The 288,358-nt window shown below is 40.7% G+C and overlaps 9 protein-coding genes across 12 annotated transcripts; 5 read left to right on the top strand and 4 right to left on the bottom strand.

The window, feature by feature from the left end:
* Positions 1-20,658: 20,658 nt before the first annotated feature.
* On the bottom strand, positions 20,659-22,395 carry CCIN (calicin). The gene has a single exon (XM_037798388.1). It carries the CDS (start codon positions 22,393-22,395, stop codon positions 20,659-20,661), a length of 1,737 nt encoding a protein of 578 aa, XP_037654316.1.
* A 4,569-nt stretch (positions 22,396-26,964) lies between these two features.
* On the bottom strand, positions 26,965-46,853 carry GLIPR2 (GLI pathogenesis related 2). Of its 2 annotated transcripts, XR_005210660.1 has the most exons (6): positions 46,711-46,853; positions 37,119-37,227; positions 36,655-36,758; positions 34,701-34,778; positions 30,599-30,698; positions 28,402-28,525 (listed from the first exon to the last, which is right to left on the bottom strand). XR_005210660.1 is itself a non-coding variant. In XM_037797622.1 (5 exons), exons 1-5 carry the CDS (start codon positions 46,721-46,723, stop codon positions 28,365-28,367), a joined length of 465 nt encoding a protein of 154 aa, XP_037653550.1. In that variant the 5' UTR covers positions 46,724-46,851; the 3' UTR covers positions 26,965-28,364. The 2 variants fall into 2 exon arrangements, 1 of the variants encoding a protein (XP_037653550.1); XM_037797622.1 differs by lacking the exon at positions 30,599-30,698 and having other exon boundaries at positions 26,965-28,525; positions 46,711-46,851.
* Positions 46,854-60,936: 14,083 nt separating this feature from the next.
* Positions 60,937-176,660, bottom strand: RECK (reversion inducing cysteine rich protein with kazal motifs). Of its 3 annotated transcripts, XM_037797618.1 has the most exons (21): positions 176,507-176,660; positions 164,942-165,000; positions 156,030-156,104; positions 155,419-155,455; positions 152,832-152,917; positions 151,024-151,071; positions 136,674-136,707; positions 134,341-134,538; positions 132,216-132,483; positions 129,587-129,766; positions 103,032-103,244; positions 101,526-101,662; positions 99,261-99,401; positions 97,860-98,048; positions 96,218-96,340; positions 94,296-94,467; positions 67,646-67,838; positions 66,273-66,483; positions 64,822-64,895; positions 63,448-63,603; positions 60,937-62,514 (listed from the first exon to the last, which is right to left on the bottom strand). In XM_037797618.1, exons 1-21 carry the CDS (start codon positions 176,604-176,606, stop codon positions 62,293-62,295), a joined length of 2,916 nt encoding a protein of 971 aa, XP_037653546.1. In that variant the 5' UTR covers positions 176,607-176,660; the 3' UTR covers positions 60,937-62,292. The 3 variants fall into 3 exon arrangements, with proteins under 3 accessions (XP_037653546.1, XP_037653547.1, XP_037653549.1); XM_037797619.1 differs by lacking the exon at positions 164,942-165,000 and having other exon boundaries at positions 176,507-176,522; XM_037797621.1 differs by lacking the exons at positions 151,024-151,071; positions 152,832-152,917; positions 155,419-155,455; ... (1 more) ...; positions 164,942-165,000; positions 176,507-176,660 and adding an exon at positions 149,753-149,806.
* Positions 176,661-203,920: 27,260 nt separating this feature from the next.
* On the bottom strand, positions 203,921-204,877 carry LOC119504949 (olfactory receptor 13C7-like). The gene has a single exon (XM_037797585.1). It carries the CDS (start codon positions 204,875-204,877, stop codon positions 203,921-203,923), a length of 957 nt encoding a protein of 318 aa, XP_037653513.1.
* Positions 204,878-224,085: 19,208 nt separating this feature from the next.
* LOC119504959 (olfactory receptor 13C7-like) lies at positions 224,086-225,039 on the top strand. Its single transcript, XM_037797598.1, has one exon. It carries the CDS (start codon positions 224,086-224,088, stop codon positions 225,037-225,039), a length of 954 nt encoding a protein of 317 aa, XP_037653526.1.
* A 14,023-nt stretch (positions 225,040-239,062) lies between these two features.
* On the top strand, positions 239,063-240,019 carry LOC119504965 (olfactory receptor 13C7-like). The gene has a single exon (XM_037797612.1). It carries the CDS (start codon positions 239,063-239,065, stop codon positions 240,017-240,019), a length of 957 nt encoding a protein of 318 aa, XP_037653540.1.
* Positions 240,020-248,958: 8,939 nt separating this feature from the next.
* LOC119504978 (olfactory receptor 13C7-like) lies at positions 248,959-249,918 on the top strand. Its single transcript, XM_037797625.1, has one exon. The coding sequence runs from the start codon at positions 248,959-248,961 to the stop codon at positions 249,916-249,918; it is 960 nt and encodes a 319-aa protein (XP_037653553.1).
* A 12,480-nt stretch (positions 249,919-262,398) lies between these two features.
* Positions 262,399-263,358, top strand: LOC119504947 (olfactory receptor 13C7). Its single transcript, XM_037797582.1, has one exon. It carries the CDS (start codon positions 262,399-262,401, stop codon positions 263,356-263,358), a length of 960 nt encoding a protein of 319 aa, XP_037653510.1.
* An 8,325-nt stretch (positions 263,359-271,683) lies between these two features.
* On the top strand, positions 271,684-272,643 carry LOC119504987 (olfactory receptor 2S2). The gene has a single exon (XM_037797631.1). It carries the CDS (start codon positions 271,684-271,686, stop codon positions 272,641-272,643), a length of 960 nt encoding a protein of 319 aa, XP_037653559.1.
* The last annotated feature ends 15,715 nt before the right edge of the window (positions 272,644-288,358 follow it).

The raw sequence follows: 288,358 nt of genomic DNA, 5'->3' as shown, positions 1-288,358 counted from the left end.
TTATGGTAGAGGGCTCAACCCATCAAACCACCAGTCCCCTATGTCTGTGGTCATGTTAGCAACCATGGAGGTGGGGTAGGCGAATACCCCTGCATTCTCCACAGGCTCCTCAAGGGGGCACTACATCTTTTTTTTTTTTTCCTTGTTTGTCTTTTTTCTTTTTTTTTTTTTTTAACTTTCCCTTCTTTTTTAAATCAACTGTATGAAGAAAAAAGTTAAAAAGAAAACAAACATACAATAAAAGAACATTTCAAAGAGACCATAACAAGGGAGTAAGAAAAAGACAACTAACCTAAGATAACTGCTTAACTTCCAACATGTTCCTACTTTACCCCAAGAAAGTTACATAATATAGCAACATTTCAGTGAACTTGTTCCTACTACATCCATCAGAAATTAACAGACCATAGTCATTTCTGGGCATCCCCAGAACGTTAAATAGCTTATCTGTTCTTCTTGGATTATTGTTCCCCCTTCCTTAATTGCTCTCTATTGCTAGTTCCCCTACATTCTACATTATAAACCATTTGTTTTACATTTTTCAAAGTTCACATTAGTGGTAGCATATAATATTTCTCTTTTTGTGCCTGGCTTATTTCGCTCAGCATTATGTCTTCAAGGTTCATCCATGTTGTCATATGTTTCACGACATCGTTCCTTCTTACTGCCGCGTAGTATTCCATCGTGTGTATATACCACATTTTATTTATCCACTCATCTGTTGAAGGACATTTTGGGTTGTTTCCATCTCTTGGCAATTGTGAATAATGCTGCTATGAACATTGGCGTGCAGAGATCTGTTCGTGTCACTGCTTTCCGATCTTCCGGGTATATACCGAGAAGTGCAATCGCTGGATCGAATGGTAGCTCTATATCTAGATTTCTAAGGAACCGCCAGACTGACTTCCAGAGTGGCTGAACCATTATACAGTCCCACCAACAATGAATAAGAGTTCCAATTTCTCCACATCCCCTCCAGCATTTGTAGTTTCCTGTTTGTTTAATGGCAGCCATTCTAACCGGTGTTAGATGGTATCTCATTGTGGTCTTAATTTGCATCTCTCTAATAGCTAGTGAAGCTGAACATTTTTTCATGTGTTTCTTGGCCATTTGTATTTCCTCTTCAGAGAACTGTCTTTTCATATCTTTTGCCCATTTTATAATTGGGCTGTCTGTACTATTGTCATTGAGTTGTAGGATTTCTTTGTATATGCAAGATATCAGTCTTTTGTCAGATACATGGTTTCCAAAAATTTTTTCCCATTGAGTTGGCTGCCTCTTTACCTTTTTGAGAAATTCCTTTGAGGTGCAGAAACTTCTAAGCTTGAGGAGTTCCCATTTATCTATTTTCTCTTTTGTTGCTTGTGCTTTGGGTGTAAAGTCTAGGAAGTGGCCTCCTAATACAAGGTCTTGAAGATGTTTTCCTACATTATCTTCTAGGAGTTTTATGGTACTTTCTTTTATATTGAGATCTTTGGTCCATTTTGAGTTAATTTTTGTGTAGGGGGTGAGGTAGGGGTCCTCTTTCATTCTTTTGGATATGGATATCCAACTCTCCCAGCCCCATTTGTTGAAAAGACCATTATGGCTCAGTTCGGTGACTTTGGGGGCCTTATCAAAGATCAGTCGGCCATAGATCTGAGGGTCTATCTCTGAATTCTCAATTCGATTCCATTGATCTATATGTGTATCTTTGTGCCAGTACCATGCTGTTTTGGCAACTGTGGCTTTATAATAAGCTTCAAAGTCAGGGAGTGTAAGTCCTCCCACTTCGTTTTTCTTTTTTAGAGTGTCTTTAGCAATTCGAGGCATCTTCCCTTTCCAAATAAATTTGATAACTAGCTTTTCCAAGTCTGCAAAGTAGGTTGTTGGAATTTTGATTGGGATTGCATTGAATCTGTAGATGAGTTTGGGTAGAATTGACATCTTAATGACATTTAGCCTTCCTATCCATGAACATGGAATATTTTTCCATCTTTTAAGGTCCCCTTCTATTTCTTTTAGTAGAGTTATGTAGTTTTCTTTGTATAGGTCTTTGACATCTTTGGTTAAGTTTATTCCTAGGTACTTGATTTTTTTAGTTGCTATTGAAAATGGTATCTTTTTCTTGAGTGTCTCTTCAGTTTGTTCATTTCTAGCATATAGAAACATTACTGACTTATGTGCATTAATCTTGTATCCCGCTACTTTGCTAAATTTGTTTATTAGCTCTAGTAGCTGTATCGTCGATTTCTCAGGGTTTTCTAGATATAAGATCATATCATCTGCAAACAATGACAGTTTTACTTCTTCTTTTCCAATTTGGATGCCTTTTATTTCTTTGTCTTGCCGGATTGCCCTGGCTAGCACTTCCAGCACAATGTTGAATAACAGTGGTGACAGCGGGCATCCTTGTCTTGTTCCTGATCTTAGAGGGAAGGCTTTCAGTCTCTCACCATTGAGTACTATGCTGGCTGTGGGTTTTTCATATATGCTCTTTATCATGTTGAGGAAGTTTCCTTCAATTCCTACCTTTTGAAGTGTTTTTATCAAAAAGGGATGTTGGATTTTGTCAAATGCTTTTTCAGCATCTATTGAGATGATCAATTGATTTTTCCCTTTCGAGTTTTTAATGTGTTGTAATACATTGATTGTTTTTCTTATGTTGAACCATCCTTGCATGCCTGGGATGAACCCCACTTGGTCATGGTGTATGATTTTTTTAATGTGTCTTTGGATTCGATTTGCAAGTATTTTGTTGAGGATTTTTGCATCTATATTCATTAGGGAGATTGGCCGGTAGTTTTCCTTTTTTGTAGCATCTTTGCCTGGTTTTGGTATTAGATTGATGTTAGCTTCATAAAATGAGTTAGGTAGTGTTCCATTTTTTTCAATGTTTTGAAAGAGTTTGAGTAAGATTGGTGTCAGTTCTTTCTGGAAAGTTTGGTAGAATTCCCCTGTGAAGCCATCTGGCCCTGGGCATTTATTTGTGGGAAGATTTTTGATGACTGATTGGATCTCTTTGCTTGTGATGGGTTGGTTGAGGTCTTCTATTTCTTCTCTGGTCAGTCTAGGTTGTTCATATGTTTCCAGGAAATTGTCCATTTCTTCTACATTATCCAGTTTGTTGCCATACAGTTGTTCATAATATCCTCTTATAATTTTTTTAATTTCTTCAGGATCTGCAGTTATGTCACCTTTTTCATTCATGATTTTGTTTATATGGGTCTTCTCTCTTTTTGATTTTGTCAGTCTAGCTAGGGGCTTGTCAATCTTGTTGATCTTCTCAAAGAACCAACTTTTGGTGATATTTATCCTCTCTATTGTTTTTTTGTTCTCGATGTCATTTATTTCTGCTTTAATCCTTGTTATTTCTTTTCTTGTACTTGGTTTAGGATTGGTTTGCTGTTCATTTTCTAGCTTCTTCAGTTGATCCATTAGTTCTTTGATTTTGGCTCTTTCTTCCTTTTTAATATATGCATTTAGTGCTATAAATTTCCCCCTTAGCACTGCTTTTGCTGCATCCCATAGGTTTTGGTATGTTGTGTTCTCATTTTCATTCGTCTCTATATATTTAGCAATTTCTCTTGCTATTTCTTCTTTAACCCACTGATTGTTTAGGAGTGTGTTGTTTAACCTCCAGGTATTTGTGAATTTTCTAAGTCTCTGATGGTTATTGACTTATAATTGTATTCCATTGTGGTCAGAGAATGTGCTTTGAATAATTTCAATCTTTTTAAATTTATTGAGGCTTGTTTTATGTCCCAGCATATGATCTATTCTGGAGAAAGTTCCGTGAGCACTAGAAAAGTATGTGTATCCTGGTGATTTGGGATGTAATGTCCTGTAGATGTCTGTTAAATCTAATTCATTGATCAGATTGTTTAGGTTTTCAATTTCCTTATTGGTCTTCTGTCTGGTTGATCTATCTATAGGAGAGAGTGATGTGTTGAAGTCTCCTACAATTATTGTGGAAACATCAATTGCTTCCTTTAGTTTTGCCAGTGTTTCTCTCATGTATTTTGTGGCACCTTGATTGGGTGCATAGACATTTACGATTGTTATTTCTTCTTGCTGAATTGCCCCTTTTATTAGTATGTAGTGGCCTTCTTTGTCTCTCAAAACATCCCTGCATTTGAAGTCTATTTTATCTGAGATTAATATTGCTACACCTGCTTTCTTTTGGCTGTAGCTTGCATGAAATATTTTTTTCCATCCTTTCACTTTCAGTTTCTTTGTGTCCCTGTGTCTAAGATGAGTCTCTTGTATGCAACATATTGATGGTTCATTTTTTTTGATCCATTCTGCGAATCTATATCTTTTAATTGGGGAGTTTAATCCATTTACATTCAACGTTAAAACCGTGAAGGCATTTCTTGAATCGGCCATCTTATCCTTTGGTTTATGTTTGCCATATTTTTCCCTCTCTCTATTAATATCCTTTATTGTACCCATACCGAATCTCTTTAGTACTGAACCTTTCTCCAAGTCTCTCTGTCCTGTCTTTGTTTCTCTGTCTGTAGGGCTCCCTTTAGTATCTCCAGTAGGGCAGGTCTCTTGTTAGCAAATTCTCTCAGCATTTGTTTGTCTATGAAAAATTTAAGCTCTCCCTCAAATTTGAAGGAGAGCTTTGCTGGATAAAGTATTCTTGGCTGGAAATTCCTCTCACTCAGAATTTTAAATATATCGTGCCACTGCCTTCTCGCCTCCATGGTGGCTGCTGAGTAGTCACTACTTAGTCTTATGCTGTTTCCTTTGTATGTGGTGAATTGCTTTTCTCTTGCTGCTTTCAGAACTTGCTCCTTCTCTTCTATGTTTGACAGTGTGATCAGTATATGTCTCGGAGTGGGTTTTTTTGGATTTATTCTATTTGGGGTTCGCTGAGCATTTATGATTTGTGTATTTATGTTGTTTAGAAGATTTGGGAAGTTTTCCCCAACAATTTCTTTGAATACTCTTCCTAGACCTTTACCCTTTTCTTCCCCTTCTGGGACACCAATGAGTCTTATATTCGGACGTTTCATATTATCTATCATATCCCTGAGGTCCATTTCGAGTTTTTCAATTTTTTTCCCCATTCTTTCTTTTATGCTTTCATTTTCCATTCTGTCATCTTCCAGGTCACTGATTCGTTGTTCATCTTCCTCTAGTCTTGTACTATGAGTGTCCAGAATCTTTTTAATTTGGTCAACAGTTTCTTTAATTTCCATAAGATCATCCATTTTTTTATTTAGTCTTGCAATGTCTTCTTTATGCTCTTCTAGAGTCTTCTTGATTTCCTTCATATCCCGTACTATGGTCTCATTGTTCATCTTTAGTTCTTTGAGTAGCTGCTCTAGGTGCTGTGTCTCTTCTGGTCTTTTGATTTGGGTGCTTGGGCTTGGGGTATCCATATCGTCTGGTTTTTTCATATGCTTTATAATTTTCTGTTGTTTTTGGCCTTGTGGCATTTGCTGAACTTGACAGGGTTCTTTTAGGATTTGTAGACCAACTGAAGTCCTTATCTCTAATTTATCAGATCTACAGCTTCGTGGAGTACACTTTCTCTAACTAACCAGCAGGTGGCGTCCACGAGCCACCTGTTCTCCACAAGCCAGTTCTCCCCTGCTTAGCCTTTTTGGTGAGTGGGGGAGTGAGTCTTGTGGTGCCCAATTGGTGTACCAAGCTTGCGTGTGTAGTTGGTGTTGCCTGCCCTGTATGTGGGGCGTGTTTCTGGGCAGTCGGGGAGGGGGGGTGGCCCTAACAATCAAATCTCCCTGATGATCCTAGAGTTTTAACGCTGCTGCAATAGTCTAATCCTTCAGTTCAGTCCTGCCACAGTTTGTCTCTGCCAGTGACCCACAAGTCTTTGGTATTGGCGTATGGCTCCTGAGACTTGCAAGTGGGCCCCTCTTCCAGGCTGTGCACCCCGGGTCCTCTGTTGAGGGATGACTGTGCTATGTCACAGGTGAGTGCCGTCCCCCCAGGGCAGTTCTGGGCTGCTGGGCTGTGTAGGGAGGCTCCCAATCTGCTCAAATGATGGCTGAATGGGGCTTTGTTAATTCACACTGCTCCACCTTCCCAGCTCTGGGACATTCAGCTGAGGTTGCAGGGAAGGCTAATGTCCACGCCCAGTTTTGTGGTGTGTGCCTGTTATTTGAAGCACTTCCGTCACACTGGGTTGTCTGCGGCAGCTCTGGGCTATGGGGCTGGCGATGGGCAGGAGTGTTTCCTGTCCACCAGGATGGTGGCTGTGAGCGGACACCCCCCTTTTCTTGGGAAGTTGTGTTGTTTAGTGAATTTTCTCAGCCACTGGATTATTGCCTTTTGTCTCAGAGCTCTCTTAGTTCTGCTCTTGACTTGATGTGCCCAAATTGCAATTCTTTGAAGCTTTCTGTATTGGACTTCTTAGAGTAATTGTTTTAGAAAAAGAAAAAAGGATTTAAAAAAAAAAAAAAACAAAAAACAGCCCTCCTCAGAGATCTAATGGGTTATTGAAATGCTAATAGACAAAGCAACCAGGGCCATTAAGGAAAGGTCCACAGGGCAGAGAGATCAGCTTTGCTTCGGGATTTGCATATGCGCCTCAAGGCCTGAGCTCCGCCCTTCCCCTTTCTGTGTTCACCAGAACTCCAAAAATCCTCTGCTTTTATTTTGGAGTTTTTCGTGTTGTTTTTTTTCTATGCCTGTCTCCTCTCTGCTGGGCTGGCTGCTCTCAGAGTCTCTGGTGTCTGGTCTCAGTCTATCTATGGTTGGAGTTTGAATCAGTAGAATGAGTTTCCGATAAGAGCAGCCACTGCAGTTCTCCCTTCTCCTTCCCGGAGCTGACAGCCCCTCCTCCCCCGGGACTGAGCCTGGCAGGGAGGGGCGCGGGTCCCCTGGCCGCAAAAACTTACAGATTTCGCTGATCTCAGCAGTTCCACGTTTTCATGAGTGTTGTATGAAGTATGCCCAAAGACAGATTGCTCTGTGGTGTCCAGTCCACGCAGTTCCTGGCTTTTTGCCTACTTTCCTGGAGGAGTAACTAAAACTTACAGCTCACCAGTCTGCCATCTTGCCCCGCCTCCTGGGTGGGACCTTTTGATTAGGTTATTTCAGTTGAGGCATGCCCCAGGATGGGTCTTAATCCTCTTACTGGAATCCTTTATAAAAGGATAAAAGATAGAGAAAAGACACAGAAAAAAGCCCCAGAGAAGCTCAGAGAAGAAAGCCAGAGAGAAGCTGAGAGTTGAGGACACACACAGAAGCTCAGAGAGGAAGCCACTGAAGCCAGAAGCTGGAAGCAACAAAATCCAGGAGAGAAGGGAGAGACCAGCAGGTGTCGTCATGTGGCTAGCCATGTGACAAAGGAGTTGAAGGTTGCAGGTAGCCAGTCTTCGGGAAGAAGGTATCGTCCTATTGATGCCTTAATTGGGACATTTTTCATTGCCTCAGAAATGTAAACTTGAAAGTTAATAAATCCCCATTGTAAAAGCCAACCCATTTCTGGTATGTTGCATTTTGTCAGCTTTAGCAATCTAAAACAAGCGCTTACCAAGAAGGAAGGGCCCTAATAAACACACCAGGCTTTTTGTTGGAACCCTGAAGGGCTATATTCTAGGAGTAAAGGTGAAAATAGACTAAAGTCTGGTTTCAAATAATATAAATTCTTGATTGTATTAAGGCAATCCAGGCTTTCTGTTGTCCTTAGTCTTACTGCCTGCCAAAAGCAAAAGTAAATCCTCTGATAGGAATATTTCATTCAAAATTAACTAAAAAATAAAGTAAAATAATAAACAAATAAATGTGGTGGTTTGAAGCTATATGTACCCTTGAAAAATATGTTCTTAAATTTAATCCATTCCTGTTGGTGTGGACCCATTGTAAGTAGGAACTTTTGATGAGGCTACTTCAGTTAAGGTGTGATGCACTCCATTCAGGATAGGTGTTAATCTTTTTAAGGATTAATATATTCCTTTGTAAATGGAGTGAATACAGGGAGGAAAAAAATAAGCCCCAGAAGCAAGAAGTTGAAAGCAATGAAACCCAGAAGAGAAGAGAGACCACCAGATGCCTCCATATGCCTTGCCATATGGCAGAGGAGCCAAGGCTCAGCAGCAGCTGGTTTTTTGGGAAGAAAGCATTGCCTTGATGATGCCTTAATTTGGACAATTTCTTGGCCTCAAACTGTAAGCTAATAAATTCCCACTGTTTAAGCCAACCTATTTCACGGTATCTGCTTTCAGCAGCTCAGGAAACTAAAACAATTAATTAATTAATTAAAAAGAACAAAACATGACTGAAAACCAAGAGACAATATACAATAATAACAGACCCCAGGGACTTCAGATAATGGAAGCATCAAATATGGACTTTAAAATAACTATGATTAATGAGTTCAAGGGATTAAAATAGAGAATTTTAGCAGTTTGAAATTTTGAGAACTAAAATTTACAGTGTCTGATATTAAAAATTCAATGGATAAGTTTAACACTGGATTAGACACAGCTGGATAGATAATTAATGAGCCAGAAGAAGAACATAAAAATATCCAGACTAAAACACAGAATTAAAAGGAAGGAAAACATGGAAAAGAACAGAAAACATAAAGTATATGAGGAATAGTTTCACAAACATGTAATTTTAGCCAGGAGAGAAGAGAAAGAAGGGAGCAGAGCAATATTTGAAAAGAAAATGGCTGAGAATATCCTAAAATTGAAGAAAGAAGTAGAGGTACAGATCCAAGAATTACAATGAATTCCAACCTGGATAAAGTTAAAGAACTTCATACCTAGAAACAGTAAAACTGTTTAAAACCAAATAAAATGAGAAAATCCTACAAGTAGAGCAAAAAGTCATAACCTTCAAAGGTGCAATTATGACTGACAGCTGGCTTCTTGATAGAATATCAAGTGAGAGATATAGGCTGGGCACAGATATATGGTAGTTAACTCTCTATACATAGGGGGAAATAAAACCATGGAAGAAGATAAGACTGCCTAGTGAGCTGAAGATAAGCCTTGGGTAACACCAAAATGCAAGGGCAAGGCAGAGGAAGAAGAGCCCATGGAAGAGGCAGATAATGGTCAGCAGGAATATAAAAACTAGGAAAGGATGATGTCACATGAAGTAAAGGGGGAAGATTCTAAAACAGTGATACTCAAACTTTACAGTATCAGTCATCTGGGGAATTTATTTAAAATTTCTGTGCTCCACTTCCATAGGTTCTGATGCTGTAGGTTTGGGTGGGATCTGGCCTAATGTAGCAGGTACAGATTTTCAAGTTACAAAATTGAGTGTGCAAAGAAGGTGCCTACTTTTTTCATATAGCCAAACAATTTATAGCTTGAGCCTCCATCCCATTTGATAGATTAAGTAAAGCTGGGTCAATTCAGGGTTTTATCCTTTCCTGTTCCTCTTCCAAAATGGTTTCTATGATCCAGAAACTTATGTAGCTTCATGGCATTAGAAGCTGGGAAGAGGGGTACATGTTTGGCCTGTGATCCTTAGCAAACCTCTGTTGCATCTACCAAGATGTAATTCAGTTCATCTGATCTTTGGTTAAGATCACCCTTCCGTGCTAGCAGCTACTGAATTATGTGAGCCCCTGAAAGTCCTTCGTCATCAGTCCTCATCCAGTGTCTCACTCTGGGGTCTCTTGTGTTCCGTTAGCTGATTTCTGGGCCCTCCTTGGGGACACATAAAAATTTACCTGCTCTTCAGTGCAACTCCAAGACCATGGGAGCTGGAGTGATGCTGTTCAGGGCTTCTATACCTTCAGCATCTCTGAGCAGCCATCACATCTTCCACTTCCTCTAAGGGCCTGCTTTCCAGGGTTCCAGATGGGAAACTGACACAAATTTCCATTGTTGTGGATTGCCCAGAACTCTACTGGGGGTTGTCCCATCACCCAATCTTGGGAACAGGGCAAGGTGCAAAGACCTTTACTAAACACTAACTCTCTAGCTCTTTTCTCCAGCTCCCCTCCTTCTGTAGTCCTGGACAGCCCTTATATGGGGGAGAAGAGAATTTATCTAGTCTTCTGCCACTCTGTTATTTTAGCATGAACTTTATGCATTGAGTCTTTCAGGACTTTGTTTTTGATACTCAGAAAATGTTTTGGGGACTTGAAAAGATATTTTCTTTCAGAAGCCCTTTGAAATCAGTCTTCTTTATATTATTTTGCTTCCCTAAAATAATTTTTAAAATCTACATGCCCCTTGTGCATTTTTAAGTTGAAACCTAAATTTTCATAACTTAATTAGTTGCAAGGGATATAATTTCTAGCATATTGTAAATATTGATCTTGTAAAATAAAACTGTTGATTGTTTTTAAATGTATCCAATAAAATCTAAATTTCATAGAGATTTGATACCCACCATCATCCATTTAAAAAATACATGAAAAAGCTTTTCATCAACATTGAGAAAACTTAGACTATTCCTTAGCCCCATGAGCCCATACTGCAATTCCACTTCCCTCATGGAATTTTATCCTACTAGAATTTTTTATGCTTGAAAGGCTTTATTGATCACCTTATATTTCTCTGTAACAAAACTGTGTAATCTTTTAAAAGATAACCCATGACTTATGCTCTGAATGTTAACATTTTCTTCCAGATTGATTTATCATTAAATTATTAGTGGTATGCTTTTAATCAAATCAACAAAATATTCCAGAAATTTTCATAAATAATTCAAGCTGAATTCAGAGGATCCAGCAGAGAACTTCAAATCTGTGGTGGAACCACTAGATAAAAGGAGTCTAGGTCCCCAGATGATTGCATGGAAAAGAGCTGTACCGTCCCCTGAATCCACACTGGATGTTTATTGCGTTAAGCTACTGTGATTTGGAGTGTTTTTGATGCAGCAGTTAGTTAGTACAGACTAATACAATGGATAAAGTCAAAAGGTTTAATTCACAAGAAAGATGTTCCAATTTTAGATTTATATGCACCTAGTAAGATTGCCTCAAAATATGTAAAGCAAAATTTGACAGAACTACAGGTAAAAACAGACAAATTAACAACCATAGTGGGGAATGCAACATACCTTTCAGAAATTGACAGAACGTGCAGGGGGAAAAAATGAGTAAGGATATAGATTTGAAAGCCATGATTTTAAGTGGAAATATTTTTAAAACTTTGTGTGCAACAAGTTTAGAATACCCACTTGGAAACACCCATGGAATGTTTACAAAAGTTACCTTTACTTTGGGTCCAAGAAAGTCTCAATTTCAAAAGATTCAATTATACAGAATGACAGTATAATAGTCTAATCACATTGTAGCTATGCTAGAAATCAGAAACAAGGAAATAATTAGGAAATTTCCAAATGTTTTGAAATAAAAAAAATAACACTCTAAATGACCTATGGGTTAAAGAAAAAAATCAACAATGGAAAATTTAAATATTCCTAATTGGATGGTGAGAATTTCATATATAAAAAAATTAGGATCCAGTTAAAACAGCAATGGGAGGGAAATGTATGGCCTTAAATACATAGATTAGAATAAAAGAAAGGCTGAAAAATTTGTGAGCTAAGCAATCACTTCAAGAAGTTATAAAAATAACAGAAAGAGAAAACGAAAGTAGATAATAGGAAGGAAGTAAAGATGAGAACAGAGGTTAATAAAATAGAAACAAATGTATGCAATAAATAAAATGAACAAAGTTAAAAGTGGGTTCTAAGAAAAATCTAATAAAACTGATAAACTTCTGATGAGACTAATAAAAGGTTTTAAAATTCAAAATCAGGAATGAAAATGGGAACTTCACTGAAGAAGTTTAATGTGTAAAGACATTAAAAATCCTAAGAGGATATACAAATAATTGTATACTAATAACTTTGAAAATTTAGATGAAATGGAGTAATTCCTAGAAAAACATAACTTGAAAATAGCACTAAAAGAAATAGCTTTAAATAGTCCTATAACTAGTAAAGACAATTTAATTAATTAAAAACTTTTCCACAAAGAAAACTCACTTCCTTAGTGAAAATTCCAGTTTTCAAAAATTCTTCCAGAGAATAATCAAGAGGATATACTCCTAAACTCATTTTATGGGGTTAGCATAATCTTGATTAAAAAACAACGACAACAAAGACAGCAAGAGAAAGGAAAATTATAGGCAACGTCACTCATGAACATAGTTGCAAAAATCCTGAGTGGGGATAAGATGGATTAAGCATGCTCTTCCTGGTTTCTCCCATTGAAGACAGCTATGAAATCCACAAAGAATGCTTTAAGCAGCTATTTGAGGAAATAGTTGCAGGAAAATTGTTGAAGAACAAAATATGAAGCATGAATTGGAAATGAATTTACCATTTTTTCTCCTCTGGTCCTTCTACCTGGCATCAGACATGGATCGAGCTGTGGAAGTACATAGCAGAGTGGATTAAGCTGTCTGGAGAACCAAAAAGGGGAGTCACAGTGAATTGAATAGTGCAAGGGTGACCATGAAGAGAGAGGGGCTCGGGAAAGTGATCCCATAAAATTGTTTATAGAGTTCTGGGCTCAGTCCTGAGCTGTGCAGAAGTTGACCTGTTCTGAATCAGCATACAAAAGACATAACTGACTTTACCATCATCCAGGTCCCAGGCTGGCTACAAGGGACACGAGGGACAGATTCAAAAATCATTGCAAGTTTTTGAAAACTAAAGTGAAATTGTAACCACAGCCCACCAAAGGTAGATTGGAACTTATGGCCTGAAGCTAATTAGATCAATTGCATACTGAAACAAAAATAACATTCTTCATAGGATTTAAACAATAACTCCACCACCACCACCCCCAAGAGAAACACTTAGGTAAATCTAACAAAACATGTACAGAATCTCTTTCTGAAAACTGTGAAATGCTGATGAAAAAAAACCCAAAGACCTAAATAAATGGAGAAACATACCATGTTCATGGATTGGAAGACTTAATAGAGTTAAAATGTCATTTTTCCTCCAAATCTATCTGTAGATTTAATGTAATCCAATTAAAAGAAAAAAGCTGTTTTTAAAATGTTTATGGAAAGGCAAAGGAAGTAGAATAACTAGCCAATTTTGAAAAATACAAAATCTACCTGATTTTAGAACTCACTATAAATCTATCATAATCAAGACACTGTCATATTGGCAAAGGGATAGACACATAGATCAGTGGAACATAGTAGACACAGAAATAGACCTACATAAACATGGCCAATAGATTTTTGACCAAGATGCAAAGGCAATTCAATGGAGAAAGGATATCTTTTCAAGAAATGTTGGAATAATAGGACATTTGAATGCAAAAAAAAAAGAGATTAATTTACAGTGGATCATAGATATAAATATAACACTGTAGGAAAACATAGGAGAAAATCTTTGAGACCTGGGATTAGGCAAAGAGTCTTTAGACATGACACCAAAAGTATATGATCCATTTTAAAAAATGATAAATTGAACTTCACCAAAATTAAAGCTTTTACTCTGAGAAAGATACTGTTAAGAAAATGATAAAAACAAGCTACATACTGGGAGAAAATATTTCTAAATCACATATCTAATAAAGCAGTTGTATCCAGAATATATGTGGAACTTTTAAAACTTCACTATCCCAAATTTAAAATGGGCAAAAGACTTGAATGGAAACTTCACCAAAGAGGATATATGGATGGCAGAAAATCACATGGAAAGAAGTTCAACATCATTAGCCATTTAGGGAAATTCAAATTAAAACCACAATGAGGCACCACTACACCCTGTTTAGAATGGCTAAAATAAAAAATACTGACAGTACTTAAGTGCTGACAAGGATGTGGAGGAACTGGAACTCTCATTCATTGCTGGTGGAAATGCAAAACAGTATGGCCACTCTGAAAAATTGGCTGGCATTTGCTTATAAAGTTAAGCATACATTTACTATGTAACCAACTCCTGGGTATTTACTCTAAACAAATGAAAACTTCTGTTTACACAAACCTGTGCAAAAATGTTTATAAGTGCCTGAAACTGGAAACATCTCAAATGCCCCTCAACAGGTGAATGAACAATAATTCATGGTACATCAATACAATGGATTAATACTCAGCAATACACAGAATGAACTATTAGTAAAAACAACTACTTGGATGAATTTCAAAGGCATATTGTGTGAAAGAAGCTGTTCTCAAAAGATTACATGTTCTGTATTCCACTTATATGACATTCTCAAAAAGTCAAAACTATAATGATGGAGAACATATCAGTGGTTTCCAGGAGTTGGGGTGGGGGAAGTGTGTGACTATAAAGGGATAGCACAAATGTGTTTTGGAGAGTGATGGATCCGTTCTGTATCCCCACTGAGATGGTGGGTACATAAATGTATACATATGTTAAAAATCATAAAACTATACACCAGAAAGTCAATTTTGCCATAGAATAGTGTTAAAAATAAAATAAAAACTTGAGTGAATGTATAGCAAACTAGCTCTAGAAATAATAAGAACAATTATATAATTACTGAGTTCAGTAGTTATATAAAAATATATGTCATGACTAGTTTATCTCAGGAATGGAAGAATAGCTTTACATTGGCAAATTAATCAAGGTAACTTGTAGTATTAATAGATTGAAGGAGAACACTCGTGATCATTTCAATAGATGCAACAAAATTGATAACATTCGATATTTATCAGGGTAAAATTCTTAGCAAACTTGGGATAGAGAGAATGTCCTTAAGGAAATAAGTCATTTTCATACATGGTTTAATTATTATGTGGAAAATACAGAAATATCTATAAATAAATTATTAGAGTTCTTTATGTATTCTGGATACGAGTCCTTTGTTGGGTAGATGATTTGCAAATATTTTCCCCAATATGTGGCTGGCCTGTTCATCCACTTGATAGTGTCTTTCCAAGAACAAAAGTTTTTAATTTTGATGAAGTTCAATTTATCAGTTTTTAGTAGATCATGCTTTTGGTGTCTTGTCTATGAAATCTTTGCTTTACCCCAGGTTACAATGATTTTTCTCCTATGTTTTCTTCTAAAAGCTTTGTAGTTTTACATTTTACATTTATCTCTATGATTTATATTGAGTGGAGGAAGATATTTACCACAAGTGTAACTGATAAAGGACTCATATCCAGAATCTATAAATATCTCCTACAGTTTGCTAAATACAAAATCAATATCCACAAATCAAATTGTATTTCCATAGACCAGTGGGGGAGCACACACACAACAGAAAATGGATTTTAAAGAGCTTCTGTGTAATATATACATAGCATTTAAAAAATGTTAAGTGCCCAGAAATAAATCTAATAAAAGTTGTGCAAGACCTCTACAGAGTAAACCATAAAACTTTGAGAGAAATTATAAAGACGCCCTCCCAAAATGGAGAAATAATACCCTATCCATGAATTGGTAAGAATTGATATTGTAAACAGGTCAGTTTTTCCCTAAATTGATCTGTAAATTCAGTGCAATCACAACCAAAATCCCAACAAGATTTTTGGGATTCTAAACTGTATAGGAAATAATAAAGCTAAAGTAATGAAAATGGTGGTATTAGCATAAGGTCAGAAGAATGGACCAATGGAATAAGAGAACTCAGAAAGATCCACCCATGTATGGACACATGATTGACAATCAAGGTGGCACTCAGAGAAGGGGGGAAATGGACACTAGCACAATTGAATATGGGAAACATTGAAATTTGATTCTTCTTCATAGTATATACAAAATCCAATTCCATGCAAATTATAGAACTAAATATGAAAGGCAAAACAGTAATGATTTTAGAAGATAATATAAAAGAATACCTTCATTACCTCAGGATGATTTCTTCAAGTATCAAAGCACAAAAACCAAAAAGGAAAAGTTAAATCAAACTAATGAAAATTAAAATACACCATAAAGAGTGAAGAGGCAAACCACAAAGTGGGAGAAGATGTTTACCATATGTGTAACTGATAAAGTGTTCATATCCAGAATATATTAAGAATTCCTGCAAATCAATAAGAAAAAGATAATCAGCCAAATAGAAATAAGAAACAGTCTTCACAAAAGAGAAAAATTCAAATGGTCAATAAACATGAAAAGGTGCACAATCTAATTACCTATCAGAGAATGCAAATTAAAACCATATTAAGATACTACTTCATATCAGTTTGGCTATAATTTAAAAGTCTGACAATACCAAGTATTGGCAAACATGTAGAGGAGCAGGAATTCTCGTACTGCTGATAGCAGTATAAATTGTCACACTTTGCAAAATAGTTTGGCATTGTCTAGCATTGAAGACAGTGGTTCCATTCCTAGGTGTATACCCTGAATAATCTTAAGTTCAGGTGCATCAGGATACATTTACAAGAATATTCATACAGCATTTTTTGGTAATTGCCCAAACTGGAAACAACCCAGATGTCCATTAACAGGAGACTGGATAAATAAAATGATGTATTCACATAATAGAATATTATACAGAAGTGAAGAGGAAACAACTATGGCTATATGCAACAACATGGATAAACTGTAAAATCATAATTTTGAGTAAAAGGAGCCTGATGTGAAAGAATCCAAACTGTATGATTCTCTTACAAGAAGTTTGAAAACAGGCCAAACTAACTATATTAGCGATGCCTACTTAAACAGTAAAACTATGTAGAAAAGCAAGGGACACATTGTTAGAAAATCAGAGGGGAGAGAAGAGATTACAAGTAGGGCAAGGGCCACGTAGGAGACTTCTGAGGCGATGGCAGTGTTCTATTTCTCGCACTGAATGGTAGTTAACATGGGTATTTATAATAATTCTTTAGGCTGTACAGTTATGTATGATGCACTTTTCTATGTGTATATTCACAATAAAAAAGGCTTGAGATCTTTCTCATGACTAAATAAGCATTCTGACTTACATCTAATATGTTTTCTTTTCATCATATATGTAACACTGGTCTTTTGGAAGTAAATGCAGAATTTTTCATCTCATCCTTTAAATGATGCAAAATATGGAGACAAAGATTGTAAACATGGGAGAATGGGAGTGCTTTCTCATTACTGAAAAAGGGGAAATAAAATGCAGACAGGATATGTTGGTTTCAGATATTTTCCAGCATACTTAAAAATATCTTGAATGTTCTAATTATAAGATAGATAGAAATGGGAGGCATGGAAACTTGCCTTGTAGGCCCGGAATGAAATAATGCATTCTGAACTTCAGTGTTTCTGAGCCATGCTTGCTTTGTCCTCCCAGAACTTTTCCTCAAGAGTAATGCTTTCTCTGATAACAGTTGAGCATGGAGGAGGCAAATTGTCATCAAATAAGTCTATGAAAAGATGCTCAACACCCTTAGCCACCAGGGAAAAGTAAATCAAGACCACAATGAGATGTCACTTCACATCCACTAAGATGAAAGAGGGAGGGAGGGAGGGAGAGAGGAAGGAAGGAAGGAAGGAAGGAAGGAAGGAAGGAAGGAAGGTAGGAAGGAAGGAAGGGAAGATAGAGAAAGAAAGAATGAACAAGTGTTGGTGAGGATATTGGAGAATTTGGGACCCTCGAACATTGCTGATGGCATTGTAGAATGATGCAGCTGCTTTGGAAAACAGTTCGGGAGTTCCTCAAATGGTAAAACATAGACTTACCATATGATCCAACATTGCCATTCCTAGGTATATACCCAAAACTTCTACATAAATGTCCATACAAAAACATACACAAAAGTTCATAGAGCATTATTCACAATATTCAAAAAGTGGAATTAACCCAAGTGTTCAGCAACTGATAAATAGAATATGGCATATTTATATAACGGAATGTTATTCAGTCATAAAAAGGAATGACATATGATATGTACTACAACATGGATGAACCTTGAAAACATTGTGCTAAGTTAAAGAAGCCAGACATAAAAGGCCACATATTGTATGATTCCATTTCTATGAAAATGTCAGAACTGACAAATCCATAGAGAGAGAAAGTACATTAGTGGATGCCAGGGCTGGACAGGTATGGGGGTTTGGGCAAGGCTGGGGTTTGGACGGTGATGGCTAAGAGGTGTAGGGTTTCTTTTGGTGTTAATTAAAATGTAAAATTGATTGTGATGATAATTGTACAACTCTGTGAATATACTAAAAACCATAAATGGTATACTTAAAATGTATGAATTGTATGGTATGTGAATTATTTCTCAAAGCTGTGGAAAACATGTCATTCCATTGTGCTACTTTACAATATTTCTGAAACAACCCAACTTGGACCAGAATACCACAGTTTTTAACACTATACTTCACACCTTAGGCACCACTGTATATGTTAGGACAGAAAAGGACAGGGGACTCTTCTTTGGATATTGATATCTTCATTAAAGGAGACTTCACTAATACAAGTTTATACCCTGTGTATATCTTGGGGCAGTGCATCCTAGGAAGATTTGGAATGGGTAAAATTTGCTCTCTCTCTCACTCTCTCTCTCTCAGGATGGGACAGAAAGAGGAAATTGAAGAGCCCAAGAAGTTGTGAGGTGTTAAGAATCCAGAGACAGGTGGAGGGATTGGCTTTGGACCAGGGAAAGTCACCTTTTCCTCTGATGTAAAGAAAAGAAGTAGAAGGGAAAATAAGCTCTGGAGAGATTTTTAGTGGACAAGAGGTTGTTTGTGGAGCTCCAGTCATTTGACTTCTATTTCTCTGGGGACCTTGAGGCAGAATGGGAGGTGATTGGCTAAGAGGGGAAGGGAAGAGTGGGGGCAATAGAGGGATTTGGAGAATCAGCTATGGGGAACGACATAGGAAATCAGCAAAGGTGACTCACTGGTTATCTGCCTGGTGGGGTGGGAGTGGGGGCAGATGAGTTTGGTTGCATGGATATGTAAGGCCCTGTGCCTCCAGCTGGAGCCTGGCAGTGAGGCAAGCAGAGATGGGGGCTGCCCAGGGCTGTAAATGGTGTCAGAAGTAAGAAAGGTTGGAGAGGTTCCAGAATAGAGAGAGTCAGCTGTGAAGTCAAAGGACCTGGCAGGAGAAAAGACTTGGGTAGGAGGGTGGGCTTTGAAGAGAGAGGACACCCCAACAGAGAAGTCAGGAGGAGGATGCTGAATGGGTTAAGCAGGATTGAGTGGGAAAGGGCTAAAGTATCCTGAGTTGTCCAGTCCAGTAGCCAGTAGCCTTTTATGGCTAGTCCAAACTGCACTGTGCTAAGTGTAAGACACACCAGATTCCAAAGACTTAGTATGAAAAAAGGTTAAATATCTCATTAATAATATTTTATATTGATTGCATGTTGAAATGATAAAATTGGAGATATATTTGGTTAAAGAAGATATGTTAACATTAATTTCACCTGTTTCTTTTTTGATGTGTTTACTAGAAAAATTTACATATGTGGCTCGCAGAGTATTTCTATTGGATGGCACTGGTATAGATTCTCCCTCCCTGTGACGTGGATTGTTTGTTTCATGACTGTGATCCTACCATCTGGCACAGAGAGGCCTCAGGAAATGGTGTGTGTGTGTGAATTAATGAATGAGCAGATGAGTAAGTAAAGTCCTGGATGAATGAGGATTCTATATGGTTTTCAAGGGTCTGGTTAATTTCTTTTGAGTTGGTGAGGATTATATATAAATATACAAAAAAATGAAAGGGAAACAAAGGTAGTTAGAATTTAGAAAAGTTCACCAAGGTTTTTAGGTAGGGAGTTTCAAAAACATTTTATGGGGACTTACTCTTAAGGGTCAAGAACCAGGACCCTTGCCTCACCCCTCTTTTTTCCCCATTTAAAAAGTACTTCTATAGCACTTTAATATATATGCCAGGGACTGTCCTAGGTATTTTGCATGTGTTAACTCATTTCAACTTCACAACTACTCTATGAGATAGGCACTCTTCCAGATAAGGAAACTAAGGCACAGAGATGTTAAATAACTTGCTAAGATCATCCAGTAAGTGATGGAACTGGGATCCAAACCAGGGCATCTGGCCCCAGAGCATGCCCCTATGATTACACCATCCTGTCTCTGTCTTCCTGTCATCCCACCTCATTCCTGAGCTTCTCTCCAATAGAAGCTTTTTTTTTTTTTTTCCTCCTGTTTCTGAATTCCCTTCCATTCAGAGTTTCTCAGACCTCATATTTCTGGAGATGGTTCTCAATGAACCTGCATATTGGAAATTTTAAGTAAACCCCCAATTCCCTGACAAATGAGATACAAATATACCATAGCTGCATGGTGAAATACAGCAGCAAAGTATTCTTGCATCGCCATTCCCTCTTCCCCCTTCCCTGAGCCTTTCCCTCCTTCTCCCTCCCCAGCCCACAAGGCTTCTCTCCTAGACCTGGAATCTGCCCTCCCCTACCTTCCTGGGAAGAGAGGGAAGTTGGTTTTGGAGGAACCCATGGCTTCACAGCTCTTAAATAAACATTTTACCAGCTAGTTTAGCAGATGCCTAGGGAGACCTGAGAGGGGTACAGAATAGGGACTTTCCACACATCACTTTGGCCAGTGCTCGAGAGATGTCTCAATCCTGCCCACAAAGAACTCCATTCCAGCCTCTGTTTGGGTACCTCTAGCGACAGAGTAGCCCTGGATTTTCACACTCTGGGAAAACAACTCTAGCCTAGGAACTCCAATGTGCCCTTCAGGGCCAAGTATAGACTGAAACACTAAAAAGGAATGAACAGGCCATCTTCCTCTCTTCCTCATTAAATTGTGAATAATAATGCATTTACTTATTCTCCCACTTAAAAAGCTGTTTAAATCCTTTGAAGAATCTTGCAAGGTAGCTTAGCTAGACAGCAGGCAGGGCAATCCAGTGCCTCTGGTGGGGGGGGCCACGGTCTTCCACTCTCCTGTCTTTTGGTCCAGCAAGTAGGCATTTGGGTTGATGGTGTAGTCCTTTGACTGGACATCACTGGCTGCAGTGACACCCCCACATACAAACACTTTGCTGTCCCCAATGGAGCATATAGCATGGGACACATCCAAGGGGCAGTTGTTGGGTAAGAGAGGTACTGTGGTGGTTGTCTTGTTGGCCTTTATCTTCTGCAGGTTAATTTCCACACTCTGCCGGTGGCTGTGCACACAGAGGATGTTGTCTTGATGGAAAGAAAGCAGGGGCCGGTGGTTGAATTCGATGGGGAAAGTGATGCACTGGACCACATCCCCAGTGATGGTGTCAAAGCAGTCCACTACCCCAACCCGAGAGATATAGCCCTTTACCAAACACCGCCCAGTGACAATGTACAGGTTCCGGTCACCCTTGGTGATCACGGCTGTGCCATCCATAGGGATGCTCATCTTCCCTGCCAGGCACCAGGCCTCCTTGCGCTCATCATAGCGGTAGATGTTGGAGACATACCGCCTTGGGGCAATGCTCCCACCTACTGAGTACACTGTCCCCCCACAGGTCACCATGGTGTGGAAGACAAGCCCAATGGGCAGGTCAGGCAGCTTGGTCCAGGAGTTTTCATCCATGTCATACCGCCAGGCTGTCTTTAGTCCTGAAATCTGCTCCGTGGTACCACCAGAAATGTAGATGTAGCGACCAGCAGAGGTGGCACTAAGTGCTGCTGCCCGATAGGGTATCTCCGAAAGCTTCAACCACAGGTTCTCCTGGATGATATAGGCAAACACTCCATCATTGAACTTGCCATGGGCCTTCTGGCCACCCAGGATGACCACTGAATCAAGCAGGGCTCCTTTCCGCTGGTAACTCAGGAGGCTGCATGGCCGCTCCTGCTTGCGGTCCATTAGGACACTCTCAATCAGGGTTGCATGGGCTGAGCTGTTCTCCATGCCCATCAACTTATTGCTGGCAAACATGAGTGTCTTGTTGGAGACAGCATTGAGATTGATGTAATTAAAGAACTTCTTGAAATACTTCTCCCGCTCATCCTTCCTGAAATTCACCCAATCGATGAGTGCACTGAGAGCCTGGTCCTCATTGAGCACGTGCAGGTTTTCATCACGGAGCAGGCGGCCAAAGATGACAGGTGGGCAGCGCATGAAGTGCATGGAGCCCTCAGGACTGGCCCAGTAGTGAAAGTTGTCACGGATGCCAGAATAGGCCAAGTCTGATACCTCTTTGAGCTCAAACAGCTCAGCCAAGAAGAGATAGCGCAAGCAGTTGGCACGACGAATGGACTTAATCAGGAAGTCATTGCAATGGATGCGAAGGCGTGGTGTGTTGAAATACTGGGCCCCACGAAGCAGCTCTTCCACATTCTGCTCCGAGATCACCACCTTGCCACTGTAGAAGTAATCCAGGAGCTGGTCCACTGTGGCAGGACTCAGGTAGTTAGGGTCAATGGTGATAAAGAGTTCATCAGTGGTCTTCATGTCATTGCTGGAGATGAGGCTCTTCACCAGTGGAGAGACAGCCGCCAGCACATTGCGATGTGCAAAGAAGACATGGTGGTCCACGGTCAGGGCCATGTCCCAGTACTCCTTGCGTTTCCTCTGTTTGTTCAGGTTCTGCAGCACAAAGCTGTTGTAGTTTTTCTCGGTGAATTCCAATTTCATGGTGCTTCTTGCTGGCTGAGGCAGAAGCTCAGCAGCAGGTACTGGAGAACAGACTTTCTCAGGCCTTTGGAATTCAGATTGATGGTGATTTGCAGAGCAGTTGACCAGGGAGGAGTTGGGGTGGGAGAGAGGATGATGTCATAGAGTGGATAAGGTCATCACAATGCAGGCCCATGGAGGCCTTTCTCAGAGGCAGAGGGCCTTTCTCCCCTCTCAAGGCATGGCTAGATTTCTGTCCAGGACCTAAAGCTCAAGGCCCAGAGACCAGGAGAAAACTCAGGGATGATCTGCAACTATACCTCAGATTTTCAAACCTGAGTTCAAGAGTTCTTCTGGAAAGTCAGAGTCAGTTTGAGTGGTGTGTGTGTGATTGTGTGTGGGGATGGGTTATGGGTAGGTTTAAGGGGAGGGATGAGGTTTCCAGATCATCCAGAAGAATCCTATTTTACAAGAGGTTAACTAGGCCCAGAGAAGAGAAGGGACTTAGCCAAGATCACACAGCCAGTTGGAAGCAGAGCAGGGGCTTGAACCCAAGTCTTCTGTAACTTAGTACCCTTTCCACCCTTTAGGAAGCTCTTAACTACTCAGTTTTTCCCAGCCTCTGATTCTCAGACCTTGAGGTACCTTTCTCTGCCAAGCTTTCTGGACATCAGAGAAGAAAAGCTCTGTATTTTGGCTTCTGACTTCGTGACCATGGGCACAATTTCTCCTTCTTTAAAATAGAAGGAAAGATGGAGGCCACTCACCAGAGCAGACAGGCCGAGTTAGCTACATGCAGCAGGATAGGGGTGTGGGGGGGCCTCTAAAGCCCTGATTATTGCCATCCTGCACACCGCAAACCAGGACATTTTCTCTGCATTTCCATGTCTCTAGTTGTAAAACGTAGGGGGCTGGGGTGGGTATGCTTTGAACAAGTGTGGAATTGGACAAATCGCTCCGACAATTCCTCATCTGTGAGATGGGAATAATAGTACCTGCTTCAAAGGTTAATGAGAGTTTAAATGAGAAAATGACTACAGAGTAGTAAGCATCGTGTTTCACATGCAGGAAACGTTTAATAAATGCTAGCTGCCTTTATTTTAATACGACATGTGTTCTCCCAGTGCTGGCATTCTTGGTTTCTCCGTTTATGAATACTTGTCATTCTCGTTTTGCTGTTGGCAAGCTGGTGAGAACCGCTCGACCGTTCTGGGAGGGCTCCCTGAGTCTTCTCCGGCCACAGGGTGGGGCTGATGGGCCACCTCCTGCCTTGGAGGGAGCCGGAGGACCGGACGGGCTCTCGGCCCAAAGAGCGCCCCCACCCGTCCCTTGGTACGGCCCCAACCTCTTTTCTAGATGAAAAAGAGCTGCGATGTTTGCTCTTTCCGGGTTTGCTTCCACGCCGCCGCGGGCTCCGCCGTGCAGCTGCGGCAGTTCCGTCCGCTGAGATCCTGCAGTTCATCTGTCAGCATCGGGATCTCACAGTCTGACAGACGTGCAAAAGTAGGAGGTCTCCAAGTATCACCACAAATCCCATCTCCCCACTTTACAGAGCCTCAGAGGAGGCCGCGCGCCCGCCTAGGTTCACACGGCGAGAAGGCTATTGAGCAGCGATTTTCTCCTCGCTGTCTAGAGAGGAGCCGTCTCGGACCCGGGGCATCAGCTCAGGAGGGTTTTGACCCCACTCCCTCTCCCCACCCCGGCCCGGGTGAGTGGCGTGTTCACATACTCGGCCACCTCTGACTCACGCCGACTCATGCGTGCTCTCCCCAGCCTCCTGGCCGGCGTGGGGCCCCCGGAGTTCCCCGGGGCGCGTCTGTGGGGTCGCGGACGGTGCCAAGGGAGGGATAACGACTGACCGGGGCCCTCCACAGAGTGGCAATGTCCTGAGGAGGAGAAGAGCCCAGTGGCCTCACCTGGGCAAGACCTTGGGGGCTCCCAGGAAGGGGCTCAGAACATCCAGGCCGTGGTGGCATTGGCCAGATGGTGTGGATCACACATTGGAAGAAGGCTGAGATTTCAGCCCCTGTTCCACCACGGACTAGCTGTGTGGCTTAAGTAATTCACACCCTGTCCATTCTCTCCCTATGAGAGTAGCTGAGCTCTAGATGCTCCTCCAGCCTGATCCTGTGGGAAGTAGCAATGACTTGACAAAGAAGTAGTCCTCTTGGTACTGATGCCACAGACACCTTCTCACTGCCATTGTCGTCCAGGCCCTTAGGAGAGGCAAGCTGACCTCATCTCCTGGGGCATTTCTGCCAGGAGTAGGGGCTGGGCAGCAGTCCCTGCTGCTTCACAAGCTCCTCTGCCTCCACAACCTTCAGTCTTGGGGTTAGTTGGGTGGAGGGGACCATGCCTCTTTGACTTTTTTCAGGTCTGAGAGCATCAGGTAGGAAGGAGCTCTCATCAGACACATTTACCAGTAAGAAAGTTGGGCCAAGGTGGTGTCAGGAAGACCAGAGAGGATCCGATGGACCTTGTACAGCTGGACAAGCTGAGGCCCAGAGCAGGGAAGGAGCTTACTCAGAATTGCTGAGCTACAAAAGAGACCTGGCAACCTCGTTTTTCTTCTGCTCCTATTGGACTTGTGGGCATTGCTGTCTTCAAGAAATACATTAAAAAAATGAGATTAGTTGCCTACCTACTTGGCCAACTTCACCATCTGGCTCTTCTCCAGCCCTAGAAAGCTCCCCTGTCCCAGCTGTTTTCTTACTCTAGTCAACTGAGGAAAGAGACGCCAGCCTCAAGCAGCTGGCAGCATGCCGGCTTCCGCCACCTGGTTCTGTATGTGTGTGTAGGGGGGTGGCAGATGTCTCTAGGAACCACCAAGCAGCTCATTGATTGATCATGGAGTCCCTGCTGCTTGTAGCCAGTTGCCCATGTATGGCTGGGAAAGGACCTGAACCCAAGGCCCTCAAGCCAAGTCTCTTCACCCCACCCATCCTCAGCTTCCTGCTGGCCCAACTCAGCATCCCCAGCAGAGCTGACCATCTCTAGGGGAGCTGCGAGTTGGCCATGAGAGAAAATCAGAGAACAATTCTCTGTTCCGACAGATGCCTACGAGAGGGGGACCCTAATATTCTGACCTTCAGAGACCATCAGTTGATATATCAATTTGTTGGGAAGCCCTGAAGAAAACGAGGAGCTTATTTTAAAGGTACACAGATTTGGCCTGAAACTGGGAAGCTCAGGAACCATCTCCCTTTTAGTACCTTCACCTCTTTTGTACCTCTAATGACTGGGTTTCCCACTTCTATATATTATCCACTTACGTTTGATTTGCATATAGCTTTGGTTTGCCATGCCCTAATTTGAATTCATGGCATCCTGATTTTTTCAAATCTACTGCAAACTGGTAAATTCTCTCCCAATTTCCTCGCTCCAATTTCTGATATCCATGGCCAGCCTAGGGATTGGGTCAAGGACCCACTCTGTCCGTAGAGCCCTTTGGGGGTGGGTCATATGATTCAAAACATGGCTGCACAGTCCAAGGAGAGGGGCTGGAGATATTTGAGGGCTTGAGTTACTCCAGACAAGAATTCAGAGTCATGTATTGTATCAGTCACCAGTTAAGAATCATGCATGACATCAGACTAAAGGGTAAAGGAAGATATTGACCATGTTTTAAAACTTCTATGTCTATGTGAGACCAAAGGAAGAGATGTTTATTTGGTGCAAAAATCTATATTTTTTGTAGCACACTATAGAATTTAACTTATATGGTCAGTTTAGGCAAACACCATAATTACATGTTACCTTGAATAGTGGGGTGAGATCTGGTTGGTTTGTACAGGGTAGTGTGAAGCCCTGATAGATCCCAGAGTAATTTGGGCAGAGAATTAAACAATATTTGCAAAGCCCCCTTGAGCGACTGAGGAAGAATGTGGAAATATTAAACTTTCCCACCTGGGGAATTCCTGATATTCTCACAATCATTGGGGACTACCAGCTTAGTAGGCCAAGACCTTGATCTTGGGGCTTGCCCCTGTGAAGCTTGTTACTGCAAAGGAGAGGCTAAGCCTACTTATAATTGTGCCTAAGAGTCATCCCCAGAGAACCTTTTTTGTTGCTCAGATGTGGCCTCTCTCTCCAAGCCAACTCTGCAGGTAAACTCACTGCCCTCCCCCCTACATAGGACATGACTCTCAGGGGTGTAAGTCTCCCTGGCAATGTGGGGCATGACTCCCAGGGATGAGCCTGGCCCTGGCATCATGGGATTGAGAAAGCCTTCTTGGACCAAAAGGGGGTAGAGAAATGAAGCAAAATAAAGTATCAGTGGCTGAGAGATCTCAAATGGAGTCGAGAGCTTATTCTTATGCATTATATAGATATCCCTCTTTAGTTTTTAGTGTATTAGAATAGGTAGAAGGAAATACCTGAAACTGTTGAACTGTAATCCAGTAGCATTGATTCTTGAAGATGATTGTATAACGAGCTTTTACGGTGTGACTGTATAGTTGTCAAAACCTTGTGACTAACACTCCCTTTATCCAGTGTATGGACAAATAAGTAAGAAACTAAAGATAAAAAATAAATAATAGGGGTAGATAAGGGGTTAAAACAAAGAATCAGGCATGAATCACACTGGAGGAAGATATACACAAAAGAAAAAGATTTTATTGTTTTGTTAGTCAGTATCCCTGGAAGAAATGAAGAGCACAGCATGAGACTGTGTTCACAGTGCAACATAGACCATCAGAAACGACGTTTCAGGGACTGGCCCTGCTCAGACGCCTGTCTGTAAGCTGGCAACTCCTAACTGCCACCGCCCCCTGTGATCTTAGCAGATGGAGATGCCATGGTTTCAGGAACATTCATCTTGGCATCTGGGTTGGTCCCTCCCTTATGGACTGTGTGAAAATGTATTCAGAACTTTGTATAGTTTGAGGCAAAACACAGAACCAAATTAGCGTCTCTAAGCCCCAGCTTGGGCCATCGCTCTGGAACACTTGGGCCTGTCACACTTTCCAGGAGGCAGCATCACACAGCTGCAGCCACAGCTGTCAGGAACAGGCCTGGGCTTCCACCCTGGGTGTGGGGGAAGGCGGAGGCTGGAGGGCTTCCTCTAGAGGCCCTGCCTGAGCTCACCCTCACCCCCACACTCACTGACATCATGCAGCCAAGGCCGCTTGGCCAAGAGCCCAGGCAGTGTGAGGGGCTCTCTCTCACAGAGCAGGCCCTGGGCCTCCTGACTGTGGGGAGGGGGAAGTTTCAGGCCTAGCCCAGCTCCCCAGAAACAAGAGGTAGCATCTTGAGCTCTGAAATGTCAGAGGATTTTAAGAAAAAAGATTGGGGGTGGGGGAAGGGGTGATGGTGATAGTGGTATTTTGCTACTTAAAGGTAGAAAACTGCAAGGAAGTAGAGCTTTTTTCTCCTCCCACCCCCCCGCCCCGTTTGTTCTTTGGCAATCCCATAAGAGAATTCCAGGAGGCATGCAGGATGACATCATGTCTTACAACTGAGAAATTTCAGCAATTCTGTGAAACCCCTGCCTGTCCCATGTTTCCGATGGAAGCTGCTTTATATTTTCATGCTTAAAGCTGTCTTATATACCACATTTAAATGAGGGTTTGAGACTCTCCTTTATCTAACCAAAAGTAGATTACAATGCATGAAGATCACATAAAATCAACTTCACTTCTCAGCGTCACTAATATTTGTAATACAAAAAGTCCAGGGATGGAGATTAGAAGTATGAAAAGTATAAAAGAAGTTTGCTTAAAAAAATTAAAAAGTGATTTTTCTCCCCAAAGTCCAAATAATTGTGGCCTAGGTAACCATCGGGGTAAATGCTTCATATGCTCGTTCCTTTGATAAGAATGAGTTCATGCAGAATTGTATATCCAAGTGTGTGTACAAGAGACCTTCGCTCACATCACACACACAAGCACATACACCCATAGGGACAAACACACAGCTGAATTTTTGTTTTTCTAGGCACTTGATATCCATGTTCTTAAGTCTGTCACCTTCCCATTACATGTAATAAATTACTTCTTCGGAGGCAGGACATTTTCTTCGAAGAAGCCCTGATTGACAACATTCCCTGCTGGGAAGTATCTGGCCACCACAAATGAGGACCCGTCACTGGCAGATGCCTTTCCCACACCCATCTTCTTCGTATTCTTCCACACCATGGCTGTGAAGTGTCCTGTAGGGAAACAGGCAGGGGAGAGGGAAGCAGGGGAGTCAGCAGAGCCTTCAGAAGGATGTCTCAAGTGATTCTTGAACCCCCACACCACCTTACCAGGCTTGGGGAGACTCGATCTTCACTGACACGGATTAGAGGAAGGAGAGACAAAACACACCGACTGCCAGATTTCCAAACGCATCAGGTCCTCTCAATCAGCCACACAGAACTTACTCGCTTCGCCACTTCCTGATGCCCAAAGGTTTTGTGGTTTCCCAGGGATCTTGACAAAGCCCAGTGACCCCAACAATAAGGATGTCACCCTCCCCAACACCTGCCTCTAACCCTTCTCCCAGACTGCCTTCTTCAAGGTCACCCACCATCTCCATGTTGCTCTCCACTGGTCTCTTTTCATACTCATCTTACTTGACATCTCAGGAACATTTAACACAGTTGACTCCTCCCTTTCCAAAGCACCCTCCTCTCTCAGCTTCCATGATGCCACACTCTCTTGGTATTCCTCCCTTTTCCCTGCCTCCTCCTCCTCCTCTTCTACCTCCTATGTAAATGTTGGAGGACCCCCATTTCCCAGGGCTCAATCCTGGACTCGTTTCTTTTCTCTCTATAACCTCCTTAGGCAATTTCATCTTTTCCTGGCTCCAAAATCTATTTCTCCAGCTCAAACCTCTCTTCTGTGTGCCAGACACAACTTCTTAATTGAAATTTCCACTTGGATGACTCACAGGCATCTCAAATTTAACGTATCCAAACCTCACACTTGATTTTGGTCCTTGCATCTTCCCTTCCCCCCAGTTTTATTGCTCTCCTGACCTTCCGCTTTCCATCAGTGGTTCCTCTATCCACACAATGCCAGGGAGGGGTCTGCATTCTTCTACCTCCCTCACCTTCCCCACTTCAATCCATCATTAAATCCTGAAGAATCTAACTCCAAAATACATCTCAAGTCCATTCACTTGTCTCTAATACACAAACATTTTCTCACTTGGACAATTGCAAAGTCCTCCTGACTGGTTTCCCTGCATCACTTTGGTCCCTCCAATTCATTTTCCACTATGTATCTTGAGTGATCTTTTTTAGCATAAACTAAATTCTTTTTGAAAATAACCAATTTTTAAATGACTTCCCCGTTAAAAAATTTTCCAGTAGCTTCCATGCATCTAGAATGAAAGTGAATGCTTCGGCCTGGTTCCTCCTTTCCATTCCTTGAACACACCAGGTTACCTACCACTCCAGGGCCTGGCACACACTGGCCACTGCGTGAAACACTCTTCTTGTCTCTTAGGTCTCAGATCAAATGTCACTTGTTCCGAGAAGCCTTTCGTAATCACCCTTTTATTTCCTCAACATCCCTCTCCAAAGATATTCATACCACACCCTGTTTTTCTCTTCATAGCATTCTTAGAGTTTGCAACAATATTTGTTTGATTACCCAACTGTTACTTCACTCCACTAGCTGTGAGCACCAAGTGTGCAGTGACCAAGTTGTTTTATTCACCAAACTATACCCAGTACCTTGGCACAGTCTGACACATGAAAGGTGTAAAATAAACTTTTGTCAAATGAATGAATGAGAGTATAAGGAGGAACCATTTTGGACTCAAGATCTACCCTCACCAGCAATGCAGGTCTTCTATGTTTTGACCAGTTTGAACCTTGGCAGGTTATAACTTCCTTCAATTCCCTCTGCTCTGAGCCAAACAACTAGCTTCTTAAGCTACTGCCTCTCCATCTAGGTACTTCTGAGACTTGCTAAAGCTTCTCAGCATCAGCTCCTCACTATTCAAGCTGCTGATCCCCACTCACTGGTCCTTTCAAGCTGCTAAGAGAGCTTAGAGTCTAACTCTCCTCCCCCTCTGGGGTCAAAGGACATGCTGTAATATATTGTCTGCTCAATGGTCATAAGTTTTTCTCATCTCTCAGAAGTAGAGGTTGGGTATTCATCACTCCCCCTTTACTGTTTAGCACCCTAAAGATCCTTTGACTGCCAACCTAGTCAATGGGATATTTACTTCCATGTCACAGGGGTGGCATTCATTTGCTAACCTTCAACAGATGATGTTTCCTCCTACATACCTTGTTAGCAATTGGGCACAAGCCGCATGTCTATCTTGTTGACCACCATATCCCTAGTGTTTAGCACTGGTTTTGGCACATAGTAGATGCTCCATAAATACTGGATGAAGAAAGGAAGAGACAGAGGGAGGGAGGAAAGGGGAAAATTGTAACCAGAGTAGCTCAACTTTCCCAAGGGTGGTTACGAAAGAAAGAGGGTGTGTTGGGGATTAAATTGTGTACCCCAGTGTTAATAAAATCTCTTCAAGATGTTATTTCAGTTAAGGTATGGCCCACCTGAACCAGGTTGGGCTTTCATCTGGATAACTGGAGTCCTTTAGAGGCAGAGTGAATGTCAGATGCAGGGAGAAGCCACGGGGAGCAGCCGGAAGCTGGAAGTCAATGGAACCCGGAAGAGAAAGAAGACACTGCCGTGAGCCTCGCCATGTGACAGAAAAGCCAGGGACCAAGGATCACCCAGCCCCAGAGCGCCATAGTCTTCTGGGAGAAAGCATTGCCTTGCTGACTTCTAGTCTCAGAATCATGAGCCAATAAATTCCTGTTGTTTAAGCCAACGCATTGTATGGAATTTGTTTTAGCAGTCAGGAAACTAAAACAGAGTGATACCCACACTCTTCTAATCCTTCAGGGAAGAGACAAAGTTAGTATCTCCCATTGTGTCTTATATATGGTAGGGACTGAATAAAGTTTCAGTAATAATAAAAAAATAATATAAAATTATATTTTCCTCCTGAAGTTCAACTCCATTTTTATAATTTAAATATTTTGGGTATAATTTATTTCTTTGTCTACACCCACAAAGGATTTGAGGTAACTAAATTCTTTTTGAAAATAACCAAAGATAAACACTAATCAATATAGTTAATCACAGTTGATGTGAAATAACTGAAGCATGAATTAAAGGAAAACAAACCCTATGTACTACTATGCATCTTTACCACTTATCCATTAACTTGTACTACTGACTGCTCAGTAAACTCTGGCTTCCACCTCAGAAGACAGGAAAAACACTTTTTAACCAACTCACCCATCATCTTTCTACTTTTCAGCCACAGCTCTAGGTTTTCAGCAGTGTGCACAAGGTGTCACTGCTTCTACAGGCCATCTTTTCACTGGGACTCACAGCCTCCCCTACACAGGTCTCCTCCAGATACCACACGCTTTATACACCAACCCACCCACTGTCGCTGTCTCCCAGGCAAGGGAGAAGCTGCCGTTTACCCACTGATTGCCAAGAAAATGATGAGAGACACAAAGTGCACATCAGCTGTATGAATGCCTGTGGCAGCCTTTACAAACAGAAAGAACTGCGTAATCTCTCCTCTCACTCGGGAGTTTTCTGTCTCCACAGAGAAAATTAAGTGATGGGTATTGAGAGTTTTATTACAGGACACAACTTCCTTAGCAACCATCAGATACACACTGGTTTCTAATACTCATTGACTAACAAAGCTTCCTCCCTCCCCACCCCCTTCTTTTGCTAAAAGGATTACATCCTCTTCCCTGCCATGGACCCTAGAATATACCTTTGAAAATGACATTAAATATGTTACAGTATATCGTTGAAAGGGAATAATGTACAACAGTAAGAAAGAATGAGAAAGCTTTTTTCGGGATTGATATGGAACAAGTCTGACAATCTGTTGTGTGAAGAAAGCAAGCGCAAAACAGATCATATACTGACACCAGAGTGTAAAAAAGGGAAAAAGAGGAAACATCCATAAATGCCAGTATAAACTCAAATACTTCTGGAATGATACACAAGAAACTGCTAACACTGGTTGCCTCTGGGGAGGGAGAGAGCTGGGGGACAGGGATGGAAAGGAGACTTTTCAACTTATATAGCCATTTGCAGCTTTTGAATTTCGTATCATATAAAAGCAGTCATTACTCAGAATAAACAAACAAACCTACTCATTTAAATAGAATATAACAAAGTAATTATAAGAGAGTTTCTACCACTCGGCACATAGCACAGAACTCTGCCAACTGTGCCCTTCATCACAGGATGCTGACCTGGACGTAGATATTTCAAGCAGTTCCAGAAGCCCTTTCGCCTACATCATAGACCCGGGTTGGAGAACCCTGAACATCGGTGCAGCAAGCGGAAGCCAGGGGTGGAGGCGCCGGGGGAGGGCAAGGCTGGAGGACGGGTCTGAGGATCTTTAAAGGTCGGGCAAGCCCCGATGACACCACAACCCAAAGCCACACTGACATCTTAGGATCAGGCTCTGTCAGTCCCTGGGGCTTGTCCGTGGGCACCTGGGGCAGCACAAGCCCTAGCTGCTTTTCACAGAGCTTTCCTGCTTCTAGGGGTGTGAGATGAAGCAATGGGTGGGATGGGCGGAGAGCGGTCGTGGAAAGCTGAGTTCCATCCCCCGCTCTTGAAGTAGGAGCCCTGGAAAAAGCATCAAGGGGAGGGGAGGGGGCAGAAGCAAGACACAAGAGACGTCCCCTTCTCTCTCTGGGTCTCAGTTTCCTCCTCTGCAAAATGGGAAGCATAAAGCCCTACCTTCAAATGGTGCCACAAGGCTTAAAAGATAGAGGCTTCAAATGGCACTTTACAACTGTCAGTTGGTGTGCACACACGAGAAAGGCTAACAACTTGCTCTGAAACATGATGATTGTTGGTGAATCTTGCTCATAGGAAAAGCGAAGCTAGAAAGTATGAAACAAAATGTTTTCTAGACTCATCTTTATTAAAAGAAGACAAGGTTCTGCCTACACATCCTTAATCACTGGTAGGAGGTTGTTACTGCCCTCCTTTTACTCCCCAATTAGAAATGCCACAGAAACATCAGTTCTCCCTTAAGGCCCTGGCAGCAGCCTGAGTAAACTGAGAGGAGAAATGCCTCGGCAGATGCTTCTACCTCTGTCCCATAGTCCTACCCTCACAGGGTTGCAAGAACTTCTGCCCAAAAGGGTGAGCAGCAAACCACAGGAAACGATGACTGGCTCTGAGAAGGTGTCACTTCCTGCTTCTGAAGAAACCCTCTGGGAGGAAAGGGGGGGCCACAAACGGTTCCACCCATGGGTGGGACAGGGGTGAGCAGAGAATCCCCTTTCCAGTCTCCTGATGCCTGTGGTCAGAGAAGCTCACACCCGCTTCCCACCCCATCCTGTGCTTCAGACAGAGTCTGAATTGGTTTCGTGGAAGGACAAGGACAGCTGGCAAGGCCAGCAAGGGGGCCAGAGGAACCACACAGCATAAAGTGGCTGGTTGGGGCTTTAACAAGCTGAAAGTTTGGCCCTGCCACAGAGGAGGCCCTAGAGAAAGCCGGGGGTTCCCCGGAAGGTTCTTCCCTGCATCTGGATCACCGGCTCTCAGAATGCCCCTTGGAGGACACCCCCTTGTCCCTCTCCCTCGGGGGCAGGAAAGGACAGGAATTGACCCAAGTTCACACAACCACCAGTGCCAGAGCTGAGGTTAGATCCAGGTTTCCTGCTTCCCAAGCTCACCTGAGTCACCAAGTAGAGGGAAGAGGTGAAGAAAGAGTGCCAGGGAGACCCGGGAGTGGGGAACACAGCAGGAGGGAGTGGGGGTGTGAAGGGAGGAGGGAGTTAAAACCAGAAGAGCGAGCAACTGGCCCTTTTCCTGAAGGCCCTAGGGAGCCACTGGCAGATTAATCAGGAGAGCAACACGGACAGACAGGATTTTAGAAGTATTGTTCTGGCTGCTGGAGAGCAGGATGGGTTGGAGGGAAGCCAGGGCTAGAGGTAGGAAGATCAGTTAAAGTGCTAAGGCACCAAGTCAGGAGAGAAGCATTCATTATGCAGCTTTACAAACCCACAGCCTCCTTATGACACACTCTAGTAATCTGATGACCTTTGAACTGAGGGGGCAGGACCCAGCAGCTCAGGTGCTCTTGTCCTGGGGTGACTCTGTGTGTGTGTGGGTGGGTCTGTGCATGTGTGTGTGTTTGAGGAGGTGTTGGGGGAACAGAGACCTTTGCCTTTGGGCAAGGTCAAAAAGAGAAATATGGAAGAGGTAAAAGGGGAGGGAAATGATTGATTATCAGAAGGTTAGTTCTTCTCCAAAGCCAGACACCCAACCTGCAACCCTGCCCAGGGCCAGGCCACTGGGTGAGATCCTGCCACTCACCAGTCCCCGAGGTGAAGCCAGGCTGCTGGAAGTTGTAGTTCTTGATTTCACTGTACCATCTATCAGCCACCTCTTTTCCTGAATGGAGAAGAAACTGCTCTCAAACTCAGTGGCAAAATCAACTCAGCTCTCTACTCCCTCCGTCTTCACTCACCGCAGACCACCCCTCCCACAGTTCAGCACCAATGAGCTGAAACATCGTAGATGTTCCTGGCAGACTCCCAGGGACAACTGCCCATGAGCTTGACCGCGCTGAAGTGAGGGCCTTGGGCACTGTGAAGAGCCCTGGCCTGGGGTCGCGAGGACTCACTGTGCAGTTATGGGCCTTTGTACAAGAGGATTGAATGTATTATAGTCCCAGGGCCTTCTAAAGATGCTCCGAGTTTCTGGGAGATTCTGCCCTCCATCCCACCCTGTGCCTGGCTCCTGAAATAATCACAAGAGAGACTAATTGGGCTGGTGGGCGAGGGTCTCCATACAGGCAGGAGGGATCCCACTTGGAGCATCCAGTGGCTCAGCAGGTGGTGACATGAAAAAACCATCAGCCTTTCCCGGGGAGCTGCTGATCACAGGTCCAGAGCCGGGTGCCTCGGACCTCAGAGCAGTCACTCTCAAACTTTAATGTGTGCATGAATCACCCGGGGGTCTTGTTAAAATACAGATTCTGATTTCAGTCGGTGCAGGGTGGGGCCCATGAGCCTGCATGTCCACTAGGCTCCCGGGTGCTGCTGCTGGTCCATGCACTGCAGTTTGAGTACCAAGGCCTCAGAGAGCCGTTGGCTGCACGTCAGCCTCACCCGGGGAGTCTCTGAAAAACACTGAGACCTGGGCTTCTCCACAGTCCCACTGTATCAGGATCCCTGGAGGAGAGACCCAGCCATAGGCGTTTTAAAGCTCTGTAGAAGATTCCAGTTTGCAGCCGGGGACTAGCTATCTGCTCCCCTCTCTGTACAGATGGGGAGACCGGGACGTGAGGGGGCAGCGAGTTGCTCCGGTCTGCACAGGGAGCCAGCACAAGGCCAGGACGGAACCCTGACTTGCTGCTCAAGGCTCTTTCTGGGCCCGCTCCGGGCGCCCCTGGGTCTGCTGAGGCACAAAGCCTGGGGAGAGGGGAGGATCCCGCAGCCTCCCTCGGGAGCGCGCACACCAGCTCTCCTGGGGGGCACCAAGGACCCGGCTGCACAAGGGGCCCCTGTCAGGCCCTGCCGGGGAGGCCAAGAGGACCATGACGGGGCCTCTCCATTGGGAATGCCCAGGAATGTGAGGCAGGGGAAGGAATGAGTCATTCTCACTGGGCTTTGGAGAAGGCTTCAGAGAATGAGACACTTTCTCCGTTATTTTTCCTAAAAAGCCCCTTCAGGGCCGCCCAAGCCAGGCAGCTGAAGATTGTTTGGTCAGTGTGGTGGGCTCATCATTTCAGGTTGAGAACTTGGATGGAGAAAGTGTCTTTTTCATTATTTTTATCCCCAAGATGTAAAAAGCTCTACTGCTTCTTTTCTGATTATAAAAGTAATACACCCCCCCAGCAGACATTTTAGAAAAATGTATAGAAAGTAAAATGCCTTTGTAGCTGGGGACAGTGCTCTGTACCCACAAAATCAGGCTGAGGCTTTGTACAGAGACGGCCTGTCCCCCCAACCCCCAAGCTCAGCTGGGCAGCTCTTCCAGAAGGGGGGCCGGTCAGTCTGACTCATCTCTGTGTCGCCTGCACCCGGCACAGGCCTGGCCCCGAGCCAGCCATCAGAGACCTTGCAGTGAACTGAAGTTGGACTCTGAGAGACACAGAGGAGAACTTTGGGTTTCCTTTCCCTCGGAGGGCCTGTGCCTCGCCCATAGCAATGAGAAGGGCAGACCTCTGAGATCTCGGAGGGCTCAGGGGCCAGGAGGGGTCTGAGGAGGCCCTGTCCCAGGCCCAGCTCAGGCAGTGGAGACGAGAGCCAAGAACATCACCCACCTGTCTGATCGTAGGATGCCCAGGCCAGGTTCTCCCCGCACTGGCCGCGACTGGACTCCGGGCTGTGCTTGAGGATCCTCGTGCTGGCCAGAGCCTCAGAATACCTGCCAGAGTCCACGGTGCTTCCTCAGAGCAGGCACAGCCCAGGGAAACCCCCTCCCCACCAAGGTACGAACCCCAAAATAGGAAGGCTGAGCTGCCTTTCTGCCCAGGGCTCTCGGAGGAAACACGCGTGAGCATCACACCTACATCGCTTCCGAGCCTCGCCATACTCCCATTTCACAGAGGAGCAAACCAAGGCTCGGAGGAACAAAGGGATTTGCCTAGGTAAGTGGCAGAGTAGCTCTCCAAGCCTGGTTGTATCAGATTCCAAAACCCACGTCCCTCCCACCACCCAGAGCCCCTCAGGTACTGCTGCAGCAGCACCCTGAAGGCCCCGAGGCACCCCAGGGCTCTGGACTCACTGCTGGGCCTCCTGGTTGAGCTTCTTGCAGAGCTTCAGTGGGGGGACGCCGTGCTGCCGCCGGTACTCATTGTGGGCCTTCAGGACCTCATTATTAAACTGCTTAGAGGCTGGAATGATTTCAAAGTGGAGAATGTCTCGGTACAGAGAAAAGACTCATCAGAAGTATAACGGTATGTTTCAGAGCAATGGTCAGTTCAAACCTCAGGCCATGAGATGGGCTGCTGCTCGCCTTCCTACACCCAGCTCCCCAGCCAAATGGGCAACCACGGTGCCCTGCCCCACACCCTTGCTCAGACTGTCTCCACCCCTGACATCAACCTCCACATCTCAGCACATGTGAACCTCGTGGGTCATGCAGGGTCTTACGGGCCATGCTAGGGATTTGGGTCTTTATCCAAGGCAACGGGAAGCCACTGAAGGGTAGGGAGCAGGGGAGTGAACTGATTAGGTTTGTGTTTTGGAAGAGCCTGTTGGCTGCTGAGTGGAGGATGGGCTGGAAGAGGTGCAGAGCAGATGTTGGGGGCCGGACAGTCGGCAACAGGACTTCTGAAAGAAAATGTTCGAAGGAGAATGGAAATCTCAGGAAGGACCTATGGTGGGCACTGGGAAGGGCTGGAGTTGGGAGCACAGAGAGAAGAGGCCTGGCTGGGGTGGAGGGTGCCCACACTGGGCCAGTGGGACCAAGAGGACAGAGGGACAGACAAAGAGGGAGAAGAGGATCCTGGCAGGGCAGCTTTGGGGAAATGGAGTGAGGGGAGAGAGTATAAGAGAAAGTGGTGGCAATGGTGGGGGTGATGGTCAGCTGGGCCCAGGGCTGCAGTGGGGGAAGAGATGGGGCTTGCACACAGTGGGGTCATGACCTCAGAAAGGGCAAGGTCAAGGGGACTGGGGTTAGGGAGAGAATAAGTGGGTGAAGCCAAGGGCTGACAAGTCCAAAAGCAGACAGATCCAATTTGGATCTGAAATGGGACCCCATCCATCCAACATCCTCCCGCCACACCTCCACCATTCATCCACTGTTCTTCCACCCATCCATTGATTCATCATCCGTCCAGCATCCTCCACCATCCAATCCCCATGCATTCACCCATTCACTCATCCATCTGTTCTTCTGCTCCCTGAAGGCCTCCTCTGTGCCAGGTCCCGCATCCTGCCCTCACAGAGCTCACACACTAGAAGGAAGACTGCACCAGCAAACAGGGTGTTAAGTCCCAAGGAGCACGTGAGCACAGGTGCAAGGAGAACTCAGAGAAGAGTGACCTGAAACAGCTGGGGGATCAGGGAGGTGGTGACACCGGATTTGAGACCACAAAGAGGGCTAGAGAGGAGTTACCAGGCTAAGATTGTGAAGGCGCTGAGTGCCAGTCTTAGGAATTTGAGGAATACCGTGTGGAAATGGGGGTCAGTTGGGTGAGCTGTGAGTGACAGCCAGGGGACCCTTAGACTGAGCTGCCCCGCCCCCTAAGGCCTGGCAGTGGCTAGTGGACAGGAAGGGTGAACACCAGAGCATGAAGGAAGCACTGCTCCAGGTCATGTTTATTAGTCACCTTTCTTCTCGGCTGCCTTGTCATCCCAGAGGCTGAGGGGATGAACCCACAGGGCGTCCGCTTCCCCTCCCCCTCAGCCAGATCTCCCTGTCTCCTGGGCCTTCAAATCAAACCCACTGGGCCTCTAAGGAGAAGACGCAGGGCTCATCCTCAGGGTGCTTCAGGCGAGATGCAGGCCCAGGAGAGTGAAGACAACTGCATGTCATTAGCTTGGGCAAACTGGCCAAGGGGTTTCTAAAACACTGAGAAAGGGTGGTACTGATCTTGAGTACTCGAGGACTCGGGGGCTCCAGGGAACCATCTGGTGAGGTCTGATTACAGTAATGAGGGGCGTGGACAGGGACCATAGGCAGGTCCCCAAATGCCAAGACTTGGGAGGTTTTGGTTAACAGGCAGAGATGGGGAGACGTTGTGGACAAATGTGGGGAAAATGATGAAACCATGGGGTAAATGGGCACAAGGCAGAGGGCAAAGCCACAAACCATCAGGTCCTTGTGGCCAAGAGGAAGGCACGGCCCTTGTTGGTATGAAAGACAAAGATTTCAGGTTGAGCATGTAGCAGTATTTGGGACAGTGGATTCAAAGAGGCCTTTAAAGACTATCTTATGTAGAAATGGTGGGAGCCACAGCAACTTGTGGGAACTGGCTGGGGGTCTTGGATATGATAGGCTAAGAAGGAGTCAGCAGGGTGGCGTGGCAGCCAGAAACCCACGGGCTCCTGGGTGAGGGGCGTCTTGCACTGCATGAGCTGTCTGTAGCTGATGATTTACTAGCCTGGCCCCTGCTTAGTTTGGGAGGCAGCTCAATTTGGATTTGTGTCCAGAGGTAGTGATGAGGTGGGGAAGTGACTGGAAACAGGATCTCTTAAGGAATGGTTGCAAGTACTGCGTGTTCTCATCTGGAAAAGAAGAGACTTAGGAGAAGACACAGCAGTTGGCCGTGATGAATTCCAAGGCCCCAGAGGGCAAAGCTGGGGCCAGTGGATGGAAGGGGCAGGGAACCAGATTACAGTTCAGCCTAAGAACAGCCTTTCTCTCAATCATAGCTTTCTGAACACTGACAGGGCAACCTCACAAGGTAGTGAGTTCTCCATCATCAAGCAGATGAGCCTTTCTCAGAGGGATTCAGGCACTGGGTAGAGGGGCCAGTCAGGTGACCTTCAAGACCTTCTAATCTGTAGACAAGATGACCGACTGATCCCAGACTTCCAGGATTTACAGTTTCTCTAAGGAGACTGAGTGGTCCAATACAGTGTGGGTGCAGGGGCATGGATGGGCCCACCCCCAAGTCCCTTCCAGCACCCATGTCCCAGACAGGCCATGGCGGGTCTAGTAGGACTGAGTGGACGGGCACTGGTGACCACAGATGTATCAAGGAGGGCTTCCTGGAGGACGTATTCCTAGATCAGGAGGAATGAGACAAGGCAAAGGGCCCAGAAAAGGCAAGGATGGGAGGACCCAGACCCCTGGGGCTGTGAGGAGCAGGTGGAGATAAGGAAGTGAGAGGAAAGCTAAGGGGAAGCCAGTTTGAGGGTAGCCCTGATGGCCAGACAGTTTACATTGCACCCCGCAGTGCTGTGGGCCCTGCGGTCTCCTTGGCAAAGAGGGACATATAAGGCTGCTAAAAACTAGGTCACTGCACTCCCAGAATATGGAAGTAAAAGGGAAACAAAAGTGAAAGTTCCTGTGCCCATCCCAAGCTTGGTGCCCAGAAGCCAAAGCTGGATTTTGTTCCCAGCAGGGCTAGGTTCCCTGGGCCAAGGTTCTCAGGAAGAGGTCAAGAGATCTCTCTCGTGATTAGGAGGGGAGGGGGCACGGGGGCCCAGGCCTTTTGCTAGCCCCTGGAGTCCCCTCCCACCATGGCAGCCAGCCCCGGCTCAGGTGCCTCCTCTGAGCAGGGCTTCAGCCCTGGGGGAGGCAAGATATGGCCAGTGACCACACCCTGGCTTCTGTAGAAAAATTTGAGAACACAGATAAGCATAAGGAAAAAAAGGTCACAGAAATACCACCTGTCCCTGTGTTAGGCAGAGAGAGTCCTCACAGTAACCTCATGATGGGGGAAAGCCATCCTCATTTTGTGGGAGGGTAAACTGAGGCTCAGAGCGGTCACATGGCCTCTGAAGGATAGCCTGGAATGTGTGAGGGTCAGGCCTATCTGTCCTCTGCTGGCCCTTTCTTCTGCTTGCTGACCAACCATTTCATTCATTCACTTCTCATGCTCTGTGGGAGCTCCCACAGCTGTACCCTTTTATTTGGATGGGGAAACTGAGGAGCGAGGAGTGAAGTAAGCTGCCCAGCTTGTCCAGGGGTGGGTCTGTCGGGAGGGGGACCAGGTCTGAGGCAAAGCCCCTGCCCTTGGTCCCCACACCATCCCCCAAGGGGCATGAGACAAAGGGCAGTAGGCTGGGAAGGGCAGCCAGACCCCGGCTTAGTGGGACAGCTGAGGGGTAGAGGAAAGCAGGCCCAGGGTTGGCAGCTGCCTTCAAATCTCTGAAGGAAGGAAGAGGAGGAAGGAAGACGAGAAAAGAACTGCGATTTCTCAAGAGCCTTCTCTGTGCCAAGCCCTTTCTAGTCTGACCTGCCCAAGGGGCCTCAAAGAGCTAGTCAGGGACTGAGGAGTAGAAGCTACAGGGGGCAGATCTGGGGCTGAAACTAAAGGTCAGCTCTGCTAAAAGGGGGAAGTTGCTGCCTGGACGTGGTGAGCTTCCTGTTCCTGAGGAAAGGGGGCAAGGCTGGGCTGTGTCTGTGGGGATTGAGCGGTTCAGGCATCCTAAGTGGGGCTGAACTGGGGGTCTTTAGGGCCTCTTTGGGGCTTGAGCCTCTGCTGTGTGATAAGGATTCTGAGCAGGTCTGTGGCCCTCCTCCCAGCCTTGGCTTTGGCTGGGGACAGGCTCATCTGCATGGGTCCTTCTCCCCTGCAGCCTCGCTGAGTGCAGCCCGCCTTGTCTCTCTGCCCTCTCCAGACTCCCCATCAAAGAGGCCCGTGGCAGTCAGGCCTGCTGAAGGCAGAGGCTGGGGCAGGAAGTGTGAAAAGGCCTCTTCTGTCCCCTTGGCGAGAGGCAGCCTGGACCTGCCTTTGAGGCAAATCTGGTTTTGCTTGTTTATCAGGAGAAAAGAATAAAAGAGTTGCGGCGTGGGGGTGGGGATGGGGGGTATGAGTTCCACACGGTAGTTCCTGCTCCTTAAGCCTGGGTTCCAGGAAGTTCAAGAGGCAAATCCCAGCTCTGCTTTTCACCAGTTATGTGACCTTGGACAAGTTATTTAACTGCTCTTTGCCTCATTTCCCTCTTATATAAAACAGTGATAACAGAAACTACCTCATAGGGTTGTTGTGAAGCGTAAGTGAATTAATCAATTTAAATGCTTTACAACAGTTCTGGGATACAGTCAACACTTGTTAAACGTCATCTGTAATTACTGTAATTACTGCTAGCCTGAGGCCTAAAGACCTCCGGGAAAAACCTGCTCCAGTCGGATCCTCTGGGGTGAATGTGAGCAGAGCTGCAGGTATGTAAATGGATCTTTGAGGACATTTTTGGTACTTTGGAGCTGGGTTGTTTGCTGAGTGAGTGAGTGAGCAAGTGAACAAATGAATGAGATCTCACACCAGCACAGGGAAGACACAGGGACAGGCTTCCTCTCCTCATTTACAGATGAAGTAGCTGAGGTCCTTGGGGTGAGGAGTGGGAATGATTCCACATCAGAGCCAGGTCTAAGAATGGCCCCTCTCGCCAGCCCCTCCCCTGCCCCAAATCTCCCACTCTTTCCAATATACATATATCTCCTGCGTTCTAACGGCAAAAATGATCTCCCAGGAAAGGTTGATCCCCACGTTCTGGAGGATTTGCCCCAGGCTTCCCCCCTCTCCCCACCCAGGCAGGGGGGAGAGGTTGCTCTGATCAGCAGAGGGCCCCCACCCCCATTCTCCAGCCCATCAGCCACTCACCCCCCTCGAGGTACTGGGCAAGCCCCTGCCCCTCTGGGCCCCAGGTTCCCCTGAATGATGTCTTTTTCAGAATGTCTTCAAAGCAGGGATTCCCTTCCTTTGAATGAATTCTTCAACAAAATCAAAAGAGGAAATGGAGCTGCTGGGGTTGGCTCTGTCCACATGGCCCCCCTGCATGAGGGCCTCGCTCAGTAGAAAATTCCTGGTCTAGTTGTTCCCTAAAGGCCTTTCTACTCTGACATTTTCTGGAGCTGGGAAATGTGAGGTGAGGAATAACAGGATTCTTAAGACAACGTGTGGAGGCACCTGGTAGGTGGAGGGAGGAGGTCAAGTGGTCATTGCGGCAGAGGGGAGAACATACAAGCCTGGAAGTCAGAGAGCTGGGTTCAGATCCCAGTTTATCCACTTACTGGACAAGATGGGAGCTTGGGCAAGGTACCAAATCTCTGTAAATCTAGAAAATGGGTTGATAATAACTGCCTTGCAGGACTATTACAAAGCTTGGCAACATACACATAAAATACCTAGTTCCATGCCTGGCATGCAGTAGGAGCTTAATAATTGGTAAACATTATTATTAGGGGCAAGAGGCTTGTACTGTTTCCATAGATTTTTGTTAAATCTTCTCTTGTTTGTTGCTATCCCTCCCTCTCACTTAATGAATACTGAAACTTTATATAATTATGAACAGTGAATTATGATTATGAATACTGGAACTTTATATAATCATATGTGTATATGTTGGATGCTGGGGTATTGGAATGGCTGGAGAGGGGTAGATGACATGGTGGAACTGTGGCCTATGGCATCCTTTGGGATTTGCTCTGTGGCTGCTCGTTGAATTGTGCCTCTGGGGTTTTCACTTTTCTGTATATACCTTGCATTGTGTAATGGGGAAGGGACTGAGACTGTGGGACTGTAATCCATGGCAATTTTTGAAATTACCTAAATAAGTGCTTGTTGAGCAATACATTGAAAGATAACAACTTTCTGTCGTATTTTGCAGTAACGGGAATGGCTGAAGTTGTGGAGCTATGACCCATGGCATTCTTTGGGGTTTGCTCTCTAACTGCTTGTGGAATCATACTTTGAGAGTTATCACTGTTAGGTATATATGTTGAAGTTCACAATAAAAAGAAAAAAAAAGAAAAGAAAAGAAATGTTTGCCCTGAGTCCCAGGCCATTGTCTTTCTCTTGACTCTATTCCACTTGCTGTAATCTGAAGCCCAGTGGGGAGATCAGGGTTAGGAGCAGGACCTGGAATTCTGGGCCAAGTATCTTCTGGAATTTAGGCTTAGTTGTGTGATGATTTTTCTGCAATGTCTGATACCCTAGCAGCTCTTGGGTGTATCTATGGTAAAAGATTAAAGAGACTGGCTTCTATGTGGTAATGAGGAAACTGAGGCCCAGAGGAGGCAGGGACAGACTCCTTATGACTGCCTATATGGCATTACACAAAGTCCCTGTGCGGATACTCATCTGCTAGTGATGCCTGACCTGAGGTCTGGTGGCCTGGAACTTCAAGGTTGAGCCTGTGCTGAGGGCCTACTGGGCCTGGATCAACCAGAAAAGCCATTTTCTCTTGGGGACTCTTAGGGGAGCCAGACACTGTCCAGGGGGCTCACAGTCCCATGGGAGAAGTCAAATAAAATGCATGTGGCAATGAGAGAGATAGGCCTGGGTATGGATGTGTATGGTAGTGGTGGCGGGGAGGGGAACACCTGCCTGAACCAGACCTAACCTGCTTTCTGCTACTGTCCCCCTCCTGTCTTCCGAGTGAGAAGTTGTTCTCCTCTGAACCTGTCCAACTCTGCATCTCCAGTCTTAAAGGCATCTCTGCTGTCCTATACCCAGAGTCACGCTTCTGATCCTTTCCTCTCATTCACCAAGTCTTCTCGAGGTCACCCTCTTGCAGATCCATCCTCTTCTCCAGCCCCCACCCCTGCCCAAGATGCCTCTATCATTGCCTGCTTGGGTGATTGTAGCAGGTTCCCCCACTGGTCGGTCCCCCATCTCCACTCCCTGCTCATCCCATCCACCCTCCCTGCTGGCACAGCTCTAGTCCTCCCACTCCCAGATCGGTGCCCTTCAGTGGCTCCCTAGAACACGTAGGATAGAGTTCAAATTCCTAAGACCTTCCGAGATTTGGCCACCCCTTCCAGGAAGCCTTCCATGGGTTCCCTTGCAGAGGAGAGCTCCTCTATTGAGCTCACCCTTCTTCACCTGCACCTATCTTGTGGTTTGGTTTACATTCCTTCTCCTACTGTAGCCATGTGGTGCCTCTATATCTCCCTAATCAGCTTCATTTATACATTTCACAATCCAAATGAACACTCCTGAGAAGAGTGGCCACGCCCTCCACTGCACTGGGTCCACAGCTTGGTACAGAGCTGATACATGGCCAAATGGAAGGAAGAGAGGAAAGTATGGGTAGACGGATGGATAGATGGATGAACAGATCAAAGGAGGGACAGAGCTGAATATTAGCAGTTCTGACAAACTGATTCTTGGGGAAGAAGCCAGAAATAATAGATTGAAATGTAGCTTTACAGAATATGGGTTTTCTCCCAAATCTGAAGAGAAGGGAGTTGATTTCCCAAGTAGAGATCTCAAAATGCTCTCTCTTTTGCCATGCTCTTGCCTCATCACCACCCATCACTCTCTTCTTTAATTACAAGACAAACCCCTATATCAGGATTCCAGAACTGCAAGGGACCCTGGAGATCATCTGGGCAACCCTTATTATACAGATGGGGAAAATGAGTTGCAGGGGGAAAGAGTCTTACTCAAGAGCACACAGCAAGTGATTAGCAGAGTTGGGGCCAAAAGCCAGATCTGTCGCTACAGCCCAACAAAAGGCAGGATAGGACCAATGCCATAGAAAGCCACTTACTCCCACCGTTGGCATCACACTAGCCCTAGAAATGGGACAGTGTTAAATGACTCCAGATCTTGGAGGACAAATTCAAGAATCCCTTTTGAGACTGACAAGCCCAGTTTTCCCTGAAGCAGGGCTTCTGAGCTCTGTTCATTTCAACAGCTGTTTATGAAGAGCTTCCTGTGAGTTGGGAACTATACTAAGATAAACCTGTTCCCTAACTGCCAGCAGTGAGCAGTCTGTGGGAAACAGACCTCTGGCTGGATACCTGTCCAAGCAGACTGTGGGAGGGCTGCAGCGCAGGTACACAGGGTAAGGCCCTTGCCCTGCCTGGGGGCTTCCAGGATGAGCTCCCAGGCCAGGAGTTGAGCCTAGAAGGATGGGGAGGATTTCCAGCCCCAGAGAAGGGGGAAGGGCCAGTGGTGGTGGAGGTGAGTGCTAGGAAAAGGAACTGAGGGGAAGGGAACAGCAGGACAGAGTACACTCAGGATGGCTGTGCTAGAGGTAAGAGGTGATAACCAACTCCCAGAGCCGGGGAAGGCGCATTTGGAAAATGTGCACTTTTCCAACCTGCTGACAATGGGATGGAAGGTGTTGGGCAGGGAGTGACAGGATGAGCTCTGTGAGCATTTTAGAAAGCTCACCCCAGCGGCCACAGTGGAGAGGATGGGCTGCCACAGGCCAGCGGTATAGCAGTACAGCTGTACCAGGGTGGAGCCAGAGCCTGGCACAGGGCGTGGCACACAGGGGACCCTCAGGGGAGGGCCAATAAACAAAAGAATGCAAAGGATGCTCAGAGTTGTTCTTAGGAGGGTTGGATGGGGCAAGCTGGTGTCACAGTTTGGTGGCTTTTTCCAACTCTTAAACTCTGTGCTCATCCGGAAACAAAGCAAAAGCCACGCCTTGGACCCGCGCTGAGCGCTAATCCCATCAGCGCCTGGACGCCCTCCCTGACGCAATCTCTGGCTTGCAGACAGGGGGACCCTCCCTCGGTCTCGCCTTCCTTCCCCCTCTCCTAGCAGCCTGATGGCCACCCCGGCCTCCCGGCTTCCCGGATGCCTCGGAAACTGCCCGCGCTCGCCTTGGGGCGCTTCGCCCCGTGCGCCCCTCCACCCGCACCCTGGCCCAGCCTGCCGCGGAGAAGGGGGACGGCGAGTGTCTGGAAGCCCGGGGTCTAGAGCCAGCCCCCACCCCAGACCCGGCCGGCCCGGCGGTCTCACCTGACTTGCCCATGGCCGGCTCGGTGCGCTCCTCGGCTCCCTCTGCGGCTGCGGCTGCGGCTGCGGCTTCGGCTGCGCTCCGTCTTCGCCCCGCGGCGCTCCCAGTGTGGAGGAGGCCGGGCGGCCGCAGCCCCTCCCCCGGCGCGGCCCGGCCCCCGCCTTATATGGCAGTGACAGCTGCAGGCAGAGGCTCCTGGGGCCACCCCGCGGGCCGCCCGGAGGAGGCGCAGCGCGCCCCGCGAGCCTCTCGGCCTGCGTCTGAGAACTTTCCTCGTTGCGCCCCAAAGGGACCTCGGCGACTGCCTGGCCTCCCGGATCTCAGCCCCGAGATGTCCCCTCTCCGGACGGCAGAGCGTTGGGTGGGGGTCGGGGGTGGGGTCTTTAGGGAAGCCAGCTCCTCCCCCGGGATGCCCGGTAGCTCCTCAGCGGCTGGCGCGCTCCGAGGACCTCGGTGCCCTGTCACTGCGTTGGGGACGGTTCCGGCTGGTACCGCCAGGGGTTGATGTTCCCCCTGCCTCAATTCGACCCCCAACATACCTTAAGGCCAGAGTCGGTCCCTTTCCCTCCCCAGCGACATCAGGCTGGGAAGGGCGTCTGGGGGGTCGGGGTCGGGGGTGGGGAAGCAGGTGCTTCTCTCCCCAGACATACCCTCGGAGGCGAGGTCTGGTCCGAGTTTGGATTCTTCCTCACCCTTCTGAGTGGGCCGCCCGGAGAGGCTCCCATAGCCTGGCTCTGACCTGCCCACTTGTCCCTCATTGTGTATGACAGCAAGCCAAGTTCCCCACTCCTGAAGTCTGGCCCTAGACCTGTCTCCTCATCTCCCTAGCTTTATCCCAGCTCCAGTCAAACTAGACTTCTTGATATCCCCAAAATATGTTTTGGGGTTTCCCACTTCCATGCCTTTGCCCGGGCTGCTCACTGGGTCTTTGGAGTGCTCACCCGTCTCTGCCCATCCAAGTCCTACCTTCCCTCAGGTCTAAGGATCCTTTCAACTTTCAAAGTCCCTGACCTCCAGGGCCCATGGAGGCAGTGGTCCGTGCACACCTGGTGTTAGGGAGACTTGGTCCCAGTCATGGCTGCATCCCTGTGTAAGGCAGCTTCCAGGAGGTCTGAGACTCCTTGCAATTCCATGCTGGGGCAGAAGCTCAGCAAACCCTAGTGGAAGGAAGCTAGCTAACTTTTCCTACCTTAAGACCTTTCAATAAATGAGCACTGAAGTGAGTTGACCTGCTGGTTAGAGGGTAGAATTTGCAAGGGCTTACAACCGTCCAGTGGGGCAATAGTAGGGTGGGGCCCTGCCCTCTCTACTCCCTCTCCCATGACAGGCCAAAGGAGGGTGGCAATCAATGCTTATTGTATTTTAGTACTTTCCAACAATGTTAGAGTGGGCCAAGATGGTGCCCCCTCCCTATTTACAGGTCAAAGGGGACTTCTGGTACAAGTTGGGATCTAAACCCTCTGTCCAATTCCCTGTTCCATTTTTGCCAACAAATCCCCATTGGAATGACCAAATGAGCCCGGTAGGAAGAATTCCATGTCACCCCTAGAATCTCTAGAAGGCATCCCTGTAACCAAATCTTCAAGGCCATGGGCAGAGACAGCTGACCCCAGTGGAGCCGCTGCTGAATGCAGAAGAAAACCCATCTGGGGATCACCAAGGTGCATTCACATCTCCTGGTTCAGCAGTGAGGGCTGGAGGTGAGAGAGGGCCTGAGAGTGGGTGGGGGGCAAATTCTCACCTTACTGGCGTCTTTGGAGTCTGTGTAGGATGGGATGCACTGGGCTCTTAGAGCTGGCCTTAGTGGCAGAAAGGGACAATGTGCTGAATGACATTAGGGCAGTGCCAAAGTTGTCTCCTGCAAAGGGCTGTGGGCTGGTTGGAGATGGAGTTCATGGTCCAGCTGGTGCCCAGGCAGCAGACACAGATAAGGGACATATGGCAACAAAGGTCGGACACAAAGGGGAGTGACTCACAAAAACTTCCTGCAGTTTATCTTTCCTTTTTTTGGTTTGTGTTTCCTTTGTAAGAACTCCTTGCCTACTCCAGGATGGTGAAGATTTTCTGCTGTGGTGAACATTTTCTTTCTTTTAGAAGGTTTACAACTTAATGCTTACATTCATTTTGAGTTAGTTATGGGATATGGTATGAAGTAAGGGTTGTGGCATTTTTCCTCCTTCCCTCCCTTCCTGCTTCCCTCCTTTCTTTTTCTTTCTCCTTTCTTTCCATCCTCCCCTCCCTCTCTTCCCTCCCTCCCTCCCTCCCTCCTTCCTTCCTTCCCTCTTTCTACATATGAGAATTCAATTGTTCCAGTATCATTTTTGAAAAGATTATCCTTTCCCAATTGGCCATATATATATGGGTCTATTTCTGGACTCTCTAGTCTGTTCCATTGATATATAAACACCACACTGTCTAGATTACTGTAGCTTTATAATAAGTGTTAAAACCAGGTAGTGTAAATCCTAGTCTTTTTTCTTTTTAAAGTTGTTTATTCAGTTTAGGTATTTTGCACTTCCATATAAATTTTAGAATCAGCTTGTCAATTACTGAAGAAAAAGAATCCTTCTGGGATTTTGATTCAGGTTGCGTTTTTATTGATAAACTTGGCAAGAACAGACCTCTTAACACTATCGAGTTTGCTGATCCGTCAGCATGATATATTTTTTCATTATTTATGTCTTCTTTAATTTCTCTCAACTTTCATGGGATATTAGTCTGTAGTCTTCTATTCTTGTGATGTCATTTTCTGATTTGAGGATCAGGATAAAACTGACCCTGTAGAATAATTTGGAAAGTCCTCTCTCTTCTTCTGTTTCTGGAAGAGTTTGTATAGAATTAGTATTATTTCTTTCTTAAATATTTACTACAAATCATCAATGAAGCCATTAAGGCATGGAGGTAGGTTTTTTTGGGGGGTGGGGATGGTGCTTAGTATTTACAAATTCAGCTTCGTTAATAAATACAGAAGCATTCAGATGATCTGTTTCTCCTTAAATGAGCTTTGGTCGCTTGTATCTTTTAAGGCATTTGTCCATGTTCATCAGATTTACAGGCATGAAGTTGTTAAAATTTTCTTGTCATCCTTTCACTGTGTGTATAATTTGTAGTGATGTCCCCTTTATTATTCCTGATTTTGGTAATTTCTGTCTTTTTGAGGTCTATCAATACTATTTATCTTCATAAGAAGGAGTTTTTGGTTTGTTTTCTCTACTGTTTTCCCATTTACTATTTTATTGATTTCTATTTTTATCTTTATTTTCTCTTCTGCTTACTTTGGGTTTTTTTTTTTTTTTTTTCCAGTTTATTAAGGTAGAAGCCAGGATCACTGATGTTAAACCATTCTTCTTTTCTTATATTAGTGTTCAGTGTTACAAATTTTTCTTTAAGCTATCTTTACCTGCATAATATCCAAATTTGGTATGTTGTATTTTCATTGTCATTCTGTTCAAAATAACTTATTTCCCTCATGATTTATTCTTTGACTTATGTGTTGTTTTTAAAAGTTATTTAGTTACCAAAGATTTGGGAATTTTCCAGATATCTTCTTATTGATTCCACTTTAATTACATTGTGGTCAGAGAATATACTTTAGATTATTTCAATCCTTTTACATTTACTGGGAATTGTTTTATGTCCCAGAATGGGCCTATTTTAGTAAATATTCTTATACACTTTATTTATTTTTTTTTTTTGGCATATTTTTTAAAATTCATTTTATTGAAATATATTCACATACCATGCAGTCATAAAAAACAGAGCATACATTTGATTGTGGGATGGAATATTAAAGGGCATAAAGAAATTTGGAGGTAATGGATATGTTCATTATCCTGATTTTAGTGATAATTTCATGGATATATAGATATATCAAAACTCTTCACATTTTACACTTTCAATATTGGCAGCTTATTGCCTGTTAGTTACACCTCAATAAAGTTACAACAGTTCTGGTGGGGGGCCCTGAGTCTTTGTAGAGTGTCTCTCCACCCCTCTGGAATGCACATCTTACCAAGGCTCTTATATTTAGGTCTATGATCTATTTTGAGTTAGTTTCTGATACACAATTGATTTGTCTACATTGACCTTGTATCCTCCAACCTGCTAAACTTATTGGTGAAGATTTTTGGGGTCCAGCAGTCCGCAGCTTGCTCAGACAGTCATTCCAAAATAAAGGTCAAGTTATTGCACTTCATGTTTCCCACCAACAAGAAGGAAGCACAGTGGTGGCTTTGGGTTCTGCAGGCAGCTTGCTTTGAGATTGGGAACACTGCTCTGGCCCGCTCACCCAGTTAACGTGCAAGGCTGTTGGCTTTGAGTAGGACCTAGAGCAGGAAAAGCTCTGTGGCATGTTCAGACTGTGGTGCAAGCAGCTCTGCCAAATGCATCAGACCATCCAGCAGACTTTGCTCTACCTGAGGGATCTGTGGTAGGAAAAGATGCTGTGATGGTTGGGTTCATGTGACAACTTGGCTAGGTGGTCTAGCTGTCTGGTCAAGCGGGCACTGGCCTGACGATTCCTGTGAGGCTATTTGAGGCTGGTTGGTTTGTCGGATCATCAGTCAATTGACTGCAGCTGACTGATGACTCATCAAGGGGCGTGCTTCCACAGTGAGAGAATGCAATTGGCTGGATTTGGTCCGGGTGATCAGTTGGAGGCTTATAAGCCGGACGGTTAGAGAACCTTCACTTCTTCTTCAGCTGCTCAGTGAAGCTTTTCCTGGGGAGCTCGTCGAAGTTGCCAGTTCGTTTCCTGAGGAGTTCATCAAAGTTGTTGGTTCGTTTCCTGAGGAGTTCGTCAAAGTTGTCGGTTCGTTTCCCGAGGAGTTCGTCGGACGTCTTCCTTGGAGTTGACAGCTTGTTGACGGCTCTGCAGAATTTGGACTCGTGCGCTCCCGCAGTTGCGTGAGTCACTTTTACAATTTGATAATAAGAGACATCTCTCATTGATTCTGTTTCCAAGGAGAACCCTAACTAATACAGATGCCATATGGAGTTTAGGAGAATCACATAGGGTTCTGGATCAAGGCCACACCATCTGTAACTGAGAATTATATGCACCCCATTCAAAAAGTAAAACAAAGCAGTTCCCAGCATGCTCCTGGACCTTGGTGGAGATGGAGCATCTACCAAAAGACTCTGTAGTCAAACTATCCATCCTGAGCTGGGCTCTTCCAGACTCCAAAAGCTGTGAGGTTGGTGGACTCAGCAGCAGCCGCTCGGAAGGAGGTGCAGGTAGGATCATGGGCAGAGCCAGACGGCATGAGTAAACTGCACAAGCTTGTGGCCCAGGCCCCATGTCATCCACTAATGCTGCCTTTCAGGTCATAACTGGGCAGCATGAGGGGTCCTTTACTGTAGACAGCTTGCAGAGGAGGAAAAGGACCCAGCTTGGGTCATGGATGAGTTCGCTTGGTAGGTGAGTGTCAGTCAAAAATGCTGCTGTACTACAGCCCCACATGGGGTGGCGGTGATGGAAAGTCTTCCTTCCTCTTCCAAGTTTCTCTAGGAAAAGAGAACAACCAGGATCCTGGATGAGTTGTCACCAGATGTAACATAGGAAGCAGGTGTATCTGAACCTTGAGAGGGGATGGTCTGTAGTGGATGCTGTCATGTGCTGCAAATATCCCTCCAGGACAGCTGCTCTTATTCTCCAGGTGCCAGAGGTATCAGTGGCAGACAGCTCTGCTACACATCTCCCTCCAGGACTGTTTTCAGATGGATCTGCCTCCCTGGGGCCAGCCCTCTTCCAGTAACTGATCAATGTGGGAGTGTAAAGGCTGGAGTCTCATCTGTTGGGGATCAAACCAGGTTTCCCACAAAAAACATGTTCAAATCTTAATCCACCTTCCTGGGAGGGGGGGTGGTGAACCCACATGTAAATAGGACCTTATGAAGATGTTATTGTTAGTTATGCTGTGGCAAATTGAATCACGGTGGGTCTTAATCTGTATGACCAGAGGCCTTATAAAGAGTGGAAATTCAGACACAGTCAGTGAGAGAAGCCAGAAATGAGAAACCAGATGTAGAAGCTGGAAAGGAGAGAGAGAGAGAGTGCCATGTGATGCAGGACAGCTGGGCCCAATATGCCACCAAATCCGGGTGTCTATGTCTTGCTTCAGAACCATGAGGCAATAAATACTTGTTGCTTAAGCCCCAACTCCCCGCCCTGTGTGGTGTTGGTCATAGCAGCTCTGGCAGACTGAGACGCCCTCCCAGCTCCAAGGCTCCCTGTGGGATCAGCGGAAGCCTTTGTTGTGCCCGTATCACAGCTCATCCTCTCCCTCTGCCCAGCTGGGCTGCTCTCCCTCACAGCTGTTTATGGCTCACCCTCCAATTAACTTCCTGCAGACAACCTCCTCCTGAGACTGGATTACATTTTCATGTCATCAGCTTCACTGTCTGCAAAGTGCCTAACTACAAGGCTTCATCAGGGATCCAGCAGGTCTCTCAGGGTTTATCAGAGGGCAGGCGAGCTCGCCTACTCAGCTCCTTCGTTTCACATTCCTGGAGATCTAAGCCCTGTCTTCCAGGCATGCTGGGCCACTCTTCCCACCAATCAAGGTTCATTTCTGGCTCGAGGAGGAACTACTCTTTACCTGTCTATTTCTTCCTATCTTGTACACTTTAAAAGATTGTGTGTTCTGTTTTTATTGTGTGGAATGAATGTTCTATAAATCCAATTAGGTAATGTTGGTTGCTAGTGTTATTCAAGTCTTTATATCCTTACTGACTTCCTGTCTACTTGTTCTATCAAACAGTAATAGAGGGATGTTGAAATCTTCAGCTACAATTGTAGCTTTATCTATTTCTCCTTTAAGTTCTATCAGTTTTGTTTCATGTACCTTGAAACTTTTTATTCAGGGCATAAAACATTTATAATTCTTGTATCATTTTGAAAAATGAACTATTTTATCATTATGGAAAGTTTCTATCTTTGGCAATATTCTTTCCTGTGAGATTATTTTGTTTGATATTAATATAGCCATTCTAGCTTTCTTTAAATTAATGTTAGTAGCTTCACCTTAATTTTCATTCTTTTACTTTTTTTTTTTTTTCATTTTTATTGAGATTGTTCAGATACCATACAATTATCCAAAGATCCAAAGTGTACAATCACTTGCCCCTGGGTACCCTCATACAGCTGTGCATCCATCACACTTAATTTTTGTTCAATTTTTAGAAACTTTTCATTACTCCAGACAAGAAATAAAGTGAAAGATGAAAAAAGAAAAAAAGAAAAGGAAACTCTAATCCTCCCCTATCCCTAACTAACCCCTCTCAATTGTTGACTCGTAGTACTGATATAGTACATTTGTTACTGTTTATGAAAAAATGTTGAAATACTACTAACTGTAGTATATAGTTTGTAATAGGTATATAGTTCTTCCTTATATGCCCCTCTAATATTAACTTCTAATTGTATTGTCATACATTTGTTCTGGTTCATGGAAGCGATTTCTAGTATTTGTACAGTTGATCATGGACATTGCCCACCATAGGATTCAGTTTTATACATTCCCATCTTTTGACCTCCAGCTTTCCTTCTGGTGACATGTATGACTCTGAGCTTCCCCTTTGCACCTCATTCACACACCATTCGGCACTGTTAGTTATTCTCACATCTTGCTACTGACACCCCTGTTCATTTCCAAACATTTAAGTTCATCCTAATTGAACATTCTGCTCATACTAAGCAACCACTCCCCATTCTTAAGCCTCGTCCTATATCTTGGTACCTTATATTTCATGTCTATGAGTTTACATATTATAATTAATTCCTATCAGTGAGACCCTGCAATAATTGTCCTTATGTGTCTGGCTTATTTCACTCAGTATATTGCCCTCGAGGTTTTGTCATCAACCCATTTTTTTTTTAATATGGTTTTGTTCACTCACCATACATTCCATCCCAAGTAAATAATCAGTGGTTCTCTTCATGGTCATACATTTATGTGTTCACCACCTTCACCACTATCTATATAAGGGCATCTACATTTCTTCCACAAGGCAGGAGGGAGAGTCAAAGAAGGTAGAGAGACAAAAGAAAGAGGGAAAAAAAAATGACAGCTAGGAAGCAGCAAAAGGAAAAATAACCTTAAATCAAAGTAGAATAAAGAATCAGACAATACCACCAATGTCAAGTGTCTAACATGCCTCCCCTATCCCCCCCTCTTATCTGCATTTACCTTGGTATATCACCTTTGTTACATTAAAGGAAGCATAATACAATGATTCTATTAGTTACAGTCTCTAGTTTATGCTGATTGCATCCCTCCCCCAATGCCTCCCCATTTTTAACACCTTGCAAGGTTGACATTTGCTTGTTCTCCCTCGTAAAAGAACATATTTGTACATTTTATCACAATTGTTGAATACTCTAGATTTCACCAAGTTACACAGTCTCAGTCTTTATCTTTCCTCCTTTCTTGTGGTGTCTCACATGCTCCCCACCTTCCTCTCTCAACCGTACTCATAGTTACCTTTGTTCAGTGTACTTACATTGTTGTGCTACCATCTCCCAAAATTGTGTTCCAAACCACGCACTCCTGTCTTCTATCACTCTGTAGTACTCCCTTTAGTATTTCCTGTAGGGCAGGTGTCTTGTTCACAAAGTCTCTCATTGTCTGTTTGTCAGAAAATATTTTGAGCTCTCCCTCATATTTGAAGGACAGCTTTGCTGGATATAGGATTCTTGGTTGGTGGTTTTTCTCTTTCAGTATCTTAAATATATCACATCACTTCCTTCTTGCCTCCATGGTTTCTGCTGAGAGATCCGCACATAGCCTTATTAAGCTTCCTTTGTATGTAATGGATCGCTTTTCTCTTGCTGCTTTCAGGATTCTCTCTTTGTCTTTGACATTTGATAATCTGATTATTAAGTGTCTTGGAGTAGGCCTATTCATATCTCTTCTGTTTGGAGTACGCTGCGCTTCTTGGATCTGTAATTTTATGTCTTTCATAAGAGATGGGAAATTTTCATTAATTATTTCCTCTATTATTGCTTCTGCCCCCTTTCCCTTCTCTTCTCCTTCTGGGACACCAATGATAAGTACATTATTGTACTTTCTTTCATCCTTGAGTTCCCGGAGACGTTGCTCATATTTTTTCATTCTTTTCTCCATCTGCTCCTTTGCGTGTAGGCTTTCAGGTGTTTTGTTCTCCAGTTCCTGAGTGTTTTCTTCTGCCTCTTGAGATCTGCTGTTGTATGTTTCCATTGTGTCTTTCATCTCTTGTGTTGTGCCTTTCATTTCCATAGATTCTACTAGTAGTTTTTTTGAACTTTTGATTTCTGCCATATATATGCCCAGTGTTTCCTTTACAGCCTCTATCTCTTTTGCAATATCTTCCCTAAACTTTTTGATTTGATTTAGCATTAGTTGTTTAAATTCCTGTATCTCAGTTGAAGTGTACATTTGTTCCTTTGACTGGGCCATAACTTTGTTTTTCTTAGTGTAGGTTGTAATTTTCTGTTGTCTAGGCATGGTTTCCTTGGTTATCCAAATCAGGTTTTCCCAGACCAAGACAGGCTCAGGTCCCAGAGGGAAGAAATATTCAGTATCTGGTTTCCCTGTGGGTGTGTCTTAGAAAATTGCTCCACCCTTTGATGCCTCAGGTCACTGTGCTTTTCTGCCCAGCAGGTGATGCCTGTTAGCCTATAATTCTTGACTGGTGTGAGGAGGTATGGCCATGTTCCCCCAGGCTCTGGGGTCTGGTTCTGATTGGAAAGGGCCCCACCCCTTTCTTCCTAGAGAAGACAGACCCCGCAGGTGGAGGTCATTAGCATTTCAATGGTCTCGCTCTCTGCTTGTGCTGTCTCCACCCTTCTCTGAGTCACAGCCCTGGAAACTGAATATGACTGGGGCTTTCTCCACTGAGCCGAAAAAGAAACAGATAGTCCCCTTCAGACCCAGTCCAAGGCGACCCTCCGGCTCTCCAAGGTCAGTCATCACCCAAAGCCTCTGTCTGTTTTTTGGGGCTGCGTACCTGTAGTGAGCAGTTCACACTTGCTGCTTAAAACCCCAGTTGGAGCTCAGCTGAGCTATATTTGCTTGCTGGGAGAGAGCTTCTCTCTGGCACCATGAGGCTTTGCAGCTCAGGCTATGGGGGAGGGGGTCTCACGACTTGGATCCGCAGGTTTTACTTACAGATTTTATGCTGTGTTCTCGGGCATTCCTCCCAATTCAGGTTGGTGTATGATGAGTGGATGGTCTCGTTTGTCCCCCCGCAGTTATTCTGGATTATTTACTAGTCGTTTCTGGTTTTTTTGTAGTTGTTCCAGGGGGACTACTTAGCTTCCACTCCTCTATGCCACCAACTTGCCCTGCCTCCTTCCATTCTTTTACTTTTAACTTATCTTTTTTTTATATTAAAAATGGGCAGCTTGTAGTTGATAGCATGTAGTTGGGTCTTTCTTTTTATCCAGCTTGACAATATCTGCTTTTAAATTTATGTGTTGAAACCATTTATATTTAATAACATTATATTCAAATTTCTATGGAACAAATAAAAAACTGATCAAATATTAGGCCTTAAAGTAAACCATGATAAACTCCTCAAGGTAGAAACAGTTTAGTCAAATCTTCAAAACACCAGGTAATAAAATTAAAACTTAATAACAAAAGGTTAACTGAAAAATCTTTGAACCATTTAGAAATCTTTAAAGAATTCCTCCCAGAGAACTGGAAGACAAAACCAAAAGAGGAATTGCAGATCTTTAGAGATGAACAACAATTAGAATACTCAGTAATGGTTAAGAGCTTGGGGCATGGGCTTGAAGTCTGTGGCCCAAGTCCAAGTTCTAGCTCTGCTGCCACTAACTGTGAATCTGGTTAAGGTGCCTGAGCCTTTCCATGTCTCAGATTCCTCCTCTGTAAAATGAGGATAGTAATACCTATCCTACAGAATTTATTTTAGATTAAATGAAAAGACAAGTAAAAAGTGCTCTTTAGACATCACTTATTTTAGTGTATATATGTCACTGTCAGAAACTTTGTTTCTCTATATGGGACACCCCCTTTCCAACATGACAGTTCACTGTTCTATCACTGGAACAAAACCAGGTTCTCCTGCTTTCTGTACCTTTGCTTGAGCCATATCCTCTGCTTAGAAAGCCTGTCCTCAAAGCCACCTGGCAGACCCTTCCTATTTCTTCCAACTCAAATCAAACTCTAAGAAGCCTTCTGTCTACTCCCTTGTTAGACTTTGTCTCCCTATCTCTCATGGCATGTTGTTTGTACAATTAGATCACCAACACCAATCTGTTTTGTATAGGCAACTATTACTAAGGGTAATGGCATTGAGGGGCTCAGTTGACAAACTTTCTTACTGGAAACAAGTTCCTCACAACTTGTATTGAGAATGTCATAATGACTGTCTGACTCATGCAAATAGTGATACCCTGCCCAGCTCACGGACTCACTGAGAAGTGAGCCTTGTCTATGGTGGGGACATACAGAACATACTCCCAATACTCTCCACTCTAGGCAATTAGGGTCACCCATCTAGCCTAGGTTAGGGGAAGAGAGACCTTTGCATTGGAGATGGGGTTGAAATGTAAAAATAACCAGGAGAGAGGCCTGAGGAATGCAGTGAGATTGTTTGAATAACTGGAGGTAACTAATAAAGTTATGGAATCAGACAGAGATGTTATGGGGTTTCCACTACCTAGCTGGAAAAAAAGGAGTCCACGTAACACAATCAGGGGTCAGTTATTGGAAAACATAGAACTGTTTTCATATTTATACTCTAACAAGTTGAGACTCTCCTAAAAATACTGGTTTTATTGAGGCAAATGCTGTTGGTGGCCAATACAACAGCCCTTTGTCTTCCTATTGCTCTACTGAACCTTGACTTGTTTGGGCAGCAAAGTACACTGTCCCAGATTAAGCCAACTATGGCTATCCTGTTCCACTTGGCCAATGGTGGGCATATGTCCCAGTCCTGGCCAAGGAGATAGAAGGAGGAGCGTGGAGAGATTTCTGAGAAATACTTTTCTTACTCATAAGAGGTACAAGCAGCCAAAAGAAGGCCCTGTGGCTCTTGCCCTCTTTCTTCTTGCTTAGAACACTTGTGTGAGGATGTGATGTTTGGAGCTTGGCTTGGAGCTGAGACAGTCACCATGAAACCCTGAGGATAGAGCTGTGGTCTCTTTACCATAGACATAAAATGAGGACCTGGTGGCACAAATGAGTGATCCCTGGCCTACAGAAAAATGATGACTTCTGAGAGAGCAACTATTTAGTATTATCCCATGACAATCAAGTCTTAAGTCAGGGTCCTCTGTCACGGAGCCCTTAGGAAGTTCCCTGGTAGAGCTGGCTCTGGAGCCAGGCATACAGGAGGCAATCTTTCCCAAGCTGGGGAATCTTGGTCAAGTTGACTTGCTTCTTTTTGCATTAACTGGTTTAAATTTTCTGCACTTATCATAGTCTCTCTTCTTTATTGCCATTTTTTTTCTCTAGGTAAAACATAATTATTTTATTATTAATTACTCTGGAAATTTGCTTTCTCAGTAGGTCAATTTTATGAAGCACCCCATTGGTTGAGTTACTGGACTCTGATGGCTGAGGTACACAAATACCTCTAGGTGTGTTTCTGGCCTCCAGGTGCTTCCCGATTGGCTTGGTTTGGGGTCTAATGGCCTGTCAGTGATGCACACTCCCCAGTGGACACCTCTAGCAGAGGGCTTCTTCTAGGAACATAATTCTTTCCTGTGGGAAATCCATTCTCTCTGGTTCAGGTGGGGCTGAAACTCCCTCAGCTTCCCTCCTCTGCCACAGAGGTGGGCATGTGGCTCAGGACAGGTCCATGATTCTCCTGGAGTCCATTCCTGCCCAATCACTTTCTACGGACTGGACAGAGAGTTTATTTCATCTGTCTTTCTAGTAAACTGGATTCATTACTGATGGCTGCAGAAGCCTCTGAATCTTAGTATGGAATCTACTTTTCATGAAGTTTTCTCACCTTCTAAATTAACCTCCTACTGCTTAACTGCTTTCTCCTGGACTTCCAGGCCATTCTGCTACTATCCCCTGGAAAATTAAAGGGGAACAGGTTCCATATCTCCCTTCTCACCCATAGCCCCAGCTTTCTTCCATAGGATCTTGATTCAAAGCCTCTCCCAACCTGACAGGCTCGGCATTCTTTCGCTGTCCTGGGCAGAATGCCGAGGAGCTATCCAGCAGGGGTTCCACCTGCTCTGATGCTGGGAAACCACTGACAAGGTGTCCTCCAGGCAGCCTGGGTGTGCTCACCACAACAGCTGACAGTCAACGAGCACTATCTCTCTGAACTGACTTGTTGGACTTGTTTTTCCCATAACCATCTTCAGAGCTCTCATGATTGTTTCCTCAGAGCAGGAGATATTCCCCTTCCTTGGATATACCCCCTCTTCCAAACCCAAGGTCCTTTTTCATTTTTCTTGTTTCTTTTCCAGATCATGAAATCTCTACTGCTTTTTCTAACAAAAATAAAATAAAATAAAATCAGTCTCAGCTATTGTTCTATCCTATGATGAGAGAGGATTTCTGTAATAGATTGTGTTATTGTTCAATACACTTAATGTCCTTTCCTCTGCCCTACCACCTCTCCCTTCCCCCAAACACCATGTATGATACATCCCCACCTTATTGAACTCAGGAGTAGCCATGTGACTTGCTTTGGCCAGTAAATATTGGTAGAAATGACAGGGTCACTTCTTAGCAGAGACCTAAGAGCCAGCTTGTGGTTCTCACTGTCTCTTTTCTTCCCCTTGCCAGGATACTGGAATGGGTCCTGGGGTGAAGAGCAACAGCTGACCCACAATGGACATGTGGTGTGAGCAAGATATAAGCCTTTGTGGTAAGCCACCGAGATTTTGGGAAATTAACCTAACTGATTTATACAACCTGTCAGGACCTGATCAATAAGCCTTGTGTCTCCATATTCCAAAATTCTCTCTGTCCAAGGCAGTGGGAAGTAGAAGAGGGTCTGAAACACTCTCTGTCCTGAAGGCCTAAGGATGGAGTCTTCGTATTTGACTTTCTGCCACTGCCAGCCCTCTTGGCACGTTCGTTTGGGTCTGGTCTGACCAGCTCTAGTCTAGCTGCCCTGCTCTCCCAGTCCCTGGGCCTAGGGTAATAACACTTCATGACTTCTTACCCCAGAGCAAAGAACACAGATCTCCCAAGCATGATCACTGGTTTCATTTTAAATATCCAGATTGCTTGGAAGTGCACAAGACCATATAAAAGTTATTTTTTATTAAAATAGAAAAGTTTCCAGTATTATTGCATTGAAGACTTTTACACAGAAAAAAGCAATTGCAAAAAACATGCTACATCAGCACTGAGATATTCTGAAAGCTTTAAGTGCCCACATTTAAACATTTTGGTATAATAAGCATATTCCTATATATTTCAGAGGGTACATATTATAATACTGAAAAAAATACTTCATGTAAAACCTAAGTTCAGGTGCATACAAACAAGAAGTATTCCATTGAATAGCTTATTTCAAACTGTGAAACACATTCAAAGTATTCAATTTTTTAGACAACATGCAAACATTTTAAAACTTAGATTGACATTTTTAAATATATAAACCACAATTCTTTATAATTCTATATAAAAAGAGAAAGACAGAACACTTATCTACATTGTGCATATCACAAAAAGCAAATATGTCTTCATGAACGGAAAGTACTGAGTTAACACATATGATTGTCATTTTACAAATATGGCTATTCACCTTCATAATAAAATAGAAAAATCATGTATTATTTACATGAACTACTAATTATTTCACTTTTTGGCAATTATATAAGTAGCAGCAATTGGTTTAAAGATCGATGTTTAAAAACTCTAAATTTAACTCATGAAAAACAATATATATCTGGTTAATATAAAAACTGCATAAGGCAAGACACACTGATGCCACATAACTTCTCCCTTTCACAAAAGTCACAGATATGTAATCGTGAGAGTCTCATTTAGTCAGCTTTCTTCTGCTTAACCCTCTAGGTAAGTTCCTGAATTAAATTTCAGTAAATTTATTTTAATTTGCCTGATGATTTCCACTATCATTTCCAAGATTCTTTATTTCATGCCCTCATAGCAATGGCTCTTTGCTGTGACCCCCGGCTTCTAGATGGAGTAGGTCATTATCTGTAAACAAACACAAACACACTAGGGGAATCTAATACTTAAAGGAACTCTGAAATGAAGTTTCTGCGATAAGAAACCTCTAATAAAGCAGTGAGTTATCTTCCTAAAAAGAGGCCATTTCATTTATCAGCAATATTAAGTTTGTTTTAGAGTGGGGGTCCCATCTAATTAATGAAATGTAAATCATAAGGCAGTGATCCACCAGAAAGAGACATCCTCTTTTCATTAGTATTTGGAAGAACATATTTTAACATTTGTAAACATAACACAAAACCCTACTGATATTGGTAGATTAAAAAAAAAAATACTGTTTGGTGAATAGAGGTGACATGCGCTTTTTTTTACTTGGCCACTATTCAACTACAAACCAGCAGTCCTGAATGTCTTTCGCAAGGTAGAAAAACAGATCGAGGAACTTCATGCACCTTTCACGGGCAGTCAGTTATGTGTCCAGAGAAAGTGCAAGGCAGGGCCCAGGCTTAAGAGGAAGAGGCAGGAGTGACACGGAGATCTGGCCCTGACGCCGGCTGATGGCACGCTGCTGGAGACCTGTACCTGGGATATGATGAGGGCAGAGAGAGGGACGTGGGATGCCAGAGTAGGGCTGTCAGAGTTGATAAGGGATTCAATCTTCTCTGCTTCTTTGTTGCAGGCCTCAACCTGGGAGGGATAAATTAGATTCTCTTAATATAAAACTGCAGAACCTGTGTAACTGTCATGTCAGACAAATTCCACATATATGCCTAGCCACAGTACAGCCTCAAAGGGAATGTGCTTTCTCTTTGTCCTTTTTTACTTAGCCAAAGTAACATTTTATTATAGCCATCATTTATTACATAAAAAAATAACTGCACTAAATGGAAATCAAACCAGAAAAGTAATGATCCACAATGCCACTGTCCTAATCAATCAACTGTTTTCATTTTTCCACAATCGTGTTCACTTCTTATCCACATTTAGATGTTATCTTTACATGGTTAAACATAGTCATAGGGAATATGCTGTTAACTCCTGTTTAAACATGAGGACAAAAAAAATTAGATGTAATGAGGTTTCTAATGATGGCAGTGAATAAACCACTTGCATTTATCCCCTTCACTTCAGTCTCACTACTTGGATGCTGAAACCTGGGCCTACATGAGTGAGGTGCTACCTGCCTCCACAGTATGAGAAAGGAAAATAGACTGGAGTCCGTCCTGGCTCTCATTGTGCCAGTCCCTTCCCTCTTTTGGGCCATGGCTGCCTCACCCACACAACAAGCAGATTGGGTTTGATGACTTCTCAGGTCCCTCCCATCTCTGCACACTCTAAGTCACAGTGCCTTAACCTCTGCCCTCTCCCAGCTCCTTCACATTCTGTTGTCAGACAGGTACACACATGTGTAGGCAGCTTGCCTGGAAAAGGGCTCACCTGGGGCAGCTGTGTTCTACAGAGACTGCCTTGCTTTTCTCCCTCCTGCCCTATCAAACTTCCCAAATGCTGCTGTTTCCTCACCCCTTTGTCCTTCCTGAGGTCCTGGTTTGTGCCCACCTCCTTCTAAATCCACTGAACTTGAAGGTGAAAACATTGCTTCACAATGTGTATGGCCCCTACCTGCAAAGCTTTTGGAGAATGATCAACAGGAATGATCAGGATCACAATTTCCGACTCGATGCTGAGGTACCCAAACACATCACACTGGGGGACAGACACATGCATGCGGATTTTCTGAAGTATTTCCAGAACTGCTATTGGCTTTTTGTTTGTTACCTAGAAAGAGAGGAAAAAAAATAATTATATTACCTGAAAAAAAAAAAAGGATTCCTTATTAACTACCTAAGCTACCTTGCTCTGGGATGCCAGCAGAGGAGGCACTTTTTTTTTTTTAATGTTTTTTTTAAAAAATTCATTTTTATTGAGATATGTGCACATACCATACACTCATCCAAAGCGTACAATCAGTTGGTCACAGTACCATTATATAGTTGTGCTTTCATCACTACAATCAATTTTTGAATATTTTCATTACTCCAAAAAAAAAAAAAAGTAAAAAAGAACACCCAAAACATCCCATCCTTCCATCCTCCCTATTATTCATTTAATTTTTGTCCCCATTTTTCTACTCATCTGTCCATACACTGGATAAAGGGAGTGTGAGCCACAAGGTTTTCACAATCACAGTCACACCGGGTAAGCTACATAGTTACACACTCATTTTCAAGAATCAAGGCTACTGGGCTGCAGCCCAACAGCTTCAGGTATTTAGAGGAGGCTCTTTTAACCAAAGCTCCACCAGGGCCCACCAGGGCTGAACTCTTTATCTCCACACAGTGCATTACAATGGGGTTTTGCCTGACTATGGAGCTTTGTAGCCAAGATAAGTAATCTCACCAGGAACACTTTTTTTTTTTGAAAGTGAATGTTCTGAGCTAGACGCCACAGGGAGATAAGGTCTTTCTGTAAAAATAGGTAGTTGCAGGTATTGGCTGTTACATTCCTAGAGCTCTGTCTCCCCAAGAGTGAGCAGCAAATGTGATGGAAGGAAACAGGGGAAGGGGCAAAACTATCCTGGAAGATGGCAGGCTCTGCAAGTACCCAAAGGAGGAATGGGGGCCAGTGTAAGGAAAGGCCACCTTGAAGCCATCCTGGGCATCTCCTAGCCACTGGCCCTGGATCTACCTCCAGCCCCTAACTATGCTGCCTGTGCCAGCAGGGGACCTTTTAAAAGAAAGGCTTCAGGCTGACTGTGATGCGCAGAGGCAAGGTCACCAGCCAGTCAGTGTGTGAGGAGAGGAGCACAGGACAGGGAGTCAGGCCTGGGTTCAGACCCTGCTTCCACTGATTATGAGCTGTATGGCCGTGGGCAAGTTGCTTCTCGGAAAATTAGTTTCTTCACCTATAAACGGGGACAACACGTTCTACCCTGTAGGATTACTGAGAGATTTAGCAATAAGGTGTGAACAGTACCTAGCATACAAGGCAATTTACCTTAGCAATAGTATCCAGTTTTTCTTTGTCGAATAAAACTCTTAACATCCCAGCACATAATGGGCAACAAGCACCTGTATAACAGAAACTATTTTACATGTGTTCAGAATTAGAAACAAGGAAGATTCAAAATAGTTGGTGAAACCATCAATCCTTCATTTTTGTGCTAGGAGAGTCGCAGCTGCCCTTGATGACTACTCTTTTATAAATATTCCCTGACCAACCTGGGGTCGTACATTTACCAGTATCTTTCTTTCCTGCGTCCTTGCTTTCACCCCTGACTGCTTCTCCAGGTGAGGCAGCTGGGTGTAAGATAGTACCCAGAATAGGCTTCCAAGAGACTTGGGGCCTTAACCCTCCTCTGCCTCAACATTCACTATGTGATCCTGGGCAGTGCTTCCCCTGAGCCTTTGTTTTCCTGTCTGTAAAATGAGGAAGCTGGTGTTTCTGGGTTCCCAAGTATTTGCTTCAAATTTAATTTTAAAAATTATTTTAAACTGTGAAAAAAGACTATAAAAAATACAGCATAATTAAATGAAATACTGTGCTACATTTTAACACAAGACAGACCATTAACCAATAACCTCCCCATGTTGGGCCCTCCCTATCACCCTTCCTTTTCATTTCTTTGCACTTGTGGTCAACTGCCTTGGTATGGATTGGCCTGATAACCCTATTTGGTTTGTCCCCTCCCTCAGAATGTGGTCTCTAGGAGAGAAGCTTTGTTTTGCTCACTGCCATTCCCTGTGTCAGAAGAGTGTCTGGAATGTAGTTAGAACTCAATAAACATTTGATGAATTAATGGATGAAGGAATGAACTTGTTAGACTCCAGGTTAACCTGATCTGTGCAGATTTGGAATAAAGCCTCTTCCATCACTTCTGTTTAACTGAAGAGTGTGAGGCTACAAATAGGTAAGCAGTTTAAAAAACTGTTATCACTTACAAGTATCTGTATGAAACAAGACTTTCATGATTATATGCAACTAAAACAATTAAATTAGATGCTAAGGCTAATCTAAGGCAACAATTGTGTTGTTTCTCTCAATTTCAAATGTTTGTGTTCTCAAAATAATTCAATTATTCATTCATTAACTACTAATTCATTAACTTTATAATAATTAAACACAAATTTGAACTCATAACAATTCTAGTAATGAAAAACAGTTTTACCTGTTTATATATTGGTGTTTGGTATACGATTTTGATTGAAAAAAGTTTGCCATATTGTTTTAAAACAACTGGACCAGAGTATGTCTAAGGTAATCTGTAGCTTTTAAGATCAACCCAGAGTAATGCAGTTCTCTACATTTGACAGCATCTTTTGAAGGTTTTTTGAAAAATTTAAATAAACTAGTCAACTCTCTCCTTGTCAGTGATTCATTTTTCTGGAGGCAGACAAGTAAGTCTTCCCAATCTCACCCCGGCCCCATCCCAAATATTGCCAGCCTACCAGGAGGGATGATGGGTTTGCACCCAGCGACTGAAAGTGGAGGACACCTCACAGCGGCACACTCTGCGACAGAACTGTACTCTGACAGGACCCCGACGGCCTGGCAGGGGCCATGGTAATCGACCGCCACACGGTCCGAGTAGGCAGCACACATACTGCTGTAGGTCTCACCATTGTGCCCACAGACGGGCTTTGAGGCGCTGCAGAAGGGCTGAAGGCAAACAAATCACATTTAGCCTGGACCTTTGTAGTGTACTTTTCCTAACCAAGAGGACAGCGCAGATCTCCCTATTTCTAGGACAAAGAAAGAAACAGTATAAATTCCAGGGACTCTCTTAAGTGGACTGAATGGGGGACAACGGTGCCGTCCCAAGGTGGGTTGAACAGATTACTTTCCTCAGCCTCTCTGGGACTTGGGTGCTCATTCCATGTGAGCTGATATGAGATAACTGCTCCCCCTATTCAGATTTTTATTAATATCCCAGAAGTGCCTGTTTGAAGAAAAGAAGATGAATTTAATGCAGATGCTGAGGCCTTATCATTTCATACTGGGTATGGGATGAAGAGAAGAGTGTGGGGAGATCAGTATTGTAGCAGATAGACCCTGGATCCCTCGGGAAGGCTGGGAAGATGTCAGAGAAAAATCATAAGCACAAGAGGGAAGAAGAAGGAAAAGAAGGCTGAGAATTCAGAGTAGAAGATATAAATGCAATTGGAACAGAAGACGTGAGAGAAACAAGCCTAGGAAAGACAAGCTGAAGGGATTTCCACAGGTGGGAATCTCCCAGGGAGGGTGGCCAGCACACATCAGCGGTGCATGGGAGAAGTCCCAATGGGACTTTCCTTGGGGGCTTATGTTTAACATGAATGCAGATTCCCAAACCCCAAAAGACTGTGAGATAAACTGATGTAAAAAGGTACTAAATCTTGGAGAAATTTCTAATCATTTTTCAGTACTGTGGGAGGTGGGATTGCAATGGGAGGTGGGATTGCAATGGGAAGAGGAGAAAAAGAACTCTTTTTGGTTATTTTAACTCACATTGTTCCTGATTTGTTTTATAGTGAATGCCCACAGAACCATGGGGAGAGAAACTGGTGCTGACTATGCCAGAGTATGAAGCATCAAAGTCTTTTCCTTGGCATAGGCTGTAAGACACCATGCTAAGCTTGCTGGCACACTGTATGAGCTAAGGTCTGAGCAATAGCAAGGCAGCTCTCCAGAGTCAGGAGAAAAAGTCTTGGGATGATCCATTTTTAAAATGGAGGACTGAGTTCTCTGCATTTGGCAGGTCTTACTGCTGATTCATCTGTCAAAGATTATAAGCTGATTTTTACGCTTTGTGTACTTTGGTTTGTTAGCCAAACAACTGTACCTGGCATGGACCGTTGTAAGAGAGGCTCTTCCCTCTTTGGTATAAAGTGCAGAGATTGTTGTGCTCCATGTGGTCTGTGTCACAAACAGGATCGCGGACCTGGTCACAGGTGAGCTGTCTTGGCACACACTCATACTGGCTACATCCAAATTTATCAAAAGTGGTCAGGCAGACTTGCGGTTTGGCTATGCACCTGAAAAACATGAATGCCGCACCATGAGCCTAGCTAGGAGGGGCTGGCAAAGCAATGGGCTAGGCACGGGAGGCTGAGGAGAAAGGAAGAGATAAGTCAAAAACAGTCCCTGTTCCCGAGCAGCTTATGTAGAATGGGAGGGTCAAGCAGGCATACAGAAGAGGCTACAAGGTAAATAATTATAAACAGAATCCTTGTGGGAATGAGTGGTTCTGACTGGGGAGCCTGGGAAAAGCACCCTGGAGAAGGCAGTGTTCCAGCTGGAACCTGGAGTACAAGGAGGGTCGCACAGGCAGGCCAGACCGGGGATGGAGGCTAAAGAAAGCATGATGCTCTTCAGAGTGTGGGGCAGGGAGAAACGGCAGGTGACCCTGAGGACAAGGGCAAAGGACGCATGGGGTAGAAGTAGCATGAGATGAGGCTACACAGGTGGGTTGGGGCCCGGCATTGGAGGCCTTGTATTAAATTACAAAAGAAACATTTTCAGGCTCTTACTCTTTAGCGTGGTTATTATGAGTCTATCTCAAGAGAAGGCTTCATTCTGTGTTCTGAAAAATTCAAGTTTCTTGCCTGCAAGACTGAGGACCTGACACCGGCCAGTTGCAAATCCAGTGAGAGAATGCTACCCCATGAAGCTGGTCTTTCCTAGTAATATCTGGACCTTGTTTCATTCTTAACTCCTGAATTTCTCCAGAGGGGCTATGATTACAGCTTTTTCTTTCTTTAGTCTTTTCCATTTTTCTCATTTCTATAAAGGCTACATATAACTTTCTATAAGAAGATAAGACCTATTAAAATGTTTAGCTTTCATTGGTATTTGAGGTACTAGAATGTACAGTTTGCAATATAAAAGGGGAAGAATATAGTAGTGTTATTTTCATTTCAAAAGAAATTACTTACACTCTTTTTTAGGGATAAGCCTCCTGCACTTAAATGACTACTACCAGTACCATCACCACCTACTGCTATGCACAGTTGCCTTTTCAGCTGTGATTTGAAATTAGAATGCATTTAGTTATGGTTTAATGAAAATATAAGACATTTGAAGAATAATAATGGAAAGGAGTATTTAGAAATTCATTATGCATTAATATGATTGAATTGTCTTGGCATCTGTTTCGTTTTGCTAAAGCTGCTGGAGTGCAATATATCAGAAATGGATTGGCTTTTACAATGGAGATTTATCAACTTACAATTTACAGTTCTTAGGTCGTGAAAATGTCCAAATTAAGGCATCAACAGGATGATACCTGGGCTCTGAAGACAGGCTGTTGGATCCAGGTCACCTGTGTCACATGGGAAGGCACATGGCTGGTGTCTGCTGGTCCTTCAACTCTCAGGTTTCATTGCTTTCAGCTTCTGGTTCCAGTGGTTTCCTCTGTGGGTCCTTTCTTAGCTTCTCCAGCTTTTTTTTCTCTAAGATCTCTTGGCTTTTTTTGGTCCTTTATCCTCTCATAAAGGACTCTAGTAAAAGGATTAAGACCTACCTTGAATTTCAAATTGAAATAACCTACCATAAGTTCCCACCCACAAAAGGTCTGCACCCAAAGGAATGGATTAAAAGAACATGGCCTTTTCTGGGGTACATAACAGCTTCAAACCAGCACAGCACCCTAGTCAAAAATCAATTGACCATAAATGTGGGGGTTTATTTCTGGACTCAAGATTCTTTTCCATTGATCTATATGTCTATCCTTATGCTAGTACCACATAGTTTTGGCTACTGTAGCTTTGTAATAAGTTTTGAAATTGGCAAGTGTGAGTCCTCTAACTGTTCTTTTTCATGATCATTTTGGCTATTTCAGATCCCCAGCAATTCCATCTGAATTTGAGGTTCATCTTTGTCAATTTCTGCAAAAAAGACAGCTGGGATTTTGAGAGGGACTGTATTGAATCTGCAGATTAACTGGGGAGTATTGCTATCTTGACAACACTGAATCTTCCAATCCATTAATGCAGATGTCTTACCATTTTTTTGGGGTCATCTTTAATTGTTTCAGTGATACCTGAAGTTTTCAGTGTACAGGTCCTGCACTTCTTTTGTTAAATGTCTTCCTAAATATTTAGGATGCTATTTTAAATGGAATTGTTTTCTTATTTTCACTTTCAGATTGTTCATTACGAATGCATAGAAATATAACTGATTTTTGTTTATTGATTATGTATCCTGCAACCTTGCTGAACTAGTTTATTAGCTCTAATTGTGTGTGTGTGTGTGTGCATTCCTCAGGATTTTCATTATTCAAGATGATGATGTCTGCAAATAGAGATAGTTTTACTTCTTCCTTTCCAATCTGGATGCTCTGAATTCCTTTTTCTTGCCTAATTCTCCTGGGTAGAACCTGCAGTACAATGCTGAATACAAACAGCAAGAGCAGACATTCTTGTCTTGTTCCTGATCTTAGAGGTAAAGCTAGCTGTCTTTCACCATTAAGTATGATGTTAACCATTAAGTATGATGCCTTTTATCACATCGAGAAAATGCTTTTGTATTTCTAGTTTGTTGAGTTTTTTAAATCATGAAAGTATGTGGGTTTTGACAAATGCTTTTTCTGTGTCTATTAAGATGATCACATTGTTTTTGTCCTTCATTCTATGAATATGTTATATTACATGGATTGATTTTTGGATGCTGAGCCAAATCTTGCATTCCTGTGATTAATCTCACTTGGTCACGACATGTAATCCTTTTTATATGCTGCTGGATTCAGTATGGTAGTATTTGAGTATTCATGTCTACATTCAAAAGAGATATTGGTCTGTAGTTTTCTTGTGACATCTTGGGTTTCGGACTCGGGATAATATTGTCCTTATAGAATGAGTTGAGAAGTGTTCCCTCCTCTGCTATAGTTTTAAAAAGTTTGCAAAATATTGGTATTAATTCTTCTTTAAATCTTTGGTAGAATTCACCTGTGCAGTCAAATGGGCCTGGCTTTCCTTTGTGGAAAGGTTTTGATTACTAATTCCATTGTGTAACTTTTTTTTTTTTTAAGGATCTCACAACTTTATTGAGCAATTCACAAATCAGGCAGCACCCCATTCAGAAAGTAGAAGGGAGCTCCTCCCAGGGAGTGGAAAGGGGAAGCTTATATAAGGCAAACATGAAAGGAAGTGAAGAAATGTTCTGATTGGCTGATGTTACCTTTCCATATTACATATCGTGTTACTTTTTAATAGGCCTTTTCAGATTCTCTATTTCTTCTAGAGTCAGTTCTGGTAGTTTGTGTCTTCCCAGAAACATGACCATTTCATCTAGGTTATTTAATTTTTAACATACAATTGTTCACAGCATTCCCTCATAATCCTTTCTATTTCTATAAGGCCAGTAGTTATTTCCCTCCTCTTTCATTCCTGATTTTAGTAATTTCAATCTTCTTCACTCTTGTTTTTTAGTCAATCTAGCTAAAGGTTTGTCAATTTTGCTGATATTTCCAAAGAACCACTCTTTGATGTCATTGTTTTTCTCTATTGTTCTTCTAGTCTCTATTTCATTAATTTTCACTCTCATCTTAATTAGCTCCTTTTTGCTTGCTTTGGGTTTAGTTTGCTTTTATTTTTTTCTGGTTTTCTTAAGGTAGAAGGTTAGGTTATTGATTGGAGTTATTTTTTTCTTTTTCATATAGGCATTTATAGGAATACATTTCTCTCTAAGCTGCTTTCTCTACATCCAATAAGTTTTGGTATTTTTGTTTTCATTTTCATTTATATCAAATTATTTTCTAATTTCTCCTGCAAATTCTTCATTGATCCATTGGTTATTTGGGAGTATGTTGTTTAATTTCCACATACTTGTGGGTTTCCCAAATTTCTTTCTGTCACTGATTCTAATTTCATCCCACTGTAGTTGGAGAATATAGTTTGTATGATTTCAATCCTTTTAAATTTATTGAGACATTTTATGATCTAACATGATCTATCTTGGAGAATGTTCCATGTGCACTTGAGGAAAATATGTACTCTGCTGTTTTTGTGTGGAGTATTCTATAGATATCTGTCAGTTCAAGTTACTTTTTCTTTTGTACAAAACACTCGTTTTTGAATAACAGCCATCAAGATTCAAAAACAGCACCTTAAGTTCATTAATAGATGATATATTTTTTTCCTGGACTTCTTTTTTATTGTTTTAAAAAAACATAATTTTCTTGCGATATATTTACACATCATATAATCCATCCAAAGTATACAATCAATGGTTCACAGTATCATCACATATTTGTGTATTTGTCACCATGATCATATTAGAACATCAGCATTACTCCAGAAAAAGAAATAAAAAGAAAAAAGAAGACCCCAAACATTCTATAACCCTTACCTCTTCTTCTTATTGACCACTAGTATTGCACTCTACCCAATTTTTTTTTCCATAATTTTTTTTTAATTAGAGAAGTTATAGGTTTATTAAAAAAGAATGAAGAAAGTACAGCGTTCCTGTATAGCCCCTTTACACAGTTTTTTCTTATTATTAACATTTTGTATTAGTGTGGTACTTTCGTTACAATCAACGGAACAATATTATTATACTTATACTATTAATTGTAGTCTGTAGTTTACATTAAGTTTTACTGTGTTGTGTAGTATTTTTTTTTCCTTTCAATTTTATTCTGGCAATATATAACCACTTTCAAATATAAGTTTCAGTGGTGTAAGTTACACTCACAATGTTGTGCTACCATCACCACCATTCATTACCAAAACTTTCCTTTCATTCCAGACAGAGACTCTATACCCATTAAACATTAACTCCCCATTCCCGACTCCCACTCTGGGCTCTGCTAATCTATATTCTCATATAATATTTGTTGTTTTGTGCCTGGCTTATTTCACTCAACATGATGTGTTCAAGATTCGTCTGTGTTGTAGCATGCATCAAAACTCCATGCCTTTTTTATGTCTGAGTAATATTCCATTTCAAGTATATACCACGTTTTGTTTATCCATTCATCAGTTGCTGGACTCTTGAGGTGCTTCCACATTTTGTCAATTGTGAATAATGCTATTATGAACAATGGTGTGCAAACATCTGTTTGTGTCCCTGATTTCAACTCTTTTGTGTCTCTACCTAGAAGTGTGATTGCAGGGTCAGACTGTAATTCTATACTAAGTTTCTGAAGAGCTACCAGAATGTTTTCCACAGTGTCTGAACCAGTTTACATTTCCACTCTACCCAATTTTAAGACTTATAATAGAGGTAGGTTAACTAAGATAGTGTAGTATTGTCAGAGATAGACATACAGATCAGTGCAACAGAACAAAACACCTAAAAGTAGATCCATACAAATGTGGGCAACTGACTTTTTTCCTATATATTTATAGATCATTTGATCATTATCAGAGATCAAGGCTACTGATTACAGTTCAGCAACTTCAGGTATTTCCTTTTGGCTATACTGAAACACTAGACATAAAAAGAAATATCTATATAATGAGTCAGTACTGGCAGTCATTTGTTAAATCCAAATTTCTCAGTTACATCTCCTCCCTGTCATTTGATCTTTCTTCCAATCTTCAGGGATATCCAGGCAATGACCACTTTAACTTCTTTGGGCTGGAAAGGGGTATTGCTCTTATGCAGTAGAGGCATGAAACTGGTGACGTTCTTGGAGAATAGTTCCTCTGGGTTTCAGGGCTTATCTGGCATAGGATCAATCTGGAGGCCTTAAGTTTTCGAAAAAATAAACTTACTAAGAAAAACTTTTATAGATACTTAGATGGAGCCCAGTGCACTCCCTAGGGTTTTTAGGAATACTGTTGGTTGGAGCTTGGCATACCGTGGTAGTTTGCAATATCTGGCTAAAGTTTGCATGCGAGTAACCTCAGGATGACCTCGACTCTATTTGAAATCTCTTAGCCACAGAAACTTTATTTTGTTCCATTTCTTTTCTCCCTTTTGGCTCAGAAGGCATTTTTCAATCCCATGATGCCAGTGCCAAGGCTCAACCTGGGATTCATGTCCCACTTGCCAGGGAGACTTACTCCCCTGACAGTCATGTCCCACTTAGTGGGGAGGGTAGTGAGTTTATTTACAGAGTTGGCTAAGAGAGAAGCCACATATGAGCAACAAAAGAGGTTCTCTGGGGATGACTCTTAGGTATAATTACATGTAGACCTAGCTTCACCACTGCAGAAATAAGTTTTATAAAGGCAAGCTCAAGATCAAGGGCTTGGTTTAATCAGTTGTGAGTCCCTAGAGCCTAAGAGAGTATCAGAAATTCCCCAGGTGAGGAAGTTTAATAGTTCCACATTTTCCCCCAGTCCTTCATGTAGACTTTGCAAATATTTTTTTATTTTCTGCCCAAAATATTTTGGAATGTAGCCAGGTATTACATTAACCAGTAAAGAATAATAGGATCTCATTCCCTATTCTAGGTTCCATGTATTGGGTTGTTTAAATAAACTGACCAGACAGGTTAAATTAGATAGTATGCTACAGAAAATTTAAATTTTGGACCAAATAAACATCTCTTCCTTTGGTCTCACACAAAAGATGAAGTTGTAAAACACAGACAATATCATCCTTTACCATGTATTCTGATTTACCTTAGTCCTAACCAGATCTGTTTCATTCGTATCTCTATTTGGAGCCCGATCTCTTATTCAGTTTCCTTAACAGTTACTGTATGGAATAATGCTGACTTACAGAGCTGCAGAACTCTAACTCTGAGTCTCAGGTGTCACATAGATACCCAGTGTTCCAGGGAACTACCCAATGTTCCAGGTTATACACAAAGAGCACAGCATCTCAGAATTTAGAAATAACAGTTAAAACTCAGGATGTGACTGCTGTAAATGCTTACAATCTAGGAACCTTTACAGTGAGCCTTATTTGAAAATTCTGCACTCCTTAATCATTGACTGCCCATTCTCCGCCCACTTTCTATCCCTTAATAACCTGTGCACTTGAATTCAATTCTCAGAGTTTGCTCATTATAGTTAGTTTATATTAGTGAGACCATACACTATTTGTCTTTTTCTTTCTGGCTTATTTCATTCAACATAATGTCTTCAAGGTTCATTCACCTAGTTGCATGCCACACGACTTCAATCCTTCCTGCTGCTGCTGTATGTATAAACCACAATTTGCCTTTCCACTTATCAGTCAATGTACCTTTAGGCCACCTCCATCCATTGGCAATCATGAATAATGCTGCCATAAGTACCAGTGTGCAAATATCTATTCGTGTCTCTGCTTTCAGTTCTTCCAAGTCTTTGTCTAATAATGGGGTTGCAGGATCATGTGGCAACCCTATACTTAGCCTCCTGTGGACCACCACCCTACCCTCAAGAAGGACTGTACCATTTAACTTCCCCACCAACAGTGAATAGGTATATCTCTCTCTTCACGTCTTCTCCAGCACTTGTATCCCTCTGTTTATTTTTCAGTTATTCAAACAGCATACAATCCATCCTAAGTGTAGAATCAATGGTATAATTACACAGTTATGAATTCACCACCACAATCTATATGAGAACACTTCCATACAGAAGGAGAGGAGAAAAGGGGGAAAAAAGAAACAACAACAACAATCTCATACCCCTCCCTTAAATACCCCTTATTGACATTTAGCTTTGATAAATTGCCTTTGTTACAATTAATGAAAGAACACTACACTGTTACCGTTAACTGTAGACCCTAGTTTGCATTAAATATATTTTTTTCATATACCATCCCATTTTTAACACCTCGCAATGGTGACATTCAATTGTTCTCACTCAAGTAAAAACTTTCTTATATTTGTACATTTAATCACCATTCTTGCCAACTCTAGGTTTCACTACGTTATACAGTACCAGTTTTTATCCTCTATCTTACCTTCTGGTATCACACATGCCCCTAGCTTTCCTCTTTCAACTATACTCATATTCATCTTTGTTTATTATACTTACAGTACTGTGCAACCATCACACAGTATTGTGCTATCCATTTCTGGATCTTTAAAATCAATCCTGTTGAACATTCTGTACTCCTTCAGTATCAAGTGCCTAAACTCTACCCTCTTTCTATTTTCTGATAACCTGTGTTCTCAACTTTAACTCTCAGAATTTGCTTATTATAGTTAGGTCATATTAGTGAGATCATACAGTATTTGTCCTTTTGTTTCTGGCTTATTTCACTCAATGTAATATCCTCAAGGTTCATCTATGTTATTACCTGCTTTATGACTTTATACTGTCTTACAGCTGCGTAATATTTCATCATATGTATACTCCACAGTTTGTTTATCCACTCGTCGGGTGATGGACATTTGAGATGTTTCCATCTTTTGGCAATCATGAATAATGCTGCTATAAACATCAGTGTGCAAATGTCTGTTCATGTACCTACTTTCAGTTCCTCTGGATATATACCTAGTAATGGGATTGCTGGATCATACGGCAATTCTATACTTAGCTTCCTGAGGAACCACCAAACAGCCTTCCAGGGCAGTTGCATCATTTTACATTCCCACCAACAGTGAATGAGTTTACTTATTCCTCCATATCCTCTCCAGCACTTGTAGTTTTTTTGTTTTTTTTTTTTTTAAATAATGGCCATTCTAGTAGGTGTGAGATGATGTCTCATTGTGGTTTTGATTTGTATTTTTCTTGTAATTTCTTCCTTGACCCACTGGTCGTTTAAGAGTGTGTTGTTTAAATAAAGTTTCAGTGGCTGAGAGCTTTCAAACGGAGTTGGGAGGTCATTATGGAGGTTATTCTTATGTATCATATAGACATTCCTTTTTAACTTTTAGTGTATTGGAATAGCTAGAAGGAAATATCTGAAAGTGTTGAATTGTAACCCAGTAGCTTTGATTCTTGAAGATGACTGTATAACTATATAGCTTACATGGTCTGACTGTGTGTTTGTGAAAACCTTGTGGCTCATACTCCCTTTATCCTGTGTATGGACAAATGAGTAGAAAAATGGGGACAAAAATTAAACGAATAATAGGCAAGCAGAAGGGGGGAATGGGATATTTTTGGAGTAATGAAAATGTTGAAAAATTGATTATGGTGATGAATGCACAACTATATGATGGTACTGTGAACAACTGATTGTATACTTTAGATGACTGTATGGTATGTGAATATAACTCAATAAAATTGAATTTAAAAAAGTTTATTGTTTAACCTCCAAATATTTGTGAATTTTCCAGCCTTCCACCTATTACTGATTTCCAACTAAATTCCATTATGATCCAAGAAAGTGTTTTGTATAATTCTGATTTTTTAAAATTTATTGAGAACTGCTTTGTGATCCAACATTGGTCAATCCTGGAGAATGATACATGGGTGCTCGAGAAAAATGTGTATATGCTGTTGTGGGGTGCAATGTTCTGTGAATGTCTGTTAAATCTAGTTTATTTATTAAATTATTCAAACTCCCTGTTACTTTCCTGATTCTCTGTCTAGATATTCTGTCCATTGATAAGAGTGGTGTATTGAAGTCTCCAACTATTATTGTAGAGGTGTCTACCTCTCCCTTCAGTGTTGTTGGGATCACTGAAGTGTTTGCCTCATGTATTTTGGGGCACTCTGGCTTGATGCATAGATATTTATGATTGTTAAATCTTCTTGATGAATTGTCTCTTTTATTAATACATAGTGTCCTTCTTTGTCTCTTTTAATTGTTTTACATTTGAAGTCTAGTTTTTCTGATATTAGTATAGCTACCCCTGCTCTTTTCTGCTTGTTGTTTCATGAAATATCTTTTTCAAACCTTTCAGTTTCAACCTATTTTTGTCCTTGGGTCTAAAGTGAGTCTCTTGTAGACAGCATACAGATGGCTCTTGTTTTTTTAATCCATTCTGTCAATCTATGTCTTTTGATTGAGGAGTTTAATCCATTAACATTTAATGTCATATTGTAAATGCAGTACTTTCTTCAACCATTTTGTCTTTTGGATTTATATGTCATATCTTATTTTTTCTCTCTCTTTTTACACTATTAGTTACCCTTACTGATATTTTTCATTTCTACACTCTTCTCCAAACCTCTCTCACCTGTCTTTTCCTATCTGCCTGTAGTGCTCCCTTTAGTATTTTGTGTAGAGCGCGTCTCTTGTTTGTCTGTAAACATTTTAAACTCTCCCTCATTTTTGAAGGACAGTTTTGCCTGATACATAATTCTTAGTTGGCAGTTTTTCTCTTTCAGTATCTTAAATATATTATACCACTGCCTTTTCGCTTCCATGGTTTCTGGTGACAGATCCACACTTAGTCTTATTGAGCTTCCCTTGTATGTGATGGATCACTTTTCTCTTGCTGCTTTCAGAATTCTTTGTCTTTGACATTTGGCAATCTAATTAGTAAATGTCTTGGAGTAGGTCTATTTGGATCTATTCTGTTTGGGGTACACTGAGCTTCCTGGACTTGTACTTTTATATCTTTCTTAAGAGTTGGGAAATTTTCAGTGATTATTTCCTCTATTATTCTTTCTGCCCCTTTACCCTTCCCTTCTCCTTCTGGGACAACCATAACATGTATATTCATGCACTTCATGATGTCATTCAGTTCCCTGCTCGTATTCTTCCATTCTTTTCCTTATCTATTCTTTTGTGTGTAGGATTTCAGATGTCCTTCTTCTAGTTCACTGATCATTTCTTCTGCCTCTTCAAATCTGCTGTCTCCATTGTGCTTTTCATCTCTTCTATTGTGCCTTTTATTCTCATAAGTTCTGCCATTTTTTTTCAAGCTTATGAGTTCTTCTTTATTGTCACCCAGTGTCCTCTTTATTTTTTTTTTTAATCATCATTTTATTGAGATATATTCACATACCACGCAGTCATACAAAACAAATTGTACTTTCGATTGTTTACAGTACCATTACATAGTTGTACATTCATCACCTAAATCAATCCCTGACACCTTCATTAGCACACACACAAAAATAACAAGAATAATAATTAGAGTGAAAAAGAGCAATTGAAGTAAAAAAGAACACTAGGTACCTTTGTCTGTTTGTTTGCTTCCCCTACTTTTCTACACATCCATCCATAAACTAGACAAAGTGGAGTTTGGTCCTTATGGCATTCCCAATCCCACTGTCACCCCTCATAAGCTACATTTTTATACAACTGTCTTCGAGATTCATGGGTTCTGGGTTGTAGTTTAATAGTTTCAGGTATCCACCACCAGCTACCCCAATTCTTTAGAACCTAAAAAAGGTTGTCTAAAGTGTGCGTAAGAGTGCCCACCAGAGTGATCTCTCGGCTCGTTTTGGAATCTCTCTGCCACTGAAGCATATTTCATTTCCTTTCACATCCCCCTTTTGGTCAAGAAGATGTTCTCCATCCCACGATGCCGGGTCTACATTCCTCCCCGGGAGTCATATTCCACGTTGCCAGGGAGATTCACTTCCCTGGGTGTCTGATCCCACGTAGGGGGGAGGGCAGTGATTTCACCTTTCAAGTTGGCTTAGCCAGAGAGAGAGGGCCACATCTGAGCAACAAAGAGGCATTCAGGAGGAGACTCTTAGGCACAAATACAGGGAGGCCTAGCCTCTCCTTTGCAGCAACCGTCTTCCCAAGGGTAAAACTTATGGTAGAGGGCTCAACCCATCAAACCACCAGTCCCCTATGTCTGTGATCATGTTAGCAACCATGGAGGTGGGGTAGGCGAATACCCCTGCATTCTCCACAGGCTCCTCAAGGGGGCACTACATCTTTTTTTTTTTTTTTTTTTTTAACTTTCCCTTCTTTTTTCAAATCAACTGTATGAAAAAAAAAGTTAAAAAGAAAACAAACATACAATAAAAGAACATTTCAAAGAGACCATAGCAAGGGAGTAAGAAAAAGACAACTAACCTAAGATAACTGCTTAACTTCCAACATGTTCCTACTTTACCCCAAGAAAGTTACATAATATAGCAACATTTCAGTGAACTTGTTCCTACTACATCCATCAGAAATTAACAGACCATAGTCATTTCTGGGCATCCCCAGAACGTTAAATAGCTTATCTATTCTTCTTGGATTATTGTTCCCCCTTCCTTAATTGCTCTCTACTGCTAGTTCCCCTACATTCTACATTATAAACCATTTGTTTTACATTTTTCAAAGTTCACATTAGTGGTAGCATATAATATTTCTCTTTTTGTGCCTGGCTTATTTCGCTCAGCATTATGTCTTCAAGGTTCATCCATGTTGTCATATGTTTCACCAGATCGTTCCTTCTTACTGCTGCGTAGTATTCCATCGTGTGTATATACCACATTTTATTTATCCACTCATCTGTTGAAGGACATTTGGGTTGTTTCCATCTCTTGGCAATTGTGAATAATGCTGCTATGAACACTGGCGTGCAGATATCTGTTCGTGTCACTGCTTTAAGATCTTCCGGGTATATACCGAGAAGTGCAATCGCTGGATCGAATGGTAGGTCTATATCTAGTTTTCTAAGGAACTGCCAGACTGACTTCCAGAGTGGCTGAACCATTATACAGTCCCACCAACAATGAATAAGAGTTCCAATTTCTCCACATCCCCTCCAGCATTTGTAGTTTCCTGTTTGTTTAATGGCAGCCATTCTAACCGGTGTTAGATGGTATCTCATTGTGGTCTTAATTTGCATCTCTCTAATAGCTAGTGAAGCTGAACATTTTTTCATGTGTTTCTTGGCCATTTGTATTTCCTCTTCAGAGAACTGTCTTTTCATATCTTTTGCCCATTTTATAATTGGGCTGTCTGTACTATTGTCATTGAGTTGTAGGATTTCTTTGTATATGCAAGATATCAGTCTTTTGTCAGATACATGGTTTCCAAAAATTTTTTCCCATTGAGTTGGCTGCCTCTTTACCTTTTTGAGAAATTCCTTTGAGGTGCAGAAACTTCTAAGCTTGAGGAGTTCCCATTTATCTATTTTCTCTTTTGTTGCTTGTGCTTTGGGTGTAAAGTCTAGGAAGTGGCCTCCTAATACAAGGTCTTGAAGATGTTTTCCTACATTATCTTCTAGGAGTTTTATGGTACTTTCTTTTATATTGAGATCTTTGGTCCATTTTGAGTTAATTTTTGTGTAGGGGGTGAGGTAGGGGTCCTCTTTCATTCTTTTGGATATGGATATCCAACTCTCCCAGCCCCATTTGTTGAAAAGACCATTATGGCTCAGTTCGGTGACTTTGGGGGCCTTATCAAAGATCAGTCGGCCATAGATCTGAGGGTCTATCTCTGAATTCTCAATTCGATTCCATTGATCTATATGTCTATCTTTGTGCCAGTACCATGCTGTTTTGGCAACTGTGGCTTTATAATAAGCTTCAAAGTCAGGGAGTGTAAGTCCTCCCACTTCGTTTTTCTTTTTTAGAGTGTCTTTAGCAATTCGAGGCATCTTCCCTTTCCAAATAAATTTGATAACTAGCTTTTCCAAGTCTGCAAAGTAGGTTGTTGGAATTTTGATTGGGATTGCATTGAACCTGTAGATGAGTTTGGGTAGAATTGACATCTTAATGACATTTAGCCTTCCTATCCATGAACATGAATATTTTTCCATCTTTTAAGGTCCTCTTCTATTTCTTTTAGTAGAGTTATGTAGTTTTCTTTGTATAGGTCTTTTACATCTTTGGTTAAGTTTATTCCTAGGTACTTGATTTTTTTAGTTGCTATTGAAAATGGTATCTTTTTCTTGAGTGTCTCTTCAGTTTGTTCATTTCTAGCATATAGAAACATTACTGACTTATGTGCATTAATCTTGTATCCCGCTACTTTGCTAAATTTGTTTATTAGCTCTAGTAGGTGTATCGTTGATTTCTCAGGGTTTTCTAGATATAAGATCATATCATCTGCAAACAATGACAGTTTTACTTCTTCTTTTCCAATTTGGATGCCTTTTATTTCTTTGTCTTGCCGGATTGCCCTGGCTAGCACTTCCAGCACAATGTTGAATAACAGTGGTGACAGCGGGCATCCTTGTCTTGTTCCTGATCTTAGAGGGAAGGCTTTCAGTCTCTCACCATTGAGTACTATGCTGGCTGTGGGTTTTTCATATATGCTCTTTATCATGTTGAGGAAGTTTCCTTCAATTCCTACCTTTTGAAGTGTTTTTATCAAAAAGGGATGTTGGATTTTGTCAAATGCTTTTTCAGCATCTATTGAGATGATCAATTGATTTTTCCCTTTCGAGTTTTTAATGTGTTGTAATACATTGATTGTTTTTCTTATGCTGAACCATCCTTGCATGCCTGGAATGAACCCCACTTGGTCATGGTGTATGATTTTTTTAATGTGTCTTTGGATTCGATTTGCAAGTATTTTGTTGAGGATTTTTGCATCTATATTCATTAGGGAGATTGGCCAGTAGTTTTCCTTTTTTGTAGCATCTTTGCCTGGTTTTGGTATTAGATTGATGTTAGCTTCATAAAATGAGTTAGGTAGTGTTCCATTTTTTTCAATGTTTTGAAAGAGTTTGAGTAAGATTGGTGTCAGTTCTTTCTGGAAAGTTTGGTAGAATTCCCCTGTGAAGCCATCTGGCCCTGGGCATTTATTTGTGGGAAGATTTTTGATGACTGATTGGATCTCTTTGCTTGTGATGGGTTGGTTGAGGTCTTCTATTTCTTCTCTGGTCAGTCTAGGTTGTTCATATGTTTCCAGGAAATTGTCCATTTCTTCTACATTATCCAGTTTGTTGCCATACAGTTGTTCATAATATCCTCTTATAATTTTTTTAATTTCTTCAGGATCTGCAGTTATGTCACCTTTTTCATTCATTATTTTGTTTATATGGGTCTTCTCTCTTTTTGATTTTGTCAGTCTAGCTAGGGGCTTGTCAATCTTGTTGATCTTCTCAAAGAACCAACTTTTGGTGATATTTATCCTTTCTATTGTTTTTTTGTTCTCTATGTCATTTATTTCTGCTTTAATCCTTGTTATTTCTTTTCTTGTACTTGGTTTAGGATTGGTTTGCTGTTCATTTTCTAGCTTCTTCAGTTGATCCATTAGTTCTTTGATTTTGGCTCTTTCTTCCTTTTTAATATATGCGTTTAGTGCTATAAATTTCCCCCTTAGCACTGCTTTTGCTGCATCCCATAGGTTTTGGTATGTTGTGTTCTCATTTTCATTCGTCTCTATATATTTAGCAATTTCTCTTGCTATTTCTTCTTTAACCCACTGATTGTTTAGGAGTGTGTTGTTTAACCTCCAGGTATTTGTGAATTTTCTAAGTCTCTGATGGTTATTGACTTCTAATTGTATTCCATTGTGGTCAGAGAATGTGCTTTGAATAATTTCAATCTTTTTAAATTTATTGAGGCTTGTTTTATGTCCCAGCATATGATCTATTCTGGAGAAAGTTCCATGAGCACTAGAAAAGTATGTGTATCCTGGTGATTTGGGATGTAATGTCCTGTAGATGTCTGTTAAATCTAATTCATTTATCAGATTGTTTAGGTTTTCAATTTCCTTATTGGTCTTCTGTCTGGTTGATCTATCTATAGGAGAGAGTGATGTGTTGAAGTCTCCCACAATTATTGTGGAAACATCAATTGCTTCCTTTAGTTTTGCCAATGTTTCTCTCATGTATTTTGTGGCACCTTGATTGGGTGCATAGACATTTACGATTGTTATTTCTTCTTGCTGAATTGCCCCTTTTATTAGTATGTAGTGGCCTTCTTTATCTCTCAAAACATCCCTGCATTTGAAGTCTATTCTATCTGAGATTAATATTGCTACACCTGCTTTCTTTTGGCTGTAGCTTGCATGAAATATTTTTTTCCATCCTTTCACTTTCAGTTTCTTTGTGTCCCTGTGTCTAAGATGAGTCTCTTGTATGCAACATATTGATGGTTCATTTTTTTTGATCCATTCTGCGAATCTATATCTTTTAATTGGGGAGTTTAATCCATTTACATTCAACGTTAAAACCGTGAAGGCATTTCTTGAATCGGCCATCTTATCCTTTGGATTATGTTTGCCATATTTTTCCCTCTCTCTATTAATATCCTTTATTGTACCCATACCGAATCTCTTTAGTACTGAACCTTTCTCCAAGTCTCTCTGTCCTGTCTTTGTTTCTCTGTCTGTAAGGCTCCCTTTAGTATCTCCAGTAGGGCAGGTCTCTTGTTAGCAGATTCTCTCAGCATTTCTTTGTCTGTGAAAAATTTAAGCTCTCCCTCAAATTTGAAGGAGAGCTTTGCTGGATAAAGTATTCTTGGCTGGAAATTCCTCTCACTCAGAATTTTAAATATATCGTGCCACTGCCTTCTAGCCTCCATGGTGGCTGCTGAGTAGTCACTACTTAGTCTTATGCTGTTTCCTTTGTATGTGGTGAATTGCTTTTCTCTTGCTGCTTTCAGAACTTGCTCCTTCTCTTCTATGTTTGACAGTGTGATCAGTATATGTCTCGGAGTGGGTTTTTTTGGATTTATTCTATTTGGAGTTCGCTGAGCATTTATGATTTGTGTATTTATGTTGTTTAGCAGATTTGGGAAGTTTTCCCCAACAATTTCTTTGAATACTCTTCCTAGACCTTTACCCTTTTCTTCCCCTTCTGGGACACCAATGAGTCTTATATTCGGACGTTTCATATTATCTATCATATCCCTGAGGTCCATTTCGAGTTTTTCAATTTTTTTCCCCATTCTTTCTTTTATGCTTTCATTTTCCATTCTGTCATCTTCCAGGTCACTGATTCGTTGTTCAACTTCCTCTAGTCTTGTACTATGAGTGTCCAGAATCTTTTTAATTTGGTCAACAGTTTCTTTAATTTCCATAAGATCATCCATTTTTTTATTTAGTCTTGCAATGTCTTCTTTATGCTCTTCTAGGGTCTTCTTGATTTCCTTCATATCCCGTACTATGGTCTCATTGTTCATCTTTAGTTCTTTGAGTAGCTGCTCTAGGTGTGTTTCTTCTGGTCTTTTGATTTGGGTGCTTGGGCTTGGGTTATCCATATCGTCTGGTTTTTTCATATGCTTTATAATTTTCTGTTGTTTTTGGCCTCGTGGCATTTGCTGAACTTGATAGGGTTCTTTTAGGGTTTGTAGACCAGTTGAAGTCCTTATCTCTAATTTATCAGATCTACAGCTTCGTGGAGTACACTTTCTCTAACTAACCAGCAGGTGGCGTCCACGAGCCACCTGTTCTCCACAAGCCAGATCTCCCCTGCTTAGCCTTTTTGGTGAGTGGGGGAGTGAGTCTTGTGGGGCCCAATTGGTGTACGAAGCTTGCGTGTGTAGTTGGTGTTGCCTGCCCTGTATGTGGGGCGTGTTTCTGGGCAGTTGGGGAGGGGGGGGTGGCCCTAAGAATCAAATCTCCCTGATGATCCTAGAGTTTTAAAGCTACTGCAATAGTCTAATCCTTCAGTTCAGTCCTGCCACAGTTTGTCTCTGCCACTGACCCACAAGTCTTTGGTATTGGCGTATGGCTCCTGAGACTTGCAAGTGGGCCCCTCTTCCAGGCTGTGCACCCCGGGTCCTCTGTTGAGGGATGACTGTGCTATGTCACAGGTGAGTGCCATCCCCTCAGGGCAGTTCTGGGCTGCTGGGCTGTGTTGGGAGGCTCCCAGTCTGCTCAAATGATGGCTGAATGGGGCTCTGTTAATTCACACTGCTCCCCCTTCCCAGCTCTGGGACATTCAGCTGAGGTTGCAGGGAAGGCTAATGTCCACGCCCAGTTTTGTGGTGTGTGCCTGTTATTTGAAGCACTTCCGTCACACTGGGTTGTCTGGGGCAGCTCTGGGCTATGGGGCTGGCGATGGGCAGGAGTGTTTCCTGTCCACCAGGATGGTGGCTGTGAGCGGACACCCCCCTTTTCTTGGGAAGTTGTGTTGTTTAGTGAATTTTCTCAGCCACTGGATTATTGCCTTTTGTCTCAGAGCTCTCTTAGTTCTGCTCTTGACTTGATGTGCCCAAATTTCAATTCTTTGAAGCTTTCTGTATTGAGCTTCTTAGAGTAATTGTTTTAGAAAAAGCAAAAAGGATTTAAAAAAAAAAAAAAAAAAAAAAAAACGGCCCTCCTCAGAGATCTAATGGGTTATTGAAATGCTAATAGACAAAGCAACCAGGGCCATTAAGGAAAGGTGCACAGGGCAGAGAGATCAGCCTTGCTTCGGGATTTGCATATGCGCCTCAAGGCCTGATCTCCGCCCTTCCCCTTTCTGTGTTCACCAGAACTCCAAAAATCCTCTGCTTTTATTTTGGAGTTTTTCGTGTTGTTTTTTTTCTATGCCTGTCTCCTCTTTGCTGGGCTGGCTGCTCTCAGAGTCTCTGGTGTCTGGTCTCAGTCTATCTATGGTTGGAGTTTGAATCAGTAGAATGAGTTTCCGATAAGAGCAGCCACTGCAATTCTCCCTTCTCCTTCCTGGAGCTGACAGCCCCTCCTCCCCCGGGACTGAGCCTGGCAGGGAGGGGCGCGGGTCCCCTGGCCGCAAAAACTTACAGATTTCGCTGATCTCAGCAGTTCCACGTTTTCATGAGTGTTGTATGAAGTATGCCCAAAGACAGATTGCTCTGTGGTGTCCAGTCCACGCAGTTCCTGGCTTTTTACCTACTTTCCTGTAGGAGTAACTAAAACATACAGCTCACCAGTCTGCCATCTTGCCCAGTGTCCTCTTTATATCCTTCAACTCTTTTGCCACATTTTCCTTCAACTCATTGATTTGATTTAGAAGATTAGTTTGAACATCCTTAATTAGTTGTTTTAACTCCTGTATCTCAGTTGAAGTGTTAGTTTCTTCTTTTGGCTGGTCCATATCTTTGTGCTTCCTAGTATGACTTGTGATTTTTTGCTGTCTAGGCATCTGATTTTCTTGATTAGTTAATTCTGGAGGTTTTTTTCTCTCTTTTGCCTAGGGTTTTCTTGTTGGTTGGCCTTAACGTCTTTCTGTTCTTTGTCTTTCTTGCCGGCCTGTTGTTAAATTAGCTCTGCCCACCAGTCTCACCCAAAAACCAGGAGCCCACAGCAGCCTGTCTCTGGAGGATAGCCACTGGGTACCATAGGAAGGTGTCTGTGTGTGGGTAGAACAAGAGTGCTGGCTTCCAGTGGTGTGCTCCATTTTTCACCGACCAGCAAGCCCTGGGTTTGTTTTAGAGCACTGCTTTAACCATTGGGTCCTCTGTATTTCTCAACTTAAACAGGGCTGTATTCCTGTGTTGGGGGTGTAGACCAGCTCCAGTGGGCCTGGGATAGGTCTGCAGAGGTTCTGAAAAGTCCTGCTACTCCCTTGCATTTTCTGGTCTCCCCAGCAGATGGCGCTGTTCAATGACTTGCTCATCCTCAGAAGGTGTTCACCTTCTGTATCCAAGGCTGAGTCTGACCATGTGGGGCTGAATAACCTCTTGGGGCCCTGGCTGCATCTATGTGGGCTGAATTACCTCTTGGACCCCTGGCTGCATCTCACTAAGCAGGGGTGAATTATCTCTTGGAGCCCCAGCTGCATCAGACCAGGCAAGCCTAAATTACATCTCCGGGCCTGGGCTGGTTCTGACCAGGTGGGGCTGAATTACCTCCTGGAGCCAAGAGGCTGTGTCTGACTGGTGGGGCTGAATTTTCTTCTGTAGCCCTGGCTGTATGTGACCAGGCAGGGCTGAATTACCTCTTGGAACCTGGGCTGAGTCTGGCTGGGCAGAGCTGAATTACCTCCTGGTATCCCTGCTGAGTCTGACTGCGTGGGGCCGAAGCTGAGGGGTCTTGTGCCCTCACTTTGCTGGGCAAAATCTGACTCAATTGTGGGGCTGTGTCTCCCACTTTACTTGTGGCAGAGGATTTTCCCAGCTGCCACAGTTTTTAGCCATCCTCCAGGCAATGAACAGACTGCTGGCCACTGCTTCCTTCAAGGTAGGGGAAGGGCTTTCAGACCCAGGGCTGGAAACAGTCTCTGCCCATGTTTTCTTAGACTCTTTGTTCCTCATGATCTGGGCCTTCAAATTTCTTCCCTTATCCCCTGGGTCTCCAAATGGTGGGGATCTATCTCATCACTGTGAGAGACTTTATAGTCTGTGACCCCCAGTGGGAGGTGAGAGGAATCCCAACTGCTATTGCCATGTCCCTTCTGTGCTGCCCAAGACCGAGTGAGGGGGACAAGAGAGGACCAGCCTGTCCGGAATGGAGTCTTCCTACCCAATACTTTTCTTTTTCTTCAATTTGGCATTTGTAGGGTCCATCTCCAGTCTATACACTCCTCCAGAGTTCTGAACAAGTCAGGGTTATTCCCCTTTCTTCCTGAATATCTGGGTAGAAGTTTTCAGTAGTTGTTTATGTTGCCATGTTGATACATCACTCCTCAAGTTATTTTTTTAGTGTTGTTGAAGTTTTCCATATACTTATTGATCTTTTGTCTAGTTGTTTATCCATTATTGAGAGTGGAATAATGAAGTATCCAACTATTATTGTTGAATTGTCTATATTTCCCTTCAGTTTTGGCAGTTTTTGCTTTATATATTTTGGGGCTCTTGTTAGGTGCCTATGTTTATAATTGTATATTCTTGATGTTTTAACCCTTTTATTGATAAATAATGCTTTCTTTGTCCCTTACACAATTTTGGATTGAAAGACTAATTTTCTGATATTAGTATAGCCACCCCAGTTTTCCTTTGATTATTTTTTGCATGGAGTATCTTTTTCCATTATTGGATCATGTTTTTTATACATTTTGTCAATCTCTGCCTTTTAAGTGAAGCGTTTAATCCATTTACATTTAATGTGACTACTGATAAGGTAGGATTTATGTCTGCCATTTTGCTATTTGTTTTGTATATGTCTTATGTCTCTTTTGTTCCTCTATTCTTCTTTATAGGTAAAAATAAAGGGCAATATAAATGTATGTCTTATTTGTAATACTTTTACTTTTACCTAATTTAAAAGACAGTTACACTAAATAGCAATTGTAAAATGTGCTGATGGGCACAGAGTGTGTAAAGATGCAATTTGTAAAGACAATAATAGCACAAAGGGGAGAGAAAAGGGAACAGAGATATATAGGCGCAAATACATATTTGCTTTTTAATAATTCATATTTCTTCATATGAATTACCACCTTTCATTGTATTAAATAGATATTTTCTAGTATGCCATTTTAATTCCTTTGTTCTTTCTTCTCTTTTTTTCTTTCACTATTATAATCATTAGGTTCATGTGTCAGCTTGGCCAGGTGATGGTGCCGAAGTGTCTGGTCAAGCAAGCACTGGCTAAACCATTACTGCAAGGACATTTGTGGCTGGTTAATAAACCAGAAGGGTAGTTTATTAAATCATCAGTCAACTGACTGCATCTGTGGCTGATTACATCAATGAAGGTCATGCTTTCTGCAATGAGAGAATTCAATCAGCTGGATTTAATCCAATCAGTTGAAGACTTTTAAGGGAAAAGAGAGAGAACTTTCATTTCTTCTTCAGCCAGCCAGCCTCTCCTGGGGAGTTTATCAAAGACCTTCATTGGAGCTGCCAGCTCGCTGCCTGCCCTACAGAATTTGGACTCATGCATCCCCACAGTTGTGTGAGACACTTTTATAAAATCTCATATTTACATATATTTCCTGTTGGTTCTGTTTCTCTAGAGGACCCTAACTAATACAACTATATATTTCTGGGTTATTTTCTTAGCTATTGCTTTCAGGATTACAATTAACAACTTACAACAATCTCATTTGACTTAACACCAACTTAATTTCAATAGTATACAAAAAATTTGCTCCTATATATCTCTGTTCCCTTTTTTCTCCCCTTGGTGCTATTATTGTCTTTACAAATTGCATCTTTACAAACTGTGTGCCCATCAGCACATTTTACAATTTCTATTTAGTATAACTGTCTTTTAAATTAGGTAAGAGTAAAAAAATTACAAATGAGACATACATTTATATTGTCTTTCATTTTTACCTATAAAGTTACTTTTATCAGTGTTCATTATTTCTTCATATGAATTCGAGTTACTGTTGCATGTCCTTTCATTTTAGCCCAAAGGACTATCTTTGTTTAGCAAGTCCAATGTCTATGTTTCCTCAGGGTAGCTTCTATTGATTGCTTTCTCCCCCACCGTGTATGAACCTTACTTCTTTGTTTCTTTGCATACATCACATTTTTGTTGTTGAAAACTGGACATTTAATAAAATATGGGCACTATGGAAATCAGATCATCCCCCCTCCCCAGAGTTTGTTCTTGCTGTTGTTTGTTGTTTCATTTCTTTGGATTTTTTTATTAATGAATTCTGTAAAGTCCATATTCTTTGTTGTATGTGGCCACTGAAGTCTCTTCTCAGTTAGCTGAGTAGTCAGCTAATGATTGGACACAGATTTCCTTAAATGCCTGTGTGCAGAACAGAGTTAACAAGCAGGCCCAAGACTATTATCCTTAGAAAGACTTGCTTACAAGGTTGACCCTTTACTGGCATCTCGGAAATTAGATTTCAGGAGGATTCCCACCATTCCCTGATAAAAATGGCTCACTGTGCCTAAACTGTGGTTTATGCTGAACACATGCTTTCCCTCTAGGAGTCTGGAATTTTGGTATGTGCTAAGCAGAAGATGCTTATGTGATCAGTCCCAGTAAAAACCCTGGGCACTGAGTTGCTAATGAACTTCCCTGGTACACAACATGTCACATGTGTTGTCACAACTCATTCCTCTGTGACTTGGCCAGGTGAGAACTGGCCCTTTGCTGATCTGTATGCTTTTGCTATAATAAATTGTATAAATCATACCTTAAATTCAAGTATATGCTGAGTCCTGTGAGTCCTCTTAGCAAATCATTGAAACTGGGGGTAGTCTTGGGAACCCCAACACAGTCTGGAACCTGTAAATATTCCAGTCTTTGCTGAGGGGCTCTGTGTTTGTGTTGGGACATGCCTTCAACACCGAGCTTAATTTTCTGTTTGTGCAGAGTCTCAAGGTCAACCAGAGATGTGACATTAAGTCCTTCTCAGGTCTTCCTGCACATGCACATGGACTTGGGCATACAAAGAGCTACATATTTTTATGGCTTTACAGATTCCCAGAATTATGTCTGAGCTTTCCAAGGTCCCTATGGACATCTCATCCTCATCTTTTCCTTTTAAGATCTTTAGTTGGCATATTGTTTGTCCCAATGCTGTCTTCTGTCCTAGGCAGCCATGGCGTTAAATAATTATTTCTAAATGCTTTTGACAAATGTCCCTGGGGAAAAGGTTTTTCACATTGAGCAAGCTCCTACTCAGGTCAAATTAAGTCAGACTTGCAAGTAGGATCATCTGGGAAGCCCACCATACAGGTCAAATAATTACAATTATCTGGAAATGAAGCTTTGAAAGAGCTTCAATCCTATTCTGCCCCCTCCAGTGGCTGCCAGGTTGCTGTTTTTTACTGATTGTGGCCTGTTGGTTTTCAAGGCTAATGGAGAATTGGAGGAGGAGGGATGGGAACAGGGCAAAGCTCACTGTTCTTACTGAGAGTCAGTCATTTTTCTTGAATAATTGCTCCCCAGATTGCTGTAAGCCTTTGGTTCATTTCCAGACTTTTGAAAAAGTTGACTCTGAGATTTTTTTCCCCCAGTTTTCCTGTTGCTTTAATGGAGAACATTTTCAGAGGCCCCTACTCTGCTGTTTTCATTGATGTCACTCCTGCCCCATTATGTTTTATGACTGCATATTATTCCATTGTACAGAACCTTCATTTACTTAGCCAGTGCCCTATTAATAGACTCTAGTTGGTTCCAATATTCACTTATTACAAGGAATACTCGATCAAATACCATATAAACATCTTACACATGTGAATACCACTGTCGACAAATTTCCTAAAAGTAGAAATGCTGATTCAAATGGTATGTACATGTAAAATTTCAGTAGACTTGGCCAAATTGTCCTCCATGGAACATGTACCAATCCTTCCCCCAATACCCTCCTTTATGAGAGTACCTATTTCCCTATATTACATTATCAACCTTTTTATCTTTGCTCATCTAGTAGATGAAAAACGGCACATGACTGTAGTTTTAATTTAAATTTCTCTTAATATGAGGAACATTAAGGATGATGGCAGAGACTGGTAGACACTCAACAAACTCCTTAATTTTCTTCCTGGGCAGACATCTAGGTTACATTTCCTAGCCTTCCTGTCAATTAGTTGTGGCCAAGAGACAGTTCTAGCCAGTGGAATATGGCTGGAACTAGTGATATGTGTCACTTCCAGACCTGGTCCATAAAAGCCTCTCAAGAGTGATCTTCAGTATCTCCCTTCTCTCATTTGCTGGTCAGATGTTGAAGATACAGAAGACTCTGAGGTCATAAGGGATGATGGAGCCTCTATAGAGAAGGATCTTGAATCTTTAAATCACTATGTGAAAAGCCATTTGCTGAATACCCAGAAGGGCTGTATTTGAACTTCTGTTGTGTCAAAGTACTGATATTTTGGGGTATAAATACAGTAGCTAGAGTCACTTACCCTAACTAATAAAAGTATCTTTTAAAATATTAAAGAACCATTTGTATTTCTTTTTCTGTATTTATTTCCTTAGCCCATTTTTCTATTCAGTTACTGGACCTTGCTTATTTTTATATTAGGTTCTTGATCTTTTTCTTATTGATCTGTAGGGACTCTTTCTAACATAAGGACATCAACTCCTTCTCTGTGATGTGTGATACAAACATTCTTCCCAGTTTGTCATTTGTCTGTTACCAAAAATTGAAAAAAATTTTTCAATCTTTTCTTTTGTATTTGTTTTACATTGTATCCAGAAAGGCCTTTCCCACTTAGAGATTTCTTTTTTATTTTTAATTGGGTTGAAATTTACATAACATAAAATCAACCATTTGAAAGTGTATAATTCAGTGATATTTTGTATTCCCACCAGCAATGTACAAGAATTCCAATATCTCTATATCCTCACCAATACTTATTTTCCAATTTTTTTTTTTTTTTGATAGCCAACCTAGTGAGTGTGAAGTAGTATATCATGATTTTGATTTGCCTTTCCCTAATGGCTAACAATGCTGACCATCTTTTCATGTGCTTGTTGGCCATCTGTATATCTTCTTTGGAGAAATGTCTATTCAAGCCCTTTGTCCATTTTTTAACTGGATAATTTGTCTTTTTGTTGCTGAGCTGTTCTTTATATATTCTGGACACTAGGCCCTTATTAGACATATGATTTGCAACTATTTTCTCCCTTTCTTTGAGTAGTTTTTTTTCACTTTCTTGATAATGTCCTTTGATTCACAATGTCCTTTTTATTTTGATGAAGTCCGATTCATCTGTTTTTTCTTTTGTTGCTGGTTGATGTCATATCCAAGAATCCACTGCCAAATTCAAGTTCATGAAGATTTATCCCTATGTTTACTTCTAAGAGTTTTATAGTTTTAGCTCCTATATTTAGTTGTTGTTCATTTTAAGTTAATTTTTGTGTATGATGTAAGGTAAGGGTCCAAGATATTTTATTGTTTTTTAAATAAAAGCAACATGACCTTAATCGACAATATTAAAAATTAGATGAAAACAATGAACAAACAAACCAAAAAGAACCCTAATTTCTATCTCCCAGTATGACATATATTATTCTTCTGACATATTTTTTTTTTTTTTAGTCCTGTTTACGCATAGTACCATGTCTTCTTTCCATGGAAATTTTCTTGGCTTAGTTTTCATGATACAAACTTTATCAAATGGGCAACAAATTCTCTTTGCCATTTTCTTTTAACAAACAAGAAAACCTGCATCCCTCCCCCCACTCACCACTTCCCACTGCATCACGGTTTTCAGGATGGAGCAGTAATTGCTTTTGCTCCACAAAATCCTTCATAAAGAAAGGACTGTGGCGATGGGATGTGTCCCACTCAGGGCTCTGAGACAGCCAGTTATAACTCCATTTCTAAAAGGCTGAAACCTACGAGTCAGCAGGATACTTGCTCTGGTAGCTACCATGTAGAGAAAGCCATTACTATCCAGATCAACTGACTCTGAGCTCAGCCAGAAAACTGCAGAGAAAGAAGACCAGGAAGAAATAATTTCAAATAATAATGAAGTTGTATTTCCAGCTTTCTCATGTTTAATTCCTAAAATGGATGTATGTAAGTAGAAGAAAATTTCCATTACAATCAGTTGTAAATAGCTACTATAAGAATACACCTATTTCTCTTGTTTTTCTGCTACCTCTCCTTGCCTCACACTTTATGTCCCAGCATTACAGAACTGCTATAGCTCCTTGTATACATCATGCTTTCTCCTCATTTCACAGCCAAGATTTTTGCTCCTTTTACTCTTTCTGTTTTCGTCAACGCCACATTTCCTCCACTGTAAACACTTGCCTGTAATTTCGTACTCATCTTTCCAGATTCAAACGAGTATCACATCTTCTGGAGGCTTTTCTAGTCCTTTCCCCAGGCTGCATTAACTGCTCCATTTCTGGGCTCCCAATCACGGAATGTCACCAAGCAGCTTTACATGGCTCTTTCCCTCTAGGCTCTAAGATCCTCAGGGCAGTGAACACTTCTTAGTCATCTTTTCATTCCCACCATCTGGTACACAGTAGAAGCTTTGTAAGTGCTGGTCTTTTGATTGAAAAAGATAACGAGCCACTTGACTTACCTTTGGTTTTTCTGGCAAGGGTTAGGATTACATGGATCCTTTGAGATGCACGATCCAAACTCAAACTGATGGTCTTGGAGACCCACACAACGAGCAATGCAGGCACTGGGATACGTGCGCCCATTCTGCCCACACACGGGGACAAACTGATCTGCACAGTTACAGGGCAGACCTGAAGAGAGGAAACAGTCTCAACAATAGGCAGGTGTATATTCCCCTCCCCCTCTACTTCCTTATTAAGGTGTACCATTAGCAATGGAGTTTTAATGTTAAAACAGAATTATAAATTAAGTCAGAAAAAACTTCCCTCTAATCTCTGACAGGGTTTTTAAGGCAGCAAGGCTCTAAAAAGCCATTTGCCTGCATAGGGGCTTTCCTTTGTTCTAGTCATAGCCAGCTAATTGAGGGCCTTCAGACCCTGATCCCTGGTAGAGACCCCAGTAAACAAGGCTATAGAGGTAGGAAAAGTAAAGAATTTTATATACCCAATCTGGTATATAAAATCTAGAATTTGATTTTTGAAGTCTGGTTTAGGGGATTTCCAGAATGTCAGAGGGTAATAACAAAACCAAGATAAAGAGCCAAGGCTATTAGGGCCTCCTGCCACTCACATCTCCCAAGGGAAGGGGGAAAAGGAGAAGGTGACTTGTGAAATTACTGTATGGGTTTTTAAGAATGTCTTCTCTGATCATGTTTGGACTACAACATCGAGTTCCAATTATGTGGTATTCTTTAGCCATAGGATTCCTTAATATTAATTTGATTTATTCCAGGACTCTAGGGGCTACACAGCTACAGGGAAAAAGAGTCCTGTTAGATGTAAAGTTCACCTTTCAAAAACATTTATATATAAATGTATATTAAAAAAAATGTTTCCCCTGTAAATCCTTAGTGTTAATCTTTGGAGTTTCATACCCACACTCCTCTGTGGCTTCCTAAGTAAAATGAATTGCCTTTGTCAGAGGAGAGCAGTCAAAGGACAATAATAAAGGAGCAGTGATGGCTGCTACTCATTAGAGGTGGATAGAGGATGGGGTGGAATTAGTCCTGCATCCACCTCCCCAACAGTCCAGCTTTCATTTTATTTCTGATCTCCTTTTGATTTCCAATGGACTGCAGAGGCAGGGCGGTCAGTCTCTGTTCTGTTTCCCCCATCCCTGCCCCCACCCCACTCCTTGTGTAATACTAACTCCAGGGAAGGAAGAATCAAGTTGCCACTGCAGCAGCACGAAATGGAGCAACAGCAGCTACCGGCTCCTCTTAACCCAGAACCAAAGGTATTTCAGCTCTGGGCGAAAGCAGATACCAGTGGATACCAGCAGACTATGCTGCTGCTGTTAGCAACTGCAGCTTCCTCTCCAGAGAAGAGCATCCCAGCTCGTGGGCCTCTCCACTTACTGGTATATGTAGCTGGTATAGAGCTGCATAACACCAGTAGCATAAAGCACAGTAAAGTTAAGAAAGTAGTATACTGGGATATTACTCTTTGTGGGAGCCTAAATGAACTGGTAAGCTAAGGTAGGTAAAGAAAGAAGGTGGTGAGAAAAACATTAGAACAGAAACAAACTTAGAAAATACATGGATATTTTAAACCACAATGGTGGGGTAAATAGGTTATTTTACCTGGTAAAAAACATCCATTTAACTAAAACCATCCCAATCACTGGCCCTGCTCTTTTTGACTCACGGAATTATAGAATATACACTAAGAAATGACTTAGTTCAATGCCTTCAATTCATATAGGAAGAAACTGAGATCCAGTGAGGGAAAGTATCTTGCTCTCAGATTCCGTATTTATTTTATTGTGTATATTTGCAGTTAAACCCACTTTGAGAAGTAGTGTCAGTCTCATCTGTTGGGGAAAAATGAGTCTGAACGAATGACAGCCTGCTGAGGACAGCCCCTGGGTGACCACAGTTACCTGTGAAGGTGCGACGGTCATCTTCGGAGGTGTGCTCACTGAAGCAGAGGCGGGTAAAACACACCAAATTGCCAGCAAAACAAGAACAGACATTGCAGTCGATATTAAAGGTTGTTCCATGACCTGAGAGAAAGAGAAATAAAATGTTGACCTGTATCACACATTTAGAAATAGAGCATAAATAAAAAACAATAGTTTAAAAAGCTTAAAAATGGAAATTCTTGGAAGCCTACTTCTGAGTATTCAAACCAAGGAATTAAATTGGAGATATTGGTATTTTTGTATTTATCTCCACCATACACCTCCAAACCCCTATTCTCACCAGAAGTCTCACCAGATTTTTCCCTATTTTCAGAGAATGTTTTGGGCTGCCTCTTCTGCCTACTCTGCTACTCCTTTTGGAACTTTGCTCATCTCTCTAGGACCAGACCTGATGCTAGCTTTGGGCCGAAGTCTCCCCTGGTACACTTACAGGAATGAACACTTGGTCTGCTCCTTTTTGTGATTCAAATTCTCTCTCATCTTATATAAAACCTATCCCAAGTACTCCATCACAGTTTCAGCTCTGCAAGGGAGTAACATGTTCTTTCGTACAGAACAGGCATTTTGTCAGTGACAGTCTATGGAAGGAATGAATTTGTTTTTCCTCAGATATTTTCTGTGATACAAGGTACCCATCTCCACATTTTAGCGAAGCAGAATATGGACTACGAAACAAATACCTGATTTGCTCTAAGGCAGAAGTTGGAAAGCTCTTTTTAGCCAAGAGCACTCTTTCAAATAAGATCACACACAGAGGGTAAACAAAGAAGCATATAAAAGCTGAACTATTTTGGTTAATGAGGTAGGGAGAAGAGGATAACGGTGGGGTAGCAGAGTAAGCTGGTGGGTCAGGGAGCACATTCTAAAACGTGGCATTCTTTCACAAATTTTAAGGTCATACAGGGACATGACAATTGTAAACTATGGCAAAAATGGTTAAAGAAGCAGCGAGAAAGCAAGACCCCAAGACTTTAAGAGAACACGATCAAAGGGTGGTACTTTTTAATGTGCTCTTTCCCAACCCCTAATCACAGAGTAGTTCCCATCCCCCTGTTTGCTCTCTGTGATATCAAAACTTGAGTATCACTTCTGATGATGGGGGTAGGGGGAGCATAGTTGGGGAAGGGATGGTGAGAGCTGAGAGCAGAACCTGTGCCTTGCCTGTGAAGGACATGGGCTTTTGAGGCAAATAGGCCTAGGGCTGAATCCCATGTTGGTCGCTTACTAGCTGGGTGACCTCTCTGAGCATCAGTTTCCTCATTTGTGAGGTGGGGAAGACATGGTACCTCTTCAGAAGGTAACTGGGAGGATGAAATGTGATAATACAGGCCAAGATTTAACATAATGCTTGGCACACGGTTAATATTCAGCAAGTATTCATTAATTATTATTAGCTATTAGCCCCTTCTTGAGGAGGCTTCTAAGAGGGTTCCTTAGGTTAGCACCCTGTAGGGTATAGTTTGAAAAATACTGTCCTGGAGTATCTGATTTGTAGAGCTTACTCTGATGAGAATCCATCCAATGTTTTTCCTACAAAGTTAAGATAACTAATTTCATATTAAAAACAAAAAATAAATAAGAAATATGTTTCAAGACTTACTTTTTCTTTTTCCTCCAACAATACAAGATTTCTGGAGGTCTATACAGTGCATCTCCATACAATTTTCTAAGAGTCCACTCTGTCCACATGAACAAATTTTATAACAACCAACTTCCCCTGCAGAAGATGGCACCTGAATTAGTGTCCCTTGACGGACGATGAAATCAGAAGCCTCTCCCAATTTGCAACCTGTACAAACAAAAATTGTCTGAGAGAGACAGTATTGTTCTGTGACCCTGTTTTATGACCTGATGTATTTCACAAAGTCTTCTAGGTAATGTGTGGCTATAAAAGACTATGTAATAGAATTTCCCACCAAATTAGGGAATTTGTTTTGGCACACTGGCCAAAAACATTTCCTCTCAAATAAAAATCTGATGTTCTGTGGAATGGTGATGATTAAGACATATACCCCAAAGATAGAGAGAAAAAAGCTACAGGAAGAAGCCAAAGTCAATGGCACCCAGAGGAGAAAGGAGAAGACACTGTCAAGTACACTGTCACGTGACAGAAAAGCCAAGGACCAAGGATCACCAGCAGCCAGCCTCAGAATTCCAGTCTTCAAGGAAAAAGTAACACCTAGATGATGCCTTGATTTTGTACTTCCCCTAGCCTCAAAATCATGAGCCAATAAATTCCCATTGTGTAAGCCAATCCATTGTATGGTATTTGTTTTAGCAGCCAGGAAACTAAGACAATTGCAGAAAACTATAATGTAGAAAATAAAGTCCTTTGTAACCTCACTCTAAAGATAATCTCTACAATGAAACACCAGGAAGTAGGCTCTGCCGCTTGGGGTCTGAAACATGACCTTGTCAATGTTGCAGAGGCATCTCACCCTAGGCAAACAAGCTTAGGGGCTTTGGTAGCCAGAGTAACAACCCCTCAAAATGTCCCTGTCCTAATCCCCAGGACCTGTGAATATGTTACCTTACACAGCAAAAGAGAATTTGCAGATGTGATTAAATTAAAGATCTTGAAATAGGGAGATTATCCTGTATTATATGGATGGGCCAGTATAATCACAACAGTGTTTATAAGGGAAAGAGAAAGGCAGGAGAGTCAGAGAAGGAGCTATGACAACAGAAACCAAGGTTGGAGTGATGTGATACTGGCACAGAAAATGGCCACCAGCAAGAATGTGGAAGCCTCTAGAAACTGGAAAACACAAGGAATGGATTCTCCGCTAGATCCTCTGGAAGGTATTAGCTCTGTTAATACCTACATTTTAGCCCAGTGAAACTTCTGACCTCCAGAGTAAGTCTATTTGTATTAAGCACTAAAAAACAAAAAACAAAAAACAACAACAAAAAGCAAAAAGAGAGAGAGAGGAAAGAAAGAAGAAAAAAGAAACATCAGCAGTAAATATCCATATTCATTCCACACCAACCCATCTCTTACCTTGCACACAAGAGTATGGAAGGCAGGGATCTCCAGATAGACATCCTTTTCGGTTTACCTCACAGAGCTCATTAGCGGGGCAAGGATTTGGGTTACAGGGATGAGTCACCTCCTCTACAATGTTACCTAAAGCACTTGGCCCTGAAAAGCCAATAACAGATCAATTTAACCAAACCAGAAGAGTAAAAGAGGTATTAAATTATCTGAATTAATCACAGCTGGAAAAAAATGGAGACCTCATGAGCATAAAGTAAGGCCTGATTCTAGTAAACTATTAAACCACTCAGATTGTCTGATCACTTGTGAATTTAGCATAAACATACATGCATATATTTATTTATTTAATACCTACAATACTCCAGGCAAGATTTAAGCATAGAAAATATAATGGTGAACAAAAGAGATAAGTCTCTAACGTGGAGTTTACATGTTTATGTTCTGGTAGAGAAAGGGGAAACAGACAATAAATAGACTCTCTCTCTCTCTCTCTATATATATATATAAAAGTCATATAGTAATAAGTAGTGGAAGTGGATGAAAAGCGACAGGTGTACTTTGAATAGGGTGGCCCAACAGTTGCTTGTATCTCAGAGGAATAATGTGGCACATTTTACCATAAATGATAATAATTTATTATGGTAAGATGGACCCTATACTGTGATTATATTTAACTTGTTAAATAATGACCAAGAGTCTCCCATAATATAAAGTATTGTGATATTTGAAGAGTACTGAAATAAAAAGAAAATTTCTTCAATTTTCTACGTATCTATTTGATTGCTCTAATATAGTCTATGGTTGTGAATACATTAGTTTTGTTTATTTGGTTTATTAGGCCAGACTCAGAATCTAAGACTAATAGAAGTGTAAGGGGTCTTGGAGATTGTCTCATCCAGTCCAATCGTTTTACAAGTAGAGAAGATGAGGCTCAAAAAGATGAAGAGAACAGTTCAAAGTCACAGAGGTCTATATTCTCAGCTAATGCTCTTTTTTGCTATAATGATCACAAAGGCTAAGGGACAGAATTTGTTGGTCCTGAGAAAATGTGGCAGATATTACCAGCTGCAAATCTAGTATCCACTCTTCTCTTCCATCTTACTAATAGGACCCCAATTTTACTTAGGGTGGCAATGGACCCAGCTAAATAGATAATATTTCCCAGGCTCCCTTACAACTAGGGATGGCCAATGAGATTAAGGAATTGTTTGCACTGTCCCTTCCTTTTTACTGTCAGGAACTGGGATATGCTTGCTAGAACTCTAGCTGCCACATTATGATGATAAAGTAAACTTGATGAGGAAGCTAAGAGCTAAGGATGGTGGAGAAAGACAGCAGGGGCCTGGATTCCTGATAATAATGGAGCTACCATAACAGCCCTGGACTGTTTACTCCTTAGCTTTCTTTTACTTATATTGGTGGTTCTATTACATGTAGCTGAACTTTCTATCTGACACAGGAAGACAAAAAAGCAGGAGCTGAATTCACTGTCTGCCTTTCCAACCAGCTCATGGCACTAATGCCCTCTGGTGGCAGCCTAAACACTTCCCTTATTCTAATGACTTGTCCTCTGGGTGCCATCATAACTAGTCACCTTGCTGCCAAGGAGCTTGGATCCAGGATCCCTTAATGAGACACCAACTTATTCTTCTAGCTTTTGGCAAAAGTATTTGGCAGAGAGAAGGTGAAGCAGTGAGATAAGTTCCATTTCCATGAACTAACCCAGATCATTATTGCTTCCTCCTGTTTGGGTAAGTCTGAGTCAATGCCTGGTTCAGGTCCACTGAAACTCTGATGATGAAAAGCTGGAGATTCCCTGGGGAATCTTGCTCAAATCATGGCAAGGACACAAATGATATGGAGATGGTTATCTGAGAATGCAGGCCCCTGACTCATCTCTTAAGATACCTGATTAACAACACTTCACTAGCTACTCAGACTGATATAATGAAAAACTAGTTTAGTACTAATTCTGTGCCATTTTCTAAGATTATTTTTTCAAGAGTCAAGACAAGAAACTTGAACTAAGGGAAAATCAAGAGTTACAATTACTTCTATTTATATATTTTATGATGAGAATTCTTGGGCCAGAGAAGTCAAACTAAATAAGATAAGGGTCTGTGATTGAGATAGTATCATTAAACTATACGCTCTCAACAGACAGATGCTTAGCTCCCAGATCAGATGGAACAGCAGAGATGGAAGAGAAAAGTGTTTGAAATCTAAAAAAACAAAAACAAAACAAAACAAAACAAAAAAAGGACTTACTGAGGTATGTATCCAAAGGTATACAATTCTCCAGGTCATCTGTAGGTGATAAAAGCTCACAAATACTTTCAGCTGTGTGGTCTTCAGGAAATTTATTTTGGTCTCCACATTTTTTGAGAATCTCTACACAATCTGATCTTGAAAAGAAAAATATACACAAATTTAGGTTTCAAGGGACCTTCTCATCTTGTCTAGTTAATATCCATTTTGAGTTCTCATAACTTAACAACGTTTCACCGTTGGTTCTTGTTAAGTATGGCAGCAGAGAACAGGAATCATAGGGGACCCCAGGTTGAATAGTAAATAATGTATTTCACTATTAAAATATCCCTAACTTTCTCTTATCTGAGATCAAAGGCCTTGATCAAATTTTATACTTAGACTTACTGTTAATACCAACAATGTGGCTTTTCACTCCTTTTGAAAGGAAATTAAATTAGGAAATTAAACCATACATCTTACTTTCAGGACCTTATACCTGCTTTTTCTTTTTTCTTTTTAAGAAATATCTTATTAGTTATCAACATTAAAGTATTTGGGCTATAACAAATGGATTCTCTACCACTTTAAAATTTTCTCTGTCTTCAAGAGTCATTTGACTCTCCTGTAAGTTTTTTGTGCTGAGTCTACAAATTTTCCACCCGCCTCTTCCCTGTCACCCATTATCTCCCCCACTTAAGTTATCCCCAAGTCACGTCAGACAATAGCTCTGGGCCCTGTTTAAGGTTGAAGTAATCTGCAATCAGTCACCAAGTATCCAGCAGTCCTGAGCCACATGACAACTTAGGGGCTGGTTATTAACTTGGTTCTACAAAAACTTTCTGGAAAACATACCTGAAGAGATGCTGACATAGATTACTATGAAGTGAAAGCACCATAGCAGTTCCATCTTTACTTTGTCCTAGATCTCCTAAGCAAATCGTTCACAAAATGTTTACTAGGAACAGGCCCTAATGGCTATATTCACTCATCAAACATCTATGGTTTATCTATTGTGTGTCAGGGTTATGCTAATTCCTGAAGGAGAGGAAAAGAGGAAAGAGGATACAAGGGGGGAAGAAGGCACAAAGAAGAAGAAGGAGCTCCTCAAGGAAAGTGAAGTCTAACAATATACGGCAAGTAAACAAAGTAAAATATAAAAATAAAATTGAGTTGCACATTGAAGGTACTCAAATGTTTCTTAAATTGAGTAAATACTATAAGAAAAGTACAACTATAGTTCTATAAAAATTTGTAGTAAGGATAGATTACTATTAACTGGAGAAATCTGGGAATATTGCACAGGAATATTGGTATTTGAGAAGGGCCAAGAACAGGCAGGCTATGAGCAAGCAGAGATGGGGAAGGGAATTTCAAGCAAAGGGGGAAAAAGTGGAAAAGCATTTGGCATGTGGGGGAAATGGGCCAAGGGAAGTTGTGGGAGAGAAAACTCTAGAGGTAGACAGTGGATAAATTAAGAAGGGTCTGAACCAAAACTAGAGAATCATTATGATGAAAGAAACTTACTTGCAAATAATACTTCCCTGGGATTTAGTATGACAAGGTTTAATCTGCAGTGAACAAGCTACTGCTTTCCACATTTCTGGCTGACACTTTTTAATGTCAAGAACAGGTATGTTTATAAATGGCATTTTAATGCTTCCTTTTTCCCACAGCTTCATGTCATTCATGGCTCCTTGATCTGACTGAGCATTACAACTCCTGAAAAGTTCTGTTGGCCTAAAGAGAAAAAAGTCCAGAAGGAATCAAGAAGTGATTTATTTTCAGAGAGAATCAACTGTAAAATCCTCACGTTAACGCACCAGAAAAGTCTGATTTTCTTAAAGAAGAAAGCATATATAAGTCATCAAATTGTTTGATGGCTTTCAATTGTATGGCTGTACAATAATTGTAGTGTCTGTTAAAATAGACACTAACATTAAGAATCTGACTGCATGTTTTCTTTTTAATATAGATTTTTGTGAGGCAGTTTAAAATTTTAAAGTGCCCTGGATAGGACTATTATCTCCAGACCTTTCCATTTCTTTCATTTCACAAAATAAATATTATGAGTCTAAGCTTTTAAAATTGAGGTATAATTTACTAAAAAAAAAAAAAAAAGCACAGATTTTATGGGTATAGTTTAATGAGAACTGACAAAGGTGTACATACCTGTAGCCACATACAAATCAAGTAAGAAACACTTCCATCATGCCAGAAAGTTCCCTTGTGCCCCTGCACAGTCAATGTCCCCTCCCCCACTTCATCCCAGAGGCCATTTATATCACCACAGATTAATTTTGCCTATTCTAGAACTTCATATTTGTGGAAACATAGTGTATTATATTCTTTTGGGTGTGGCTTGTTTATCTAAACAAAATCTTTTTGAGATTCAACCATGTTGTTGTATATATAAATAGTTTGTCCCTTTTTATTGCAGAGTAGCATTTCATCATACGCAAATACTACAATTTGTTCATTCTAGTGATTCTCAAAGTTTTTGATGTCAGTACCCATTTACACTCTGCAAAATTATTGGCTTCCCCAAAACCTTTTGTTTATGTGGATTATATCTATCAATATTGACCATATTAGAAATGAAAATAGAGAAAACTTTAAACTAGTTATTAATTCATTAAAAATTATAATCCCATTGCATGAAAAATAACTATATTTTCAAAAACAAAGACAATTATGAGAAGGTAGGACTGTTTGACAGCTTTGGAAATCTCTTTAATATCTGGCTTTATAAAAGCTGGATTTTCATATCTGCTTCTGCATTCAATCTGTTGTGATATATATAGCCTCTAGAAAATTCCACTCTACACTTTTGTGAGAACGACAATGAAAAGGGCAATGATATCTTTGTGTTCTGATGCTGGCGCTTCCTGGAGTTCTTTGGCTTTTCTGTCCGTATGCGCATGGTGATATCCTCTCCTTTGTCTTTGAGGGACTTCCTGGTTCTCCTTATAAGGCCTCCAGTTATCCAGTTTAAGGCCCACCCTGCTTCAGTTGAGCTACAGCTTAACTAAAAATAATATCTTCAAAAGGTCCTACTGACAGTGGGTTAACATCCATAGGAATGTGGCATGGTTAAGATTAAGAACATGTTTTCTCTTGAGTGCATAATTCAACCTACCACTTTATTGTTGAAGTCCAATTCATTATTTTTGTTTTATTTCTTTTATGGCTAATACATTGTGTCCTGTCTAGAAAATCTCTGCCTACCCCAAGATTGTAAAGATATTCTATGCTTTCTTCTAGAAGCTTTATATTTTTAGTTTTCATGTTTAGTTCTATGATCCATCTTCAATTAATTTTTGTGTATGATATGAAACAGAGGTTGTGGTTCTTTTATTTTTCATGTAGATATTCAATTGTTCTAGTACCATTTGTTGAAAAGATGTTTCTTTTTACATTGAATTGCTTTGCTACCTTAGCTGAAAATCAATTTACTGTATGTGTTGGTCTATTCTAGTCTCTATATTTGATCTATTTATCTCTCCTTATGCCAATATCACATTGTTTTAATTTGTCACTTTACAATAAGTCTTGAAATCAGAAACGAAGTCCTCCGTCTTAGTTTCCTATGGCTGCCATGATAAAGTACTCACAAACTAGTAGCATAACAGACAATTTTTTATCTCATCATTCTGGAAGTTAGAAGTTTGGAATCAAGGTGCCAGTAGGGCTGTGCTTTCTCTGAAGTCTGTAGGGTTCCAGTGGTGGCTTGCTGGCAATCCATGCAAACCATCATGGATCAAATTGTGTCCCCAAAAAACATATTTTCAAATCCTATTTCAAATCCTAACCCTTAGTCTTATGAATGTGATCATATTTGGAAATAACAACTTTGAAGATGCTACTAGTTAAGATCAGGCCAAACCAGATTAGGATAGGCCCAAATCCAATGACTAGTGTCCTTATAAAGAGAGGAAATTTAGACACAGACAAAGACACAGAGAGATGGCCATGTCTGGAGGCAGAGACTGAGTCATGCCACAAGCCAACGACTGCCACAGATTGCCAGCAAGCCACTGCAGAACCCTGCAGACTTCAGAGGAAACATGGGCCTGCCAACACTTTGATTTTGGACAGCAAATTTCTGTTGTTTTAAGCCACCCAGTTTCTGGTACTTTGTTAGAGCAGCAGTAAGAAACCAAGACATCCTCCAAATTTGTTCTTTATCAAGATTGTTTAGCAATTCTAGGTCCTTTGTGTTTTCATATGAATTTTAGAATTAGCTTGGCAATTTTTAGTTGAAAAAGCTTGCTGGGATTTTGATTGGGATTGTATTGAATCTAAAGATAAATTTTGGGAGAATTGACATCTTAACAATATTAACTTTTCTAATCCATGAATATAGTATCTTTCCTCATTAATTTAGAATCTTTCATTTCTCTTTGCAAAATTTTTTAGTTTTTAGTGTAGAGTTCTTACACCTTTCATTACATTTATCCCTAAGTATTTCATGCTTTTTGATGCAGTTGTATAAACTGGTATTGTTTTAAAACTTCCATTTTCTATTATTTATTGCTTTTGTATTAACTTTGTACTGTGTGATTTTGTTAAACTCATTTATTAGTTTTTTTTCCTTTCCAATCTTTATGCCTTTTATTTCTTTTTATTATCTTACTGCACGAGCTAGGAACTCCAGTATAATGTTTAATAGAAGTGCTAAGAGTGAGAGTTCCCTATTCTGGGATAGGTTTCATGTCTTTGATGTTAACTGTAGGATTTTTGTAAATGTCCTTATCAAATTGGGAAAATTTCTTTCTATTCTAGTTTGCTGAGAACTTAAAAATCGTGAATGGTGGTTGAATTTTGTCAAATGCTTTTTTCCTGCATCAATTAAGATGCCTATGACTTTATTTCCTTTATTCTCTTCATTTGGTGAAATGCACTGGCAGATTTTTTTTTTTTTTTTATGATGTAGGGTTTTTTTCCCTTTATTAAAGAAGTTGTGGGTTTATAGAAAAATTATGCATAAAATACAGGATTTCCAAATACTACCACAACAAGAATACCTTGCATTGGTGTGGCACATTTGCTACAACCAATGACAGCACATTTTAATAATTGTACTATTAATTAAAGTCTATGGTTTAACTTACGGTTCACTGTTTAGTGTAGTTCTATGGATTTAGAGAAATTTTTTATTCTGTTATCATACATTTAACCTAACATTTCCCCTTTTATATGGTATATATTTCAGTGTTGTTAATTGCATTCACAACGTTGTGCTCCAATCACCACCATCCTGTTACCAAAACATGTCCGTCATTCCAAATAGGAACTCAGCATATTTTAAACCCTAAATTCCCATTCCCTATCCACACCCTGTACCCTGGTGACCTATATTCTAGATACTGACCCTATGAGTTCGCTTATTCTAATTGTTTCAAATCAGGGAGATCATACAATATTTGACCTTTTGTGTCTGGCTTATTTCACTCTGCAAAATGCCCACAAGGTTCTTCCATGTTGTCAAAGGCATCAGGACTTCATTCCTTTTTACAGCTGAATAATATTCCATTGTATGTATATATCACATTTTGTTTATCCATTCATCAGTTGATGATCACATAGATTGCTACCATCTTTTGGCAACTGTGAATTATGCTGCTATGAACATCAGTGTACAAATACCTGCTTTCATTTCTTTTAGGTGTATACCAAGTAATGGGATTCCCGGGTCATATGGTAGTTCTATATTTAGCTTTTTGAGGAACCGCGAAACTTTTCCACAGTGGCTGTATCATTTTACATTGCCACCAGCAATGAATGAGTGTTCCTATTTCTCTGCAACCTCTTCAATACTTGCCATTTTCCATTTTGTTAATAGCAGCCATTCTAATGGGTGTAAAATGGTTTTGATTTGCATTTCCCTAATGGCTAATGATGTTGAGCATTTCTTCATGTGTTTTCTGGCTATCTGTATATGTTCTTTGGAGAAATGTCTATTCACACATTTTGCCCATTATTTAATTGGGTTGTTTGTCTTTCTGTTGTTAAGCTGAAAGATTGCTTTATATGTTCTGGATATTAAACCTTTATCATATATGTGGTTTCCAAATATTTTCTCCCATTGTGTAGGTTGTCATTTTACATTCATGATAAAGTCCTTTGAGGCACAAAAATTTTTAATTTTCATGAGGTCCCATTTATCTATTTTTTCTTTTCTTGCTGTGCTTTGGTTATAAAGTCTAAGAAATCATTGTGTAACACAAGGTCCTGAAGATGCTTCCCTACATATTCTTCTAGGAGTTTGATAGTTGTAGTTCCTATATTTAGGTCTTTGATCCATTTTGAGTTAGTTTTTGTATAAGGTGTGAGGTAGGGGTCCTTCTTCATTCTCTTGCATATGGACATCCAGTTTTCCCAACACCACTTGTGGAAGAGACTGTTCTTTCCCAACTGAGTGGTCTTTGACACCTTGTCAAAAATCACTTGGTCATAAATGTGAGGATTGATTTCTGAGCTCTTAATTTGATTCCATTGGTTTATGTCTGTCCTTGTGCCAGCATCATGCTGTTTTGACCACTAGTTTTGTAATAAGCTTCAAAGTCAGAAAGTATGAGTCCTCCAACTTCATTCTTTTTCAAGATAGCTTTATTCATCAGACTATTTTAGTCATTTTAGTCTTAAAAATAAATACAATGACTGGTTTTTCCATTTCTGCAAAGAAAGTTGTTGAAATTTTGATTGGGATTGCACTGAGTCTATAAATTGCTTTGGGTAGTATTGACATCTTAACGATATTTAGTCTTCCATCCAATGAATATGGAATGTCCTTCCATTTACTTAAGTCTTCTAATTCTTTTAGGAATGTTTTGTAGTTTTCTTGTACAAGTCCTTTATATCCTTGGTTAGATTTATTCCTAGATTTGATTCTTTCGTTGCTATTGTGAATGGAATTTTTTTCTTGATTTCTTCCTCCAGTTGTTCACTGCATGTTGTTCTGGTTTGTAAATATTATGTCCCCCAGAAAAAGCTATATTCTTTAATGTAATCTTGTGTGGGCATATGTATTAATGTGGATTATGCTGGAACCTGTTGGTTCAGTGTTTCTGTGTAGAAGTGACCCACCCAGCGGAAGGTGATAGCTCTGACTGGATAATTTCCATGGAGGTGTGGCCATGCCCATTCAGTGTGGGCCTTGATTAGTTTACTAGAGCCTTATATAAACTCAGGCATAAGGAGGTCACTGCTGTAGCTGAGACAGACATTTTGAAGACAGCCGTTGGAAGCTGATGCAGACATTTTGTAGAATGTCATTTTGAAACACAACCTGGGAGCAAGCAGAAGCCAGCCACGTGCCTTCCCAGCTAACAGAGGTTTTCTGGACACCATTGGCCATCCTCCAGTGAAGGTACCCAACTGTCAATGCATTACTTTGGACACTTTATAGCCTTAAGACTGTAACTGTGTAACCAAATAACCCCCCTTCTATAAAAGCCAATCCATTTCTGGTGTTTTGCATTCCGGTAGCATTAGCAAATCAGAACATGTGTATAGAAACACTACTGATTTTTGGTGTTGATCGTGTACCCTGCCACTTTTCTGAATTCATTTATCATCTCTAGGAGCTTTGTTGTAGATTTTTTCAGGATTTTCCTTTATATAGGGTCATATCATCTGCAAACAGTGAAAGTTTTACTTCTTCCTTTCCCATCTGGATGCCTTTTCTTTTTCTTGCCTAACTGCTCTAGCAAGAACTTCCTTGTATAATGCTGAACAACACTGGTGAGAATGGGCATCCTGGTCTTAGAAAGTTTTTAGTCTTTCACCATTAAGTATGATGTTGTGGCTTTCCATATATGGCCCTTATCATTTTGAGGACGTTTCCTTCTATTCCTAGTGTTCTAGGTGTCTTTATCATGAAGGGGTTCTGTATTTTGTCAAATGTCTTTTCTGCAGCAATTGAGATGATCTTCTGTTTCTGTTTTCTTTCATTCTGTTAATGTGGTGTATTACATTAATTGATTTTCTTATGTTGAACCAACCTGGCATACCAGGAATAAATCCCACTTGATCATGGTGTATAATTCTTTTAATATGTTGTTGGATTTGGTTTGTTAGTATTTTGTTTAGGAGTTTTGCATCTATAGTCATAAGAGATACTAGTCTTTAGTTTTCTTTACTTGTAGTATCTTTATCTGGCCTTGGTATGAGGGTGATGTGAACCTTGTAGAATGAATTAGGGAGTGTTCCCTCCTCTTCCAATTTTTGGAAGAGTTTGAATAGAATTGGAGTTAAGGCTTCTTGGAATGTTTGAGACAATTCCCCGTGAAGCCATCTGGTCTTGGGTTTTTTTTGTTGTTGTTGTTGTTGGGAGGTTTTTGATTACTGATTCCAGGTCTTTATCAGAAATTGGTTTGTTGAGATCTATTTCTTCTAGAGTCAATATAGGTAGTTTGTGAGTTTCTAAGAATTTGTCCATTTTGTCTAGTTTACCTTATTTATTGGCATACAGTTGTTCACAATATCCTCTTACAGTCCTTATTTCAGCAGGGTCAATAGTAATGTCCCCCTTTTCATTTCTGATGTTCGTTATTTGTATCTTCTCTCTTTTTTTGGTCAATTTGGCTAAAGGTTTTTCAATTTTTTTTTTATCTTTTCAAGGAACCAACTTTTGATTTTGTTGATTCTATTGGGATTTTTGTCCTCTATTTCATTTATTCACACTCCAATCTTTGTTATTTCCTTCCTTCTGCTTGCTTTGGATTTTGGTTTGTTCTTTTTTTCCAGTTCTTCCAGTTTTGCGATTAGGTCTTGGATTTGAAGTATTTCCTCTTTTTTAATGTAAGCATTCAGAGCTATACATTTTCCTCTCAGCACTGCCTTTGCTGCATCCCATAGTTTTGGTAAGTTATATTTGCATTTTCATTTACCTGAAGTTATTTTCTAATTTCTAATAGAAATTAGCTGATTTCCTCTTTAACCTGTTGGTTATTTAAGAGAATGTTGTTTGGTTTCCACATTAATGAATTTTCCTTTTCTACCTCGGTTATTGATTTCTAGCTTCATTCCATTGTGCTCAGAGATTATACATTGTATGATTTCAAAATTTTTGAATTTATGGAGAATTGTTTTGTGACCCAACATATCGTCTATCCTGGAGAATGATCCATGTGCACTCAAGAAGAATGTACATTCTGTTTTTTGTGGGGTGCAGTGTTCTATATATGTCTCTTAGTTCTACTTGGTTTAGTGTATTATTCAAGTCCTGTACTTCCTTATTCATCTTCTGGCTTGTTGTTCTACCCATTATTGAGAGTGGAGTGTTAAAGTCTGCTACTATTACTGTAGAATCATCAAGTTCTACTTTCATATCTATCAGTATTTGCTTCATATATTTTGGGACTCTGCTGTTAGGTGCATATATATTTATAATTGTTACATCTTCCCTGTTGAATTGCCCTTATCAGTACATAATGACCATATTTGTCCCTTGTAATTGTTTTTGACTTAAAGTCTATTTTATCTGATATAAGTATAGCCACCCCCGCTCTCTTTTGGTTACTACTTACATGGCATATATATATTTTTCTTTCATTGTCAACCTACCTCTATTTTTGACTTTAAGGTGATTCTCTTGCAGACAGCATATAGTTGGGTCATGTTTTTTATCCATTCTGCCAATCTATGCCTTTTGATTGGAGAGTTTAATAATTTACACTTAAAGTCACTACTGATAATACAGGTCTTTGTAAGTCCTATACCTTTTTTTGTCCCACACTTCTGTTAAAGCTGATTTTTATATTTATTTGCTTTTTTTGTGTTGTACCATATTTAACACTGTCTCACTTCTATCTGAATATATTTTTCATTTATTTTCCTTGTGGTTACCATGAGGTTTAATTTTTTTTATTTCATATTTATTGAAATATATTCACATATCATGCAATCATACAAAACAAAGCATACATTCAATTGTTTACAGTACCATTATTTAGTTGTGCATTTATCACCAAAATTAATTTCTGACCATTTTCATTACCACACACACAAAAATAACAAGAATAAACATTAAAGTGAAAAAGAACAATTAAATTAAAAAAGAACACTTTTCTTTCTTTTTTTTTTTTTTTTAATTCCTCCATTTTTCTACTCATCCATCCATAAACTAGACAAAGGGGAGTGTGGTCCATATGGCTTTCCCAATCACATTGTCACCCCCTCATAAGCTACATTTTTATACAATCGTCTTCAAGATTCATGGGTTCTGGGTTGTAGTTTGATAATTTCAGGTATTTACTGCTAGCTATTCCAATTCATTAGAACCTAAAAAGGGTTGTCTATATTGTGTGTAAGAGTGCCCACCAGAGTGACTTCTTGGCTCCTTTTGGAATCTCTTTGCCACTGAAGCTTATTTCATTTCCTTTCACATCCCACTTTTGGTCAAGAAGATGTTCTCCTTCCCACGATGCCGGGTCTAGATTGCTCCCCAGGAGTCATATTACACATTGCCAGGGGGATTCACTGCCCTGTGTCATATCCCATGTAGCAGGGAGGGCAGTGATTTCACCTGCCAAGTTGGCTTAGCTAGAGAGAGAGGGCCACATCTGAGTGACAAAGAGGCATTCGGGAGGAGGCTCTTAGGCACAATTACAGGGAGGCCTAGCCTCTCCTTTGCAGAAAGTCTTCTCAAGGGCAAGTCCTGTGGTAGAGGGCTCAGCCCATCAAACCACCAGTCCCCTATGTCTGTGAGCACATCAGCAACAATCAAGGTGGGGGAGCCCAACACCCCTGCATTCTCCACCAGCTCCTCAAGGGGGCTCTGCATATTTTTTTCATTTTTTTTAATTAATTCTTTTTTTTTTTTTTAAATCAACTATATTAAAAAAATTTTAAAAACATTCAATAAAAAAAATTTCAAACAAGCCATAACAAGGGAGTCCAACATGTTCCTACTCTACCCCAAGAAAATAACCTAATATAGCAACATTTCTGTGAACTTGTTCCTACCATACCCATCAGAGATTAACAAACCATAGTCATTCCTGGGCATTCCCAGAACGTTAAATTTACCCACGATAGCTTATCTGTTCTCATTGGGTTATCATTCCCCCTTCATTAATTGTTCTGTATTGCTAGTTCTCCTACATTCTACATTATAAACCATTTATTTTAGGAGTGTGTTGTTTAACCTCCAGGTGTTTGTGAATTTTCTGTCTCTGATGGTTATTGACTTCTAATTGTATTCCATTGTGGTCAGAGAATGTGCTTTGAATAATTTCAATTTTTTAAAATTTATTGAGGCTTGTTTTATGTCCCAGCATATGGTCTATGCTGGAGAAAGTTCCATGATCACTAGAGAAGAGTGTGTATCCTGGTGACCTGGGATGTAATGTTCTATATATGTCTGTTAAATCAAATCCGTTTATCTGATTGTTTAGGTTTTCAATTTTCTTATTGGTCTTTTGTCTGGTTGATCTATCTATAGGAGAGAGTGATGTGTTGAAGTCTCCCACAATTATTGTGGAAACATCCATTGCTTCCTTTAGTTTTGCCAGTGTTTGTCTCATGTATTTTGTGGCACCATGATTGGGTGCATAAACATTTATGATTGTTATTTCTTCTTGTTGAATTGCCCCTTTTATTAGTATGTAGTGGACTTCTTTGCCTCTCATAACATCCTTGCATTTGAAGTCTATTTTATCTGAGATTAATATTGCTACTCCTGCTTTCTTTTGGCTGTAGTAGCTTGCATGAAATATTTTTTCCACCCTTTCACTTTCAATTTCTTTCTGTCCTTGTGTCTAAGATGAGTCTCTTGGATGCAACATATTGATGGCTCATATTTTTTGAGCCATTCTGCCAATCTGTATCTTTTAATTGTTAATCCATTTACAGTCAACATTATTACTGTGAAGACATTTCTTGAATCAGCCATCCTATCCTTTGGCTTATGTTTGTCAGATATATTTTTTCCCTCTCTCTCTTACTGTCCTTTAATGAACCAATATTGAGTCTCTTTAGTACTGAACCTTTCTCCATATCTCTCTCTCCTTTCTCTGTTTCTCTGTCGGTAGGGCTCCCTTTAGTATCTGAAGTAGGGTAGGACTTCTATTAGCAGAATCTCTCAGCATCTGTTTGTCTGTGTAAAATTTAAGCTCTCCCTCAAATATGAAGGAGAGCTTTGCTGGATAAAGTATTCTTGGTTGGAAATTTTTCTCTCTCAGAATTTTAAATATGTCATGCCACTGTCTTCTCGCCTCCATGGTGGCCACTGAATAGTCCCTACTTAGTCTTATGTTGTTTCCTTTGTATGTGGTGAATTGCTTTTCTCTTGCTGCTTTCAGAACTTGCTCCTTCTCCTCAGTATTTGACACTCTGATCAGAATATGTCTTGGAGCGGTTTTATTTGGATTTATTCTATTTGGAGTTTGCTGGGCATTTATGCTTTATGTATTTCTATTGTGTAGAAGGTTTGGGAAGTTTTCCCCAACAATTTCCTTGAATACTCTTTCTAGACCTTTAACCTTCTCTTTCCCTTCTGGGACACCAATGAGTGCTATATTTGGACATTTTATTTTATCTATCATATCCCTGAGGTCCATTTCGATTTTTTTCCCCAATCTTTCTTTTGTTCTTTCATTTTCCGTTCTGTGGCCCTCGAGGTTGCTGATTCATTGTTCAGCTTCCTCTAGTCTTGCACTATGAGTATCCATAATCTTTTTAATTTGGTCAACAGTTTCTTTTATTTCCATAAGATCATCTATTTTTTTTATTTACTCTTGCAATTTCTTCTTTATGCTCTTCTAGGGTCTTCTTCATGTCCTTTATATCCTGTGCCATGCTCTTCTTCATGTCCTTTATATCCTATGCCATGCTCTCATTGTTTGTCTTTAGTTCTTTGATTGATTGCTCCAAGTACCATGTCTCCTCTGATCTTTTGATTTGGGTGTCTGGGTTTGGGTTATCCATATCATCTGTTTTTTTCATATGCTTTAAAATTTTCTGTTGTTTTTGGCCTCTTGACATTTGCTTTACTTGATAGGGTTCTTTTAGGATATGTAGGATTATTCAAAGACTAATCTCCAATTTGTCAGATATATAGCTTGGTGGAGTACACTTTCTCTAACCAGCAGATGGCGTCTGTGAATCACCTATTCCCCTCAAGTCAGTTCTCCCCAACTTTGCTTTGTGGTGTGTGGGGGTCTCATTCTTGTGGGGTCCAATTGGTGCACCAAGTTTGGGTGTGTTGTTGGTGCTGTCCACCTTGAATGTAGGGCATGTGTCTGAGCAGTTAGGGAGGGAGGGCAGCTTTAATAATAAACCTCCCAGGTGTTCCTGGAGATTTAAGGCTGTTTCAAGAGTCTAAACCTTCAGTTCAGTCTCACCAGATTGTCTCTGCCGCTGACCCACAAGTCCTTGGTATTGGCATATGGTCCTGGGATTTCCGAGTGGGTCCCTCTTCCAAGCTGCCCCCTTCTGGGGCCTCTGCCAAGCAAAGGGTGTGCTACATCACAAGTGTGCGCCATCCCTCAAGGGAAGTTCTGGGCTGCTGGGCTGTGTAGGTGCATTCCCAGAATGCTGTAAGGATGGCTGTATGGGGTGTGTTAATTTCCCCCTTTTCGCACAGCTCCGCCTTCTCAGCTCGGGGACAATTAGCTGTGGGTGCATGAAAGGCTATTGTCCATGCTCGATATTGTGGCGTGTGCGCATGCTGCTAGAAACACTTCCTGTCACACTGGATTTTTTGGCACGGCTCTGGGCTGTGGCACCAATGCTGGGCAGGAGCGTTCCCAGCCCGCCGGGAAGATGGCTGCAAGGGGTGTGGTTATTTTCCCCTTTTGACTCACCACTGCCTTCCTCGCTCCGAGACAATTAGCAGCAGGTGTGTGAAAGGCTATCTTCCATGCCAGATATTAAGGTGTTCGCACAGCCTGCTCCTGCCGCGCTTCACTGTGCAGTTCTCGCTGCCATATCTGCAGCCACTTTTGGGTTTTTCAAAAAAGAACTAGTCCGCCTCCAAACGCCAATCCATGGTTTCCCCACACCACAGTGTGGCTGCTGGATATTCAGCAGGCTTACTCACTTATTTCAGAACGCAGACTCCTGGTTTCACCAAGTGCATGGTCCCTGTGGATTTAGCAGACCTTGTCAAGCTGGTGCATTGCTGGAACTGGTGTTCTGGGTCACTTTCTGGCTTCTATCTAGCATTTTTCATGAAGGTATTTTTTTTGCCCTGTCTCTCTTAACCGCCATCTTAGGTTCCCCCAAGGTTTAAATTTTAAATACTAAATATATAACAATCATATTTGGTTTTATACCAATTTAACTTCAATTAGCATGCACATATACTTTAACTATGCCCCTCTGTCCACCCACCATTTTTTTGTACTTGTTACCACTTGTATCTTTGTACATTGTATGTCTCAAAATCTAAATTTATCATTGCTTTTCATGCATTTGCATTTTAGCACCTGTAGGAAGAAGTGGAATTAAATACCAAACAATGCACTACAATAGTACTGGCGTTTATAATTACCCAAATGGTTAACTATACCACAGGTCTTTATTTCTTTATGCCACTTTGAAGCACTGCCTAGTGTCCTTTCCTTTCAGTCTGAAAGAACTCCCTTTAGCATTGCTTATAGGGCAGGTGTAGTGGTGATGAACTCCCTCAGCTTTTGTTTACCTGAGAATGTCTTAATCTCCTCCTCATTTTGAAAGACAGTCTTGCTGGATAGAAAATTCTTGGCTGGCAGTTGTTTTCTTTTAGCCCTTTAAGTATTTTAACCCACTGCTTTCTTGCCTTTGTGGTTTTTGAGAAGAAATCGGCCCTCAATCTAATTGGAACTCCCTTGTATATAACACGTTGTTTTTCTCTTGCAGCTCCCAGAAGTCTCTCCTTCTCTTTTGCATTTGAAAGTGTGATCAATAAATGACATGATGTATTTTTCTGTATGTTTATTATGTTTGGTGTTCTCTGGGTTTCTTGGATGCGCATATTCACCTTCTTTGCTAAGCTTGGGGAGTTCTCTGTGATTATTTCTTTGACTATTTCTTCTGCCTCCTTGTCTCTTTCTTCTCCTTCTAGGACCCCCATAATGTGTATACTGGTGCAGCTGATGGTGTCCCAGAGGTGTTGTAGGCTATTTTTGCTTTTAGTATTTCTTTTTCCTTTCTGCTCCTCACCCTGACTCATTTCAAGTTTACTGTCTTGAAGTTCACTGATTCTTTCTTCTGCCGGCTCCAATCTGCTCTTGAAACCCTCCTAGGAATTTTCATTTCAGTTATTTTGGTCTTCAATGACACTAGTTCTCTTTGATCCCTTTTTACAATTTCTATCTCTTTACTACGACTCTCATATTGCAAGTTCATTGTTTTCCTGATGTCCTTTTGTTTCTTCTCTGTATTTTCATTAGTGTTTTTTTTTTCCAGTTTTCATAGCCCTTCATTTATTTATTTTTTAATCTTCATTTTATTGAGATATATTCACATACCATGCAGTCATACAAAACAAATCGTACATTCAATTGTTCACAGTACCATTACATAGTTGTACATTCATCACATAAATCAATCCCTGACACCTGCATTAGCACACACACAAAAATAATAAGAATAATAATTAAAGTGAAAAAGAGCAATTGAAGTAAAAAAGAACACTGGGTACCTCTGTCTGTTTGTTTGTTTGTTTCCTTCCCCTATTTTTCTACTCATCCATCCATAAACTAGACAAAGGGGAGTGTGGTCCTTATGGTTTTCCCAATCCCATTGTCACCCCTCATAAGCTACATTTTTATACAATTGTCTTCGGGATTCATGGGTTCTGGGTTGTAGTTTGATAGTTTCAGGTATCCACCACCAGCTACCCCAATTCTTTAGAACCTAAAAAGGGTTGTCTAAATTGTGCGTAAGAGTGCCCACCAGAGTGACCTCTCGGCTCCTTTTGGATTCTCTCTGCCACTGAAGCTTATTTCATTTCCTTTCACATCCCCCTTTTGGTCAAGAAGATGTTCTCCGTCCCACGATGCCAGGTCTACATTCCTCCCCGGGAGTCATATTCCACATTGCCAGGGAGATTCACTCCCCTGGGTGTCTGATCCCACGTAGGGGGTAGGGCAGTGATTTCACCTTTCAAGTTGGCTTAGCCAGAGAGAGAGGGCCACATCTGAGCAACAAAGAGGCATTCGGGAGGACGCTCTTAGGCACAGTTATAGGGAGGCCTAGCCTCTCCTTTGCAGCGACCGTCTTCCCAAGGGTAAAACCTATGGTAGAGGGCTCAACCCATCAAACCACCAGTCCCCTATGTCTGTGGTCATGTTAGCAACCATTGAGGTGGGGTAGGCCAATACTCCTGCATTCTCCACAGGCTCCTCAAGGGGGCACTACATATTTTTTTCCTTGTTTTTGTTTTTTTTTTAACTTTTTTTCTTTTTTAAATCAACTGTATGAAAAAAAAAATAAAAAACAAAAAACAAACATACAATACAAGAACATTTCAAAGAGACCATAACAAGGGAGTAAGAAAAAGACAACTAACCTAAGATAACTGCTTTACTTCCAACATGTTCCTACTTTACCCCAAGAAAGTTACATAATATAGCAACATTTCTGTGAACTTGCTCCTACTATATCCATCAGAAATAAACAGACCATAGTCATTCCTGGGCATTCCCAGAACGTTAAATAGCATATCTGTTCTTCTTGGATTACTGTTCCCCCTTCCTTAATTGCTCTCTATTGCTAGTTCCCCTACATTCCACGTTAGAAACCATTCGTTTTACATTTTTCAAAGTTCACATTAGTGGTAGCATATAATATTTCTCTTTTTGTGCCTGGCTTATTTCGCTCAGCATTATGTCTTCAAGGTTCATCCATGTTGTCGTATGTTTCATGAGGTCATTCCTTCTTACTGCCGTGTAGTATTCCATCATGTGTATATACCACATTTTATTTATCCACTCATCTGTTGAAGGACCTTTGGGTTGTTTCCATCTCTTGGCAATTGTGAATAATGCTGCTATGAACATTGGCGTGCAGATATCTGTTTGTGTCACTGCGTTCCGATCTTCCGGGTATATACCGAGAAGTGCAATCGCTGGATCGAATGGTAACTCTATATCTAGTTTTCTAAGGAACTGCCAGACTGACTTCCAGAGTGGCTGAACCATTATACAGTCCCACCAACAATGAATAAGAGTTCCAATTTCTCCACATCCCCTCCAGCATTTCTAGTTTCCTGTTTGTTTAATGGCAGCCATTCTAATCGGTGTGAGATGGTATCTCATTGTGGTCTTAATTTGCATCTCTCTAATAGCTAGTGAAGCTGAACATTTTTTCATGTGTTTCTTGGCCATTTGTATTTCCTTTTCAGAGAACTGTCTTTTCATATCTTTTGCCCATTTTATAATTGGGCTGTCTGTACTATGGTCATTGAGTTGTAGGATTTCTTTATATATGCAAGATATGAGTCTTTTGTCAGATACATGGTTTCCAAAAATTTTTTCCCATTGAGTTGGCTGCCTCTTTACCTTTTTGAGAAATTCCTTTTAGGTGCACAAACTTCTAAGCTTGAGGAGTTCCCATTTATCTATTTTTTCTTTTGTTGCTTGTGCTTTGGGTGTAAAGTCTAGGAAGTGGCTGCCTAATACAAGGTCTTGAAGATGTTTTCCTACATTATCTTCTAGGAGTTTTATGGTACTTTCTTTTATACTGAGATCTTTCATCCATTTTGAGTTAATTTTTGTGTAGGGGGTGAGGTAGGGGTCCTCTTTCATTCTTTTGGATATGGATATCCAACTCTCCCAGCCCCATTTGTTGAAAAGACCATTATGACCCAGTTCAGTGACTTTGGGGGCCTTATCAAAGATCAGTCGGCCATAGATCTGAGGGTCTATCTCTCAATTCTCAATTCGATTCCATTGATCTATATGTCAATCTTTGTGCCAGTACCATGCTGTTTTGACCACTGTGGCTTTATAGTAAGCTTCAAAGTCAGGGAGTGTAAGTCCTCCCACTTCGTTTTTCTTTTTTAGAGTGTCTTTAGCAAATCGAGGCATCTTCCCTTTCCAAATAAATTTGATAACTAGCTTTTCCAAGTCTGCAAAGTAGGTTGTTGGAATTTTGATTGGGATTGCATTGAATCTGTAGATGAGTTTGGGTAGAATTGACATCTTAATGACATTTAGCCTTCCTATCCATGAACATGGAATATTTTTCCATCTTTTAAGGTCCCCTTCTATTTCTTTTAGTAGAGTTACGTAGTTTTCTTTGTATAGGTCTTTTACATCTTTGCTTAAGTTTATTCCTAGGTACTTGATTTTTTTAGTTGCTATTGAAATGGTATCTTTTTCTTGAGTGTCTCTTCAGTTTGTTCATTTCTAGCATATAGAAACATTACTGACTTATGTGCATTAATCTTGTATCCCGCTACTTTGCTAAATTTATTAGCTCTAGTAGCTGTATCGTCGATTTCTCAGGGTTTTCCAGATATAAGATCATATCATCTTCAAACAATGACAGTTTTACTTCTTCTTTTCCAATTTGGATGCCTTTTATTTCTTTGTCTTGCCGGATTGCCCTGGCTAGCACTTCCAGCACAATGTTGAATAACAGTGGTGACAGCGGGCATCCTGTCTTGTTCCTGATCTTGGAGGGAAGGCTTTCAGTCTCTCAGCATTGAGTACTATGCTGGCTGTGGGTTTTTCATATATGCTCTTTATCATATTGAGGAAATTTCCTTCAATTCCTACCTTTTGAAGTGTTTTTATCAAAAACGGATGTTGGATTTTGTCAAATGCTTTTTCAGAATCTATTGAGATGATCAATTGATTTTTCCCTTTTGACTTGTTAATGTGTTGTAATACATTGATTGATTTTCTTATGTTGAACCATCCTTGCATGCCTGGAATGAATCCAACTTGGTCATGGTGTATGATTTTTTTAATGTGTCTTTGGATTCGATTTGCAAGTATTTTGTTGAGGATTTTTGCATCTATATTCATTAGGGAGATTGGCCGGAAGTTTTCCTTTTTTGTAGCATCTTTGCCTGGTTTTGGTATTAGATTGATGTTAGCTTCATAAAATGAGTTAGGTAGTGTTCCATTTTCTTCAATGTTTTGAAAGAGTTTGAGTAAGATTGGTGTCAGTTCTTTCTGGAAAGTTTGGTAGAATTCCCCTGTGAAGCCATCTGGCCCTGGGCATTTATTTGTGGGAAGACTTTTGATGACTGATTGCTGATTGGATCTCTTTGCTTGTGATGGGTTGATTGAGGTCTTCCATTTCTTCTCTGGTCAGTCTAGGTTGTACATATGTTTCCAGGAAATTGTCCATTTCCTCTACATTATCCAGTTTGTTGCCATACAGTTGTTCATAGTATCCTCTTACAATTTTTTTTAATTTTTTCAGGATCTGCAGTTATGTCACCTTTTTCATTCATTATTTTGTTTATATGGGTCTTCTCTCTTTTTGATTTTGTCAGTCTAGCTAGGGGCTTGTCAATCTTGTTGATCTTTTCAAAGAACCAACTTTTGGTGACATTTATCCTCTCTATTGTTTTTTTGTTCTTTGTGTCATTTATTTCCGCTTTAATCGTTGTTATTTCTTTTCTTCTCCTTGGTTTAGGATTGGTTTGCTGTTCACTTTCTAGCTTCTTCAGTTGATCCATTAGTTCTTTGATTTTGGCTCTTTCTTCCTTTTAAATGTATGCGTTTAGTGCTATAAATTTCCCCCTCAGCACTGCTTTTGCTGCATCCCATAGGTTTTGGTATGTTGTCTTCTCATTTTCATTCGTCTCTATATATTTAGCAATTTCTCTTGCTATTTCTTCTTTAACCCACTGATTGTTTAGGAGTGTGTTGTTTAACCTTCAGGTATTTGTGAATTTTCTAAGTCTCTGATGGTTATTGACTCCTAATTGTATTCCATTGTGGTCAGAGAATGTGCTTTGAATAATTTCAATCTTTTTAAATTTACTGAGGCTTGTTTTATGTCCCAGCATATGATCTATTCTGGAGAAAGTTCCATGAGCACTAGAAAAGTATGTGTATCCTGGTGATTTGGGATGTAATGTCCTGTATATGTCTGTTAAATCTAATTCATTTATCAGATTGTTTAGGTTTTCAATTTCCTTATTGGTCTTCTGTCTGGTTGATCTATCTATAGGAGAGAGTGATGTGTTGAAGTCTCCCACAATTATTGTGGAAACATCAATTGCTTCCTTTAGTTTTGCCAGTGTTTCTCTCATGTATTTTGTGGCACCTTGATTGGGTGCATAGACATTTACGATTGTTATTTCTTCTTGTTGAATTGCCCCTTTTATTAGTATGTAGTGGCCTTCTTTGTCTCTCAAAACATCCCTGCATTTAAAGTCTATTTTATCTGAGATTAATATTGCTACACCTGCTTTCTTTTGGCTGTAGCTTGCATGAAGTATTTTTTTCCATCCTTTGACTTTCAATTTCTTTGTGTCCCTGTGTCTAAGATGAGTCTCTTGTATGCAACATATTGATGGTTCATTTTTTTTGATCCATTCTGCGAATCTATATCTTTTAATTGGGGAGTTTCATACATTTACATTCAACGTTATAACCGTGAAGGCATTTCTTGAATCGGCCATCTTATCCTTTGGTTTATGTTTGTCATATTTTTCCCCTCTCTCTATTAATATCCTTTATTGTACCCACACCGAATCTCTTCAGTACTGAACCTTTCTCCAAGTCTCTCTGTCCTTTCTTTGTTTCTCTGTCTGTAGGGCTCCCTTTAGTATCTCCAGTAGGGCAGGTCTCTTGTTAGCAAATTCTCTCAGCATTTGTTTGTCTGTGAAAAATTTAAGCTCTCCCTCAAATTTGAAGGAGAGCTTTGCTGGATAAAGTATTCTTGGCTGGAAATTTTTCTAACTCAGAATTTTAAATATATCGTGCCACTGCCTTCTTGCCTCCATGGTGGCTGCTGAGAAGTCACTACTTAGTCTTATGCTGTTTCCTTTGTATGTGGTGAATTGCTTTTCTCTTGCTGCTTTCAGAACTTGCTCCTTCTCTTCTGTGTTTGACAGTGTGATCAGTGTATGTCTCGGAGTGGGTTTATTTGGATTTATTCTATTTGGAGTTCGCTGAGCATTTATGATTTGTGTATTTATGTTGTTTAGCAGATTTGGGACATTTTCCCCAACAATTTCTTTGAATACTCTTCCTAGACCTTTACCCTTTTCTTCCCCTTCTGGGACACCAATGAATCTTATATTCGGACGTTTCATATTATCTATCATATCCCTGAGGTCCATTTCGATTTTTTCAATTTTTTTCCCCATTCTTTCTTTTATGCTTTCATTTTCCATTCTGTCATCTTCCAGGTCACTGATTCGTTGTTCAACTTCCTCTAGCCTTGTACTATGAGTGTCCAGAATCTTTTTAATTTGGTCAACAGTTTCTTTAATTTCCATAAGATCATCCATTTTTTTATTTAGTCTTGCAATGTCTTCTTTATGCTTCTAGGGTCTTCTTGATATCCTTTGTATTCTGTACTATGGTCTCATTGTTCATCTTTAGTTCTTTGAGTAGCTCCTCTAGGTGCTGTGTCTCTTCTGATCTTTTGATTTGGGTGCTTGGGCTTGGGTTATCCATATCATCTGGTTTTTTCATATGCTTTATAATTTTCTGTTGTTTTTGGCCTCTTGGCATTTGCTGAACTTGATAGGGTTCTTTTAGGATGTGTAGACCAATTGAAGTCCTTATCTCTAATTTATCAGATCTACAGCTTTGTGGAGTACACTTTCTCTAACTAACCAGCAGGTGGCGTCCACGAGCCACCGGTTCTCCACAAACCAGTTCACCCCTGCTTAGCCTTTGTGGTGAGTGGGGGAGTGAGTCTTGTGGGGTCCAATTGGTGTACCAAGCTTGCGTGTGTAGTTGGTGTTGCCCACTCTTTATATGGGGCGTGTTTCTGGGCAGTCAGGGAGGGGGGGTGGCTCTAACAATCAAATCTCCCTGGTGATCCTGGAGTTTTAAAGCTGCTGCAATAGTCTAATCCTTCAGTTCAGTCCTGCCACAGTTTGTCTCTGCCACTGACCCACAAATCCTTGGTATTGGCGTATGGCTCCTGAGACTTGCGAGTGGGTCCCTCTTCCAGGCCGTGCACCCCCTGGTCCTCTGTTGAGGGATGACTGTGCTATGTCACAGGTGAGTGCCGTCCCCCCAGGGCGGTTCTGGGCTGCTGGGCTGTGTAGGGAGGCTCCCAGTCTGCTGCAATGATGGTTGAATGGGGCTTTGTTAATTCACACTGCTCCACCTTCCCAACTCTGGGACAATCAGCTGAGGTTGCAGGGAAGGCTAATGTTCACGCCCAGTTTTGTGGAGCATGTCTGTTATTTGAAGCACTTCTGTCACACTGGGTTGTGTGAGGCAGTTCCGGGCTATGGGGCTGGCGATGGGCAGGAGTGTTTCCTGTCCACCAGGATGATGGCTGTGAGCGGACACCCCCCTTTTCTTGGGAAGTTGTGGTGTTTAGTGAAATTTCTCAGCCACTGGATTATTGCCTTTTGTCTCAGAACTCTCTTACTTCTGCTCTTGTCTTGACCTGCCCAAATTGCAAGTCTTTGAAGCTTTCTGTATTGGGCTTCTTAGAGTAATTGTTTTAGAAAAAGAAAAAAGGATTAAAAAAAAAAAAAAAAAAAAAGGCCCTCCTCAGAGATCTAATGTGTTATTGAAATGCTAAGAGACAAAGCAATTAGGGCCATTAAGGAAAGTTCCACAGGGCAGAGAGATCAGCTTTTCTTTGGGATTTGCATATGAGCCTGAGGGCCTGAGCTCTGCCCTTCCCCTTTCTATGTTCACCAGAACTCCAAAAATCCTCCGCTTTTATTTTGGAGTTTTTCGTGCTGTTTTTTTCTATGTCTGTCTCCTCTCTGCTGTGCTGGCTGCTCTCAGATTCTCTGGTGTCTGGTCTCAGTCTATCTGTGGTTGGAATTTGGATCAGTAGAATGAGTTTCCAATAAGGGCTGCCACTGCAGTTCTCCCTTCTCCTTCCCGGAGCTGACAGCCCCTCCTCCCACGGGACTGAGCCTGGCAGGGAGGGGCGCGGATCCCCTGGCCACAAAAACTTACAGATTTCGCTGATCTCAGCAGTTCCACGTTTTCATGAGTGTTGTATGAAGTATGCCCAAAGTCAGATTGCTCTGTGGTGTCCATTCCACGCAGTTCCTGGCTTTCTACCTACTTTCTTGGAGGAGTAACTAAAACATACACCTCACCAGTCCACCATCTTGCCCCGCCTCCGGCTCATTAGTGTTTTTAAGATCATTTTTCAAGGCTTTGTTTGGTATGTCCATATTTTTGCCTTCCTCATTGGTGTTTTCTGGATTTTTATCCTCTTCTATTGAATGGGCCAACATTTCCTGTTTCTTTGTTTGTCTTGCATATTTTTGTTGCACACTGTACATTTTAATATTTTAAAACGTTAACTCTGGGATTTATTTCCTGTGATGTCTGTTTCTTGGTTTTGTAACCAGTTGGTAATAAGACAGAGATTTTCTTGAGCTTCAGCCCTCCTATCAGGAAAGTCTGCCCAAAAAAGGCAAATGCAGTGTGCAGGGTTTTCTCTGTTTGCATGTCTCTGTCTTGTCCTGGGCTTTTGCTTGCTAGTTGTTTTGGAGTTCCACTATCTACAGGAGTTTGGTTGTCTCCTTTGTTTCCCAGGGATAGACCTCACTTTCCCAGGTGTTTGAAGCCAGCAGGCCTTTGTCCCAGACTGTCCACCTCTATAGTTTCTTACATTCCTTCTTCTTACAGACAATTTTTGATTTATTGTGCTTTCACAATCATTCAGTTCAAAGTATTTTCTAAATTCCCTTGTGATTTCTTCTTTGACTTATGGATTATTTAGAAATATATTATTTACTTTCCAAATATTTGAGAGAATTTCTAGATATTATATTGTTATTGCTTTCTAATTTAATTCTTTTGTGTCCAGAGAATATATGTTGTATGATATAAATCTTTTGGCGTTTATTGAGACTTGTTTTATGACCCAGCATATGTTGTTCAAATCTTCTGTATCCTTATCAATTTCTGTTTGTTCTACCTATTATTGAGAGAGGGACTTTAAAATCTCCAACTATTTGGAATGATGGAAATGTTTTGGTAATGGATGGTGGTGATGGTAGCACAACATTGTGAACATAATTAATAGCGCTGAAATCTATATCTGAACATGGTTAAAAGGGGAAATATTAGGTTGTATACATGGTAACAGAACAAAATGAAAAAAATATATATCCATGGAACTATACAAATAGTGAATTCTGAGCTAACCCATGTACTATAGCTAATAGTACAATTATAAAAATGTGCTATCATCAATCATAACAAATGTTCCACACCAATGCAAGTTGTTAATAATAGGGTTATAAAAGCGAATTCTGTATTTTATGCATGGCTGTTCTGATAAGTTTTTTTTAAAAAAGAACATTATTGGGACATATGGAAAAAAATTGAAATACTGACTGTAAGCTTTGTATCAATGTTAGTTCTTGAATTTGATAACTGTTCTTAAGGTGGTTACATAAGTGAATATCCTTGTTCTTAGGAAATGTAATTGGAAGTATTATGTGTTCAAGGAATGTGATGTACACAAGCTACTCTCAAATGTTTAGAAAACAGATCAATAAACAGATGTATGAATTGATAGATGGAAAGATAGAATGATACAGAAAATGTGGCAAAATGTTAAAATTGGTGTATTTGGGTCTCTAGTTGGTATTCTGTGCATGGGTTTGTAATAGTTTTGCAACTGTTCTGTAAGTTTGAAATTATTTCAAAATGAAAAGTTTAAGGGAAAAAATCTTCAACTATGATTGGGGATTTCTCTATTTATACCTTTATTTCTGTCAATTTTTGTTTTATGTATTTTAAGGTTCTGGCATTTGGTTTGTTTCTATTTAGGATTATCATATCTTCATGATAAATTGACCCTTTATCATTGTGAGGTGATCTTCTTTATCTCTGACAATAATTCTGTCTTTCTGACAATCTCTGTATTTATTGATGTGTTTAGTCCATTTATATTTAATGTAATTATTGATACGATTGGGTTTAAAACTCTATCATCTTTACTGTTTTGACTCCTCTCTTCTGTCTTCTTTTTTGGGTTGGTCAAGTATTTTGTTTTTTCAGTATTTCATTCCATATTTTCTATTTGCTTCTTTGCTATACTGTCTTTGTATTATTTTTTTTACTTAATGGTTGCTGTAGGCATTATATGTATCCATAATTTCTTTCCATTTTCCCTGAGTTACTATTACACCACTGCAAAAATAATTTAAGAAACTTACAATATACTTCTATTTACATCTCCCATCCTTTGTGCTTTATATATTCTACTTATATGTATATTATAGACCTACAATATATTACTATTATTTTTGCTTTAACCAATTGACTTTTGAAGAATAAAAGAAATTCTTCCCTTTACCTACAAATTTTCCATTTCCAGTTCTCTTCAATCTTTCCTGTAGATGAGTTTTCATCTGGTATTTTCCTTCAGACTGAAGAATTTCCTGTAATGTGAATCTGATGGCAGCAAATTCTCTAAGATTTAAAAAATATCTAGATAGATCTTTATTTCACCTTATTTTTTGAAGGATATTTTCACTAAATGTAAGATTCTGGTTTGACAGTTTTTTTTCCTCTGAGCACTGTAAGGATACCACTCAATGGTCTTTGGTCCTTTGCTGCTTCTAAAAGGAAATCAACTGTCATTTTTATTGTTAGTCCATCATATGTAATTCGTCTTTTCCCCTCCTTGTTTACTTCTATGATTTCTCTTTATCTTTGGTTTTTAGCAGTCTGACTAGGGTGGGTTTTCTTTGTATTTATCTTACTTGGGGTTTGCTAAGGTTCCTCAAGAAGTAGAGTAAAATATTTGACCAAATTTGGAAAAATTTCAGTGTTTAGCCAAATATTTCTCTGTCCCTTTATTTCCTTTCCTTCTGAATTCCAATTATAAATGCTAGGTCACTTATTCTTTTTGTGCTTCAGTTTAGACAATTTCTATTGAGCCGTCTTCAAGGTCATTGATTCTTTCTTCTGTTGCAGCCAATCTGTTTTCAATCCCTGCCAATAAATTTTTTGACTTCAGACAATGTTATGTTTCAGTTCTATATGTACATATTTGATTCTTTTTTGGTGTTTCCATATCCCTCCCCATATAACCCATTTATTCACCTATATCCATCTTTACCTGTAGATCTTTTAACAAATTTACAGCAATTATTCCGAAGTCCTTATTTGCTAATTTCATAGTCTGGGTCATTTGGGGTTTTATTGTTTTTTCTCTTGACTATGGCTCATATTTTCCATTTTCTTCATTTCCTGTAATTTCTGATTATATTAATAGACACTGTGCATGACTGGAGATTATGGAGATTCTGGATTTTGATATCTTCTTTTGATGAATGTTGAGCTTTTGGTTTAGGCAATTAAATTATTGGCAAATACCTTGTTCTTGTGAGGCATAGTTTCAGAGTTTGTTAAGGTGGGTCTATTTCAGTTTTAACCTTAGTCCTAGGATGTGGTCCTCATTCCCAAGGTGTGGCATTTATGGGGTTTCAATGAAAAGTTTGAGGTGTTACCAGGCCCCTCTAACTTGGTATGAATTGAATTCTAAAGACTGTTTGCTCAGCAGCAGACAATGGATGTAATCTATGCTTATCTTATTTTAGCCTTCCACCTATTATTTTCCCCTGGGTTCCTTGTAGGACGACACTACAAATGCACCTTCAGAGTTAGCCAAGGATTTAAGGGGAGTTTGTAGATTCTGGAGCATCTCCTTTTGTGGTTCCTTCCTTTCTGGGATTTCCGCTTTCAATATCTAGCCACACTGGTAGCCCCAAACTCTAATCTGTCTCTTCAGTCCACTAAGACTACTGCTTTCTGCTTGAGTTTTATTCCCCATGCAAGGAGACTGAGAGTGACCCTGAGGGAAAAGTGCATTATGGCTCCTATCTTTCAAGAGTAGTCCCTCCAATTTCTGCCTGCTTTTGGTCACCCTCCAATCCCCTGAAATAACCATTCTTTTATAATTTGTGCAGAATTTGTAATTGGTATTGACTGGTGTGTCAATATGACACACCAGAAGCCAAAACTATGTGTTCCAAGTTTAACCTCAAGCACTTCCTAGATTTCAAATTTGTTCATTACCTCAAACTCTAAGTCAGGTCCTTACTGGCCAACACTTTATCATTAATTGTAAAGATACCTCAATTTTATTACTCAAAATAATATTCTGAATACTTTTAATAGGATAGAATGTGTGTTAGCTTGAGGTAAACATCCTCTGACAGAAATATCTAGGACTGCCTTCTGGTCCAGCTGAATGATTCTCTTCCATTTTTGCCTTCTTGATTGCTAGGCTATGGTGCACAGTCATTCACCTCTTCTTTAGGAAACTCACCATTTTTGGCTTTTCTGTATGGAAGCTGTTTTCTCATTTTGAGCCCCTGGATGCCCTTTTTATGTTTTCTTCACTGTTTCTTCAGCTATTAACTGCGGACATGTCCAAAGGCTCAGTTCTTGGCCTTATTTTTCTTATTATACTTGAAACCCCTTAGGAAAACACCCATTCAAATTGCTTCTGCAAGGAAAGTATTTTTTTTATAAAAGAGGAGACTCACTGAAGGGGAAGTCAACCAGTCAGAAGGTCCTTCAAAGTAAACTTTTCACAGGCAGACATTTGCATGATCAAATAGTTCACAATTTATTCTGTAATGAATTGTGTCCTTGGAAATTTGGTGATCAAATAGTTTGCAATGATTTAATCTGCAATGAATTGTATCCACTGGTGGGGTATAGAAGGGAGCGCAGAAGGATGGTAGACTGAAGGCAGTGATTCTCTAAATTCTAGAACCTGCAGGTATCTCCAGATTAGGAGGGGCTTTGTTATAATATTTCCTGTCCCACAGATGATTTACCAGATGGATTATTAAGTTTAAAGGTGAAATCATAAAGAAATACTACTTCCTTTTAACATAGCAGGAACAAAAAACAGAGTAAAGTAGTATTTATGCTTATTTTGCAACAAGATCATTAATGGTAAAAACATTTTCATTCCATGAAATAATTTGTTCCTACCTGTTGTTAAAATTAGTACAGTAAGTAAGGTTTCTACAGCCCAACTGGCAAGGTTCCCGAACATCTGCTAAACAGGTCAACATGGATACTTCCACTGGATTGTATTCACAAAAGCGATCAAACTCTTGCCAACTCTGTGTATTGCCCCAGCTCATGCTATAAAGTTTAGTACACAGTTCCCTGAAACAAAAGCATAAAGGCAGAACCATATAGATGAACTAAATGAATAAATACTTGATTTGCATAAAACTCAAATTCTATGAACTATACCTTGGAATAGTATAGTACTTGATAAATACAAGCAACTTAAATGCACACGTATAGCTCAAACAATATTTCTACTATTTCCAAAGTGCTTTTGTATATCATATTCATTAGTTTAATATTTATTTATAAAAATAATTATGTTCACTATAAGAAATTTTAATACTAAAAATGTATACAAAGTCACAAGTAAAAATTCTCCACTCCCCTCATATTTTATTTGACCCTCATAATTTCCCCTATGAGGAGGGTATCGTACTTTTACAAGTTTGTTCCTATACCTTGGAATATAAATGAGAATAAAGTACAAAAAACAAAAGACTAAGATCTATCTCCTAGAAGTCAGAGCCAAAAAACTATCTTTTCCATGGAAAACAGTTAGGCCTTCTTTTATCGTTTATCTCTTCCCTTCTTGACATGGTTATTAGAAAGTCCGGTGCCAAATTTAATGTTCTATTATAGTATTTGCATATCCTTATTAATTCTTGGTACATTATTACCCCCATATCTTTCTGGTGATCTCTCTTTTACCTTTACTTAAGCGTGAAGCACATGATTTTGCCTCCACAAAAATATCTTCTGTTACATCCGTATTCCAGTCACAGGAGGTAAAACCATGACAAGGGACTTAGAATTTTGAGAATCATTATAGACTTAGGGCTCACTAATTTCTCCCTGAAAAACTAACCCAAAGCCATGTATATTCCTTAATATATACCAAGATAGCCTAAACGTTAAGGCTTATAAATTCCAAAGCCTCTGTATAATACTGTAGCTAATATATGATATTCTTCTTTTCAGTACTTGATGATTACAAAGCAACTTAAATGCACATGTATAGCTCAAACAATATTTCTATTTCCAAAGTGCTTTCACATATCATATTCATTAGTTTAATTTTTATTTATAAAAGTAATTATGTTCACTATAAGAAATGTTAATACTAAAAATATATACAAAGTCACAAGTAAAAATTCTCCACTCCCCTCATAGTTTATTTGGCCCTCATTTCCCCTATGAGGAGGGTATCTTACTTTTACAAGTTTGTTCACTCATTCTACCATGCTTACTGAGTGCCTATTTTGTCGTCACATCGTATTTGAGGCTCTGGACATGCCTTGGTGAATAAAATAGACAGGGTGCCTGCTTTCAATGGAGTTTACAATCTATGGGAATGAAAAATGGATTGAAGAAGCTGAGATCAGTTATATCAGGTACCTTGATCTGGAAACTGGTCTTTCTTTTCTCTGGTCTTTAACTTTCTGTATGACCTTGGGCACATTTTTAACATCTCAGAGTTAGTTTCCTATATGTGAAGCAAGAATTATACTACTACTTCGCCCAACCACCTCACAAAGTTTCATGAGGACCAAATGAGATGAAGTGAAAGCATTCAGCAAACCATAATATCCTACCTCAAGGTAAGACAGAAGAAATAGTGTTTCTTACAGAAGTTCTTCAGGGTCTACACAGTATTCCAACCCCCATGGCTTTATGTAGGCATAAACTCTTTTATGGACATTTCACAGCTACTCAGCATCCCTCTCATGAATACATTTATTAACTCCTATATGCAACCTAAATTTCCTTAATTACAGGGCCAACTTAATTTCCCTTTAAGCTCCTCTGTTAATTTTCTTTGGATAGTTTCCAGATTTTTCATCTATTTGGTAAAGGTTAATGAGCTATCCTAACCATGAATTTTTGCTAAAGGTTCATCTAAATTAGACACCACAGGAAAGATGGTTTCACTCCTGATATCTCATATTCATTCCAGGACATTCTAGTAACATGTTGTCCTTTTTCACCCAAAATATCTCTAATAAAGCAAACATATTTCACCTGTGTTCTACTATGACCATAATTATTGGTCTCCATTTATTCTTGTCTCTGTGTTTCCTCTGTCCTATCTATGTATTGTTAAGTTTTTTTAAATCTCTAATTATATCACTCAAATGGATGCCAATACACTGCTATCTAACTTTGGATATAAAGTGTCAATCCAGGTTATCCACCAATATAACAAAAGGTTGGTTAAGTCCAAAGTTTTATGATTTAGTAAAGAGAACATCACTGAGATACCAGATAAAAACATCTTCTAAACTGTAAGCTTACTTACTGATCTCCTTGAGGGTAGAATTACACTCCAAAACACAGTGCTTTTAACACTCATTGTACAAAAACAATGCTTTGTATATATACGTTGCTCAATAAATCTTTGTTGGATGAAAGAATAAAAGATTTCATATCGTCTAAATTCTAAGCCTACACAATGCAAGAATTAATGTATCTTTGCTAGGTTTAAAATCATTAATTAAAATGCCATTTTGTACTGGGTTTTAATAAATGAAAATGAGATACTGACCTACATGTTGAAGTGTTTGCTTTAGAACAACAATGCAATTTAGCCCCATCAAGGCCTGTTGAGGGAGGAGGGTGTACAGTGACTCCAGGGTGAACAGATTGTGAGCTTTCCAGAAAACACTGCCACAGAGGATCCTGAGGCAAGGGCTGGGTTTTACAACCCTCGATGAGGCCATCAACAATCTCTGTATCTGTTTTCTTAGACATCAGAATTCTCTTGCAGGCAATCTGACAAGCATGGTCTTCAGCTCTGTCACAGCAATATAAACCTACGTTTTCAGAATATATAAGTGGCTCATTTAGCTGGTTTTATGTAACACACTGTTTGGAGAAGAACATGGTGATGTACTACTCTGAGTCATGATGTCACTATCTGCAGTACACAAAGCCTACCAAATTCTCTCTCCATTACTTTGAAGTTTATCAAATAGATGTGGCGCTAAGGGTGGACATGCTATATATTAGCATCATCCCCAATCATGGGATCTCTAGCATCATGCAAAGACATCGTACACCTAAGAAGTCCTCACATGCAAGGTATTTTATGTTTCTAGAAAAGGTATTACAGATCAAATTGGAATTATTCCTACCAGAAACAGCTGTCTGAAAAGGATTATGTTTTTAACCTGAGAGAGATAACTAATTTCTACAGCAACAACCACAAATACCATGTATCATCACAGTCCAGGATAGCATACAGGTTTATATGTTTAAGTTAATTAACCAAAGTTGTAATTAAATAAACAATATCATACTCTATCAAGATATCAGTTTACTTCTGTTTTTTATTTCTACAAAGAATCAGGAAGTGAAAGAACATCTTCAACCAGATTGTAGAATTCAGAAAGGTTTCCTTAAATGAGTTTTCTCAGTGTCTCTGACTTTTTAAAAGACCTATGTGGGAATGTCTACAGCCTTCTCTTCCTGATTCCCATGTATTAGCACACACAATAGAGATGGTTTTTCTTTTGCTCCTTAAAACATCTTTCTGCTTTTTTAAAGCTGTTACCTCCTTAGCTCCAGCAGCACCTCTGTATAGTCTAAATGTCAGAAAAGACAAATCTGCCTTTAAAATGAATGAAGGTTATTCATGGCAAATGCTTCATCCTCTCATTTTCACCACACAGCCACACCACAGAAGGTCAAAAGCCTTAGGGATATGGCTTAGATAGTGGCCAAACAAGGCACACAGCACTGCTTTCTTTTGAATTCATAAAAACAAGTCTCCCAATATCCCAGAGTAAATCAAAACACTGGCACCTGGCTTATAAATCAGTTTTTTGTCAGTTTGGTTAATTAGTTCTTTAAAGCTGATCACATCTAGATGAAGAAAACGGATTCCAGGGCCTACAAAGCTAAGATTTTGAAGACCTATAAGGTGCAGGTTTATTTCCCTGACTAAAGAAAGTATCAGGCTGTCTTCTCATTTTTATGACATTTTTGTTACTAAGATAATAACTGCTCATTGGTAAAAATTTAAACTTTACAGAAATACATAATGTGGAACAAATAGGTGTGTAACTAAAAATGCATTCCACTATACATTTATTTCTGCAAATTGCTTTTATTGCTTAGCAGGATATCTTGAACTTCCTTCTATATAAACTTTTCTTATTGGTTATATAGATACATCATAATTTATTTAATCAATTTTTATTTAATACCCTATTGATGGATGTTTGCATTATTTCTAATTTTTCTCTATTACCACCAATATTGTAGCAAACATCTTTCATATTTCTGATTTTTCTCTATTACCACCAATATTGTAGCAAACATCCTTTATTTGCTGGACAAATTCTGAGAAATGTAATCACTAAATCAAAAAGTATTGTTACTCTAAATTTTAATGGTCATTTCCCAACTTCCCTCCAAGAAATCCATACCAATTAACTTCCACCCTCAGAACACAGAATCCCTCTTTCCTCACACCCTTGACAGCCCCAATCTTTCTTGGCACCTTTTAGCTGTGACAACAATGCCCAGTGTGCCAAATATAAAACTCAAAGGAAGAATGGTGTTTCCCAAGTGACCCAGACTAGAGAGGTCTATAAGAACTAACCATATCCTTTTATAAAATCTTTCATCAAAGATTGAAATGAGAGGAATATGTCCCTTTTACTTACTATCTGTTGGGTTCCTCATTGGATAAGATTGGGTATAATTGTTCACACAGTGTATTAACTGTGGACTAACAGAGGCACAATAATTTTCCACTGCTTTGATCTGAGATGGACCAGGAGAAGAGTCTGTTCGAAAAATGGCTTGACAATATTCTCGGCAGTTTGTGTGATGACCTGCATAACTGCAACAAACCGAGCCCACTATGGGGGAGAAAAAGATGGCATTGAAATGGGAACAGCCCTTTGTTAACAATAAATCATCACAATAATGATGGAACAATATGTGTGTTTCTGAATTTAGAAAGAAGACTGTGCCATAGAAGACAAGCATTTAAAATCAGCACTACTGTAGGCAGAGCAATGGGGAAACTGTCAGGTGCTCACTGTCAATTTATAGTCAATAGCCCAGTGGTTCTCAACCAGGGCAGTACCACCCCCCTGGGAGAATTTGCCTGTGTGTGGAAGTATTTCTGGTTGTCGTGATGACTTGGGGACGGACTACTGCTGGCATTTAATGCATAGGAATCAGAGCTGATAAATGTCCTGTGATGCACAGGACAGTTCCACAAACCAAAAAATGTCTCCCGAAGTGCCAATAATACCCATGTTGAGAACCACAGAACCCAGCTTCTTTCTGCATTGGATTTATAGAGGTTTACTAAAAACAAAAACAATATAAAACAAAACCCTAAATGCCTCACATTTACGAAGTAGGACCAGTAAAAACTAAGAGATATTAGACTCATTTTATAAATCTGATAATTATATAGCTGTATATATTGAAACAAAAGTCAAAGATGCTCAAAATTTGAACATCTCTAAGAATAAATCAACAGTCTCCACCTCACAATTGATATGACCAGCTTCAATACTGAAAAGTAAAACCCAGATATGAAATAAATGTGACTCTGGATTTATGCATTTAAAAAAATTAATGGAGGACACTTTTAGGTATCTGGGAGAAATGAATGAGTAGCTGTGGGTACAGATGTGAGATTTATAAAGCAGAAGAGCAAGAGATCCTTAAAGGAGAGCCTGAGGGTCTGTGGGAAACAGAAGGGAGCCAGGATAAAGGTTAAGATGAAGCAGGACGGACATCCTTGATAATTATTAGAGATGGATATGGAAGAACCAGAATCAAGTTTCCAGTGAATTCCACAGACTGAAGAGCAGGGAATTCCTGTACTTCCAGAAATAAAGATAATGAAAACATACAAATTAACTAAACTAAGACTGATTTGATGCAGGACAGGCCTCAAGTTGCTGGATCAGGAAACCATTTCATACCTATTATGTCACCTAAATTTTTGACTTGTAATTACTACTAAACTTACTGTGCCCATTAGGGAAGAATTCACTTTCATCACAAAGAACAATTCTTAATGGCTGCATTTGTCACTGTAAACCTCAATGAGGATTAACTGAGGATGGTTGTGGGGGGGAATGTTGACAACAGAAAAGACAAGTGAGAATAGGACAAGGATGCCTGTCTTCAGCTCTCCCATTAGGCTGGCTTGCTCACTAGTGTCGGAGGACATAACATTAGGTGGGAGAGACCTTCTGGAAAATCTTGAACTAAGCCCCAGTTAAAAAGGGCAGAAGAAAAAGTATAGACAGTTAATGTTTCTTACTATGCTTTGATAGATCCTGCTGCCAAGCTAATTGAAACAACTCGTTCCTCACATAGGTTTTCCCATCTCTAACTGCTCTCAGTATTTCCTTTACCTGGAATGCCCTTCCTCCAATCTCTACCTGTCATACCTTACCCATCCTTCTGGGCCCAGCTCAGCTACCAACTCCAAGAAGTCACTCTAAGTACCCCAGCACAATATGATCCCTCCCTCCTCCGGATTCCCACAGCACTTTATCAGTGACACTATCCCATTTCTTACCAGGTACTAGGGTTCTTTGTGCACAGGTCGTGTTCCCTACAGATCTGTCCCACACAGAACAAGCACTCAACAAACGTCTGCTGATTGAACTGAGAGGCAACCCTCAGCAAATGCTATACTATATAATGTGGGTGTACTTAACTTCTGAAAGCAATCCTATTTATTCAAGTGGGAGATGATCTTCCTCTAGCATATCTAGCTCTAATATCTGCTCTATAGATCTGCAATTAGGACATGGGAATTGTTATAATACATGAATGGCCTGAACTTCAACCCCAAAGGCAAGAGCCTATCAGAATCTTACTACGCATATTCATTAGGATGGCTTACTAACAGCTTAAGTTATAATGCCAGGATCATGGCAATATTTAGGACAGTTAAATCATGTTCTATAAACTGTTTTACTCTTTGGACTCTTTGTATAACCATCGGCAATATACTTACTTTCATTTCTGTTAATGCAACTGAAAAGAGCATTCTGTAAATTAAAGAAAACAAACAAACAAATTAATAACCATACGGATTTTCTAATTTTATTCCATTTTATGGTTACATGGAAATAAGGATATCAAAATATTTAATTTTTCTCTAAATCCAAGAATGAAAACAAAGAAACTATGACATGACATCCTTGTGAAAAGAAGAACCATCTTCTAACATATACTGGAGATCAGGATTATCATCCCAAACCAAAAACGAAACCACATCATAGCAAACCATGTATATGTGAAAGCTGTACCACTGTTGGAGGGGGAGGGGGAAGAAGCTACAATGTATTGATCTCAATTATGTCTAACGGATATTAAAAACCTTCCAGAAAATAATCTAATAAAGGACATTTAGGGAAATACATATTTCATATAACCACTGCATTTTAGAGTTGAAAGGATCTTAGAGATCATCTAAAATTATTTTCAAACGTGGCCATGCACTGGAATCACCTAGAAAGCTTAAAAAACAAAAAAAAACAGCCTCCCAGACCTTACCCTAGTCTACAGAATCAGAAACTGGGGGTGGGACACATATATCTAAATTTTAAAGAAGGCTTCAAAGATGATTCTTATGTAACCAGCTTGGAACTAGAGTTAGGGACTTTCCCTACCATTTTATAGACGAAGAAACCTTTTTAACAGCAGAGGAAAGAAACTCTCCCTAGGTCCAACAGCAAGTCAAAAGTAGAGCCTGAGATTAAAATCTCTGTTTCCAGGGTTCTTAAATCACTGTTCAGAAAACATCACACTGTATTAAACAAGGGAAATAAGAGAAAACAAGAAGCAAGACAAGACAAAAACAAAAACTCCTTCTACAGAGCTGATTAGATATTCAGGGCTTGTCATCTATGATTAATATCACTCACAACTGAAAGAAAATGAGTTCTTAAAATAAAGAATATGGACATAAATGAAAGGTGAATGGAAATCAAATGTATCCTTACCGCTGAACAGAAATGATACGTGGTTTTAACTGTAGCTGAATCACAAGCAGTGTATGTGATCTGAACTTGTTAAGTATTAGCTTTACCTGCATTTAAAACCTAGCTTCAAGGATCCATCTATTTAGTTGTGTCAAGCTGTATTGCATTCATTTTCTCCACTAAATAATATTCCATTTTAGGAAGAAGCCACACTTGATTTATCCATTTAAAGCAAAACAAAATAAAAGAAAAAATCCCAAGCCCCACAGGTAAGAGCTAGTAATTTACCTAGTATGAATTCTTCCTGTTGGAAATTTCATCAAGCAATCTAAGAGTAGTGGAAAAGTAAATATCTTGGTGTTCTTTAATCATGATCTCGCTAACTTTTTATACTTTTCTTCACCCATGTTTGTATGTTTTATTTTGACTTTTCAGCTACCCACTATAGTTAGCCCCCATTAGGGTTTACTTTTTCAGGAACAATTTCCATAAAATGATCTAAATTAATATTGAGAAGCAATCTGCTTTAACTAGGTAAATACAATTGTCATTGTCCTTTGTTTTCTAAAAAGTTGTTGTTCTTTTTGGCTTTGGTTTTTTTGACCTTCTACCTAAAGAAATGTTTTTGTTATCTTGGTAGCCGTCCTAGGTTGCATGATCTAATTTCCATTTTTGGTATTCTTTTAGTTACTATTCAAGTCTCTAGAGAAGTTGTTCTCAATCAGGATGATTGTAGCCAGGGGACACGGAGCAATGTCTGGAGACATTTTTGGTTGTCATTCTGGGAAGACGGGGGTGCTACTGGCATCTACGTGGTAGAGGCCAGGGATACTACTTAACATTCTACAATGCATACGACAGTACACCACAACAAAGGATTATCCAACCAACATGTCAACAGTGTCAAGGCTGAAAAATCCTGCTCTAGAGACCTACAAATTTGTTCAACCTGGATTTCTGACATTTGACCTAACAAACAAAAGAAATGCAACTCTGAGTCAGCCTTGTGGATCACTTAACATCTGAGAGAGTCACTAAGGGACACAAAACCTGAGAAACATCAGAGATTATATAATCCAATTTCACTGACAGAAAGCAGAGACTGAGGCCTAGAAAGGGAAAATACTTATTAACCCTGGCTTTCACTCACAAACAGGGGTTGGCAAACTATGGCATCCAGGCAAAATCTTGCCCACAGCTTGTTCCTGTAAATCAAGTTTTATTGAAACACAGCCATAGCTTTTTGTGTATGGTTACGTTCACACTACAATGGCAGAATTGAGTAGACAGAGGTTATATAGTCTACAAGCCTAAAATATTTGCTATCTGGCCCTTTAGAGAAAGTTTGCCAACCCCTGATTAGAAGGAGAAGGCACAGCTCTCTCTCTCTCTCTCTCTCTCTCTCGATGCACATTCAGAGCTCAGAGATATTCCCCAAGCATCTCTCATTTTTCTTAAAGTTCACTGATAGACTTTTCAAGCTAATTTATTGAACAAAAACTTTTTGTTTTCACATGGCAGCACCCCTAGTGTTAATAAATAACATTTTTACCTCTGTCTTAATCTGTACCCCTTTCAAGAGTTAAAAGAATGGTCCATATTAGTATACTGGTCAATCAATTCTCTGTTGCTTTCTTTACCCCCATCATAATTTCATGGACTGTGATATAACCTTCCTCTTTAAAGAAAGATTCCTAAACTTATTACAGGCAACCCCACCTTTTCACTCTTAAACTACTGCTGATTAGTTTATCTGATAGGGCTTAAGACACACACACATAATGAATTATAGCTTAACATATAGTTTCTTTATTCCTAAGATAGCCAATCTTGTGGTCTTAGCTAAAGTCAACTCTCAAGACTTTCAAATTTCTTATCTGATGACAAAAGCAGAAGGTAACGGGGCTTATATTCATATTGCATTGAGCCTCTTTTACCCTTCTGCTTACTAATATCATATCCAACGTGCCTCCATTTAACACTTCCCTCACTCCACTTATTGTTCTTTAGAATAGATCCAAATCACAATACTATCAAGGTGAAAGGTGAGGATCTACCACAACCTCGGAAACTCAAAGACCACATCAGTGTATTAGAGCTGACAGGGCACCAAGAGATCTTCAAATCCAAAAGCCCTCACTATACAGCTGGAGAGACAGATGTATGGAGGGAATAAAGGGCAGAGCCAGGGCTAGGATCCAGATTGCACCACCAGTGCTGTTTCCATGGCACTACGCTCTAAGAATACTTTGGATTACTCTTCTGAATGCAGCCAATACAAGGTTGAAATAATGTCCACAGAGCAACGTTTGAACAGACACTCTCCCATTTTTTAAATCAGCAACTCAAATTGTGAAAAAAAAAAGCAATCATTTTCTTGAGGTTAATTTTATTTTCTTAAAAAACATTTGATCCTGAAATCTTTCCTCAGGTAGCTGCTTTCATTAACCAGTTTTGTTTAGAGAACTGCAACAAACCCTTTCATCTAGTGTTGGAAGCAGGTATCCTGTGGGCAAACCTGACAGAAAAACTAAGAAATACTGTGAAATCAAAGTTGAGGGAACCCTATGTGATCCTTCACGCCATACTGACCTACCTTTTGGGGGAAAGAGCCATTTGGATATATGTGAGACATGGCCTCTGCTGGTCCAATCCCTATCCTGGAGACAACATTGCAGCTTTTTTTCTGTCTCAACAGCTCACTTTTACACTTCAGTGACCCCTTTATAACATTTCTTCACTTGTTCACGTGCCTCAATTCTCTTTCCACTGCCTTTAAACTACTGACCACTCAAACTTCCTCTCCCATTCTCACCAATGATAAAGACAAAAAAACCTACACAATCACCGATCATAACAATCTCTCTAAAAACACAGGCATGGATTTTGGATATTTTAATTGCATTTGAATAAAGACAAAAAAGAGCACATTTTATGAACCGTTCTTTCATGCTTTTCATACCTAAGGTTACTAGTTGAAAGTAAAGGGGCTACTCTGTTCCTAACGCCTCAATAAATAAAATGTTTGCATTTCACAGATGGATTTAAAATTCTCCCTGGTTGAAGTCATGCATTTCATACATGGAATCCAGCTCATCAAATGCTAGGATGGAAAAGTTAAATAACTGACCCTTACAAACAGACATGTTCTTAAACATCTACAAGGTGTTTTTAACTTATTGTGGAGACCATGGTTGGCAAAAAATGTGACTAGAATATATAAATATATTATAATATATATATCTAATATATTAATAGCATGACCTAAGTATCACTAAACAAGTGACCCTTCAAATTCGTCAGCTCCCCAAATCATAAATACATCATTTCAAATAATTGGATAAAAAAGAAAACACAAAACTGATATAAGATTAATAGGTCTAGAATGCTAAAGAAGTTTGTTCACTACTACCACAGAACGTCCAACTAACTGAGAGCAAATCTGCTGGCAAGTAACACCTGCAGAGTAACAAGGGTCTAGAACAGAGCATAGCACAGAGCATGTGCTTGTGGAACACTGACTGCAGTAATGGCCCCAAGTTTTCATATCTCCCTGTATCTATGCCCTTTGGTAGTTTCTCTCAAACTAACCCTGGACTTCATCATATGACTTGCTTGGCCAACTGGACAGGCACAAGCTTGAAGCAAGCAGAGACCTGAACATATACTTGCAAATGTCCACTTACTCTCTGAACCCCTGCCATCACCACGGGAACATGCTTGCCTGGCCTGCTAGAAGAATGGGAGAAACACATGGAGGAGAGCTAGGTTGACTTAGCCAAGGGCATCCTAAATTGGCCAGCCCCCAGCTGATGTGCCAGCTGATTGCAGATACATGAATGAGCCCAGTTAGAATCGGCTAGGTCTAGCCCAGATCAGAAATGCCCAGCTGAACCGTGGATTCATGAGAAAAAATAAATTGTTATTGTTTTAGACTATGGAGTTTTAGGATAGTTTGCTACACAACATTACTGTGACAATACATAGCTGATAGAGTACTCGAGTATTTTCTGAATAAATGAATAGAACATGTTCTACTCATTTGAAGAGTGCCTCATTATAGACATTTACTCAAGGTTTCTACATAAAACTGATATTTACTTTGAAACAAAGGACACTGCATAATTCAGCATTCCAGAGTGGAAAAAATTTCTATTAAAAAATTCCATAAAAGTATTGACTATAGAACCTACTCATAAGCAATACATCCTTGCTCATCCTTTAAGTCTTACCTGCTCTGTGAAGGCTTCCCTATTACCCTAGTCATGTTTTTATCTCTGGGTTCCAACAGTGCCTCATATAGACTTTCAGCAGTAAGCTTATCTCACTGTTTTCTAAATGACTATTTGAATTTCTCTCTTCTCATGGATTAGACTATGAGCTTCTTACAGACAGTAGCTGACTCCTTTCTTCTTTACGCCCCGAGAATAATATCTGTTACACATTAAGTGTATCAGTTCAGTGTGTATCAATTCAATCAATGTTGGGTGAATGAATGAATGACAGATACAAAGACAATTGAGACATGGACTCTGCCCCCAGGAACTCAAGAGTTTAGTATTAAAAAGATACATGATAAGTGCTATAATAAAGCATGTAAGGATGTATATGTTTAAAGGTAAGAATCAACTTTCTGTGTGTGGAGAGAATGATGAATAGGAAAGGTTTCAAACAGGTACCATCTAAGCCAGAATTTGAGGCAAAAGTTGCCGGTTGGATAGAAGTAACAGTGAACTGGGACCAGCTTCTGGGGGGAAGGGCCCTAATTTGTAGATTTGCTGATGTTCATAGTATAAATATTCCCACCATGGCTGATTTCAAGTTACAAACTGGCTTACAAGATTCTTGACTACTTAATTCTCCCTAGCTGGCACAACAGGCTCCAGCATGCTAAATTGGGGTGTGATAGGACAGATTCAGGGAAAGAGAATTCCAGGTGAACTAAATACTTGTGCAAATACAACCAACAAATAAAACAATGGTAAATCTGGGAAATTACAAGTAGCATGCTCCTGAAGTATTTAAAGGAGGGAAGAGTTGGAGGTGAGATTGAGTAAAGCCTGGCATACCAGGCTGAAGAACATGAACTGTACCCTTTAGGGGAGCCACTGAGGAGTTTTAAGGAAAGGAGTGACATGATCAGATTTGGCCTTTGAAGAGATCACTCTGAGAGAAGTGTGGATAAGTAGATAGGAGAAGAACTTAAAGATCGGAAAGCTAGTTGGACAGCTATTGCAATAGTTCAGAACAGTAAAATAAGGGCCTGAACTAAGGCAGTAACTGAGGATCTAGTAAAAAGACTGACTTACGATTTACTTAGAAGGCAAAATCTTTAGGACTTGATAGCCAGTTATCTGTGGGTGGTAGTGAGGAAGAGGAAAGAGTAAATGATATCTCTTAGGCTAATTTTTGTTTATGTCTGGGAGTACTGTAAGATACATCCAAGCAAGGGATATAAGAAAAATGGTAAATTTTTACTTTGGAATGTGTGGGGGGATGGGAGGTAGGGGGAGAATGTATACTGGTATAAGGGTGGAGGAACAGAAGAAGAGGTAGGAAAGTAACAATACAGTTTGATTGATTCGAAATGCTAATGAAACATCAAAAGTATACATGTCCAGTAATGAGTCTGGAGCTCAGAAAGAGGTTAGCAAAGAAGATTCTGGAATTTCCATCATATAGGAACAATTAAAGCTATGGGAGTAGAAGAGATTGCTTGGTCATTAAGGAATGTAAACTGACCAGATTTCCTTTTTGGGATGATCATTCAGGTGGCCTCTGAGCAGAATGGACTGGAGAGGAGATATAGTAGCAGCAAGGAGACAAAATACAATACAAAATACAACAAAGCAAAAGGACATACAAGTGGGACATAATCAAGGTTTTATAGTCTTAAGCCAGTACTGCAGGACCTAGTAGGTTTCGCTCTTTTTGGAGCTCATCAGCTGCAGGTAACGGCTCAAATCTACTCTGACACAGTATACCTGTATAGCATTTTGCCACGACAAAGCCTCCCATTCACAGTCTTCTATTTACTGTATCTTGACAGTTCTAAGTTTCCTAAGAACCTTAACAAAAATAAATTCTGCATTTAGGTCCTGAAGGCTTCACTGGAGCAAAGTATCCCATGATTCTTTTGGCTAAAAACCCCAAAAGCTTCCCAAGTAAGAGACAATACAGCTGTCCACAGCATAGGCTGTTGTCTGCTATACACAATGGTCTCCTCTGTTGGAACCATCACGGCACATCCAATCACACTGAGGCTCAGAAGGCTACTAGTTGTCCAGAGAATCTTGTTGGTCCTAACATCCCTCCCCTTATCTCTAAATTAGGCTACTTTTTTTCACCCCTTTTTCTTTATGTTTCTAGTAGTAAATCTAGAGTCAAGGTTAATTTGAGAGAAAATGCAACAAAATAAAATTAATAGGTATCTTTAGAGCAGAACTTTTTGTGACACTCCCTGAAGATACACTGTATAGCCCATGTAGACATACGTAAATATGCAACAAAAACTGTCATCCAGGACTAGAACAAAGAATACGGTAAGCTACCATTTGTGTACAGGAAGGAGGTGGGGGGACTACAGATACATTTTTACTTTTATATGCATAAAATAACTCTGGTAACTTTTAGAAACTGAGTGTCTGGGATATAAAGGGTAGAAAAGAGACATTTTATTGTATACCACTTTGAATTTTGAACCATGTGAATATTAAAAAAAACATACACACACAACAAAATTTAGCACATACCTCACCCTTCTCCTATTTACTTAGCTGTGTGTTGACAAGATGGTGCTGGTAGAACTATGCCTGGATCTCACAAGGCTGACCACTTTGTTTTTGTGGTTCTTAGAGCCTCTTTTTAATATCCACAGAGTCTTATTTTTATCTTAGCATTCTCACAGAACTAAAGCGCCATGGCAGAACAATATTTTAGTTAAGTGTTAACAACCATTTACTTTAAAACTTAACTGCTTTAAGATTAAAAAAAAAAAAATAGTCCTCACAAAAATATCTCCTAACTGATTTTCTTTCATAATTTCTCACCTTCTTTAATGAAATGACATCAAATAACTGGACTGAAGCTAGGAAAGAAAGGAGGGAAATGAAAATGACATTTCTGAAAAAAATATAAAGGAAAACCTAGAAAAAGATCAGTGAAGGAAGGAAGAGACAAGTAAAAATATAAATCTCTTGACAAATTTGAGGCTCATGCCTCAAACGGAAAGGCACTTATGGCCATAACATTAAGAGAATGGCAGGTAAGGTTTGGCATAAAAGGTATGAAATAGATTTATCAACCCCAAACTAAATGTCTCTGATCACTTTACAGTCACTGCTAGGTCTCTGGAAATTCACAAGCCTCAATGATGCTTATTCTGACATTCAAGAAGGAAAATGACTATAAACTTTTAAAAAATCACCATTTTGGTATTCAGAAGAAAATTTTCCATGGTCAACTTGTGAACAAGGCTGTGCAAAAAGAATCTACACATACGTCTCACATGTAATGGAAAACATGAGTTAGTTTTGAGTTTAGTTCTAGTCAGCCAATGGGCACTAGTATGGCTATACAAAGGGTTTACAGCCAGCATCTGTTCTGATTCTGGGTGTCTCTGTTGTTCCAGCTGTTGAACATTTTGAATATCATCCCTGGTCCTAACAGTACACTTCCATGAACCCCTCTAGTGTGATCAATAATACTCCTAGGGTGGGCCAAGGACCGAGCCTGTTAAAATTCATGTAGAAACCAGAATGGAGAATGTGCATGACACTTGACATGTACATGCAGGAGTTATCAAACCACTGGCTGATTTTGGTAGCTCCTAGATACCAGGGCTTGGTGATCCTTAAACAAACATGTATGACTGAAAAAAGTACTCTTTCTCAAGTACAAGCCAGAATAAAATAATTGCAGGGTTGGAAGAATTCATCAATCAAATCTCCTGTCTGTTGGAGAAATCTCCACAATATAAGAATCCAGTAGGCTTTTGCTTCAACATTTCCAGTGATAGGAAGTTCTTTTTTTTTTTTTTTTCTTCTCATTCCATTTTGAACATAGGGGTCTATGCCAGGTTAGCTATATTTCCCCACAAAAGCCATATTCTTTAATGCAATCTTGTGAGGGCAGACAATAATCTTTTGATTGGGTGTTTCCATGAAAATGCGATTCAATCAATTGTGGGTTAGACCTTTGATTAAGTTATCTCCATGGAGATATGGACCCTGCCCATTCAGGGTGGGTCTTAATTAAATCACTGGAGTCCTGTAAGAGAGTGAAAGTTCCATGAAGGACAAAAAGTGGAGATCTGAGTTTTGAAAATTGCTTTCTTAAGAAATTCTGGAGAGATGTTTGCTGACTTTTGGAGAGATGCTTGGAGTTGTGGACAGACGGACGTTTGGTGATGCTAAGCTAAGAGATGCTAGCCCAGAGTTTGCTCCAGAGAAACTAAGAGAGGACCCCCAGGCGGTCAGATGCACAGGAGCTAAAGAGGGTAAGAGAGACAAGCCCAGAGACATTTTGGAGAACGCCGTTTTGAAATGCAACCCAGGAACAGATGCCATCCATGTGCCTTCCCAGCTGACAGAGGTGTTCCAGATGCCATCGGCCATGCTTCAGTGAAAGTATCATCTTGTTGATGCCTTGGATTCGACACTTTTATGGCCTTAGGACTGTAAATTTGTAACTTAATAAATACCCATTAATAAAGCCAATCCATTTCTGGTATTCTGCATAATGGCAGCATTAGCAAACTGAAACAGGATCCTTCTACTGAAATGTCACCAGTACTGTATCTGGTTCCTCTTCCAATTTCCTAAGAAAGCAATTTTCAAAACTCAGATCTCCACTTTTTGCTTTCAACTTTGTCCTTCATGGAACTTTCATTCAGTCTCAAGCTTCAAGGGTCATTTCAAGGTCAATTTTGGGCATTTCTCGCCTACCTTTAGTCCTCTATCTGTGGTGTGGGTCTCTACCTTTAAAAAAGACCTAATACCAAGATGCTTCAAAGAATTTCCTTTATTTTTAACCTCAGACTATTTTAAACCCTTCTCCCAACATATTTGCTATTGTTGCTATATATTTTAATTCTACAGCTTTTTAACTCAAGACTTTATTATTGTTTTATACAGTCTGAGTGTGTACTTTAATTTATCCACATTCTACCTTTTCATCATTTCCTTCTGCATCTTAAATACTTTCTGCCTGAAGTAGATGTTTTAGAACCTCCTTTAGAGAAGGACCTCTACAAACGGTCCAGTAATGGCCATTCTCTGTTTTTGTTGTCTAGAAATATTTTAATTTTGCTCTCCTTCTTGAAAAATCTTTTTGCTGGATACAGAATTCTACAATGATAATTATTTTCTTTCAGTACATTTTAGATTTCATTCTATTGTCTTCTGGCTTTCTTTGTTACTATTGAAAAACCAGCTGTTGGTCTAATGGTTACTCCTTCAAAGGTAGTATCTTTCTTTCTAACTGTTTTTAAGATCTTTGGCTATGATGTGTCTATAATGTGTGGATTTTTTTCCCTGTTGGGAATTTGTTGGGCTTCTTTAAAAACTGCCTTAGCCCCATACTTCTTCTTCTCTTAGTACTCCGATTAGAAGACTTAGTCTATCTTCCATATCTCATATGTCCCCTTTTCAGCCTCATGTACCTCTGTGCTGCTTTTCCATATAATTTTCCATAAATTTCTTCATTTCTCTCTTATAGTTTGCTAACTCTCTTCACAGCATCTAATCTGCTATAACACCCATTCGTTGTGTTTTTATTTCAATTATTAAATGTTTCTTTTCTTGAAATTCTCTTTGGTTCTTTTTCAAACACACTTGCTTTTTATTCATATTTTCAAGACCATTTTATTTCTTAAGCATATTAAACATTTTATATCTGCATATGATAATTTCATTATCTAGAGCATCTTCAGGTTTGATTCTGTTCACCATTGTTTCTGCTGGCTCTTGTGTGATGCATGATGTTTTCTGGTGAATTTTAACACTTCTTTAATGCAAGCTGCTTATTTTCCTTAGAACTTTATCTGTGGAAATCCTGAGAGGCCTGGAATGAAAGCTGGTTTCTCCAGAGAAGATATGTGTTTGCTTTTCTCAGATACCTGAGGTCTACTACCATTTCAGAACTACTGTGGCTACATTCTCACCTTGAGGTTTTATGAATAATGACTTAGTATGAATTTGGGCTACAAACTCAAGAGAAGCCCAGCTTAAAGTTATGATTTCTCCATGTACACAACATCAAGGTTTGGGAGAAGTAATTTTCCTTGCAGTCCCCTGAAGGGAGAGATGAGTTTATTTCCTAATCTCTCTAATACTAAGGGTATAGTACCTTTGGGATCCCACATTTACCGGTGGAAAGAAGAGGAATTTTAATTAGACTTTCCACCTTCCATCAAGACTTAGGATTTATCTTCTTACTTCTGAGTCCCATGAAACTACAAAACTATGAATATTGATTCAACAAATGCCCTTAAGACTAATGCCTCCTCCCATGTTCTGTTTACTTCTCTGCCTTCACTTAGTTTTTGGCCTGAGCATTTCTTATTTTCTTCCCAGCAAATTAATCCATCATTTTAAATTTTTATCAGGAGGGCTGGTCCAGGTATAAAGTCTGCCCTATTGCCTGAAAGAGAAGTTTTAAACAGTATCTTCAAGCTTAGATATTTGCTATATATCCCTGAACATTATTCCCTATATTCAATCCATCATAACAAGTCCTTTGATGGATCTGCCTTTAAATCTTTTATTTATTCTTTTTATGTAACTAGCAACTTTTCTTATAAAATATTTCACATATTCATAAAAGCACTAAAAAGAATATAACAAACCCCTATGTACCAGATATTTCTGACTTATTCTTGAATATTCAACTCTATTGCTATCACCCTAGTTTTGGGCCTTACTTCTAATTGGCCAAGCTAGAATGATTTGGGGGAGCTAAAACAGCCTGTAAGTAACTAAGAATTTAAGCTTTCTAAAATATTCAATTTGTCGTTTGTTATGTTGATCTCCTATTACAGAATCTTCATCATCTCCCTTTACTTAATGGGTTGAGACCTAAAACGTCATCTTTCTCAGATCTAATCCTACTTGGCCTATCCAAGCAGATTCTCAGCGCAAAATAGGCCCATCTTCTCTTTGCCCCCTGTATAAGCCATGTGCATTTCTGCTAACAAGCCTTTGATCCATAGTCTTCTTATCCAAATCTTACTGATCCTTTCAGGCCTCTCTTTTTGCAAAATGTTCCCTAATACCTCCAACATGCTCCCTCTGCTTTCTGATTTCTCTGAGCCCTTGTGTGTGTAATACATGGTTTAATTATCTTGACTCCATTAAATATCATTCTTTAGTATTTGAAGCGAAGCTTTAAATAACTTAACCAGAATTCTAACCTAGATCTACTCCAAAGCGTGTATTCTAATATATAAAAGTGCCTCTAAATATTTAATAAGTATTTGTTGATTTGCATAAGAAACCAGACTATAAAATAAGATGTAATAATGCTTAATATTAACCTGGTTTATCTTAGCTTGGCTGGAACAAATCAGAATCTTAAATACCATTAAATATTTAAACTGTTACTCATTAAATAAATTATAAGCCTAAAGGAATGATCTAGAAGTTCAACCCAGGGACTACTCTGGTGTTAATGAAAAAATACCAAAACTCTAGTTTTCTAAATTACTCGGTTGTTGACAAATGATTGCTCAATCCAGTTAAAATAAGTTGCATCACACAAAATTTAACAAATTCACCTCCTAACAAATAGCCATAACTTCTATACTAGGGGATTTCAGTAATTATGACAGTGACTGTTATTGGGGGTTTATAATGCAGAACCCCCTTTCTATATTAAATTGCTGCTTCCTCTCTTTATTTTGAAATAACACAGAAGAAATTGAACTAAGTCTTGAATTATCTTGAATAATTTGTGGGGTCAACTTTTAATATAAAAATATAAGAACCCACTAGGCATACAGATTTTTGGAATATGGTTGGTTGCTTTATCCTGACCAACTAAGGGAAGATAGACTTGGAGAAGTAAACTACTCTTAGTATTTCTATCATAGGACAGTGTTTGTCTCTCTTACCTTTCCTGTCTCGTCCTTCATCAACACATACTGGCAGACTTCCTAGGGCAATGCAGAAATCCAGACAAGAGAAGGAAGCACAGTAAAATAATGGAGGACAGGCTACAGGAGATGGACAGTATCAGAAATCATGTGGGAGAAAAGAAGGAATTATCAGTTAGCCACTTTGTTCAAGAGAAACTAAAACTGGTCATTTCACAGGTTGAGAGATAAGAAAAAAAAAAGAAAGATCTTTTACTTCCTTGTAGCAAGGTTCCTTACAATAAGAACAGACGAGAATTGCAGTTAATTTGAAAATTTGTCTTCAGAGGAACAGAATAACTTAGCAAACAGTACAAAGGAACATAAGATAAACAAGACCCACTAGTTTAAAAATGTTAATTAAGAAATATAAATATAGATTTTGGGAAGGAAAAACAATTGAGAACTATAATCTAGAAGCAGTTAAGAGAGTTCTTTCTACTCTAAGACAACACAGACTATTAAAAGAAATAGGAATCTCAACATTCATATTTAATAATGATGAATGAGGCATATGCCCTTAAGTATACTTAACTGCATGGCCTTATACTATGAAAACAATAGTATTGTCACATTTAACAACAGAGCTCTAGAAATTGAACAAAGTAGTCTCAATGATGACCTTTTTCACATCAGGGACAATCTTCTACATGTATTTGCATGGTGTAAAATATCTCCTCTAACCTTGCCCTACTATTAATATCTTCCTCATCTAGATACCACAGTGCCTAAAATCTCACTGTTGGGAGACAATAGCCCTTTAGATTTAACAAGACTTTGTAATTCAGTATTTTTTCCTAAATGAAATACACTAGGAAAGTTTGAAGCTACTCATTCTAGCAGTTTGTTTCTTTGATTACTTTTCTCCAAGATAGAGGCAGTTTATAAAAATGAACATCTGGATGGACAAGGTAGGAAAGGGTGGCAAAAGAGGATATAGAACCTATGACAAACTTTATTTCACAACCTTGGGTACAACCACCAGTTGTTTGTTATAAAAACATTATAGGTTAAGTCCTCTGCATATGAGCTTTAGGCATTTCTTTAAAATTAATGCTTAATTTCAACAAAAATCAATGACAGTGATAATATTTCAAAATAAGGTAAATGACATTTTTGTCAGGGCTAAATTTTCCATAAGGTAAAAGGCAATTTGTGTAAGAATGAATTCATTTTTAAATTTTAAGTGGCTTTATCAATTCTGATAACATTTGAATAGTCTATCTAAATCGGTTAAATAAAATGCATACCTCATATTCTTTTCTGCAAACTTTGGAGATATCATTCTTTGAAGATGCCTAAAAGCCAACAAATTTCTCCATTAATTAATTATACATGCTATTCAGCACAGTTCAAAAAAGAACAAAAATTACTATTAGTATGTTAATTGCTGGTGTAGTATTCTTTATGTCCAAGAAAATCTTATTCTGAAATATTTAGAAGTTTATAAAATTCAACAAATAAATTTCATGCAATTTTAAACATGCAAGATGTTTAAAACAAACATCACCCTGCCCCAGACCTACTCAATATGCTAGAGCTTCACGCTAACTTTTATGGCTTTAATCTCACATAGTAGCACAGTGCTTTTGTTAGTTTAGGAACGACATGACTTTGAAGGAGATGTAAATCAGAGGGCTTTTTTTTTTTTTTTTTTTTTTTTTACGCTGAATCCAAGTCTACAGCAGATTTTCTTGTGAAGCTCTGCCAGGGCACTTATATACTGCTTTGTCTTTAACCATTCATATTCTAAATTTTCATACTGAACTTACTGAGCCAACTTTTTCAGAAAAGTATAATAGAGGGGGAACTAAAGAAGGAAAGGGTATTATTCCAGGTAATTAATAAAAAATATTGTTAAGTTTTATGAAGAAGTTTGTAAAGAAGATATTATTATCACCTCTGCAGATGAAAAACAGTCATCAAGTTATCTGCCACATTTAAGTGTGTATTTTCCATACAAAGCAAGCCAAAACAAATCTGCGGAGGTGGCTACTGTTCCATATGACATCAGTTCCCACTTACGAGACATAGTTCCAGAGACATGGGCTCTGACTCCTTGTTCCATTGCCTCTTATTCTATCACTAGGTCCATGCAATTCAGAACAGGCCAACTGATGAGAATGGAGAGGGCAGGAAGCAGAATAGGCAGGGAACTGCTTTATGTCCCACTAGATCCATTACAGTTCAAATCCTCTGCAACCGAGCTTCAACTCCATGCCTGGAGAAGAACAGCAGATAGCTATGCTATGTGCTGCCCTAAGGGTGTTGTTCAGGCCATATATAGTACAGTGCTCTGTGTGAAAGTGAAGGTAATACCATGCCTCATACACTCCTGCCCAAGACCAGTCCCTAGAAGAAGAATTAAGAGAAGACTTTCCAGCTATGGTCAGATTCATTTAATTTCAGGTCCATCTAAACAATCATTTCTAATTTTCCGGTTAAAGCCAATGTCACTGCTTAGGATACGAGGAGCTAGGCAGCTGGTTTCCCCATAGCACTCTCGGGAACCACTATGAAAATATACACAGTGAGAAAGAACTCAGGGGCCTAATCTGAATTGGACCAGACATGTATCAAATAAAAAAGAAGTCATAACTCATTTGTAGAAGTTGCACTCACTTGGAGCAGAGAAGGAGTACGGGAATATGCTCAAGGTAAAACCATGATGAAGTAGAGAAGAAAAAACACAATAAGCCAACTATGTTGACTGCTCTCAGTTAGGCATACCCTACATTTACACAGACCATGGAGTCATTCAGCATGACCACAGGCAAAGTACAAAGATTTCAATTCCTATAAAATTCTTTATTTGTGTGGCAAGAGACAAGAAGAGATAAAGAAAGAATGAAAGAAGCTGAAGGTCTTACATGCAGTGGCCATAACTGAAAAAGCAGCAAGTTTAAAAGGAGACGGTCTATGTAGAAATGCTAATTTTTTTGCAGGTTTTGTGGGTCACCTTTCCAAACCTATGAAGTGGATGAGGCCCAAGACATATGTACAACTAAAATCTAAACTGTACTCCCCTCTGTTTAAGAGCCTAATCACCCAGTGTTACCTGCTTGCATGTCTGTCGACATTCCGAGGCAATAGCTAGTTCACAGCAGCCTAAGCCAACCCAGCCATCAGACTTCTTAAACACACCTTAAAAAGAAAATGTTCAAATATTTTGGTCATAAGTAGCAACAAGCACAAACAGCATGCCAAATTAGTTCATAGATATCATTAAAAGTCAAAGCAGGTGTCCATAGGAAAACTGGTTCAGGCAGCAGGGCCTCAAAATTATTAAGCCCCTCCTTCCACCCTTACTCCCAAAACCATCAGTCTCCTCAGGATCCCTCACAGTATGATCATCAGATCCTTTGTTTTTCCTCTTTTCGCTGCCCATGTTAGACTATATTTAGGTCATTCTCACTCTTGGGTTAGGTAGTGCTTCCACCAAAAGACATACAGGGTAAGGAAAAGCAAAAAAGAAGCCTTCCTTACCTTCAGACCATGAATCAGAAGCAAAGATTTCAATTTAATTTAACAATCAAGACCCTCCCCCCAAAAAAAGCTACAACTATTATTGTGCTCAAAATAATAAATATCTAGAACTACGATTCAGTTTAAAAATTGATACTTAGTAAATAGATAGAAACATCTTCTGTGAGCCAGGCCTGGCTTTGATGGGTACATTTGATCATGGGGCAAAAATGACTATGTACTATTCAGGTTCAATTTATGCACAGCAGTGATTTCTCCAGCCAAATTACAGCACTACCTAAAAAGTGATAAAGCTATAGAAAGTGTTCTAATGTGTTTTTTAGTTCTCTTTTGTAATCATAAGTATCAGTGAAAAACTTCTAGGATAAAATTGGGAGTTAAAAGAGAAAAGCCTAGGCTTATAGGGATGTTGTAAAATCCTCCTTACCACATTTAAAAATGCTTTATGCTGTTTCCATATAATACATAGATTTGCAGATCCAGATCCGTATCTATACTAAATTAGATTATTAGTTATATTTGGAAAAACTGTTAGGGATCCTCAAGGCAACAGACAACAGTTTTCCAAATAAAACTAGGGCTTGATTTACCAAATAGAAGTACTCTGCTAAAAAACAAAATAAAATAAAACCTCTCAAAAAAGCAAATAGCCCACAGATAAAGCTCTCAAAATATAATTATAAACCATTCTGAAGTTGTAAATATAATTTGTAAAAACTGACTGAAAATACTGCATGTCATAAGCTGTTGTATTCCTATGTGTTTTAAGAGCACAAAGGACAACAGACTCCCATCTTGCCCCTCTGCCTAGTATGGTTTTCTCTAAATCTTTGCTGTGTGCTATTCAGAAACCCTCACATTTTAGAAAGAATTTTGAATGGGATAGAGGTAGGTCATAAACTCTGTGAACTTTTATAGCACCATGCAGAATATATTGTTTTCACATATCTGGCAGACTCTTAGAAAACATTAAATTATTTAATAAGCATTTACATTTATTGAACCCCTACAATGTACAAGATACTCTAGTAGGTGCTGTGTGGGCTATGGGTTGGATAAAATATATTACTTATTCCAATATGGAGATTACAGTTTGGCAGGAACAATGTGCATACATATATATCATTCCAGGATACTAGGTAGAGGGATAACAAGGAAAAGAGACAAGGAGGTGGAAAATAATGCAATTTGTTTGAAACGAAAACTTCAAAAAGCCCTTAGCATTCAGAGAAATATTAAATATACTCCTTTTTTCAAGGCACTGGCTTTAACCAGAGCTGAAAAATGGGCTTCAATCCTAGAAGACCTTGAATGCCATGCTACGGAGTTTGGGCATTATTTTGATGGAAGCAGAAGGGGTTCTTTTTGAAGGGAGTGCGAAGGATAGAAATGATGTGCTGAAATACCAGTTACAAGGTTATTACAATATTCTAACCCAAGAATACAATAATGAAGGCTTGAACTAGGAGTAGAGAGGATGGATGAAAGATTTTGCAAGGGGAAAGTCAATGGAGCTAAAAAGAAAAAGGAATCCAAGATAACTTGAGGGTTTCCAGTCTAGGGTCATTCACAGAAGGGGCAGTTATAAGATGAGTTTGGGGATTTTGGGTTTGTACTTCAGATGCAGAGAGCCAGCAGAGAAGTCTAAAAGTTAGAAGCCATGACTTGGATGTAAGGGTTACCTTTCCAGAGATGATTAGTTAATGGTATTGGGAAGGAAAAAGATTACAAGGATGAATGTGTAGAGATACACAGGAATAACCACAGACCTTATGGGGGTAAGAAGAGAAAGGTAGGAGAGAATAAGGTCATGAAGCCAAAGTACAGTCACAAGGAAATAGTGGTCAGTAATACCAAGTGTTGCAGGAAAGTCAAAGAGAATGTGTGTTAAGAAAAAGCCATAAGATCTAGTAACCAAGAGATCCTGATGATCTTTCAAAAGAGCAGTTTCAGTAAATGGGTTAAGGGAGGATGAGGGTACAAAGTTAAGGACTGAGAGAATGAGAATAAATGACACATTTGAAAATGTGGATGGCAAAAGGAAGAAGATAGAAACATAAGGGTACACTTTGTTTTACAGGAACTATGACACAAATTTTGCAAATCCCAAAATAAGTTTTTAAAAATAAAGTGCTAAATGTTATACTGCTATTGCTTACCTGGTAAGGACGAATTCATACAACTCCAAATGTCAACCTAAAATTATAATCACCAAAAGGCTTTTATGTAGATAACCAGTTCCTAAACATGACAATTTCGAAAAGTATATACAGCTAATTTGATTATGGCTGTTTCCACAAAGACAACGTTCTAAAACTAGATGCACATCATCCAACTAGTCAGGAAAGAACACAAAGCTAACATGCAAAAATATTACTTGCTCTTTTTCCCATTTTCCCATCTAAGAGCACTAAGGATGAGTCTGGTTACTCAGGATGCTTCTTGGAGTCACTGTTTTCAAGCACATAGACAAAACTGTCTGTAGGGTGACTAACAAAATGTGAAAGAATTATTTCACCATCAGCTTTTTGCCCCTATATAAAGCAAACCACCATATCTATCTAAAGAGGCTCTCTCATGAAGCTCAGGCTCTCTTAGTTGGCCCATGAGTATCCCCAACACTGAGGATAGTCCGAGTATTAGAACCATTTTAAGTTACATGGTTTGAAAACAAGCACATATCTTTGGTTTAGAGGAAAATGAGAAGTCACACATTTTTCCTTACCACATTTCAACAGAAGTGTCCGTAGTAAAGTTAAACAAGACCTACCATTGTTTCTGGGCAATAATCTGGGGCTCGTTGCAACAGATGTTTTAGACGGGATTCGCTCTTTGAGGAGAAAATCTATTTGACAAAGGAAAAAAAAGTTTTTGTTGCATTTTTTTCCCATAAGAAATGAGAAGAGGTAAAACTTACTATCCTCTATATTTATCAGTCATCTGGAATATTTTCCAACTTCTTTTTTATAAATTAAAAAACCTTTGGATAGTATCCAAATTAAGCTGAGGTAACATTCAGCTGATCACAATGAAAAATAGAGTATCATACCCTTGATAGTGGTGAAGAATAAATCCGTGAATAGCAGTATGGTACCTAACTTGTCCATAAAATGCCATAAAACAGACAAAGCCATTTTTGTTTATATATATATATATATATGCTGAAGAGTTAACAAGGTTCACTCACCAGGCTAAATGGCTCACTTCCAAACAGGACTTTTATAATTACAATTTGGTAATTCAGTAAATTATAAATCATTACATATATCAGACAGACCTTTATGGTTACCAGTAAATAGTCAAGATAGTAAAATCCATAAGTGATAAGGGCAATTTAGTTTATTTAGTACCCATTTTTCTCCAAAACTACAACTATACAATCAAGAACTGGAAAGAACTAGAATATCACCATCTTGAAACCCTAATGAACTAATGCATTTCGGTAATTATAAACAATGGCTGCTAACAATTACAAAGAGAGACAACCAGATGCAGTACCATTTAAGAGGAAGATTTGCCCAGACAAACAAACAAACAAACAAAACAAAAACAAAACCTTACCTGAATCTGATCAAGCCTTTGGATTTAATAAGGTTACCACTAGCCATGTGTGGCTATTTAAATTTAAATAAATTAAAATGAAATATAATTAAAAAAATCAGAAGCTTGAGCTCTTTAGTCACATTTCAAGTGTTCAACAGACACATGTGACTACTGGCTACCATATTAAATAGCACAGGTATAGAATATTTTCATCATCCCATAAAGTTCTAGTGGATAGCTTTAGATATAACTGCCAATTACCAGGAAATATAAAGAACTGAAGAATGCCTTACAGAACACCACAGGAATGCAAACAGCAAAATTAATTCAGATGGGGGGGGCGACTCTGGAGGATAAACAGATTTCTTCATCAAAATAAATTATAAGGAATAACCTATAGATCAAAGATACCTGAATAACCTACAGATCAATTTTGCATTGCATATACCTCACTTAAATTCTGATTCAAACAAAAAAAAACTTATGAAACAAATAAGAAATTTGAACACGACTAGATATCTGAATATTATATTTTTAAAGGATTGAAAATGTTATTGTGGTTATGTTTTAAAAACGAGTCCTTACAATTTAGAGATACAAACTGAAAATGTATAGATCATATGATATGAAACTATGATTTCCTTCATCATAAATGTGCCTCAATACAATTGTGGGGGGAGGGGGTGGTGGATGGGAATAGAGATGAAACACAACTTGCCATGACTTGATAATGATGAAACTGAGTATGGGAGTTTATTATACTATTCTTTCTACCTTTGATTATGTTAGAAATTTTCCATTATAAGAAGATAAAAGAGTAAAAGAAAAGAAAAATAAAAGGAAAAAGAAAGACAACAATAAAAGGCAACAAAGAATGAGAATGAGAGACAGAAAGAAAGAAAACAAAAGAGTAAGCATATAACATTGGTAGTGAAACCGGAAGCCTTGCAGAAACACATTCTGCTTTCGCTCATTCTTCCCTCAATTGCATCTCCCCACATGCAAAAAAATTTTTTTAAAAAAGCAAAAAACTCATAAACACTCAAAATAGTTTAGAACAATGGAAAAGACACTGAATAGAGACTTGGAAATAACACTCTTTGAGTAACTTTGGGCAATTTGGACTTAAAGCATGCAGTTATAGCATGGTGGCTAAGAACATGGATTCTGTTATCAGATAAATGTGGGTTTACTGGCTTGGTGACTGTTCTAGTTTGCTAATGCTGCCGGAATGCAAAACACCAGAGATGGATTGGCTTTTATAAAAGGGGGTTTATTTGGTTACACATTTACAGTCTTAAGGCCATAAAGTGTCCAAGGTAACACATCAGCAATTGGGTACCTTCACTGGAGGATGGCCAATGGTGTCTGGAAAACCTCTGTTAGCTGGGAAGGCACGTGGCTGGCGTCTGCTCCCAAGTCCTGGTTTCAAAATGGCTTTCTCCCAGGACGTTCCTCTCTAGGCTGACATTCCTCTCTAGGCTGCATTTCCTCAAAAATGTCACTCTTAGTTGCACTTGGGTTATCTGTCCTCTCTCAGCTTCTCCAGAGCAAGAGTCTGCTTTCAATAGCCGTCTTTAAACTGTCTCTCATCTGCAGCTCCTGTGCTTTCTTCAAAGTGTCCATCTTGGCTGTAGCAGCTTGCTCCTTCTGTCTGATCTTATATAGTGCTCCAGTAATTTAATTCAGACCCACCCAATGGGTGGGGCCAACACCTCCATGGAAATTATCCAATCAGAATCATCACCCACAGTTGGGTGGGGCACATCTCCATGGAAACACTCAAAGAATTACAATCTAATTAACACTCATAGGTTCACCCACACAAGATTACATCAAAGAAAATGGCATTTGGGGGTACATAATACATTCAAACTGGCACAGTGACCTTGGCAAGTTATTTAACCTTTCTACACATCAATTTCCTCACCTATAAAATGAAGATAATACCATTTTCTCCCCCAAAGGCTTAGTGTGAGAATTAAATGAAATAATGCACATAGACGGTATAACATAGGGCCTGGCACATAGGGGAAAAAATATAAAAGTTTAGTTCCCAGGTTCCAGTTTTCTGAGTAGCTAACAAGCAAAATTAAGAAGTGAGACAACCTATTAGGTCCCTTCTGTCTCTGTAATTATGACTCTATAAAATATAATGAATTAAATTAAGGAGCATAATACTTATTAGAAATATATTTAGCTCAAGGTAGATTTGAACACAAGCAGTCACTTTTCTCACTAAATAGGCAATCAGATTGTCACGGCCCAAGAGGCTTTTGTAGCCAAAGGACTAAAGAAAGCACCAGACACATTCTGAGACATGAGCTTTTATTATAGGGCTTACCTACAGAGTGGAGAAGTCGAGTCACATTGCCCTGAAATCAGGAGCTTCTCTGAGTGCATTCAGGAGCTGCTCTGAATGGCGGCGTGTTCAGAGCACAACATGAAAATAGTCTGCCCTTTGAGGGGCTGAATAAGCTGGTTACAAGGGCCTGACATTCCAATGGGTGTGAGAGCGTAAGTCGGGGAGCAGGGAGGGATTGATTGCAATCAGCAGGGAGGAGGGGAGGATTATAGATTATCTTGGAGATAACAGTATCTCAGGGAGTCTCAGGGAGGAGGTAGTTTCAAGTACAGATTACATTTAGCACCTGATATTACAAGGAGAATAGGTCAAACCTTAACTGTCCTAGGTCAAGCAAACTGTTGTGCACAGTCTTCAAGACACTTGGGGAACTGGGGCTCCCACACATATCTAAAAAGAAAGACTAATGCTTACCCAGAATATGACTATATAAATCACCTAAGGGCAAAAAAATTAACAACCAAGCTTGTACTCCATTCAAGGCAGAAATACTCAAATCGCAGAGTTTACCATACTGAACCCTGAGCGATTTTTACCCATACTTATCTCCTCCCTCTGTCATAACTCATTTTCCTTTGTCTTCAAACAAGCAAAAAAACTCTCATCTTGAAAAAAAAAATAAAACATTTCCCACATTCACTTACTGATTTCTCCAACTAACACTATTTTTTCCTTTTATTGCATCCATTTCTTCACCAATCAATCCACAAACATTCACCGACCAGCTAGCATAAGCAAGGGACCTCAGAGACAAGAGTACTACAAAGTCAAATAAGACAAAATCCCTAAATTCAAAGATTTTATGATATGGTTGGAAAACTAAGATATATATAAAAAACATTTTATATAATATCTGAATATTGTATATAATATCTGAAATATTTCTGTATAATGAAGAACTTGGCTGGTCTGTCCCTGGTTCCTGTGAGATACCCTCTAAATCTTTGGTATTTCCTGTGATAAGTGTCTTTTGTTATTCATAAATTATTCAGGGCCCCAGACCACAGCCGAGTAGTTTATGCTAAGGAGATGACAAAGGGTTGGGACTTTGAGCCATGTCCTATCAACCCAATCACCCACACCTCCAAGAAGGGGCTAGAGACTGAGTTAAACTAGGTGGGTGTTGATTCCATCAGTCATGTCTACATAATGAAACTCCATAAAAACTCTGGACACCTGAAGCTCAGAGAGTTTCCATGATTGATAATATACACTGATGTGCCAGGAGGGTGACATGTTCTGATTCCACAGGGAGAGGACACAGAAGCTTTGTGTTTGAAACCTTCCCAGACCCTGCTTTAGGAATCCCTTTTGTTTACATCCTTTGCACTATAATGAATTATAACAGAAAGTATAGCACTTTCCTGAGTTCTGTGAGCCATTCTAGCAAATTATCAAATTTGAAAGGGTAGTGGGAATCCCCGAATTTGTAGCCAATTGATTAGAAATGAGGATGGCCCTTGGAACCCCCAAACTTGTGTCTAGTGTCTGAAAGGTAAGCTTGAGGAGGACTGCCCCTAATCTGTGAAGTCTGAACTAACGCTGAGTAGAGTCAGAATTTCATTGGTGTTGGTGCTGGAAATTCTGAAGTTATTGCAAATATATAATAAATTAAGGTAAAAAAAAAACTTTTAAAATCCCCTACAATGTGATTTTTTTGTTGTTTTTTAAATTTTAATTTTTAAAATTTATTTTATTAGAGAAGTACTGGGTTTACAGAACAATCATGCAGGATTCCCATATACTACCCCACCACCAATACCTTGCATTGGTGTGGAACATTTGTTACAACTGATGATAGCACAATTTTATATTGTACTATTAATTAAACTCCATGGTTTCATGTAGGGTTCTCTGTGTAGTGTAGTTCCATGATTTTTTTTTTTTAAATTTTATAATGTTATAGACAATCTAACATTTCCCCTTTTAATCATATCCAGATATACATTTCAGTGCTGTTAACGCAATGTGACTTTTAACCCCACCACTCCAGTCATTCCAGAAATATTTAATGAGAGCTTTCTGAGTATTAGGCACTTTTCTAGGCCTTGTGGGATTCAGCATAATCAATGCAAACAAAAGTCCCTGTTCTAGAATATCTCCATTATGGCCTTTTCTCAGACTTTTCTTTGGCATCTGACACTGTTGAAAGTTGCATGATAAACTACCACCCTTTTTTTTTTTTTTACTATTATGTAACACCAGTCCTGCCTTCTTATCTAAATTTCAATTCTAAAAGTTTTAATTCTAAAAGTCTTCACACAGTGATTTTCACTGATTATTCAACAATTGTAGAATAAAACTCATTTTCTCCCTAAAACAAATCCTTTTCTCAAGAGTACTACCATGAAGGGTACTACTGCTATTCACCCCAAACTCAAAAACTAAATGTCATCAGGACTCCACCCTTTCTTTATTCCCTACTGGTAGGCGAATAAATGGTTCCTCACTCTTGGTATTTCCTTCCATGCTGAGTAAGCTCTACTGATTTTAACCATTGTGGTCTCTCAAGACTCCTCACTCACTCTTCCATGATCAGGATGACTGACTTACTTGACTGTTGAGATGATAGGGGAAAGTGAACACATGTAACCCAGCTCTGGAAATAAGTCTAATTCTGTGGTTCAGGGTGTGCCTGTAGCTAAAAACCACATTCAATATTTGTGAAATTAGTAATAAAAGTAGTATTTTGGGTGCTATCTGCCATATTCCATTGCCTTATTTCTCAACTCATTAAGAACTTGGCCAGGGGAGAAGACTGTTCTACACTAGGGCAACTACAGTATTCAATTAATTACTGATAATAGTTATTATATACTGAACTCCTTCAATGCTTTAAGTACAGCAATAGGCACTTTGTATACATTTTCTCATTTAATCTTCAATACTCTATAAAACATTAACATCCTTCCTTTTCAGATGAGAAAACTAAGGCTCAGGGAGGTTAAATAACTTGTCCAAGATCACAGAGTTAAGTAGCAGGAATAGGAATTGTCCTAGCCATGTCTGACCCTAAATTTAAAGTCCTTGCTCTTTCCACTATGTTACGCTATTTCCAGTTCTATAGTTCCTTCCCCCATGGTATCCTTCACAACCTTTTCTTCCCATTCTACGACCAATAACCTTAATCCAAGAGTTTATCATCTCAAAAATGGACCTCTACATCAGCCTTCAATTTCATTTCCCCACCCCAAGCCCTGTGTTATACACTGCCACCTACTAATCTAAGACACCACTATCACTCCTTCACTCAAAAACTTCCCCACTGCTCAAGAGCAAGTCCATACTGCTCACCCTGACACTTAAGGCTTGCCACAGTTCAGTTGCTACTTTCTCACCCCCTTCTCACATTACTCTGCTCCAGTCAGAGAGCTCTGCCCACACTGTTTCTAACACTCCACATTCATTTCCAACTCTTAGCCTTCACTCAATTTGTTCTTCCCACCTGAAATATTCTCTGTACTTTTAAGTTTAAAAATTAGGTCAAGTCATACAGCCTCAAAAAGACTTCTCTGCTGCAGGCCATGCATGTTTCTCTGAAACTCCTACAGTCCCTGTTATCTATACCTCTGTATTCTCAACATGGCACTTAGGCATTTATTGCCTTGAGAGTTACATAACTGCTTTATCCATGCAGGTTTCATCTCACCAATAAAACTGCAAGCTCCCAGAAGGCAGCAAATACTCTATACTTCTTTGTATCCTTATCAATGCCTAAATAGTACTGGGTGTGAAAGAAGAGGTCACTAAATCCATGTTTATGCCCAAATAATTTCTTTAATGGTTCTTGAATTTACTTTTTAATTAGGAGTATTTGCTCCATTCATGTGCATATAAATTCTTCCCTATAAGTAAGTAATAACAAGTCTGGGACCATCTCTAAAGTGGTCAGTCATGCAAAATTCATTCTAAGCATTGCTAAAACTTGTAACATCTGCTTGACTGATGTAATATTAAGTTATAGAATTTCTACTATTCCAGATATTAAGAAATTAGACCTTGCTTGCAAGACACCTCTTAAAAATCATTCTCTCTATGGAACTATGGAAAGAAGCAAGAGGAAACAAAGTTGAAAAGTCAGGAAAGCAGTGCTCCCAAAAGCAGCAGAGCTCCTTTAAAAGCTTTCTTTCAGTAATACCATCAAGGGGTGAGTTTTTCTTTAAAGAACTATTGTTCTAACAGTAAATTTGCAGAAAACTTAACTTGCAATGGTGATTTGACATGTTGCTGAATTCTCTAGCAGCTACTTAGAGGAGTTTTGTATCTTACAAAATCTTTCTAATTCCATAGTATTGTTTAAGAGAAGACATAATTCCAGTTAGGGAGCTCTTTCAGTTTTAGGAAGTAAGTGACAAAATCCAGGTGATCACTTGGAAATTCTTCCAAAAGATGACTGAGGCCAACCTCTAAGGTTAGACCTATACAACCAAGATGATGAAAGAAAGGTAAGACTTTATGAACAGGTATTATCTCAGTGGGACTTGCCTAGAAAGGCTCAACCAGAAAAATTCAAACCTACAGAAAAGTTTCAAGAATAGTACAATGAATATCTACATAGTCTTCACCTAGATTCACCCATTAACATTTCTGTTACATTTGCTTTAACTGTCTCCATATATACACATACTGTTTTACTATTATTTTGATGAATCCTTTCCAGATATAATTCATCATGATCATTCATTCTTAATACCACTGTGTGTCTCCTATGAACACAGTCATACATAATCACTCTGCAATGAACAAATGCAGGATCACAGTACTGATAAACACTATTAGTTAATACACAGTCCATATTCAAATTTCACCAATTTACCTCAATAATGTCCTTTATAGCAATTTTTTTTTCATCTCCACAATTCAATCTAGGATTACACATTGTATTTAGCTGGCATGTTTCTTTGGTCTCCTTTAAGCTGGGTCAGTTTCTTTGCCTTTCTTTGTTTTTGTAACACTGATATTTTTGAAGAGTACAGGTTGTTGTTTCAAGGAACATCCCTCAATTTGGGTGTGTCCAATTGTTTCCTCATAATTCATGTTATATATTTTTGGCAGGAATCCTACAAGTGTTATTGTGCCCCTTCTCAGTGCATCATATCAGCAGACACATGTCAATTTGTTTGATTTGATCTTCACTTCCGCTAAAGCTTTTTATATTTATTTGCTTTCTTGTGTTGTACCATATTGAGTGCCTTCTCACTTCTATCTATACAAATTTTTCATCTGTTTTTCTTGTGGTTACATAGGGTTAAAATTAAACATTTTAAACATATAACAATTATATTTGGTTTGATTCCAACCTAATGTCAACAGCATGCACATATACTTTTCCTATATGCCTCTTTCCTCCCACCATTTTTTTTTTACTTATTACCACTTACATCTTTGTACATCGTATGTCCAAAAAACCTGGATTTATCATTACTTTTATGCATTTGCATTTTAGCACCATGATTTATCAGTCACTTCTTCCTGCTCTTCCCTGGAGACTATACAGTGTTCTTCTGGCCTCTGGAGTTTCAAAATAGTTGTTTCAGACAGCTCCTGCCTGTTTGATAGTTATTTTGGTGGGAGGACTGAGTCCTGGATCTCCCTACTCCACCATGGTCCCTGGAAGTCTCCTGTTTGATTTGTTGATTTGTTCACATAACCATTATCGTGAGGTGAACTCTGGTCATTTGGTTAAGTTGCTGTCCAAAAGACTTCTCCAAAATAATTTTATTATATAAAGAGTTACATAACTAATAGCTTCTACAATTGTTATGCAAGCTTACCTGTTCACATACATCACGGCACATCTGGTTATCCTTCGAATGATTACAACACAATGCACCTAGGGAGATAAATAAACACCTGTTGTCCTACGGTTAAATAAACATGATGACTAAGCTAATTTGGATAGTTATTCAATTCAACAGATCAATTATTATTCATTTAACTCAACAAACCTTTACTAAATACTTATTAAAAGCCAAGGACAGTGCTAGGCTTGAGGACATGGTTTCTGCCCTCAAGGAGTTTGCAGTCTGTGCTGGTTTGAATCTATTATGCACCCCACAAAAGTCATGTTCTTTTAATCCAATCTTGTGGGGGCAGACCACTTTGGGTGAGATCTTTGATTAGGTTGTTTCCATGGAGATGTGACCCACCCAATTGTGGTGGGACCTTTTGATTAGATTATTTCCAAGGAGATATGGCCCAACCCATTCAAGGTGAGCCTTAATTAGTTTACTGGAATCCTTGAGAGAGCTCAAGGGGAGAGAAAGGGAGCTCAGAGCCAACAGAGACCCCAATACTTAGAGAGAAAAGCCCTGAAGAAGCAAGCAAAGGACAAGCAGATGCCAGCCACATGCCTTCCCAGCTGACAGAAGCTTTCGGGACTCCATTGGCCTTTCTTCAGTGAAGGTATCCTCTTGTTGATCCTTAGTTTGGACACTTTTATGGCCTCAGAAACATAAATTTATAACCTAATAAATCCCCTTTACAAAAGCCAATCCATTTCTAGTATACTGCATTCCAGCAGTTTTAGCAAACTGGAACACAGTCTAATAGGGGAGAACGTCATGTAATAATAATAGCTACTATTTATTGTGCAATTTCTATGTGCCAGAATTTTGCTAGGTTTGTTTTATGCATTATCATTACAAACGCCCTATGTACTAGATTCTGTTATTATACTTACAATACAAGATCAAATGATTTGGAAAAAATAGTGAATTTTATACAGGGCATGTTGAATTTGAGGTTCCATTTCAGGTGGAAATTCCAGTAAAGTAAAAAATACAAGCCCAGACTACAGGTAAGCCATTTCCAAAGATCCAAATTTGGAAGTCATCAGCATAAAGGAAGTATAGGGCAATGAATGACATTTCCCAGAGAGAGTTTCAATAAGAAGTAAACCTAGCACCAAATCCTAAAGAACAGCAACATCTGAGACTTTGGAAGAAACAGGGAAAAGGACTGAGATGGAAAGGGGATAGTTAGTAACATGCTTCAGAAGAGTCAAGTTAAATTGAAGACTGAACAAAGGAAATGGATTTACTAACCAGGAGGCCTCCTAGTAACCTTCACAAGGTTACTCGGTACTAGGAAAAAGTGAAAAAATATTAAGGGTAATCAGAGTTGAGGAAGTCTAGATAGCAAATAAAGGCTCTTAAGAAGTATGGCAGTAATGAGAGGGAAAAAAAGAATGGTAGGGAGGATGCAGGGTCAAGGGAAGATTTTTTTTTTTTTTTAAGAGTATGAAAGAATTGAGTTTCTTTACAGTTAAGAGAGAAAGAAGCAGTAGAGAGCTAATGCTCTCTGACAGAACAATGCCTCAAGAGGAATCAAAAGAGAATGAAACCAAGAGTATATGAGAAAGCCCTATCCTTGGAAAAATGCAGGAAATACTTCTTCCTCCAAGATATTTATTAACTTAAAAAATATTTTATGAGTAGCTTATTAAGTGCCAGGCATTGATTCACTCATTTAACACTCATGAGTCTCTGTTCACAGGGAGCTTACATTCTAATGGAAGGAGACAGAAAATAAATAAATAAGAATATATACAGTATTTTAGATGGTGGTGAACACTGTGGAAAAAATAAGGTAGGACAAAGAGTAAGGAGGATATGTGTGTGGGAGTTGGTGGTATTTTATAGGGTGGTCTAGGAAAGCTTAACTGAAAAGGTTACATTTGAGCAAAGACCTAAAGGAAGTGAGGGAGAATCACACTGACAGCTTTCCAGGCAGAGGGAAGAGCACATGCAAAGTTCCTAGTGCGTTTCAATTCTCTCAGGACAGAATTCAAGAGAAGAATATACATAAAACTCTCGAGTTCTACTGCAAAGAGTAGTAGTAGGGAAATGAAGTAGCTGCTGGAAGATGATGTGGGCTCAAGAAGAGGCATTGTGCTTGGGGATAGGGAAACAATAGTGAGCAAAATGCATGTTCCCTGACTTTATCAAGGTTATATCAAAACCTTGTGATAGAATAGTCTAGACATGAGGAAAGGATATAAGGAAATAGATAAATTGAGAGGGAAATAGCCTCTATTTTCTCAGTAAGGGTTAGGTCTGAAAATAGGGTTAAAAGATGGGGTTGGGAGCTTGAGGTGAAACTTCAGAGGTTTGGAACAGCCCTTTTGAGAACAGAGAAAGGAGGCAACTGTAGACATGTTTCCCAAATTTGGGTCTTAAGAAGCTTTGTTCTATGAGATGCCTCAATAGAAAATGTTTCATGTTCAAAAAAACTGGGAAATGAGTTTTTAAACATATTTTTTAAACATGTATGTTTAAATATGTAAACAAAGTTAAACATATTTCTTTACTACAGAATATCTCAAAACCTTTAAAACTTTAATGAGCATTTTAATACATAATGAGTTTAAATATGTAAACAAAGTTAAACATATTTCTTTACCACAGAATATCTCAAAACCTTTAAAACTTTAATGAGCATTTTGAATCTCCTATAAAGGGAGCTAATAGATTTTTCAGAGCCCAGAACATTTTTTTCATGTCACTTATTAGCATTTCAGAATGCCAAGTTGAGAAACATCAAATTAGAGGATTTATGATATTATTGGCATATTACTATAGTTTGGTTCCATAAAAGAATATTGTGGGCTGGTTTTCTAATAGTGTTTCTGTGGGAAAAGGTGTCTTGAAGTTCTAAATTTGACTCATAAAACTCTGAAGAGCATATAAAAATTTCATTAAGTTTCAGAAGAAAAAAAAAGCTCCTTGATTATAAGGCTAGTTACTTCCTAAGAAGCGCTAATTTGGAGGCAGGGCCCAACCTCTTAAGTGGCTTTCTCACAACATCCCTGCACCTCCCCCTGCAACACCACACCCTGCTACCCCATGTCCTAAGGTTCTATTATGTCCCCAGCCTCATTAGAATGGGAGAACAGGCAGGGGAAAAAAGCTCTCCTGTGTGAGTCTTCTTCTGAAGTGCTCTAGAAGTTGGCATTTTCTACCATCCTCCACAAAGGTCATGTGAGGACAGAAAATCCAGTTGATCATGAGCAAAGATAACTCAGGATAACATATGGTCCCAATAAACACAGGCTTAGCAAAAAGTAAATAATTAGGCAGACAAGGGTCTGATTTGTGCCTAGGGATATTTTTAAAGCATTTTCTTGGAGCAAAGTTCTGTTAGAACAGAAACACAATGCATGCTATAAACAAAACTCCAATAACAATGGAAGATTTTTTATCAAAAATCAAAATTTAAAAGCCTATTTTTTTCTATTTAACGGTAAACACCAGAATTATAGTGGAGTGACTCCAAATTAAATTTTTAAAGTAATTCTGTTTTCCATTTTAAAAAACCCAAAATCTGGAAAATAAGGAAAAAGGAAAATGGTCTATAGTTGTCGGAAATAAAGCGGTGCCTGTAAGGGAATAAACGCTCTCTCGGTTCTGGAGGAGAAAAGAATTTATTTACAATCTTGCAAGATGGGGCGTCCAGCCAAACACGCGGGAGGCTGGCGCGCCAGAGGAAGAGAATGGCGATGTTTAAATCCCCTACTCCTAATTCGCAAGTCCCTCCCCTGTTTCCCCATTGACTGGGTACTACAGAGGTTACAGCCTATCCGAGAACACTAACTAATTCATCTTTTGAGATTTTAATTTGTACAGCCAATCCCAGAGAGCCAACTAGCTCATTATTGAGATTTTGAACTGATTAGCCAATGCCCCCCCAAATTTTTATTTTTTTGCTATGAGTTCCCGCCTCTGATACTACCTCATGTCTCTTTACATCAGGCAGATTCTCTCTTCTCTTTGTCTGGGGCTTGTTTAAACTGGTTTTGCCTCCATTTCCCTTATTCCATGCTGTCTCTATGTGAAAACGAAACTTATTCCTTTCTTACATATTCCCACTACCCTGCCACACAACCTCTGTTGATATTTTGGCATATTTCTTTTTTGTCTTTCAAAAAACATTCTTGTTTTCCTTTCTAAAAAAAATTAAGATTTCCTCTAATTAATGCCTCCCTAAAGAATTACTAAACAGCATATATATGCCCCATACTATTAAGGGAAAAAATGAAATATGAGCTGATATTGGAAAAAAGTCATTCTAAATAAAAAAGATATTAATAAAAATTTTTCTATTTCTAACAAAATGAGATTAAAAATGATTAAAATGGGAAATTTTGTATTTTTTTAAGTCACTCTGATAAACAAAAAAAGAGACCAGCCAGAAGTCTTCTGCTGGCAACCCGCCTTCCCCTCCCAACCAAGCATTCCTCTGTAATAGCACACTTTCCTTATTCTCCCTTAAGAAGACTGCCCCCCTCCTTGAACAGGCTAGGGGATCTTTGCTCCATCACAGTTCTACACTTTCTTCTAACCTCTGCTATTATTATATTAGTACACATTTTTCTTCCTCAGAAACAACAAAAACTTAAAATCTGCATAAAAATTTCTACAAATATACAACAATGCATAAGCCTTCATTAGGGATTAGGGGCAGGGAGGAAAGGATTCAAATGCAATTAATGTGGCAATTAAAGGTCTTTTATCTTTTTAGAGCAATTAAAATGAATTAATTGGGTCATTCAAATATTACTGTGCAAAAATGGTTCCACTCACCAAGGCCTAACGTTTTCTACAAGAGAAGTTAATGAATTCTACAAATACTGTGTTTTTATAAGTTGAGTCTAATCATTTAAAACACTTTAAAACTCTGTTAAAACACTTTAGAACTCTGCTTATTGTCATAAAATGGAATTGAACAGACAAAGGTAAAGCAGTCAAAAATAAAACTTGATATTGACATAATGAAAATAAAAAGCACAGGTGTTATCCTCATAAAAGACCTAAGGACGCGTGCCACGTCTTACATTCTTATTCCAAGGATGCAATTATAAAATTAATAAAACCCCCAAACTGATTACTAAATGTCATGCTTGTTGTGTTTAAGAGGTTTTAGTGCAGCCTAGAAGTATGCAACAGAATTATTCAATAATTAAAAACATCAAGGTTTGGCCGCTGGTTTTGGCCAAGTGTGTACTGAAGATAGGCAAGCAAGCAGGAAGCACATGCTCTAGCCACATGCAAAAAAATGCAACTTCTAAGAACAACTAGCAAAAAAAGAAAAAAACAAACACAACAATTAAATACACACCCCAATCTAAAAATAAGAGATATGCATAGAATACAGGGTTTTGAAGTTAAAAGGAATTTTGCCACAGAAGCCTCCCAAAAGCTAAACTTCAATTTGGTTAATGAAAAGCCATTCTTGTTTTCTTTTCTAAAGAAAATCAAGATTCCCTCTAATTAATGTCTCCCTAAAGAATTACTAAAACAGCATATATATGCCCCATACTATTAAGGGGAAAAAAATGAAATCTGAGCTGCTATTGGAAAAAGGTTATTCTAAATAAAAAAGATTAATAAAAAAAATTTGGTCTTATCTTGTTTCTATTAGGGATGTGAAATATTTTTAATCCAATTTTACTTTCAAAACATCCTGGAAAATGACAATCACTTTGAAAATGTTTAAAACTGTTTAAATTACAACTGCAACTTTAACTTATGCAACTTTAAATAGCAATTTTAATATGCAATTGTCATATTTATCCCTTAAAATATATACACGTGTATGTGTGTATAGCTCTGTCTCTATTTGGAGAGAGAATTAGCCAAAAGGCAAGGAAGGGCCAAATAATAAAATTATTACCCATAACCCTATCACCTTGATTCAACATTAACATCTTGTCACACTGCTTTATCTCAATACATGTATAGAAAAATAAAAATTTTGTTTTTTTGCTGAACCATTTTCAAAATACAGATATACCTCTCCTCTGTGCCTCATATTGCACTGCCGCAGAGGTCAATTATTTTCATTCAACTCTATTACTAATATGACTGCTTGATTAATTTCAACTCTTTTCATGATGCCACTCTTATACTCAAGGACCTACAAGAGCTTCCTGCTATATAAATTCTAAATTTTCAAAGTCCTTCTCCAGCCTTCCCTTCGCTAAACTTCAATTACTTTTTAACAAAGCAAGTCTACATTTACCTTGAACACAGTCTTCTGCCTGAAATGCCCGGTGTCCCTCTCCTGCTGACCTTAATCCCAAATATCTTTCAAGCTTAAATCTTATCTCATCTCTCAGTAAGCCTTTTTCTCCAACAACTCCCAGCCATGTTGATTTGTTGGTTAGTTAAGGCTCTACTATTCTAGTCAGAATAGGAAACAGTAACACTTAACTCTTCTCTAATCATTTCATATAGTTCTTTTCACTGTAATCTTCTGGTATCCACTTAGCACAGTGCTCAACTCAAAAAATTTTATTCAGTGATTAATAAGTAATAATATCCTAGTTATAAAATGCCTTTTTATCAGGAAAAAGAACCACAAAGCTTTCTTTATTTCTCTCATTGTATTACTTCAGTACCACATTTTATATGGTGGGGCCACCTATAATTTAGCATACATCATATGATTTTTTGGCCTATGTCAAAAGATAATTTGGAGCAAAACAAATACTCAGTCACAGAGGTAAAGCTGCCAGTGGGTGGTGGGCTCTAGCCATATCGTCAAGAAGAGTTGGGGCTGGGGTAGTTGAAGTTTTGGGGAGTGCAGAAATCATAAGTACAAAGAGGAAGCTGGTTGGTAAAGAGGAAAATGCAAGAGATGCACAAACAGAAGCCATGAGAGATAGAGGTTGTCTCTAAAAGTAATCTTGGCTCCTAGCAGTTTTCCTATTCCCACAACAGTCCCTGAGGTAAAGCTGTGCTTTAATTTCTTACCCTTGAATATCCATGAGCTTTCTGGTCAGATGCTACAATAACCAGTCCACTAATCTTGAGCTACCTTGGTTTCTGTTCCTTGGGGTCAAAAAAGACTTAACCTAGACATTCATCATCATGAAACAACTAGAGCAAATGGCTCTCCTAAAGCTTTCCCCATTTGCTAAAAGCCAGTATTCTTGGTACATGTGCTGCCAGAACGAGCAAAATAATAGCCAGTATTCTTGGCTAATTCCCTTCCTGACTCTGTGCTGCAAGTTTCCCATCTATAAAACAAGGGATCTAAAATCCTATAAACATCTGGTTCCCAAGGTAGATGCCATGATCAGAATGCTTCTCTTAATACTATACTTTTTTTGGTAGTCTTTTTCATGTTATCTATGTACTTTACAGCATCTATTATATTATGTGCTAAGATACTTAACTAAATCACATAATTTTTCTTTAATTATATTCTTAGATTTAGGATATAAATGGATATGTAGCAACATAACCATGTAATATTAGCAATTTAGATTTATTCATTTTTTGTCATATTTAAGGTCTGAAATCTCCACTAAACTCTAAGTCCGTCAAGGTAGAGACCATGTCTGGTTTTGCTTACTATTCTCTATCTAGTGTCTACTAATGTCTGTCACTATTAACAGCTTAACAAACAGGTGAATGAATTACTGAAGGGTATGAACTGTAGCTAAATAAGCAATGGAATTGGAACAGTCATTTCAAATATCTATCTTAACCATGGATAAAACTGGAACTTTAGATTCTCTCCTTGCCTCATCTGCCAACCCTCCTCCAACCTGTTTCTCCACTAGTCTTCCCTATCTCAGTAAATGGCATCATCTTTTACCAAGTTGCTCAAATTAAAAACTTATGAGTAATCCTTAATTCCTCCCTTTCCCTCACTTCCTACATCCAACCCATCACAATATATCTTTAATCTCTCCTCCTCTAACTCTACCACCACTCGAATCTGAGTCACCAACCTCTCTTGCTTTGACTACTGCAATGGCATTCTAGTCACCCTGTTTTTATTCCTATCCCAACAATTCTTTTGTTTGTTCATTCAGCAGCCAGAGTGATCTAAAATATAAATCAAATCACACCACTCTTACTTAAAACTCTATTGGTTTCTAACTACACACAGAATAAAATCCACAGATCTTGGGTGGCTTTTGCAAGGCTCAGCACCATCTGGCCCTAGAATACTCTTTTGCTCACTATGCTACAACCATACTAACCTTCTGTACCTTCCTACTTTTGGGCATCTGCACTTCCTGGTTGCCTCTGCCTCAATCTCATCCCTATCTTTCATATGGAAAGCACCTTCTTGGCCTTCAGATCTCGGCTCCAAACTTCACCTTCTCAAAGAGGTCTCTCTTTCAACCCTGTGTAAAGAACTACTTCCCTCCCACTCACACAATTCTCTATGTTATCATCTGGTTTAGTTCCTTCAAAGCACACACTTATCACTACCAGAATCCTTTTATTTATTTACTGTCTCTCTCCCTAGAATGCAAGTTCCTTGAGAGCAGCAACCCTGCACTTAAAACAGCATCTGACATACAGTAAACAATTAATAAACAAACCCGAATTTTGCTCTTTTAAAAAACTTATAACATATAAAAAATCACCCCCTTGACATTTTCCCACTTTCTTCTAGAAGTGACATACAGTGAAAAGTATGAATAATGAAGGATTGCCTAAATCTAAGAGTAAAGGACAGGAACTTTTAGCAGCATACCAGCATAAACTTCATACCTGTTCTACCACGAGTTCTAGCTTTTTCAGCAATGTGGTCCAAGAAACTTCTTTGGGAAGAGAATCTGTTTCTTATTACTTTCTTCCAGATAGGCATTTGCTTTTTCTCACTTAAAATTCATTATATTCTTTTTCAGGATTCTAGGCTATTACATAATTCCTTAAATGTCAACTTGTTGAAACTTGGCCCTTAATATCACATCTTTCCCTCTTTCGTACTATTACAAAACATCTTAAATAGAAACAGAGCTTATTATCAAGCACCATGACACATGCAGATCCTGGGAATGCAGCAGGGGATACCCATCCCATCCTCCAAAAGGAGCACTAGAGGGTGAGAGAGTGTGTATGTGTGTGTGTGTATGTGAATGAGAGACAGAAAGAGAGAGAGAGAGAGAGAAAGAAAGAGAGAATGAAAGAGAGACTAAAAAGCATACTGGAATAGTAAGTGTAGGACTACTTCAATGTAGAGGCTGTAGCCAAATTTCACAAGAGATAATAATCACTGAGCAAGTAGTATCACTCCCCCACCTCTAACCCACAGGAATGGGAATGAAAATCCTTAAGTCAGGACAGATAAGACTTGTGAAGTCTTACAGCAGAAGGGGTTAGTGGCTGTAAAACTTTATACCAGAGGAAAAAGAAGTACCCAACCTTGGATGGTGGTGAGGAGGGGGTAATAAAGACTGTCTGAGCAGGAATACAAGACAGACCTTTATTGAAATACAATTTAATATTGTATTCTCAATTTTTGCTTAGGATTGAAGAACATTTTCCATACTTCCTACACAGTGGAAACCTTTGTCCATTATACTACTCAATGTCCTTTATGAAAGGAACCAGCCAATATATGCTTCCTAGAATTAAGTACAAAGAACAAGTCTCATTTTTAGATCGAACCTGAATTTTTTTTTAGCAAACAATGCAAATAATATGTTGTCACAGACATTTGGAGTTGGAAAGCCCTTTACAAATCATCTCGCCCAGCAGTTTCCAAAATGTGCTTTGGGTGTTATGAAGAAAAAATAGACTTCTATAAGCAAATTTCTTCCTTTCTTTTTATAATAATTTTATTAAGATATAATTCACATAACAAATTCACCCTTTTAAGGTATACAATTTAATGGTTTTTAGTATATTCACAGAATTGGGCAACCATCACTGTTACCTAATTGTAGAACATTTTCATCACCCTCAAAAGAAACCCCACTACTCTCCAGTCCCCCAGCAAACAAGTTTGAACCCTTTATTGTGAATCTAATATGTTTGTGAATTTTTAAGATGGAGATTCAATATGCAGTGTTTCCCAATTAATAGCTAACATTTTAGTGCTTACTATGTGCCATTCTAAATGCTACACACATAATACTTCAATTAATTCTCACAATAAAATCTGGTTGGAGGTACTATTGTTTTCCATATCTTACAAATGTGGTTATAAAAGCACAAAAAGATATGACTCAGTAACTTGCTCAAGTATTCTTAACCACTCCACAGAATCCAGTAGGTATGTGATAAAAACAGACAACTAATTATGGACCTTAACTTTGGAAGTGTTCTAGTTCAATTCTTCTACTTAGCTGTAAGAAAAGGGCCCAGAAAGGTTAGCTGATTTAGCCAAGAGTATACAGCATTCTCTATTTTTTTTTTCCTTTGGTTTGGGGCTAATTTACAGACAAACTGAGAACCCAACTACAGTTAACTATCTTAACCCAGGTTCCTGACACAATTTTCTTCCTTTTTTAAAGGAATTTCTTGTCTTTCTTTTTTCAATCTTTATTTTAACATTGTAAGGCATCTTAAAACCTTGCTGAGACTGACTCTTTCTGGGTGTCTCCTCTGTAAGCAATGCATTTCTTCACCACTTCTGCATGCACAAATCTCACCCATCTTTTAATGTCTGGTGCAGCTGGAGAGATCACTCAATTTTTCTCTCCACTAGGTGGACGTCATTTTCTCTCCACCCACAGCCCTTCATCTCCCCTGGACACTTCTGCCTTGAATTGCCTGGAGGTACTTGCATCCTGTTATATCCCACCTCATAGCCAGAGAGCACCTGGAGCCCAGGAGCTGACATCAACTCCTAAACCCAGCACATGGAGATAATCAATAAGCACTGAACATAATTAATTTCCTATTTACCCTTGGTTTAATTCCTCTAAAGCAAAAACAAAAATCTCCCCCAAGTCTGCCATTGCCAGACAGCAGGGATGATGTTTAATCGGCCCACCTCCCCTCTCCTGGGCAAGCGTTGTCCCTGACAAACAGTGCACCTACAGTGAAGGCAGCCGAACTGGATTTAGAAGACTTGGGTCCATTCTTTTCTGAGACGGGAACCAAGCAAGCTATGGGACCCGTCAATCTTCACCGACACCGAGGTCGGCGTTTCTGAACCAAGTAAGGGTCAAGTAACAAGTAACAATAACGGTGCAGGGCGGCCGTAAGGCTGCTGCACATAGAAATCCCATCCAACCCTCTTAACAACTCTGGGCGAACTCATTTCTTCCTTCCCGGAGAGGCGCCCGGGCCTGGAGAAGGGATAAAGGGTAGAGTCGGAGGCCCATGTCCAGTGGGTGACAGAGCAAGGCCTCGAATCCAGTTCAGAGGACCCTGCAGCGGAGAGAGCGAGAGTAAAGAGGGGGCCTCGCTGGTCCCGCCTGTCCGCCCCCTCCGGACTGCTGACGTCTCCGGACCCTGGGTCACCGGACGTAGCCCGGGCCTGGGGGTCGCGCGCACCGCCACCCCCTGCCCAGCGCCATCTTGGAGGGGAGCAGAGGCAGCCACTCCGAACCTCCCCAAACCGCTGCTTTAGCGGTTACTTACCCGCACTGCCCGGGGCCAGGCCCCCTGCCACCTCCGCGACCCCCGTCACGGCCAGGAAAAGGAGCAGCGCGCCCCGCTGGGAGGCCCGCACTGCCGCCATGTCCGGACCGCACTGGTCCGGAGCCTCAGGATCCTCGGACCCCGCCTGGCCTCAGTCGAGGCTCGCACGAGGCCCCGCCCCGGCGCCCTGGACCTTTGTTGATTGGCTGTGATGAGCTCAAGCCCCGCCCTCCGCCGGACCGAGTTTCCAAAACCTCCTGGGGGCGGGAACGTGCCCGCGGCCGCCGCTCTTTGTTGGAGCCCAGCGGTGTGTCAGCTACTGCCGCGAAATCCCCGCAACCAGCGTTCTCCCAAAGGGGAATAAGAGGCTGTCAGAGCTGGAAGAGCCTTTAGAATTCATCTACCACCTCCTGATGTTTACAGTTGTGGACCCTGAGGCCCGGAAAGGAGACTGACCTGCCCAAGATCACACTGCGAGTTCGCCTGATAATTAGAGCTTAGACTAAGGCTGAACCAAAGGGACTTCTCCCCTTCACATAACCTCAATGACACCCTTCATCTCCTTTCTGCGAAGACGAGGTCTCGCACCCAAAGAAGGCATGTCACCACGGGACAACTCGGACTCCTCTGAAAACTGAAGGGCTCTGCCGCAGACATGACCCCCTGACAAGGCAATGAGGCACGATTCACCACCAAAGCTCTTTAGGGTCAATGTGTCTTTAATGTACTATTAAACATCTGATTCTCTCGAGAAAAGATGAGGGAAGGAAGGCTGTGTATCTAGATGTGAGGGCTTCGAATCTCAGACCGAGGAGTTTAGACTTTGTTCAAGAGACAGTTTGAGTGTGGGTCCCCCTTGGTCTGCCTCCCGCTTCTCATGGCTACTGTGGAACTGAGAGGGTCCACTGCCTTTCAAAACTAATTCTCTTTGTCTTTCTGAATTAAAAACCTTTTCCCTTTCTCCCTTTAAAAAAATAAAAGCACATCACCACAGTGGAAAATTAATAATTCCTTAGTATCTTTAAATACCAGCCAGTGTTCACCTTTCTCTGGTTGTCTCATAATTTATTTTTGCAGTTTTCCAAATCAAGTTCTAAACAAAGTTCATATATTGAAGTTGGTTTATATGTCTTTTAAAATCTATTCTCTCATTTTCTTCTAAGTTTACAAAAGGAAAACAGGAATAAGTTACAAAAGGAAAACATGAATGATCTCTCAACACTACTCTGACCACAACTCTCCTGCTTCAAACTCTCTGAGAGGCCACCTTTTAAGGATAGAGTGATGGACACTTATTTTAAGATGGCATCAGAGTTCTTAGCAATTGGATCCAATCAAGCTTTTTCAGCCTCTTAGTTGCTTTCAACTCTCTATCATCACATGTGTCTCTTCTGCCCCAAATCCCCCCAATTCTTATGGTAACTGGGCTTCACTAAGGAGACGAGGGTGGCTGTTCTGGGCCCAGCTGTGCCTTGTAAGGACCTGAGCAGGAAGTGAGCTTTGTGTCAAGTGAGTAACTCATCCCAGTGTGCCTAGGGCTGTCCTGGTTTTAAAATCAAAAGGAAAACCTTCAGTCCAAGGCAAAATGGGACAGTTGGTCACCCTAGCTCTGTGTACCTCAGACAATGTCTTAAGGTAAACCTGTAGAGGGGTTTCCAAATGAAGAAATGGGGCCAGGCAGGTAGCAGAAACCACACGCAAGACAATTCATTAGGTGAACTGGCTGTAATACAAGCCATGAAGATGGATTCTTAGCTCATTGGGTCTCTAAAGGAAAGACTATCCACCCACCCACTCCAAAACCACTGGTTTTGAAGGAGAGGCTGAAGAAGGAGGGAAAGGATAAAGGACCTACCAGTTGCAGTTTAAAGATTCTGAGTCCCCCCAAAAGAGGGGTGGTTGGTCTTAACCCTGTTGATTCACAGAGGTGATACCTGAGTCCTTATGCACAGAGAATGCTTGCATACTTAGACATTTCTTAGCTATAGAGTCAAAAATGACTTTATTTCCAAATAACTCTCATGAGCTATGAGAGTAAACCTGCTCTGGACAAGTAAATCAATGTAGTTGTGCTAGTGAGACTGAGATGTTTAATTGGGATAGGCATGTTAGAAGAATGGCTAAATTTGAGTTGTGATAATGAGGCATGCTAAGTGGGAGCTCTTTGAGATCCTCTTGCTCTGAAAGATTGCTGACCAGTCACTGTATTCCTGGGGGAAGTCAGAAGATAGGGGAGGTGATTGGAGCCCTTCTCTTCCCCCACTGTGTACATCTTTGATTCTCCTGTGAGATGAGTCCATAAAGCAGATGGGATCTGGAGTCTCTATTTACTTTTGCCCATTGGGGCAAATGGTCTCAGACATTAACAGTAGGCTTAAACAGATAGCACATCCATCATGGAATGGGCTGATTATTCAGTGATGAAGCCAATAGCTTGTTTTCAGTTTCCTTCCATTCAGACCACCAGAAGCAGGTAACCTTCCCATGTGACAGAGAGCAACACTGTGATGTGGTGGAGATAGCACAGACTGTAGAGACACCTGAGTCCAAATCACACTCTACCACCAACTAGCTGTGTGACTTTGGGCAAAGTCATTTAACTTCCCTGAGTCTCAGTTTTCTCCTTTCTGAAATGGTGCTGGTAATACTATATCTTGGACTTCTTGAGAAGATTAAAGAAGATACCGTATTTAAAATGTTTAAAAATTGTTAAATACTCCAGATTTTAAAGACTTAATATGAAAAAAAGAATGTAAAATATTCCTTTGCAGTATGTAATCTGCTGTTCATCCCGTGCAACGTATTTTCATTGCACATATTGCATTCTTCATCTCTGGAAGTTCCACTTGTGTCTTTTTACATCTTCATTTCCTTTCTCATTGTATCTGTATTTTCCTTCACACCCTTGAGCATATTTATATTTATTCATATGCTTTCTATTTATAATATATATTTATTTATATTTCTTCTCAAGGGCATATTTTTATGTCTTTGTTTGATAATTTTATCATCTCTGTCACTTCTGTATTTGTTACTATTTATTGACTTTCCTTCTCATTATGAGTCATATTTTCCTGATTCTGCATTCTGGCCAAATGTGATTGTGTGTCATACATTGTGAATTTTACATTTTGAGTGCTCTATTTGTGTGTGTGCATGTGTGTGTGTCTCTCTCTGTGTGTATCTTCCTTTAAAGAATATTAGACTTTGTTCTGACATGCAGTTAGTTTACTTGTAGATCTGTTAAGATCTGCATCTGTTTATTCAATATGGCCATATATTCCTTTAAGTGCTTAAATACATGTATGGCAAGTGCTTTAAAGTCTTTGCTTACTAATTCCAACATCTAGGCATTATCAGGGCTGATTTCTATTAACTGTTTTAATCTTGATAATTGGTTACATTTTCCCATTTCTTCACATGTTTAGTAAAGTTTCACTGTGTGCTGGACCTAGAACATCTCCCTTACATAACGGCATGGTCCCTACTCTGAAGGCATGTCTGTCACCTCGGCAAAAAAGGGAAACTATAAAAAAAGAACCAAATGGTAATGAACTCTAGACCACTAAAGTACAATGTATGAATTAAAAATTTAGCAGACTGGAAATTGCAGAAGAAAGAATCGTTGAGCTTGAAGCTAGAGCAATAAAAATTATCCAATCAAAAGAACAGGGGAAAAAAATTGAAAGAAAATGGCCAGGTTTTCAGTGACTTGTGGAACAATATCAAGGGGTCTTATGTATGTCTAATTGGAGTACAAGAAGAAGAGGAGAAAGAATGGAGAAAAAAATAGAAAAAATAGTTTACAATTTCCCAAATTTGGTGAAAAACATTAACCTTCAGACCTGAAAATCTTAGTGTACACCATTTGAGAAAACCTCAACCTAGACATATAGTCAAACTGCTAAAAAATTAAAGATGAAGAGAAAATCTTGAAAGCAGCCAGAAAAAGATTACACATTGCATATAAGGAAGCACTGACATAGTTGAAGGCTAACTTTTCATCAGAAATCATAGAGGCCACTTTTAACCACCACTACTGCTCCCACCCTAGTTCAAGCCACCATGTCCCTTCTTGCCTAGAACACTACAAATAGCTGCCTAACTGGTCTCCTTTCTTCTACCTATTACTCCCAGCAGCCTATTCTCAACATAGCAATTACAGGACCCCTGTAAAATGTAATTCATCATTCTCCTGCTCAGAACTCTCCAAAATCTTCCCATATCAATCAGAGAAAATGTCAAATTTATTGTAATGGCTCCCTGGATCCTTTTAGCTCTCTGACCTAATTTCCTACTATCCCTATCCCATTCAGAGCTCAAGTCTGTGCTTTTCCTTAGGTGCCCCATGTACCTCCTGTCTCAGGAACCCTTCCATTTGTGGTTCCTTCTGCCTGGAATGCTCTTCCCCCAAATAATTGTATGGCTGGCTCCCTCTTCTTCAGGTCTTAACTCAAATGGCCTCCCCTCATCACCCTACATAACCCCCCCCCCAACTTTTGTTTTTTTCAAAGCCATTATCACCTTGTAATCTATGAACTTTTCTGATTTATTGTCTGTCTTCCTACTCCATGAAGGCAGAGATTTTTGTCTGAGACTCTATTTCTTTATTGCTTCCTGCAACAGAATCTGAATCTCCTTGGGAGGAGAAACTCTTTGATTAAGAACATGGCGGGATTTGTTGATTTTAATTAACTAGGAGCCCATACACTGTTTTTTGGAATTTATGCATAGTAAATTTCTGAAGATAACATTTAATGGAGATAATTTTTATCACTTTGGCCTAGACACATTTTATTATGATCATTTTGACCTATCTTGATAAGGAAGAGGTCTGTTTTGAATTCTTCAACTAAGATTTTTATGGCATCTGGTTTCATATATGTATAGTGAGCTGATTATTTGAACTATTAATGTGCTTCTTTATTCCCATTGTGGGAATAAATAAAGAACAACCAAATGAGAATAAGCAAAGGCTATTTATTCAGAGCTTGATATAGCGAGGAAATCAGCCACCATGAGTTGCATTTGGCAGAGACTCAAAGGCAGGGAGTGGAATGGGAAAGCTTTATAGTGAAAAAGAGGTTGGAGAGGGGGGTTCAGGTATGCCCTACTGACAGGCTGTTAGCATGGGGAAGCTGGAGGGGAGCTAACTAGAAGTGGGGACATCCTAAGTGCCTGGTTAGGGGAGCATATTTGGTTTTCCCTGGTTGGTCCTAAGTTGGAAGCAAGGGTAAAATTAGGGAATCTGTTAGTTACTGATAAAGTCCTGGCTATTTTGAGCCAGTTGTTATAGGGATCATAGTTTAGCTTCCTAGACTGGTTGTGGTAGATAGTGGTTAGTGTCCTGGACAGATTTGTGTGGAGAGTGGATTGCAGTTTCCTGATTTGGTTGCTGCAGATAGTGGTTCAGATTTCTATTTTTATGTGTTGTCTGGATTTTGTTCATTTTGATATTCAGTCTCTTGCCAGTATTTCCTCCACCATAACTAAAACATGAGGTTAAAGCATTCATTTCTTTGGGGATAATCATTACAGTAGACAAGAAGACAAAGAAGGCAATTCCTAGCTTTTGAGTTTTACAAATAGACATTTGAAATTCCAGACAGAGACAGTGACTTTAAGAGAAAAAGCTTTTGAGATATCAGAACCTAGGCTTTTCATGGAAAACCTTGTCCTGAAAAACTGAGGGCATAAAATATTTGTATAAACAAGACTTGGAAGAATACTGTGATGGTAAGGTATAGTCTTTCCTCTGCCATCAACCTCCGTATAATTTGACTCATGAATATGGGGGAGGAGAAGAAGGGTCACAATAGAAGAAGAAGGGGTCCCTGGTAGTGGATGGGGTGTGATAGGACATAGAACTACCAGATAGGCTTGGGAATATGAAATAAAAGGGAATCTGATCCTCACTTCCCGTGTGAAGCTCAGGGAAGTGATAGACCTCTTCAAATTCCCCTGTGCTTGACATGATGCAGGTGTAGAGTAGAAACGGCTATGTGTCATGCTCTTTGCCCCCCACCTAGAGTGGCACAGAAGGGTAGCTGAATGTTTTCTGTGCTCCTCAAGAAGGGCATAATAGGTGCTGAGAGAGTGGAGAGCCTGAAGAAGCCTCAGGATATCAGGACAAGGAGCCTGTACCTTTTTTTTTTACATGGACAATACAACAGGATACCAGATGAGAATGTAGGTATCAATAGGGATTGACAATGACAACTGAGACCAGAAGTCCTGTCCTCTTCCCCAGTTGCAACTGATGGTTTGACTCAATATACTCCTCTCCAAACTAGAGAGCATGGTTGAAGAGGTCCTGACTAGACTGAGATCCCACTGAACTGACAGATTAAGCTTTAGTCTTTCAACAGGAAGGGAGATATGGCAGACTACTAGTTGTCCATTAACGATTTGTGTACCCCTTCTAGAAGCTGCAGCTTGAAGGCAACTGCCCAGCCGGAGACATTTGCCAGCTGCAAGTGTGTCATGTTCACTGTTCATTTAATGACTGGGAGTATGGCCTTGGAGAAAAATGGTTCCCTGTGCCATGGGCAGAATCACTATACAAGTGACATTCCCATTGTCCTCTGTATGAGATTTCAGAGGAGGAAAGAAAGCCTTACCCCAAAGCATCCAATACCAAGGACATGTTATAAAATTCAGCCTTGTGAGCCTTGACCTGTAATGCTGGTACAATATCCTGCCAGCCTCCTAGGAGTCTTTCAAAGATTTGAACCTGTGAGTACGAAATTGTCCCCATTCTCTACTCTCCTTGCCTATTTAGTTCAGTAAGTTTCAAAATTTTAAAAATTATTTTTATTTTTAACAATGGAAACCTTTTTTCAACAAAATTTTGCAGTCTTTCCGTATAAGACAGGAAAACCAGCTGTGTTTTATTGCTATACATTTATAAGTCCAAATTAATAGCAATTGCTTGTTCAAAGACAATGTATGAAAATAGCAGAATTTTGATGAACACAAAAATTTGAAATTGAGAATTATGGATGACAATTGCAGTCATACCAGTTTCAGCTTCCAATTTATTTCTGTATTTTGTTTTGGTGCCTGCCATAGAGAAAATCCTGATTCATACAGATGAGTAATTTGCAAAAGGTTGCAATTTTTGAAATAGCTCATCTTGCAATCTCAGACTACTCTATTTAAATTAAGATGGTACCTTGAAAAAGAAGTACTAAGAAAAATTTGTCTCAATAATGATTCACTAATAAGATCTTACAACTGCTCTAATCCCTTATCATATATATGAAGTCAGAGAAATAGCACCCCAGACTTAGAATTAATGCCAATAGTATTTATAATGTGACACCATTACGTATGACCAGTTACTTGCTCATTTGTTATTGGGCAATCAGCTTTGACCTTGGTGAGAATATGCATTGAGCAGATGATTTGGAGTCTTGCCCAGCACTTAAGTGAGAACAGCGCATAAAGCATACTCCCTTGTGCAGTTTCACGAGTGGGTATGCATAGGCTTGGATTAAAGAAAGGATCAGCACAGATCTAATATTTTTTCTTATCAAGGATAGATTTAAAGAGTATTAAATAAATGCACAGATAGAGCAGGAAAAGATTTATTCTGAGGTCTGTGCAAAAGTGAGTCAATTCAACAGCACAGATGCTAATGTGGTAGAGACTTCTAGCGTATCAAAAATACGCCTGTGTTTGCCTGTGTCCGTTCTCTTACCACATATTAAAAGATTTTTAGAATGTATTTTTAAAAAGAAACTCAAATAACACACTCATGTAATCCTGACAAACCTCCTTTTGGAGAAATTTTGTTCCTACATGATCAGAATATATTATACACGAGTCTTGTACAATGTATATTTGAGCATGTCTATTTTATCTCTGATACTGTTTTTCTCTTCCAAAAATGAGTCAAGCTCTTCCACAGCTGTAATAAATATGTTATTCTGTTCTCTTTTAGCTTTTTGTAATCACGATGGTGTTTTATGTTTAACTCTAATCCATCTGAAGCTTAATGCAGCATATGGTGCAATGTATGGATCAAAGACAAATCTTCATTAATTTGAATGTTGTTGCTGTCCCACTATTTATTAAAAAGTAATTCCTTCTTTATGCTATTAATTTTCATCTGTAATATATGTATTCGATTCTTATAGTTTGAATTATTTTTCTGGTATCTCTGATACCACTGATTTTCTAAGGTTTTGAAAAATTAATGCTATATAGTTCAGTAATTGTCATTTTGTAGTAAGTTCTGAGAGACTGAATAAAAAAATAGACAACAACCAGGAAACTCTGACCCACTATCGGCAGCAACCAGACCAGGAAACTTTGACCCACTACCTGTAGCAATCAGTCCAGGAAACTTGCCACTATTTATGACAACCAGTCCAGGAAATTAAATCACAGTCCTGTAACAAATGGCTCCAAATTTCTGCGTCTTGATCCATAATTGACAGCTTCCCTAATTTTTGCCTCTGCTTCCAACATAGGAAAAAGCCAGATATGCTCCCTGAAAATTGCATAGGATGTGCCACTTCTAATTTTGCCCACCTCACCTTCCCAGTGCCAACAGCCTCAAATCAGGGCATACCTGAAGTCTTCTGTTTTCTCCACTACACAGCTTTCTCACTCTGCCTGCCTTTGGATATCTGTCAAACACAAATGATGTGGCTGGCTCCCTTGCTATAGCAAGTGCTGAATAAGTAGCCTTTATTTGATCTCATTTGGGTGTTCTTTATTTCCACAGCTCAAATCTGGTCGGAAGAATCTAACACTATTTCTTTAAAAAGATCCATGTGTTGTTTAATTATTCTCCACTACCAATTTATGAGTTCAGTAGGTTTTGTTTTGTTTTATTTTGCTTCACTTTGTTTTATTTGGGTGTATTCTGGGGGAAGATTTAAAACATTAAATAACTATGTTCCTAAAACCAGGTTTCCTATTCGTCCTACCTCAGACATAATGGAATTGGGAATTTGAGGGGGTGGGGAAGGGAGTGGAGTCCAGGAATATGCACATTAAAGAAGTTCTTTTGTGTCTTAATTTCCCAGGGCTGCTAAGACAGATACCATAGACTGCTTGGCTTAAACAACAAAAATAATTTATTGCCTTATAGTTTTGGAGGTTACAAATATGCTTTCTCTGAAATTTGTAGCGCTCTGGGGGTGGCTTGCTGGCCATCAATCCGTCTCTGCCTGTGTCACATGGCTGTCTCTCTGTCTCCTCCTCCTGTGGCTTCTTCTGCCGTGTCCAAATTTCCTTTGCTCATAAGAACTCCAGGCATACTGGATTAAGGCTCTCCCTGCTTTAGTTTGGCCGTATCTTAATAGGCTCTTCAAGGATCCCATTTAAAAGGAAGTTTTCACCCATAGGACCAGTGGATGGAAGTTGAACATGTCTTTATGGGGAACATGATTCAATCTACTGCATTTTGTTTGTTACAACTTGAGAGCTTCCACTTCAATGGGTTAAAGTCACTTTTTACTGTATTTCATTCCCCAAGTCTCTCACCAATCACTCTGTTTTCCTTTATATGCCCATATTGGTTGTGTAATTTTTTCCTTGACTAGCTATGTCATGTCTAGGATTATGTTTGTTCCAAATTATTTGATACTTGCTACTACTGTGAATAGAATATTTTCCCTTATATTTTCTTGCTGTGCATTGATCGTATGTAGGAATACAATTGATTAGGGAGGAGTTATTTATATGTCATAAATTTTCTGAAATATTACTAGTAGTTTTCTGGTTAATTTCTAGAAATACAACAGTTAATTGTATTATCTGCAAAATTTGACATGTATACCTTCTCTCTTATATTTATGCCTCTCATTTTGCACTTATCTCTATTTGCATTTGACTGCATTTCTAGAGCTATTTGAAATGGGAACAAGGGTGGGGCAGGAGTAGAGGGCAGTTTTTAAAAGAAATTACTAGTTCAGTCAGCTAAAAATTTACACAAAACCATTCAGATAAGAAATGAAAATTGCAAAAGAAAGAAGTTACTTCTTTTATTTTTTAGTGAACTTTATTGAGGTATAATTTGCATGCAATAAGATGCATCCATTTGGAGATTCAGATTGATGTCTTAGCAAATACACTTGTGTAACCACCATCACAAAATCAAGATATAAAACATTTCCATCACTCCAAAAAGCTCCCCCATGCCCCTTGCGGTCAACCTCACTTCCTCCCCTACCTCCAAGCAACAACTGATATGCTTTGGGTAATTATAAGTTAATTTTGACTTTTATAGACTTCCAATCATTCAGCATGTTTTCTTTCATGCCTGGTTTCTTTCATTTAGCATAACGTTTTTGAGATGATCCCAAGTATTGGTGTTTTTCAGTAGTTTGTTCCTTTTGATTATTAAGCAGTATTCCACTGTATGAATGTATCACAGTTTGTTTATCTTTTAACTTTTTGGTGGACATTTGAGATGTATGAGTTTGGAGCTATTGTGAATAAAGATTACATGAGCATTTGTGTACAAATTTTGTGTGAACATATTTTTTCATTTTTCTTGGGTAAACACACTGGACTAGAATTTACTGGACTAGAATTTACTGTGTCAAAAGGTAAGTGTATGTTTAACTTTTTAAGAAACTTGTAGCTGTTTTCAATAGGGTTGTACCATTTTGCATTCCCATCAGCAATGTATGAGAATTTCAGTTGCCACACATACTTCCTAACACTTGGTATTGACAGTCTTTTTAATTTTAGACATTCTAATATGTGTAGTGGAATCTCATTGTGAGTTTAGCTGACATTTCCCTAATGGCTAATGATAGTGCACGTCTCTTCATGTATTTATGGGCCAGTAATAAATCTTTTGTGAAAGTCTTTTGTGAAGCATCTATTCAAATCTTTCCCCCATTTTGGGGTGTTGGTTGTCCTCTTATAAGTGAATTGTAAGAATTCTTTATATATTATGAATACAAGTGTTTTATCAGATACATGCATTGCAACTATTATCTTCCAATCTGTTGCTTGCCCTTTCATTTTCTTAATGGTGATGGTGTTGTCTGAAGAGCAAAAGTTTTTAACTTTAGTGAAATCCATTGTCACAATTATTTCCTGTAGGGTTCATGCTTTTTGCATTTTGAGAAGCTTTTGCTTATTCCAAGGTCACAAAATTTTCTTCTATGTTTTCTTCCAGAAGTTTTATAGTTTTAGGTTAAGCATTTATGTATATGATCCATTTCCAGTGAGTTTTTGTACACTGTGTGAAGTAAGGGTCAAGGTTCCTTTTTTTCCCATATGACTATCCAGTTGTTCCAGAATCACTTTTGCAAAGACAATCTTTGCCTTTGTTCTAGTTTGCTAATGCTGCCAGAATACAAAACACCAGAGATGGATTGGCTTTTATAAAAGGGGGTTTATTTGGTTACACAGTTACAGTCTTAAGGCCATAAAGTGTCCAAGGTAACACATCAGCAATTGGGTACCTTCACTGGAGGATGGCCAATGGTGTCCGGAAAACCTCAGTTAGCTGGGAAGGCACATGGCTAGTGTCTGCTCCAAAGTTCTGGTTTCAAAATGGCTTTCTCCCAGATGTTCCTCTCTAGGCTTCAGTTCCTCAAAAATGTCACTCTTAGTTGCACTTGGGGTATTTGTCCTCTCTTAGCTTCTCCAGAGCAAGAGTCTGCTTTCAACAGCCATCTTCAAAATGTCTCTCATCTGCAGCTCCTGTGCTTTCTTCAAGGGTCTTTCTTGGCTGTAGCTCCTCTTCAAAACATCACTCACAGCTGCAGCTGCACTGAGTTCCCTCTGCCTGTTAGGTCATTTATATGGCTCCACTGATCAAGGCCCACCCTGAATGGGTGGGGCGATGCTTCCATGGAAATATCTCATCAGAGTTATCACCTACAGTTGGGTGGGGTGCATTTCCATGCAAATCTAATCAGCACCAAACGTCTGCCCCACAAGACTGCATCAAAGAATATGGCTTTTACTGGGGGACATAATACATTCAAACCAGCACAGCCTTCTTTGTATTATTTAGCACTTTGTCAAAATTCAGTTGACAATAGATGTCTGAGGATATTTCTGAACTCTCTATTGTGTTGCATTGAGTATATGTCTGTTCTGAGGCCACCAATACTACGAACCCTATGACAGGTGATTTCTGTATAGTTATAGTAAATCCTATAAAATCTAGTTGTTTAAGTCCTCCAATATTGTTATTCTTTTTCAAAGTTGTTTTGTCTATTCTAGATCCTTTGTGAGAGAATGAATATACAAATTAACAATGACCAGGAAACTCTGGCCCACTCACTACCTGTAGTAATCAGTATAGGAAGTTGGCCACTATTTATAACCAGTCCAAGAAAGCAAATCACAGTCTCTACAACAATCAACCCAAAATCATCAGAGCTTGACCAGTAACAGACAGCTTCCCTGACTTTTATCCCTACTTCCAACTTAGGAACAACCAGAGTAAGTCACATAACGCTCTCCTAACCAATCACATTGAATATCTTGCCTCTAGCCTCCCCATGCCAACAGCTTCCAATCTGGGCATACCTGAAATTTTCCCTTTTTTCCTTTATAAAGCTTTCCCATTCCTCTGCCTGCCTTTGAGTCTCTGCCAAATACAAGTGATGGTAGCTGACTTCCTTGCAAAGGAGAGAAACACCTGCACAGCACAGGCTGAGAATGAGATGGGTTTTGTTGAGAATGAGGGGGTCTGAGGAAGTTGCATAGCAGATGTCCAGGAAGGAAAGGTTCCCCAGGAAGAAGTACATGGATGTGTGCAGGTGGGAGTCAAAGATGGTCATCAGGATAAGGACCCTTGTTGCCCTGGACATGCACCAGCTACATCAGCAGAATGAGCACAAAGAACATTTTCTCCAGTGTTGGGTGGGCTGACAGTCCTGGGAGAATGAACCCTATGATAGATGAGGTCTGATTGGCTCTGACCATGATGCATCTAATTTATCACTTGCAAGAACTCAGAAGGCCAATCTCAGCGTTCTTGAACTCTGAAGCACAGACTTGGCAGTGAGGAATGCACTCTCCATTGAGCAATAAGGAAAGAGCTCTGACAACTGATGGATTCTCCATGGTTCTAAGTAAAGTGCAGGGGATTAGGAAAGAATCTACTTTGTGAATAAAACCACCCTATGTGTGAGGTTTGAAATGTCCTGTGTGGTGGTTTAGTTTACCTCATCAGAGAGAAGTCACCCACACTCATTTCTACTGGGTATATACCCTGGGTGGCGGATGCATCTTTTTAAGCCTTGGTCAGTAAAGTGAGAGTAGGTTCACTTCATGTTTTCCCTTACTGCCCAGGGCTGGAGGAATGATCATCCCTGAATCTTTAGCTCCTGACCAGGCCTTTCTATTTCCATGTCACCCTCAAACATCTTCTACATGTCCCGTCATTTTCCTGTAACAGACTATCTAGGACCCAGGGCCATCTGCTCATCCATCCCCTCATCCCATAATGTCTTCATCTCTCCATTCACTAGCCAACATGACTCACTCATACATGGTTCTGAAAATTCACAGCCTTTCATAGGAGGGAGGCACTGGCTCCAGGATAGACCACAACCTCAGGGAGGGGGTCACTGATGGACACCTTTGAGTAGTGGGGTTGTCAGGGAAGGCTATCTTGAGAAGGTAGTAGCCAAACAGGTTCTTGAAAGAGACAAAGGGAAATGCACTTGGGGAGAAATGTTGGGGAGGGTAGTCACATTTTAGGGCTCTTCTTATCCCCTTGGAAACAGCAATGTTGTCTTGGTCAGTTTGGCCTGTTGTTCTGGAAAGCTAGGCTGGGTTAAGAGCCACCATCTCAGTTTTCAGAAAGCCTCAGGGGCATCTCTGTCCCTGTCCCCTGGAAGGTTTTCTCATGCTGCTGCCACTGAAGTTTGACTAATACCTCACCCCTGTTTCTGAAGACCTCAGCCTTAGAAAAGGGACCTCCAACCATCTAGTCCATCCAGATTCTTCTTTGTACATTCAAGCTGTGATTATCCAGTGTTTGCTTGGTTCCTTCCACTGAAGAAGAGTTTATTGTCTCCTTAGGAAACCTATTCTAACTTTACACATCTTTTAAAATCTGAAAATTCCATCTCATCTTGGGCCAAATCTCTTTATATCTTCATCTCATTACTCCTAGTTCCACTCTCTGGTGCAGAAAGAACATATCACCCTTACTGCCTCATAAAAGCTCATCAGAAACATAAAGATAATGATTCTCTTAATTCTCCTCTTCTTCTGGGCCATACCCCAGTTCGAGTAAATCCAAATTCTGTGATGAAATCCAGGCATGAGGACTTTTTTAAAGCTCCCCAAGTGGTTCCAGTGTCCAGCCAAGATTGAGAACCACTGTCTTAGCTTTATATCCCAGGTGTTCCCTTTTACCATTTCTAGCTCCTTAAAAAAATTAGTGAACAAATTAATAGACAAACAAACGAATAAAAAATTATATTGAGAGACTTTTATGTCATTTCTTCCTGGACATTTGCTTGATCAAAATGCCTTTCCAGAATAAACAATGCCCATTGATGGTTTGGGGACAAGCCATCTTCACCTTACCTGGGTTTCTCTCAAGCCCCCAGCAGTCTCCCTCTCCTCTGCACACCCCAGTAGAGATTGACTTGCTGGGACAATCACTTCTGAAACAAATCTCCATCTTATCTCTACACTCCTGAGTATCCTTCCTCCTTGGGAACTTCTTCAGGTCTTTTCTGTCTCTCTTTCCATTATCCCATCTCTCTCAAGCATGACCCCTCATGCATCTCTGTGAGTTTGCAAGAGGGGCTGTCTGCACTTTCCTTCAATGTCCCAAAGGTCTTTGGAGGATGGGGCACCTCTGTCACAATCCTCTGTGCCCTGGTTGATGCTCCAGTGATTGGATCAGTTCTGGGAGGATACACTTTTTTAAATGCAGTTTTATTGAGATATATTCACACGTCATACTAACCATCCGAAGTATACAATCACTGGTTCACAGTATCATCACATAGTTGTGCATACAACCCTGTGAGCAATTTTGAACACTTTCATTACTCTAGAAAAGAAATAAAAGGAAAAATGGAAACCCAGATCCTGAGAGGATTCGTTTTTGCTACGCTGGGAACACTCGGCCTTTACCAAGGGACCCAGTTAACTCCACTCCTGGAAGTAACCTGCAGGAACTGGTGCCCTGGGACAGAGGGGAACTTTTGCTTGGCTCCTGCCTTCTTCTGCTAGGTAATTGTTCCTGACACTCCAGGGATTCTGATCATGTTTGGTCTCTTCCTGTCCCTTTGGGCACATGGGCTAAGAATGTCTCTGCTCTGGAGACACTGCCGAGAGCAGTCCCAGGTCCCCTGTAACCACAGTGCCAAAGTCTTAAAATCTTATCGAAGTAAATTTCACTTCATTATTGATCCTCTTTGACTGGATAGCAAGGGGCTGCCTGCACATTTTGGCCAAGTCGAATTACAACTCTGCCTGAATCTCCCTTCTCCCCATTAACCATCAACCTTCATGACAGATTCTGATTTGCTCCTGAGGTTGTTCCTGAGATTGCCCTGCTCTTAGTTCTCTTTTTTGGGAAACTTAAAACTTGCTTTGGATTTCCAGGTACTTTTGTGTGATTTATCCTGGATTAGCATAAACCTGTTAACAACATGGCAATTGGTTTTATTCTACTCTGTGCCCCAAAACCTTACAAACTGCCCAGAAATCCATCTCCCCCAGGCTCTGCTCTGTGACCTAGCCCCTTCTCATGTTGCTACCGGAGCACTTCCTGTGGGGCGTTCTGAGACTCTCCTGCAATATGCTAGCACGTGATGTCTGTGCCATTTAGCTGGAGTCAACAGATACTGGGAGTGCCAAGATGAAATCATAGTTTCTACTTCAAAGAGCTCAGATTTAGGGGAAAATAGACCTGCTAATAAATCTCTGAAAGAACTACAACAGCAACAACAGTTGTAGCAGCAGTAATAGTAGCTATTATTTACTGAGTGCAATTATGTATCAGGCATCACAGGACCTCATCTATCATTTTCACAACATCCTCAGGAAGAAAAAGCTATTATCCTTATTCTCAGATAAAGAGAGCTAGTGCAAGAAAACACATGTGCTTGAGGAACTGAACCTGATATCCTTAATCCAATGGAAAGTCTTTAAGTTGGGTCCAAGACCCAACCCTATAACTAAATGTCACTCTATCTGCACCTAAATGCAAAGGTCAGACTGGATGATTGAATGTCCCATCTAGCCCTAGTCTCTTCCAAATACAAGCTGAGCTCTTCAGGGAATCCGCAGGGTCCCCATGCCTCTAAGGTCAGAATCCCTCTCTGATCCAGGGGTTGGATGGCACAATTTCACTTGAACAGTTCCTCTTGTACCCTAGGAGGGAAGGCCATTTGATTTGTCCCTGAATGGATGTATGGTTCCATCCTTCCTCCTCCTGTTAAAAGAATAAAGATGAGGAATGCTTCCCCTTGGGGTCACTCAAGCCCAATTCATTTGATTTGGGAGTAATTCATATTTGGAAAATTTTCCAAAATGTTTCTCTTTCAGTGGCTATGCAAAAATAGCCATAGAAATCATCATGGAGTAGGTTCCACCTGCTTCCTAAAACACACCGGATCGGCCATTCTCCAAATCTTGCTTTCATCATGCTGACGGACAACAGCAGGCTTGCAAGGGGCTTCAGGGTCTAACCAGGCCAAGTCTCCTGCAAAGCAAGCAGGCCCTGCTCCATCCTTGGTCATAGTTCTCTGGCCTCAGCAGGAATACTTGAGTGAAGCCACATCTCTAATCAATGGAGAGGTTCATTCCATTTTAAAGTAGTTTCCATTTTTAGGGACTCCTGCACCCGATTCTGCCCTCTGGAGCCCCCAAATATAAATATGTATGATTTATTTGCTAGCTAAAAGAACCTTATTAGTCCTACCTTTATGCAGAAGGGTGGAATAATCTAGTGACTCCTTGTCTTAATAAGTGAGTATTGCCAACAAAGGAAAACACTGTTGCCCCTCTAGCACCTTCTTTTATCCTGCCTAACTGTGATTATGAGTCTAGCAGCACTGCCTCCTCTTCTCCTTTAGCCTCCTGTGATGGTTAATTTTACTATCAACTTGGTTAGGTTATGGTGTCCAGTTGTTTGATCAAACACTAGCCTGGTTGTTACTGTGGAGGTATTTCATAGCTGGCTTTAGCATCAACAATCAGTTGATTTTAAGTAAAGAAGATTATTACCCCTAATGTGTGTGGGCCTCACTCAATCAGTTGGAGTTCTTAATAGCAAGAACTGAGGATTCCAGAGGTCTGAAGAATTTCTGCCTCAGGACTTCAACATCATCTTTACTAGAATTTCCAGTCTGCAGCCTGCTCTACAGAATTTGGATTTGCCACCCCCCACAATCCCATGAGCCTTATAATAAATCTGTAAACACACACACACACACACACACACACACACACACACACACACACACACACACATCCTGTTCATTCTGTTTCTCTGGGGAACCCTGACTGATACACCTCCTTATCTTGATACACTCCAGCTCCCATGCCCCATACTCCTTGCAATCCTCCTCAGCAGAACAGAGCTCTCGGAAAAGCTGTGTTCAATTCTGAGAGCTGCATGTTTAGAAAGACTTTGATACACTGGAGTTGTTCAGTGCAGAGTGGTCAGCATAGAGCAGGGGCTTTAATCTATTTCTAGAAATAATAGACAACCACCTAATAGAAAAATGGGGAAAAAGACATAAATAGAGTTCATAGAAAGAGAACTACAAATGGCTCTTAAAAGTATAAAAATGTTCTCAATCTCACTCTTAATATCATAACTAAACATTAATAATGCATGTGATATAATTTTTTTAAATATATATTTTGTTGGTGAGGCAGCAGAGAAACAGGCAGTCACATATATTTCTGGTAGGAGTGTAAATTGATATAAACCTTTGTAGGTAATTTGGTCAAATCTGTCAAAATTTCAAATGAATATACATTTGTACCCAGCATTTCTTTTTCTGGGAATTTATCCTACAGATTAACCTACGTTTGAAATGTTGTTCGTTACAACATTGTTTATAACATCAGGATGTGGGAACAGCTCAAATATCCATCAGTACAGAAATCAACAAAATGGTACTTACAATAGGGATTTATGTAAAAAGAACAAGGGAGCTGTCTGTACCCTGGCATGGACTGATCTCTAAGATACATTTTTTTTTCATTCATTTTTTTTTTTTTTATTTTGCTCAGCATTATGTCTTTTTTTTTTTATCTTCATTTTATTGAGATATATTCATATACCATCATTCATTTTTTTTGAAATATATTCACACACCATACAGTCATACAAAGCATACATTCAATTGTTCACAGTACCATTAGATAGTTTTGTGTTCATCACCAAAATTAATTTTTGAACATTTTCATTACCATACACACAAAAATAATAAGAATAAAATTAAAGTGAAAAAGAACAATTAAAGTAAAAAAGAACACTGGTGTTTTTTTTTTTTTGGCCCCCATTTTTCTACTCATTCATCCATACACTGGACAAAGTGGAGTGTGGTTCATATGGCTTTCCCAAGCACATTGTCACCCCTCATAAGCTACATTTTTATACAACTGTCTTCAAGATTCAAGGGTTCTGGGTTGTAGTTTGATAGTTTCAGGTATTTACTGCTAGCTATTCCAATTCATTAGCACCTAAAAAGGGTTGTCTAAATTGTGCGTAAGAGTGCCCACCAGAGTGACCTCTCGGCTCCTTTTGGAATCTCTCTGCCACTGAAGCTTATTTCATTTCCTTTCATATCCCCCTTTTGGTCAAGAACATGTTCTCCATCCCATGATGCTGGGTCTAGATTCTAAGATACATTTTAAGTAAAAAAAAAGCAAGAAGCAGAATGGTGTATATTGTATGCTAATTTTGTATAAGACATGGGGATGGGGAATGAATATACATATACCTATATTTGCAAATACATAAATTTGCATGTATGTGCAAACATACATGTATATATTTGTTTATATTTGGAAAAATAAAAAATGGAAGCAAAAAAATTTAGTTTAAATGGTTACCTATAGCAGGAAGGAAGAAACAGGTTTGAGGATAGGTTAGTAAGACTTCTCTGAATGTACCTTATTACATAGTTTTTACTTTGGAATCATGGCAATTATAATATTTTTAAAGCAAAAATAATTCAAAAGGGGTAAAATAGTAATTCCTAAAAATTGGACACAAACTAAAATAACTTTATTTCAAGTTGGTAACATACCACCCAGAGAAAACCATCCTTCTACTTGATGTAAAAATACAGCATTTTGACTGTACATCCTCAGTGAGATATTCTCTAATGTACCAGTTAGATATTCTCTAACAGACCAGTTAGTCTGTTTTCTCTCAGCTCCAAACTCATCCTTTCATATACTTCTTAGTGATGTCTGGGCTGTGGCTCAACAAATTACATTTTTTCCTGTTAGATTTCAGCAATAGAAGGCAAAATTAGGCCAGTTCTGGGAGTACCAAATGAAAAACTTGAGGGAAGTAAATGCAATTTTATGGACATCTGGCCAAATATGTGAGAAGTTCTTCGATTTGGAAGAATGCGAGCTTCCAAATGCAGAAGACATGATAGAATTAGAAAAAGATCATTTTGCAATGCTCGAAAGAAATAATGAATTCAGGTAATTGTCATTAAAGGATGATAAACCATCAAGTAAAAGATGAATTGGGAACATCATAAGGAAGAATTCAGGCTGTCACCATTTGAACACTCTTATCAATCTTGGTATCACTAAAAGAGAGACATCCAGATATTATGTGTGTTTTGATGAGTTGTAACAGAAAGTACTTGGCATTGCCTATGAAGCATTCTTGTCCCCACTTCCAACTTCAAAACTGAATCTAATAAATTCTTTTTATCTAAAGAAAGAAAGAAAGGAGATAATACGAGTATGGCAAAATATTGATGATTATTGAGGCTGAGAGATAGCTATGGGAATAAGGAACAAGCTAAGGTGGATGACAGGGGAATAATCAGCCAAAACCAGAATCTGAGCTACTTTATAGAAAAACTGACCCAGTGTCTTCAGTAATCCATTGAAAAGAAGAAAAATGGGGTGGAAAGGAGGAATTGTTATAGATTAAAAGAGATACAAACGAGACTCGAGATACACAGCCAAATATAACAATGGATCCTGTTTGAATCTTGATTTGAACAAATCAACTGCGGTGGTGGTGGTTTGAAACTGTACGTATCCCAGAAAAACATGTTTTTAAATCTAATCCATTTCTGTGGATAACCCATTGTTAAGTACGACATTTAGATGAAGCTACTTCAGTTAAGGTGTGACCCACTACATTCGGGATGGGTCTTAATACTATTAGTGGAATCCTTTATAAACAGAATGAATACAGAGAGAGAAAGCCACAGAAGCAAGAAGCTGAAATCAGTGAAACCCGAAAGAGAAGGGAGAGACCAGCAGATGCCGCCATGTGCCTTGCCATGAGACAGAGGAGCCAAGGATCGCAGGCAGCTGGTCTTCGGGAAGAAAGCACTGCCTTGATGATGGCTCAATTTGCACATTTTTCTCAGCCTCAAAACTGTAAGCTTATACATTCCCATTGTTTAAGGTAATGCACTTCATGGTATCTGCTTTAAGCAGCCTAGGAAAATAAAACACCAACTGTAAAAAAAGAAAATGATTAGGAAAGTTGAATGTCGACGGGGAGTGATAGCTACTCTTTAAGGTATGATAATGGCATTGTGGTTATATTAAGAACCCTTTTATTTTTTAAATGTATTCTGAGGTAAGTAGGAGTAAAATGGCTTAAATTATGCCATCAAAACATGACAGAGGGAGGGAGGGAGGGAGGAAGGAAAGAAGGAAGGAAGGAAGGAAAGATGGAAGGAAAGAAGGAAGGAAGGGAGGAAGGAAGGAGAAAGAAAGGTAGGAAGGAAAGAGGGAAGGAAGGAAGGAAAGAGGGAAGGAGATGATGTAAGTATGGCAAAATATTGATGACTGTTGAAGCTGAGAGATGGCTATGTGAGTTTTATTGTACTTAGTGTACATTTGGACATTTTCATAACAAAATGTAATAACAAAAGAATAAGAAAGTTCTGTATATTTCTTTATAGAAAGATCCATGATATCAAGTGAAAAAAGCAAGATAATAAACAGTATATACAGCATTTTATCTTTTGTGTAAAGAAGAGAGAAACCAAAAGGACACTGAAGTTTATAACACTGGTTACCTGTGAATGGTTGTACAGAGACTGATAAGCAAATGAGAGATAAGGGTGGCAAGGAAATTCATCACTTTTTAAATTAAAATGATAATTTGTATTACATGAATGCATTCTTTATTCAAAAAATTCAAGTAAAGTATGGAGTTAAAAGAAAATCCATCCCTCCCCCCTTCATTTCTACCCACCCTAAAATGTTGCTGGAGGAGTAAATTCGGGAGGACATGGTCAGGGTCACTGCCTGAGGCTGCACTGGCCGTGCACTGTACTACTCCAGGGGGTTCCATTCACATGGAGAGCTGTGCCATGTAGTGACCCTGGATTGTTGCTATCAACAAAGCCCTAAATGGCTGTCCTGGAGCAGAAAGGGTAGATGTGATCTGTAGGGCCCCAGGGGACAGAGCCATGACTAATGAGAATCCCAGATAAAAGTCTTTGGCTCAGCATAAGGAAGAACTTTTTAGGAGTATAACAGGCTACCTCAGAGGGTAGTGAGGAGTTCTTTCCTTGTCACTAGAGAATACAAGCGGAGGTCAGATGACCTCTAAGTGGGAGTGCTGTGAAAGGAATTTCTACATCAGGTAGAAGGCTGGACTCAGTTCGTTAACAGTTTTCCCAACCTGAAGCTTATGTGATTGCTTGTTGCTGAGGTTATCCCTGCTAAGATCTCCAGTGGCCTCTGAATCACCTCTTAGATTAGGCAAACCCAGTAACTTCAAACAATGAGAGTAAATATACTTGTGCTTGTGAAACCAGGAGGATACAAACAGCCCAGTCTTTGAAAGAACAGGAATCAGTGGGTGATTCTACATCCAGGTCATTTCTAGGACACTCTTCAGCAAGAGTTCTTGTATACTTCATTTGCTTTTGTGCTCTACCTTTAATTTGACTCAGAGTTGCTCCCCATATCTGCTTCTTTCTTTTGACTGACTTCTTTAACCTTTTATTATTCCAAAATGTTTCTTTAAGTTATAGTTTCTGTTGCCTCATGACTTTGATGAATGCATGGATATGGTCTATCTCTGCATATCTCTCAGTTTCAACTGCTATTGACACATGCTCAGTTCTTTCCAAGCACCTTTGTTCAGATTCCTAAGAGACAATCTGATTATTCCAACTAATATATGTGAGCTGTACCATATCAGAGGATCAGGGAGTGATAGTTTGAAGGGTAGTAGTCCTAAATTCTTATTTGGTTTAGCTCTTTTGATTATAAGGAACTAAGACCCACTGTGCTGGTTTGAATGTATTATGTCCCCCAGAAAAAGCCATATTCTTTGATGCAATCTTGTGGGGCAGACATATTAGTGGGGATTAAGTTGGAACATTTGGATTAGGTTGTTTGCATGGAAATGCACCCCACCCAACTGTAGGTGATAATTTTGATTAGATAGTTCCATGGAGGCATGGCCCCACCCATTCAGGGTGGGCCTTAATCAGTGGAGCCATATAAATGAGCTGACGGGCAGAGGGAACTCAGTGCAGTGCAGCTGTGAGTGACATTTTGAAGAGGAGCTACAGCCAAGAGGGACACTTTGAAGAATGCACAGAAGCTGAGAGAGGAGCTGCAGATGAGAGACAGTTTGAAGACAGCTGTTGAAAGCAGACTCTTGCTTTGGAGAAGCTAAGAGGGGACAAACACCCCAAGAGCAACTAAGAGTGACATTTTTGAGGAACTGCAGCCTAGAGAGGAATGTCCTGGGAGAGAGCCATCTTGAAACCAGAACTTTGGAGCAGACGCCAGCCACGTGCCTTCCCAGCTAACAGAGGTTTTCCAGACACCATTGGCAATCCTCCAGTGAAGGTACCCTTTGTTGAAGGACACTTTATGGCCTTAAGACTGTAACTTTGTAGCCAAATAAACCCCGTTTTATAAAAGCCAATCCATTTCTGGTGTTTTGCGAGCGGGCAGCATTAGCAAACTAGAACACCTACTTAAGGTAGCTCAAGTAAAATTTTATTGCTGTTGTGGTCTAAATAAGGATACATTTGGAGCAATTGGTGGAATCTTATGTAAATCCAAGAACAGGATTCTTAAGAGGACAAGGCTGAAGGATTGTGGAGGTGGAGGGTGTTCTTGATACCAGGTGACTCCAGGGATCATGGGTTCACCTTCCGAATTTCCTCTATTAATGAGACTTGGACACTCTCTACATTTGTTTCTTTCTCTTTGCTCTGCTAATGGGTTTCCTCTGCTAATTTCTAACTTTTGCTTCCTATGCCACCCCCATAACTTCAACTGTACCTCATGGATTCTCTAGATTGATCTCTCCTGATTTGGCTCTCACTAAACTGCTTTAGTCCTCCCATTTCCCCAATTCCAAATTCCCCAAAGATAAATTAATTACTCTGGTTAATCCTTTTGCTCTAGTCAGATATATTATCCTTATCTATGGATTGGCTGCACTTGGGTCACCTGCACTTGTCTGGTGAGCTATGTCCAGCAGCATTACTTAACATCCAACTGCACTGAAGTGGGAGCAGTTTCTCTTAATAGGGATAGGGCAGGTTGTATGACTTTAAGATGTGACATGAGCTTGGCTCCATGAATGTATCCATAATTAGCAAATACTATGGAATCCCACTTCATATTCTCTCTCAGACCACCTCTTATTTCAGCCACAGCTGTGGGGACAGTTTGTGTAAGTTAGATTCATCTTGAACTAAAAGTGTCCACCTTAAAAGTGCACATTATGTCTTTCTGCTTCTCTGTCCCAGGACTTTTCCAATGTCATATGAGCCTGCTTAGCCCACTCACAAGTATGGCCCAGAAGTGCAGGGGAGCCAACAACTGTAGTAGACAGGCATCTAAGATGCCTCCAAGATTCCCCTCTCCCTTGTATAATCTCTGGGCATGTGAAAATAGTGAGTTTTATTCCTATGATAGATTTTATTCCCATGGTTAGGCTCTGCTACATGAAAACAGCTGAACTTAAACTAGGGAGCTACCCAAGTGGATCTGACCTAATCCTATGAGTCCTTGGAAAGCAGAGAGCTTTCTCTTGCTGGTGGTAGAAGAGGAAGTCTAGAAAGATTTGATGCATCATTGCTGGCTTGAAGATAGAGGGGAAAAGGAAATGGAACCTCAGTCCTATAGCTGCAAGGAATTGAATTTTGCCAACAACAGGAATGAATGTGGAACCAGATTTTTCTCCAGTCTTCAGACAAGAACTCAGTCCAGCCAACACCTTGATTTCAGTCTTTCGATACCCTAAGCAAAGAACCTGGCCAGGCCATGCCAAACTTCTGACCTACAGAATTGTGAGCGAATAAATGGATGTTGGCTTAAGCTGCTAAATTGTAATTTTTTACATAGCAATAGAATACTAATACCACAATCCTCATCCAGTGGTGGAAGAGAGGTAGGGATAAATGCTTGCCTCTCGTCCTTCATGTAAACAATTATGAAAGACATTCTTTATACTTCTTGGGTATCTCAAGCAGAATTGACTCCTCATTGCCCATGGCAGCCACTTCAATAATGTACCTTTATATTGGCTTTTCCTCCTTCCTTGTCCCAGTCTCCCTGTTCCCTTCCTGGGATCACCTCCAAAATAAACTGCCTGACCCAAGTCCTTACCTCAGGCTCTGCTTTTGGGTGAACACAAGCTGAGACAGTTTCTACCAGAAGTAGCCGTAGAAAACACACCACTCAGATGGCAAAAGGGACCCCATTTCTGTTGATAAGTGAAGTGGTGATAACTCCTGGCTTGTAGCATTATATTTGTTGACATTCACCTGTGTTGGGCTGTGATGAGATACAGGTAGAGTTTTTCAGTAGCTTTAGCACTTCGATCATATGGGGTAGTGGCATTTATGCAGACAGTACAATTGCGTCTCTTTTGTTAGCTACTTTATAAGCCTTAAAGAAAGAGACTAGCAGGCTTAGGAAAGCCAGCTATACACTAAAGGTAGGCTATGAAAACCAGAAAGTGTCTACAGTGATTTTTGAAAAGATTCTCACCTCTTGAAACCATAGGGAAGATTGTGCTAAAAAGCAGGCCCAGGGTTTAATTGTAAAAATGGCAGAGCTATGAAGGAGACTGAATGTGCAGCTTTGACAGGTTTCCAATGCAAAAATTAAGGCCCTTTATAGGTAAAATGGGACCCTGAGTCCTAGGATAGGGATATCTGGATGGATGCACCTGAGAATCTTGAACACTCAGATGCCTCTGAACCCTCCAGGGCTACAGAATGAATTTCCTCCCCTCTGCTATGGGAAAGGAGCCTCTCCTTGCTGGAGAGCATGCAAAGACCTCATCTAAGACAGATATTCTCCTCATGGTCCACCCCAGCCTCCCCTCATTTCCTCCCTTCAGTGAAGTTCCTGCTCTGAGAAGAAATAGCTTACTCACCCAAAGAATTTCAGATACATACCAGAAGGAACTGGGGGAACGTGTGTGGGAGTGGATCTTGAGGACTGGAGAGTGGGGTGTTGCACACAAGACTAGTCAGGGAGTATTTCTTAATATGGACACACTCTCCCTAACTCAGGATTAAAGACTTGGCAAGAACAACTGGAACTAGTCCCTAGTATGCTGACACCATGGATTCATGAAGCTGGGACACAACCATGATTACAGTAAATGAGCTGGAACTGTCTTGACAGAATGTGAGGAGGAGATCACAGGGTGTGGGGAGTGTGAATGTTTAGAATGGACTTAACTATGTGAGACAAAAAACCCACCACCCAACTGTTTTTTCCTGGGAAGGCCCAGCAGGCACCCTATTCACTAAGGCATTAAGAAATGCACCAGTGAGGGTGTACCAACTTTTTGAGACGCTTGGCGTCAGTTGTCCTATGTGCAAGAATCAAGCAATCGTTCCACCCGAGGCCTCTAGGGCACTGCCATGAAGCTGGGGGTGAACCCTGCCCAGACTGGGATCTGCCAACCTCCCTCCTCCCCTGCCTTAGGAACCTTTTCCCCCAACTTGTTCTTACACTCTTCTCTTTCCCTTCGGGCATCTACATGCATCTCTTTAATGGGCTTAGGCTTTCAAAACAGTGAAGGGAACTAATGCATTCCAGCTGTTTCAGTTCCCTGAAACATTCCTCTATGGGCCCCATGACATTCCCACCAATAAAAACATATCTGATGCAAGGACCTGGGTCTGATTTAACATGGGCACGAGGAAGGAAAGGGGAGGAAAGAAAAAGAGAAAACATCTTGCCACATACTCATGATGGTTAAAGGACCAACATTTGATAATAACTAACTTTAACAAACATGTTATGAATTAAAAATAATTCCTAAAATACAGTTAGTCTTACTCATACTTCAGTGCATTCCTCAAGCAGAGGAGAAAGGCATGGACTTTCAGTCAGAGCTCCGGGAGTGCACGGGACCCAACATTGCTCTTACCTGTGCCACAGATGGTGGGGATTAACTACTACTACTGGCCCCTTCTTAATTGTGGGAGTAAGAATTAGTTTTGCATTTGCTTGCCCATAGTGTTCTTTGGAGTTCGATCATCATGTGAGCATACCCATGGGAATGTGGTGGATGTAATGGCCATGTGCCACGTTGGCTGCATGTTAAAAAGTTTGGAGGCCACTGGCACCCAGTCATGAAGCATTCTACTGCTGCAAGGGGTGGGGGGAGATTCAGGGGTGTGGCATGCTTGCCGCTGAGCTTCCCTGCAGTGAAAATAAGGAGAATATAGTGAATGACAAGATTCTTAGTGTCCATTAGATCAAAACAAGCAGTTGCTCAAGATAAATCCAGCTATTTCTCGTGCTAAAACATGAGAGGAATTTCTGCCATGGTGCTAATGAACACCATTGTGTGTCGGGGTGGATGATATTTTTCAGTATATTCCTACATAAGACACAATGAATGTCTCTGGGATGAGACCAAAGCAGAGAATAGTAAGCAGTAATTCAACACAGGGCAAAATAGCGTAGTCCAAGTTCCCACTGCCAATAAAACTTGAATGTTTTTTTTTGGTTTGTCTCTTTGTCCACACATACGACTCTTGATAGATATTCATCAGATTCTGGTGTCAAAGGATTTAAGATTTAGGCAACAAAATACAGCTATAATATGATGCAGTATATTTCTGTGTGAAGCTAGAAAACTCACCAGCACTGCCAGAAATCAAAATACTCTTTCCACTAATAGCCTAAGGACCTTTCTGGGTTATCATTTCCCCATGAGAACAATGAGGAGTTTGGAGGTCGTTTGTTTCTGACAATCTGGAAATCTATGACGTTTATTCAGTTAACTGTTCTCTGAGCCACCAGGTTCCTCACAGCGGCCTTCACATCCTTGTTCCTCAGGCTGTAGATGATGGGGTTGAGCATGGGGGTCAGCACCCCATAGAAAAGTGAGATGAGCTTGTCTGAAAGGTCCTGTTTGTCAGCTCCCAGTGGGTCCTTAGACTTGGGCTTTCCGTACATGAAGAGGATGGTCCCGTAGAAGACAACCACCACGGTGAGGTGGGCAGAGCAGGTAGAGAAGGCCTTTTGCCGCCCCTCAGCTGAGGGAATCCTGAGGATGGTGGTGAGGATAAAGACATAGGAGACAAAAATAAACAGGACTGGGATTGCAAGGAAGATCATGTTGGCCACAACCATGCTGATCACATTGATAGAGATGTCAGCACAGGCCAACTTCAGGACAGCCAGGATCTCACAGGTGAAGTGGTTGATGATGTTGTCGCCACAGAAGGGCAGTCGCATTGCCTGGGATGTCTGCACTACAGAGTTGGTGATTCCAGCTGCCCAGGAGCCAGCAGCCATGGGCATGTAGGCAGCCTTGCTCATGACCACAGGGTATCTAAGGGGGTTGCAGATGGCCACATAGCGATCAAAGGCCATCATGCCCAGGAGCACACATTCTGTGGCTCCCATGGCAAAGGAGAGAAACATCTGCACAGCACAAGCTGAGAAGGGGATGGTTTTCCTGGGAGTGAGGAAGCTATCTAGAATGAGGGGGACTGAAGAAGATGTGTAGCAGATGTCCAGGAAAGAGAGGTTCCCCAGGAAGAAGTACATGGGTGTGTGCAGGCGGGAGTCAATGAGGGTTACCAGGATGAGGACCCCATTGCCCAGCAGGATCACCAGGTACATCAGCAGGATGAGCACAAAGAACGTTTTCTCCAGCTTTGGGTGGGCTGACAGTCCCAGAAGAACGAATCCAATGACAGGTGAGGTCTGATTGGATCTTACCATGATGCATCTGCTCTGTCATATGCAAGAACTCAGAAGCCCAATCTCAGCATTCTCTGACTCCAGAAGTTCCTGGGCAGCCAGGGAAAACTCCCTGCCCTAGTGAGCAACTGAAGAATAGCTCTGACAATTTAGGCATCTTTATGGGGTTCTAAGAAAAATGTAGCCGAGATCAGTATATGACTTCCAGTAAGTATATTCCAGTAAGAATAAACTGGTTAATTTGTGCTAACTCTCCTGTAGATGACAAACTGGACTAAATATATAAAACATCTGCTTAAAGCATTAGAGAGATAATAAGACAATGAGGAATCTCAGGACGAGGATTCTTTGAACAACAGAGACCCAGAGAGTTAAGTCCAGCACTTGAGGCTGCTTTTCAACCGGGTCATTGTAGCTTCTGGAGGGGACCACTGAGAGGCCAAGTAGGTACCTGACCGCCTCATGAAGATGGGAAACAGATTTTAAAGTGCAAGACACACCATGAAGAGTTCCTAAATACACTTTCTATCTTTGGGATGGGACCCCAAAGGGCAATACTATAAGAATAAGGATGAAGGAGGCATCTACAGGTACTGTAACTCAGTTTTAAGTATTTTCAAGCCATTAAACTGGATTGAGATAATCCCAGATTTTCAGTGCTCCCAAATACCTAGCAGCAAACAAACCTACTCTGAAGGAAGGAACATCATACCAGTCCCCAAATCATTTCTACAAATAGTTTTGCTAATATAGTATCTGGCACATGTTTAAAAAATGAACAAGGCACACAAAGAACAAGACCACAAAAATGAAAACCAAAAGAAAAAATCAGAAAATAAAAAAAAGACTCATATCCATGAAAAATATGCAGGATGAGGCATGGAGAGACAAATGGAAAGAAAATACCGAAGAGATATATATATGATTGAGTTGGGAGATCTAATGTGTGTAACTGGAGTCCTGGAAGCAGAGAAGAGAAAGGAGTGAAGTAATATTTGAGGAGATTGCCTGAGAACATTCTAAAATTTGTGAAAGACATCAAACCACAAATCCAAGAAGCTTCAAGATGCCACGGCTGCCAGCGGGGCTGCCCCTATAGCTTACGATGGAGCTCGATGTGGTGGAGCCGCCACTGAGTTCTGCCCTGGCAAGCTGAGGTGCCTCTGTTGCCAAGCTGAGCTGTTGCAGGATTCCCAGGAGCGGCCCTTAGTGACCCCCCCCCCACCCTGGGCCCCCTCAGCTTACAAAACACTACAGAGCAAACCAGGATCTGCTAGAATGCACATCCAACTTCCACAATGCCTGTGCAGGCAGCTCCACAGACAGAATTTCTGTCCTGTCCAATCTGCTATAATGAATTTGATGAGAATGAGCACAAACCCATCAGTTTAGGTTGTTCACACAGTGTCTGTAAGACTTGCTTGAATAAACTTCACCGAAAAGCTTGTCCTCTTGATGGGACTGCTATCAACACAGATATTGATGTACTTCCTGTCAACTTTGCACTTCTCCAGTTGGTTGGAGCCTGGGTACCAGATCATCAGTCAATGAAGTTGAGTAATCTAGGTGAGAACAAAGACAATGAGGTGCAAAGAAATGCATTGAGGATTTGGCACTCTGCCTAAAAACCACTAAGCAGCTGAAAAGATGTAGTTAGTTTGATCCAGAGTGCTCAGAGCTGTCCAATGCAAGGGAAACTGGTGACACTTGTCAACTGTCAGCTGTTGGAGGGAGAAGGTCATGTAAGAGCCATGCAGGCAGCCCATTCACTCAGAGAAAGAGCTGTTACAGAACTAATATTACAGCACCAGAACCCTCAGCAATTGTCTGCCCATCTGTGGGGCTGCTGTCAGGGCTCAAGGATGCCAGTTTCTTGGGCCAGGTAACAACTAATATTACAGTGATTGTCTGCTTCTGTTATTGTCTATCAGGACCTGAGAGTGCCAATTTCTAGAGCTAGGTAAGAATCTCCAGACTCATCTTCTTTATTTATACATACAATCTTGACATAATTATAGAAAGCTAGTTTTTGTTAACCATAATCTTTATTATAGACAGTGCTTCAGTGTTTTAATGTTTTTAGAACAAATTTCTCATTTAATCCTTAACTGCCTTTAATATAGTTCACACAGCTCCAATTTTACAAATTAGAAAACTAAGCCAGAGAGGCCAAGATTACACAGATGGTAAGTAAAGGAGAAGTAAACATTTTCTGGGTCAGAAAAATTTTTTCGCCTTTTGATTGGTTTTAAAACTTAGAAAATATTAAAGAAAATAAACATCATCAGAGGATGATTCCTTTGTGGTTAGTGCAGTCTATGTTCTGTTTAAAAAATCTTTACCTATTCCAAGATTATCAAGTATTTTCCTGTGTTATCTTCTAGAAGGTTTATTGTTTTACCTTTCTCATTTAGAATTACATTCCAGGTAGAATTTAGTTTTGTAAAGGAAGCCTTTTTAATAATTGTTATTGGGGTAACTAGATAGTTGTGTGGAAAAAGATAAAATTGGAGGCATTCCTTGTACCCTATAGCTATATAAATTCCAAATGGGTCAGAAATACTTATGAATAAAAACAATAAATTTTGCTAGTAAAAATAAAAGATGCCTTAAGAACCCCACGAAGAATAAATGAAAAGAAATCCACATGTAGGCTCATGATAATAAAGTTGCTGAATACTAAAGTCAAAGAGAAAATCTTAACAGATGGCAGAGAAAAAAAAATAAAACCTATCTTCAAGGGATCAATGATTAGACCAATTAGATAATAGAATAAGTGGAAACCAGAAGATAATGGTATAATATATTTTAAGTGCTGAAAGAAATAAAGTGCAAACCAGAATTTTGTACTCAATAAAAATATTCTTCAGAAGTGAAAGTGAAATAAAGATATTAGCAGACAAACAAAAACTGAGACCTCATCAGCAGATCTTCAATAAAGGAAAACCTAAAGATATTCTTCAGGCAGAAAGAATATGATTCAAATGGAAGAAAAGCAGGATTGGATGAAGAGCACTGAAAATGGCAAATGATAAATATGTAGATATATCTAGGGTATATGGACTGTTCAAAATGAGTGACCTTGTCTTGATGAGTTTAAAAATATGCAATGAATTAAAATATGTGACAGCAATGTTACGTGAATCAGGAGGAATGTAAATGGAGTTAGAATGTTCTAAGGCCATTACATTATTCAGAAAGAGGATACAAGTCCCAATTAATTTAGAATTTTGAGGAGCAAAAGATTTTGCAGACAGGTCATAAAAAGTACCAATCATAGGAAAAAGATTGATAAATTAGATTACATAAAATTAAGAGTTTCAGTTCTTGAAAAGACATCATCAGGAGAAGGAAAAGAGAAGGCATAGATTAGGAAAGAGATTTGCAATACTTCAACATGCCAAAGGGTTCCTGTCTAGAATAGAAGATACTCCTACAAATTAATAAGAAAAAGACAGACAGACAACCCAATAGAAAAAAATAGCGAGAGACTTGAACAGGAAGTTAAGTTTGTAAAAGAGGATATACAAATGGCCAATAAAATTTTTTTTCAAATGTGCTCAATATCATTAGCAGTCAAGAAAACTCAAATTAAAAATTCAATACCACTATAGACTCATTAGAATGGCAAAAAAATTTTAATGACAATATAAGTGTGGGTGAGGATATGGATCAATAGGAACTCTCATGCACTGCTGATGAGAGTATAAATGGTAGAAAACTGTTTTACATTATCCAATAAAGCTGAAAATATACATACATCCTATAATCCAGACATTCTTCTAGGTACATATTTAACAACTGTGTGCACATATACACCAAAAATATAGAAAATAAAATTTGTAGCATCATTATTCATAACAATCCCAAAGTGGAAACAATCCAATGGATTGGATAAGCAAACTGTGTTTTAGCTACACAATGAAATACTATATACATAAATGAAAATGGATGAACTGCAGATACATGAAACAACTTGGATGAATCAAAGAAGCCAAGCATAGAAGAATACATACTGTCTGAATCCATTTGTATAATATAAAATACAAGCAAAGCTAATCTATAATGTTAGAAGACAGGATTACCTTTGGGTAGATGAAAGTGTGTAGTGATTGGGGGAGCTTATGAGGTGCTAGTAATATTTTATTGTGTAGTGGTTATATGAGTAGTTACTTTCAGTCTTTCTGTATCCTTATAGTTTCAGGGTATCTCTTATAAACTGATATCCTTTGCATTTTGATTGTATCCTTTTGTCCATTCATGGTTTCATGAGCCATATACTTTGGGAAAGCTCATCGACTGATAAGTAATGATTTGGGTATTTTTGTGTGTATGTGTTATACTTTAATAAGAATTTTAAAAAATATTCTAACAATCCAAAAGATGACAAGAAGGAGGGGGGGAAAGGGGACATAGACTAGGTGGAGAATATAGAAAGCAATTAGTAAGCTAATAGATTTACACCCAAATTATCAGTAATTACACTAAACATGAAGACACTTAAAGTTCAATTAAAAGACAAAGATGATCAGTTTGGACCTAAAAAAGAAAATCCAGCTATATACTGTTGATTAGCACACTTTGTAAACATAAGAATACAAAAAGGAAGAAAGTAAAAGGATGGAAAAATGTATACCAGGTGAACAATTACCAAAAGAAAACGGGTGTAGCTAAATATCAGAAGAAGAAGACCAGAGCAAAAAACATTACCTGAGATAAAAAGGAAATTTATAATGATGAAAGTTTCAGTTCACCAGAAATATATAATGATTCTAAATTTGTATGAACCAAATAACATAAAATCAAAAAATATAAAGCAAAAATGGACAACACTGCAAGGATAAATGGGCAAATCCATAATTGTGGGAGGTCTATTTTCTTTGAGTTTAATTCGCTGTTCTGAATTTGAAACTCCAAATCAGCCACCACATCTCCTCTTCCCACCCATCACCCCAGAATTGTGGTCTATGCTGGAGCCAATGCCAACTGCTACTGTAGAGGTGAATCCTCTGAACCCTATCCGAGTGAGTCATATTGCATGATGAATAAAGGAAGGAAGAAATGAAGGGATGGATGAGTATAAGGCCCTAGGGCCTCAGTAGTCTCTTTTAAGGAGTACCAGGAGAAGGATAAAAAACTTTTCTGCCATGTGACATGGAGAAAAGAAGGACCAGCCATGAGCTGAAATTTCAAGCCAGGTCATTCCACAGCCTTGAGTGCCAAAGGGAAAAAAACCCACAAAGTTAATCTAGTCTCACTGTCCCGGCCAAGGTTTAATTAGATGATTTGGAGTAGCAGGGTGGTCAGGGAAGCCTCTCTGGAGGAGGTAGCATCTGATCAAGCTGAGTGGAAGCACGTAGGGAGATGTGTTGGGGAGGATGGTCGCTTTCTAAGGCTCTTCCCATACCTTTGGAAGCAGCAGTGCTGTCCCAGTCAGTTCAGACTGATGCCCTGGAAAGCCAGGCTAGATCAGCAGCATCTCTGACCACCGAAGTCTCCCAGGGGACTGACCGATGCCTCATCCCTGACTTTAATGGTCCTGGTCTTAGAGAAGAGCCCCTCAGATATCTAGTGTACCCTTGAACCACAGATTGGCAAATCCCACTCTCTGATTATCCAGCCTCTCCTTGACCCCTTTCAATGACAAGGAGTTCATTACCAGCCCAGGTAGCCTCTGCTGACTTCATTCACCTCTGTCTGAATGTTCTGTATCTTTCCGGGCCAGATCTCCCCCAAATTGTCTTCCACTAGTTCTAGCTCTACTCTCTGGGACCACATAGAACACATTATCCCCCGCCCCCCCCCTTTTTTTAACCTGCAACAGCTCATAAGAGATCTAAAGAAAAATGTTGCCTTGATTCTCCTCTTCAGAACTAACAGGAGAATGAATCTTCTACCAGAGTCTCCCTGAATATATACTTTGCGGAAAGACTCTCTCAGTACAGGCAAGACCAGACATAGATACTTGAGACAAGCCATTCTCACATTCCTTGGACTTCTCTCAGTCCCAATAGTCTGGCTTTGCTTTCACCACCTCAGGGAGATAGACTTGGGGTCATCATTGGCCACTTTCAAAGAAATCCCCATCTTGCATCCCCCCTCCTGAGCCTCCCTTCTTTATGGAAACCTCATACAATTCTCCTCTCTCTCCCTGGAACTTCTACCTGATTGTGTCCCCTGGACCCATCTGTCTTTTGTCCCTTCTGCTTGTCTCAGGTCAGGTTGGAAGTGGCTTTTCTGTTCTTTTCCTCTGTGTTTCATAGGTCTCTGAAGGGTGGGGCATCTCTGTCATGGATTTGTCTGGGAAACTCCTCTCTGCCACACTGGGGAAGTTGGTTCTAAAGTGGAGAACAAGACAAATGTCCTTTCTCTTGGGACAGGTGGGAGCCAAGAGCCCTCTGCTCTGGGGTCACCTCCAGGAGAGTTGGCCTCAGACTATCTTGGCACTCATAGTGCCAAGGTCTTAAAATCTTATTGATCCTTTTGTACATTTGGGGCAGCAAGTGGGCCTCCTGTACATTGTGGCCAAGTTTAATGATAGTTCTGACCGAATCTATCTTCTTATGTTCATTCTCCATCCTTCTGCACCAGAAACACTGACTTCCGGGGTCCTGCTCTTTCAGTTCTTGTTTCTCGGAAGCTTAAACCTTTCCTCAGAGTTCTCCTCAGAGTCTTTCAGTGTTCCTCAAACTAGGATTTGTTCCGCACCCATATAAAACTTGCTGGCAACTCTGATGGTAGTGGGCATTTGGTATTATTGATTCTAAAATTATCGTATCTAAAATGCTCATGAACTCTGTATCTCTGAGTATCTTCTCTCCAAGAACTGTCAGTTAGCTAGTCCCCTCTGGCTTGTTGGAGCAGCACCTCCTGCCTGGGGGGCTCTGAGACTCTTGTCTGTCCATGTTGAGCACATCACGGCCATGACCAAATCAGTGTCATAATAATTCAATTCTGGTTAACAGACATTTATTGAGCATCTGCTCTGGGCCAGGCATAATTCTATGTGCAGGGACACATGATGAAAAGCACAGCCCTGACCTCAAAGAGCACAAAATCTAGTGGAGAAATAGTCATGCAAACAAATAATTACATCATCATCATTAACAACAACAATAATAAGCATTCTAAAGCCGATTTCAACAGGCCTGAAGGTCTATATTTAGCAATCTGCTCCCTTTCCAATGCAGAAAGCCACTTACCACACCTCTGATCATAGTCAAACCTAGACTCTACTACCTGAGTGATGTGGGATATATTATTTCCCAGTGAGGCTCCTTTCATTTTGAAGTAGTTCCTCTTTGTCATTAAGCTGAAGTCTGCCTCCTTGTAGCTTCTGCCCTCTGGAGCCCTCAAAGGAAGTTTATGCTTCTTTCACTTGCCAGCCCTCCAAATATTCAGAAATTATTTGACTTCGGCACGTAGATAAACAAGAAGCGATCTCCCCTTTTCTCCTAGGGCCTTAAAACAATGGATACAGCTCTTGGTGACAAATGCATCAGCCAGTAATTGACTGCAAAGACTGGTCAATACTGAGAATGACCTCAAACTTGAGGACGGCTCAGGTGCCCGGGACACACTGTTCTCTGTGACAAACATGCTGGAGCAGTAAATCAGTCCCCAACTAGGTTTTCCACTCTGTTGCTCAGTTTTCTGGCCTCTCCCAAGAACCCTGGCTCAGGCAGAGGAAATTTTTGCTCTGTGTCATTAGCACCAGATCCAGAAACGTGGCTCATAATTGTCAAAGCTCTGGACTCTAAAGATGAGGGGAGAAAGAGCCCAAAAGTTTTAATCAGGAAGAGACAACTGTGTGTGAGAAGAAGACTACTAGCTGTGTGGTCTTGGGCAAGCCCCTTGACCTTGGTACCATGACGGGTTGAGGCCAGATGATCTTAGAGACTCTTGCAGTTTAATGGGTCTGTTTGCCTCTGCAAGAATAATATCATACCAGTGAAAGTGCTTCATACCTCCTCTTCTTAAGCCCCTATTCCATTACAATCAAGTCAGATGGTAGAAATGAAGCTGTGCAATTGAAAAATTCTGTACTCCTTTCATCACATCCTGCACTTACCTTTATCAGAAAAATGGTAAGCAAGAACAATCAGCTTGTTAAAGACTGGGAAGAAGCCACATGTCAGAAATAGCGACACCTTTGTCTGAAGCACCAGGGTGAGGCTGAGAATATGTGACAGGTGAAGGATCCAGCCAGTCTTCTCCCCTCCACCTGTCTCGTGTGCTTGGGGCACAACCTCCAAAGGACTGTCCATGGCCCTTGGAAGATAGTTTAAATTCCATTTTATTCTTTGGGATCATTTTAGTCCCTGAAGTCATTTAAAGTTTGGGAAGTGACTTGTACACAGTTTAGAAACTTTGTATTCTTCTGGGATAACATCCCCAAGATCCAATTATACTGAAGTCACTCCAAGAAGTTTGCCGCTTGCTACCTCCTCTCTCTCCCACCTTCCCATCCTCCCTCCATTCTTTCCATACTTGTCTCCATTAACTCTCTCTGAGCATCATAATCACCTTGACAGAGTCCAACTTCTTGCTGGTCAGTGATCACGTGACCCTCTCAGACCCCCAAGTCTTTTCTCCTGGGCTGCCATCAGCCCCATCACTCCCAGTCTGTGCTAATTCAGTGATGGGGGAGGGGGGGCGGCGCCTGAGTGAAAGACTTACACTCTCTTCCCCAGTTTGCTAATGCTGCCTTATACAAAATACCAGAAATGAATTGGCCTTTATAAAGGGGATTTATTAGGTTACAAAGTTACAGTTCTAGGCTGTAGAAGTGCCCAGATTAAGGCATAAACAAGACGATAACCTTCACTGAAGAACAGCCAGTGGCGTCCTGAACACCACTGTCAGTTGGGAAGGCATGTAGCTGGGGTCTGCTGGTCCTTTGCTCCCAGATTGTCTTTCAAATGCTTTCTCCTAAATGTCTCTGGGCTTCTGTCTTTGCTCCTCTCTCTCAGTTCCTGTGCATCCTTGCTTCTTTCTCCTAGGGCATTTCTCCCTAAAGCATCTGGGGGTCCTCTCTTAGCTTCCCCAGGGCAAACTCTGGGCTTCATCTTTTAGCTTAGCATCTCCAAAAGTCCTTCTGTGCGCATCTCTGAGTGTTTCCAAGTGTCAGTGTCAGCTCTTTCAATTTCTGTGTGTCCTGGCTTAGCATATCCCAAGGCATTTTCTTCTCTCTGCTTTCTGTGTGAGCTCTCTTTAAAGGACTCCAGTAAACTAATTAAGACCCACCCTGAATAGGCAGGGTCCACACCTCCATGGAAATAATTTAATCAAAGGTCTCACCCACAGTTGGGTGAGCCACATCTCCATGGAAACACTCAATCAAAAGTTCCACCCAACAGGATTGGGTTAAAAGATCATGGCTCAACTTGAAAGGTGAAATCACTGCCCTACCCCCCTACGTGGGATCAGACACCCAGGGGAGTGAATCTCCCTGGCAACGTGGAATATGACTCCCGGGGAGGAATGTAGACCCGGCATCGTGGGACGGAGAACATCTTCTTGACCAAAAGGGGGATGTGAAAGGAAATGAAATAAGCTTCAGTGGCAGAGAGATTCCAAAAGGAGCCGAGAGGTCACTCTGGTGGGCACTCTTATGCACAATTTAGACAACCCTTTTTAGGTTCTAAAGAATTGGGGTAGCTGGTGGTAGATACCTGAAACTATCAAACTACAACCCAGAACCCATGAATCTCGAAGACAATTGTATAAAAATGTAGCTTATGAGGGGTGACAATGGGATTGGGAAAACCATAAGGACCACACTCCCCTTTGTCTAGTTTATGGATGGATGAGTAGAAAAATAGGGGAAGGAAACAAACAAACAGACAAAGGTACCCAGTGTTCTTTTTTACTTCAATTGCTCTTTTTTACTTTAATTATTATTCTTGTTATTTTTGTGTGTGTGCTAATGAAGGTGTCAGGGATTGATTTAGGTGATGAATGTACAACTATGTAATAGTACTGTGAACAATCGAATGTACGATTTGTTTTGTATGACTGCATGGTATGTGAATATATCTCAATAAAATGAAGATTTAAAAAAAAAAAAAGATCATGGCTCTTCTGGAGTCGTTAACAGTTTCACCCTGGCACTCTCTCCCTCTCACTTTTCATCTCACTTATTAGGCCCTTTGCTGCTGTGTTCTTCCTTAGTCTTCACTCTGCAGTCAGCTAAGCCTCTGTCCTTTCAACTTCCTACCATCTGTGCATGTGCTCCAAAACCTCATGGGAGGCACTGACAGAATGGGACCCAGGACAGGGATGGGTGCAGAGAAAGTACATTCCTTTACTGAGCAAATGATTATTGAGCCTTTCTTCCATAAAAGTTATGAATATGTAGAATAGCCTATCCTCTCTGCCTTCTGCTAGTACACCCTGTACTGGCACGAGAGAAGTGGATGAAAAGATAATTACCCATTGAAGTAGGAAGAGAGGGATGGGGAGAATTCCCACGCCATTGTGAAAACCCAGAAGGAAGCACCTGACCCAGGTAGGGGCCAGCCTTTGGGAGGAGGTGACCATGAAGTCCATGGTGTGCTGGATCTGCCCTCACCGGCTCACCAATCGTGCACATCTCCTCCCAACTCCCACTCAGTGACTTCATAGGGAGCTTTAAATCGGCCATGGTGGGAGTATTTACACGACATAAATCAGCTAATGCTACAAATTAGGCCTTTTTTTGACCTGGAGAACAGGTTGTTAAACATGTTTTCAGCACGCCAGTGAAATGGATAAGTGATAATTTGCCAGATGAAAGGAAGCAGGGAAGCATCCCAGGCAGAGGGACTACATAAGTAAAGGCCCAGTAATGAGAAAGAGCCCCAGGGAGGTGGGAAAGGCCAGCTGTGCTGTGTTGTTGGAGCATAAAGGGGCAGGTGCTGCTGATGGGGAAGAAGGCAGCGGCCAGACCATGGTTGGTCTTTTAGGGCATCCTAAGGAGTTAGGATTTTCTCCTGTAGGGGATGAGGAGGCACTTAGGTTTAAAGCAGAGATCTGACATGCACATTTTGTGTTTTAGATTGATCATTCTAGGCACATTGTGTAGGGGGAAACTGGGGACAAGGGGAAATAGGAAAATTCATTACGAGGCTCTTACAGTGACGATATATTTTCAGGCAAGTGAAGATAACTAACTGGGAAAGTGATAGAGGGATGGAGGAGACAGGAAGGTTCAAGAAATATAAAAACACAAGATTAGAATTTGGTTGGATGTAGCAGGCAGGAGACAGGATAGAGTCAACATTTCTAGCTCAGATGGTGTTAGAGGATGGTGACACCACCAAGGTAGTGACCAAGATACTGATTTTAGGGGAGGAAGTAAATTCAGTTTGGAGCATGGTGTTTCTGAAGTGCCTACAGAACATCCAGGTAGAGAAGGGGGAGATGTCTGAGCTGGAGATAAAGATTTGTGACTCATCCACTTGTACATCACTCAGGGAGAGTGGCTTGAACCCTGGAGAAGCTGGCATTGCTCCACTCCTCTGACACAACTCTAACTGTTCCACCACGCAGGTTTGGAGGCCTGCTGAAAGGCAAATTCATGATCTCGACAGGATTTCCCTGAACTTCCAGGCCTCTAGGGGCCCATCCTCTCCAGTATTTGACCCCTCTAAGAAAGCGGATCCTGAGGAGGGAAGGAATTGCTAGTAGAGAGAAATTCCGCAGAGGCCAGTGACCAAGAGAGGGTTAGCAGGGGAATGGGCAGTCATGAGTCAAGGGTCCATGGAAAACAAGGACTGAAAGAGCAGCAGATCCCAGAGCAGAGGAATTTAGGCAGCTGCTTTGATCTTCCCTAAAAAAACAACCCCCCCTCCCTTCTTAGATTCCTTAAAAGGAATAATTGGAACTCCAATCTTAGGAAAAGTCTTGATAGACCAGTGTTTCTCAATAGCTTCAGAATCATCTGGAAGACTTGTTAAAACACAAATTGAAAACACGCACACAGAGTGCTGTGCCCCACCCAGATATTGTGCAATAGGTCTAGGATAGGACCCCTAAACCTACATAATTGACAACTTCCCAAGTGAGGCTGTTGCCGCTTGTCTGTGGGTCACACTTGGAGTAGCACTGGGCTAGACTTCTTACCAACTCAGTGTAGGGACCCAGGACATTGAGATGTGGGGTACTGCTGAAAACATTTCCCCTCATTTCTCCTCACTGCCTAGTGAAGCTTCAGACAGACCAGCCAGGGGATATTTGGTTTTAATTAACAAAAACAAAACTTTGTATGGCAGAACGCTCTTGATTCCGTGTGTGTGCGTGTGTGTGTGTGTGTGTGTGTGTGTGTGTGTGTGTTTGCATATGTATGTAAATGTGAGTTTGTCAAAGACGGGTGGAGCTGACCAAAGGGGTGGCCTGAAACCAGCACCCCCAGCATTTCTTGGGTAAACATCTGTGTTTTCCTGAAGACAAATGTGGCCATGACACCCCTCAGAATTCGCAAGGTCTTTGACCAGATTCCAAGTGAAAAGACTTAGAGAATCTGGTCAGGAATCACGAGAAGCAGAATATTCTCTGTGAAGGCTGAAAAGAACTGCCACATTTTGAGATAAGGCAAGGGCTGGAATCAAGTACAACAAGGTCATAGAAAACAGAAATTTCTTGAAGAGTGAAGAAGGAGGAGGAGAGGATGAGGAGTTGTCTCCATGGAAGGTGAAGAGGCCACTCATGCAGACAAGCACTAAGTGGAGGAGTAAGAGTGTATGTTGTGAATTTCCTAATGCTGGATTATCCAAACAGTGTCTGTCTGGTTTGCTGCTTCATTCCTCTCTTACTTCACATACCCACATTCTCCTCTGAGGATGCTCTGGACGTGTTGTTTCCATGCTCTCTGCCCTGAGGCACCCTGGCCACAGGGACCCCCCTGTTGGAACCAGGGTGGATACCTGACCCAGGAGCAGCCAGTATATAAGTTATTCAGTGGTCAAAGATGGCCAGGAGGAAAGTGCTGCCTGACAGAGGAAGCCAGTACTGGATGATGATAGACAAACCCCTTAGATCTGTCTCTCAGGGGCTTAAGCCCAAAACACTAGAACACAGTCAGCAGTTGGTGTGAAGAGAGAAAGGGAGGAAGGGGAAAGAGAAGAAATACAAAGAGAGAAGTGGTGAGCAGAAGCCAAGAGGTAGCTGAAGTCAAGGCAAAGGAAGGATAGTAGGGAGTAATCAGTCATAGCCAGAGCAAGAGATGCACAGCAATCTGGCTGAGTCTCCAAAATGGCAGAGTCCTAGAGTTGGGGGACATAGAGCCCTGCCGAAGAGGGACTGTGTCTCTTTGGAACTGTTGTGGACCCCAGAAGAGCCATGATCTTTTAATCGAATCTTTTTGGGTGGAACCTTTTGATTGAGTGTTTCTATGGAGATGTGACTCACCAAACTGTGGGTGAAACCTTTGATTAAATTATTTCCATGGAGATGTGACCCCGCCCATACCCAGTGGGTCTTAATTAGATCACTGGAGTCCTTTAAGAGTGCTCATGGAAACAAGAAGCTCAGAGAAGCTAAGATATGTAATCCAAAGTTTGCCCCCCAGGAGAAGCTAAGAGCCAACACAGACCCAGATGCTTGGAGATGCTGGGAGATGCAGACAGAAGGATGTTTGGAGATGTTAAGATAAGAGCTGAAGCCCAGAGTTTGCCCCAGCAAAGCTAAAAGAGGACCCCCAGATGCTTAGAGAGAAATACCCTGGGAGAACAAGCAAGGATGCACAGGAGATGAGAGAGAAAAGCTAAGAGAGACAGAAGCCCAGAGACATTTTGGAGAAAGCCATTTTGAAACCAAAACCCAGGAGCAGAGAACCAGCAGATGCCAGCCACCTGCCTTCCCAGCTGACAGAGGTGTTCTGAATGCCACTGGCCTTTCTTCAGTGAAGGTATCCTCTTGTTGATGCCTTAATTTGGACATTTTCACAGCCTTAGAACTGTAAATTTGTAACCTAATAAATCCCCTTTATAAAAGCCAGTGCTTTGCTGGCATTTTGCATAATGGCAGCATTAGCAAACCAGAACAGGGACCAACAGGTATCACTGGGATCCTGACTAGCATTCTAATGTCTACTGAACCAGGAGGCCTGACTGGGCCACTGTTCCTCCATGAACTGCACAATGTCTCCTAACCCATGAGGAAATCTAAGTGTGATTAAAGGGGAGGCTCCTGACATTTAGAGGGCAGAGGCCAAATATGCTAGATATTGCAAATGCAAGGTGCTATGCAATCCAAGTATCCTGCATACCTACCTCGTAGGGTTGTTGGGAGCATTTAATAAGACAAAATTTGGAAAACAGTTATAAATTAATGGCAATTATTATTAGTGTTAACATATCACCATTATCTCAAATACAACAAATCCATTTGGTTGTAAACTCCTCAATCACAGAAACTATTACTTTTTCATATCTTTATTTCCAGCAACCAGCCTAGAGTTGAGCACAGATTCCAGAAACTGTATATTGAAATGTCCAAAACAACCCCACAGCCCTGACCTCCCAAACCAGCTCAGACTGGCACCCCTCTTTACCTTCTCTCTGTCTTTCTTCCAAGTCTGAATGTTTGATGTCTTGGCCAGTTTTTACTCTTCTTTCCCCTGCATCTCCCACCCCAGACCTACCTCTAAACCCTGTCGTTTCCTACTTCCAAATGTCTTCCATAGCCACTCTCTACCATCTCCATTATTTTTACCCTGGGCTAGTTCTGCACTCTTCAGGCTCCTCCTGTGCTTGGGCTCCTGGAAGCTTTGTGGCACTCTCAGTCATGCCTCAGTCTATAGATATTTCCACTCTGCTGGGCATTCGCTGAAGGCAAAGACTTGTTTCTGGTCATCAATGTGCACCCCCACCTGTTCCCCCGCTCTATGGCACCTGGCACAAGGCCAGGCACCTATGATATGCTTATAGTGTAGAGATTGTTCAAGTGTGGTAAGTCACTGTATTGAGGGAGGAAATGCCTGGTGGCCAAGGAATCTGTCGAACCCTAGGCTCCCAGGGACTATTGGATCAGTGAGACCCAGCTCTTCTGCCCTTCTTGGCACTTCTAGGGACAGTGACAGAGCCACCTTGGACCAATCATTGTGATCAAAGCCCAAGAGAACTCTGATTACCAGAAGCCATAAACTTTCTGAGCTGGGTTTTCCTGGTTGTGAGGACAGAGTTTTGGGTAGACTTACACAACATTACCTAATTGGTTCTATGGGGTGAAGTCTAAATTCTGAGTTTCTCACCAAACTTTAAATTGCTTCTGGGATAGGACCTGGCCCCAAAGCAACCTGGCCCTTTAATTCCCAAGGAGTCCTTCTAGAGCCCTCTGGAGAGCAATATGGAGCACAGAGAAGAGGGACTAAGCTGATGCCTGGGTATGGCTTCCCAGCCCATCTGGGACACAGCCTTCTCCAGGTTGGGGCTCCTGGCTGAGCCTCACTCTTGACAACCAGCCTTTGTCTCCTTGTCTCAATGAGCCCGAAGATAAGGCAAGGGTGCTGTGGGCAGCTGCAGCTTCTCAAGCCATGGCCACACTCTCAAACACCTCTTCCAGTGTCACTTACAGACCCCAGTAAGTTAGACAACAGATGAAAGGGTGTGTCCACGTGCTGCCAGGGCACTCAGAGAAATGGCCTGCATGGCATGCTTTGTTATGGTGAAGTAGCACCCAGATGGGCAGACAGCACCAGAGGAAAGCACCTCTCCTGGCTCTGGTAAGCTGGTGGCCTCCCCACTCCACTGGCCTGCCTTCCTGTGAGCATTTGCCCAGCCTGGACTGGACCCCATTCTGGGTAAGTACTGGATGACCTTTATGGACAGCTCTTCATCAGCTGGGAGGGAAGAAAAGAGGCTGTGTGCAAGTGAGGCTGTGCTGGATAGAATTGGGTTGGGGTACAAAGGAACAGGCTAGGGTAGAATTGGGTTGGGGTACAGGCAACTATTTCCAAAGCTCTGAAGGTTGCTACTGTGCCCAGGGAGCAGGCTTGTTTTGTGTGAGCCCAGAAGGCAGAATTAGGATAAGTAGAGGGTGGGAGAAGTTAGAAACAGACAGATTCCAGGTCTCTGAAGAACTTGAACAACCCACGCCTCCTGACAATGACATTGGAGGCTGTGAGCCTCCTGTTGCTCAAGATGTTGAAGCAGAGCTGAGATATCACTTACCAGAGAGAGGATCCCTGTAAACTGGAAGGTTAGGGGTGGGGGGTGAATTAGTCTAATATCTGAAAATCTGGCCTAGCCTCAGATGCCATGCTCACTGAAAATAAAGGAGTTTTCTCTAAAAATAATTCCCTATCCCTTAAGGTCTAATAAGCTGAGGTAATCTGTTTGGAAATCCTATCATTATGGCTCACAATTGTCCCCAGTTCCCTCTTTCCCAGCCTTTAGCAGAATGACAACTGTAGGAGCTACCTGAGTGTAGTTCCCCTGCCCGCCAGCCTCATAGGACATCTCTTCCCACCAAAGCTCAGGAACCTGTCTAGTCCTCGGCAGAAATGCCCCAGTTGTAGATTTGGTCAGAGAACCTTGTCAGAGTGTAGAGTGGTGGGAAAAATGGCCCAGCTTGGGAACTGGGAGAACTCAGCTTGAAACCTGGCTCTGCCTCCAAGGGGCTGGGTGGCCTTGGACAGATAACTTCCCAACAGACTGCCACTGGCATGGGTGGCACTGCCATGTGGAGATTGCAATTCTCTGGGCAAGACAATTAGGAAAAAGCGTCCCTTCTTCTGGGCCATGTGCAATTCACAAACTCTTTCTTGCCTCGGTTTCTCAACCTTTTAACAGAGACCAGTCAAAATAGGTCAATGTGATGCAGGAGTACAGAATGTTCAATAAGGTTTAACTTATTGTAAGGGTTCCCAGATTGTAAGCTCTTATAGCAGTCACATTTATTCGTGAGTTAACTGTCATTTAAGAGATGTTTATTTGGTACATAATTTATATTTTCTGTAGCAAACTATCTAATTTAAACTTTATGATCAGTTTATTTAAACAACATAATTGCATGGGATAGGGAATGAGATTATGTTAGTCTGTACAGGTTAATGTAATACCCCAATACATCTCAGAGTATTTGGGGCAGAAAATAAGGTACTTTGAACATCTCCTTGAGGGACTGGGGAAAAATGTAGAAATATTTAACTTCCCACCTGAGGAATTTCTGATATTCTCACAAGCATTAGGGACTCCCAATTTAATAAGTCAAACCCTTGATCTTGGGGCTTACCCTTATCAAACTTATTCCTGCAAAGGAGAAGCTAGGCTGACTTACAATTATAAGAAAGTCAGCCCCAGAGAACCTCTTTTGTTGCTCAAATGTGGCCTCTCTCTCTCAGCCAACTCTGCAAATGAACTCACTACCTTCCCTCCTACATGGGACATGATTCCCTGGGGTGTAAGACTCCCTGGCAATGAGGGACAGGACTCCAAGGGATGAGCCTGGACCTGGCATCATGGGATTGAGAAAGACCTCTCAACCAGAAAAGGGAAAAGAAATGAAACAAAATAAAGTTTCAGTGGCTGAGAGATTTCAAATAGAATCAAGAGGTCATTCTGGAGGTTATTCTTATGCATTATATAGATACTCTTTTTTAGTTTCTAGTGTATTAAAATAGCTAGAAGAAAATACCCGAATCTGTTGATCTGTATTCTAGTAGACTTGATTCTTGACAATGATTGTATAACTAGACAGCTTTTATCATGTGACCATGTGATTGTGAAAACCTTGTGACTGACACTCCCTTTATCCAGCGTATGGGCAGATGAGTAAAAAAATAAAGGCAAAACTAAATATAAATAATGTGTGTGGGGGGGAATAAGAGATATAGGATGTTTTGGGTGTTCTTTTTTATTTTTATTTTTTTCTTTATTTTGGAGTAATGAAAATGTTCTAAAATTGATTGTGGTAATGAATGCACAGCTGTATGATGATACTGTGAGCCATTGATTGTATACTTTGGATGGATTGTATGGTGTATGAATGTGTCTCAGTAAAATTGCATTAAAAAAATGATTGAATGATTTCCAAGCCTGGAGCACATCAGAAGTACATGGAGAACATTTATTTAAAACAAACACATGCACGAAAACAGACTCCCAAGACACCCTGAAATCCATATTTTTAACCAGCACTCAGGTAACTAGTAGAGAGCCAGTTCCATTCCATTTTGGGTATCCTGAGTCAGGGCCTGATGATATCTGATGTTCTGAATCTCTTTGTCAGTAAAATCAGAACTGACCAACAGTATGGCTTTGGATATTCTGGGAGGGTGAGTAAATTTACATGTCTTCAAAGAATCCAGATAGTATTGGATGGCATTTCTCATAGAAGTTGATGTGGTTGTGACCCAAGGCCCCACCCAACCCAGGTTGGGTATGTGAATTGTTAGTGGGCTCCAACAATCGGGAAAGATTTTTATCCTTCAGCCAATTTCCAGGGCAGCAAAGAACGAGGCAGCTCAGGTGTGGTTTCACTCAGGAAACACACGAGTCATGGTCTCCAGATCAGATTTTTGGAGACTTCAGTGGGGACTCCATGCTATGGGCTCCAGAAATTCAATTTGGTCAGGTTTTGCAGAGAAGTGAGTCAAGATCGATGAACTGATTCACACTAATTAAACTCACAAAAGACTGAAGTATAAACCAGACACCAAGTAAGGAATAAAGTTAAGGAGATCAGAAACTTCATGTTTTCAGGCCAGCACATTCTGTCCCTATAGGACTTTTGCATGGGGAGTCAAATTATAATTATAATATATATATTATATATTTATATTATATATTATATATTTATATATATATAAATATAAAATTCCAAAGGAATGGGCCACGTGACCTTGACGGACAAGGTCACTGATCTGTGATAGCCAGAGGTCCCCAATTGTGTGGCAGAGACAGATAGAGTTACTCAGAGGCCCCTATTTTCCTTGAAAGGACTGGAGACATATAGCATATATAGATACACAACTTTGCTTTAGGTATATTAATTATCACTGACTAGACAGAAATGTTTTTCATTTTACTATGTTTTGTTAGATTTCCAAGGTCTGCTCTTCATGCCTCTGACTGGCACACAGTCTGGATTTTAGATAAATTGGTTTTACTTGTTGAATCCCAGAGGGTAAGTTTATTTATAATTCTAGGGAGTATTACGATCCTGATGTATTGGCCCAACAAAACATCAAAAAACCATTATGTATTTTCTGCCTTCTGTATTCTTAGGAACGAAAGAGATAGTTTGGAATGGAAGCATCTAACCATACTGCTGTGACAAAGTTTGTCTTGCTGGGACTCTCTGCCCATCCAAAGCTAGAGAAAATGTTCTTTGTGCTCATCCTGCTGATGTACCTGGTGATCCTGCTGGGCAACGGGCTCCTCATCCTGGTGACCATCCTCGACTCCCGCCTGCACACACCCATGTACTTCTTCCTGGGGAATCTTGCCTTCCTGGACATTTGCTACACAACTTCCTCAGTCCCCCTAGTCTTGGATGGTTTCCTGACTCCCAGGAAAACTATTTCATTCTCAGCCTGTGCTGGGCAGATGTTCCTCTCCTTTGCCATGGGAGCCACAGAGTGTGTGCTCCTGGGCATGATGGCCTTTGATCGCTACGTGGCCATCTGCAACCCCCTGAGATACCCCATGGTCATGAGCAAGGCTGCCTACGTGCCCATGGCCACTGGCTCCTGGGTGGCTGGTGGAACCAACTCCTTGGTGCAGATCTCTCTTGCAGTACAATTGCCCTTTTGTGGGGACAACATCATCAACCACTTCATCTGTGAGATTCTTGCTGTCCTGAAGTTGGCTTGTGCTGACATCTCCCTCAATGTGATCAGCATGGGGGTGGCTAATGTGATCTTCCTAGGGGTCCCAGTACTGTTCATCTTTGTCTCCTACATCCTCATAATCAGCACCATCGTAAAGATACCTTCAGCTGAGGGGAGGCGAAAGGCCTTCTCCACCTGCTCTGCCCACCTCACTGTGGTGATCATCTTCTATGGGACCATCCTCTTCATGTATGGGAAGCCCAAGTCTAAGGACCCACTGGGGACAGACAAACAGGACCTTTCAGACAAGCTCATTTCCCTCTTCTATGGACTTCTGACACCCATGCTGAACCCCATTATCTACAGCTTAAGGAACAAGGATGTTAAGACTGCTGTGAGGAATCTCATGGCTCAGAAATGCTTCACCTAGTGACGGTGGGATATGTCCCATGATCTATGCACTCTGATGGCTCTCAGTTGAGAATATCAGTGCAAAGTAATGCTAAGTGAGGGGATCAAAGTGTGGTCCATGGACCAGCAGTATCAACATCACCTGGGAGTTTGTTAGACAAGCTGGAATCTTGGGGACAATTCCAGACCTACTGAATCGTAATCTGCATTTTAACAAGATGTACAGGTGATTAATATGCATGCTAAACTTTGAGAAGTATTGGTTAAGAGTGTGTAGTGGATGCTGTGATGTGCTGCCCAACCCTGTCCCCACCCCACCAAGGGCTGAAGTACTCATTACCTCATTTTCCAGGAGTGTTGGTGGCTGGCAGTATACAGTTGAGTCTCTCTGCAGGTTTGGCTCTTGGCTGAAGAGAGCTACATCTCCCAAGGCCATATCCCCTTCTTAGCAGAAGCCCCCCCCCCCCCATATCTAATAATTAGTCAGTGTTGATAGAAAGGCCTGGTCCTCCTTGCCTCAAATGGGAATATCTCTAAAGGGCCACCCAGCTGGAGAGCTTCTCTGTAGCAATTCAAGTTCTCCCTCTGCTCAGTCCTGTAGCCTCTGCTCCTCCACAGGTGTTCATCTTTTTTTTTTTTTTTATTAAATTCAGTTTTATTGAAATACATTCACACACCATACAATCATCCATGATATACAATCCACTGTCCACAGTATGATAACATAGTTATGCGTTCATCACCACAGTCTATCTCTGAACATTTTCCTTACATCAGAAAGAACCAGAACAAGAATAAAAAATAAAAGTGAAAAAAACACCCAAATCATCCCCCCATCCCACCCCATTTGTCCTTTAGTTTTTATCCCCATTCCTCCACTCATCCATACACTAGATAAAGGGGGTGTGATCCACAAGGACTTCACAATCACACTGTCACCCCTTGTAATCTACATTATTATATAATTGTCTTCAGGAGTCCAGACTGCTGGGTTGGAGTTTGGTAGTTTCAAGTATTTACTTCTAGCTATTCCAATACATTAAAGCCAAAGAGGTGTTATCTATATAGTGCATAAGAATGTCCACCAGAGTGACCTCTCGACTCCATTTGGAATCTCTCAGCCACTGAAACTGTTTCGTCTCATTTTGCATCCCCCTTTTGGTCAAGAAGATACTCTCAGTCCCACGATGCCGGGTCCACATTCATCCCCAGGAGTCATACTCTGCGTTGCCAGGGAGATTTACACCCCTGGGAGTTGGGTCCCACGTAGTGGGGAGGGCAGCGAGTTCACCTGTCGAGATGGCTCAGTTAGAGAGAGAGAGGGCCACATCTGAGCAACAAAGAGGTACTCAGGGGGAGACTCTTAGACACTATTACATACAACTTTAGACTTTCCTTTGTGGTAATGAGCTTCATAAGGGCAAGTCCCATGCTTGAGGGCTCAGCACATCAAACTGCCAGTCCCAACGTTTGTGACAACATACGCTAGGGGATCAGCATCTTAAAGTTTAGAGATAGGCCTTACAATTCAGGGATAGAGTTAACTGCTGTAAGAGCTTACAATCTAGGGGCTATTACAATTATTGTGTCCACGTTAGGCTATGTTCTAAGATTCAATTCTGAGTTTACACATTGTAGTTAGTCCATATTAGTGAGGCATCATCCCTCTCACCATGTTTTCTCCAACACTTTTACTCCTATATATATATTTTCCTACAATTTTATAGAGTTATATTCACATACCATACATTTATCCACAGTGTACAATCAGTTGTCCATGGCATCACCATAAAGTTGTACATTCATCACCACAATCAGCATTTGGACATACTGATTACTACAAGAAAAACTGTTTTTTTTTTTTTAGCAATAAGAAAAAATGATAAAAAGAAAAATAACATGTCATAAAATACAATATACTACTAAGGACAGCAAATAACACCACTACCAAGAATCCCATATTACTCCCCTATATCCCCTTCTCATATACATTTAGCATTGGCGTATTGCCTTTGTTACATTTAATGGAGGTATATTACAATGTTACTGTTGACCATAGACTCCAGTTTGCTTTGATTATGTTTTTTCCTGAATACCATCCCTTTTTCAAATTTCTACATGGTTGACATTCATTTGCTTTCCCACATGCAAAAACATTTTTATATTTGTATATTTAGTAACAGTCATTGGCCACTCCAGTTTTTGCCACGTTATACAGTGCCAGTCTTTATCATCTATCTTTACACAGGTGTTCATCTTAGCCACAGTCCTCAGTAAATCTCCTGCATGCAAATCTTCCCATCAGTCTCCTTCCTGGGGAACTCAACTGAGACAGAGGCCACAGTCAGTCCCAGTTCTGATGTGTGAACTGTGTGTGTATCATCAGTATGTGTCCTGTTGAGGTGTTTCCTATACCACCGACTCCCAAGAAAGTTAACTCATTGAATTTATATTCAAAGAAAAAATTGTTCTCTAAAACCTGTTTGCTACACTGAATTCCTTTTCTTTCCCTGTCTATAATTGGATCCTAATTTGTATTTACTCAGTAAGTGTCTTTACTCCTAAATAGAGAGAAAGCAGGGCCATTTTATCCAGTGGCCATGAGGACACAGTAGTTGGAGTCCAAGGAGTTTTCTTCGAGGACATTCAAAAATGTTTGAGACTGGAAAACATGTTGACTCTCACCTACAAAAAAAAAAAAAAAAAGAAAGAAAGAAAAAATGAAAAAATCCTATATTTTATATGCCTGCAGAAGGAATATGTCAATCTCAGTAACTGATAAATTTTTGTATTCATGTATCATATTTTAAAACAATCTGTAGATTAGGGACTTTTGTTTTGGAAGAATTCCTGAGTTTTCATGATTATTATTGAGAAATCATAGAATTGTAAATCATGTGAGTCACTTGTAGGCCAAATAATTCTAATAACAGAAATAGAAAAGTCTTTTCATATTTATCACAAAATTATGCTTAAAGTAGGATATGGATGCATTTTTTGTTGTCAGTGGTGGTGCGTTTTGACATGATATGGGATGGAATTTCCTAAAGCAAATGGACCCAGGCCTGGGATAGTCTTGAGATGGACCTCATAGTACCAGATACTATTTTTCTGCATCTTCTAGAAAAGTAATTAGCACATAGGTGCTCAATAAGACACAGAGGTATCTCTCCCAATTACCTCTCAATTTCTCTTATCCCCACCTTTGCTCTCAGACAGATATGGCTTGTGTGATATACTTCTATAGAAGGTCTAAGTGAAGGTTTAGATGAGAAACTTTTCCCTAATAGAAAAATCCAAAACACACCATTCTCCAGCCTGAAGCATGAGGTAGACTGTAGGGTTCCCCAGCTAGAAGGCTTCGGTCTTTATGAAGATGACAAAAGCATAAAAAAGCATCAGTAGAGAGTGGCTGAACCTACACTTCATAATGAGAACTCTCTGCACTGTTCCATTCAATAATGTAGGCAGGGATGGCTGCAAGGTAATTAGCATCTACAGAGAAATCTGATGTCAACTTCCATCTGCTTACCAAAGAATAATTAGTGCCTAGTTTTGTTGTTGTTGTTGTTGTTGCTGTTTTAAGCAAATCATACTAGCTACCCTTAAGGTCGGTCTTTATCAATGGCTTTCGATAGAGATTGGGCTTCGGCTCATCACCTGCTTCCTCCCTTTCTCACACCCACTTCTAAGGGAAACTTCTTACCCTCAGATCCTGCTGAACAGGCTGGCTGTGTTCCACACTATGTGACTTATCTCCCTGGACCCAGTTGAGGTCACTTGAATGATTCTCTGTTCCTTTTCATCACAGATCCTTAACTAAACAGAAGTTCCAGGAAAAATGCTAGTTACCTGCTGGACTGTGACTGCACAGTTGCTTCCCTCTAAGGGCTTAGCCTCATTGCTCTTTCACCAACCCCAGAGCTCTCTTCTGTTCCCATGTCCTCTGCTTCAGTCTGTGCTCTCTATATATGCTATACTGTAGAAGTGGGGAGAATAGTGCCAAACATGTCTGACAGAAAGAGTTACTTCCTGATTGGGATCCAAGCTGCAAATGGATTGATTCCCCATTGGCCAGAAATATGGATACCATGACATTTGCTGTGTGATAACATTTAATGTGCTCTCTGGCCACAGTGGCCCAGGTTGTGGTCCTGTTTAATCAATTTTATTAGTTAACATTTTTTTTAATTGCAAGTGGTAGAAACCCAAAGTTGAACTACCGTGGACAAAAAGTTGAATTTATTGATTTATGTGACCAAGCTGTGAATGGGAAGGGATTTGGCTGGTGCTGTGGTACATGGCACTGCAGCCAGGGACTTGAATGCTGCCTGGACATCCTCAATCTCTCATCTTCTGTCTCTTGCCTTTGCTTCATTTTCTCAAATGGGCGTCTGCACCTGCAACATGGTCTCCAGCAGTTCCGAGGCTCACATGTTTAGCTTCAACCCCATTACTATCCAGTGGATTTAGATGGTTCCAAGCTGATAAATCCCAGAGAAGGTTCGTAATTGATCTGGCCTAGGTCAGTTTTCCAGTCCTAGCCAATTATTAACCTAGTGCGGGTTATAAGAAGTTACCTCCCATTTGAACCATATAGTTGAAGTACAGGAAGGACTATTTCCTAAAAGAAGTACATATTTCAAAATGAAAGAGGGTGCTTGGAGAGAAAAAAAATGTCCAATACACATTTTAGACCTAATGTTATTTGACCTACATCTGTTTATATGCATGATAGCTTGCAATAAATCTCTAGTTCCCTCCCTGTATCCACGTTCCTTGCCATGTAACTCTGCACTTCCCTCCTACTCTGACTCTGACTCAACCACAAGGCTTGCTTCAGGCCAATAGGATGTCAGTGAGGGTGACACAATCAGAAGCCTAATTAGACTTGCTTACTCTTGTACTTTGCCAGCACCATCAGAAAGACATAGCCAGGTTAGCCTGCTGGATCCAGGAGGAGAAGGAGAGACACATGGAGCAGAGCCAGCTGGCAGATTCATGAGTGAACCAGCTGAGAAACTGAGGCATGAGCGAGCCCAGCCAAACCAAGCAGAACCTGCCGAGATCTGTTGAACCTTGCAGATGTGTAAGAAATAATGCTTATTATTGTATTTCATTGAGTTTTGGATAGTATTCCAGTTTGCTAATGCTGCTGTTATGCAAAATACCAGAAATGGGTTGGCTTTTATAAAGGGGATTTATTTGGTTACACAGTTACAGTCTGAAGGCCATAAAATGTCCAAGGTAAGGCATCAACAATTGGGTATCTTCACTGAAGGATGGCCAATGGCATCTGGAAAACCTCTGTTATCTGGGAAGGCATGTGGCTGGCATCTGCTCCAGAGTTCTGATTTAAAATGGCTTTTTCCAAAATGTCAGTGTCAGCTTCCAACAGCTGTCTTCAAAATGTGTCTCTCAGCTGCAGCTTCTCTCCAAAATGTCACTCTCAGTTGCTCTAAGTTCTTTTTGTTTGTCAGCAATTTTATATGGCTCCAGTGATTTAATTCAGACCCACCCTGAATGGGTGGGGTAACACCTCCATGCAAATTATCCAATCAAAGGTCTTGCCCACAGTTGATTGAGTCACATCTCCGTGGAAACACTCAATCAATAGGTTCCAACCTAATCAACACTAATATGTCTGCCCTACAAGATTGCATCAAAGAACATGGAGTTTTGGGGGACATAATACATCCAAACTGGCACAGGTGGTTTATCATGCAGCATTATTATGGCATTAGATAATGATAAAATATGAAATCCACCCCCCCTTGTTTTTTCTGTTACTGGTGACAGAACACATAAAATCTCTTCCTAGTTAACTATAAAGAGACTGACTTTTGGCCATATTAAAAGGCCAGCCTGAAAAGTTGTGAAAAATATTTCTAGCCCTGATTAGAAAGCTACCCTTTCTCTTCCTAGTTCCCTGAAGAAAGATGTCAGGCTACAAAAAAAAAAAAAAAAAAAGCATGAATGTCACTTCTAGAAGGGTCTTCATGTAAACTATAATGGCCACACATGCCAAAGAATGAAGATGGATCCCTACCTCTCAACATACACGACAATTAACTTCATATGGATCAAAGACTTAAATGTAAAAGCCAAAATTGTAAGGCTCTTAGAAAAAAATATAGAAGTTTCTATACAGATTTAGCAAGTGATTCTTAGATATGACACCAAAAGCACAAGCAACCAAAGAAAAAATAGATAAATTGGACTTCAACAAAATTAAACACTTTTGTGTGTCAAAGAACACTATCCCAAATAATGGGAGAGAATGTTTGCAAATTGTATATCCGATAATGGTGTAGAATATAGAATGTATAAAGAACTTTTACAAGTCAATAATAAAAAGGTAAATAACTCAATTCAAAGATGGGCAAAAAATCGGTATAGACATTTCTCCAAAGAAGATGGGCAAATGGTCAATAAGTAAATGAAAGGATGCTCAACATCATAAGGGAAATGCAAATCAAAACCATATTGAGATACCACTTTACACCCACTAGGATGACAATACCAAGTGTTGGCAAGGATGTGGAGAATTGGAACCCTCATACATTGCCAGTGGGAATGTAAAATGGTGCAGCCATTGCAGAAAATGGCCTGGCAGTTTCTCCACAAGTTAAACATAGAGTTACCATATGACCCAGCAGTTCCACTTCAACATATATACCCAAAAGCACTAAAAACATATGATCATCCAAAAACTTGTACACAAATGCTCATAGCAGCATGATTCTTAAGAGGCAAAAAGTGGAAACAACCCAAATGTCCATCAACTGATGAATGGATAAACAAAATATGGTATATCGACACAAAGGAATATCATAAGAATGAAGCATTGATACAAGCTACAACATGGATGAACCCTGAAAACAGTATGCTAAGTAATAAAACTAGACACCAAAGGCATTTTATTATATCACTTTGTTTATATGAGAAGTCCAGAACAGGCAAACCCATAGACAGAAAGTAGATTGGTGATTTCCAGGGCCTTAGAGGAGAGGGAAAAGGGGAGTGATTGCTAACAGGTATGGGGTTTCTTTTGGGGGTGAAAATGCTCTGTAATTAGATAGTGGTGATGGTTACACAAACTCATAAAAACATTAAAAACCACTGAATTGTATACTTTAAAAGGGGGAATTGTAAAGTATATTAGTTACATCAGTAAAAACTTTTAAAAATTAGATGACTTTTTTAAAAGTCAGATTTATTGGAATATAACATATACATTTTTGGGATATTAAAAAAATCACCTTTTTTTAAAGTATACAGTACAATGAGTTTTGACAAATGAATACAGCCATGTAATGGCCACCACAATCAAGAAATAAAATATTTCCATCACCCCCTAAAGTTCCTGTATGCTCCTTTGCAGTCAACCATCTCCCTGTCCTCAGTCCCTGGAAACCATGGATATAAATTCCGTCCTTGTAGTTTTCCCTTTTCCAGAATGACATAAAAATGGAATAATAAGAAAATGAAAGCAAATGAAAGGCTACAATATGTAGCCTTTTTGAGTCAGGCCTACAATGGACTTGATTTTAATGGAATTACCTGACCACCATCCAAACCCAGTGGTCAAAAAACAGGGCTACATCTCTCTAGAATCTGGGGCTGGGCACAAACAATAGTTAATCAGATCTAAGCACTTGTTTTAGAGGAGGCAATATAGCATAGTGATTAAAACCACAGAGATAGATCAATCTGGATTTGAATCTCAGTTCTGAAATTTCCTGTCGATATAAACTTCAAACATTTATTTAAACTCTCTGAGCCTCTGTTTCTTGATTTCTGTAAGGTGAATAAAAATCCCTCCTTCATTGGAATCTTATGAGGAAAATGCATGTCTGCCAGTGCACAGTACACAATAGGCTAACAAAAAATGGTGTTTTATTATTATTACTACAACTACTACTATTATTACTACTACTACTAGGAAGAAGGCACATGACCTGTAGGCACACTTAATTACTAATGTCTGCAGTGTTGGTTCCTTGAGACTCCCAACTTCAGCTTCCCCCGTCCAGTTTTGCTTGAGGTTTCTAGTCTATCCCGCGGTTCTTACAGCCCCTTGGTTGTCTCTCTTTCAGTAGAGACCATGAGCAAGTTAATTAACTTCTTGTGGTTTAGATTCCTCATCAGAAAAAAAGGAAATGATAATATTACTTACCATATAGGGTCATTGGGAAGATTAAGGGAGAGAATATATTTCAAGAACTTCATTCAGTGCCTAGTACTTAAGTAGAGTAGAAGCCCTTTTACCTGATGCAATCAAGGCCAGCATTCGATTGATTAATTTGTTTAAAAAAATGTTGATCAAGTGCAGTGGCATTATCTACATGTTTATATCTATACGTATATATCCTAAGCCAGTGATTCTCAAAAGTTGGTCTGCAGACCCCTGGGGGTCCCTGACACACCTTGATGGGCCCATGAGGTCACAACTATTTGTCCAATAATACTAAGATGTTACTTGCCTTTTTCACTCTCATTCTCCCTCAAGAGTAGAGTGGGGCCTTCCAGAGGCTACATGACATGTGACATCATAGCCCATTGAGTGTGGAAGCAGATATGAGAATCCACCTATCTTTTTTTGCCTTTTTAAAGGTCCTGAGCAACCACTCTCCCCTGACCCAACATTTGTTGTCCAAGGTAAATCAATTGACCAATAACTTCAGCCACCAGGAAAAATTAAAATGTCACAATTGGAAAAGGGATTAAACTCTACACATATGCTTTGCTATAGGACAGTGGGATCCCTGCCTCATTGGGAGTGTTTAAAACTACAGTCATTTTTTTGTTCTTTTTCTTTTTTGGACATTAACCAGCCACAGGACCAACTCCTCCCTTTCTGGCTGCTTCCCCAGGTCTCCCCAAATTCCAGCTTCCCATGGGAAATTCCCATTATGGTTCAGCTCTGGTCGTGCCTGACTTGAGAAGGGCTCACATGAGTGATTAAGACTCAGCTGAATGTCACTTTTGCTGGGTTTGCTTGCATGCCACCACACTCAGCCCTACTTCTTCTGTCATTCAAGTGATCATGGCTGTCTGAACATCCCTTCATCTTTGAGGCTGGAGAGAAGGACCACAGGGCCGAACTGTGGGTGGAGGCTGAATGGAAACCAGCCAATACCTGGAATTATCGCCAGGAGGGTGATTTTTGGGCCTGAATTCACCTATCTTGTATTAAGTCAGACACTTAACGAGATTTGCAAAAATGTAAAACAAAGCCACTCCTCTCACTAATATTTGGATTGGGAAAATACCGCTATTTTTAAAAAAAATACATTACTTATGTTAATGTGTAATGGGTTTATTACTGTTATTTAAAATATAATAGTAAATGTTTCTAATTTTACTCAGTTTTAGTTTGTACTATGTTAAATATGAATTGATATAACCCAGTAAACAAAAGATCTTTGAAGAGTTCAAAAATTTTTAAGAGTGTAAAGGGGTCCAAAGACCAAAAAAATTGAGAACCACTGCCTTAAATATTTATTTATTTATTTATGAATAATTTTTTGTTAGAGAAGTTGTAGGATTCCAGAAAAATCATGCAGAAAGTATAGAGTTCTCATATACCTGCTCTCACAAGCACAGTTTTCCCAGTATTAACACTTTGCATTAGTACGGTATCTTTGTTATTATTGATGAAAAATTATTTTTATAATTACACTATTAACTATAGCTCTATTTTGGCATGGTCTCTTCAATTTTTTCCTGTTTGAGGTTAGATGGACTTCTTGCATGTGCACATTTATGTCTTTCATTAAATTTGGGAAGTTTTCTGTCATTATTTCTTTGAATATTCTTTCTGTTCCTTTCTCTCTTCTCCAGAAACTCTCATAACGTGGATATTGATACGTTTAATGGTGTCTCACAGTTGTCTTAGGCTCTGTCACTTTTTTCATTCTTTTTTCTTTCTGCTCCTCAGTCTGAATCATTTCAATTGCCTTGTCTTTGAGTTCACTAATTCTTTCTTCCGACAGCTCCTGTTGCTATAGGAATCGTACCTGCCCTCTTGGTTGATGAGAAGCCCTTTAACATTTTATTTTAATGTAAAATTTATAACTGTACTTATTTGCCAATCCTTTGCTATAGCAATAGTGCCCTTTTTTGTTAATGGTTCCAGTAGTTGAACTCTTACCAAAACTACTTCTGTGATGCGTTGTCCACAATTTTTATTTCAATTATCTTATAGTGGAGCAAAGAATTTTGCACAAGAATTTGAGGGCAGAATCTGTCTAGGTTTTTAACATTGTCTCTCTGACATCAAATATGGTAGCAATCTATTTTAATAACTTTGCCTTTAATGAGTCTATACAAAGCTTTCAACATGAACAGCTCTTTCTATCCTCTTATAAAATCAGTTTGTGTGATTTAAATGAAATCAATATAATTACAGGAATAACAACTGACTTGAGCATCTTTGGGAACAAACGTAACTGCCTCTAGTTGTTTCCCCCCCAGCTAGTAGGAGCTGACATGCTTAGCAGCCCACACTCTCTGAAGATGCAGCATGCCATGGACATCGTTCCGCATGTTTTATGGAGGGAATGGGTAGTGTTAGTTAATCTGGAAATCCAATTAAAAGGAGTCAGGTTAAAAGAACTTCCATTGTTCTCAACTACAAATATTAGTGTCCCACTGTCAACTCAAACCCTCCACATCCATTAATCCAAGCAATGCTCAATTACAGGGAAGATTTCCTATTTTTCTCTGTATCCTCAGTAACCATCACAGTGCCTGGCAGAGAATAAGGGGATGGTTAGAGGAATGAATTGTTCAAACTGACTGTCAGAACAGCCCTCTGTCCCCAGTTCCCCTCACTAGCTTAAACTTCCCATCTCCTCTACTTCATTTTGTTTTCTTTCTCTTTCTTAGTTTCGAAATCCCACCCTTAGTTGGCTATTCTCTCTCCTTCACCACTTATCCCCAAATATGTCTCTAAATCTTATAATTTCTTTCCTGCCAGTCCTCTCAGATTGTTCCTACCATCATGCCCTCTCCTCTGACCTCCCTCCTCTGAACCTTCCCCGCTACCCCCATCTTACACAACGTAGGGGCTCTTGTGAAATATCTCACAGACTGTGGAGCTCATCAGGATCTTTCTGGCAGACAGTTGCCCTGGTCTTGTTATTTCTGCTGTTTCCAGTGCTGGGTTCTGAGCCATGGTCCATGTTTCTTGCTTTCTGTTTTTTGATGGCTGGACTAGGCCAAGAGACTGTCGAGAGTCAGTTACACTGGGAGGGTGTGGACGACCAGTGTGTATGTCTAGGCCCAGGCAAACCTTCCATCTCTCCTTAGGACACTTAGTTATCCAAAGTCAAGTGGCAGAGTCTCCTCAGATAGAGACAAAATTGGAGTCAAAGTACATCGAGATCCTAGTTATCTCCTTGACTTCCTCAAAGGCCAGCATAGATAGCCCAGGGACATTGAGGAATGCTTCTCTGTAGTGAGAGTTAAGATTAACACAGAGTTGTCTGCAACTTGTCTAATTGGGTAGACGGGACATAGACCCTAAACTCCTATGAGGCCTCACACCAAACTTTAAATTGCTTTGGGATTGAAGCTGGCCCCCAAACAACCAGAACTTTAAATTGCTCCATGGCTCCTTGATAGGACCTCTGGAGAGCTGGGAAAGGGGCAACGAACAGAGGGTGTCTGCCCTGAGCATGCAGGCTGGGCATGACTGACAGGACCAACTTGGAAGCAGAAACTCCAGTCATCCTTTGTCTTGTTACCTCACTGGGCACAAAGAACAGGCCTGGAGAAAACCGGATAAGTGAGCAGCTAGAGCCTCTCCAGCTATGGGCAACCCTGCATTTTCTTTTCTTTGCTGTGAAATTTGATCAGCTCCAAGACAGTTACATAGAATTTGCTGTCTGCTTCCAGACATAGCTTCAGCAGATCGGCCTAGATTGGAGAAGGTCAGAGGTGAGCAGTTGAAACAATCACTTCCCAAACCGGGAGGACTTCGAGCATTCTCCCTGCCTTGAAACCGTCTTCCTGGTGAGCTCTAGTTGCATTCATGGCCTTATTTCCACACGAGACATAGACTGGGGTCATTCCATGGCCAAACCTTCTTCAGGTAGGTGGGGAACAGAGAAGATGGGGTTTGTTAATGGGGACCTCATCACAACTTCCATATCTCTGAGTGTTTTTTTAGGAGAAAGGTAGTAGGCATTTTTCAGAAGTCTAGACTAATGCAAGGTTAGGAGGCCATTAGAGGAAGGAATTCTCTGTTGAATATAAGAGAAAACTTTCTTCCAGTCAAGGCTGTCTGATAAAGGAGTGGGTCATGAGCTACACATGACACAAGGTGCTCAATGCAGAAGTTGGAAAATTGCATAGAGAGTATGAAATTAAATTTCATAGATTATTCCTACAATGAATGGGAAAGAGGCAAGACCAGTTACTTTACAACATTCCTGCCAAGTCTGAGATTCTCCATTCAATAGTACTAACATCTCTAACAAGAAATCTCTTCCCAAATGTTCTTGATGCCTAGAATAAATGTCTTCTGCATGAGAATACTTTCTAACTGTGCCAATTCTCCCATTCAATCTTCCCCAAACAGCAATAAGATAATAGTCACAGATGCAAATTGTGAAGCTCAAAAATACCACATCCCCCCAAACAAAGCCCTGCCACAAGGCAGAGATCCTGGACAGAGGTGTGATAGCTCTATTTTTCATGAGTATCCTGGGGAGAGTGAAAATGACTTCATAATCCGTCCTTTCCTCCTTAGTAGATCTGCTCCAGCACAAACGTTGAAGCAAGAAAAGAACCCAAATGGTGAGGCAAAGAGCCCAAGGGGGAAGGTGAGGAACCAGTGCTGTAGTCCTGGCCCTGTCCTCACTGCATGTGGAACCTTTCCGAACTTCAGTGTCCTCATCCTTAACATGAACAGTCCAGTCCGAGGTTTTCTCTCGTATACCAGATCTACCATTCTACAATGAAGCACATTCTATGCGTCTCGCCTCCTTTGCAAAGCTGGGTAGAATTGTCTGCTTTTTGGTGGAGAAAGCATTTCTAGGGCATTGCAATGGCTTTAATGGTCAAGTCACATATAGGAGGGTCTCAGTTAGGGGCTGTGACTTACAAAACAGCTCCAAAAGCACAGAGCCTGGTCACAAAGGCACAGAGGCTCACACTGGGAGGCATAAGAGACACTCATCCTTGGCTTCTGTTCCTTCTCCGTAGCCCAGGTTTCTGGAGCAGACAGAGGAAATTGCAGTGCTGTGGACAAAGGCTGTGGTGAGAGAGGGGAGCTATGGAAGTGCTTCTGTTGGGGTCTTCATGGTCTACTGGCTGGAAACTACTTATTGACAGTGCTAATAAGAAGGAACACTAACCAATATCATGAGCACTGAAGTATAAACCAGGAATCAAGAAACAGATATAGACACTAGACAAACCTACTGTTTCTGGATTCTGCTCATTGCATTCTTGTGGAAGACTCCATATGGAGCTGAATTATCATCAGAAAATTAGTACACAAACTTAGGATTAGAGCCAGGGGAGTAAGTGGGATTGTGTCAGTGTTGAGCGTCACTGAGTGTGACAACCTGCAGCCCCCAAGGACACTGCAGGGACAATGCAGACACAATGCAGGAGCACTCAGGGCTATCCAGAGGATCCCCTTCCCTGATAAGTGCTGGAACCATGCAGCACACCTTCAGGGTTCCTCTCTTATGATTCACATGTAGAGCCACCTTTATACATCCCTTCCTTCCCTTCCTTCAGGTATGTTAATACTATTGATCTGGCTTAAATTCTTTCATATACCATGGATTGATTAGATTTCAGGGTCAGCTTTTCTTGTTTTTGACCTGATACATATCCTAACTTCTAAGGTAATTACAGTAGACAGTGAATTTTATCTCTTAAGTGCTGACATGAGTTGGCCTCTCAGAGAATATATTAATTTTATGAGTTTAAAAGCATCCCATTGCGATCCCCACATATTGATCCCTATAAATGTGTGTTTACTTTCCTCACTTTTCCTGAGTGCCAAAAGAGAATTTAAAATGGAAGTAACCAACCAGTCCATTGTGGCAGAGTTTATCTTGCTGGGGCTGTCAAACCAGCCAAGGCTGGAGAAAACGTTCTTTGTGCTCATCCTGCTGATGTACCTGGCGATCCTGCTGGGCAATGGGCTCCTCATCCTGGTGACCATCGTTGACTCCCGCCTGCACACACCCATGTACTTCTTCCTGGGGAATCTTGCCTTCCTGGACATTTGCTACACAACTTCCTCAGTCCCCCTAGTCTTGGATGGTTTCCTGACTCCCAGGAAAACTATTTCATTCTCAGCCTGTGCTGGGCAGATGTTCCTCTCCTTTGCCATGGGAGCCACAGAGTGTGTGCTCCTGGGCATGATGGCCTTTGATCGCTACGTGGCCATCTGCAACCCCCTGAGATACCCCATGGTCATGAGCAAGGCTGCCTACGTGCCCATGGCTGCTGGCTCCTGGGTGGCTGGTGGAACCAACTCCTTGGTGCAGATCTCTCTTGCGGTACAATTACCCTTCTGTGGGGACAACGTTATTAATCACTTCACCTGTGAGATCCTGGCTGTCCTGAAGTTGGCCTGTGCAGACATCTCCCTCAATGTGATCAGTATGGGGGTGGCTAATGTGATCTTCCTGGGGGTCCCAGTACTGCTCATCTTTGTTTCCTACATCTTCATAATCACCACCATCCTGAGGATCCCCTCAGCTGAGGGGAAGCAAAAGGCCTTCTCCACCTGCTCTGCCCACCTCACTGTGGTGATCATTTTCTATGGGACTATTCTTTTTATGTATGCAAAGCCCAAATCAAAGGATTCCCTTGGAGCAGACAAGCAGGATGTTTCAGACAAGCTCATCTCTCTTTTCTATGGGGTGCTCACCCCCATGCTCAACCCCATTATCTATAGCCTGAGGAACAAGGATGTGAAGGTTGCTGTAAAGAACCTGGTGAGTCAGAAATGCTTCACCCAGTGAAACGTTGTATCCTGTGGATCTGTGCACACAGGGGGTCCCCAGGGAAATGACTACCTCCTCAGTATAGACTAGTACAATGGTCCCCACACATCAGTTTCATCACAAAACTATCCAAACAGAATATGCATTGGGATGAGTCTTTCCTTGGTGATTGACCAGGGTGCATATCTCTTTAGAATGAATACGGTGGTTGTGCTAATTCAGCTAGAATCAAGGAAAAGTGACTATTAAAATTTATTTTTATTTTTATTCTGACAAAACTAAGCAATAAAGTTTTAAACTTTGTAAAAATACGCTTCTTTCTTAGTTCAGCTGCAAATTGTATGTGCCAATTATTTTGTTTTCTGTATTACTGTGCAATGGGGAGCACAGCAGTCAAGAAAAGTCACTTAATTAGAACCCAAACTGAAAACTAATCTGCCATCATGGAAAATCACTGATGCTAAGACATATCCTGAATGACACCATTTGACAACTCTTTTGACTGCAGGAGCCAAGGGTGTTTCCTGTGTAACAATTTCCTCTGTAATATCATAGAGCCAATTTTGGGTAACTCCTTCTCACACTTTACATGGATAATAGTTATTCCTACCAAGATTCATTAAGGAGCTGTGTCAAAACCAATTGAACTCCAGATATTATATGTCAGGAGTAGAATTATTAGCTGTCTCTACTTAGATGAATCATTGTCACAATGCAAAGTTTATATTCTGAATTTCTTTTTTCCCTTGGAATTAATATTGGCAGCTGTCCAGACTCCAAGGGTCAAACTCGCTTTCCTCTTTCTTCAGGATCTTGGCAGCAATTACCCAAATCTAGTTAAGTACCATTGTAAAGAGCAAGGTGGGATCCTCTGCCTGTGTAATTTCAGGCATGTTAGAAAAGTACTTAATCTCGCAGATCCTTGGTCTCCTAATTTGTAAAATGGAGATAAAGCCAACCCCATAGAGTTGCTGTGAGGCTTAAGTTAAAATGAGGTATGTATATATGTAAAAAATGCACAGTGGATAGCAAAGAGTAACCTCTCAATTAATACATGAACAATTCTATTATTAATGAAATATATTAAACGACTGCTCTAAGAAAGCTTTATAGCACTTGAAGGCAGAATTCAATACCACACTCACCTGAATCAGTTCAGATTTATTATCGTTGCGACTTCTGGAATGGCTTTCTAGCTTATGAGCCAACAATCTGTCTTCCTCTGGGCATTTCCCCACCCATCCCTCTTCCCCATCCACAGTGGTGAGGTAATTGTGTTTGTGCATTTGTGCTGTGCAGCACTGACTCTACCTAGACCAATCTGAGTTTTTCTTCCAGGTTTTTGGGATTGTCACTAATACCCAGTAAATTAGTCACAGGTTCTAGAGCATGCAAACTAGGGAGCTATGGGATAGTCATGTTCAATCATGTGGACCGGAGAGGTAAAGAGAAACCAAATCTGCAAAGAGAAAAGGTAGACCAGCCAAAAAGAGGAGAGAAAAGATGAGAGGAAGAAACAGTCATTATGTTTTCCTAGTTCTTGTTTCCTACCTTTCCTTCCACCAGGCCACAGTCCAGCAGTTTTGCTTCTGTAGGACACTTCTATATCCTTCTAATAGATTCTACTTTTCACTAATCTAGATTAAGTTGCTTTCTTTTGTGGGGCACCAGAAATCACATATAATACCATTATTAACTTGTATAAAATAGCTATTCTCTTTGGTATGACATGTGCAAATGGAGTGGGAGGCTATCACGCATGGTCTAAATCTTGGAGAAATCAGTTGTGAAACGATTGTTCAGAATTCTCAATGACTTTCTGCTAAAGTGGTTTTATCCTCTGCGGATTCCATCAACTGTAAATTTTAAACATATCCAAGCGTTGACGTGATACAGGAGGTCTAGATTCAAATCCCTGCCCTCCCACATATAGCTGTGTGACTGTGAGTGTGTCCTCCTCTCTTAAGGAATCTCAGGTGTATTCATCCACACAATGACCGGGTGGTACTTCATATCTCAACTCACTCCTACCTGTGATTTTCCCTGCATCTGTGTTTCCAAATAAATGCTCCTTTCTTCAGTGGCAGAGTCCCCTACTTCACTGCACTATTTCAGAACATGAGGCTGAGTCCAGTTTCTTCCACCTATTTAGTTGTCAAAGTGCCAGATGCATTCTCAGAGCCTCTAGCTCTGGACATACTGAGCTACCACTACAGCCAGGTATTTCATTCACTGAACTTGGAAGTGCTGACCTCCACTCTTATTTTTTGGAAGAAATCTGAGTACATCAGTTCTTTCACTAAAATCTTTAATCGCTCTCCAAGGTCTCAGAAGAAAGCCCCTTAACCTGAAGGTAGCATTTTCTACAATTTAACCCCTTCCTAGTTTTTCAGGCCATTCCCCACTACATCTCTCTCCACACCTTCTGCCTCACTAGTTTTCCAACCTTCCACTAACCCTGCACATTCCCAACTCCCAGTCTTTATGTCATCTTTTTACTCAACTTTTTACCTTATGTACTACTGGAAACAGAACCAAATAGTAATCCCACTTATAACTTCTATTCCAGTTGTTGTTTTGATAAAACAGATTAACATGGCCTCTAGTATATGGTGTGGGGCCAGGAAATAGGCAAATGTATTTTATCCTTTCCTAGCAAGAGGGAGGGTCAGATATCTGCATTCTCTTAGAGTGTGAAGATCTTTGTGTTATATGTTAATACCCACTAGAAAGCATCTACCACAGAAGAGGCTCTAAACAACCAAACAGAATTAGCCAGTTGATGCCATTCAGACTCTATGATCAGCACAATGAACAGAGTAGCCACAGTGGCAGGCGATTAGCTATGTGTTAAATAGCAGAAGCTCCCATTCACAAAGACTGATCTAGCTACTTCAGCAGCTGAATGTCCAACCTGCCAGCAACAGACGCCAATCCTGAGCCCCCTGTATGGCACCACTATTTGAACAGACTAATCAATCAATTGGAGGTAAATGAAATCAACACCTCTTCAGAGTATGGCTTCCCTTTCCTCTACGGAGGGCATTAGCCAACACCACCATGTGAAGGTTCACCAAGGGATAATACCCCCATGATTATGTTACTGTTACATAGCAGAAAGTAATTTGCAGATATGTTTAAGGTCCCAAAACAGTTAACTGAATTAATCAAGGGGAGAGTATCCTGGGTGGGCCTGGCTTAATCAGGTAAGCCCTTAAAAGAAATCAGGGAAATTCTTCTGCTGGCTTTGAAGAAGTAAGCTGCTGTATTGTGAGAAGACCATATGTCTAGGACCTGAGAGCGATGCTATAGCTGAGAGTGATGCCTGGCAGCCAGCCCACAAGAAAACGGAACTCAGTTCTATAACCACAAGAAACTGAATTCTGCCGACAACCAGAATGAGCTTGGTAAAGGAACCCTAGGTCTAGTTGAGAGGACGGTTTAGCCAACACCTTGATTTCAGCCTTGTGAGACTGGGAGCAAAGAACCCAGCTATGCCTTACCCAGACTGCTGGACTGTGAGTTAATAAATTTCTATTGCTCTAAGCAACAAAATTTGTGGTAATTTGTTACACAGCAATATATAACTAATACAATGGGTGTGTGTTTTAGTTCTCCAGGCTTCCCAAGCAAATACTATAAAATGGGTTGGCTTAAACAGCAGAAATTTATTAGCTTGTGGTTTTGAGCCTAGCAGAAGTCCAAAACTGGGGCTGGCTGCTGGCAGTCCTTGGTCCTTGGCTTTTCTGTCACATGGCAATGCATATGGCAGCCTCTCCTGGCTTCTCTCTTCTCTTCTGGGTTCCATTGACTTTCAGCTTCTGACTGCTCCCACTGGCTTTCCCTTTTATGACCTTCCCTATAAGGCCTTCAGTAATAGGATTAAAACCCATCCTGATTCAGCTGGGCCACACCTTAACCAAAGTTGAAGTCCTATTTACAAAGGTTCATACCTACAGGAATGGATTAAGTTTCAGAGTATGTTTTTCTGAGGTACATAGCTGCAACCACCACAGAGAATAAGGTCTCCTCCTCCTTACCCAAATTTGAAGCAATTCTGAAGGGCTTTCCCAGCTCCAGAGCACCCCATAGAATCATCGGAATCTGTGTTGCAACTACTTTACGGTTCAACACCTGTCTCTAACCTACCTTGATTCCTTCAATCCTGTATAGGTGTTATTCCAGAGAACACTTCACAATAAATGACCTGCACACAAATCTCTGCCTTAGTGTCTGTTCCCTGGGAAACATAACCTATGACCACTGTATTTCCAACAGTAGGATCATATCATAGAGATTCAGACTCAGGTTGTCTGGCTGTCAAGAGAGCCACCATTTTAGTCCAGAAGTGACTCCATAGCCAGCACAGCACATCAATGGAGGGAGAAAGAAGAGCATTTCACAGAGAAAAATGACTGTGGTCTTGCCTGGGAGGAAAGACACTGTGCATCTCCTTTTCTGGAGGGTGGGGGGGCTTAGGTGTGAATATCAAGTTTCAGAAAAATGTAGGAGACAAGCAGCAAGCTGAGGGTACAACACAAGGCTGGGTCTGGGGTTGTGGGAAGTACAGTAATAATGCTCACAATTAAGGAGCAAACAAGACTATCCAAGATGATCCAAGAAGATCATGGCATCGTGGATTCTAAAAAGTGTAGAACATCACCAAATCGAGATTCTGATGTGTCTACTGTTTGTTCTGTGTGACTCCAGAATGTCACTTAATTACTGAAGTCAGATTTAAGATTTAAAGTTTAAGGCTGAAGTTTAAGATTTTGTTAAAATGAAGATTGTGATTCAGCAGATCTGGGGTAGGACTCAAGATTTTGCATTTTTAAAAAGATTTTATATGATTCCACTGCTGCTGGTCTTAGACTATACTTTGAGTAGCAAGTACCTAGGATATTCTGGTAGGAGAAGTCTGGCACTGGGGTTGGTCATCTATTGTTGGTTTGATTGATTTATATATCCTTCTTTAAGCAAGAATTTTGAGACAAATAAAAAAATTTACCAAAATATAACAAAATGACATAAATTAAAAGTAGGAGTTCTGCTTCCAGACATGGTGGAGTAGCTTGCATTGGCCCATCCATGACACAGATAACAATTAAAAATGGTGGATAAAATATATTTTTTAAAAACAGCTATCTACAGGCACCAGAGAGTGACTAACAGAAGGCAGGAAATGGGAAGTCAAGACATGGAAGAAGGGAAGAACAGTTGGTGATTTGTCATTTTTATGGATTTTCATCTGAGAACAGTCTTTAGTTGGTATCACAAGGTTTAGCTAAAAGAGAAATAGAAACCAGCAGTGGTTGAGAAATCAAAGTACAGAGTTTTGGCAGCCTTTGTTTCTGAAAGTGGAAGAAAGGATCTTAGGAGAATGTCATAAAGAGAGAACCAGGGAGGAATAGTTTCAAATTCTGCACATAAATTCTGTCCAAATATCTGGATGACTACTTAACTACCCATGTGTAGGGTAGAATCCAAGCATCCCAGCTAAGGCTAAAAGAATTGTCAGAGATGTTAGCCTACTGGTAGGAAGACAGAATTTGGAGATTAATATCAGCCAAATTAACTTCCTGCTAAAACAAACAAAAAATCAATATCTTCAAGGAAACAAAATACAGAGTCACTACAATGTGTCATTCTACAATGTCAGGACATAATCCAAAATTTATTAGACATAATAAGAAACAGGAAAATGTGAACTATAATAAAGATAGAATGCAATCAATATAAGAAAACAATTTTAAAATTAAAAAAATACTTTTTTGAAAAGGCAATCAATAGGGACTGTCTGCAATATGACTCAGATGTTGGAATTGGCAGACAAGAAATTTTTAATATGAATGTATCATAATTTAATCCATTACCCCTGCTTTAAGACATTTTATTTGTTTCTCTTTTTTTTTGCTAATACAAATAATGCTTCTATGTATACACTTGAACATACATCTTTGCATACATATAGATTTCTTAAATACAAATATATAAAAGTGTAATTATCACACCACAGGAGATGTGCCTTTAAAACTTCCTTAGATATTTCCAAATTGATCTTCAAAAAGCAGTATTAATATATGCTTCAAACAATAGTTCCTCTAGCCCTCACTAACAAGAGATATTATCCATCTTTTTTAAACCACTTTATTAAGGTATAATTCACATAACCATAAAATTCACCCATTTAAAGTGGACAATTCAATGGTTTTTAGAATATTCACAGAATTGTGCATTCACTACCACAATCTAATTTTAGAACATTTCCATCACTCCAAAAAGAAACCCTGTATCTAATAGTAGTCACTCCACATTTCCCCCTCATCGCGAGCCCTAGGCAACCACTAATCTATTTTTCTGAGGCAATTTTAAAGCAGTTATTTTAAGTTTGTTCCATGAAGCAAAGGAAAATATGCTCATAATGAATGAAAAGATAGGAAACCTCAGTAGAGAAACAGGGAAAGTAGAAGAAAAAAAAACAATTTTAGAACAGAAAAATAAAAATTTTTGAAAGAGTTTAAGTAGGAATGGCATCAGTTCTTTTTGAAAAGTTTGATAAAATTCCTTTGTGAACCATCTGGCCCTGGGCTTTTATTTGCAGGAAGCTTTTGATGACTGATTGGATCTGGGGAAATTGTCCCAGAAGTATAAAAGGTTAGTTGAATTTATACAATTCCATTTCTAAACTTTTAATCACTTCGGGGAGCACAACAGTCCCAACTGCAGTGCTGATTTCAAATTGCCTTTTACATGTGACGGCTGTTCTTTGGAGATTTTGCCTGAAACACAGAACCAAGACAGAGTGGGAAGAACCGACTCTCACCCCTTCTTCAAATTGGAGGTGGACAGCTCAGCCTGGGCTTTACAGACTAATGTTGCTATTTCTGGCCCATGTACCGTTTCCAAGCTATAGGGTCCCTTTCTCAGTAGACTCTTGATAAAGGTAAGTGAGGATTCTTATAAGAGTAATTCTCAAACTTTTATCAGCACAGTAACACTCCCCCATTCTGATTTGATTGTTTAAAGGGTTTGGGGCTTGAGAAGGGAGGAAATGAAGCAATTTCAGTGGTTTCACAAAGATTGAGGACCATGCAGAACCATTCTTCCTGGGACAGAAAAATCTAAAAGCTATGAAGCTTTTCAGTCTCAGGTCATGGACTCACCAAACTGAAGAGATGCCCCAGGAATGACATGGTTCCATGGTTTTAGAGGCTCTTATTGCACAACCATTCACATTGTGGCCATGGAAATGGCTAAAGTCCTGGAGCATAAGGTACCATTTGTATTGCCAACAGTGTAAATGGAGTTCCCTGTAGTTGTGCATCACTGTGGCCTGACCTCACAGGGGCCTCAAGGACTAAGCAATGGACTTTCTGGGCCTGCCTTCTCCACTTTGACAAGGGCAGCTCTGATTTATCTTTGGAGGTTCTGAATTTTAGAAAAAAATAGTTCTCTTAAAGAGTTTGAATGTCACTGATCTCTTACAATCCCAGCACATACTAAGGTAACCTAAGACTCTGAGAGGAAAAGGGAGGTACTGAGATTTACAAAACAGGTTAGAAGTTCCATCAGAATATAGTCTGAGCTCACAAACCTGACAGCTTTCACAAACCCACTGCAATTCATGAAGGAGGCTGAACCATCATAATATGTATGATATAAACTTAGAAGCCTGCCTGCTTCACTCAGAAGAATTTTCTGGTACTCCATGGCTCTACAAATAAATATGGAGCAGGCTGTTTGGGAATGTAATGAACTCTTCATCACTGGAAGACATCAAGCTGTATCTGAAAGACCACTGTTGAAAGTTGTGCAGAAGAATATCCAGAATGGGAGAGAGGGTTAGACTAGATTATTTGCTGAACATAATCAGTGACAGGTGATAAGTCTGGGTGACATACTAGCAGCTAAGTCAAAAGGCTCAAGGACTGATTGTTCCTGACCGCTAATTCCAGAGTAGATACTCACCCAGAAAGAAGGTCACCCAGTAGAAAGGTAAGAAAAAAGGCACTGTTTTAGTTACTTAGAGAACTAGATTTCTAGAAGTTGGGATCCCTGAAGGTTTCTGGGGCAAGGTCTCCTGTCTACCTGGTGGAGCATCAAAATTCAAACTATTAGGGGCAGTATCGGAATTTCCAGATGATGAAATTATCTTGAAACCCTCCCCTGCTCCTCTCATCTTCTATGTCAAGTCTCTTCTTGTCCTTAAAGATCTGGATTTCATATTGACAAGGGAGCCTTCTGTGACTTCTATTCCCACCAATACTAAGAGAGCCCTTCATGATGCTCTGGGCTGTGTTGGACCCTGCTGCTTCCCCTTCCTGCCAGGCTGTGGGCCCCTCCTAAGCCTGAGTCATGAGTTGCCCCTTGCCCTCATGGGAACTGTCATACCCACAAACCGGTTGACCAACAGGTGTTTCAGTGGATGGATGTTCAGATGGATGAATGGGTGGATGGATGCATGGATGCACGGATATATGCATGGAGATGGAGTTACCCATGAGGAAGGAGACCTTGGGAACAACAGGAGTATATTTTCTGTGAAAATAATCTGGAAAGAAGAAATAGTTAAAAGGTGAGGATTCACAACTAATCATTTCACCAGTACCTGGCACAAAGCGAAGAGAACATGGAGCAAAGTCATTTTTCTGATCAAAGTTTAATGAGATTCATCAAAAAATGAATGTATGATGTCTTGTCTCTGATCAAATGCATTAAATCAACAGAGGCATCATTTTAAGCCTCATAAATTTGGTTTCCTGTGGCCCCAGAGTAATTTTTTATTTTATTGCTCATTTTTCTTGTAAAGAAATAGACTCTGTGGATGTTCAGATCTGTTGTTTTAATCCAGCAGCCAAATTGGAGCTCCAGACCAGATGTCCTGGCCCTAAGTGAGGTAATGAATGTTGAGTTTGGACATCTGAGAATTTTCTTTAGTTGACAAGAAGAGACACACCATGGAAAATACCAATCAGACTTCCTCTGTGACAGAGTTTATCTTGCTTGGACTCTCTGCCCACCCAAAGCTGGAGAAAATGTTCTTTGTGCTCATCCTACTGACGTACCTGGTGATCCTGATGGGCAATGGTGTTCTCATCATAGTGACTGTCACTGTCTCCTGCCTGCACACATCCATGTACTTCTTCCTGGGGAACCTCTCCTTCCTGGACATCTGCTACACAACCTCCTCAGTTCCCCTCATTCTAGACAGCTTCCTCACTCCCAGGAAAACCATCCCCTTCCCAGCCTGTGCTGTGCAGATGTCCCTTTCCTTTGCCATGGGAGCCACAGAATGTGTGCTCCTGGGCATGATGGCCTTTGATCGCTATGTAGCCATCTGCAACCCCCTTAGATACCCTGTGGTCATGAGCAAGGCTGCCTATGTGCCCATGGCTGCCGGCTCCTGGGTGGCTGGAATTGCTGCCTCCATAGTTCAAACATTCTTGGCAATGAGGCTGCCCTTTTGTGGGAACAACATTATCAACCACTTCACCTGTGAGATCCTGGCTGTCCTGAAGTTGGCCTGTGCTGACATCTCCATCAATGTGATCAGCATGGGGGTGACCAACGTGATATTTCTGGCATTTCCAGTTCTTTTCATCTTTGTCTCCTACATCTTCATTATCACCACCATCCTGAAGATCCCTTCAGCTGAGGGCAGGAAAAAAGCTTTCTCTACCTGCTCTGCCCACCTCACAGTTGTGGTTGTCTTCTATGGGACCATCCTCTTCATGTATGGGAAGCCCAAGTCTAAGGACCCACTGGGAGCTGACAAACAGGACCTTTCAGACAAGCTCATCTCACTTTTCTATGGGGTGGTGACCCCCATGCTCAACCCCATCATCTACAGCCTGAGGAACAAGGACGTGAAGGCCGCTGTGAGGAACCTGGTGGTTCAGAAACGCTTCACCCAGTAATGGTGGGAGGACAGATATCCATCCCTGTGGTTCTGGGTCTCTTAACTGCTTTCACCTAAGAACCTTGGGAGGAATTTTCCCTGAAAAAGGTACATATAAATAGTGATTACTAGTAAGTCAAATTAGATATGTAATGAGGAGCTTTAGCCATTACTGGATCCAATTTTTTTTTTTAATGATAAAAACTAACAGCTGATGGGGATGTGATTTGAGAGGATGGAAGTGGAATGCTTCTGGGAAAAATTTAGTTGTTTTTGTGATTCTACACTCTGAATGTTTGAAATCACTTTTGTGAACAGGTTACTCCTTTGTTTTGGAAAAAAATGGTTCAGTGTACCTTTGTGTTACATAAAGGTAAAGCCAAGATCCTACTCTAGAATAGAGGCAGTGTGGGGCAAAGCCTCATGGCCTAAGAGCATAAAAGACTATCTTCATTATAGCAGAAATGGTTGTCTTCAAATTTTATTTTTCTTGGAAGTAGCACTGAGGCTGGAGATGAAAATAAAGTGGCCTTTTTCCTTTCCTTGGGACTCAGAGGAGCAGGGAACATAGAGTTCATGTAAGACACTGCCTTTGGGGGTGAATCAGCCAAATCCTGTAACACCCGTGTGGAGAATTTTGGCCTGGGAGCAGTCATAGGTGGTATCCAGTCTTAAGCTTCACTTTTCTGCCCTCTGTAAGTCTTGCTAAGTCCATAATCTGGCCTTCCTGTCTGGAGAGTTAAATAATAGACCGCAGTCTGAAGAAAGCTTGTCAGGATGGTGAAATGGGACCAGCAGGAAATGGAAGGTGTGGTCTGGAGTAAGGAGGCTGGCTGAGGGAAACTGGAGTAATAAAACTGAGAGGCTGAGCCAGTTCTCCATGCAGCCGAGAGAAGAGTTCCGAAGGTAAAATGCCTGAGGACCTCAGTCAGTAGAGACAGAAAAAGAAGCAAAGATATTGTGAGGGAGAAACCTTTTAGTGTATCTTTTTCTTTGAGGTAATTGGATGATCATTTTCCCCTGAGAATCAAAATTCTGTAATGAAAAAAAATTCTCTCTGCCCACCTTGTGTGAGTGTCCCAGGCTCCTCCTGTCTGAGACATGACAGACACTTGCTGTAGCCCCAAAGGGCTCTCCCAGCCTTTACTGGGCAAAAACATGGACACCAAGTCACTGTGTGACCCTTTTGTCAGGCTGCAGAAGTTTAATCATTTCAAGTCCAGTATTATCTATCCCAGCCCAGTGTGAAATTGCCTTTCCCTTTTGAGCACAGAGCACATCTATACTTTTCTTGCTCACAATAGAGAGGACATCAACTCTGGATAAATTCCAACCTTTATAAGCCAAGAATTGACTTAAAAATGAAATATACTGTAGAGCAAAGCTGCTTTTCATTATACTTCATTTTAATAGCTCTGACTTAGAGAACCATGTGTAGTTCTCCCCCCAGAAGCACTGAAGGACTTGTTTCTCAGGCTATTGGAAGTGCTGCTGACACATGCCTTTAGCTGTCAGTCATCTTCAGGAATCAGCTAAAGAAGGCTCTTAGCAGAAGCGAGCTGACTCACCCAAGATCATGCCCCCTTCCTGGGGCAGCCCATATCCAGCGGATACTGATGGAAGGAAATAGACATCTTGTCCCCACATGGGACAGTTCTGAAGGGCCATCCCAGTGTCACCATTCCCACGGGGTTGACTGAGGCCTTTGTTGAAGCTGCATCACAGTCCAACTTCTCCCTCTGCCCAATCTTCCTTCCTTCTCTTCCCTTTCACAAGTGCTGAACTCAAGAGCCCTCCTTAATAAACCTCAGGCACCTTCGCCTCATTCTCAGAGTCTGCTTCCCAGGGAACCCAAACCTCGACACCATGCAAGCGCCAATGCTCAAGTAACACATTTGTTCTCTTTTCAGCATCTATGGAACCTGGCAACACCTAACAAAAATCATGCAGAAGAGTTAGATGAGGCAGTACAGTGTTGTCTTAGCACCAGAAGGCCTTGCTTAGATTCCAGCACTTACAATTACCACCTGAAGTTTGATTTATATTGTAGATAACTTCTGTGAAATCTGCCTATCACCCAAACTCTGCCCATATCCCTAGTTCAGTTCTTCTCAGTAAAAGATTATCATGAAACATGTAGAAAATAATGGGATTTGTATGACCTGGGATAAATGGATTTGTCTACTCACCATTTCACCTGGGGGCTTAGGTCATTCCAGGTCCACTTAGCCACCACAGGGGTTCTCAGAGTTTGGCACGTCTGTAACCGCTGACATACTAGCCAGAAAAATCTGCTCTAGACAGAACATCTCCTCCCTTAGCACCTGCTGAGAGGACAATCATGCCCCTTCTTCTGACCACAGGTGATTGGACACTTGACCCAAACTGGGCTAATCATGTTTTCTCTCCAAGGAATTCAGAATTTGGATATAGAGATAATTGCTGATTGGTAGAGGGTACTTGAACTGAGATAGCATGTAAAGCTAGGACTGATGTAGCCGCGTACCTTCGAGGAAGAGGAAGATGGTGTGCAGATAAGAATTCCTTGATGTCATCAATTATCCAGTGTTTTTATTTCCCCAAATGTCTTATGACTGTTTTAATTATTTCAATTTGTTTATTTGAACCAACCAGAATCCAAACAAGATCATGCATTATGAGTAGTGTCTTTTAGTCTATAGTTCCCCCCTTCTTTCTCTCTCCCCATCCTCTTTACATTTTTGAGAAGGAATGGTTTTCCACTATAGGAAATGTAGAGTTTATCACAGTCTGCATTTTACTGATTGCAGTACTATGGCATCTATCACTGTATTTCTTATAAATCGGAGGTTGGATCTAGATATTTGAAAGTGTTTTCATTTTAGTGTAGTTATGAGCTCATGCCCCTGAAACCTTTTCACATGACCCCAGTGGTCTTGGATGGCTTTCCTGCTTTCTGGTATGTCAAGAGCCCAATGCTCACAATTCCTCTTCAGATCTGGAAGCAGCCATTTTCTCTGAAGTGACCTTGTTTCCTTTGGTGGAAATGGTATCTAGAAACCACAATCTGGATGCTAGGGATGTTACTGAGCTTGTCATGGGTTTCTAGGACTTTTCAGTGGAGAGAGCTAGGAAAAGAGAGCTATAAAGGACACCACACACACACAAACACACACACACTTTAAGATCAAATACATCATGAGTTCATACATACATCCAATTCAAATTAAGTTCTATCTTCTACAGAATTTTTACTTAACTTCATTGATCTCATGTCTGCCTCTCTTTTCTACCATGCCAAAAATTTTGTTCTCAGTTATGCCAAAATAATTGCTCATCACTCTACTACAAAAATATACACAATGATGTGATTACTGAAAATAGTTAAATTTTTTTTTTACAATTCCTTTTGTCTTTAGGGTATGTCTCTCTAGGAATGTCCATCAAATTACTGGTTTTAAAATTTACTTGGAAAAATTACTCTCTTTTGATTTATGTTTCATTTTACTTTACAATTTAGAGATTACTTTAAAAATTTTTATTTTAATGCATAATTACATAAAATAGTTTCATGTTTCCAAAGGAAAATCTATAAAACAAGGTATATTCAAAAACAATCATCCCCTTCAACTATTTCTCCCTCCTTCCCTTCTAGGGAAGCAATTTTTTAATTTAGTGATTTATCCTTCCATTTTAAAAAATGTAAGCAAATAGAAATATGCATTTGTAAGCCCCTTAGGAAAATGGTAGCACTCTATGCACGTTTTTCTCTGACTTGCTTGACTACTTAACAATATATCCTGGCAACCATGCCATAGTGGTACATAGAGATGGAAAACCACATTTGAAGGAGTTTTCTGGGATGCAATTGATACACCTATATTACTCATTTTCTCTTCACTAGTGGGTTTCACCTCAGAGGGTTTACTCTCTCAATTTCTTTCATCTACAAATGTGGAATATATCTAGAGATTTAAGGGAAGAACTCACAGAAGAATTACAGTAGAAGAGGTCTGTGTGTTAATCCCAGCTCTTCCTCAAACAAGCTGTGTGTTCTGAGGCAAGTCACTTCTGCCATGATTTACAGTTTCCATCACTACACCATGATCTCAGATCATTGCCAGCTCTGAAATGTTCTGATCCTGGTATCCATGGTATCATGTGAATGTTCTCTTCAACCCTGAGAGAATCACCAAGTATCCCTGAGGAGCTAACAGGGATTGAGCCTGAAATACGTTTCAGTAAAGCTATGGAAGAAATCTGGATTTAGCCCTGACTATGTCACTTCTAGCTATGTGAATTTGGGCAAATAAGAACTTGTCTCTGTGTATCTGTTTTCTGAGCACTTAAATGGGGATAACACTATACTACTTGTGAAAAAGAATAAATTCATGATTGTCTTAGTTTGCTAATGCTGAAGAATGCAAAACACCAGAGATGGATAGGCTTTTATAAAACGGGGGTTTATTTCACTACACAGTTACAGTCTTAAGGCCACAAAGCGTCCAAGGTAACACCTCAGCAATCGGGTACTTTCACCAGAGGATGGCCAATGGCGTCCGCTAAACCTCTGCTAGCTGGGAAGGCAGCCGGCGTCTGCTCCAAAACTCTGGCCTCAAAACGGCTTTCTCTCCAGCAAGCTTGCTCCTCTTCAAAACATCACTCCCAGCTGCACTCTCTTTTCTCCCCCCAAGTTAGCTCATTTATATAGCTCCACCAATCAAGGCCCACCCCGAATGGGTGGGGCCACGCCTCCATGGGAACATCTCATCAAAATTATCTCCCACAGCTGGGTGGGGCACACTCCAAGCAAATCTAACCAACACCAAAACTTCTGCCCCACACAAGACTACAAAGATAATGGCATTTGGGGGACACAATACACTCAAACCGGCACAATGATTTTAACCCACAATCTCAGTCTCTCAAATTTTACCTCAAATTCTATCATTTCATCTAGAGATCAGTGAATGAGTATTGTTTCCTTTCAAGTACAAAGTTCAATACTTAAGTTCATCGATATGCAGAATTTTTGGTTAGAGACTGGAGAACCATCCTCCAGGGCCAATGAAGATGCACTTTAACATGAGGAAATGTCACATGACTGTAATAGAGAAAAATATATTCCTACACAACCTTAGGAGAATGGCTGGCAAGAAAGTCCTCCACTTTAGTCCAAAGGTGATTTTTCTGGATAACACAGGGGAAAACACAGCTTTTGAGAAAAGTAAAAGACAGCTAGAGGAAGAGGAATGTAGAAAGACATCTGTTTTAGTTTCCTAGGCCGCTTAAAGCAGATACAATGAAATGGTTTGGCTTAAACAATGGGACTTTAATAGCTTACAAGCTTACAGTTTTGAGGTTGTGAAAATATCCAAATCAAGTCATCATCAATGTGATGCTTTCTTCCTGAAGACCAGCTGCTGGTGATCCTTGGCTCCTCTGTCTCATGGCAAGACACATGGCAGCATCGGCTGGTCTCTCCCTTCTCTTCCGGGTTTCGTTGCTTTCAGCTTCTTGCTCCTGTGGCTTTCTCTCTCTCTCTCTCTGCAAATTCATTCCATTTATAAAGGACCCCAGTAATAGGATTATCAGGTAAATATTTTTTCATGTGCAAACCTTGACTCCCCATTTCCTTCCCCTTCCCCTTGTTTCCTGGGAATGGTACAGAAAGTGTTCCAGGGCCCTGGCCATCCTGAAGGAATAAGGGAGTATTTACTTAATCAGAAGGCACTTGGTATGCAGGGCAGATAACACTCGTTGAAACTCTGCTCTGTGACTGTGAGGGATGGATTTGTTCTGTACAAAGCCCCTGTGTACATGCACCAAGAGGTCCCATACATTCTTGACTATGATAAACAAGTCTTGTGGTCTTGCATGGTTTGGCTCCATGGCCTCTCTGTTCTTCTCCTATATAACCCCCATGGGCATGCTGCAGAGCACTGCTTGGGGTCCAGCTGGTGCCCTGGACTGTGTTTCTTGGATGTAAGCTTCCCTAAATAAACATTTATATGTCTTTCTGAGGCATTCTTTGGGCTCCTGAGCAAGGGTGGTAACTATGTGCCAGTTTGAAACTGTTATATACCCCCGGAAAGGCTATGTTCTTTTAATGCAGTCTTTGAGGGCAGACCTATTGTGGGTGGTACCTTTTGATTAGGTTGTTTCCATGGAGATGCGACCCACCCAGTTGTGGGTGGGACCTTTTGTTCAGATTATTTCCATGGAGATGAGACTGCACCCATTCAGGGTGGGTCTTGATTAGTTTACTGGAGTCCTTAAGGGAGCTCAAAGATGCTTAGAGGAAAAAATGTCCAGAGCTGACACAGATCCAGACATTTAGAGATGCTAAGCTAAGAGATGAAGCCTAGAGTTTGCCCCAGAGAAGCTAAGTGAGAACTCATGATGCTTAAGGAGAAGCCAGTGGAATCAGAAGCTGAAAGTAATGCAACCTGGGAATGCAGGATCAGCAGATACCAGCCACATGCCTTCCCAGCTGACAGGGGTATTCTGAAAGCCATCAGCCTTTTCTTCAGAGAAAGTATCTACCTCTTGATGCTTTAATTTGGACATCTTCATGACCTTAGAACTGTAAATTTGTGAATTAATAAACCCCCATTGTAAAAGCCAGTCCTTTTCTGGTATACTGCATTTCCGGCAACTTTAGCATACTGGAACACCTTTGGACCTGAGGCTGTATTTCTGCAGCAGCACAAGGATTAAGGCCCATCCTGATTGAACTGGGACATACCCTAAATGAGGTTAACCTCATCAAAGGGCCATAGCGACAATGCATCCACACCCATAGGAATGGATTAGATTTAAGAACATGTTTTCCTGGGGTACATATGCCTTCAAGCCACTACCACATCATGAACAGAAACAGGAGCTACACTTCTCAGTTTGCTTTCACCAGAAGGTTACAATTAAGAGCAAAAGTTACCACAGTGTAGTTTAGAAATGGAGTCACCAGTAGGTCTGAGATACTTGGAGATGGTGCCTCGAACAGAAGCCTAGGCAGGTGGCCAAGGAAATGTGGCCCTTGCAGTCAAGATCGAGGGAAGGACGTGTGCAGATAAGGATTCTGGCACTAGGGGAATACTGGCTCCAGAGAGAATTTACAGCTTGCCTGATGTTTCCATATTATCTGTGAAATTGAAGGACTAATCTGGGGAATTTGTGTAAGCATATTCTCCAGATTGAGTGCATACTACTTCTTCATTCCAGAAAAGTTTGGAGAGGACTTAAAGTTACAAAACATAATAAAATGCCATGAACTAACATGGAGCACAGTTAGAAGAAAACAAGGGTAAGTCACAAATTCATTCATTAACTCATTCAGCAAATATTTATTGAGTGCCTACTGTAAGCTAGGACCTGTTTTTATATTTAAGATACAGAAAAAAATCCTTACCTCTGTGGAATTTATATAGTAGCAGGAGGACAAGAGACAATAAACAACAACTACAATAAACAAGAAAATAAGACAGGATGCTAGAAACTGCATGGAACCAGGATGGAGGCATCCAGGATGACATACATGATTGAACACATATATCAGATTTTGCTCCCTCCTGAAACTCACAAAAATTATAGTAAAGGGTTTTTTGATTTTTAATGACAAAATCCTTAAGATTAAGGAGAAGAAGAGAAATATCAACTGTGATAATGTTTTGAAGGCTGGAAAGCTGATGGACTAGTGGTAATTGTGGTAGCAGAACTGACAGAGTAAAATCCCAAGTCAGAAACTAGAAAAGCTGTACAGCACAGACGAACTCAGGGGACTCAACACCTCTATGACAAAGTGCAATGGGAGTGCTGCTAAACCAAGGAAGACGAGGTGAAACCTAGATAAGAAGCAGAGTCCCTTTAAACCCTCCCTCATTCCGTGACAAGGGTTAACTCCCCCTTGCTCACCCCAATAAAAAGTGTATTCTCTGAAAGGGTAAAACAAAGACTCTGTAGACTAAGAGACAATAGGCCCATTGAAAGCAAAAGTGGGGCGGGGTGGCGGGTGGGGGGACATACACTAACTGACAGCATGAACACTCACTGCTAAACGCTAAGACCTCCCACTTCCCCCAGTAAATTTCTAGAAGGCTCAGAAACTAACTTTAACCCCCAGGCAAGAAACTGAAAGAGAGTTCTCTGGGAAATCTGAAGAAGCCAAGAAGAAACACATAAAGATTCTAACATTGGAGGTTCCTCCCAAAAAACAACTTACCTAGAGCCCTCGATGGTAAAGTTCAAGGTCAATTAGCCCTACTCAGAGCTTCTAATCAGCTTTTTAGTCCCATAATCCAACTGTCTTAATCATGAGTAGTTAGCCTCAGCCCACAGGCATTTGAGGAAATCCTCCAATGTAAAAGATAGAGATCAAAATAAACAAGAAGTAAAAGCAGCTTAGAGGAAAAGAAAATGTGTAGAAAGAGGAAAATTTTTAAAAATACATCTTAATATCTTCAAAGAGAAGGTATTGAAAATTTGAAACAAGGACAGGATGTCATTTAAAGTAAACATTCAAATAGCAATGGAGGAAAAGAGTTCTTAAAAGTTAAATCACAACAGCAGAAATAAAAAACTAAATGGCAGCGCTAGAAAATAAGTTGAGGAAATTGCCCAGAAATTAGAACAAAAAGCAAAAAGAAGGAAAATTGAAGAAAAAATTGTTTAAAAAACACCAAACAAGAACATCCAATATTCAAATAATGAGAGCCAGAAAAAGAGAAGAAAATAAAAGGGATGAATTTGTCAACAATAATTCAAGAAAATTTCCCCAAATTGAAAGACAAAAGTTTCACTGTTGAAAAGGCCCACCAAGTACCAGCATAATGGATGAAAAAGACCTATCAAATCAAATCATTGAAAAATTTCAGGACACTGGGCACAAAGAGAAGATTTTAAAAGCTATCATGGAGCAAAACTAAAACTAAAAAATATTACAAAGGATCAAGAATCAGAATAGCTTCTGATTTTGCACCAGCAGTGCCCTTAAAATTCAGAAGGAAAATGATTTTCTGTAAATTCCTAGAATTCCATACCCTACAAATTATTAGTCATTTATGGGAGTTGAATAGAAATATTTTCAGACATGTAAGTTCTCAAAAATTTATACAGCATACACCCTTTTTCAAAAAGCTTTTCAAGAAAGTGCTCCACAAAACAAGAGAGTATCCAAGAAGGAGAAGAAATCAATAGAGGAAATAGGGGTTCCTGCCCAGAAGAGAAGTGAAAGGAGTCCCCAGGGTAGGGAAGGGAGATCCCAGTATGACAGATCTGCACCCAGACGGAGGGCAGCCTGCCCAGACCAGAGCCTGGTGACTGGGGAGGGCTGGGAAGGGTCTAGGAAAGGCTCATACAGAGCCCCCACTGCCTGTGTGATTAACCTGAGGACAGAATGCCGGAGAGAGAGCCTGTCCCACATTCTTTCCTGTATTTGCCTTCTCTTGACCATGTGCTGATGAAATTCCCTCTTCTCCCTCCACGAATTGCTGCTTGTGTTAGCTGAGGACACTCATTTCACTCCACAGAAGTATTCTGCTTTGACCCTAAGAGTGGGAAGGGGGCATAGTGACAGCCCAGAAGCAGAAAATACAGAACAATCCACATCCTCTGATATTTCTGCCAGCTGTCCAGTTCCTGGCCACCAGCACAGTCCTGTCTGACTTCCCAGAAGGGGCTCTTAAAACCATCAGCTTACATTCTAAGGAGTCTTCCCCTCCAGAAGTGACAATTTTTCCCTTTCCTTAAAAACCTAGGTTTGTGATTGTTACTCAGTTTTACAAAATGGAACAATACATTGTACTCATACACAGGTAGGTGGAGAAACGATGAATAAAATCAAAAGATTGTGTATCTGTTTTCTATTGTTGCATGACAAAACTATCACAAAATTAGTGGCTTAAAACAATACCCATTTATAAGCTCACAGTTCTGTAGGTATGAAATCTGGATGGGCTCAGCTGGGTTCTGGGAAAGAATCTGCTCCCAACCTCACTCCGGTTCTTTGCAGAATTCAATTTCTCGTGGTTGGTGGACTGTTGTCCGTTTCCTTGCTGGCTGTTGACCAGGGTCTCAGCTTCTTGTCCACATCTCTAAATGCAGAAGTGGCACGTCATGCTTTGAATCAGACTCCTTTTGCTACTAGCCAGAGAAAACTCTCTGCTATAAAGAGTTCAGTTGATTGGGTCAGACTCACTTGGATAATTTCCTTATGTTAAGGTCACCTGACTTGAGACTTTAATTACATCAGCAAAATCCCTTCACAGCAGTACCTGGAGTACTGTTTGACTAAATCACCAGAGAATGGAAATTGGGTGGGTGGGGTGGTTATTCTGCCTAATACAAAATGATTTCCACAAAAGTCAGTGTAGTGGTCACCTTTGGGAAAGGGGGAGGAAGGGGTTATACCATTGGGGAGGATGATATGAGGAAGTACTAAGGTAATGGACCATTCTACTTCTTAACCTGGGTGGGTACATGGTGTGTATATTATTCTTTTCCCTTAAACAATGAATATATGTTTTTCACTCTCCTGTATGTATAATATATTTCACAAAAAGAAAAATTCAATGCAAAGACTTATGACTATGATTGTGAAATAAATCTGACTGTAAGGTTTTTAGAAGCCAATGCACAAACCGGGTATGTTTCATTTGTGGAATAACTGGGAGAAATTGCCCAACTTTTTCCTTTGTTCCTGATACTGGGCAGGCTCCTTTTGTGTATCAAGGATATTTGTGGAACAAGAGCTCAACATGCACCACGTACTATTCTTAGCATTAGAAGGGGAAAAATGGAATGTGGTTAGAGTGTGGTTAAGAAACTATAGTGTGTCAGAAAACAGCGGTCTGCGTTTAAGATGTTTCAGGCTGCTGCCTGGGTGGTGGGTCTCAGTCTTAGATCTCAGAAGTCAAGGTTACCAGATCCCAGTGGTAAACCAGCCATACTCTCACAAATGCACAGATAAGGTATACTCATGCATGCACACACAGGGTAGGACTTCAAACAAGATGCTGCTTCTGCGAACAACTGGGCTTTTTTAAACCCACAGCTGCTATGCCTGTGAAAATCTTTAAAGGAGCCATGAACAGATTCATTTATTACTAATAATACCTTTTAAAGGGCTAACATATGGTAGGAGCTCAGAATCTATTTGGGGGGAAGGTCTGTATTTCTAAATGGCTTGCTTCTTTCCAACCCTGAGATCCTAAAATTGGAAATGGCCAAAGGTACTGAGCTACAACAATTTTTCTTGTGCAGTGGGTTTACATTCTCCCAAGTGTATTTATTATGTGATCTGAATGGGAGTTTTCATTGTTAAGGGTTTATATTAATTATGAAGATCAGGATGATCCTTCCTGTAGTGCTTTCCAATGGCTCAGTAGAATGGATAGAAAGAGAGAGAAGGAGGGGAGAAAGTATTTCTGGAGGGACTTCAGAATAATTGGTTCTTAGGGACAAAATCCCAGATGTATAAAAAGTTTCTGAACTTTGTTACTTCAGTTTCAAAACTTTAAATCACTTGAGACTAGAACAGTCCCAATAACAGGGTGGGATTTAAATTGCTTTGTATACACAATGATGGTCCTTTGTGGATTTTATCCAAACACAGAACAAACTTAACTTTCACCCAAGTCAGGAGCTAACTCTTCTGGTTGCTGCTTTAAGACCAGGTTAGTGTTTTCTTTATCAACCTGTTTATCATTAAGGTAAGGGAGGAGATTTTAAAGAATATGAAAACTCTCTTTGGCCATGCCCATTCAGAACTTTAGACCTGGTGGTTTAGTGGCACAGGGGGTTCATGATGAAAAGGGGAAAGGACTTATCTCAGTGATATAGCAGAAAGTCCGAGAGTGAGAAATTCATAGGGTCATTTAGTCCTTCGGATGGAATATCCTTAAAAACATTAATTCCAAAGTAAGCAATGGAGACATTGACGGCCAGAGATGAAAAGGGCCTTGACGATTTCCATACTTTGAGCGATTGCTGAATGCCAGCTCTCCTCAGGAGAGCTCCAGAGGAGTTTGATATGTGAATGAAAGAGTGAATGAATGACCCGGAGTCCTGTGGACTGTAAGAGAAAACCAGGGAAGATGAGGTAAACAGTATCTAAAAATGATTAAGGAAGGGAATGGCGAGGATTTGAGGACAAAGAGCACCAGTCCTCTGCCCCAAGGCCAAAAACAAACAAACAGAAAAACACAATACATTTTGGGGTCTCACATATCTTTTCACTGGATAAAATGCATCAGCCACACTTGGTATAAATTAAAGTAAATGTGTAGTGCCTGTCTTGAATGAGATTAGGCATTTCAAACCTCACAATAATGGGCAGAAATCACAAAGGAAGATTTTGAACAAATTCCTGCATTTTACTTAGAACACATACAGACCCCTTGACTGTCAGAGCTTTCTCCATTTGCTTAGCAAGGTGAGGATTCCTCACTGGTTGACTGGACATTTTATGCACCAGAGAATGCTGAAGTTAACCTTCTGAGTTCTTAAAGGTACAAGAAGACACATGATCAAGTCCAATCACACTTCCCCTGTGATGGAGTTCATTCTCCTGGGCTTGTCAGCCCACCCAAAGCTAGAGAAAATGTTCTTTCTGCTCATCCTGCTAATGTACCTGGTGATCCTGCTGGGAAACGGGGTCCTCATCCTGGTGACCATCCTTGACTCCCACCTGCACACACCCATGTACTTCTTCCTGGGGAACCTCTCCTTCCTGGACATCTGCTTCACAACCTCCTCAGTTCCCCTCATTCTTGACAGCTTCCTCACTCCCAGGAAAACCATCTCATTCTCAGCTTGTGCTGTGCAGATGTTTCTCTCTTTTGCCATGGGAGCCACAGAATGTGTGCTTTTGAGCATGATGGCCTTTGATCGCTATGTGGCCATCTGCAACCCCCTTAGATACCCCATGGTCATGAGCAAGGCTGCCTTTGTTCCCATGGCTGCCGGCTCCTGGGCAGCTGGAAGCACCACTGCCATGGTGCAGACATTCCTAGCAATGCAATTGCCTTTCTGTGGGGACAACGTCATCAACCACTTCACCTGTGAGATCCTGGCTGTCCTGAAGTTGGCCTGTGCTGACATCTCCATCAATGTGATCAGTATGGGGGTAGCCAATGTGATCTTCCTGGGGGTCCCAGTACTGTTCATCACTGTCTCATATGCGTTCATAATTGCTACTATATTGAGGCTCCCCTCAGCAGAGGGCAGGAGAAAGGCCTTCTCCACCTGCTCTGCCCACCTCACAGTCGTGGTTGTCTTTTATGGGACCATCCTCTTCATGTACGCAAAGCCCAAGTCTAAGGACCAAATGGGGGCAGACAAACAGGACCTTTCAGACAAGCTCATCTCGCTCTTCTATGGGGTGCTGACCCCCATGCTCAACCCCATCATCTACAGCCTGAGGAACAAGGACGTGAAGGCCGCTGTGAGGAACCTGGTGGACCAGAAACGCGTCACCCAGTGAAGGTGGGAGGGGTCCTGATGTTCTGAGATCCCGGATGCTCTTACCTAAGGGTCCAGGGAGTTAAGGCCACCAGGGAGGGCCAACTGCATCAAGGTGACATAGGTCAATGTTTTACCCAGAAGGGCTCTGTGTAAACAGGACACTTTTTTTGGGACTTTTCCCACCTCATTCTATAAGCAACACAGCAAAGGTAATTCTCATTTGTCTAGTCCTTAGTCTTCAGTCTCTGTGGTGGGTACTGAACAATTGAGGTCCAGGAAGAGTGATTCTTTGCATCTTTAACATTTAGCTAATGAAACTACAGATTTTATGGCAACTTGGGGAGAGAACAATTCAGGAAGCATTTCTTAAATGCACATATGAAACAAAAACATTAAGGAGAAAGATGAAAATATTAGTAGACGGCACTTAATATGAAGTAGTAAGAATTGGATAGTAATGTAAAAGAAAGCAAGCATTCAAATATGATCAAAGAAAAAGTCAAGGAATTTGATGAAAAGGCCAAAAGACTAGAGATTTGTTAGCTTTTCTCCTGTGGAAAACTCTATAGAAATATCCTGCTACATGTGGAATTCAAAATTTAAACTTGGATCTAGGTAATTTATGTCTTTTGCCTAAACTCTTCCCTGGTAATTAGAAAGCTCTTTATGACCACTGCTCTTAAAATTACTCCTGCATAGTAAAAATTTTCTTTTTCTTTTTGATTGCTATTTGCCTTCCATCTGCTCTCTTATCACTGTAAAATTCTACGAAGGATCCGCTGGTCTCTTACCCCACCTCTCATTTTTGCTCAAGTAATTTAAATCTCTCCCTCTTTCTTTAATCTGATATCTAGGAGGCCAATTTGTTTTTTTGAATTGAAAATTTATTTTTAGTATTGTTCCTTACAAGGAAGATGAATCTGTCTGCCATTGGCTTCTGCTCTGCAATACGAAAAGTAGAAGTCAGTGGAACAATCTTTACAGAGTTCTGAGAGAAATGAGTTACGTCTATGGAATTCTACACACAGCTAAATATTGCATATGCATGTGAGTTAAAAAGACTCTTTCTGTCAGTGAAAATACAGAAAGCACATGCCACCCTCGTTCAATTTCTGAGAAAAAAAATTTCTTTAAGAAGCTTTCTGAACAATGAATCAAAAACAAAAATTGAAAGGGTGATAGGCATGGCATTTAAGGAGCAGGTGAAAAACAGTGAAATGTGTAAGACCAATAAAGTCTAATTAATTCTCGATACCAAATTTGCAAAGATTCACAATGAAGGAATTATTACAAAACACATAAAGGTAAACAATAACAACAAAGCAATGATGTAAACTCCAGTTGCAATTCCAGATGACTTCATCAGCTGAGAGGGGGAGAAAGAGAAGTCAAGTTACAACCCACTGAAGGCTGCATCTCATGAACGATGTGGTAGGAAGGGGAGTTCTTAAAAATATAATTCCTGGCATTGATAGAGAAATGCAATGAAGTTTTAATATGCTTGTTAGATTTTAAGAGTAAATACAATAGACTACTATTAGGATGACAACTTTTCAAATAGAGAATTAGGAAAGGAACAAAGAAATCTGATCAAATGAGAAAAGGTCACTTATCTAGAAGCTTACAAGATTAAAGTCAATATATATTAAACAATAACACATTACCAAGTGTTTATTTTAGTAATTCCAAGATTCTTAACATTAGTAAAATTTGGAGGCCTGTTACTGCAATCCATTTCATTAATAAAGGAGAAAAAATGGTCACATTAACCAATGTATAGAATTCGTTTGATAACATTAAACCTCTATTTCTGACTTTTTAAAGTAGTGGTCTTGAATAGAGGAAAACTTGCTTGATGTGAATGAAATATCAGATTAACAGAAAACACCATGATTGATGGTAAAAATCGGCAGCAGTCCTAGGACCTGGAATCAGATATCTGCTTCCAATGTCTACACCATCCTGGAGAGTCTACCTAATGCAACAAGACCAAGAAAAGAAATACGAAATGTAAATATTGAAAAGAAAGAAAAGAATGAAACTATTACAGAAGACACATTGTTTGCATACAAAATCATTTCCAGTGCAAAACTATTAGAAAGTTCTATAGGGTGGTCAACACTTTAACACACCTAGGAAAAATATATCAAAATATACTCAAGACCTTTATGAAAGTCATATATCTCAAAATCATGCACTACCAGGAGAAATAAGAAAGACATTTTCCTTTTAGGGGGATGTGGGGAGCCCTGCCTGTCAGCCTTAGCGCTCTCTCCAAGTTTCCTCCAAGTTCCCTCATTCCAACGCCTGTCTCCCCCTCTAATAGGTTTGTGAAGGCCTGTCTTCCACCACTTTCCTATTCCTAGTTTAGGTCCCTCCCGCTGGTTGAGAACAAGGGGTCAAGCCCAGGGCTTAGAGGGAAGCACCAAGGCTCACTGATCAAAGTTTCTCAGAAGCAAAGGAAACCAACCTTCACTGCAGCCCTTGCTTTGGAGAGAACCAAAGGTTTAGACCAGATTCCTGACAAGAGGAGTCTGTCCGAGATCTGCATATATACTGATTCATTTCCAACCTGATTGCTATTGGTGACTTTCATCTCAATTTAGGACAATCCCTTTTAAGATCTGCAAGACATTAGAGAAGCCAATGAAAGTTACCACAAAATGTGACCAAATCAAACACGGCAAATAATCACAGACAACATGCCAAGAATGTAATCACCCAGTTAGCTCAAATGAGAGCATTTCTGATGCCTACAGAAGCCAGACAGGAAATGAGGCCAAGGGAAGGGGCCAGGTAAGGGGCAGGAGCCAATTACCTCTGCACAGGTAGCCCCTCCTCAGCTCCAGCCAACTGCTTCCAGGCAGGAATGCCAGAGTAGGGGACTGCAGAGGGCTGGGCCCCCAGCTGCAGATTCTGTGTTTACTCCTTGGTGGCTGCAGAGTTGACTTGAGTGTCCCACAAAATGCTTCATAGTATCAGGACCAGTATTATGAGGACCAAAAAAAGTCATTGCTCAAAATTTGAGCAGCCAGATTCAGCTATGGGTTGCCAATTTGCAACCTCTACCATAATTACACATAAATCATAGTAATGCTATAGTTCCCAATGACATAACAAAGGTGAGTTCTGTCCTGCACTGTGTATCTAGTTTGGGGGAGAAACTGCTCTCCCACTCACTCTTATGTGATTCTAATGAGGCTGCCAATCCTAGGTACTCCAGCCTTTGACTATAACACTCAGTTCAGTGGAAGGCAGGTGGCCTCAGTCAAACCATCAGAACTGTTCCTCAGGATTTTTCTAACTGGATCAAGTAGAAAAGGAGTCTTGTATTAGCTTTCTATGCTGCACTGCAAATCACCACACACTTAGCAGCTTAAAACAGCACACATTTACTGTCTCACAGTCTCTATGGATCAGAGGTCCATGTGTGGCTTGGTTGAGTCCTCTGCAAGACTGCAATCAAAGTGTCACCCTAGGCTCAGTTCACATCTTGAGGCTCAAATGGAAGAAGGTGAATTGAACTGCTGACAGCTCTCTTCCCTGGCAGGGGAGAAAGCCTGTCCACCAGAATTTAAAACAAAGCCTGGAAAAGGTAAGTAGAGACAAGAAACAGAGGAAGGGACAGATTCCTAATGACATGTTCAGTCCTGATCCCAACTGTGCTGAGTGTGGATCCACCCTTAACTTCTCTGTTATATGAACAAAGTTGATTTAAGGACAAAGCTGGGTGCAGTAAGTTTTCTATCTAACAAACTAAAATATTCTAACAATGAGAAGCCTAAAGTTGAAGTGTTTTTACATGGGCACCCTCTTTTGCTGCTGACCACAGCATACTCCAACTGCAATTCCATATTTATATGACATGGTAGATAACACCCAATTGAGACACAAGAAACTGCAAACCCATTGTGGTCAAATCCTAGGATTTTGTCCAAGTAAAACAAAAAACAAAAGGAATAAACTGTTTTCAGGTCTACATTGTCTATGAAGTTTGACGCCAAAATCCTAAATCAAGGAAAAAAAAAAAGAAGAAGAAGAAGAAAAAAGAAATCAGCAAAACAAAACAACTATAGCAACACACCCAAAGGATAATGGATTGTGAGCAACTTGAGTTCATGCCAAAAATGCATGAATGGGTTGAATATTAGAAATCAATTAACATAGTTCACCACATGAACAGATTAAAGAAGAAAGATCACATGATCATCTCAATAGATATAGAAAATGTGATAAAAGTCAGTGTCCTGACAATAATCACTCTACTCCAACCAAACACCCCCACCTCTGCCACCACAGGCTGAGTGAGTGGCGAGACTTCCACTCTCCCTAAGGCACATGTAAGGAGAGGACTCAAGCCCCCTGCCAGCGAGGTGTCAGGGAAGGCTGGTAGGGAGGGGGACTTCCACTCCCACCACACGGTGACAAGTCCCCACCACCTGGGATCAGCGGAGACCACGCGGAAAACCTGGACTTTCACCCCCACCGTGTGGTACTGAGGTCCCCCTTCCCCTCCCCATTTGGGTGGTATCAGAGGAGGCCCATGGGACACCCAGGACTTTTACCAGCTCCCTGGGTAACGAGGCCACCCTGTCCCGCAGTGTCAGTGGAGGCCACGTGAGGATTAGTGACCCGGCACTTCTGCCTCTGCCACCAGGGTGGTGTCAGCAGAGACCTAGGGGAATGGTCCTGTGCCCAGAGTGCAGTGGTGCTTCCATGAAGCTACACATGCGGTAAAATGAAATAGAAATATATGCACACTGTCCCAAGGCCAATTTCTTGGTTGTGGTATTGAATATTGTTAGCAAGCCAACAGGGGAAACTGGGTGAGGGTAGAGGGGACCTCTCTGTACTATCTTTACAACTTGCTGTGAATCTATAATTATTTCTAAGTAAAACAGTTAAAAAGCAAAAACCAGCAACAACAATTCAATATCCTGTCCTGATAAATATTATACTAAGCAGTGAAATGTGAAAGCATTCTCTCTGAGATGAGAACAAAGAAGGATGTTTGTTTCACCACTTTCTATGCAACAATTAACTGAGGGTTCCAGTCAATGCAGTAAGAGAAAAGAGAGAAAGAGAGAGAGAGAGAGAGAACAAAAGCTTAAAATTTTTTAACGAAAAACAAAAAAACCTGTCATTATTCGAAAAGGTATTATTGCCTACTAAGCATAAACTGTAAAATAATTTAGAGATATATTATTTCTATTGGAAAGAGTGTAGCAAGTTTACTAGATATTAAATCAACATACAAAAATCTATTGCATTTCTATATTTCAGAAACATATTATGAAATCCTCTTTGAAGGATACCAAGAAATGTAAAGTTAACTAGTAATAAATATGGGAAACTATCTTCAAGATTTTATGCATGAAATTATAAATTATAAAATATTTTCAATGAGATTAAAATAAATAAATAGAAAAATAGTTCACATTCAAGCATTGGAAAATTCAGTATTAAAGAGATGTCAGTTATCCCCAAATTAATGTATAGATTCAAAGCCATCCCAATTTAAAAATCTCAAAAAGAATTATTGCAGAATTTAAGAAACTGGCTCTATAATTTTTCTGGAAGAACGAAAAATAGCCACGATCCATTTGAAGAGTTGCTGAGTGGGCATTAGGAAATTCAGCCTACAAGAAAGCAAAACGTACTATAAAGACATTTTAACTAAGCAAATGCAGTATCAATACAGGAATACACAGATTAACGAAGAGAACAGGGAGCTCAGAATCAAACCAATTTGTATTTGTAGACTTGATATATGTCAGAGACAATATTGCACATCAGTGGAGAAAGGATGGATTATAAATGCAACTAGGACAAGTAGGAACACCTATGTGTACCAGAAGAAACATATAAAATATTTATATCAGCATTCAGTTGTGAAGTAGCCCAATTATTCATCAAAGCAGAATGCATAAATAAGCTGGCTACATTCATACAATAGAATTTGGCAATACAAATTAGTGCACATAGCCACGCTCATGAGTATGGAAGAATTTCAGAAATGTAATGTTGAGTGAAGAAACAAGTCAGAAAACAGCACCCACAAATGATTCCAGTTATACAGACTTTAGAGAGAGGGAAATTTGTACTGTTGAGGGATGCATACATCGATGCTAACATTCAAGAAAAGCAAGGCAATTGTTACAACTAAAATCAGAAGAGTGATTATGTCTGGGAGGAGAGGAGAGGGCACTGGGGGTGGGAAAGGAAACAGAGGGCTTCAAAGGTGCTGGCAATGTTCTATTTCTTAAATTGAGTGGTAATTATATTACCCCTTAAATTAAAACTATGTGTTTAGTGGATTTATATACATTTGTATATGTATGTGCTATATTTCACATTTGAAAACATTCTAAATACCAAACAATACCAAATTTTACATATGGTAACGTGATATCATTTTCACCCATCAGATTTTAGAAAAGACCAGAGAGTCTCAAAGAGCAACATACCATTTTGGCAGAATGTGGGAAAACAGACATTTACATACTCAGCAATATCTATTAAAATTACAATGGACATAGAGAAGATATGTTTACCATATGTGCTAAAATATGTATATGCAAGGACATCTGTTGTGACATTGTTGTATTAGTATGTGATTGCAAAAATTACATGCCCCTGAATAGCAGACTGGTTAATTAAATAATGGTACATCCTTATGATGGAATGTATATAACCATAAAGAAGAATGAATGTTGAATTGCAACAGTTTCTCAGTCAGTAGCCTTGATTCTTGAAAAGGATTGTGTTCTATATAACTTACATGGTGTGACTGTGTGGTTGTGGGAACCTTGTGGCTCACACTCCCTTTGTTCAGTCTGTGGACTGATGGGTGGGAAACCGGGGACAAGGATTGAATGGATGTTGAGGGGAAAAGGGGGATAGGATGTTTTCGGTGTTCTTTTTTACTTTTATTATTATTTTTTTTAATTGTTTGTTTGTTTTTTGGAGTAATGAAGGTGTTCAAGGATTGATTGTGGTAATGAATGCACAGCTGGGTGATGGTGCTGTGAACAACTGATTGTGTACTTTGGATGGTTGTGTGGTGTGAGAATGTATCTCAGTAAAATTGAATTTAAAAAAAAACAATGAGCACTATAATTTTTTCTCGGAAAATTCACCAACATACATTGCCAAAGGAGAAAGACAAGATATTATCACAAATTGTATTTGTGTAAAATTTGTTTCAAAAATATTTATTATTACCTGCATAGAATGCCTCTGAAAAGAACAAACAAGAAATTGCTAATATAAGTTACCTTGCAGGAGAATAACTGGGTGATTGGAGCAAGAAGCTTAATTTTTACCAAATTTGGTTCCAAGTACAAGTACAGGGACTACTAATGGTGACGAGATAATCACAATGCTGGTGATGATGAAGAGGGTCAGATGCATTGAGATTGAAATCCCGGCTCTGGCATTCACAAGACATGTGGTGTTTGGCAACTTGCTTTAATTTCTAAAGTCTAGTTCCTCAAATAAAAACAATTGTGGGTTAATAATAAAAATCTCCCAGGACAGATGGATTTCATTGAACTGACTGAGATAATATATGGAAAGTGTTTGTCTAATATATGGAAATTGGCACTTCATAGCAGCTCAATGAATGCAGCTCCCTCTGCTGCCACGGATGATGTCATCAGCCTTCCGTTGTGTCTCCCGTCCAGGATGTGTAGGACTTGGACCTGGGGACAAGGCACCCATCCCTGAGGGAGCACTGGGTCAGCTCAGGAGGAAGCTGCACCTGCCGTGGGCTTCAATCCGGCCGGCCTGTCCCAGCTACTGCCTCTAATTGGGATGAGGGGTTGTGGTCCCCGGAGCCCCCAGGAATGTGTTGGGGTGCACCCTGGGCACACCTGACATTCCAAACTTTAAATTGCTTCTGGGATTAGCAAGTTCCCTGTTGGATCACTAGGGATTCAGTGCCCTGTGGAGTCCATGGGGGCTACCGGAGGACTCCCTCCAGCTGCCAGGGAAAGTGGACCCTTGGGACTCCTGGGCCTCACCAGGGTGACAAGTCCTCTACGTGAAGAGTCTGTAGCTGGGGCACCCAGGGTTAGCAACCTCAGAACAGCCCCTCGCACATGCTGGAAATTGTGAAGCCCTTACCCAATGCTGATCCATTTAAACCTTGTTCCAGATCCTGCCTCATCTCATTTAAGAACTAAGGAACACCCCCTACCATCTCTTTTAATCATTTTTCTTTTATACACATATGTTGTCATGTTATGCAGCAGGGGCCTCTCCACATACTGGATGCCTAGGGCTCTTCTTTAGGAAGGCTGATAAGCTGCTTTGCACTTTCTGAAGACAGAGGGAGTGTTACATGGAGAAAGCAAATAGGAGCTCTCCTGTGGTGGGGTTCATTCTCCTGGGACTTTCTGACCACCCAAAACTGGAGAAAACGTTCTTTGTGCTCATCCTGCTGATGTACCTGGTGATCCTGCTGGGCAATGGGCTCCTCATCCTGGTGACCATCCTTGACTCCCGCCTGCACACACCCATGTACTTCTTCCTGGGGAACCTCTCCTTCCTGGACATCTGCTTCACAACCTCCTCTGTTCCTCTGATTCTGCACAGCCTCCTGAGCCCCCGGGAAACCATCTCTTTCTCAGCCTGTGCAGTGCAGATGGCTCTCTCCTTCGCCTTGGCAGGAACAGAGTGCCTGCTCCTGGGCACGATGGCCTTTGATCGCTATGTGGCCATCTGCAACCCCCTGAGATACCCCATTGTCATGAGCAAGGCTGCCTACGTGCCCATGGCTGCCGGCTCCTGGGCCATTGGGGGTGCTGCTTCTGTGGTACACACATCTTTGACGATTCGGCTGCCCTTCTGTGGGGACAATGTCATCAACCACTTCTTCTGTGAGATCCTGGCCATCCTAAAAATGGCCTGTGCAGACATCTCCATCAATGTGATCAGCATGGGGGTGACCAATGTGATATTCCTGGCAGCCCCAGTCCTCTTTATCACCGTCTCGTATGTCTTCATCATTGCCACCATCCTGAGGATGCCCTCAGCTGAGGGTAGGAAAAAGGCCTTCTCCACCTGCTCTGCCCACCTCACTGTGATTATCGTCTTCTACGGCACCTTATTTTTCATGTACGGGAAGCCCAAGTCTAAGGACCCACAGGGCAAAGACAAACTGGACCTTTCAGACAAGCTCATCTCGCTCTTCTATGGGGTGCTGACCCCCATGCTCAACCCCATCATCTACAGCCTGAGGAACAAGGACGTGAAGGCCGCAGTGAGGAACCTGGTGGACCAGAAACGCTTCACCCAGTGAAGGTGGGAAGAGACCAGGTGTTCTGAGATCCCAGCTGCTCTTCCCTAAAGGTCCAGGAATATAAGGCCACCAGATGGGGCCCAACTTCATCAGAGGTTACACAGGTCAGTCTTTAACCCAGAAGGGCTCTGTGTAAGCAGGACACTACAAGCAAAGGTAATTCTCATTTGTCTTGTCCTTAGTCCTCAGTCTCCATGGTGGGTACTGAATAATTGAGGTCCAGGAAAGATGATCCTTTGCATTCTTACTGTTTAGCTAATGAAACTACAGGTTTTGTGGCAGCATGGGGAGTGAACAATTCAGAAACATTTCTTAAAAACACATATGAAGGCTGGCGGAGCTGGGGGCGGCCGGGCGGGGACTCGGTGTCCGCCGGGGCGGAGCGGGGCGCGTGGGAACCCCGGCGGCGGTTTCCCGGGATCGCGCCCTCGAATGCGCTTCCCCGTGCCCCGGCGGGACCGACGGTCGCCTGCTCCCGCCTCTCCAGACGGCGCCGCGCGGCGTCTCCCGCATGAGGGGCGGTCGGCGGAGCGGGGCCCTGCCCGGCCCCAGCCCCGGACCGGTCGCGCCCCGCAGCGTCCACCTGCCCTGCCCCGGGCGGGGCAGCGCGTTCCTGAGCGTCCCGGGCCTCCGCGGGCTGGGCGGGCAAGGCGGGGCCGGGGGTGCAGCTTGGGGGCTCACGCCGGGAGGGACGTGGCCGCTGCCCCCCCGCCGAGCGCCGCCCCTGTGGTCCCGGAGCACAGGAGAAGGCCGTGTGCCCGCTGCGCCCGCGGTGCTCCGCCGACCTGCTGAGGTCAGCGCCGCGGCCCCGGGTGCTCGGTGGGGGGTTACCAGCCTCTTCCCGAGGCCCCCTTTGAAAGCAAGTGCCCTTCCTTGGCGGGAGAGGCTGTTCGCTCCCATCCCACCGCCCCCAGACTGGGGCCAGCCTCGGGAAGATTGACCAAGGGACAAACCTGAGGCCTCGGCCACGAGGCCCCTCTGCTCCCAGGGTGTCCTCTCCCGCCCTGGCCAGCCTCATGGCCTGCCCCTGACGGCCACGGTGCTCAGAGCCGGGGGCACCGGCGCCAACGGAACGGGCCTCTGGCGGGGAGGATAGTGCCCCCGCGCGCTCCTGAGTGCGGCCACCAACTGCGAGGAGCAGGGGCTGGTCTGCAGGGGAGCGGCCAGGGCCACCTCTGAGAAGGGGACACTGTCCCTGCAGCTCGGCAGAGGCTCCAGGCAGTGCACAGGAGCGACCCGGCCTGGGAGTTCTCTTGGTGAGGCAGGAGGGGCTGCCCAGCTCCCGGTCCCACCCCCGTGACAACCTGGGCCGCCTCATTTCTGGAAACTGCCTCTTCCCAAATCTCCATTCCAGACCTCCCATCCCTGCCCCAGGCTCCACCTTTCACAGCGTGAAGCCCCCGGGGGAGGGGGGGGGCCCTAGCTTTGCTCTTCCCTTCCTCCCCTCCTTCCTTATCATATCAACAGATGAGTTTTATTCATCTTTAAAATATCACAAATAGGTCTGTCATCTCATTTTCATAGCTGGACAACTCTCAGATCTTACTCATCTGCCTGCTCAACTGTTCCTTTTTCAGAGGCAGAGAACCACACAAATGTGCTCTGATGTCTTTGTTTCTAACCGTTGCTAACTGTTGCTTGCTGAATCAAAGCTGCTGAATTTGATACAATGTCATTTCCTTCGAGAATTAACTTATCTATCTGGACTCGAGACACTGAATAAGCAATGCCTGGCCTCATCTGAACTCAGGATACATTTTTCACCAAGAGATTTCGGATTGCAACCAGAGACCTACTCTTCCAGAATACTGACGCTGTGGGGAGCCTCCCCCCGAGCTCTTCATGCCCTGGAAGCCCATGTTTACATTCTGTGACAACGACACAGAGTGCACCTTAGCCAGTCCCGGGGCCTGCCCTCACGCTGCCAGCACGCAGCCTCCTCTTCTCCCGAGGTGGCTGGGTTCCCCATGGGGGGTGGAGGGGACTGAGGTCCCTGCAGGGTTCCTCTGTTCCCTTTGCAAAACTATGCATCACTTCAGCGGGATGTCGACACAATGGCATCATCAGGGTAGACAATCCTAAGGAAAACACAAAAAGAGGAAAAAGTTCCTGTAGCTACATGGCAGGGAGTTTGGGAAGGTTTCAGGATACAATGTCAAATTTTTAAAAATCAATTGTTTTATATACCAATAAGGAGCAATTAAGAATTGAAATTTAATGAACAATACCATTTACAGTGGCACCAACATATAAAATACTTAGGGGTAAGGTTGACAAAAGATATGCCAGTGCTAACATTGAAAACTAGAAAGCATTGTGAGGGAAATTAAGGAAAACCTAAATAAATGCAGAGATTTGTTAGGTTCATGGATTGGAAGACTCAACATTTTGATTTTCTGATTCTATGCTATCCCAATCCAAATGTGCAAGCAGAATTTGTAGAAATTGCCAAGCTGATTCTAAAATGTATATGGAAGTACAAAGGCTCTAGAACAGCCAAAGCAATTCTGAGGAAGAACAGGGTGGGAGGACTTCGGCGTCTCCTCCAGGTGTTCTGAAGCCGTCACCGTCCGGCAGGGTCGTGCTGGCCTGAGGTGGGCGGCTGTGGACAGTGGGGCAGGAACGGGCCCCGCGCCTATACGGCCATCGATCTTCAACAAAGGCTCACGGGAAATTCAAGGAGGGATAAGCACATCTTTCTAAGAATTGTTGCAGAAGACATCCAGTAGCCATGTCCAAAAATAAGCCTCAACCGGTCCTCGGTACAAAAATTAATTAAAAGTGGATCAGAGATCTCAATGTAGGAACGAAACTTTAAAACATACAGGAGAATGCACAGGATCAAATCCTAATGGCTTTGGGTTAGGCAAAGATTTCTTTTAATAAGACACGAGAATCCTGAAGACAGAACTACTTCGGTAAATTGGACTTGAGGAACGGTTACAATGCGAAGATAAGAGACAGGTGATCCAGTTAAGGGATGAACCATCCAGCAATTCTGCCCCTGGGGATAAATACAAGAGGATTGAGGAGCACATGTTCACCCCGAAATGTCCAAGCAGCCTCATTCGTAAGCCCCAGAGCAGGAACAACTCACAGGCGCATCAGCTGGCGTGTGGTAAAACATGTCTTCTCCATCCAATGGGATGTTATTCGGCTGTAAAAAGGAATCAGGTTCTGAGATGTGACAACGTGGATGAATCTTGAAGCCCTTATGCTGAGTGAAATAAGCCAGATGCACAGGCCATGTTTGTATGATTCCATTTATATCGAGTGTCTGGAACAGGGAAACCCATCAGCACAGGGGTGGGACGTGGTTCCCAGGGGCTGGGGTCAGGGGCCCACGGGAAGGGGCTGCAGTGCGTTCCGGGTCTCTTTTTGGAGCGATGAAAATATCTGCAATTGGATTTGGGTGACGGTTGCACCCTTTGTGAATATACTTGAAAACACTGAATTGAACCTTTAAAGGGGTAAACGCAGTGGTGGAAGACTTAATCTCGGTAAGCCGCATGGCAATTAAAAGGAATGAGGTATGGGATGGAGAACATCTTCTTGACCAAAAGGGGGATGTGAAATGAAATGTTTCAGTGGCTAAGAGATTCCAGAAGGAGCCGAGAGGTCACTCTGGTGGGCACTCGTACGCACAATATAGACAACCCTTCTTAGGTTCTAATGACTTGGAATAGCTAACAGTAAATACCTGAAACTAGCAAACTACAGCCCAGAACCCTTGAATCTTGAAGACGACTGTATAACAATGTAGCTTATGAGGGGTGACAATGTGATTGGGAAAGCCATATGGACCACACTCCCTTTTGTCCAGTGTATGGGTGGATGAGTAGAAAAACAGGGGCAAAAAAATCACCCAGTGTTTTTTACTTTAATTGTTCTTTTTCACTTTACTTTTTATTCTTATCACTTTTGTGTGTGTGGTAATGAAAATGTTCAAAAATGAGTTTTGGTGATGTACGCCCAACTATATGGTGGTACTGTGAAAAATTGATTGTACGCTTTATATGACTGCGTGGTGTGTGAATATATCTCAGTAAAATTAAAAAAAAGGAATGAGGTAAAAAAAAAAAAACACACATATGAAAATAAACCAATAAGGAGAAAGAGAAAGTATTAGTAGATGGCATTTAATATGAAGTAGTAAGAATTGGATGGTAACATAAAAGAAAGCAACCATTCAAATATGTTCAAAGAAAAAGTCAACGAAATTGAAGAAAAGACAAGAGACTAGAGATTTTTTTGCTCTTCTTCTGTGGAATAGTCTATAGAAATATCCTGCTACATGTGGAAATTAAAACTTAATCTTGGATCTATGCAATTTATGTCTTTTGTCAAAATTCTTTCCTGGTAATTCGCAAGCTCTTTTTGACCAAAGCATCTAAAACTACTCCTGCATAACAAAAATTTTCTTTTTCCTCTTTGGTTGCTGTCTTGTCTGCTCTGTTCTCACTTTATGACATTCTATGACAGATCCACTGGTCCATTATCCAGCCTCTCGTTTTCCTCAAATAATTTTAACCTCTCTCTCTCTTTCTAAATCTGAAATCCAGGAGAACAATTTCAATTTTTAATGCAGTTTTATTGTGATATATTCACACACTACACAAACCAAAGGAAATATACAATCACTGGCTCACAATATCATCACATAACTGTGCATGCAACCCCATGATCAATATTAGAATATTTTCATTACTCCAGAAAAGAAATAAAAATTAAAAAGAAAACCCAAATCCTCCCATACCCCTTATCCCCCACTATACCGATGTATTTGTAGAGTACATTTGTTACTGTTGATGAAAGAGAATTAAAATATTACTGTTAACTATAGTCCATTGTTTGCAATAGATACATTTTTTCCCATTTACCCCCCTATTATTAACTCCCTGTAATAGTGTTATACATTTGTTCTAGTTCATGAAAGCACTTTTTTATATTTGTACAGTTAATTATGGAGTTGTCCACTACAAGATTCACTGCGTCATACATTGCCATGTTTTAAATTCCAACTTTTTTCCTGGTGACCTACATGACTCTAAACTTCCCTTTTCCACCACATTCACACACCGTTCAGCACTGTTAATTAGTCTCACAATAACGTTCTACCATCACCTCTGTCCATTTCCAAACGTTTAAGTTTAACCTAGGTAAGCATTCTGCACATACTAAGCAATCCCTCCCCATTCTTTAGCCTCATTCCATATCCTGGTAACCTATATTCTATATTTTACGTCCGTGAGTTTACATATTATAATTAGTTCATATCAGTGAGATCATACAATATTTGCCCTTTTGTGTCTGACTTATTTCACTTAACATAATGTCTTTGAGGTTTGTCCATGTTGCCCCATGCTTCAGGACTTCACTCCTTCTTACTGCTGAATAATATTCCATTGTACGCATATACCACATTTTGTTTATCCATTCTTCTATTGAAGGGCGCTTGGGTAGTTTCCATCTTTTGGCAATTGTGAATAATGCCACTTTGAACATCAATGTGCAAATGTCTGTTCGCATCTCTGCTTTCAAATCTGGGTATATCCATTAGCGAGACTGCCAGATCATAAGGCAACTCTGTACTTAGCTTCCCGAGGAACCACAAAACCATCCTCCACAATGGCTGTATATAACATTTTACATTCCCAACAGTGGGGAATAAATGTTCTAATTTCTCCACGTCCTTTCCAACACTTGTAGTTTCCTGTTTGTTTAATAGCAGCCATTCCAGAAGGTGTGAGATAACACCTCATTGTGGTTTTCATTTGTTTCCCTAATAGCTAGTGAGGCTGAGCATCTTTTCATGTGCTTTTTAGCCATCTGTATTTCCTCTTTTGAAAAATGTCTATTCATGTCTTTTGCCCATTTTTTAATTGTTTTGTTTTTTTATTGCTGAGTTGTAGGATTTATTTATATACTCTGGATATCAAAGCCTTACCAGATACGTGGTTTCCAAATATTTTCTCCCATTGAGCAAGTTGTCTTTTCACCCTTTGACATAGTCCTATGAAGCACTTTAAGTATTCGATTTTTAGGAGTTCCCATTTATCTATTTTTCTTTTCATTTCTTGTGCTTTGGGTGTAAAGTCTAAGAAACTAGTGCCTATCACTAGATCTTGGAGATGTTTCCCTACATTTTCTAAGAGGAATTTTTTGGTACTGGTTCTTATTTTTAGTTTGATCCATTTTAAGTTAATTTTTGTATAAGGTGTGAGATAGGAGTCCTCTTTTGTCCTTTGGTTATGGATATCCAATTCTTCCAGCACCATTCATTGAAGACAATTCTGTCCCAGTTGAGTGGGCTTAAGAGCCTTGTCAAAAATCAGTTGACCATAGATCTGTCTATTTCTGAATTCTCAACTGGATTCCATTGATTAATATGTAGATCTTTATGCCAGTACCATGCTGTTTTCAGTTGCTTTTGAATTAAAAATTTATTTTTAGTATTGTTCCTAATAATGAATGAGAATCTGCTTGTCATTGGCCTTCTGCTCTGCAATATGAAATGTAAAAGTCAGTGGAACCATCTTTACAGAGTTCTGAGAGAAATGAGTTATGTCTATGGAATTCTACACACAGCTAAACATTGCATTGTATGAGAGTTAAAAAGACTCTGTCTGTCGTGAAAATACAGAAAGCACACATCCCCTTTATTCTATTTCTGAAAAAAAAATTGCTTTAAGAAGTTTCCCAGCAATGAATTGAAAACAAAAATTGAAAATGTGATAGGCATAGCATATAAGAGGCAGGTAAAGAACAATGAAATGCATATGATGAATAAAATCTATTTAATTCTTGATACCAAATTTGCAAAGATTCACATATGAAGGAATTATTAGACAATACATAAAGGTAAACAATAACAACAAAGCAATGATGTAAACTCCAGTTACAATTCCAGATGACTTCATCAGCTGAGAGGGGGAGAAAGAGAAGTAAAGTTACAACCCATTGAAGGTTGCATCTCATGAAGGATGTGGCGGGAAAGGGAGTTCTTAAAAATATAATTCATGGCATTGAGAGAGAAATACAATAAAAGTTGTAATATGCTTGTTGAAATTTTACGGGTAAATACCAGTAGTCTAGCACTAGGATGACAACTTTTCAAAGAAGTAGAGAATTAGGAAATGAACAAAGAAAGCTGTTCAAATGAAAATAGGTCACTTATCAAGGAGCTTACAATATTAATGCCAGTATATATTAAACAATAACACACATTACCAAGTGTTCTTTTTAGTAATTCCAAAATTCTTAACATCAAGATCACTTGGAGATCTGTTACTGCAATCCATTTCATTAACAAAGGAGAAACAATTGTCACATCAACCAATGTTGAAAATTCATTTGATAACATTAAACATCAATTTCTGACTTTTTAAAGCAACGGTCTTGAATAGAGGAAATCTTGCTTGACTTGAATGAAATATCAGAATAACAGTGTTCTAGTTTGCTAATGCTGCCAGAATGCAAAACACCAGAAATGGACTGGCTTTTATAAAGGGGTTTTATTTGGTTACACAGTTACAGTCTTAAGGCCATAAAGTGTCCAAGGTAACACATCAGCAATTGGGTACCTTCACTGGAGGATGGCCAATGGCGTCCGGAAAACCTCTGTTAGCTGGGAAGGCACATGGCTGGCATCTGCTCCAAAGTTCTGGTTTCAAAATGGTTTTCTCCCAGGACGTTCCTCTCTAGGCTGCAGTTCCTCAAAAATGTCACTCTTAGTTGCACTTGGGATATTTGTCCTCTCTCAGCTTCTCCGGAGCAAGAGCTGCTTTCAATGGCCATCTTCAAAATGTCTCTCATCTGCAGCTCCTGTGCTTTCCTTCAAAGTGTCCTTCTTAGCTGTAGCTCCTCTTCAAAACACCACTCAAAGCTGCACTGAGTTCCCTCTGTCCATCAGCTCATTTATATAGCTCCACTGATCAAGGCCCACCCTAAATGGGTGGGGCCATGCCTCCATGGAAATATCCAATCAGAGTCATCACCCACAGCTGGGTGGGGCGCATCCCCAAAGAAACACTCAAGGAAATCTAATCAAAACTGATAACATCTGCCCACACAAGATTACATCAAAGATCATGGTGTTTGGGGGACACGATACATTCAAACTGGCACAAACAGCAAACATCACGGTTGATGGTAAAAACGGGCATCAGGCCTAGGACCAGGATTCTGATATCTGGTTTCAATGTCTACCCCATCCAGGAGAGTCTTCCTAATGCAACAAGTCTAAGAAAAGAAATAAGAAACATAAATATTGAAAAGAAAGAAAAGAATAAAACTATTTACATATGACATGTTGTTTGCCTAGAAAATCATCTCCAGTACAAAACTATTAGAAAGATCAGCCGGGTGGGTGGAAACCATTCACATAGTCACAAAAACTTTCACACATCTAGGAAAAATATATCAAAATATTCTCAAGACCTATATGAAAGTCAAATATTTACAATGATCATGCACTACCAGGAGAAATAAGAAATATATTACCCTTTGGGGGTGTTGGGCAGCCCTGCCTGTCAGCCTTAGAGCTCTCTCAGTGTTTCCTCCAAGTTTCCACATTCCAAACCCTGTCTCCCCCTCTAATAGGTTTGTGAAGGCCTGTCTTCCACCCACTTTCCTATTCCCGCTAGGTGAGAACAAGGGGTCAAGCCCAGGGCTTGGAGGGAAGCACCAGGGACCATTGATCAAAGGTTCTCAAAAGCAAAGAAAACCAACCTTCACTTCAGCCCTTGCTTTGGAGAGAACCAAAGGGTTTAGACCGGACTCCTGACAAGAGGAGTCTGTCAGAGCTCTGCATATATACTGATTCATTTCTAACCTGATTACTATTGGTGACTTTTATCTCAATTTAGGACAATCCCTTATATGACCTGCATGACATTAGAGAAGCCAATGAAAGTTATCACACAACATGGGCAAATAAAACATGACAAATAATCTCAGACAACATGCCAAGAATCTAATAACCCAATTTGCTCAAATGAGAGCATTTCCGATGCCTATAGAGGCCAGACAGGAAATGCGGCTAAGGGAAGGGGCCAGGTGAGGGGTCAGGAGCTACCTACCTCTGCACAGGTAGCCCCTCCTCAGCTCTAGCCAACTGCTGCCCTTGGTGGCTGCAGAGTTGACTTGAGTGTCCCACAAAATGCTTCATAGTATCAGGACCAGTATTACGAGGACCAAACAAAAGTCATTGCTCAAAATTTGAGCAGCCAGGTTCAGCTATGGGTTGCCAAATTGCAACTTCGACTATAATTACACATAAATCGTAGTATTGCCAGAGTTCCTAATGACGTTACAAAGGTGAGTTCCGTCCTGCACTGTGCATCTAGTTGGTGGGAGAAACTGCTCTCCCACTCCCTCATCTCAGTGATTCTAATGGGGCTGCCAATCCTAGTACTCCAGCCTTTGACTATAGCACTCAGTCCAGTGGAAGGCAGGTGGCCTCAGTCAAACCATCAGAACCATTCCTCAGGATTTTTCTAACTGGAGCAAATAGAAAAGGGGTTTTGTATTAGTTTTCTGTGCTGCATTGCAAATCACCACACACTTAGCAGCTTAAAACAACACACATTTACTGTCTCACAGTCTCTGGATCAGAGGTCCATGTGGGGCATGGTTGCATCCTCTGCAAGGTTACAAAGTGTCACCTAAGGCTCAGTTCACATCTTGAGGCTCAAATGGAAGGTGAATTGGACTGCTGACAGCTCTCTTCCCTGACAGGAGAGAAAGCCTGTCCACCAGAATTTAAAACGAAGCCTGGAAAAGGTAAGTAGAGATAAGAAACAGATGGAGGGACAGATTCCTAATGACATGTTCAGTCCTGATCCCAACTGTGCTGAGTGTGGATCCACTCTTAACTTCTCTGTTATATGAACAAAGTTGATTTAAGGACAAAGCTGAGTGCAGTAAGTTTTCTATCTAACGGACTAAAATGTCCTAACAATGAGAAGCCCAAGGTTGAAGTGTTTTCACATGGGCACCCTCTTTTGCTGACCACAGCATACTCCAACTGCAATTCCATATTTATATGACATGGTAGATAACACCCAATTGAGACACAAAAAACTGCAAACCCATCTTGGTCAAATCCTAGAATTTTGTCCAAGTAAAACAAAAAACAAAAGGAATAAACTGTTTTCAGGTCTACATTGTCTATGAAGTTTGACACCAAAATCCTAAATCAAGGAAAAAAAAAAAAAGAAGAAAAAGAAAAAAGAAATCAGCAAAACAAAACAACTATAGCAACACACCTAAAGGATAATGGATTGTGAGCAATTTGAGTTCATGCCAAAAATGCACGACTGGGTTGAACATTAGAAATCAATTAACATAGTTCACCACGTGAACAGATTAAAGAAGAAAGATCACATGATCATCTCAATAGATATAGAAAAGGTGATAAAATTCAGTGTCCTGACAATAATCACTCTACTCCAACCAAACACCCCCACCTCTGCCACCACAGGCTGAGTGAGTGGCGAGACTTCCACTCTCCCCGGCCACATGTAAGGAGAGGACTCAAGCCCCCTGCCAGCGAGGTGTCAGGGAAGGCTGGTAGGGAGGGGGACTTCCACTCCCACCACACGGTGACAAGTCCCCACCACCTGGGATCAGCGGAGACCACGCGGAAAACCTGGACTTTCACCCCCACCGTGTGGTACTGAGGTCCCCCTTCCCCTCCCCATTTGGGTGGTATCAGAGGAGGCCCATGGGACACCCAGGACTTTTACCAGCTCCCTGGGTAAAAGGTCACCCTGTCCCGCAGTGTCAGTGGAGGCCACGTGAGGATTAGTGACCTGGCACTTCTGTCTCTGCCACCGGGGTGGTGTCAGCAGAGACCTAGGGGAATGGTCCTGTGCCCAGAGTGCAGTGGTGCTTACGTGAAGCTACACATGTGGTAAAATGAAATAGAAATATATGCACACTGTCCCAAGGCCAATTTCTTGGTTGTGGTATTGAATATTGTTAGTAAGCCAACAGGGGAAACTGGGTGAGGGTAGAGGGGACCTCTCTGTGCTAGCTTTACAACTTGCTGTGAATCTGTAATTATTTCAAAGTAAAAAGTTTAAAAAAAAACAGCCAAAAATAATTCAATGTCCCGTCATGATAAATATTTTTAGCAAACCAGGAAGAAAAGGGAGCTTTCGTAACAGATTAAGAGGTATCCCTAGAAAGTTACAGCCATTGGTAAAATGTTGAAAGTATTTTCTCTGGATGAGAAGAAATAAGAATATTTGTTATCACCACTTTCTATTCAGCATTGTACTTGGCTCTACTGCCAGTGCAATAAGACAAGAAAAAGAGAACAAATGCCTAATTTTTGAAGGAAGAACAAAACAAACCATCATTATTCATTGAAGATACTATTGCCTGCTAAATATAAAATTTAAAATCATTGGGAGATATATTATGCTATTAGAAAGAGAGTTTAGCAAGTATACCACACACTAAATCAATATACAAAAATCTATTGCGTATCTAGATCCCAGCAACACATTGTGAAATCATTTTTGAAGGATGTTAAGAAATATAAAACAAATAGGGATAAATATAGAAAAGTCCTTCAAGATCTTTACACATGAATTTATAAATAATAAACCCTTTTCAATGAGATTAAAATAGAGAAATACTCCACAGTGAATAGTTGAAAAATTCAGTATTATAAGATGCCAGTTGTCCCAAAATTGAATATAGACTCAAACCAATCCCAATTTTAAAATCACAGAAAGAATTACCGAAGAATTAAAGAAACTGATTCTGTCATTTATATGGAAGAAAAAAAACTAAGAACACCACAATCCATTTGAAGAGGTATTGAGTGGGTGTAAGGGGATGTAGCCTACAAGAATTCAAAACATATTTTAAAGACTTATTAACTAGGGCAATGCAGTATTGATTTTGGATAGATAGATTAACCAAGCGAAGAAAACACAGAGCCCAGAAACAATCCCATTCAAATACATGCACTTGATATATGACAGAGACAATATTGCAGATCAGTGGACAAAGGATGGGTTATAAATGCAACAAGGACAATTGGGAACACATATGTGTACCACGAGAAATGTATAAAATGTTTATATCAGCTTTCAATTATGAAGCAGCCCATTATTCATCAAACTAAAATGTATAAATAAGCTGGCAACATTCATACAATGGAATTTAGCAATACAAATTAATGAGCCATGCTCATGAGAATAGAAGAATCTCAGAAATATAACATTGGGTAAAGAAACAAGCCAGAAAACAACACCTACAAATGATTCCACTTATACAGAGCTTAGAGAGAGGCAAATCTACTGTACTGTTAAAGGATGCATACATTGATGCTAACATTCAAGAAAAGCAAGGAAATTGTTACGACTAAAATCAGAAGAGTTATTCTCTCTGGGAGGAGAGGACAGGGCACTGGGGGTAGGAAGTGGATTTCAAAGGTACTGGTGATGTCCTGTTTCTTAAATTGAGTGGTAATTGTATTACCTTTTAAATTGAAAATATGTGTTTTGTGGGTTTATATATGTGTGTCATATATTTCACATATAAAAATATTCTAAAAACCAAATGTTTTCAATACCAACTTTTAAAAACAACAATGTGATATCACTTTTCACATATCAGATTTTGGAAATGACCAAAAATTGTCAAAAAGCAATATACTTTGTTGGCAGACTGTGGGAAAACAGACATCTAAATACAGTTAGCAATATCTATTAAAATTGCAGTGGATATAAACAGATATGTTTACCATATATGTTAAATTATGTATATGCAAGAACACCTGATGAAACATTGTTGCACTAACATATGATAGCAAAACTGCATGCCCATCAACAGCAAACTCATTAATTAAATAATGGTACAGCCTTAAAATGCAATTTATGCTACTATAAAAAAGGAGAAAGCACCAGATTTTCTCTAGGAAAACTCACCAACATGTATTGATAAATGAGAAAAGCAAGATATTATCACAAGGTGTGTTTGTGCTAAATTTGTTTCAGAAATATGTATTATTACATGCATAAACTACCTCTGAAAAGAACATACAAGAAATTGCAAAAATAAGTTGCCTTGAGGGAGTATAACTGGGTGACTAGAGTGAGAAGCTTAATTTTTACCAAATTTACCTTTTAAATTTGTTTCCGAGTACAAGTACAGGGACTACTAATGGTGATGAGGGTAATCACAATGAGGGTGATGATGAAGATGGTCAGATGTATCGAGATTGAAATCCCAGCTCTGGTATTCACAAAACATGTGGTCTTTGGCAACTTGCTTTAATTTCTAAAGTCTAGTTCCTCAAATAAAAACAAATGTGGGGAGGCGGGGCAAGATGGCAGACTGGTGAGCTGTATGTTTTAGTTACTCCCCCAGGAAAGTAGGTAGAAAGCCAGGAACTGCGTGGACTGGACACCACAGAGCAATCTGACTTTGGGCATACTTCATACAACACTCATGAAAACGTGGAACTGCTGAGATCAGCGAAATCTGTAAGTTTTTGCGGCCAGGGGACCCGCGCCCCTCCCTGCCAGGCTCAGTCCCGTGGGAGGAGGGGCTGTCAGCTCCGGGAAGGAGAAGGGAGAACTGCAGTGGCAGCCCTTATCGGAAACTCATTCTGCTGATCCAAACTCCAACCATAGATAGACGGAGACCAGACACCAGAGAATCTGAGAGCAGCCAGCCCAGCAGAGAGGAGACAGGCATAGAAAAAAAACAACACGAAAAACTCCAAAATAAAAGCGGAGGATTTTTGGAGTTCTGGTGAACATAGAAAGGGGAAGGGCAGAGCTCAGGCCCGAGCTCAGGCCCTGAGGCGCATATGCAAATCCCGAAGAAAAGCTGATCTCTCTGCCCTGTGGAGGTTTCCTTAATGGCCCTGGTTGCTTTGTCTCTTAGCATTTCAATAACCCATTAGATCACTGAGGAGGGCCCTTTTTTTTTTTTTTTTTTAATCCTTTTTTCTTTTTCTAAAACAATTACTCTAAGAAGCCCAATACAGAAATTGCAATTTGGGCAGGTCAAGTCAAGAGAAGAACTAGGAGAGCTCTGAGACAAAACGCAATAATCCAGTGGCTAAGAAAATTCACTAAACACCACAACTTCCCAAGAAAAGGGGGGTGTCTGCTCACAGCCATCATCCTGGTGGACAGGAAACACTCCTGCCCATCGCTAGCCCCATAGCCCAGAACTTCCCCAGACAACCCAGTGTGACGGAAGTGCTTCAAATAACGCACACACCACAAAACTGGGCGTGGACCTTAGCCTTCCCTGCAACCTCAGCTGATTGTCCCAGAGTTGGGAAGGTAGAGCAGTGTGAATTAACAAAGCCCCATTCAGCCATCATTTCAGCAGACTGGGAGCCTCCCTACACAGCCCAGCAGCCCAGAAACGCCCTGGGGGGACGGCACTCACCTGTGACATAGCACAGTCATCCCTCAACAGAGGACCCGGGGTGCACGGCCTGGAAGAGGGGCCCACTTGCAAGTCTCAGGAGCCATACGCCAATACCAAGGACTTGTGGGTCAGTGGCAAAGACAAACTGTGGCAGGACTGAACTGAAGGATTAGACTATTGCAGCAGATTTAAAACTCTAGGATCACCAGGGAGATTTGATTGTTAGAGCCAACCCCCCCTCCCTGACTGCCCAGAAACACGCCCCATATACAGGGCAGGCAACACCAACTACACACGCAAGCTTGGTACACCAATTGGACCCCACAAGATTCACTCCCCCACTCACCAAAAAGGCTAAGCAGGGGAGAACTGGCTTGTGGAGAACAGGTGGCTCGTGGATGCCACCTGCTGGTTAGTTAGAGAAAGTGTACTCCACGAAGCTGTAGATCTGATAAATTAGAGATAAGGACTTCAATTGGTCTACAAATCCTAAAAGAACCCTATCAAGTTCAGCAAATGCCAAGAGGCCAAAAACAACAGACAATTATAAAGCATATGAAAAAACCAGACAATATGGATAACCCAAGCCCAAGCACCCAAATCAAAAGACCACAAGAGACACAGCACCTAGAGCAGCTACTCAAAGAACTAAAGATGAACAATGAGACCATAGTACGGGAGACAAAGGAAATCAAGAAGACCCTAGAAGAGCATAAAGAAGACATTGCAAGACTAAATAAAAAAATGGATGATCTTATGGAAATTAAAGAAACTGTTGACCAAATTAAAAAGATTCTGGACACTCATAGTACAAGACTAGAGGAAGTTGAACAACGAATCAGTGACCTGGAAGATGACAGAATGGAAAATGAAAGCATATAAGAAAGAATGGGGAAAAAAATTGAAAAAATCGAAATGGACCTCAGGGATATGATAGATAATATGAAACGTCCAAATATAAGACTCATTGGTGTCCCAGAAGGGGAAGAAAAGGGTAAAGGTCTAGGAAGAGTAGTCAAAGAAATTGTTGGGGAAAACTTCCCAAATCTTCTAAACAACATAAATACACAAATCATAAATGCTCAGCGAACCCCAAATAGAATAAATCCAAATAAACCTACTCCGAGACATATAATGATCACACTGTCAAACACAAAAGAGAAGGAGCAAGTTCTGAAAGCAGCAAGAGAAAAGCAATTCACCACATACAAAGGAAACAGCATAAGACTAAGTAGTGACTACTCAGCAGCCACCATGGAGGCGAGAACGCAGTGGCACGATATATTTAAAATTCTGAGTGAGAAAA

This window comes from Choloepus didactylus, chromosome 10, assembly GCF_015220235.1.
Source record: "Choloepus didactylus isolate mChoDid1 chromosome 10, mChoDid1.pri, whole genome shotgun sequence".
NCBI classification, from domain to species: domain Eukaryota; kingdom Metazoa; phylum Chordata; class Mammalia; order Pilosa; family Megalonychidae; genus Choloepus; species Choloepus didactylus.
This window is presented reverse-complemented; position numbering and strand designations above follow the sequence as displayed.

Coding starts and splice junctions, on each gene's coding strand:
- RECK (XM_037797618.1), bottom strand. CDS start 176,606: ATGGCGGCAGTGCGGGCCTCCCAGCGGGGCGCGCTGCTCCTTTTCCTG. Junction 96,341..97,859: donor TGTTGGAGGAAAAAGAAAAA/GTAAGTCTTGAA, acceptor TCTTTCTCTCAG/GTCATGGAACAACCTTTAAT. Junction 66,484..67,645: donor CTTACAACGGTCCATGCCAG/GTACAGTTGTTT, acceptor GTTTGCCTTCAG/CCCTTCTGCAGCGCCTCAAA.
- LOC119504965 (XM_037797612.1), top strand. CDS start 239,063: ATGGAAGTAACCAACCAGTCCATTGTGGCAGAGTTTATCTTGCTGGGG.
- LOC119504959 (XM_037797598.1), top strand. CDS start 224,086: ATGGAAGCATCTAACCATACTGCTGTGACAAAGTTTGTCTTGCTGGGA.
- LOC119504947 (XM_037797582.1), top strand. CDS start 262,399: ATGATCAAGTCCAATCACACTTCCCCTGTGATGGAGTTCATTCTCCTG.
- LOC119504949 (XM_037797585.1), bottom strand. CDS start 204,877: ATGGTAAGATCCAATCAGACCTCACCTGTCATTGGATTCGTTCTTCTG.
- CCIN (XM_037798388.1), bottom strand. CDS start 22,395: ATGAAATTGGAATTCACCGAGAAAAACTACAACAGCTTTGTGCTGCAG.
- GLIPR2 (XM_037797622.1), bottom strand. Junction 36,759..37,118: donor CTCAACCAGGAGGCCCAGCA/GTGAGTCCAGAG, acceptor GGACTCTGGCAG/GTATTCTGAGGCTCTGGCCA. Junction 28,526..34,700: donor TGGCTTCACCTCGGGGACTG/GTGAGTGGCAGG, acceptor GTTTCCCTACAG/GACACTTCACAGCCATGGTG.
- LOC119504987 (XM_037797631.1), top strand. CDS start 271,684: ATGGAGAAAGCAAATAGGAGCTCTCCTGTGGTGGGGTTCATTCTCCTG.
- LOC119504978 (XM_037797625.1), top strand. CDS start 248,959: ATGGAAAATACCAATCAGACTTCCTCTGTGACAGAGTTTATCTTGCTT.